At 44.2% G+C, this 288,358-nt stretch overlaps 1 protein-coding gene and 1 pseudogene across 1 annotated transcript; both read right to left on the bottom strand.

Annotated features, from left to right (window-relative positions):
• Window positions 1-48,752: 48,752 nt before the first annotated feature.
• On the bottom strand, window positions 48,753-112,578 carry LOC141139436 (alpha-1,4-N-acetylglucosaminyltransferase-like; annotated as a pseudogene).
• Window positions 112,579-177,811: 65,233 nt separating this feature from the next.
• Window positions 177,812-275,857, bottom strand: LOC141139435 (alpha-1,4-N-acetylglucosaminyltransferase-like). Its single transcript, XM_073625506.1, has 3 exons — window positions 275,737-275,857; window positions 199,791-200,290; window positions 177,812-178,918 (listed from the first exon to the last, which is right to left on the bottom strand). The coding sequence occupies exons 1-3, from the start codon at window positions 275,762-275,764 to the stop codon at window positions 178,337-178,339; spliced, it is 1,110 nt and encodes a 369-aa protein (XP_073481607.1). The 5' UTR covers window positions 275,765-275,857; the 3' UTR covers window positions 177,812-178,336.
• Between the last annotated feature and the right edge of the window lie 12,501 nt (window positions 275,858-288,358).

The raw sequence follows: 288,358 nt of genomic DNA, 5'->3' as shown, positions 1-288,358 counted from the left end.
CCTTGCCAAGCCAACCTGATCCTATCTTAATACTAATAGTTTGTACAAACCAATTATTTTTTTCCTGTGTGCGTCACAATGCTACGTTGAATGGAGAATACAGTCTCCAACAGTAAAACTAAAACATTAACTTTGAGCTTTACCATTTCGCTATGTTACGCAGAAATCACACTTGTGTGGTATAGTTTTAATTGACTTTGGCAGAAATTGGTGGTGCACAAACTACTGTATGCACATGTTGCATTGGGAAAAACTACAGAAAAGTGTATTTTTTATGTTTTTTACAATTTCTTTAATAAAGAAATCCTAATAAAAATATATCAATACATATCTCATACCCCCAGCTGTCCTGAAAAACAATATACAGTATAATACAATAGGGCTACAAATGCTGAATGGCATAATATGGGAACCGAGACATCTTTGAAATTATTTAAGGATAAGTTCACCTCTTGTAACATGTTACACGTTATACACATATTCAGGGTGTAACATGTTACATGTTACTGTTGCAACATCCCCGTACATCCCCCCCGTCCATCCATTGTGACAAAGAGCCCAATCCACAGGGTCATTCATTTACAGAGTTCTGTGAATGTGAGAACTACAAGTACAGACAGCCTTTGCTGCTGTTGGCTTGTAGTTCTCAATAAATTATCAGGGTGCTGTTGAGCTCTCTAGGTAGTTCATTGATGCTTCCTGTCAGTGTGTAACTGCCTGCCCATACGAGGTACAAGCAGACAGCTTACACTGACAGAATGCAAGAGCTGTGATCTGCTGATGGCGGTTGCAATGCTCTGCAGGTTCCTGGTAAAAAACTAATAAATGTATTTTACAAAGGAGAACTTATACTTTAAGGGAGGAAAAGACCCCAAAATCAAATGGTTAAATGAGTCCCTGAATGTTGCCCTAGACTTTTTAGACATATAGTCATGTTACATAGTTAGGCAGGTTGAAAAAAGACACAAGTCCATCTAGTTCAACCATAAAAATAAAAAAATAAAAAACAATATCGTACAATCCCATATACCCAACCCTTTACCCACAGCTGATCCAGAGAAAGGCAAAAAACCCCAGCAAAGCATGATCCAATTTGCTACAGCAGGGGAAAAAATTCCTTCCTGATCCCCCGGGAGGCAATCGGATTTTCCCTGGATCAACTTTACCTATAAATGTTAGTATCCAGTTATATTATGTACATTTAGGAAAGAAAACAGACAAGGGAGGAGAAATATGTACCTGGATTTGGACATAGATTTAGGTTTTCACAGTCCAAGCTTAACGTTTGCGGGGGAAGACCAAAGAATCCATGTATAGAAATGATCAATTTACTAAATTTAGTTGGAATTGCACTAAAACTTAAAGGTGTGTAGGTTTACAAAAGATGCATGTACTCATAAAATTTGGATAAGGTTGTATGATAAAGTAATTTGGAAAACCTTAGACTGACACAGATGATAATCCTGGACACACATCTTTCAGTCTCCTTTCAACCAATTTTTTTATGCTTTGATTGGAAGATACTTTCATTCATATGCCCTGTACACACGATCGGACATTGATCGGATATTCCGACAACAAAATCCATTAATTTTTTCCGACGGATGTTGGCTCAAACTTGTTTTGCATACACAAGGTCGCACAAAGTTGTCGGAATTTCCGATCGCCAAGAACATGGTGACGTACACCACGTACGACGAGACTAGAAAAGGGCAGTTCTGAACCAAGAGCTGCACCCTTTGGGCTCCTTTTGCTAATCTCATGGTAGTAAAAGTTTGGTGAGAGATGATTCGCGCTTTTTCAGACTCGTGGTTTTCAGATCATTTTCTGCTGTTCAGTTTGTGCTTGTATCTGGTCTTCAGTGCGTGCAGCGAGTACAATTGACTTGTCGTTGTGTTCGTGTTCATTCGTTACTGATTTTCAGGTCGCTCTTCACAGGCCTTGCTGTTCTTCAGTGCGTTCTGTTACTTCTTTCTGAGCAGCCGACCGTTTTCTAGCCATGTTGCGTATACGTACTCCTCGTAGAGTTCGTGCTGTGCGGGGGCTTGGTTTTGGGGTCCTTATCTTGACACAAGTCCAGTCCATGAACAGGGTGGGGAGGAGTTCATGGACCAAGAATTGGTTGCTCCAGCGTGACCAGTTCTGTCATATGCCTTTGCTCCGTGAGATCCGTGAGAATAATCCTGACGATTTCAGGAACTTTCTCAGGATGACGGACCCCGTATTTCACCGTTTGTTGGCTTTGCTGACCCCCTATATCAGCAGGCAGGATACCTGCATGAGGCAAGCCATCACTCTGGAGCAGAGGCTCCTCGCCACCCTGCGGTACTTAGCGATGGGGAGAAGCCTGCAGGACCTCAAGTTCTCGACAGGCATCTCCCCCCAGGCTCTGGAAATCATTATCCCAGAGACCTGTTCTGCCATCATCCAGGTCCTGCAGAAGGAGTATATTAAGGTAAGATTTTTATCCTTTAATATCAAATTTTATTGTATTTAATGTTTGATAATATATTGTATTTCTTTCCTCATTCCCTATTTACCATGATTGTAATATGCTGTGAATGTCCCGTTTGTCCTCATGCATGCTGGATTTTTAGGTAATTCTTTTTTGTCCTTCATACATATTTGCCTTCACTTACCTCCCCAGCATGCTCTCCTGGCCCTATATTCACCTCGTGTAGTCACTTAACAATGTATTTTGTCAGCTCCATAGTAGTGCTTTACCCCAATCACCCCCTAAAATGTGTAAAAATGTGATTTGTGCTTTAAATTCAGGCAGAGTAGCAGAGGCTTTTTTTTTGGTGTCCCCAAATCATTTGGAACCCACCCTCCCCCCAACTGCTAACTCAGCTGATAACAATCCTCTATCTACTGACTTTGCCAAACCCATACACACTATACCTACCTCTTTAGTGGTCAGATTTATGGATGAATTCCCCAAAGCATGTAGTGCAAGGGCCTGCCTGAATACTTTCAAATGGTACTGTTTAAAGTTTTTGTATCCTATTATTATCTTGATAGGTAATAGCAGAATGTCAAAATGTGCTAAAATGTGTACAGTGTGTATTTATCTCTTTGTATTATGACACTTCTTACCTGTCCAGTGGGCTGCCAATAGTGTAAAGTAAGGTGGGGCTGGCCAAAGTAATACACATTATTTAGGCATTCATCTCTCAATGAAGTGGAGATGGTTACCTGTCCAAAACATCTCCCCCCATAAAATTTTACAAATGGCCCATGGGGGGGAGGAGGAATCTGATAGGTGGACCTTATACCTTTGTCTTTACATACTCCCTAAAATAAATGTTATACTGATGTTGGCCAAGAATGTTTGTGTATAATCTGTTTTCCCTGTTTATGTGCAAAATGATTAATTTATTTTTCTTGTTTGACTCCACAGTTTCCTTCCAACCCACAGGAATGGCAGACTGTGGCCTCCCACTTTGCCCAGCGGTGGGATTTTCCTAACTGCAGAGGGGCAATTGATGGGAAACACGTCCACATCATCCCACCACCCAACTCGGGGTCATACTATTATAATTATAAGGGGTTCAATAGTGTTGTGATGTAGTCCTGAAGCCAGTCAGGAAGGCATCAGGGCTTAGCAGCCCCTGAAGCACACAGTTCCCCTTCCTCCAAGGGAAGAATGGACAGTGCAGCGCATTACAACATGAGGGCAGACAGTACAATTGCAATACAATTCCATACAGCAGGAATCAGAGGGCCCTGCTCGTTAGAGCTTACAATCTAGGAGGGAGGGTCAAGTTATGAGTAAGGTAAGAGCCCAGTCTGGGTATTTGAATTCCCCTGCCCCGAGTTCTGGAAAGTTCTCAAGAGACTTAGGGGCAATCAAATGCCCAGACTGTGGAGCCAGAACTGACCAAAACAGCAGACGACAGCTCCTCTGGCTACAGAGCAAGCCACGCTAAATTTATCTAGCATCGTTAGCCTATGACAGTGCTACATCTACAATATTTTGTAGTTTGAAAAAAAAGGACTTTATAGCACTGTAAACATTTTACATTTGCTTAATCGGGGAAATAAAAGCTTAAAAGCTTTGTGTATAATCTGCTTTCCCTGTTTATGTGCAAAATGATTAATTTATTTTTCTTGTTTGACTCCACAGTTTCCTTCCAACCCACAGGAATGGCAGACTGTGGCCTCCCACTTTGCCCAGCGGTGGGATTTTCCTAACTGCGGAGGGGCAACTGATGGGAAACACGTCCACATCATCCCACCACCCAACTCGGGGTCATACTATTATAATTATAAGGGGTTCAATAGTGTTGTGATGTTGGCAGTGTTGTCAGCTACTTATGAGTTCCTGTATGTGGACGTGGGGAAGAATGGCCGGATGTCCGATGGTGGAGTCATCGCCCAGATGGAGTTCTACAGGCGTCTCCAGAATGGCAGCTTCGACTTGCCACCTCCAGAAGACAATGTGGAAGGACTCCCATTCGTCTTCGTTGCTGATGAAGCCTTTGCGCTGGGGGACCATCTTATGCGGCCATTCCCGATGAGGACCCTCACCCCAGACCACAGGGTTTTTAATTACCAGCTGACCAGAGCCAGAAGAGTGGTGGAGAATAAATTTGGAATCATGGCCAGCTGGTTCCGCCTATTTCTTACACCCATACACATGTCGGAGTATAAACTGAATCATATCATCCTGGCGTGCTGTGTTCTCCACAACGTTTTAAGGTGAAATTCTGCCAACTATGCTGCCTCAGTTGGGCCTGAGGCTGGAATTCAAGTAAATGAACCAACCCTGAGGGCGCTTGAAAGTGGCCGTCCTGGCTTGCCCCCCCTGAGTGGCCCTGAGGTCCGTCTTAGATACCTTGATTACTTTGCGGGTAGGGGGGCCTTCAATATGCCAGACAATGTCTGATACATTTTTAAAATAAAAAAATAATTTTAACGACTAAAATCTTCGGTGACATTTACTGCTTGTGTTTCTTTTAGCTGACCCTGACAGAAATGTGGGGAGTCCTGAAAATGTCATGATTGTGTAACCTTAAAAAGCACTGTTGGGTGTTATTTACTAAAGGAAAATACACTTTGCACTACAAGTGCACTTGAGCCTGCATTGAAACTGCACTTGTAGTGCAAAGTGGATTTGCCCTTAGGAAATAACCCCCATTGTCACTGAAAACACCAATTTTACCTTAACAAAATTTTAGGAGCATTGAAACAATCATCCACACATTCTTGATTATCAATCTTTTTAATACCAGCACAATCACATGTGCATTTCTAAAAGGTTTTTAAAACAAACCACCATGTTTGTTGTATAACAATTTTTTCGGTAACATTAATAAATATGTAAATGTCCATTTAATGTAAAACAGGCATGTTTCAAACAAACAAGAAATACACAAATATGGAACTTACAAAGTTCAACTTTTGTATAAATTGAAGGCAATATCAGACATGAGTATTTAGAAACTGTGTTTGATATTGCGTTCAGATGGGGTGAAGTCACCCCTGGAAAAGCCAAATTTTGAAGATGCACACAAATTGCCGAATGTCAACATGTGCTAGCTGCCATCACGGGGGATCAAGGGACATGTTTTGTGGGTGCAACCTCTTCCTCTCAGCTACTTTATTATTGAGGAAGGGGTTGCACCCCCAAAACGCCTACATTGATCTCCCGTGATGGCAGATAGCACATGTTGTGTGCATCTTCAAAATTTGGCTTTCTATAAAATGGCAAAAAATGTTAACATTTTTTACTTTACAAATACCACAAAAAAGGAAGGGATTTGGAGGTGTTTTAAACTCTCCCTAAAACATCAATGATGTTTTTCATTTTGTTTTTAACATCATTGATGTTTTTCTGAATGTTTTCCAAGTCCCTATTACACCCCATGATCTCCCCGATCAGGATCTGTGCACTTTCACCGGTGAAATGACCTGGATCCACAACATCATGATTACCTAAAAATAGAGAAACAAATACACACCATGTATTATAAATATTCCGGCATCCATCTCTTACCTGAGCCTGTGGTCGCAGACACTCACCTGTTGTGGTGACTATTTCCACCACGTCTCCTTCCTCCTCTGCTTGGCTTTGGGGGATTTCGCCTTCTTCATGAAGTGGGGGGTCTGTTGTCTCTTCTGCTGAGTGGTGTCCTCCGAGTCTTTTCTCCCCTATGTAAAAAAAAATAGGTATACTTAGCACACAGATATTTGATGACAGAAAGAGGAATATAAAAACATTGCTTGGAAGTGGGGTACAATTGTCTATTTTGGCAGAGTTCCAAGATGAAGAAATATTGTTTTCCTTTGTCAAGCTTGAATACTTACCTGTTTTGTACAAGCTTCACAGATGGAGACACCCCTATAGTATACACTGGAGCACCTGTGTGGGCCCTCTAATAAAAAGGGTGTTCTGGTGTCCCCCACTAGTGCTCCAGCGTCCAGATGTGTAAACAGCTGCTGAGTGTCCTCTCCTTACACAGAATCTAGTTTGCATTACATTCTAGTTACAAACCCATCTAGACTCCAAAATTATTTTAAGAGAATAATGTTTCATACGAAGGAACGATGTGCCCATGAACATGAAAGTTGCCATTTTAAACTGTACAACAGTAAAGAAAAGCACATGGAGCAGCACGAACATAATAAAAATAAAGAATAGGAACACAGCACAACTGCTTACTTTTTTGCAGCACTCTCCTGATCCTTCTGTACTGCTCGTGCTCCCTGATTTTGAGGTCCGACCACCGCTTTCTGAGCTGATCCTTGGATTGTCGTACCCCAAAATTCTTCTGCAGACTTTTGACTACTTTTGCCATGATCTTGGCCTTTCTGACATTGGGGTTGGGGTAAGGTCCATACTTCCCGTCATAGTCGGCCCTCTTCAGGATGTCAACCATCTCCAACATCTCCCCAAAGGACATATTTGAGGCCTTAAATCGTCTCTTCCAAGATCAGGACATTTCTGGCTCCGGGCTTTCCTCCTCCTCCTCTTCGTTGCTGTAATTAGCAAGCACCTGCTGTGTCTCCGTCATGTGCTCTTCCCCCACTGCACCGAACGAGAAGGGACGGGGAATAGACTAGAAAGAACGTCAGGGGCGGGCGGAGTTTCACGCATGCGGAGTCTATATAAAGCGTAACACGCGTGTGTAGTACGTACGATCTGTAAGCGGAGGAAAAAGTATCGGAGGCGCCGATCGTGATAACGAAGGTAAGATCTAAACTTGGGCCTATACTGCTTCTAGATTGAGGCCTATATTGTAACAAGATTAGCAAAGTTTCGCCTGACATTAGGGTTTGTCTTGTGTTGTGTCTTGCAGATAAAATGGATGGCTTCAATGACCACAACTTCCTCCCCCTGTTCATAGACAAATACAGGGAGCTGCCCTGTCTGTGGCAGGTCAAGCACCCCCAATACAATAATAAATGTAGCACTGGTAGATTTTTATCTACCGCTAATAGGTAAATCTAGTGGGTCATTTATTATAGGAAGTTATATTTGCCTCTGTTCCAGCTTGGCTGACGTTGCGTGTAGTTCCACACTGTGCCGGTGGGTGTCGTTGTCACCATGGGCCAGTGTTGGAAAAGCAACGTGTTGAAGCGTATGAGTGCTCCTCTGTCCCAGAGATAACTCGGTGGAGGTGGTCCTCTGAGTTGCATTCTGGGAGAGGGTATTTATGGGACAGACGCCATCTTTCGGGGTTCATTTCCAGCCACCTGCTGGCCCTCCTGGCCGACAGGTATGCGTTAAGAGTACCACCTCGTGGTCCTCCGCTCCGGAGGCCCACATCGCTGCGGCGTGTAGGTGGGCCCAGAAGCCTGTCTGGGGCCTACCACAGCAGCAGAGGAATGGTCCTGAGCTGTCTATCCTGAGTGAAGAAGCTGGACAACCGAGGAGATCCCAGGGGAGGACCCATCATGGAAGGATCATGCAGAGTGCTGGTCTGGAGAGGGGCCTGGTGACTCGGTTGGGGGACGTATCCTAAAGTAGTTTCACCGCATAGTACTGCCGCTTTGGCTTAAAGGTTCAAGTACTGTGTCTGACATTCAAACCAATACATCCTGTGGCAGAGGATCGTACGGGTTTTATTCCAAACAAGTCTGTGGCAGAGACTTTTGTTCGTGCTACGTGCTGGCTGCTAGACAAGCGAGAGAGGTCTATCCAGGCGGGAAAAGATTGAATCCCATAAGGGGAGCGCATTCAACTACAAGTGTTCAATTACTAAGAATGTTCTGGAGAATACTAAGGGAAGGTATTTGAGCTTCCCTACAGCTTTCCTTCTGCCTCTTTCCTGTTACTTCCTTTATTTATTCATTAAAGCATTGGAAAACCTACTCAAGTGTTTGGTGCTTATATCGTCCAGAAGTAAACTCAACGGAACCCTAGACCCGGTGCCGGTGAAACAGAGGTATCGAGAGTGAAGGTAACAAGCCCGCTTTAAAACAGCAGCTCCATCGAGAGTTAGTGCTACATGTGGGGGCGTCTTCCGGGATTTGTTGGCCGTCAATTCTCGCAACCTTAGAGAGGTGTTTCACCGGGAGTTTACGGTGAGAGCTGGACTTTGTCATTTTCTCAGGAGAAGAAGAGGTTAAAAGTTGCAGGACTTTATTTCTGAGTGCGTAGGCGGCGGGCGCCAGTAAAAGCCCGGGAGCTACGTGATCAGAAGAACAAGTGGGAGGAGCCTACCCTACTTGATACCACATGGGACACGTGTACGTGTTTGGCGCCAGAGAAGAAGAGAGGCCTCGTGATCGTGCTGAGAAGATCAGAGTGTGGCCATGTCTTTTTCAGCGATGCAGCCAATTATGGGACCAAGAATGTTCCCTGCGAGCACCGTGTCGAGTACTGTGCTGACCGGAACCCTGCTTACAGATACCGGTATTCGTCTGAAGCCGCAGGGGAGGTTTGTTCTCTATACCGTCGGAGATATCGAAGGGCTGGGCATGATTTGCCACAAATGTGAAGGACTGGCCATACATCTCCGTCCATTTGGTCGCTGCCCGCAATGTGGAGAATATTTGTTTGTGGTGGAGCAACCTACCATGTTGCTCCGTGTTTATCGTATGGACTGGGCTACAGGTGTCGCCACAGTAGAAGCTGCTACTCCTGCGGAAAGAGAACGGCAGGCCGTGACTTTACCTGTTGTTGCCGAGAATGTTCCGGAGAGAGACACTGCTGTTACTGATTCATCAGCGGACATTGCTTTGATTTCCGCGTCCACTACACCTATCCCTGTTGTACCTGTCCAGAGGAAGGTGGGATATGTGAAGGCTTCCCGCGGCCGTGGTCGAGGCCTACCCCAGAGGCTACCCGACCTGGATTCAACAAAGTCCACGTCAGGAACGTGTGAGCAATTGATGGGAAATGTATCTGGGACTGTAAATAAATATCTGCCATCAGAAGAGTTGGGAGATTCGGAGATAGAATCCATGTCGGATCTCTCCGGTGATGATGACCTATTTGAGACTATGTCACAGGAGCTGTTATGGGCCCAGGGCGAAGATGTCACCTCTGCTATGATTTTCCCTGAATGGACAGCCCTGAGTTTTGGGAAGACATCACCTTGTGTGGAGCCACACAGCACTGTAAATGAGACATTGTCAAAAGTTGCTAGTTCACTTCGGACACCGGCTAAGTCTATGGTGAGCAAATCATTGGATTCATGTGTGCCTCCTGGTATGGGAAAAAATAGATCCTTACCGAAACTTGCACGTTTGCAGAGAATGTTGAACAAGCGTGTAGCTACGGAATATGGTTTGGAGTTCCCTTATGTCCCTCAGGACATAATGCAAGTGATTAAAGCTAACCGGGAGCTTTGGTACAGTGAAGCTGTTTGGGACTATTTGTCTGTGCCTAAGCCTTTCCGGAAAACTGGATGTTCTGTTGCTATGGATGAACGCTACAGTGGATGTTTTATGCACTGGAACTATGGTCGGCACATTCATGCTGACAAAGTGGTCATTTGCAGACCCGGAAAAGATGACGTTGTATATTTCATCACTACAGTAGATAAACTGGGAAAAACACTGACATTGCCAGATCCCCGGTTTTATTGGTAATTGTTGAAAAAAAAACTTTGGGATAGTTAGTTAGTTTGTGTCAGTGTATAGAGATCTTCATGGTCAAGATCTGAATACTCATCTCAGTGTTTCAAATCCAAGGACTTCTTTTTGCTAGCCGGATTTCTTTTATTTAAGAAAAAAATGTATATATAGGGATGGACTCCTAAACATTATTTTGATGTAGATAATGGGAAGAGAGTTTAATTTTTTTCAAATGAGACTTTGCTCCTGAAACTGTATAGGTTGCATGTGTGTTTAATATGTTTTCCTTTTCAGGAATCATTTGATCTCCTATCAAGCTGTTAGGATTTTCAGCAAGATAGATAGTGAGGTTATGTACAGTCATAGGATGGTTTTGTTTACGGATGTGAACATATTGTGTTACAAATGTTAATCTTATAATGTCTTTCTACTGTCTTTCCTTCTTCTTTGCCTAAATCCAAGTTTTAAGCTCAAATACCTGCTCTCAGGCTTGGGAGATATTATTTTTGTGACAGACGTTGAGGACAACATCTATTGTAGTGGGGGGAGTATGTAGCGCTGGTAGATTTTTATCTACCGCTGATAGGTAAATCTAGTGGGTCATTTATTATAGGAAGTTATATTTGCCTCTGTTCCAGCTTGGCTGATGTTGCGTGTAGTTCCACACTGTGCCGGTGGGTGTCGTTGTCACCATGGGCCAGTGTTGGAAAAGCAACGTGTTGAAGCGTATGAGTGCTCCTATGTCCCAGGGATAACTCGGTGGAGGTGGTCCTCCGAGTTGCATTCTGGGAGAGGGTATTTATGGGACAGACGCCATCTTTGGGGGTTCGTTTCCAGCCACCTGCTGGCCCTCCTGGCCGACAGGTATGCGTTAAGAGTACCACCTCGTGGTCCTCCGCTCCGGAGGCCCACTTCCCTGCGACGTGTTGGTGGGCCCAGAAGCCTGTATGGGGCCTACCACAGCAGCAGAGGAATGGTCCTGAGCTGTCTATCCTGAGTGAAGAAGCTGGACAACCGAGGAGATCCCAGGGGAGGACCCGCCATGGAAGGATCATGCAGAGTGCTGGTCTGGAGAGGGGCCTGGTGACTCGGTTGGAGGACGTATCCTAAAGTAGTTTCACCGCATAGTACTGCCGGATTGGCTTAAAGGTTCAAGTACTGTGTCTGACATTCATCGCAAACCAATACATCCTGTGGCAGAGGATCGTACGGGTTTTATTCCAAACAAGTCTGTGGCAGAGACTTTTGTTCGTGCTACGTACTGGCTGCTAGACAAGTGAGAGAGGTCTATCCAGGCGGGCAAAGATTGAATCCCACAAGGGGAGCGAATTCAACTACAAGTGTTCAATTAATAAGAATGTTCTGAAGAATACTAAGGAAAGGTATTTGAGCTTCCCTACAGCTTTCCTTCTGCCTCTTTCCTGTTACTTCCTTTATTTGTTCATTAAAGCATTGGAAAACCTACTCAAGTTTTGGTGCTTATATCGTCCAGAGGTAAACTCAACGGAACCCTAGACCCGGTGCCGGTGAAACAGAGGTATCGAGAGTGAAGGTAACAAGCCCGCTTTAAAACAGCAGCTCCACCGAGAGTTAGTGCTACATAAACAAAAGAGGCAGGCAGTGCTGGAGAAACTGCTGGAGTTGGTGAAGCCGGTGGTCCCCACAGCAACCATCCCCTATTTAAAAGCCAAAATTGGTGGCCTGAGGAGCACTTATCTTAGGGAGAGCAAGAAGGTCCAGGATTCCCAGAGATCCGGAGCTGTAGCAGATGACATTTATGTCCCCAGGCTGTGGTACTATGAGAAACTGCGATTTCTGTCAGACCAAACTGAAGTCAGGGAATCCCTCTCCACTCTTCCTTCCACTCTTCCTTCCACCCTATCTTCACCCCAGCTGAGGCTTCCGATGTTCAACCTGGGACTTCCAGCCAGGAAGAAGTGGAGGAGCCCAGCTGGAGCCAGGTATAGCATTCTTCTACAGATTTCTGGTCAATAAATAAATGATGTTTACTAGATGTTATTATTGATCACTAATTGCTGATTTAATAAAGTGTTTTACATATCAATAGCCAGTAGTGGGCAAAAATAATTGGGACAAGAATGAAAAATGCTGGGCTCAGAATGATCATCAGTTATATCTGTTAACATTAAATTTGCAACAGTCATGAGGTGAAAATTGTGTGTGATTGATGAATAAAAAACTAAAACGATTTCCCTTTTTCATACACAGGAAGACCTCAGCCAGTACGAGGAGGCTGTGGAATGTGGCACACAGGAGGAGGCTGTGGAATGTGGCAGCCAGGAGGAGGCGGGGGTTAGTGGCAGCCAGGAGGAGGCGGGGCTAAGTGGCAGCCAGGAGAAGGCCGGGCCCAGTAGGAGCCTGACAGAATCGCAGGTTCCTCCCCTCCGCCTTCCAACCAAAAGACCCAGGAAGGGGAGTAACGTGCAGGATTCAGCACTCAGGCTGATTCAGGAGGCCACAAAACTGCAGGGCATGCAGGAGGGTCAGCGCCTCCTGTGTGAGGACCTTCTTTACAAAACACTAACTAAGGGGGTGAGGGGCGAAATCACACACAAAACCCACAGCCACAGCGTGGAAGGAAGCGTGGAAGGAAGAACAGAGAGTGATGGCCTGGGTTCAGTCTGGTCTGACAAAAGATGCAGGCTCTTGTATGACCACAGCCTGGGGACATACATGTCATCTGCTGCTGTTCAGGATCTCTTGGACTTCTGGACCAGACTGCACTCCCTTAGATATGGACAGGTACATTTCAAACATACAATGTGAAATTAACAAGAGACACCAACACCAAGCAACCTCCTTGAGATTAAAAAATATAAGATAATAATGGTGTGGTGGTAACTTGACACACAAAACACACCCAAAAATATTCAGGATGTAAAATAAAAAAAATTTTAAAAATTAAAAACACGATCAGGCTTGAAAACAATACAAACCAAAATAAAAAAAATATATCTTTTTTGTCAGATGTGACAAATCAAAATATATTGATGAAATCACGATAAATAAAAAAGAAAGAAGTTTGTGAGAAGTCTGTGTGAATATCAGCAGCAAAACTACTTAATTCTTCTAGCATTATAAAGATGAGAGTGCGCTGTATTAAACAATTTTAAACATTGCAGCCTGACGAAAGTGCTATATCCATTCCGAACACTAATTTTACCAGACCGAGCTGTTCCATCTCGGAATTTCTTCTGAGCATGCGTGGCACTTTGTGCGACGGAATTGTCCACACACGGTCGGGATTGACGCGATCGGATTTTGTTGTCGGAAAATTTTATAGCCTGCTCTCAAACTTTGTGTGTCGGAAAATCCAATGGAAAATGTCTGATGGAGTTCACACACGGTCGGAATTTCCGACAACACGCTCCGATCGCACATTTTCCGTCGGAAAATACGACCGTGTGTACAGGGCATTATATTGTTCAGCTTGTTCCTTGTAGATTAGGCAGTCATATTTTAACCAGCAAAACTGCTTCAAAGCATGTCCAAGTTACAGTAAGTGTAATAATACCCTGCATCAGTTAGAAAATATATGGATTATGTTCTTGTTAAATACAAATTACAAATTAATACAAATGAAGACTCGTGCACATGGGGCCATCCAGCTGCAATGTGTCCCTCCAGGCACTTTAGGTTGCAGGCACTTTGTCAAAGTCTATGGCAGGCTGTGGATGAATGTTGTACCAAGTAGTACCATTGTTAAGAGTTCTGTAAGTTCAGGGAAGGGGTTCTGGAACGCAAAACTGCATTATGGAGCCTTATAGACACATCCATACAGGAGATGTGAGATAAGTAGGGGTTACAGAGAAACACATAGGATAAGTGAGAGTGACAGGCAGTTAGTTAGAGTGGTGAGGGACTGCAGAGACATCAAGCACAAGTATGGAGCATAGTACACAAAGTGATGGAGGCAACCATAGAATGCAGCAAACATTAGGCCTAATCACAGGCTACCTAACCATGGCCCTCAACACAGCACAGTGGTTGGCACAGAGAAAGAAAATGGGTGGATGTTTGAAATTTGTTGTTATATCCATATGGGCAGTATCTTATTGGGGATTGAATAATGATCCAGGATAGGTAGGGTTAACTTGTGGATGGAGTTCATACTTTCTACCCAATTCCCCAGACCACTGAATTACAACCCACATTAGTCTACCAAAGATTATATTGGTGAGTTTTCAGAAATATAAGTAATAAAAATAAAACACTTTCAATGTGATGATAACATGCCTGAATGTCCTATGACATTCTTGGCTTTATAAATAGATCTACAGTGAAATTACACTAAAATTCAGTGCTTTCATAGTAACACCAGTCTTTTAGCAGACGATGTGATTATATAAAATACGGCTTTTCCACATAGTAACATCTTCTTTTTTCTTAAAACTAAACAACAAACAGTGTGCTGAATGTGGCAGTGTTATGTTGACCATACACATAGCTATAGGCAAGCAAATATCAGAAAAACCGCACCACTGGTAATTAGGTGGAGTCGGACCAATAATTAGTTTCAGCAAATAAACATTTCATTCACATTCTGTATTAGTAATCTAATAGGAAGTGCTGCATAAGACTCTTACCATTGCGCAGTAGGCTCTCCAACATGATGCCTGAGCTCCTCCAGCCAACCAGTGGGTGGGATCAAACTTTTAACTACAAAGTTTTTGGGAGCAGAAATTTCCCTCTCAAACCTTCAAAAAGCAAGTTTCTTTATAAGGAAGTACCATAGTTCTTTATTAGATGTTATCCTAATAAGGAGATATAAAACCACTTTATTGAACAGAGAAGTCAGACAGTAGCCACATCGCTGTGCGCATCAGTTCAGCCTACCATAATCCAGGTCATATATCTATTTTGCATGTAAAAGTTGAGTAAAATGTTGGAAACTGGTAGATAGATGTCAAGTGTGTGGCCAGGGTTAAAGCGAAGGAATGGTCCCTGGTTTGATCCTGGTATTAATGGCCTGTTGATATCACCTAAAGGGCGAACAAACTTTAATTAAAGTTTTCTAAAACAAATTTGCCGCCTCAAAGAGTTGATCAAACCCAATCCTGCCCCTTCTTAGCTGCACACTTATCTACTTCTGGTACCTAGTAGAGCCACGTCCTGCAGCAATGTTCACTTTTAGGGAACTTAGTTTGGAAGTTCCAGTACACTTTAATGCAGAGCTTATTTTATATACATGCAATGAATAGACTCCTTTTACATGGGGTGAACTCCACCAGGAGTCCACTTGATTAGCGGGCATCTGACTGCTGATCCCTACTGAGCAGGCAGATGACTGTTCCATGTCCGCTCCGCTTGTGCAGAGCACACACAGACACAGCCTGTTCTCCTCTATGGGCAGTTGGATGTGAACAGATCACCTGTCCATTTACACTCTTCTGCCATCTGTTCTGTTCCACTAGATGGAAGGAAAACTGTTCTCTATACATCTGTTTTTTAGCGGATCAGATTGGATGTAAGCAGCTGTAAACAGACACATGTCTGTTTACACCCACCACTCCATATAGGAGAATAGAGTGTCCAGCAGACCCGATTAGACCCCTAGTGTGGAAGGAGCCTTAAGGTTTAATGGAAAATATATTTAAGCTACATATCTTCACTTTCTAATGAGATCCTGAACTTGCTATGAACACCTGCTATGAGATCTTAACCATAGGAATAGTAAATATTTTTCAGACAGGATTCTGCCTAATTGTAATCCTTCAGATAAAATACACAAAGAACTTAAGAGCAATTTATAGGCAGTCTGTTGTATGGACTTTGGCATCCCCAAAAACTCCTGGGTTTTTCCATACTAGGATTTTTTCATCATACGATTAAAGTAGAGACAGACCATTATACTTACTATCTAATCTGGAATTACCCATTCCAATTTATTTTCTTTTTCTTTTTTTTTTTTGGTTGGCATATTTTTATTTAAAATGTAGATATATAATTCCAGCCACCCATCCTAATTTAAAAAAAAAAAAAGGAAAAAGGTATTAGCAACAGAAATTACTACAATTCTTACAATGTGTATAGTTAACAAGATCGCATAAAGCTCCCTTTGGTTTGACCTTGATGGCTTTTTTGTTTTAACCTCAGCAAAAAGCTTTTGACAGAAGCTGAAAGTGTATGACACTCTCACTGTATGCTGGTTCCAGTGTAAAGGACCACAATATACACCCATGTCCAAAAGTTTTGAGAATGACACAAATATTCATTTTCACAAAGTCTGGTGCCTCATTTTTTATGATGCCAATACTCCAGAATGTTATGAAGAGTAATCAAATGAATTTCAATTAATTGCAAAGTCCCTCTTTGTTACGAAAATGAACTTAATCCTATAAAAAACATTTCTACTGCATTTGTGAAGAAGGCTTTAGAGCGCCCAAGAAAGTCCAGGAAGTGCCAGAACCATCTCCTACAGTTGATTCAGCTGCGGGATAGGGGCACCACAAGTGCAGAGCTTGCTCAGGAATGGCAGCAGGCAGGTGGGCATCTGCAACCACAGTGAGGCGAAGACTTTTGGAGGATGGCCTGGTGTCAAGAAGGGTAGCAAAGAAGTCACTTCTCTCCAGAAAAACATCAAAGACAGACTGATACTCTGCAAAAGGTACAGGGATTAGACTGCTGAGGACTGGGGTAAAGCCATTTTCTCTGATGAATCCCCTTTCCGGTTGTTTGGGGCATCCGGAAAAAACCTTGTCTGGACAAGAAAAGGTGAGCACTACCTTCAGTCCTGTGTCATGCCAACAGTAAAGCTTCCTGAGACCATTCATGTGTGATGCTTCTCAGCCAAGGCAGTAGGCTCACTCACAATTTTGCCTAAAAATGCAGCCACGAATAAAGAATGGTACAAAAACATCCCCATAGAGCAACTTCTCCCAACCATCTAAGAACAGTTTGGTGAGGAACAATGCCTTTTCCAGCACAATGGATCACCTTGCCATAAGGCAAAAGTATAACTAAGTGGCTTGGGGAACAAAATATCAAAATTTTGGGTCCTATCCAGGAAACTCCCCAGACCTTAATACCATTGAGAACTTGTGGTCGGTCCTCAAGAGGTGGGTGAACAAAAAACCCCACAAATTCTGACAAACTCCAAGCACTAGAATGGGCTGCCATCAGTCAGGATGTGGCCCAGAAATTGATTGACTGCCTGCTAGGGTGAATTGCAGAGGTCTTGAAAAAGAAGGGTCAACGCTGCAAATATTGACTCTTTGCGTAAACTTCATGTACATTTTCAATAAAATCCTTTGACAGTTAAGAAATGCTTGTAATTATACTTCAGTATACCATAATAACATTTGACAAAATGATCGAAAAACACTAAAGCAGCAGACTTTGTGAAAATTAATATTTGTGTATATCTGAAAACTTTTGGCCACAGCTGTACCCTATTAGATTGTAAGCTCTCACAAGCAGGACCCTCTGAACCCTCTTGCATTGAATTGTAAATGCACTGTCTTCCTTTATTTTCTAAAAAGTGCTGCACAAACTATTATTGCTAGTGAGATCAATACCTACAACTCGTATACAGCTAGTGAGTCAGTCACTGCTTCCTTTAAAGGCTGCCATATGTATTCCTTATGGCATCGCTTTGACCTATTTGTAGACTACAGTGACATCTTATGGTCATAGTATAAAATGACACGATGCAGGCTTTTTTTTAAATAATGGCAAAAAATTCTTCTCATTTTGCAACAACCTATTTAGAATTAAAATAATACTCCACGAAAATTTAGTAGGAAATAATGACAGTTAGACATCTGTATACAGCCAATAAAACTGCTGTTCACACACAATGCAGTTCATTAACTATACAATAACTCAGCAACCAATCAGGAGTCACAGAGTTCTAACAGCAAGAATCAGTCTGATAGATTTGATTTGGTTTCTATGAGATGTTGTGCAGTGCCTCAATTCCTGCAACAAAGTGCCATGTTGTCATAAATCTCACAAGCTTTCTGGTCCAAGTCCTGTAGTTTTGGGATTAATCCCACAGGTAGCAGGCTGCTGTCCCACCCAGAATCTAGAACCTCATATTTTTGAAAATGTAGAATGGAATTTAGAATTATCCTCAAATTATCCTCTTCCATGTTGGCTCAAGGTTGGATGTGGTGGAGAGACACCACCTGAGAAGTTCTGGAACTTTTTTGTGTATGTTAAAAAATATTATTTTTTAATATCTTCATTAAAGCAGAACTCCTAGCAATTATTTTTTTATGCCTGTGCAGTGGGGCTATGCCCACACTGCAAGGGATAACTGCTTGTTTTTGTCCAGGGGTTCTTGAAGCAGAGATATACTCACCTAAATCGTCCTCCCAGCGCAAGACCAGTCCCTCTGGCTCCGTCGGTCCCTGCGGTCCACCAGTCTTGTGTGGTGGACATGCCCATAGACCGGCTCTGGACATGAAAATGTCAGGAACAGTTTACTGCTGGACATGGGGGAGCAATGATTTCCAAAGGATCAAATGATTAGATGAGTATAGACAAAATGAGCAGTTAACTCATGCAGTGTGGACACAGCCCTACTGCATAGGAACAAAAAAAATTTGCCCGGAATTTGGCCTTAAGCAGGTGAACAGCAAACTATTTTTAATAAATCACAAGGTCATTTGAGAAAGCAAACACGCTGACAAGGATAAAGACCCTTATTTTCCATAAAGTGCCAGTTATTTTCAGCCAGTAATTCAATAAAATGTGAAAATTGCAAAGATGCAGTTAAAATAAAGATCCTTATCTTTGTATTAGAACTTGGTGAGCTGAGCCTAATGACCGTCACAAATATTGTGCAGATATTTGTATTAATTTACAGTGAGGATCGCTCTGACCCTCTTTTATGTGGTTTTTTTTTTGTGTCTTATTGGACTGCATGAGGTTCGTACTACAACTTGTTTTTTTTTTTACTCATTTATTTTTATAAATCTTTACAAAAACATATACCACTGATCGAGAGGCACCTCGTATACATACTATTATTACATCTTTACAATGTCGTGTATAAATTCACACTTAAATAACCTTCAATACATTAATATACCCAGTTCATATTTACTTCCTTTAAAAGGGGAAAAAAAAGAACATTTAGAAGACACACAACTACTACCAATACCTCAGCTCCCTCTCCTCTATGGTTCTCTAACCTTTTGTGACCCCTCTATCCTTTTATAACCCCTCCCTACAACTTGTTTTTGGTATCTCCCCCTCCTGTTTAGTGCTAGTTAGTTTAGTGCTAGTTAGCCCCTCCTCATTTCTTTCATGTTCCCTCAGTGTTAGCACTTCACAGAGACGGGGCTTAGGAAATTTATTGTGAAAAAAGAGTGCGCTATCCCTTTAAATCCGATAACCAAACCGGTGTAAAAAAATATTATGAATGCAAAATTACATACAAATAATTTCATAAATTCATATGTATTACTAAAATTCAGAAACATGCAAAATAAATGACCATACAATCAAAAAAGTCCATCATTAGTAAATTCATATCAGAATGGTTTGGCTATCAGATTTAAAAAGATAACAGACTCTTTTTTCACCATGTCTTTAATCCAGTATTCAGGATTTCATTTCAGCAGTCCTAGCCCGAGGTTTATTTATAATTAACTTAGGAAATGTATTGTCTTCTTACACGTCAAAAGACTGAAAAGCATCCCCTGTAATGCAAATTGCTGAAAATTGCATTGGATTCAACTTCTGTGTCTTATTTTGATATGTACCCACTCCCATTTGCCTACGTGATTGGAGCGGATGTTCAAACCCCCCCCCCCCTTTTTGCCCACAGTGTTCTGGGACATGTCGCAGGTCCATTCACAAAATGCAGGGCGGCTCACACATGTGCAGTGGAAAGCAGACTGTGTAGCCAAAAGTAGTCACAGCTGACTTTCCACACTAAACATGCCAACGCCGGGGACCCAAAGACAAGCAAAGAACCATCCCAGATGAGGACAGTGCTGGATCCTTAGACAGGTAATTGCGATTTTATTATAAGTCAGCGGCTACAGCAGTGGCAGCTGGTGTTTTTTTCTTTTAGGGGGGCGGCAAATAGCCACACCCCCCAGTCGGTCGGCCGGCGGCAACCCCCCCCCCCCAGGATATTCGGGACATCAAAGCCCCACACTTAACCCATTTAGGAAGTGGGCGAGCAACAAGTCCAGCAGCTTTCCTCCTCCTGTGGTGTGGATCATGGCAGCTTCCGCCATGCATCCCCCTTCTCCTAGGCGTCCAATAGGAATGCCTGACCTTTCAGCCAATTGGGAAACGGGTATCTGGCCGCACTTCCTGATTGGCGGAGAGGCGATTCAGTGTTAGAAAAGCGAAAATTCATTTGCTTTTCTAACACACCTGAGTGGGCTCCAAGCGCAAGGCTCTGAGCTATGAGACCCTCCTATTTTGAAGCCTATTAGAGACTATGGCTCTAATCAGGGGCTTCAAGAAACACCCCCGCTGCTGTAATTCATGCGCCCAGCGCCCCGAAAGGGGCTGGACGCGTAAATAGGGGGTGGCCACTGCAGCCATAGTGGTGGCATGGATAGAGGGGGTGGCGCCCATGTGCCCTTAATGGGCGGGCCACCCCTGGGCTACAGTATTTGTAGCTGCTGACCTATTTTTTTTTTTCTTTCTAGAGTGAAGATCCTCTTTAGAGAGAAGACATCAAGCAAGTGCACCAAACACTACACATTACAGTAGAACACCCATGCACACTTTTCACCCCCCAATAACCCCCCGATCACCGCCCTGTACCCCCTGTCACAGTGACACCAATATCAGTTTTTTTTTTTTCTGATTATTGCATTGGTGTCATTTTGTGACAGGTATAAGTGGTAGGGCGGTTAGTGTTATGCCCCTTTAGGTCTAGGGTACCCCCTAACCCCCCTAATAAAGGTTTAACCCCTTGATCACCCCCATCGCCAGTGTCACTAAGCGATCGTTTTTATGATCGCTGTATCAGTGTCACAGCTGATGCAAGTTAGGGAGGTAAGTATTTAGGTTCGCTGTCAGCATTTTATAGCGTCAGGAACCCCCTATGTACTACCTAGTAAAGGTTTTAACCCCCTGATTGCCCCCTAGTTAACCCTTTCACCAGTGATCACCGTATAACTGTTATGGGTGACGCTGGTTAGTTAGTTTATTTTTTATAGTGTCAGGACACCCGCCGTTTATTACCTAATAAAGGTTTAACCCCTAATCGCTCGGCGGGTGATATAAGTTAGGTTTTAGGGTCAGATAGGGTCTGCGTCGCCCCAGGCAGCATCAGGTTAGTGCCAGTACTGCTAACACCCACGCATGCAGCATACACCTACCTTAGTGGTATAGTATCTGAACGGATCAATATCTGATCCGATCAGATCTATACTAGCGTCCCCAGCAGTTTAGGGTTCCCAAAAACGCAGTGTTAGCAGGATCAGCCCAGATACCTGCTAGTACCTGCGTTTTGCCCCTCCGCCCAGCCCAGCCCACCCAAGTGCAGTATCGATCGATCACTGTCACTTACAAAACACTAAACACACATAACTGCAGCGTTCGCAGAGTCAGGCCTGATCCCTGTGATCGCTAACAGTTTTTTGGTAGCATTTTGATACAGTCACTAACAGTCAGGAGCTTTTTTGCCTGTGAGTCTCACTAGTGTACCACTAAATTTAGAATGGCAAATCGAATGTACACTAGTGAAGAGGCCTACACGTTTCTGATCATGACAGATCGTGAAGAGGAAGTCACTCATCTGTCAGACTCAGGCTCAGAATACGAACCTGTAGACAGCAGCGGCTCCATGACAGCTCTGACGACGGAGTTGTGGTCCCTGCCAAGGTCAGGCGTACCAGACCCCAATCTTCTTCTTCTGCTGTTGAGGTGCAAGAACCACAGGGCTCTCGTATGGAGCTGAGAAGTACTAGCGCTGCTATTCCTTCTGGTGATCTGGCAAGCACCAGCGGCCTAGTACACCCTGGTCGTACAGCCAGCACTGCAGTAACACTGGGTGATGTGGCGAGTCCCATAAGTACAGTTCAAGCTGGTGAGGTGGCAAGCACAAGTAGTGTCCCGCTGCCACCAAGAAGACGAACACAGGCCCGTCGTGCCCATAGTGCCCTTCCTGCTGCATTTGCCAGTCCTAATTGAGAACCCGCCACTTCTGCAGCACCCATACTTCCCCCATTCACTGGCCAACCTGGCATTCATGTGGAAACAGTTGATTTTACATCACTTGATTTTTATTCGCTGTTTTTCACCGAAGATCTCTATAGATCTATTGTGGACCAAAGCAATTTGTACGCTGGTCAACACATCGCCACTATTCCCCAGTCCTCCCTTGCCAGAGATTGAAAACCAATTACGGTTTCCGAATTTAAGATCTTTCCGGGCCTTTTCCTCCTCATGGGCATAACCAAAAAGAGTGAGTTGCGGTCATATTGATCCACTGACCCAATTCACCATATGCCCGTGTTCTCTGCTTCCATGGCCAGGGCACGATACGAGCAGATTTTGCGGTTCATGCACTTCAGTGACAAAGAACTCTGTCGTCCTCGTGGAGACCCTGGATACGATTGGCTCTACAAAATTCGGCCCCTCATAAACCACTTCAATCAACGTTTTGCAGACTTGTTTACTCCCCATCAAGTTGTCTGCGTTGATGAGTCCCTGATTAAGTTTACTGGACGTTTGTCATTCAAACAGTACCTTCCCAGCAAGTGTGCCAGATACGGGGTCAAGATATATAAGCTCTGTGACAGGGCCACAGGCTATACATGTGGTTTTATGGTTTACGAGGGAAGAGATAGTCACATAGAGCTGACAAACTGCCCTGACTACATAGGAAGCGCTGGCAAGATTGTGTGGGACTTGGTGTCACCCTTATTCGGAAAGGGGTACCACTTATATGTGGACAATTATTACACGAGCGTGTCACTTTTTAGTCACTTGTTTGATCAACAGATTGGAGCATGTGGCAACGTGCGACCTAATCGCCGGGGCTTTCCCCAGCGCCTTGTAGATTCCTGTCTTAGGCTGGGGGAGAGAGCCTGCTTCAAGTGTAATAACTTGCTCACTATGAAGTGGAGGGATAATAACAATGTTTTCGTTCTTACCTCCCTTCATGCAGACACGACGGTCCAAATTACTACGGCGACTGGTGTTGTGGAGAAACCCCTCTGTGTCCACGAATATAACCAAAATATGGGAGGGGTGGACCGCAACGACCAGTTGTTGGCGCCGTACCTAGTTGCCCGTAAGGCCAGATGCTGGTATAAATAAGTGTCTGTGTACTTATTTCAATTGGCTTTGCTAAACGCTCATGTGCTATACAGAGCTTCAGGACAGACTGGATCCTTCCTTTAATTCCAGGAAGAGATCGTCAGAGCCCTTCTGTTTCCAGACGGTGCTCCACTTCACCTTCCCCAACCAAATGCAGTAAGCCGGCTGCATGAGAGGCATTTTCTGTATGTCCTCCCGAGTACCCCTACCCAACAAGCCCCCCAAAAAGATGTTGTGTCTGCAGCAAACGCGGATATAGGCGTGACACCCGCTATTATTGTCCCTCCTGTCCTGACAATCCTGGTCTTTGCATTGGTGAATGTTTTGAACGCTACCATACACTAGCTAAGTATTAGCGTAGGGTACAGCATTGCACAGACTAGGCACACTTTCACAGGGTCTCCCAAGATGCCATCGCATATTGAGAGACCCTAACCTGGAACCGGTTACAGTTACAAAAGTTACAGTTATAAAAAAAATGTAAAAAAAAAAAGTAAAAAAAAATACACAAAAAAATATAAAATAAAAAAAAAAATAGTTGTCATTTTATTGTTCTCTCTCTCTCTATTCTCTCTCTATTGTTTTGCTCTTTTTTACAGTATTCTTTTCTGCAATGTTTTATTGTTGTTATGTTTTATCATGTTTGCTTTTCAGGTATGTAATTTTTTTTATACTTTACTGTTTACTGTGTTTTATTGTTAACCATTTTTTTTGTTTTCAGGTACGCCATTCAGCTGCAGCGCGGATTTATTCATCTTGACAGCAACAGCGTTTGCTCCCACGATACATAAAGCCGTGACTCCAGCGCTGTCGGAGGTGATTTCACCACCACAGTTAAAAAAAAGAGCATATATGTTGAAGCATGGGGCAGTAGGGGCTGAGGAGCGATTCGCTCCTACCTTTTGCGGGTGGATGCCCCCATGCTTCGGCATATATATATTTTAGGCACAGGTTGAGTTAAAAAATGTTTTATTTTTTACTATGTTTTTTTTGTATTTGCTTTGCAGGTATGGAAAGTCTTACTGTTATACTGTAATGTTACTTTGTTTTATTGTTAACCATCATTTGCTTAGCAGGTACGCCATTCAGTTGCAGCGCGGATTTATTTATCTTGTCAGCAACAGCGATTGCTCCCACGATACATAAAGGATAAATACATAAAGCCGTGACTCCATAGTTAAAAAAAAGAGCATATATGCCGAAGCAAGGGGGCAGCAGGGGCGGAGGAGCCATTTGCTCCTAACTTTTGGGGCAGATGCCCCCATGCTTTGGCATATATAAATGGTGGGCATACATACCGATCAATCTCTTTTTTTCGTTAAGCCCACAGGCTGCATGAAAAAAAAGATTACAATATATGCCCAACAAGGACCAGCAACGTACTGGTATGCTGCTGGATTTTGAGTGGTTATACCAGAATGATGCCTGCAGGTTTAGGTATCATCTTGGTATCATTCTTTTCAGCCAGCGGTCGGCTTTCATGTAAAAGCAATCCTAGTGGCTAATTAGCCTCTAGACTGCTTTTACAAGCAGTGGGAGGGCATGTTTCCACCCCCCCCTTTGTCTTCCATGGTTTTCTCTGGCTCTCCTGTCCCAACAGGGAACCCAAGAATACAGCCGGTGATTCGGCCAGCTGACCATAGGGCTGATCAGAGACCAGAATGGCTCCAATCATCTCTATGGCCTAAGAAACCGGAAGCTACGAGCATTTCATGACTTAGATTTGGCCGGATGTAAACAACGCCATTGGGAAATTGGGAAAGTATTTTATCACACCGATCTTGGTGTGGTCAGATGCTTTGAGGGCTGAGGGCAGAGGAGAGATCTAGGGTCTAATAGATCCCATTTTTTTCAAAAAAGAGTACCTGTCACTACCTATTGCTATCATAAGAGATATTTACATTCCCTGAGATAAAAATAAAAATGATAAAAAAAAATTAAAGGAACAGTTTAAAAATAAGATAAAAAAGCAAAAAAAAAATAAAGAAAAAAAAAAAAAAGCACCCCTGTCCCCCCCTGCTCAAGCACAAGCGTCGTTCTGGCATCAAATGTAAAAACAATTGCACCATGCATGTGAAGTATCACCGCGAAGGTCAGATCAAGGGAAGTAATTTTAGCAGCAGACCCCCTCTGTAAATCTAAAGTGGTAACCTGTAAAGGCTTTTAAAGGCTTTTAAAAATGTATGCAGTTTGTCGCCACTGCACGTTTGTGCGCAATTTTAAAGCATGTCGTGTTTGGTATCCATGTACTCGGCCTAAGATCATCTTTTTTATTTCATCAAACATTTGGGCAATATAGTGTGCTTTAGTGCATTAAAATTTAAAAAAGTGTGTTTTTTCCCAAAAAATGCGTTTGAAAAATCGCTGCGCAAATACTGTGTGAAAAAAAATGAAACACCCACCATTTTAATCTGTAGGGCCTTTGCTTTAAAAAAAATATATAATGTTTGGGGGTTCAAAGTAATTTTCTTGCAAAAAAAAAATATTTTTTCATGTAAACAAAAAGTGTCAGAAAGGGCTTTGTCTTCAAGTGGTTAGAAGAGTGGGTGATGTGTGACATAAGCTTCTAAATGCCAGGACAGTTCAAAACCCCCCAAATGACCCCATTTTAGAAAGTAGACACTCCAAGCTATTTGCTAAGAGGCATGTCAAGTCCATGGAATATTTTATATTGTGACACACGTTGCAGGAAAAAGACAAAAATTTTTTTCCCAAAATGGGGTCATTTGGGGGGGAGGGGGGGGGGGTCGTGCCATCTTGGCATTTTATGGCCTTCAAAACGGTGATAGGTAGTGAGGAGTGAAATCAAAAATTTACGCCCTTAGAAATCCTGAAGGCGGTGATTGGTTTTCGGGGGCCCCGTACGCGGCTAGGCTCCCAAAAAGTCCCACACATGTGGTACCCCCGAACTCAGGAGAAGCAACAGAATATTTTGGGGTGCAATTCTGCATATAACCATGGCATGTGTGAGCAATATATCATTTAGTGACAACTTTTTGTAATTTTTTTTTTTTTTTGTCATTATTCAATGACTTGGGACAAAAAAATAAAATATTCAATGGGCTCAACATGCCTCTCAGCAATTTCCTTGGGGTGTCTACTTTGCAAAATGGGTTCATTTGGGGGGGTTTTGTACTGCCCTGCCATTTTAGCACCTCAAGAAATGACATAGGCAGTCATAAACTAAAAGCTGTGTAAATTCCAGAAAATGTACCCTAGTTTGTAGACGCTATAATTTTTGCGCAAACCAATAAATATATGCTTATTGACATTTTTTTACCAAAGACATGTGGCTGAATACATTTTCGCCTAAATTATGACTAAAATTGAGTTTATTGGATTTTTTTTATAACAAAACGTAGAAAATATCATTTTTTTTTCAAAATTTTCGGTCTTTTTCCGTTTATAGCGTAAAAAATAAAAGCCACAGAGGTGATCAAATACAATCAAAAGAAAGCTCTATTTGTGGGGAAAAAAAGGACGCAAATTTTGTTTGGGTACAACATTGCATGACTGCGCAATTAGTAGTAATAGGGACGCAGTGCCAAATTGTAAAAAAGGTGTTCTGGTCAGGAAGGGGGTAAAACCTTCTGGGGCTGAAGTGGTTAAGTGAAGATTTTTAACTCCTTTAGTAAATCAATTCTGATATGTGAGGCTGACTGAGAACTGCTTTATCAATCACTGCTCTGTGAATCTAGAAGAATGCAAAGAAAAATCCAGAGCCATTTCTGGGCAATTACATTCCAAAGGAAAAAAAAATCTTCCTGATTTACACCCTGGATCCCACATACACAACTGAACTGCATAATGGCGTGATGGAAAACACCAGCAGTTGTTTTAGAAACAAAGTAATGTAGAAGATCCTTCTTTCTTTCACCTTCTTTATTTCCTCTTCTTCTTCTTTTTTTTTTCTTACATCCCAATGTCATTAGCCTTTCTCAACTTTTTTCATGATGAACCCATAAGCGTGCGCACAGGGCACTACCAGGAGTGCCTGAGCATACCCTAATCACCCTGTGTGGTGCAGATTCCCCCTATTTAAACCCCCAATATTTCACCAAAGCCCCCTAATGCGGCTTCTAAGAAAAAATTGTAAAAAAAGAATTAAAGAAACAAAATTGTAAAAATAATACAAAATAGAATAATACAAATAAAAACTACAGACACCATCCACTGCTCTACTGACACCGTCAATATATACTGTATACACATGCACACACACATATGTGTTTGAGCTTTGATGTGCACACCCTAATGCAATAGGCTGTGCACACCTATGGATGAACCCCTTATATAGTTTTCAGATCCCAGGGAACCCCAGCTCTACAGTTCTATTAGATCTACAGCTCATGGTACATTAGCATGATCAATATGTTGTTCAGAGTTTTAAGTGAAAAAATACTCAGTGGATTTCCTTGATAATTTTAACTGAAATAATTAAAAAAATAGATTAAATGAATAGCCAGAGTAGAGTAGAGTAGCCAGAGTAGAAACAGAGACAGTGAACATTTTAGGGCCCTTTACATTGAAGGTCAGCATAGGCAGAAGATCAATCTGCCCCTGCTTTCTTCACAAGGAACCCCTAGCGGTCTCTGGAGGAACCCACCCAGGATTCCATGGAACCCTGGTTAAGGAAGGCTGCTTTAAATACACAAAATTAGAAAAGCAAATGTGCACACATGCGCACACACACACACACACACATATCTATATAGATCGATCTATCTATCTATCTATCTATCTATCTATCTATCTATCTATCTATCTATCTATCTATCTATCTATCTATCTATCTATCTATCTATCTATCTATCTATCTATCTATCTATCTCTCTCTCGCTCTCTATTTATTTTATTTACATATTTTCATTTGTACATGATGGGTATTCAAAATAAACAGGAATTTACATTTTACATGATTGGATAGTTGAAGTGAATGTTAACTCAACATACTGAGGTGTCCGCTTATGAAGCAGTGTGAAAACATTTCACTGCTTCATTCTCCAGCATTCTCAGAGGAGATCGTTCTTCTCTGGGTGCCAGTTTATAAAGCTTTGTAGATCGCTTCTCCTTTGGAGGAGTGAAGCGATCTACAAATGCTGATACTGGAGAATGGCCCCTGATACTGGAATCTCGTGAGACTTTACGAGATTACAGCACCAGAAATTCACAGAAACAGCGAGATGTCTGTTTATTAACCGGTTCCCGACCAGCCACCGCACATTTACTGTGGCAGAATGGCACGGGTGGGCGAAACGAGGATACCTTACGGCGGCCGGGATGATCGGATAAGTTGCAGGACCGATCAGTCTCCTGGCCCAGGCCAATGATTTCTGGCCTGGACCTGCTGATCTGTTCTGACGAATGAAATGCTTCCCCTGCCTGTAAGTGTAAACACAGGCAGGGGGATTGATGTCATCTCCCTCTCTGGAATTCTTTTCCGTTCCAGAGAGATGACATCCAAACGTGAGTTGCACCAACACTACACTGACACAGTAAACGTAGGCACACATTTCGCCCCCCGATCGCCCCCCAGTTAACCCCTTCACTCCCTGTCACTGTGTCACTCAGTGTAGTGTTCATATTTTTCTTTGATCACTGTACTGGTGTCATTTGTGACACTAATCAGCATTAGGGTACTTGATAGTAGTAGGCCCAGATAGGTCTAGGGACCCCTCCCTAAAGCCCCCCTAATAAAGTTTTAACCCCTTGATCACCCCCTGTCACCAGTGATCGCTGTATTAGTGTCACGGGTGATGCTGATAACTTTTTATAGCATCAAGGCATCCGTCGTACATTACCTAATAAAAGTTTTAACCCCTTGATCACCCGGCGGGTGATATCAGTTTTAGCGATAGTTAGGGTCTGCTTAGCCCCAGGCAGCATCAGATTAGTGCCAGTAGCACTAACACCCACACATGCACCATACACCTCCCTTAGTAGTATAGTGTCTGAACGGATCAATATCTTTGATCTGAGTGTGTTGCGGTCATATTGGTCCACTGACCCAATTCACCATATGCCGTGTTCTCTGCCTCCATGACCAGGACATTTCAATGACAATGAACTCTGTCATCCTCGGGGTGACCCTCAATACCATCGGCTCTACAAAATTCAGCCCCTCGTAAACCACTTCAACCAGTAGTTTGCAGCCTTGTTTACTCCCGATCAAGTTGTCTGCGTTGATGAGTGCCTGATTACGTTTTCTGGCCTCTTGTCATTCAAACAGTATCTTCCCCAGCAAGCGTGCCACATATGGGGTCAAGATGTATAAGCTCTGTGACAGGGCAACAGGCTATGCATATAGTTTTATGGTTTGCGAGGGAAGAGATAGTTACGTAGAGCCGGAGAACTGCCACATAGGGAGCGCTGGTAAGATTGTGTGGGACTTGGTGTCACCCTTATTTGGAAAGGGGTACCACTTGTATGTGGACAATTATTACACAAGCGTGCCACTTTTTAGTCACTTGTTTGATCATGGAATTGGCGCATGTGGCACCGTGCGACCCCAGCGGCTTGTAGATTCCCATCTTAGGCTGGGGGAGAGAGCCTGCTTGAGATGTAATTATTTGCTCGCTGTGAAGTGGAGGGATAATAAGAATGTTTTCGTTCTGTCCTCCCTTCACGCAGACACGACGGTCCAAATTCAAACGGCCACTGGTGTTGTGGAGAAACCCCTCTGTGTCCACGAATACAACCTTAACATGGGAGGGGTGGACCTCAACGACCAGTTGTTGACGCCGTACCTAATTGCCCGTAAGGCCAGACGCTGGTATAAAAAAAGTGTCTGTGTATTTATTCCAATTGGCTCTGCTCAAAGGTTATATGCTATACAAAGCTTCAGGACGAACTGGATCCTTCCTTAACCACTTGACCACTGGGCACTTAAACCCCCTTCCTAACCAGACCAATTTTCAGCTTTTGGTGTTCTCACATTTTGAATGGCAATTACTCAGTCATGCAAAACTGTACCTATATGAAATTTTTGACCTTTTTTTCCCACAAATAGAGCTTTCTTTTGGTGGTATTTAATCACCGCTGGGTTTTTTTATTTTTTGCGCGATAAAAGAAAACAGACCGAAAATTCTGTAAAAAAAATGCATTTTTCTTCGTTTCTATTATAAAATTTTGCAAATTAGTAATTTTTCTTCATAAATTTTGGCCAAAATTTATACTTCTATATATCTTTGGTAAAAATAACCCAAATCAATGTATATTAATTGGTCTTTGTGAAACTTATAGAGTCCACAAGCTATGGTGCCAATCTCTGAAAATTGATCACACCTGATGTACTGACAGCCCATCTCACTATATGAGACCCTAACAAGCCAGGAAAGTACAAATACCCCCCCACCCAAATTACCCCTTTTTGGAAAGTAGACATTCCAAGGTATTTAGTAAGAGGCATGGTGAGTTTTTTTAAGTTGTAATTTTCTCCCACAATTCTTTGCAAAATCAAGATTTTATTTCCTTTTTTTTCACAAAATTGTTATATTAGCAGGTTATTTCTCACCCACAGAATATGCATAGCACAAATTACACTCCAAAACACATTCTACTACTCCTCCTGAGTATGGCCATACCACATGTGTGAGACTTTTACACAGCGTGGGCACATACAGAGGCCCAACATGCAGGGAGCACCGTCAGGTGTTCTTGGAGCATAAATTATACATATAATTTCTTGACTACCTCTTATGCCCCGTACACACGGTCGGATTTTCCGATGGAAAATGTCCGATCGGAGCGTGTTGTCGGACATGTGTGCTCCATCGGACATTTTCCATCAGATTTTCCGACACACAAAGTTTGAGAGTAGGCTATAAAATTTTCCGACAACAAAATCCGATCGCGTCAATTCCGACCGTGTGTGGCCAGTTCCGACGCACAAAGTGCCACGCATGCTCAGAAGAAATTCCGAGACGGAACAGCTTGGTCTGGTAAAATTAGCGTTCGCAATGGATACAGCACTTTCGTCACAGTGCAATGTAAAAAATGGTTTAATATAGCGCACTCTCTTCTTCTTTATAATGTGAGAAGAATGAAGTAGTTTTGCTGCTCATATTCACACACACTTCTCACAAATTTCTTTCTTTATTATTTATCGGGACTCTCTCAATATATTTGGATTTGTCACATCTGACAAAATTATTTTTGGGTTGTTTTCTTTTCTTTTTTTTTTTTTTTTTTAAAGGCTGTTTTTTTTTTTTTTTTTAGGTTTGTATTTTTTTCAAGGTTGATCTTTGTTTTATTTTATTTTTAGTTTTACTCCATAATATTTTTGTGCGTGTTTTGTGTGTCAAGTTACCACAACACCATTGATATCTTATATTATTTAATCTCAAGGAGATTGTTTGGTGTTGGTGTCCCTTGTTAATTTCACATTGTACTTTAGAAATGTACCTGAATCCTCACAAACAAACTGTCCTTTTTGAAGGAAAAAACACATAGGAGAGTATAATTGAAACAAAAAATCCTTTATTAAGGGCTCAGAACCAAACAAAGAGGGAGGCAACGCTGGATAAACAGCAGAAATTGGCGAAGCCTTGGACCCCCAGGGCAGACATCAATTCTTTAACATCAAAATTGGTGGCCTGAGGAGTCCTTATATAAAGGTGCAGTCTGGTCCAGAAGTCCCAGAGATCCAGAAAGCAGCAGATGACATCTGTGTCCCCAGGCTGTGGTATTACAAGAGGCTGGATCTTTTGCCAGACCAGACTGGACCCAGGGTCATCACTTTCTGGTCTTCTTTCCACGCTTCCTTCCTGGCTGTGGCTCTGGTGTTGGAGATGTGGCAGGAGGAGGAGTAGGACCTGGAGGAGGAGGAGGAGGAGGACTAGTAGGACCTGGAGGAGGAGGAGGACCGTGTGTGAGGTTACAAATGTGGGTAGCAGATGTTATTTGGCCCCTCAACCCCTTGTTGAGAGCTTCCAACATTAAGGACTCACACAGGAGTCGTTGGCCCTCCTCCATCCGCAGAATTTTGCAGGCAATTATGCAAGCAAGTCCTCCTCCACAGTGTGGTGGTTCTCAGGGCCTCTGTAGCCTTCCAAAAGAGGCCTATGGCAGCCTCCTCCAGGTTACTCCTCTTCATGCCACTTTATCTTTGCGGGTGTAGGGGAGGGACCTGGCTATCCGGCAGCCTGCTTGGCCCGGCCACCTCCTGGCTGAGACTTCCCTGTGTATGAAAAAGGGACATGGTTTAAAGAGGAGGGCCAATCAAAAAAAAAAAATAATTAAAAGTCAGCAGCTACAAATACTGCAGCCGCTGACTTTTAATTGGACACTTACCTGTCCCAGGGTTCAGCGATGCGGGGGATCGAAGCCCCGCTAGTCTCCCCCTCCGTTCAGCAGCGCCAGCATTGCAAATGTGGGCGTCGGGCTGTGGCTTCATAGCCTGGCACCCACTGCGCATGCACGAGCAGCGCCGCGCGCCGTGATTGGCCGCTCAGTCACCTGAGACCTGTAATGGGTCCCAGATGATTGACAGGAGGGAGGGAGCAGAGCTGAGCCCTTCCTGTGCCGAGACGGATGTGATGTCACCAGCCCAGGCACTGAAAGAGGCAGACTACGAGGGACCCCCTAGCAACAGGCATTTAGAGGTGAGTAAAAAAAATATATATATCCAAATTTTTTTAGTATTTTTTTTAGGATTTTTCATGTCGTTTTTTTTTTGGGTGGAACCCCACTTTAAGTTTTTGCTTCATTGATCACAATCATAACTTAGTACTCCAAACTAACATCTATTTAACATCATTGATTGGACAAGCAGAAATATTTATAGGAATGGTATACCTGGCTCAAGCTGGGCTCCTCCACATGTTGCTGCCTGGAAAGCCCAGATTGGGCGTCAGAAGCCTCAGCTGGGGGGGAAGGAAGCGTGGAAGGAAGACTGGAGAGTGCTGGCCTGGGTTCAGTCTGACCTGCCAGAAAATGCAGCCTGTCATAGTACCACAGTCTGGGGACATAGATGTCATCTGCAGCTCCGGATCTATGGGAATACTGGACCTTCTTGTGCTCCCTTAGATAAGTGCTCCTCAGGCCACCAATTAGGATCTTCAAATAGGTGATGTCGTCCGTGGGGACCACCGTCTTCACAAATTCCAGCCATTGATCCAGTGCTGCCTTCCTCTTTGTTTGGTTCTAATGTAGGTGGCTTATCTGCCACAGACAAGGCAGCTCCCTGAACATATCAATGAAGCTTGCCATAAAGTCGTTATCTTTCAAGATATCTATTTTCACTACGAGACACAACACAAGACAAACCCTAATGTCAGCCTAAAGTCTTCTAAACTTGTGCAAATACAGGCCTCAATCTAGAAGCAGTATAGGTCCAATGTTAAATCACGATCGGCGCCTCCGATTCTCCTTCCTCCGCTCACAGATCGTACCTACTACGCACGCGTATTACGCTTTATACACACTGCGCATGAAGAAGGCCGACTATGATGGAAAGTATGGACCTTACCCCAACCCCAATGTCCGAAAGGCCAAGATCATGGCGAAAGTGGTCAAGAGTCTGCACCGGAATTTCGGGGTACGTCGATCGAAAGATCAGCTCAGGAAGCGGTGGTCGGACCTGAAATTAAGAGAACACGAGCAGTACAGAAAGATCCGGAGAGTGCTGCAAAAAAGTAAGTAGTTGTCCTGTGTTCCTATTCTTTTTGTGTTTATTACGTTCGTACTGCTCCATGTGCTTTTAGGAACTGTTGCACAGTTTAAAATGGCAACTTTCATGTTCATGGGCACATTATTAGTTCGTATCAAACATTTTTATTTCGGCCTATAAAACACCATTGTTTTGGCCATATGCATTTGACTACATTTTTTACGGCCTACTTGTCTGAAAATAATTTGGTTGTGTAGATGGGTTTGTTACTAGAATGAAATGTAAACTCCATTCTGTAAAAGGAGAGGACACTCAGCAGCAGTTTTCACATCTGGACGCTGGAGCACTAGTGTGGGACACAAGAACACCCTTTTTATTAGGGGGCCCACACAGGTGCTCCAGTGTATACTATAGGGGTGTCTCCATCTGTGAAGCTTGTACAAGACAGGTAAGTATTCAAGCTTGACAAAGGACACTCAAAATTCTACATCTTGGAACTCTGCCAAAATAGACAATTGTACCCCACTTCTAAGCAATGTTTCATATTTATAGTTCTACCATCAAATATCTGTGTGCTAAGTATACCCTCTTTTTTCACATAGGGGAGAAAAGACTCGGAGTACACCCCTCATCCGAGGAGACCAGAGTCCCCCACCTCGGGAAGAAGGGAAAATACCCCAAACACAAGAAGAGCAGGAGGAGGAAGACGTGGTAGAACTAGTCACCACAACAGGTGAGTGTCTGCGACCACAGGCTCAGGTAAGAGATGGGTGCCGGCATATTTTTAATACCTGCTTTTTTTTTGGTTTCTCTCTTTTTAGGTGATCGTGATGTTGTGCATCCAGATCCTTTCACCTTGGAAAGTGCCCAGATCCTGATTGGGGGAGAATGTTGCTTTGGAAAACATCACAAAAAACATCAATGATGTTATTAAAAAAAATAACAACATCATTGATGTTTTGGAGAGAGTTTAAAACCCCTCCAAAGCAGTAAATGTCATCAAAGATTTCCTTATATTTTTTTATTTGATAAAGGTTTCACACATTGTCTGGCATATTGATAGCCCCCCTACCCGCAAAGAACTCAAGGTATCTTAGCCGGATATCACGGGCACTCAGGGAGGGCAAGCCAGGACGGCCACTTTCAAGCGCCGTCAGGGTTGGTTCATTTTGAATTCCAGCTTCAGGCCCAACTGAGCCAGCATAGTTTGCAGAATGTTTCCATAAAAAGTTGTGTAGAACACAGCATACCAGGATAATGTGGTTCAGTTTGTACTCCGCCATATGTATGGGTGTAAGAAATAGGCGGAACCGGCTGGCCATGATTCCAAACGTGTTCTCCACCACTCTTCTGGCTCTGGCCAGCCAGTAATTAAAAACCCTCTGGTCCTGGGTGAGGGTCCTCATAGGGAATGGGTGCATAAGATGGTCCCCCAGCGCAAAAGCTTCATCCGCAATGAAGACGAATGGGAGTCCTTCCACATTGTCTTCTGGAGGTGGCAAGTCCAAGCTGCCATTCTGGAGACGCCTGTAAAACTCCATCTGGGCGATAACTCCACCATTGGACATCCGGCCATTCTTCCCCACGTACTCATACAGGAACTCGTAATTAGCCGACACCACCGCCAACATCACAATACTATTGAACCCCTTATAATTATAATAGTACAACTCCGAGTTGGCTGGTGGGACGATGTGGACGTGTTTCCCATCAATTGCCCCTCCGCAGTTAGGAAAGTCCCACCGCTGGGCAAAGTGGGAGGCCACAGTCTGCAATTCCTGTGGCGTGGAAGGAAACTGTTGAGGGAAACCAAAAAAAATTAGTCATTTTGCACATAAACAGGGAAAGCAGATTAGACACCAACATTCTTGGCCAACATCAAGATAACATTTATTAATGGGAATTTTTAAACACCAAAGTATAAGGTACACCTATCATACCCCCCCCCCCCCGGGTCCTTTCTAACATTATAGGTGGGGGGGGCTCTTGGACAGGTAACCCTTTCCACTTCATTGAGATATGAATGCCTAAATAATGGGTATTACTTTGGCCAGCCCCTCCTTAGTTACACTGTTGACAGCCCATTGGACAGGTAAGAAGTGTTATAATACAAAGATATAAATACACATTGTACACATTTGAGCACATTTTGACATTCTGCTATTACCTATCAAGATAATAATAGGATAAAAAAAACTTTAAACAGTACCATTTGAAAGTATACAGGCAGGCCCTTGCACTACATGCTTTGGGGAATTCATCCATACATCTGACCACAAAAGAGATGGGTATAGTGTGTATGGGTTTGGCAAAGTCAGCAGATAGATGATTGAGGATAGATAGAGAATTGGTATCAGCTGACTTAGCAGTTGGGGGGGAGGGAGGGTTCCAAATGATTTGGGGACACCCAAAAAAAAAAGCCTCTGGCACGCTGCCTGAATTTAAAGTACAAATCACATTTCTAAACATTTTAGGGGGTGTTTGGGGTAAAGCACTACTATGGAGCTGATAAAATACATTGTTAAGTGACTACATGAGGTGAATATAGGACCAGGAGAGCATGCTGGGGAGGTAAGTGAAGGCAAATATGTATGAAGGACAACAAAAATAATTACATAAAAATCCAGCATGCATGAGAACAAAGGGGACATTCACAGCATATTAAAATCATGGTCATTAGGGAATGAGGAACGAAATACAATATATTAACAAGTATTACATACAATAAAATGTGATATTAAAGGATAATTCTTACCTTAATATAGTCCTTCTGCAGGAACTGTGTGATGGCAGAACAGGTCTCTGGGATAATGATTCCCAGAGCCTGGGGGGAGATGCCTTTCGAGAACTTGAGGTCCTGCAGGCTTCTCCCCGTCGCCAAGTACCGCAGGGTGGCAACGAGCCTCTGCTCCAGAGTGATGGCTTGCCTCATGCAGGTATCCTGCCTGCTGATATAAGGGGTCAGCAAAGCCAACAAATGGTGAAATACGGGGTCCGTCATCCGGAGAAAGTTCCTGAAATCATCAGGATTATTCTCACGGATCTCACGGAGCAAAGGCATATGACAGAACTGGTCACGCTGAAGCAACCAATTCTTAGTCCATGAACTCCTCCCCACCCTGTTCATGGACTGGACTTGTGTCAAGGTCAGGACGCCAACACCAAGCCCCCGCACAGCACGAACTCTACGAGGAGTACGTATACGCAACATGGCTAGAAAACGGTTGGCTGCTCAGAACGAAGTAACAGAACGCACTGAAGAACAGCAAGGCCTGTGAAGAGCGACCTGAAAAACAGTAACTAACGAACAAGAACACAATGACTAATCAAAGTCACGCGTAGCTTGCTTGCACGCACTGAAGAGCAGATACAAACCCACAAGCACAAACTGAACAGCAGAAAACGATCTGAAACCACAAGTCTGAAAAAGCGCGAATCGTCTCTCACCAAACTTTTACTAACACGAGATTAGCAAAAGGAGCCCAAAGGGTGCCGCGCTTGGTTCTAAAATGGCCTTTTCTAGTCTCGTCGTACGTGGTTGATGTCACCGCGTTCTTGGCGATCGGAAATTCCGACAACTTTGTGCGACCGTGTGTACGCAAAACAAGTTTGAGCCAACATCCTTCAGAAACGGGGCATTACACTTTTAAAGGCCCTGGAGCACCAGGACAATGGAAACGCCCCCAAAATGACCCCATTTTGTAAAGAAAACAACCCAACGTATAATCTATGATGCATAATGAATCTTTTGAACATGTCATTTTTTTCTACAAGTTTTTGGAAAATGTGTAAAGGATATCAAAACGCATTTTTTTTACACAAAGTTGTCCATTTATACAATATATCTAACACATATCATGCACATACTAAAAATTACACCCCAAAATAGATTCTCCTACTCCTCCTGAGTACGGTGATAGCACATGTGGGAGACTTTTCTACAGCCTGGCCACATACAGAGGCCCAACATGCAGGGAACACCATCAGGTGTTCTAGGGGCATACATTTCAAATCTAATTTGACTACCTATTACATTTTTGTAAGCCACTCTAGTGGCATGGATGTGGCATGGATGAGAACTGATGTGGCATGGATGAGCATGAATGGGGATGGATGAGCTGTGAATGGGGATGTCTGAGTATGGATGGAATGACTGAGCATGAATGAGTATCACTGAGTATGGTCGGGTACAGCTGGGTACGACTGAGTACGACTGGGTACGGCTGAGTATGGCTGGGTATGGCTGGGTACGGCTGGGTATGACCGGGTATGGCTGAGTATGGATGGGGGTGAATGGAATGGCTGAGCATGGATGGATGGATGAGTATTGCTGAGTATGGATGGATGGCTGAGCATGGATGAGTATTGCTGATTAGGGATGGATGGCTGAGCATGGATGGATGAATATTGCTGAGTATGGATGGATGGCTGAGCATGGATGGGTATTGCTGATTAGGGATTGATGGCTGAGCTTGGATGGATGAGTATTGCTGAGTATGGATGGATGGCTGAGCATGGATGAGTATTGCTGATTAGGAATGGATGGCTGAGCATGGATGAGTATTGCTGATTAGGGATGGATGGCTGAGCATGGATGGATGGATGAGGCTGCAATGGGCACAGATCAGCACTGTGGGTACTACAGATCCAGCCCACAGCGCTGCTGCACCCGATCTCTCCCCTCTATGCTCACACTGTACCGATTGATACAGAGAGGGGAGAGAGGAACCTGACATGATGCTGGTTTGTTTACAAGTGATCGCTCCGTCATTTGACGGAGCAATCACATGGTAAACGGCCGCTGTCAGTGGCCATTTACCGTGATCTGGAGGACCTGGCAGTCACGGATATTCCCGGGTACTCCCTCCCAGAGTTATCGAGCCGCGCTGTAGCCATCATTTGACTATGGCGCAGTCGTTAAGCGGTTACATTTCAGGAAGAGATCACTTCTGTTTCCAGACGGTGCTGTGGCCCAACCTCCCAATCCAAATGCAGTGAGCCGGCTGCATGAGAGGCATTTTCCGTATGTCCTCCCTGGTACCCCTACCCAAAGAAATCCCCAAAGATGATGTTGTGTCTGCAGAAAATGCAGATAGAGGCGTGACACCCGCTTTTATTGTCCCTCCTGTCCTGACCAACCTGGTCTTTGCATTGGTGAATGTTTTGAACGCTACCACACACTAGTGGAGTATTAGCCTAGGGTACAGCATTGTACAGTCCTAGGGCACACTTACACAGGGTCTCGAAAGATGAGACGGCCATCACATTTTGAGAGACCCTAATCTGGAACGTTTACAGTTTATATAAAAGTGCAAAAATAACAAATAAAAACACACAAAAGACAAAAAACTAAGAAAAGTTAGTTGTGGTTTTATTTTTCTTCTCTCTCTATTGTTCTATCTCTTATGTTTGCTCTCTATTGTCCTCTCTATTATTCGCTCTCTATTGTTCTATATCTATTGTTCTCTCTATTGTTACTGTATTTTAGAACTGTAATGTTTTATTTTTACTATGTTTTATTGTATTTGCTTTGCAGGCATGGTATGCCTTACTGTTATACTGTAATGTTACTTTGTTTTATTGTTAACCATCATTTACAAGTACGCCATTCAGCTGCAGCATGGGTTTATTTATTCTGACAGCTACAGCGTTTGCTCCCACGAAACGTAAAGCCGTGACTCCAGCGGTGATTTCACCACCACAGTTAAAAAAAGAGCATATATGCCGAAGCATAGGGGCAGGGGTGGAGGAGCAATTTGCTCCTAACATTAGAGGCGGATTGCCCCAATGCTTCGGCATATATTTTTTAGGCACAGATTGCATTAAAAAATCAAGTTTTTTTTTGAGTTAATGTTTTATCATTACCTTTGTTTGCTTTTCAGGTACGCCATTCCGCTGCAGCACTGATTTATTTATCTTGACAGCAACAGTGTTTGCTCTCACGATACGAAAATCAGCGACTCCAGTGCTGTAGGAGGTGATTTCACCACCACACTAAAAAAAAAAATGGTACATGTATGCCCATTATTAGAAGTGGGTGGATGAAGGGCGGTATTCTAATGGTGGGCATACCCACCGATCAGTCTCTTTTTTTCGTTCAGCCCACAGGCTGCATGAAAAAAAGAACATTACAATATATGCCCAACAAGGTACTGGTATGTTGCTGGACTTTGAGTGGTTATAGCAGAATGATGCCTACAAGCTTAGGTATCATCTTGGTATCATTCTTTTCAGCCAGCGGTTGGCTTTCATGTAAAAGCAATCCTAGCAGCTAATTGGCCTCTAGACTGCTTTTACAAGCAGTGGGAGGGAACGTCCCCCCCTCCCACTGTCTTTCATGGTTTTCTGGGGCTCTCCTGTCCCAACAGGGAACCCGAGAATGCAGCCGGTGGTTCCACCAGCTGACCATAGAGCTGATCGGAGACCAGAACAGCTCCAATCATCTCTATGGCCTAAGAAACTGGTAGCTATGAGCATTTCATGACTTAGGTTTTGCCGGATACAAACAGCGCCATTGGGAAATTGGGAAAGAATTTTATCACATCGATCTTGGTGTGGTCAGATGCTTTAAGGGCAGAGGAGAGATCTAGGGTCTGATAGACCCATTTTTTTTCAAAAAAATGAGGACCTGTCACCAGTGGTGTATTTAGGTTTTGTGCTGCCCTAGGCCTGACTAAACTTGTGCACCCCCTAATTTAAATATGACCCACCCCTTCTTGCCAATGCCACACCCCTTCCTGTTTAAGATCCACCCTGTCATCTGCAAACCACACCCCTTCCTATTTAGGCCCCACCTTTTCCTTTTAGAGCCCCACCACTTCCTCTCTGTACATTAAAAGTGGGTACCAAGTGCAGCCTGATCAGTGCCCATCAAAGCAGCCTCATTAGTGCCCATCAGTGCAGCCTCATCAGTGCCCATCAATTCAGCATCACAAGTGCCCATCAGTGCAGCCTGATCAGTGCCCATCAATGCAGCCTGATCAGTGCCCATCAATGCAGCCTCACCAGTGCCCATCAGCGCAGCCTCACCAGTGCCCATCACTCCTCCCTCTAGCATCAAGGACACAGAGGATTAATTATCAGACAGTCATCCCTATTTCAGATAACAGGAGATAGGAGAAACAAAGTAAAAGCAGAGGTGGGAGGTTTGTAAGGCCTCATGTACACTGCTGCTGGTAAACATGTTCAGAGGCATTTGGATGCTTTTTTCAGCTGCCCCTGAACTCATCCAATGTTATCTTATGTGTACATTTACACAGGTTCATTTAATGTCCTTTTTAGGCAGTTGCGTTTAGAGGCTTTTCTTTGAAGGCAAAAAAATGAGTTCAGACGCCAAAGTTTCTGACGTTTCAGATGACAAACGTGGGTACATGTGGTTAGAAGCGTTTTTAAAGGTGCCCTATTTTTTTTACATTACAAAACTTAAAAATGACAGCAAATGATGAAAAACCACAAAAAATATATTTTAAAAACTTGTAATTGCTTACAATGCTTCATAGACTATTTATATACCCCTAATGAGCCCATGATCCAATCCAATACACCACTAGCTTTGCTGTTAGCCAAAGTAGAATTGGAATTTAACCTACATGTTGTTAGATTTGAACCAGATGACCCCACCATTGAGCTTGACCCCCGACTTGGTCAAACATAGTTGCATGAAATGTAATATCTGGCTTTTTACATTTCCTCACATATGCTCATTATGGGATCCATAGTAAAAGCACTGAAACTGAGGTAGATACAAGTATACTGCTGCTCTCTCAGCTGCTGATGCTCACTTTGGTCTCACAGAATGGCTGAAATAGTTAAATAATACTGTTGTTTGTGCTTTGGGAGGGTCTTATGATGTTATCTTAATTAAACGCTCCTAGACGCGAATACGGCTAAACGCGACTAAACGCGGCATGCAAACGCGGCTAAACGGGCATTTTTAAATGCCGGTTTAAAGCTGTCAAAATATCATTCAAAAGAGGTTGCCTCATGTACATTAGGCCTAAGGAGACTCAGTATCTTACTTTCACTCCCTCCAGGACATGCAGAATGTAGCTGGGTCTGCCAGCTGAAGCCACAATCTGACTGCTTTAGAGGCTCCACGTGCACCTGGAGTCACAACACAGGAGGCTGACCAGTTCTCTCTCTCTGCTCTCCTGTCTGTTTCAAGCTGTCAAAAAATTGTTCAGAAGAGGTTGCCTCATGTACATTAGGCCTAAGGAGACTCGGTATCTTACTTTCACTCCCTCCAGGACATGCAGAATGTAGTTGGGTCTGCCAGCTGAAGCCACAATCTGACCGATTTACAGGCTCCACGTGCACCTGGAGTCACAACACAGGAGGCTGACCAGTTCTCTCTGTCTGCTCTCCTGTCTGTGCCGAAGGGAGGGTGAACTGTGAGCACACGCTCTGCTCTACATGAGAGACGCTGCAGCCAGCAGCCTCTGGTAGTGAATGGACTGACTCCGGAGGAGGAGAGGGGCTTTTTTCGTGCGGAAAGTGCCGCCCTAGGCCTGGGCCTTTTCGGCCTAGGCCAGAATACAGCACTACCTGTCACTACCTATTGCTGTCATAGGGGATATTTACATTCCTTGAAATAACAATAAAAATTATAAAAAAAAAAAAAAAATATGAAAGGAACAGTTTAAAAACAAAATAAAAAAGCTGGTGTCATATGTAAGCAGCAATTGCACCATGCATGTGAGGTATCACCGCGAAGGTCAGATCGAAGGCGGTAATTTTAGCAGTAGATCTACTCTGTAAATTTAAAGTGGTAACCTGTAAAGGACTTGAAAGGCTTTTAAAAATTGTAGTTTGTCGCTGCTGCACGTTTGTGTGCAATTTTAAAGCATGTCGTGTTTGGTGTCCATGTACTTGGCAAAGATCATCTTTTTTATTTCATCAAACATTTAGGCAATATAGTGTGTTTTAGTGCATTAAGAATTAAAAAAAGTGTTTTTAAAAAAAAAAAAAAAACACCCACCAATTTACTCTTTAGGACCTTTGCTTTTAAAAAAATAAATAATGTGTGGGGGTTCAAAGTGATTTTCTTGCAAAATATTTTTTCTCATGTAAACAAAAAGTGTCAGGGAGGGTTTTGTCTTTAAGTGGTTAGAAGAGTGGGTGATGTGTGACATAAGCTTCTAATGTTGTGCATAAAATGCCAGGACAGTTCAAACCCTCCCCCCCCCATGACCCCTTTTTGGAAAGTAGACACCCCAAGCTATTTGTTGAGAGGCATGTCGAGTCCATGGAATGTTTTATATTTCGCTACAAGTTTCGGGAAAATTACAAACTTTTTTTTTTTTTTGCACAAAGTTGTCACTAAATGATATATTGCTCAAACATGACATGGGCATATGTGACATAACACCCCAAAATGCATTCTGCTGCTTCTCCTGAGTACGGAGATACCACATGTGTGAGACTTTTTGGGAGCCTAGCCGTGTACAGAACCCCGAAAGCCAATCACCACCTTCAGGCTTTGGCGATTTCACCCCCTCACTACTTATCACAGTTTCGGAGGCCATGAAATCTCAAGATAGCACAAAACCCCCACAAATGACCCCATTTTGGAAAGTAGACACTTCAAGCTATTTGCTGAGAGGCATGTTGTGAACATGGAATATTTTGCCACAAGTTTTGGGAAAATTACAATTTTTTTTTTTTTTTACACAAAATTGTCACTAAATGATATATTGTTCAAACATGCCATGGTTATATGTGAAATTAAACCCCCAAATACTTTCTGCTGCTTCTCCAGAGTATGGGAATACCACATGTGTCAGACTTTTTGGGAGCCTAGCCATGTACAGGACCCCAAAAACCAATCACCGCCTTCAGGCTTTCTAAAGGCGTAAAATTGTGATTTTACTCCTCACTACCTATCACAGTAACGGAGGCCCTGAAATGTCCATATAGCACAACCCCCCCCCCCCCCAAATGACTTTGAAAAGTAGACACCCCTTGCCACACCCCCTTAAAGGAGAATTGTACAACAAAACAAGATTGGTAAAACACACACTATTGGTTAAACACCACTACTATTCCTTTATATTGGCTTTTAGAATTTACAAATGCAGCAATTTGGAAATCAGATGAAAGATTTAGCACTGGGAAACACTTTTTGATAGATAAAAAGTGCATTTTATATACAACTATATGGATCAGACCAAAATGAGGGACAAATGAGGAGGAATGAGGGACAGAGGGACATTGCTCCAAAACAGGGACAGTCCCTTGAAATCAGGGACAGTTGGGAACTATGTATATGTATACACATAAATATGACAAGGGGCATGGTTACAGTCTTGGGGGGTCTGATTGAGGTAGAAGGAAGTTAATAATTTTCCTTCTTCCCCCTCCGATCCCCTGGGATTCTCTCTTCACTCCCTGATTTTCCACCTCTGAGCTGGTGAATCGGGGAGGGTGAATTCTGACTCAGATCACCAGTGAATCGCAGCTTCATAAACTGGTCATTTCTGTGTCAGTCAATGAGGATTCTCAATGTGTGGAGATAATCGGCAAAGAACATGTTCTCCCCCGATCATCTCTGTTTCATAAACCGTTTATGGACTGTGATAAGTGGCGATCATCAGAATCACCGCTGTTCACAGTTTCAGAAATGGGCACCTGAGTGAAGATACTCAACACCTTTAGTAAATTAGGCTCTGTGCTCTGTGTGTTCAGTTGCAGTCTGTAGCTATGATCAATACTGTTAGGAATTTCTGTGATTGAAAGCTGGTTGAAATTTGAAAACGTTGGCTAGCATTTCAGCTATTTATCTATCCAAACACTATTTCACATAATATCTTTCTTCTTTTAACAAATACATTCAATCCTATTGGAGCCCATATTAATTTATGGCTTTGGTCAAATTCCATTTAACCGACTGTTCAGTTTGATTATGTGGCTTTGTGCAGCTGTTATTAAGATCTGTTAAGCATTAGGTGCTGGCAATGTTAAAGCATATAAACAGTTTCAATTTGTTTTATGCAGTATTTGAATATATTTCTGCATAATATGTGCCCTCCTCAGGATTTTGACATTTGGCTTTCCTTTTGCTCAAGTATCATCACTGTGGCAACCAACACACTGGTCAGCAAGTGCCCTTATTATATCCTATTATATCCCACAGGTCAGATTTAGTGTACTTTAAGATTTATTATTTTAAAAGCTCAACTGAAAACAGGAATGTGAAAAGAACTATAACTAAAAAAAATAAAAAGATCAGATAATAATTTACTAGAGCAATAAATGAATTTCTGTTTTTTACAGGTTACACATCATCATTGCTTTGCACTGCCTTATGCTGACGGCACAATAAATTTGTAATTAAAATCTTGCAATAAAACATCTCTAGGAGGTAGGGTTGCTTGGAAAAGAGTCATGCAAAGTCTCTTATGCCAAAAGCCGTTTCCCCTGCCTCCTATCAATCTTTTCTTTTCTGTGTACACTGCATGTTAAGATGGATGAATGCTGCGGATCATGTACTGTAGTTCCTGTGCACATGCAGAAGAGTTATTTCATTAGTGGCTGTCCAGTGGCCAAAAAGGAGCATCACAGGACCCAGAAGAAATGACGTTGGATGGAGTAGTGGCAGGAGCCTGGAGAGAAGCACAGAAGGTGAAGTGTGCCATAATCGGCAATATTATAAATATCTTGTACTATTTTATGTATTCTACAATGTGCTGTACAGGTGGGATAGAACTCCACACAAAAACACACTCACTGGCCACTTTATTATGTACACCTTGCTAGTAACAGGTTGGACCCATTTTGCCTTCAGAACTACCTTAATTCTCCATGGCATAGATTCAACAAGGTGTTGGAAACATTCCTCAGAGAATTTGGTCCATATTGACATGATAACATCACGCAGTTGCTCCAGATTTGTTGGCTGCACATCCATGATGCAAATCTCCCGTTCCACCACATCACAAAGGTGCTCTATTGGATTGAGATCTGGTGACTGTGGAGGCCATTAGAGTACAGAGAACTTATTGTCATGTTCAAGAATCCAGTTTAAGATGATATGAGCTTTGTGACATGGTGCATTATCCTGCTGGAAGTAGCCATCAGAAGATGGGTACACTGTAGTCATAAAGGAATGGACATGGTCAGCAACAATACTCAGGTAGGCCGTGGTGTTTAAACAATGCTCAATTGGTACTACTGGAGCCCAAAGTGTGCCAAGAAATTACCCCCACACCATTTTGCCACCTCCAACAGCCTGAACTGTTGATACAAGGCAGGATGGATCCATGCTTTCATGTGGTTTATGCCAAATTCTTTTTTTTTGTTGACAAACTTTTTTATTTGGTACAAAGAAATAGTACAAAAAGCTTATTGACATATGCCATAAAATGTACAATCAAAGTAATTTCTACAAAAAGGAATAACAAAATATATTAAGCTGTTCTTAAATGGTTTATGCCAAATTCTGACTCTACCATCTAAAAGTTGCAACTGAAATCGAGACTATCCTCAGACCAGGCAACATTTTTCCAAACTTCTTCCAATTCTGTCCAATTTTGGTGAGCCTGTGCGAATTGTAGCCTCAGTTTCCTGTTCTTAGCTGACAGGAGTGTTCTGCTGCTGTAGCCCATCTGCTTCAAGGTTCCATGTGTGTGCATTCAGAAACGGTATTCTGCATACCTTGGTTGTAACGAATGGTTATTTGATTCACTGTTGTCTTTCTATCATCTCAAACCAGTCTGCCCATTCTCCTCTGACCTCTGACATCAACAAGGCATTTTTTGTCCACACAACTGCCGCTCACTGGATATTTTCTCTTCAGGAATCCAATGGGTAGCTGTGAGTTAGGCTTGAGGAATCTAGCGAATAGCTGGGAGCTGAGCTTTTTGCTATAAGAGACAGCAGTTGCTACAAAATACGAATAACTGAATTCAGCTTAAAGGCCCTTTTTCTGTATAGCTGTCTGTCTAGTTCTATTTTTGTCTAAGGAGTCTGCCAACTTTTCTGCCAACTATTTCATTTGCCTAAGGGTGTCCTGTGCCCTATCCCTCTCTCCCACATTTCCTGTTAAGAGAAATAAAACTCTTTGTTCATTTTTAAAAGCGACTGGCGCCCATCTTTCCACCTTGCACAACACCCACCATGCCTAGTAACCTGCACCCTGAGGAGGAATGTCAGCCCTCCCTGATTCTGGGGGTCACCATCAGGTCTCTGGAGGTCAGGGAGAGAGATACACCTGTAAACCCTAGAGATAGTTGTGCAGGAAAATCCCAGTAGATCAGCAATATTTGAAATATTCAGACTAGCCCTTCTGGCACCAATGACTATGTCATGTTCAATGTCACTTAAATCCCCTTTCTTCCCCATTCTGATGCTTAGTTTGAACCTCAGCAAGTCATCTTCACCACGTCTAGAGGCCAGCTCTGTATAGCCTGTGTCAGACTAAACTCTAATGTTACCTACTGAAATGAATTCTCTAAATGATTCAAGTTTTCAAAAAGGTTTCATCATTAGGATAAAAGGATTTCTTTTTTTTTTCTTTGTATTCAATGAGACTTGCATTCTGCACACTGTCCACAAGATGGCACTGGGATACTTAAAGTACGCCGCTTTTTAGTATCTAACGTGCTTAAAAGTTGAACGTGCTTGCTTTTAGGAAATCTATCAGTTAAGGTACATTAGGGCTTCTGAAAAAGTCGGTCGTGTGAATGTCTTTAATGACTCTCTTGATTTAATGATTCATTGACCCAGAGAGCTTTCAGATACCAACATCTGATATTTTTCCAATTGACATAATCTGCATCTTGTTCTAAGAAAGTGGCTGACCCCAGGCAAAGATACAGAAGCCTGGGGTCAGCATAACAGCCAGGCAACTAGTATTTCATAGGACATTCAGCAATTGCAGCCTACATATTTCACTCATGATGGATTTACTCACTATAGATTATACCAAAGCTTCAGTGAATATTTACATATGGTCACTTAGCTAGCTAAGAGCGCCCATATTTACTTTTAAGAAATAGATAAGATATTATGCCTCTAGTGCTTTTAGCACTGGTTGTGATAAAATAGCGTATATTTTTTAGGACTCATTCACACCATGTCTTTTGAGCAGCATTAACCCGTATAGATTAGCATAGGGTCACCACATGGACACATTGAAAAGAATTGTATTTTATGCACCTAGTTCATATATACATGTGCAGTGGTGAAGATCCTGGACACTTTAATAAATGATCTTATATGTTTCTCCTGTAATTAAACCTTCTTACCTTACCTACCGTGTTTGCAAACATCTGAAAAAGTACGCTGAGCTCCACCTGCAGGAGGGGAGGGATGTCTATATTTATGGGGGGGGGGGGTGGACTGTAGCTGATGTGCTAGGTGTGGCTGGTTATTAATTCTAAGGGATGTGTAAGGGACATGTCTGACAGTTCTTTTTGCCGGAGGCACTCTCAACACTAATAAATCACTAGTATGGAAGGGGGTACTACATAGATCTAAGCTCAAATAAGCATTCCCACATTGCCTTGCTGTTGCCAGTTGCAGAATGAGCTAATCTGATATCAGTACCCACAGAAGATCCTGAAAACAGCTGGTATTAAATCAGGGATACAATAGACCAGAATCTTGTCCAAGGTTCAACAACCAACAACCCTGTCAATACCAAAATTCTATGGCACTCAGATCAAAAAGACTAGTGAAGAAGAAGGGGTGGGGGGAAAGAAAGGACCAGAAAAATATAAAATCTATACAAAGGAAACATCAATTCATAAATATCTCATGAATTTGACACTGGTAAAAATAAATACACACAATGATATCTAGTCTGAAAAAAAAAAAAAAAAACACGAAAGAGCAACACAAACACCACCATAATGTAGTAATAAAAGGATTCAGATTTATCAATCAAAGATAAAAAAAAATGTGTTCAGGCACATCAATACCATGGGTGGCAGATCAGAAGCACTGAGAGTAATAGTAAAGTCCCTGAGGCTGGAAAGGACTGCCAAGCATCCACAGTGCAGTACAATGACAGCTCACCTGGCTCCGCCCACTTCCAGGTATGACATCAAAGGGTATGAAATGCGTTTCAAGGAGAGTATCTCCTCTTCATTGGCCTGCCCTGTCAGACTACCTCATGCCTTTCATGCAAACAAAGTCAATCAGCCAGATGAAGAAAGCAAAATCAATCAGTGGGGACAAGATCAATTACACAGCAGCAGAGCAAAAAAAAAAAGAGTGGCATAAATCAAAAATTATTATTATAAAATTAAATATTTTATTATATAGAGAGCACTAATATAAACTATCTATGGAGTTGATTTACCAAAGGCAAACAGATTGTTCACTTTGCAAGGGAAGTTGCATTTTGCATGGCAATTTGCCCCAGAGCTTAGTAAATGAGATGAAGATCTGCTGACTTCTGTCATCACGTGATCTGGTATTCTTTGCAAAGCGAAACTTCACCACACTCACTAAGCTGTGGGGAACATCCCCTTGCAAAGTGAACAGCCTATTTGCCTTTAGTGAATCAACCCCACTTTGTTTGTTATTAATAGGTTTAAAGTAAATTGAATACCCTTTTTTGGATGGAGTAAAGCATGGTTAAAACACTTAAGGCTTTTTTTTTTCACTAACTGAGTCACATATTGGAAATTTGCCCTCACTTAAGATCATTGCTCATTTTTCTGATTTGAAAGTGCAAATATTTTACCAAGCATTTCTGCCTCTACTCTACTGTAATGACTATACTTAAAGTATATGAGAAACCCTCACCTTGTAAAACAACCCATTTAGTTTAAAGTAGAAATGAAAGGCAAAACATTTGTGTAAAGATTTAAATAAAAAAGGTTTCCCCCTTTTTATAAGTAATCACATTCCCTCTGTTTTCAGCTGCATTAATAGATAGGGGAGGAGAAACAACAGCACACTGATCTTCGCAGTGAATGGCTGTGCAGGAGTGGGGTCGTGTCAGGACAAGTCTGATCATTGGAATAGCTCCCAGTACAGCCAGAACACTAACCATGTCATTCTCTCCGGCCTAGTGTGGTCAGTTTTTAATAGGAACGCAGAGGGACTGGCAGGAACATCAGGGATTTCACACAAAGGAAGCATTACAAATAAAAGGATACTTTTTTATACAAGTACATGGTAGAGCAGACACATACCAGGAATATGAAATATTGGGTTTACTAAAGACAAATAGACTGTGCACGTTGAAAGTTCAGTTGCTCTAGAGCCTAGTAAATGAGGTGAAGCTCTACAGACTTCCATCATCCAATGATGTGCAAGCAAAAATGCTTGATTGGGTAGTCTTAAGCTCTGGAGCAACTGCACTTGAAAAGTGCACAGTCTATCTGCCCTTATTAAATTCATCCCACTGTCTCATTCAGGGCACCCTACTAAAACTGACGATCACCTTGCCAGTGCTCTATTTAAGCTTCTACTTCCACAGCAGCTTTAGACAATATTCGGTGTATGTGATCTATTCCCCTGTAAGAGTACTTGAGTCTAACAGCCAATTGCTAGGTCCCAGTGATGTCACATGAACATGGGAGTGTGATCTGACTACTATTCTTAAGCCTGGTACACTTTCAGTATGTGTATGCCACTTTCTGTTCAGATTGCGGTCTAACGTCTGGCTTCTGTTGAAGGGTTATACTGGAAGACCAGCATTTAATCAGCACTCACAGCCAATGGCTGCAACATTGGTCTGTAAATTCTGATAGAGGGGGTAAAGTAGCAGAATATCGGTATATGACAGTTGGACAAAGAACTCTGGTATGGGAGATTTTATTCCATCTTTTTGGCCAGAAAAGAATGGAAGCTCCTGACCCGACTCGTGTCTACACGTCAAGAGTCCCAGATACAGTGAATACAGTGTAGATATATATTTTCAGCATATTGCGTTGTGAAGGAATGTGATGTAAATAATAATAATAATAATCTGAAAATGTCTATTTTCTTATGTGCATACATATTTTTCTCCTTACTCATTATATAAGTATACAGGTTTGCTCTGTTCCTATATTTTTCTCAAAATGGCGGGTACCCCCTACATCCCACACATCAGAAGAACGCGGAACTGAAGATAAAACCAAGAACAGCCAGACCTCGTTATGAAGATTCTCCATTTTCTTTTTCTATCTTAACCAATGAGATGTACCTATTAGACTAACATAGCAATGACGTATTTTTGTGTATAAAACATTAGCACCGCCTTGAATAAATTAGAAGTGTAAGAAGTAACGGAGCTGAGCGTGTCTCAGAGTGTTTACTTTTATATGCATGCATATCCACACTTTTCAATTAGAGACAGCAGCAGATAACCTTGGGCTCGATTGGAGCTCTTAATCATTTCCATAACAGCTGGTGCCGAAACCCGGGACCTCAGGCTACAGTCGAAGCCGTACCGCGATAAGCATTTGGGCGTTAACTGATTGATGAGACAGGGGTTTGCGCAGCCCTAACAGTACCGGTAAGTCTTATTTATATTCTTACCACTGTACGACTTTCTTATCTTTCGGTTGATGGCTGGATTCTGTCGGTATGCTGAGACTGTCTTAGAGGCAGGTATTTCCTCGCCTGAGGTTGTTTTAACGAACCTGTCAATGGGTTTCTGCTGACTGTATTTGTTCACTGTCTGCCATTCTTTGGGCTACGAAACTCAGCAGTCTAAAAGTGCTACATGTGTGTTCTCATCTCCAGATGAGCTGTCGGCCTCTGGAGTGAGATGGGTTATTGTGGCAGTCGGTTATGGGACGGGTTACTCTGGGTTCGTCGAATCTTTGAGGGTTATCTCAGCTGCTGGCATTGCAGTCTGAAAGCATTACAGATGTATCACCCCCAGATGTGCTGTCGGCCTCTGGGAGTAACTGTAATGACGGCCTTTAACTGGGTTTAAGGGTAGTTGTCTGCCCCTGGGGTTATCTTAGCCTGCTGAAATTTTGCAGTTCGAAGAGTGGCAGGTGTAATGTCCTGTCGTGAGTGTATTTGTGGTTTACTGTTTGCTATACACGAGAGGGGTTGGGGACTGCTTAAGGTCGGAGGGGGGGCTGCCCGGGGGATCTGTTGGGTCGCGGGCCGTTGCTCCTCACTACCCCTGACGTGTTTGTTCTTGTTCTGAGATTAACCGTACATTACAGGGTTATAGCAAACAGTAGAAGCTAGGAGCGCAGTTTTATGTGCTCCCACCCAAGGAATTTGTTGATAAGAACACTGAGAAAGAATATTAACCCCTTGGTTGTATGTATTCTCCTCTTAAGCCGTTAGCCGAGAAACAGAGAGAGAAAAGAATGTGATAGTGAAGAGGAGATAAGATGTTGAAATAGTTAACAAAGTTGAAAGAAGTGGCGAAAGTTATGTTGCTGAAGAAACAGGGAGAAAAATCCTGTGTGATAAAGAAAATTGGATAAAGGAAGTTAAGAAATATGGCAATTGTATTATGTATGTGTATCACAGAGCTGATGATATGTTGGAACTTGAAACAAAGGAGGGGAGGGACAGCACTGCCCTCCGTCTAACAACCACTCCTTTCTCACCACCCAAGCACAACCCACTGTGACAACTCAGCCCGGCGGCCATCTTAGTGCACCCATGCCTTCACTTTCTACCCAGTCCAGTGCACTTCCTGCTGGCGGCCATCTTGGTACACCCAGTAAGCTTAAACAGCCTGTACTCAGCCCTCCCTGTTTTAAACCAAGATGGTTCATACCACACACCTGTCTTCCCCAATACGGGAGCATCACATTCCCAGGCCGGATATGTTAATGATGAAGAAGCATCTGAGTGGGAAGCCCAACAGCAGGCAGCAAAGCCACCCACTGATTTAACCCCCAATCCGGCTCCAGACTCTCAGTTCCGAGAGGATCTCAAACACATGCTGGCAACCGTAAGGAACAGTGCCTCTTGCCAGTCCCCGCCCCAACAACAGTCTCGGTTACCAGAAGGGGCACCAGTGATGTATGTCGCTTTTACTCTATCACAAGCAGCGGCCTTAGTGACAAGTCTGCCTGACCCAGAGAAGCAGCCAATTCCCTTCTACCACAGGATAGTGCAGATACAAGAAACTTACTCAGCTGCCTGGAGAGACTTGATCAGCCTATGCCGAATCAAAGCAGGACATGTCTTTTGGCCAGTCATGCAGACGGCCTTCAATGATGCCAGCCTGACAAGTGCCACTTCCTACACCTCAGGCGTGGAGTTCTGTGCACAACTCCATGACTGGGCAAAGGAGAAGTTGACGGATCAGAAGACCACAATATTACCCAAGAATATTACCCAAGATAAAGGGGAGTCTGAAGAAGTATCATACTAAACTCGTACAGGCCTTTGATGATCTGAGTTTCTCCCACTATGAAAAGAGACACACACGTTTCCTGCGTGGGAGTGGATGGGGTGCTCCGCTCCAGTCCATTTGTAGAGCCACTCCAAGTGGGGACATTTCCTGATTTGCTTGCCAGATTTGTGGTGTCCTCTACATATCCCTTGAATCTACTAGGAGCTGATGTGTTGTCCGGACTACAGGCCTCAATCAGGACACGCCTGAAGGGGGGATGAAGTTACATACTCCCCTATCTTTAGAAGACTAATCTGCTTTGTGTTCTCTGCCTCTCCTGATGACACTTAATGAAGCAAAAACTTCAAGTTCAATACTGCAGGAAGTACTTGACAGAATCCCTGCGTGCCTATGGTCCACAGGACCTGAAGACAACGGTCACTTAAAGGTGCCACCAGTTTCAGTCAAGCTAAAAGAGGGCGCTTCATTGCCCCGGAAACCACAATAACCCCAAGAGAATCCTAAAGAAGAACCAGGTACCTGCTGTGGATGCCTTTGACTGCAAAATACCTCACAGAGGTGGACCTTACAAACGCTTTCTTCAGTGTCCACCCTCACCCCTCCTGCTGGTACCTTTTTGCATTCATCCACGGAAAGAAACGGCAACATACCTAAACAGTTGTGCCACAAGGGGCACAGAACTTTCCAAGCCAGTTTGCAAAAGCTATGGCTATCATCCTTGACACATGACAGGAGGAACACCCGGAAGTGATTCTATTCCAACATGTTGATGACCTTCTCCTTTGTGCAGCTGACTTACCCCCTGTTAAAGTCACCTCAGAAAGCCTGTTGTGCTATCTTGCCAACCAGGGCTGCAGAGCCTCAAAGCCCAAATTGCAGTGGTGCTCAACACCTGTCATTTTCTTTGGACTAATTTCCTAGTGCAGAGCATGGATTCCAGAAGCCTTCCTACTGATGCTCTGCAATCAGACCCTTCCAGATGTCTCCTGAAGAAATATCTAAGTTTGAGGCCCTCAAGTGTGCCATCTCAGGCGCTAGGGCTCCCAGACTACGACAAAACACTCAAGCTCTTTGTATCCGAACGTCTGGGACATGCTGCAGGTGTACTCACCCAATCACACGGCATCAGCCTACGCCCCGTAGGATATTATTCCTGTCGGCTGGATGCGGTAGCAAGAGGAGGCCTATTGTGTCTGCGAGCTGGCTTTGCTATACAAGCCTTGCTTGACAAAACTTTGAACTTGGTCCTCGGACACTGCCTCGTTCTGCTTGCTCCCCATGACCTTGTTGCCATATTCAACCAAGATCCAGCCGAAACACTTGTCCACTACCAGACACTTGAGACTCCTGTGTTCCCTCCTACTGGACAGCATTACTCTATTAAGTTGTCAAACACTGAACCCTACCACCCTTCTTCCACTTCTCGAGGGGGGAAAGGAGGAGGAGGAGTAGAGTCTTGACTTGTCACCCCATGACCACACAGGAGGCAGAGCTGTAAGCACTTACTACAGCATGTAAATGGGCAGAGGTAAAAAGAGCCAACATTCATATGGACTCAAGATATGCTTTCAGCATTGCCCATGATTATGGTGTTATCTAGGACAGAGGATTCCTGATGGCTGCAGGAACACCTGTGAAAACTTGATTGATGCCTTCCTTCTCACAACCCAAGTGACTATTATGAGTAAAAGCACACGACAAACTGAACTCAAAGGAAGCTTAAGGCAATCATCTAGCCAATTCAGCTGCCAAACAGACAGCTGGTGGTCCACGGGAAGTGGACAGTAGGGTGGTAGAAGAAGACCACCCCGTGCTTACCTTACAGACTTTCCCAGTGGACAGAGTTTATTTAAAAGAACTACAGGAAACAACAAGTCCGGATAAGAAGGAAAGCTGGAAACGGAGAGGAGCAACTCTCAGAAATGGACTATTCGAGTGCAACAAGAAGCCTTGTCTACCCAGGAGTATGTACCCAGCCGTGGTGCAATGGGCACATGGAGCTGCCCACTTGACAAAAACTTTTATGAACTCTCTTATCAACAAGTGTTGCACCAAGAGTTACTCCACTGACCGACAACTCCTGCAGATCATGCATTATCTGCACCAAATGTAACCCAGGACGCACAGAAAAAACACAGAAGAAGCACCTGGCAAAAGCCCTATACCCCATTCCAGAGGATGCAAATTGATCATTCTCAAGTGCCAAGAAGTGGCAGATTCGAATACGCTCTAGTGGAAGTGGTCACGACTGCCAGGACCACAGCTAAGAAACTACTAAGTGAGATAGTATGTAGATTTGGGGTCCCAGAGGTGATATTGAGAGATCAGGGACCAGCCTTAACAGCAACCCTTACTAAACAGAGTTGGGCAGCACTGGGGGTTCAGTTGGCACTACACATCCCATACCACCCTCAAAGTAGCGGGAAGGTAGAAAGGATGAATGGGACACTAAAAACAGGATGTTAAAGATGGCCCAAGAGACTAACATGAGTTGGCCAGACAGTTAGCCCATTGCCCTGTTCAGTGTCAGACACACCCCCAGGGGAAACATGCCCTATCCCCTTATGAAATTTTGTTTGGTTCAGCTCCCAGACTTGGTTGTTACTTTCCACAACAGTTACAGTTGCAGTCTGATGTGTTGACTAATTATGTAACCACATTATCACGAGAATTAACCTGAATGCATGTCCAGGTGTTTTCTTCCATTCCAGATCCTGAATTAGATACAGGAACACACCAACTACTGTCTGGAGATCCTTGAGCCAAGTTATGATGGTCCATTCCAAGTTTTGCTGACCACAGCCACCTCAGTCAAGTTGGCCAGGAAGAACACCTGAATGCACGCTTATCACTGCAGGAGAGCGTGTTTTCGGGTGCTGCATATCCTTTTTCTGTTTGATCTAGGGGGGAGGGGCCCAGGGGGTGGCCATCACAAAAATGATAACATAATTACGTTTTGGTGTAACTCTTCAGGTACACATGTGACCACCTTTACCTTAGATTACTGTGACATAGTACCTTGTCCGTTTGACCCTTCATGGTGATGCCATTGGTACAGTGATATCCCTGACGGTAAGGACATATATGTATGCCACACAGACAGTTACTGGGGACAGAGTTGTGGTTTCTGTGGGGGCCAGTGGGTTGGAACACAGGGCCAGACTGGGCGACCACAGAGTGCATTAGACAAAAAAGATGAAAATAGAAAGCCCCCATATCCTAACCAAAGATACCCCTGATACATACACTGACCCAGCACACAGTCAGAGGAGGAAGCGAGCAGCTCTCTCCGGAAGCTTTGATCCTCATGTATACATACATGTCATAAGGGTTACAAGGGGGGTCCCTGATGAATTTAAAGCCAGGGATCAGGTAAAAGCTGGTTTTGAGTCTTTGATCCCCATAACAACTGTCAGCAAGAATGTAGATTGGATTAACTACATGTCATGGTTATGCAATAGAGTTTGTCGATCAGCATACCTGTCTCCATGTGTTCATCTCTAGAGACCAGCTGACCCTCACCTGACTGCTTTTGTAACCTCTCCTCTAAGCATGGCCCCACCCCAGGCCCTATCAGGGAACCCTATATTAACCTGTGCACCGCAAGCCAGCAGTGCTGATCAACCATTGTGTGTTAGCCTCTATGTGTACTTGCTGTGTTTCCTGCATCTGATTCCTGTTACCGACTTTGGCCTGTTCCCGACCATCCCTGTTTGCCTGTGACCCTGATGTTCCAGCCTGCTGCCTCCTTCCTCTTCTCCTGTAGTCTACGGTGAGCGTGAGCTGTGAGACCCTGGGGGCCGCGACCTGGAGCCAGACTGCAGCGCAGTCCATCCTTACCATTAAAGGCTCTGGTGAATACCTGCTGGCTCTTAGACTCCGCGCCCTGGGGAATCTATGCTCTAGCTCCCAGTGGGATCTGTGTCAGTGATCCAGTAGACCTGCTTCCCGAACCTCCCAGGGTTCAATCCGCAGCAGTCACCCGTAGGGTCCACTACCTTGCGGTGCACTCCTGATCCCAACGGTGTGCATCTGTCACCCAGCCTCTAGGTGACCTGACACTACACATATTATAACCAACAGAGATTTGTAAATTACACTAAAGATGCCCTCCAGGGAATTGCTGACCAGTTAGCCCCCACTTCCTACATGACATTCCAGGACCTGATGGCCTTAGACATGGTGCTAGCTGGGAAAGGAGGTGTTTTGTAAAATCATAGGAAAAAACGGGAACCCGTTGTACATACATTCCTGATAATACTGGCCCAAATGGTAAGGTTACTCTAGCTATAAAGAAATTAGAAGATCTGTCACTGGAGTTGAAGAAGAACTCAGGTATCACAGACCCATGGGATCAATACTTTAGCTAGATGAGTGGGTGGCAGAAGGTGCTCGCCCAGATACGGGTAACGGTATTAATAATCCTGGTTCTTTTAGCCCTGATTGTATGCTGTATTCTACCTTTCGTAAAAAGTTAATGAGCAAGGCTGTAGAGAATAGCACACCTACATTTCTCCAACAAGAAGAAGAGGACCTCCTTATGATGGAAGATGACAAACCCTTCACTCCTCTACAGTCACTCCCTGTCCATAATCTCACAATCCTATAGGGTTATAGGGATAGATAGCGCCTGACTGCACCTCTCCAGCTGTATCGAGGAGGGAAGTGAACAGTTGCTGCCCAATTCTATATACAGCCTAAAAGAGTTGCTGAGGAGAAGGGCCAGGCCGGCGGGTACCCCCTACATCCCACACATCAGAAGAACGCGGAACTGAAGATAAAACCAAGGACAGCCAGACCTCGTTATGAAGATTCTCCATTTTCTTTTTCTATCTTAACCAATGAGATGTACCTATTAGACTAACATAGCAATGACGTATTTTTGTGTATAAAACATTAGCACCGCCTTGAATAAATTAGAAGTGTAAGAAGTAACGGAGCTGAGCGTGTCTCAGAGTGTTTACTTTTATATGCATGCATATCCACACTTTTCAATTAGAGACAGCAGCAGATAACCTTGGGCTCGATTGGAGCTCTTAATCATTTCCATAACAGCGTCACAAGCGAACAGGCGGTACACTTCTGTTTTAACAGACATTCTAACCTTTTAAAAATCAACCTATGCATCCTAAAACCAGACAAGTTCCGCAAAACCATATATATTTTTAGCCTTATACAAAACTCGTTTCTCTGCAGTATGTTCTTGCAGGTTCCTTCATCTGTCTTAAATGATGTCAGCAAGCAAGCTTTTTGCACAGAAAGAGGAATGTAGCAAATTGATGGGGAAGTCACAAGTAGCTTCAACATAAAATACAAGAAATATGATTCTTAGCTAAAATTCTAAATCAGTCTTACTATACACATAACTATGGCCATAAAAACTGACCCCTGTTCCTACTTCATTCCCCCCTTTGATCATAATCATAGCGATTAATATGAGCGAGATTAAGCATCACTAAATAGCATACAGTTTTGTTTTGTTTTTTTTTTTTATGATGACCTCACTAGCAGGCACAAAACATTCTTCCACCGAGATTATTCCCCATTGTAGGCTCCAGCTGGCTCTCTCATTAACTTATAAAACACTGGGATAGCGACCCTCGGCCCATGGTAACAATAAGAATGCAAAAAGAGTAAAAATATTAGCACTCCATACACTATAGGGAGAATCAGAAAATAATTAAAACTTGTCTCTACAATACTTGAGTTGGTGATCAGGGTATGGTTTACCAGCTTACCGGTGGAGCTAAAGCTCCGGATGGTTAGCCAAGTTTTTTAGGGAGCATAAGTAGGGTTATAACAGGTTATCTGATTTTCAACGGAGCACATTGAAAAGGTAGTCCCATTATGTATGCAAGTACCAGTCTCTGTGCCCTTGCATTGATAATGAGAGTGCCACAGTAACATCTTGGTAGCTATGGATCCTACTCTGGTGGTCCTTATACAAGGGTCACATGAATTACCCTCCCCCCTTTTTAGCTCGGCCAGTATCACTGCTATGACTATCAACAGTCTCGTTATAAAGATTTTAGTAAACATTACACTGATGAATATCCTCAGGCTTCAGCTTGTGCGTAGACCAACCAGCGTCCGGGCTGTGGTTGGAGCAGAGCTTAGTAGATATCCTTTATCTTCCGCCGTGCGTTGAGCCAGCAGCTTCCAGGAGTGTGTTGGCCGCAGGGCTGCAGTCTGTCTATCTTCTGCCGTGCGTAAATTCAGCAGCTTCCAGGGGTGTGCTGAACACAGGGCTGGAGTTCTTCCTTCTGATTTCTCTGGTCAATCTCAATCTCAAAGGATCTTGGGGATCTACTGTACTGTGCCAGGAGTCTGTGAGGTCAGCAGCTCGTTTTACCCTGGAGTGGTGTATCCAGGGTGTCACCTCAGCTACCTTAATGGCTGTTGGGGTAGATAGCAGAACAGTGTAAGGACCTCTCCATTTTGGCCCTAGTGGGGTTAAGTTCCACTTCTTTACCCACACTGTGTCTCCTGGTTTAAAGGGGTGTACTGGGTTCGACAAGCTTACAGGCAGTTTCTCTTGAACCCATTTCCCTATGTCTTGCTTACTATCCCCAAGTCTCTGTATCAGTTCACGGTTAACTACCCCTCCTATCTGATGCAAGTCTCCTCTTATCCCTCTAATGATGGGTGGGGGCCTACAATACAGTACCTCAAAAAGGGACAGATTTGTCCTCTTTATTGGGGTACTCCAAATTCTCAGTAAAGCAATGGGCAACATCAAGGTCCATTTCATTTGGATTTCCTGACAGAGCTTGGCCAGTTGTGACTTAAGCGTACAGTTCATTCGTTCAACTTTTGCAGAGCTTTGGGGCCTATATGCAGTGTGTAGTTTCCAAGTAATCTTAAGTGCTGTTGCTAATTCCTGGAGGCACTTGTGGACAAAGGCAGGGCCATTGTCTGAGCCTATATCTGGGGATAAACATCTTTTACAAAACTGCTTCCGTCAGTAAAGTACTCAACGTTTGGATTTTCCAAGGGGCTGTCTTTCAAGTCTGGTCGGCTTGCATATCCATTACCTGGAGACTGTCATGAGTTAGGGGTTCCTGTGAGGTGGGGAGCAGAGTGGCTGGGTTTAAAGTGTTTACAGTCTCTAAGTGGATACGAGGATTTTCACACAGCATAGCTTGATATTTAACCATTTGACTGTTAGTAAACCATTGATTTCCATTGTAATCCATTAATGCCTGTACTTGGTGTGGGACTCGGACATAAGTCTCCTGACCTAATGACAACTTGTCAGCTTCCGCCACAAGGAGGGCTGTTGCTGCGATGGCCCGCAGGCAGGATGGTCATCCCTGAGCTACAGTGTCCAGTTGTTTTGAAAGGTATGCTACAGGGCGCTGCCAAGACCCAGAGCATTGTGTCAGGACTCCTACTGCTATTCCTTGTTTTTCACTGACATACAAATAGAAGACTTTTTGGCTATCTGGCAAGCCTAGCGCAGGAGCCTGTATTAGGGAGACCTTAATGTCTTGGAATGCTCTGTTTTGTTGTTGCCCCCATTGAAAGGGTTCCTTTTCTCCCCCCCTTTGTGGATTCATAGAGGGGTCTGGCTTTTGTGGCAAAGTCCGGTATCCAGATTCAGCAGAATCCTGCCACCCCCAGGAATTCACGTACTTGCCGTCTGGTAGTCGGGGTGGGAATCTGACAAACAGCTTCTTTCCTGCCTTCTCCCAATTGTCTCTGTCCTTGTGATACTCTGAATCCCAGGTACTTTACAGTCTCTTGTCAAAATTGTACCTTTCTCCGGGACACCTTATAACCTGCCTCCCACAGTAATTGTAACAGTTCATTAGTGACCGATGGGTGCATGGTCATTACAGCCTGATTGACCGCTCTGAGGTCTTGAACAGGACGACAGTGAGCTGTTCCGGGTTTCTGCACTGGGAGTAGAGGTGTATTCCAGGGAGACTGACAGGGTTTTAGAATTCCATAGTGTAGGAATTTGTTTAAGGACTTTTGTATTCCTACTAGGGCTTTTAGAGGGACTGGGTACTGTTTCAGGCTGACTGGAGTGGCTCCTGATTTTAATTCAATAAGGATTGGGGGAACGTGTCTGGCTAATCCTGGTGGGTTGTCTTCTGCCCATAGTCCCGGGATATCTTGCAGTATGCGGGCTTCAAAGGGATGGGGCAATTTTAGGATAGCCTGTCCGTCAGATTGGAAGTATATGTATGCTCTGAGTTTAGCAAGTAAGTCTCTGCCCAGCAAGGGAATAGGGGAATCCGGCATGTACAGGAACTGATGTTGGACTTGATGCCCCCCCCCCCAAAACTACAAAGTCTTTCTAATAGGAAGGGTCTTTTGCCTTTATATTCTGCACTGCTCGGTTAATTCTGTGTCTCTCCTCAGTATTAAAAAGGGTCAATAAAAGTTGCTGGCAGTCCGACCAAGTGGGGTTATGGGCCTGAGTTATTGATCGGAGCAAATCTGTGATGGCTTGGGGCTTCTCAGTGTAGGCAGGGTTATGAATCTTCCAGTTCAGTAAATCTGTTGTGGTAAAAAGGGGTGTAGACTAGAGTCCGATGTTCCTCCACCGCCTGTACTCTTAGGGGCATTTGCAGAGGTATAGATGTATAGGGACTAATGCGCAAAGACCACAACCTAAACTGGAAATATCCAACCTAAGACTACCACTATGGTACCAGGTAAAGAGCTGCCAACATAGATGGGTCCACTCAGCACCCCCAAAGAAAAGCAATAAGTTCACATAAAATATGTGGCGCTACTCTATCATCCAGTACCATACCAGCAATTCTGATCCAATCAATAATCTCCTATAACAAAAGATAAAGGGATAAGCAATGTGTCTACCGGTAACTCCAAAATACTAATTCCTAACAAAAAAATGTAAAATCTGAACTGATAATTGCCCCATGCTGAAGTCCATCAAAAAAATCATCAGTGCCAAATATATGTAAAATATGTGAGTGAACATCAACTATTAAAGTGCCAAGTGCAAAGTGAGATTCCTGATGTATTAGCCACCACGCATATAAAGGAGAGAGTGACACTATATAAATATATACGAAACTAGATGTGGCTGGAATAATAGCCCCCCAAAATTAACTGAGAAGGAAATGATTCCTGGTGCTAAAATAGTGAAAAAATAGCAAATAAACAGCTCTTTTAGGGTGTAGCAAATAATAATGTTCTAAATAGCAAACTATCCCACTGTGCATGAGTGTTAAAATGAAAAAATATATGAACTGTGATACAAGATGCGAGAAGGATCCCCGCATCAATATGGATGCACAATACCTTAATCAAAAATCAAACAGTGATAATTGTGCAATCATGCCATCATCAACGCATTAATACGCTATAAAAATATATACATAAATATATAGACAGACACCCCACATCCAGAGTGCAGAGGTGTCGTCCCAAAGTGACAGTAGTGCAATTCAGTCCACAAAATTTAAATAAAAACGCGCAACTGTGATAAGTAGTGTCCACACAAGCAGTCTTTAAATAAAGTGCAGATATAAAGTGACTGGTGCTGTTCTTCTATTTAGATTCTGGTGCACACGCCAAGTGTTTCCCCCAGCCTCTCACCTCCAGCAGCGGCCCCCAGTGGGCCAAGTAGGGCAGATAGACAGTCTTGGGGTAGAGAGGATGGGTTTCCTGGAACGGTGTCCGTGGATCTGGCTCTCTGACTCTCCTCCCGCCGCTCACAGTAATCCCAGCAATGGTAGTTAGGAAAAAAGGAGAGGTCCCATAGTGTAGTAGTTTCGAGTAAGTTTTATTAAGAAAACGTAATACCTTACATTCAAATAAACAGCGAGCAATGGATGATATAGTAAGCTTCCAGGTTCGGCCGTCCCCGAGAAGCGTCGGCACCTGGCTCCTCCTACTCTGACGCGTTGCGTCACACCACGTGACTTTATCAAAGGGAACTTGGAGAATTTGGGAATTTTGGAGTTACCGTTAGGCACATTGCTTATCCCTTTATCTTTTGTTATAGGAGATTATTGATTGGATCAGAATTGCTGGTTTGGTACTGGATGATAGAGTAGCGCCACATATTTTATGTGAATTTGCAGAGGTATGTTGAAAGACGGGGCAAGGGTGCGGCTGTTTGCATCAGGATTTCTCGGAGTGGAAGTGGACACTTGATTGGGGAGCCCATTGACTACTACTGAGTTCCCTATTTCTGTCCTGCCTATACCCAAAGTGTTACGGTTCGGAGTATATTTACTGAGATTTGGCATTGACAAACTTGCTGAATCTGATGTAGGTGGACAACAACTTAAGTCCCCTTGTTTACTGGATGGGGCATTTGGACATGGCTCTGACCTGTCTCTGTCTGAGGTGTGTTCATCTACATACGGGGGAGGCTGATCTGTCTCTTCGGGTTGAGAATATATGTGTTTTGTTTGTTTTGTCAGTGGTACTACTCTTGTCATAACCATAATTCTACACTGTTCCTCTTTTTGTGGCTTCTATCCACTGCAGGTCTTTATCTCCCATTTATTCAAAGGATGCACAATCATCCAGACGGACGTTTTCTCCTAGCTGACTGACTGACTGACTGACTGAGGATTTGTCCGAAAGATGCACAATCATCTGGACGAACATTCCTCCTGACTGACTGGCTGAGGATTTATCCGAGAGATGCACAATCATCTAGACGGATATTCCTCCTGACTGGCTGGCTGAGGATTTATCCGAGAGATGCATAATCATCTGGACGGATATTCCTCCTGACTGGCTGGCTGAGGATTTATCCGAGAGATGCACAATCATCTGGACGGATATTCCTCCTGACTGGCTGAGGATTTATTTGAGGGATGCACAATCATCCGAACGAACAGTCCTCCTGTCTGGCTGAGGATTTATTCGAGGGATGCACTATCATCCGAACGAACAGTCCTCCTGGAAGGTGCGTCTTGGTCATGTTTCTGTGAGTCTGACATAATAGTCTCAAATAATCAGTCAATGGTCTCTAAGTCAAGGGTTCCCTGTGGGGGCCACCGCGCTCCATAGCGGGGCCAATCTTTCTCACACAATGTTATCAATTTCTCAGGGCTAAGTTTTAAATTGCAGTTCTTAGCAAATCCCTTCCTAAAGTTGGAGATCATGGATTGGAGGGGAGATTCAACACTATATTTCCCACCCATACTTATAACCTAAAAGACACCAAGACAGACACAGAGGGTAGGGTAAATAATGAAAATTCAGTAAGGGGTCTGAATCCTCGACACAAAGAGGAACAATAGACAACGCTTCCCTTGGTCAGTGGCCTGGGCGCGGTCTCCCGGCCAGAAAACGCACTTAGAAGAAGACCACGGTCACCTCACCACAAAGTGATGTCTCATACACACATCAATCATACCAGACACTCCCACCCGAAAATTACTGACTGACTGAGGATTCGTCCGAAAGATGCACAATCATCTGAACGGATGTCTCTCTCGGAAGGTGATCAGGCTTCCCTTCTCTCGATCCGTCGAGAGGCTGGCTGGCTATCTGACTGTTATCCAAAAACAGAAGTAAAAAGACTCTCACCTGTTCCCGTTGGAGCTCCAGCTATCTTTTTCTCAGATTCCCAGGTCCTTTTGACGCTACCAAGGTCGTCCACAGCAGGCCACCAAATGGGACACAGCGCAGTCTCCTAGATAACAGTTCTAGAAGGCGCCTTTTGAGACTACGATATAGCCCGCAGGGCTGGCCTCTCGGACCACTCCTTGTAGGTCTGGTGGAAAACAGTGCCACCTGCCTCAACAGGTCACACCGATATTCCCCCCTCACGGCCAAATGCACCAAATAAAGTAGCAGAATATCGGTATATGACAGTTGGACAAAGAACTCTGGTATGGGAGATTTTATTCCATCTTTCTGGCCAGAAAAGAATGGAAGCTCCTGACCCGACTCGTGTCTACACGTCAAGAGTCCCAGATACAGTAAATACAGAGTAGATATATATTTTCAGCATATTGCGTCACAAGCGAACAGGCAGTACACTTCTGTTTTAACAGACATTCTAACCTTTTAAAAATCAACCTATGCATCCTAAAACCAGACTAATTCTGCCAAACCATATATATTTTTAGCCTTATACAAAACTCGTCTCTCTGCAGTATGTTCTTGCAGGTTCCTTCATCTGTCTTAAATGATGTCAGCAAGCAAGCTTTTTGCACAGAAAGAGGAATGTAGCAAATTGATGGGGAAGTCACAAGTAGCTTCAACATAAAATACAAGAAATATGATTCTTAGCTGAAATTCTAAATCAGTCTTACTACACACATAACTATGGTCATATAAACTGACCCCTGTTCCTACTTCAGGGGGAGTCCCCACTGTCACAATAGAATTGCACAGTGGGAGAGATCCCTGCATCAACATAATTGAATGGGAAATAAACTACATGTATATCCAGCTTTAGAGCCCAATCTCAGGGGACACTAATGATTTTAGCGATGGCTGTGACAGAAAGAAGGAGACGGGGTGCACAGGCAAGAAGAGGATTAGGGTTGTTGGGGGAAGGGGGTTCTTTTATCCACTGTCCTTTTCACCTCTTTAGTAGTGGCAGCAACAAAGTACCTTATTGTTTTCTTTGTGCTCTCCCAAATTCTCCATGCTGAGCAAAGTTATTTTTTAAATGTAAATTGTTTCATTTCTCAGAATTGCTCCATATGTAAGCGGGCAATATTTTTTATAGAGGTGTTCCACTAATGTATTACTTCCAGGAACCATGGTTAGACCAACTTTGTTTTTATAGTTCCATAGATGTAGGCCATACGAGTCTGTGAAAGTTGGTGGATTTTCATAAACTTCAAAATATTTTTCCCAGGATGTATACAAAATTGGGTAGAAACGATGAGGATGAAAGTAAAATATATCTTGACATACAGTATCTACCAAAAATGTAAATACTGTCTCTCCACACAACTTTTTCATAACACATGTGAATACTCCTGGTCCTTGGTGTGCCCATTCCCATCCTTTGTATTCCACTACAAAATTTTCCATAAACTCCCAGGTCACGTTATGAAAGGGGGCAGCCCAAAAACACTACTGCTGGTAACTCTAGTAGTCTCAGCTGCTACAAAATGATCCTTAGGTATTGGGCGAATGGAGATGACATCGGTATCCATATAAATTCCACCATGTTTCCACATCATAGCAAACCTGCTGGCATCAGAAATAACATGGGTCCAGTACTGTTCTTTTTTGGGGTTTACCTGGAAATATATTGAAAACACATAGAAAAGCAGTGAAACGTATTGATTGCTAAAAGGTTTTATTCAACTCTGTACACAGAAATGGTAGACCAATGGAAACAACCAAAGACATGCTGGTAGGTTAATTGGCTTCTGTCCAAAATTGGCCCTAGTATATGAATGGGGACCTTGGATTGAGGGTAGGGATTGATGTGAGTGTGCGATGTTCAGGGTTAGGGACAAGGGTCAGGGTTGTAGACCCACACTCACTCAGGTTGAACTGGATGGACTGGTGTCTTTATTCAACCTTACTAACTATGTAACTATGTAACTATGTAACCTTATAAAGCATGTCTGGTTCTTTTCTGTATATGAGAAGAATTCCAATGGGGTCTATTACATTTTCAAGCTTTGTTCACACAGGCTTCAGCTTGTATGAGAGCAGTGTGTACAGCAAGCTACTGCAAAGCATCTGTAAAGCTTTCATCAAGGTTCAAACAGCTAAGCTGAAGTCTTTAGAGAAACTTCAGTTTTCGTACGGCTATGTTTGGTACTGAGTCTGCCAGGGGTATATGCTGCCTGAAACGTCTTTTTCTGCTGCCACACTAACAGAAGCAGCAGACTAGTGATCTCATCTCATCTATACACTTATTGGCTTCACATTTTGTTCCCTCTTCTATTCAGGGCTCTGTTGTCCAGGGGATTGCCCGAGCCTTATACCAAGTCAAATTCAGGTACTTCCACTACTTTTTCTACTCTACTGCATTTAAAAAAAAAATACATTTACCAATGCAATAATAAACACAGAGCTGGATAACTGTACAGTTGTACAGTTAATATTTCCTGGGAGTTCGATTTTAAGACCTATATTCAAAGCAGAACTTCACCCAAAAGGGTCTCCTCCCCTTTGCTCATAGCCTTCTGGGACATGTCACAGGTGCCAGGAGGCTGCAGGTCTCCTCCCCTCGGCATGTAATTGTTGGAAAGTCTTAGAAACCAGATAACATATTGGCATTTTCATCAACAAGTACCAGTGGAGACAGCAGATGTTGCCATCTAACCTTACTGTATATTGTGCAATCCAAACTCCTAGGGGCTGACATATGAAAAATATGTTTAGGAAAACAAATATCCTTGCAGCCTATAACATCTAGTCAGAATTCTTGTTTTATTTTCATGTCATTACTGAAGAAATGACAGATGGAATCATCAGAAGGATTGCCACAAGCATTTACAAACTCTTATTAGCCCAATTTTTTACATTAGCCCTATAGTGAGGCAATTGCAGAAACATCTCAATGTCAACGTTGCTGGAGAGGTGATAACAGAAGCTACAAAGCTCAGCTGGGAAATAAGTGTGTGGATATATGTTCTGGCAGGGGTGCCTGGATCTTCAGACTGATAAAGGACGAGTAAAAATGCTTTGGAAGATTAGACAGCTCAGATTAATTGCAGGTAAGTATTTAGTGCGTTGTAGTTCCACTTTACATTAATGAATAAGCAATTTATTTTCAGGAGAGAAACACTATTAAAAAAAAAAAAAAACACAACACTGCAGTATCACTTGCGCAATTTTATTGTGCTAGTTCCATGAGATAATCCTTATTGTTGATGCTAACACTTTAAATTACAGATCTCTAGTTCCCTGCTGGATTTCAAGTGGCAGAGCAGGTTTTGAAGAAATATGACAAAGTGTGGTTTTAGCAAAATAATAATTGTTCTGCCTGGCTGTGCTCTCAGAAGGGCATTGATAATAAGGTCTTTTAGCCACCTACTACAGTATTGTGATTTGTATGCATGGTGGAGCCTTTCCTCTTGTCTCCTGCTTCAAATGTTTAATCCAGGCTACGAGTGTCTTTTATTTGTAAAAATATTCAGAGTTTCAAAAGGAGAACCATCTAACAAAACCTTTCTAAAAACTTTGGCTTTTAAAAATGAACTCCAATCAGGTATAAAAGACACAAATAAATGCATCCTGGTATGAATAATTAGAGGTTTTGAGTTTGGGTCAAGGTTGGTTACGAGGCGAAACTATAACAACCAACTAGCAATAATGCACTTCCTGGGATTTGAAAAAGGTGGCTATGAATTTTGGGATGGGGGAGAGGAAGATATTTATATGTTAGGGCTGCTGGTGTATCTCATGAAATCTCTTTACAGCTTCCCCACATGAACTGTCTACAGTCATAAAAGGCTGAATCTGCACCTTTGAGAAGAAGGGGAAGGAGGGAAAGGCTATATTAAGAGTTCAGAAACATTGCTGACTTACAGCCTTGAGGAAGAGGAAAAGTCTCATTAGCAGGCCAATAAACATGGCTGCTTTGTGCCCTGATATACAGTATATATTTTATGTAATCACAGAGCATGAAGACCATTTTATACCACATATTGTTCAATCATCTAACAAGCTTATCTATTTGTTTCATTATCTAAAATCAGTTTATGTTTACTATTCCATATAACATATTACCTGGTCAGTCTAGCATTTTTTATTTTCAGTTTTCTTTATTATCATTAGGGATGAGCTTTATGTTCGGGCCGAACATGAGTTCGACTCGAACATTGGTTGTTCGCCCGTTCGCCGAATAGCAAACAATTTGGGGTGTTCACAGCGAATTCGAAAGCCGCGGAACACCCTTTAAAAGTCTATGGGAGAAATCAAAAGTGCTAATTTTAAAGGTTAATATGCATGGTATTGTCATAAAAAGTGTTTGGGGACCTGGGTCCTGCCCCAGGGGACATGTATCAATGCAAAAAAAAAAGTTTAAAAAACGGACGTTTTAGTTCAGGAGCAGTGATTTTAATAATGCTTAAAGTTAAAACAATAAAAGTGAAATATTCCTGTTGAGGGCATGTGGCCTGGTACGGTTCGGGGGGGGGGGGCGCTCTCTCGTCCCCCCTCTTTTCCTGCAGCCTACCAGGTTGCGTGCTCAGATAAGGGTCTGGTATGGATTTTTGTGGGGACCCCCGCGCCATTTTTTTAAAAATTTTGGCACGGGGCTCCCCTTAAAATCCATACCAGACCTGAAGGGGGACCCCCACGCCATTTTTTAAAAATTTTTGTCAAAAAAAGGGCCTGGTAATGGACTGAGGGGGGATCCCATGCCGTTTTTTTTCAATGACTTTTTCTTACCCCAGGTACAAAATTTAAAGGAATATTTCACTTTTTATGTTTCACTTTAAGCATTATTAAAATCACTGCTCTCGAAAAAACTGACCTTTTTAAAACTATGATACATGTTCCCTGGGGCAGGACCCAGGTCCCCAAACACTTTTTATGACAATAACTTGCATATAAGCCTTTAAAATTAGCACTTTTGATTTTTCATGTAAGTGTTCCATAGAGTTTAACGGTGTTCGCGTGTTCGAACAAATTTTTTGCCTGTTCGTATGTTCTGCCGCGAACCGAACCGGGGGGAGGGGGGGGGTGTTCAGCTCATCCCTAATTATCATCATCATTATTTTATTTTATTTCATTCGTATTTAATTTAATTTGGCTTCAAGTTCCCTTTTTTATTTTACCATGCACAATATCCTTTTTTCCATCCATAATATCCTCTAATAAGATGCTCACAATGAAAGCTATACTTATTCTGACTCCTGAGTCCATACAAGCCTAGCTAAAAGTGTACATTGCCACTAGGGGGACCCTGAGCATTACAGCTATTCAAGTTACAGCTATAGTATAACTCAACTCCATCAGCTCCCTTTTTGTACTGTGTTATACCTCAGTTTAACCACCAGGGGGCTTCCATGTTGTAATAAAGCAGACTGGGATGCTGTTGCTGTATTTAAACTAAACTAGAAGTAAAATTTAAAAAAAGACACATGCAAAATATGTAATTCCAGAATATGGCGTTGTTGACGATGTCAATGGGAGTTGTACTGTTCCGTAACACCACATTCAGCTAAAAAGCATCACCCAAGAATGTAAATTTAAAGTATTGTTTTTTGTTTTTTTTTACCATGTCACCCGCAAAGTTGCAAAAAAAAAAAAAAATATGGACCTTCTCCCTTTTGCATTTTGGTACATGTCCAGCATGGCAGTGCCAAGCCCCCCGATGCCCATTTTGTCAATCCCTTGCATATTAGCTTTGAATATGGGCAATATGAATTTTCAAGATTTATAACCCATAGGCTTCAATTAGGTTTGGTTTTAACTTTGCATTCTTTTTTTTTATTTCATGACAGATTCGCCAAACACCCCAAGAAACAAACCCAGACACATTTATTAATCTAAATCATTAAATTCATTCAGTGTAAGCGACTGAATTTTACTTGGTATCTTGCAACCTTCTTTACAACAGCACTCAGACTGGGTTAGGGAGGTGCAGGACTGGAAGCCAATCAGGTGTTCTGCATGCAAATATGCTGACAAGGAACAAACTGATAGAAGGAGAGGGCAGCTTAAGCAGAGCAATTACCTTATCAGTCTACTGCTGCTCTTTCACTGTCCAATCAGCAAGCTGTCGAAAGGACAACACTACATTCTTTCTGCTGTATATACATGATACCATCTGTCTGACTGTGCCTTATGGCAGGGCTGTGAAAATCTCAGGACTTGATGGACTTATATCCATTCCAATACATGCCCAATATGTTTTTAACCTGTGTATTTAGTGGTTTATCTGGAATTCAGCTTTAATATACAGTACATCCAGGCAGAAAAATGCTTATAATGTACAAATGCTGGTATATCTTAAAGTAGAGCTTCAGTCTCCCCCCAAAAAAATTAAAAAACAGCAGCTACAAACTTTTAATATATATTAAGAAAAATGCAAAAGAAAAAAATGTGGACTCGCGCTTGGCAAACAAATAAATGTGTGGCTGAGGAGTGCCACACAGTGCGGTGTATACATAAATATAATATTATGCCAAACTGTACCACGCACAATGTGAAAAATGGTGACGAGAACACATAAATCTCTCTAGTAAACAGTGCAATAGTATAAACAATGTAATCAAAGCTTCAGATAAAGTCCATGGGTAATAAGTAAAACAGAAAGTGAATCATGAAGGTCCATATGGGAGAAACCCAAAAGGTGATATGCAGTCCTAGATGATTCAAAATTGGGTAGAATCATAAATGTGTGGGTCCACCACCAAAAGAAAGGGGAGCCTGGCCGCTTACCGGAACCCCATGACCCCCCGTTACAGAGGGTCTAAATGGGCATTGAGATCCTGCTAGTCTGGAACTCCCACGAATGAGGATGGAAACTGGAAGGGCGTCAAGGACTGTGATGGAAATGGACGGATCCCCAAGGAGACTCAGCTCTCAGCATTATGTAGTCATCATAGGAAAAGAAAAAGGGAGGGCTCCATGTAGTGAGGAGAGGAACAGAATGAAAGTCACACTGGAGGATTCAAGACTGGTGGCTTGCAGCAGGCATAATCCCGAAATTGAGAAATCTAAGATGACTTCTTGGTTGTAGAAGGTCTGCGGGAAGTTTGTCTATCTCTTTCAATTACTGGGGATGTCCTCAAACTCTGCTGTCTTGCTGTTTGGCATGGAGCGGCTCACAGTCAGTTCAAAGCAACATTCAGGAATGTTGCTTTGAACTGACTGTGAGCCGCTTAATGCCAAACAGCAAGACAGCAGAGTTTGAGAACATCCCCAGTAATTGAAAGAGATAGACAAACTTCCCGCAGACCATCTACAACCAAGAAGTCATCTTAGATTTCTCAATTTCGGGATTATGCCTGCTGCAAGCCACCAGTCCTGAATCCTCCAGTGTGACTTTCATTCTGTTCCTCTCCTCACTACATGGAGCCCTCCCTTTTTCTTTTCCTATGATGACTACATAATGCTGAGAGCTGAGTCTCCTTGGGGATCCGTCCATTTCCATCACAGTCCTTGACGCCCTTCCAGTTTCCATCCTCATTCGTGGGAGTTCCAGACTAGCAGGATCTCAATGCCCATTTAGACCCTCTGTAACGGGGGGTCATGGGGTTCCGGTAAGCGGCCAGGCTCCCCTTTCTTTTGGTGGTGGACCCACACATTTATGATTCTACCCAATTTTGAATCATCTAGGACTGCATATCACCTTTTGGGTTTCTCCCATATGGACCTTCATGATTCACTTTCTGTTTTACTTATTACCCATGGACTTTATCTGAAGCTTTGATTACATTGTTTATACTATTGCACTGTTTACTAGAGAGATTTATGTGTTCTCGTCACCATTTTTCACATTGTGCGTGGTACAGTTTGGCATAATATTATATTTATGTATACACCGCACTGTGTGGCACTCCTCAGCCACACATTTATTTGTTTGCCAAGCGCGAGTCCACATTTTTTTCTTTTGCATTTTTTGTTGTGTTTGTGTCACAATTTAGGACATCGCAGCTTTATGTCATTTATTCTGTAGAAATTCGAAGCGCAATTATTTATTGTTTTTTTTGTTTTTAATATATATTAAGGCACACTGCATTCGTCGTTTCTCTAAGGATAGCTGTGATCTACCTGCCCCCTGGAGCGGTATCAACCTTTCTTGATGACTTCTCTACCTGGCTACCATACTCTCTCTCTTCTGAAATCCCCATTATCATTCTCAGGGCCTTCAACATCCCTACTAATACTAACACTCTTACTACTTCCAAACTTCTCAGTCTAACCTCCTCCTTTGACCTGAGGCAATAGATACATGCTTCTACTCACTTCGAAGGCAATACCCTTGACCTTGTTTTCTCCCACCTATGCACTCCGTGCAACCTCTCCAACTATCCTTACTCTCTCTCTGATCACTACCTTATTAGTTTCAGTCTCCCCCTCTCCTCCACCTTCTTTCACTCCAACCGCCTAATGGTTACCAGTAGAAACCTATGCCATCTCAACCCTTCTCTTTTTGACTCTACTCTGTTACTGACCACCTCTATGACAAAAATCGCACCCCTGTCCTGCACCAACCTAGCCACTTCTGTCTACAACACTTCACTTCTAGACTTACTGGACACACTGGCCCCCCTCACTACACACAGCATCAAGCCCCGTCCCCTTCAACCTTGGCAAACAGATGACACTAGAAGCCTGAAAAAACAAAACAGCGCTCTTGAGTGCCTGTGGCATAAGACAAAGTCCCAGAAAGATTTCAGCCAGTATAAATCTGCCTTCCAAAAATACAATTCCTGCCTCCTCACTGCCAAGCAAGTCCTATTTCATCTCTCTCATTAACACCTTATCATCCCGTCCCTGTCAACTCTTCTATACCTTCGACTCTAAACTTCGTCCTCCACCCACCAACTCACTCACAGCCCAGGAGATCGCCAATCACTTCAAACAGAAGATTGATACAATTCATGAGGTTCAGATACCCTCTACTGTTTTACTATTCAGATACCCTCCACGCTTTACACTTCATGCCCGCAGGTAATTTTACATAATGAATTATGTGTTAATCCTTGTTTATTTGATGTGTTTATGTTCAATATTAACACCCCAATTTCTATCTTTCACCTTATTTATGGTATAATCACCATACTAGCACATTTTTCATTATACCAGCATTTTTTTCTTATGTTTCTTTTTTAACGGGTCTGTACATCTCATTGGATTTTTTTGGACTTTATAAATCACCATTTTCGTTTTTTGGATTTTGTTTATTGTGCAGTTGTTATACTAGCACATTATTATACTAGCACATTTTTCAGAAATTATTCTCATTTTTTCTGAGTTTGGAATCATATTCATTTTGTGTTAAGCCTTGTTTATTTGATGTGTTTCTGTTTAATATTAACACCCTAATTTTTATCTCTCACCTGATATATGGTAAAGTTACCATACTAGCACATTTTTCACCATACCTGTATTTTTTCTGAAATTTCACTTTTTCTTTGGTTGATTCACATTTCACCATGTATGAATCTCTGTTTGTTTGATATATTTATGTTTAAGTCACATTTATATAATTTATGCAAATTTGTTTTTTTGCAACCTTAGCGCTACACTTATTTATTCACAGTTTTTGCTTTTTGTCTACAAGCTGTGCTGGCTGCTAGGTTGCTGGTTCACAGCGCAGTATTCCTTTAACAATATATACAGTGACAATAACAACAAATATTGAAAAAGATCATAAATATATATAGAAAATAGATATATTAAAAGTGACGTGCAAATAGTGATAAAAATATTTGCTGTGAGTGTCTTCTAATGATGTCTAATCAATAAACAACAGCAGATAAAACATAGCAGCAGGTGGACAATCAGTATATGGATAGGAGAACGGTGATAAATAAATAATGAAAAGTATTAGAATTGTCCAAATAGTTAAACGTTAATAATAGGTAGTCCATAACAAGTGAAGTGGATGCATCTTCCAAGTCACAGTGATAAATAGCAACAGTATTTCAAATATGTGACTGGGTGTTGCTATTAAAGTTAATAAGTGATGTTATTCAGTGGTGTTGTTCATGTCAAATTCTATATACTTTCTCCTGGATTATGGTCTCACAGAACTCTCACTTTAAGGCTAAGTAGTACTCTCACCAACAGATAATTGGTGTTATCCAGATACTTCTAGTTTGTGTTGGTGTATACTGCAACTGGAGCCAGTAGTGTTTTTCCCTTTTAAATTCCTCCGCAAATGTGTCCTAGATCGCTCCGGTATCACCACAGCATCAGCAGGGGGAAAAAGAGAAAAAAACTCCACTAGTGCAGTATGTTTAAAAAAGGCTAGGGTATATTTATTAAAGTGGGGTTCCACCCAAAAAAACAAAAATACCTGAAAAATTCTAAAAAAAAAACCCAAAAAAACATTTGGATATTTTTTTTTTTACTTACCTCTAAATGCCTGTTGCTAGGTGGTCCCTCGTAGTCTGCCTCTTCCTTTGCCTGGGCTGGTGACATCACTTCCCCCTCGGCACAGGAAGGGCTCGGCTCTGCTCCCTCCCTCCTGTCAATCATCTGGGACCCATTACAGGTCCCAGGTGATTGAGCGGCCAATCACGGCGCGTGGCGCCGCTCGCGCATGCGCAGTGGGTGCCAGGCTGTGAAGCCAGAGCCCGGCGCCCACAGTTGTAATGCCGGCGGCAACGAGCGGAGGGGGGGGCGAGCGGGGATTCGATCCCCCGCATTGCTGGACCCAGGGACAGGTAAGTCTCCAATTAAAAGTCAGCAGCTGCAGTATTTGTAGCTGCTGACTTTTATTTTTTTTTTTTTTTAATGGACCCCCTGGGTGGAACTCCTCTTTAAGTGCCTTATAATTGACTCCTACAATATAGCATATTAAAAGTAGCAAAAATAGAAAAACAGTGTGTGTGTGGCGTTCTCAGCGCCCTCTCACATTTCTTCCTGGTGTACGTCTGACTCCGGCCACTCCCTACGCGTTAAAAACATCACGTGTCTTCATCTGGGGATGAAGGATGGAGATGCTATATTGTCCGATCGGGGCTGTCTTTAATATTGATTGGACCCTTTTCTTGGGCCCACCCTCCATGCAGTTTTGCTCTCCACCTGCTCTGAGACCTACAATAAATAACAGCTAGACTCAAAATCTGTTTACTGAATCAGAACAGGCAGCGATTGCGATTGTTGACGGAGGTTACAGTGTATCATTACCGCTCACTGACTAGTTGCTAGAGGTTACAGCACACATTATGGCTCACTGATTAGTTGCTAGAGGTTACAGCACATGATATCTGCTTGTTGATTGGTTTCTAGAGATTACTGTACATCATCTCCTCACTGCCTGTACACCATGGTCTGTGGAGGTGAGGGGACCCATTAATAGACAGAAAACTCCTAGGGATCCTAGGACTCCTGGGATCAGTGGCAGTGCTGGGGGGGGAGGGGAGGGTGTGATCAATGGCAATGCTGTCTTTTTTTTACTGACTATCAATATAAAGAGGAGTTTCAACACTGACAATTATTGTAATAGGGGTTTACACTGATGACTAATCTAATAGAAGCATTCACAGTAATCACTGATGTAAGGAGGGATTCACACTGGCCACCAATGTAAGGGCGACATTCACACTGGCCACTAGTGTGAACGAAAGGATTCTACACCAAGCAACAATGTAATGAGAAGATTCACACTGACCACCAATGTAACTGAGACATTTAGCCTGCATTTACATTTGTGTGTGTCGGGAATGCGTGCAAAATAGCTTTCCTGACACCACAGAAACATGCTTCCCTTTAGCAGATACACAGCAGTGCCATTAATTGTTAATGACAGCATCAGGCATCTGCTGACATATGCCTTGGCATTACATAAAATCTCATGTAGATTTTTATGTCATTTTTCTACTATATATATATATATATATATATATATATATATATATATATATATATATATATATATTTATATATAAATAATTTCAGTTTTTTCAATTGCCTACAAAATCCCACATTTTTGAGGTTCATTCTATGTCCATTCTATGGGGCACATGGGGGGACAGGGACAAAAGTAGGGGGGCCAACCATAAAATGCAAATATAATATATTAAAAAACAAAGGGAAAAGTTACCTGTGCACTATCCGAAATCCCTCTGCCTATTTAAATAACTAGGTTCAAAAATAAAAATAAAAACTGCACTGCAGAGCAAAAAAGGTCAAAGGTTAAAGCTGCACACAAAATACACCAATATCTGTGTATACCATGAAAAATAAAAATAAATAAAGTGCGCTAATTATATGAAAATACACACATAGATGTGAATACATGTGGGTAGTAGTAAAAACCACAATCTACTGAGAGCAAGTAAATGACTCCATGAGTGGTAAAAATATATAAGTGCAAAACATAAAAACTCAAATAAAAAGAAGAAACAAAAAATGTGTACATGTGAAATACAATGATATTAATAGCATGAAAATCTGAAAATCAAACAAACTCAGTCAATGGGTTCAAATATAAAAAGTTCATCAGTGAAAAAAAGCTTCCATCCACTATACAGCTCAGCAGCAACTAATCCCCTTATGAGTGGATTGACAAGGGAGAGAGATGTGCAGGATGGTGCAAATCCACTGGCGGTGACTCCAATAAGTAAGAAAGTGATAAAGGTGGACTCTTACCCTCCGTGTTGGACCCTATCAGGGTCTATCAGGCATGCAGATTTTTGCCCTCTGCACATGGTCCCTGCAGAGGGCAAAAATCTGCATGCCTGATAGACCCTGCCAAGGAGGGGGTCCAACACGGAGGGTAAGAGTCCACCTTTATCACTTTCTTACTTATTGGAGTGGATTTGCACCATCCTGCACATCTCTCTCCCTTGTCAATCCACTCATAGGGGGATTAGTTGCTGCTGAGCTGTATAGTGGATGGAAGCTTTTTTTCACTGATGAACTTTTTATATTTGAACCCATTGACTGAGTTTGTTTGATTTTCAGATTTTCATGCTATTAATATCATTGTATTTCACATGTACACATTTTTTGTTTCTTCTTTTTATTTGAGTTTTTATGTTTTGCACTTATATATTTTTACCACTCATGGAGTCATTTACTTGCTCTCAGTAGATTGTGGTTTTTACTACTACCCACATGTATTCACATCTATGTGTGTATTTTCATATAATTAGCGCACTTTATTTATTTCTATTTAAATAACTGAATGTTATTTAGTATTGCTCCAGTAGCCAGTAAAGTGTAAGCTCACCTGTAGTGATACTAGAAAACCTCCAGATATTTTAATGTGCATAAAGATTTGCGATAGGGTGCAATTAACCTTTTCCTTTTGGTTTTTATCAGATATATACTGTATATACCCCTGACAATGGGCATCAAATGCACAAACATGAAATATTCCTGACAATGCACACGAAACGCCCAAACATGAAATATTCCTGACAATGCACACGAAACGCCCAAACATGAAATATTCCTGACAATGGGCATCAAACGCATAAACATGAAACATGACGTCACGCCGCCAATACGAATGCCTGGTCTGAACCTGTCCCTGATTGAGGGCGCGCCGCGAGGGTGCATTTTGCAGTGGAGGCGCCTATTTATTAAATTTAGTGCACTGCTCTCTTCAGCTTAAATAAAAAAAAATAAAAGAGCTTTAATTGGGGGGCAAGTCCAGTCAAGTGGCACCGTATCAGCTCACCAACCATGCCCACCTGGTTTTATAACAGATATTGATGTTATGAAGCAAGAGAAATATAATTCAATGTTTTAACATAATGTAATGTTAATAGCAACAAAGGAGGTTTAACAAAAATAATGCATCAGTGCCCATCAATGCAGCCTCACCAGTGCCCATCTATGCAGCCTCACCAGTGCCCATCTATGCAGCCTCACCGGTGCCCATCAATGCAGCCTCACCAGTGCCCATCATTGCAGCTGGATCAGTGCCCATCAATGCAGCCTCACCAGTGCCCATCTATGCAGCCTCACCAGTGCCCATCATTGCAGCTAGATCAGTGTCCATTAATGCAGCCTCACCAGTGCCCATCAATGCAGCCTGATCATTGCCCTTCAATGCAGCCTCACCAGTGCTCATCAGTTTAGCCTCACCAGTGCCCATCAATGCAGCCTCACTGGTGCCCATCAATGCAGCCTCACTGGTGACCATCAATGTAGTCTCACCAGTGCATGGTGGAAGGGGGGGGGCGAGCACCTCCGGATTACACAGAGCAGGGATCTCCCACTTACCCGGCAGCTGCTGTCATACCGCCTCCTGGATGGGCTCCTGTGATAGACTGCACACTGTGGCAGTGCCCTGTAAGTGGGAGATTTTTGTAATGCATCGGTGCTGGGGACTTCTGGTCACCCTAGGCTAGTGGCCAGCAGGACCCACAACGTCAGTGGCCAGCTCTCAGCAGGACCCACAGGTCAGTGGCCTGCAGGATCCACAGGTCCATGGCTAGCTCCCAGCAGGACCCACAGGTCAGTGACCAGCAGGACCCACAGGTCCGTGGCCAGCTCCCAGCAAGACCAAAAGGGCCATGGCCAGCTCCCAGCAGGACCCATAGGTCTGTGGCCAGCTCCCAGCAGGACCCACGGGTCAGTGGCCAGCTCCCAGCAGGTCCCACAGGTCAGTGGCCAGCTCCCAGCAGGAACCACAAGTCAGTGGCCAGCAGGACCCACATGTCAGTAGCCAGCTCCCAGCAGGACCCACAGGTCAGTGGCCAGCAGGACCCACAGGTCCATGGCCAGCTCCCAGCAGGACCCACAGACTATGGGTCTTGCTGGGAGATGGCTGCGGACCTATGGGTCCTGCTGGGAGCTGACCACTGACCTGTGGGTCCTGCTTGGAGCTGTCCATGGCCCTATGGTTCCTGCTGGGAGCTGGCCACGGACCTGTGGGTCCTGCTGGAAGCTGGCTGCGGACCTGTGGGTCCTGCTGGGAGCTGGCTACAGACCTGTGGGTCCTGCTGGGAGCTGGCTACAGACCTGTGGGTCCTGCTGGGAGCTGACCATGGCATGTGGGTCCTGCTGGGAGCCTACCATGGCATGTGGGTCCTGCTGGGAGCCGACCATGGCATGTGGGTTCTGCTGGGAGCCGACCATGGCATGTGGGTCCTGCTGGCCTGTAGGCCATGGACAGCTCCCAGCAGGATTCACAGGACATGGGCAAGGTAAATGAGGTGTATGGGGGGGAGATCGAAGGGATGATTGATCATGTGGGGGTGTCAGGGGGTCTCTCACTCTGCTCACCTCAGCTTGCTCAATGTTCAGCAGGACACTGGGACAGGTCCTCTCTTCCTCCTTCTCCTTGCACTCCTCCAGTCCTGGGGGGTGGGTGATGTAATGTTGCTCCTGCGGTCAACTTTTCAAGCTCTTCTCAACTTAGTCCACAGTCTGTACTGTCTTCAGCCACCAGCCGGCAGCAGCGTGCCAAAAGATCCGACCGCGGTGAGGGGAGTTGTAGCACGAACTCGAAGGCTGGCTGCACTGCTCTCCAGACTGACTCCACCCACCGGGAGCAGGGTGAGGGAGCCTGAGCACGGAGCTTGAGCACGCAGCCACCACCTCATACTAAAACTCCCACAAACAACAGCGGCACCCATCACGTGATGACTGGCTCAGACTCAGAGAGACTGTTAAGAGAAAATTCATTGAGGCGGACACTGGGACAGCCGTGGCACCGGCTGGAGGACGTTAATTATTCAGGTTACACTGGGGGGGGCACATGGAGGCACACAGTAAAATTGGGGGGGTTGTGGCCCCCTCAGTCCCCACACTAGTGACGCCCATGCCTCTGATCCCTCCTGTATTGAATTGTATTGTAACTGTACTGTTTGCCCCATGTTGTAAAGTGCTGCGCAAACTGTTGGCACTATATAAATCCTGTATAATAATAATAATAATAATAATATGGACACTTACCTGCCCCTGGATCCAGCGATGTCCTCATCCGAGGTGATTCTTTAATTGGCTTCGGGTGCAGGCGACGGCATCTTCACTAAGGAAAACTGGCAGTGAAGCCTTGAGGCTTCACAGCCGGCTTCCACCTGTGCATGCACAAGTTACACTGCACTGCGCTTTGTGATTGGTCCTGCAGTCTTCTGGGATCTGTGATGTGTCCCAGAAGGCAGTGGGGGAAGGAGGGGTGGCCGACCTCTGCTCATATTGCCGCAGTGATCTGACTGGAAGTAGGGGAGCCGGTACCTGTCAAAATCAGGTACCCCCCCCCCCAAAAAAAAAATATCATCATTATCAGAAAAATTATGCCTATGGTCTCCAAGAACAGAGCCTACCCTTTTCTGTCAGAGTATACTCTACTAGATCATTGAGTACTTCTTGGGCTTTTTGGCACCTGAAGAGGCCCTGGGCGGGGCTAAATGTGCATAGAACACATTTCTGGTTTCGGAAACCCTTCTTTCACATCACTTTTCTCATGATTCAGTTTGTTTTCTTACCTTTTTTTCTCCATACCACCATTTCACAGTCTTTATCAATATGCATCACACACACTTGCATTGATTCCATTCACGGCTGATAATGCTCATATAAACCTATGCTTGGGTTGGTTTTTCCAAACTCTGTGACCAAGCCGCAGTGTGCGGGGCGAAACATGTCAGAGGGCGTGGCTAAAGCAGCAGTGGCTGAGGTCACATTCATTCACATGTTATTGGACTGGGTCAGTGAGTGGTGTTCCTTCCTTTCTTGGTTGTCGCTTCTACACCCTTGAATGGTGCATAGACGCCTGCTCCCTTCACTGCAACCGGAGGGGAGATCTTTAACTCAGCTTAGAGCAGCACTGAAAGTTATACCTGGATCACGCCGGTTCCAGTGATGTCACATCTGACCTGTGGAATGCATGCCAAGGCGGCATTTCCGGTTCTTGTTATTTCTGTTGCAATGCCTGGCAAACCTTTTAACAAGTGAGGGTATAATTTTATGTGTGTAATTTTAACAATAAACAGCATATGGAATAAACTTAACCCTGGATACCTCTTCTGTAAAAAAAAAACAAAAAAAACTTAGCCCTGGATGGTGGTACCAGAGAATGAGATTGGGTGTAAAATACTGGATTTCCAGGAGAATACCTGCACGGGCCATTGTGTTTTTTCATTCAAGCAGAAGTGGAATATAAAAAGCTGGTTAAGACTTATATAGTTATAGGGTCAAACCCTCTGGTGAGTGGGGAATCACTAGCAGGGGGGCATTGTGCATGTGTGAAGTTGCTGCAAACAAGAAGTAGGAGAGCTGCATGATTTACACGGAGCACAAGATTGCTTAAATAGCACAGCACTTTATAAAGACTGCAGAATATAGGACTTTTGATTTCATGTTTATTATTATCATCATTACTTTTATTTATTGTGGAAATTGGGGTTAAACGGAAGGAGAAGATCCACTAAAAGTTCACTACGTTGTATCTGTTTACATATGTATTTTTTGGTGACATGCACAACACTATATATACAGTATATATATATATATATATATATATATATATATATATATATATATATATATATATATATATAGGGACAGCTTTTTTTTTTTTTTAGGTTTCCTTCAGTTTGACATCTTAAATGTCTCAGAATTCTGTGTCCCTCAAATGCTCACCTTAAAATCCTTTTCTTTGGAGTTCTATAACCACTTAAGGACCGCCTCACGCCGATTTACTTCGGCAGAATGGCACGGGCAGGCAGAATCACGTACATATACGTGATCTGCCTCCCGCGGGTGGGAGGCGGCCTGCTTCTGACCAGCGGCGATCAGAGATGAGGGGGAGACCATCCGTTCGTGCCCCCCCCCTCGCGATCGCCGCCGGCCAGTCAAATCATTCCTTTGCTGCTGTATGCTAAACAGCAGCAAAGGAAATGATGTCATCTCTCCTCGGCTCGGTATTTTCCGTTCCGGCGCCAAGGAGAGAAGACTTCAATGTGAGTGCACAAACACACACACATACAAGTATATGAGAGACTCAAGCGCTGACGTGGTTTTTGCACTTTTTGCACTTATTTATTTATTTATTTATTTATTTATTTAATTTTGGGAAGTTTCATATTAGTAAGCTATGTATTGAACAAGATATAATTTTATTATAAGCAACATATATAATTTAAGAGCATATACACATTTTAGTGAGTTTTATCACCTATGCATTTTTTATTAGCACAGGATTTATTTAATGGTGGATTAGATTTAATTATATTATATTATATTTATTGTGTATTAATCTGTAGATACAGATTATTTGGTGATATTTGTAGAAGCATATATTTTTTTACCTTTCACTATTTTAAAGGGAATATGAGGTTAATATAAGCGCAACTGACCACTTTACTACACACACATGCAGTAGAACATGCCAGGCACACAAAACACCCCCCTTTACCCCCTGATCCCCCCTCGATCATCCCCTAATCACCCCCCCCCCCCCCCGTCACACTGACACCAAGCAGGTTTTTTTTTTTTTTTTCTGATTACTGCATGGTGTCAGTTACTGTTAGCCCTCTTTAAGTCTAGGATATCCCCCTAACCCCCCCTAATAAAGTTTTAACCCCTTGATCACCCCCCCCCGTCACCAGTGTCGCTAAGCGATCATTTTTCTGATCGCTGTATTAGTGTCGCTGGTGACGCTAGTTAGGGACGTAAATATTTAGGTTCGCCGTCAGCATTTTATAGCAACAGGGACCCCCATATACTACCTAATAAATGTTTTAACCCCTTGATTGCCCCCTAGTTAACCCTTTCACCACTGATCACCATATAACCGTTACGGGTGACGCTGGTTAGTTCGTTTATTTTTTATAGTGTCAGGGCACCCGCCGTTTATTACCGAATAAAGGTTTAGCCCCCTAATCGCCCGGCGGTGATATGCGTCGCCCCAGGCAGCGTCAGATTAGCGCCAGTACCGTTAACACGCACGCACGCAACATACGCCTCCCTTAGTGGTATAGTATCTGAACGGATCAATATCTGATCTGATCAGATCTATACTAGCGTCCCCAGCAGTTTAGGGTTCCCAAAAACGCAGTGTTAGCGGGATCAGCCCAGATACCTGCTAGCACCTGCGTTTTGCCCCTCCGCCCGGCCCAGCCCAGCCCAGCCCAGCCCACTCAAGTGCAGTATCGATCGATCACTGTCACTTACAAAACACTAAACGCATAACTGCAGCGTTCGCAGAGTCAGGCCTGATCCCTGCGATCGCTAACAGTTTTTTTAGTAGCATTTTGGTGAACTGGCAAGCACCAGCCCCAGGCAGCGTCCGGTTAGCGCCAGTACCGCTAACACCCACGCACGCACTGTACACCTCCCTTAGTGGTATAGTATATGATCAGATCAATATCTGATCCGATCAGATCTATACTAGCATCCCCAGCAGTTTAGGGTTCCCAAAAACGCAGTGTTAGTGTGATCAGCCCAGATACCTGCTAGCACCTGCGTTTTGCCCCTCCGCCCGGCCCACCCAAGTGCAGTATCGATCGATCACTGTCACTTACAAAACACTAAACACATAACTGCAGCATTCGCAGAGTCAGGCCTGATCCCTGCGATCGCTAACAGTTTTTTTGGTAGCGTTTTGGTGAACTGGCAAGCACCAGCCCCAGGCAGCGTCAGGTTAGCGCCAGTACTGCTAACACCCACGCACGCACCGTACACCTCCCTTAGTGGTATAGTATCTGAACGGATCAATATCTGATCAGATCAGATCTATACTAGTGTCCCCAGCAGTTTAGGGTTCCCAAAAACGCAGTGTTAGCGGGATCAGCCCAGATACCTGCTAGCACCTGCGTTTTGCCCCTCCGCCCGGCCCACCCAAGTGCAGTATCGATCGATCACTGTCACTTACAAAACACTAAACACATAACTGCAGCATTCGCAGAGTCAGGCCTGATCCCTGCGATCGCTAACAGTTTTTTTGGTAGCGTTTTGGTGAACTGGCAAGCACCAGCCCCAGGCAGCGTCAGGTTAGCGCCAGTACTGCTAACACCCACGCACGCACCGTACACCTCCCTTAGTGGTATAGTATCTGAACGGATCAATATCTGATCAGATCAGATCTATACTAGTGTCCCCAGCAGTTTAGGGTTCCCAAAAACGCAGTGTTAGCGGGATCAGCCCAGATACCTGCTAGCACCTGCGTTTTGCCCCTCCGCCCGGCCCAGCCCAGCCCACCCAAGTGCAGTATCGATCGATCACTGTCACTTACAAAACACTAAACGCATAACTGCAGTGTTCGCAGAGTCAAGCCTGATCCCTGCGATCGCTAACAGTTTTTTGGTAGCGTTTAGGTGAACTGGCAAGCACCAGCGGCCTAGTACAACCCGGTCGTAGTCAAACCAGCACTGCAGTAACACTTGGTGACGTGGCGAGTCCCATAAGTGCAGTTCAAGCTGGTGAGGTGGCAAGCACAAGTAGTGTCCCACTGCCAACAAGAAGACAAACACAGGCCCGTCGTGCCCATAATGCCCTTCCTGCTGCATTCGCCAATCCTAATTGGGAACCCAACACTTCTGCAGCGCCCGTACTTCCCCCATTCACATCCCCAACCAAATGCAGTCGGCTGCATGAGAGGCATTTTCTTTATGTCCTCCCGAGTACCCCTACCCAACGAACCCCCCCAAAAAAGATGTTGTGTCTGCAGCAAGCGCGGATATAGGCGTGACACCCGCTATTATTGTCCCTCCTGTCCTGACATTCCTGGTCTTTGCATTGGTGAATGTTTTGAACGTCCCATTCACTAGTTGAGTATTAGCGTAGGGTACAGCATTGCACAGACTAGGCACACTTTCACAGGGTCTCCCAAGATGCCATCGCATTTTGAGAGACCCAAACCTGGAACCGGTTACAGTTATAAAAGTTAGTTACAAAAAAAAGTGGAAAAAAAAAAATATATATAAAATTTTAAAAAATAGATGTTGTTTTATTGTTCTCTCTCTCTCTATTCTCTCTCTATTGTTCTGCTCTTTTTTACTGTATACTATTCTGCAATGTTTTATTGTTATTATGTTTTATCATTTTATTGCTTTTCAGGTATGCAATTTTTTATACTTTACCGTGTTTTATTGTTAACCATTTTTTTGTCTTCAGGTACGCCATTCACAAATTTGAGTGTTTATACCAGAATGATGCCTGCAGGTTTAGGTATCATCTTGGTATCATTCTTTTCAGCCAGCGGTCGGCTTTCATGTAAAAGCAATCCTAGCGACTAATTAGCCTCTAGACTGCTTTTACAAGCCGTGGGAGGGAATGCCCCCCACCGTCTTCCGTGTTTTTCTCTGGCTCTCCTGTCTCAACAGGGAACCTGAGAATGCAGCCAGTGATTCAGCCAGCTGATCATAGAGCTGATCAGAGACCAGAGTGGCTCCAAACATCTCTATGGCCTAAGAAACCGGAAGCCAGGAGCATTTCATGACTTAGATTTCGCCGGATGTAAACAGCGCCATTGGGAAATTGGGAAAGCATTTTATCACACCGATCTTGGTGTGGTCAGATGCTTTGAGGGCAGAGGAGAGATCTAGGTTCTAATAGACCCCAATTTTTACAAAAAAGAGTACCTGTCACTACCTATTGCTATCATAGGGGATATTTACATTCCCTGAGATAACAATAAAAATGATTTAAAAAAAAAAATGAAAGGAACAGTTTAAAAATAAGATAAAAAAGCACAAAAAACTAACGCAAGCGGCGGTCTGTCGTCAAATGTAAACAGCAATTGCACCATGCATGTGAAGTATCACCGTGAAGGTCAGATCAAGGGAAGTAATTTTAGCAGCAGACCCCCTCTGTAAATCTAAAGTGGTAACCTGTAAAGGCTTTTAAAGGCTTTTAAAAATGTATTTATTTTGTTGCCACTGCACGTTTGTGCGCAATTGTAAAGCATGTCATGTTTGGTATCCATGTACTCGGCCTAAGATCATTTTTTTTATTTCATCAAACATTTGGGCAATATAGTGTGTTTTAGTGCATTAAAATTTAAAAAAGTGTGTTTTTTCCCCAAAAAATGCGTTTGAAAAATCGCTGCGCAAAAACTGTGTGAAAAAAAAATGAAACACCCACCATTTTAATCTGCAGGGCATTTGCTTTAAAAAAATATATAATGTTTGGGGGTTCAAAGTAATTTTCTTGCAAAAAAAAAAATTATTTTTTCATGTAAACAAAAAGTGTCAGAAAGGGCTTTGTCTTCAAGTGGTTAGAAGAGTGGGTGATGTGTGCCATAAGCTTCTAAATGTTGTGCATAAAATGCCAGGACAGTTCAAACCCCCCCAAATGACCCCATTTTGGAAAGTAGACACCCCAAGCTATTTGCTGAGAATCATGTCGAGTCCATGGAATATTTTATATTGTGACACACGTTGCGGGAAAGAGACAAATTTTTTTTTTTTTTTTTTTGCACAAAGTTGTCACTAAATGATATATTGTTCAAACATGCTATGGGAATATGTGAAATTACACCCCAAAATACATTCTGCTGCTTCTCCTGAGTACGGGGATACCACATGTGTGAGACTTTTTGGGAGCCTAGCTGCGTACGGGACCCCGAAAACCAAGCACTGCCTTCAGGCTTTTTAAGGGCGTACATTTTTGATTTCACTCTTCACTGCCTATCACAGTTTCGGATGCCATGGAATGCCCAGGTGGCACAAAAACCCCCCAAATTACCCCATTTTGGAAAGTAGACACCCCAAGCTATTTGCTGAGAGGTATAGTGAGTATTTTGTAGACCTCACTTTTTGTCACAAAGTTTTGAAAATTGAAAAAAGAAAAAAAACATTTTTTTTCTTGTCTTTCTTCATTTTCAAAAACAAATGAGAGCTGCAAAATACTCACCATGCCTCTCAGCAAATAGCTTGGGGTGTCTACTTTCCAAAATGGGGTCATTTGGGGGGGGGAGGTTGTGCCATCTGGGCATTTTATGGCCTTCAAAACTGTGATAGGTAGTGAGGAGTGAAATCAAAAATTTACGCCCTTAGAAATCCTGAAGGCGGTGATTGGTTTTCGGGGCCCCGTACGTGGCTAGGCTCCCAAAAAGTCCCACACATGTGGTATCCCTGTACTCAGGAGAAGCAGTTGAATGTATTTTGGGGTGCAATTCCACATAGGCCCATGGCCTGTGTGAGCAATATAACATTTAGTGACAACTTTTTGTAATTTTTTTTTTTTTGTCATTATTCAATCACTTGGGACAAAAAAAATAAATATTCAATGGGTTCAACATGCCTCTCAGCAATTTCCTTGGGGCGTCTACTTTCCAAAATTGGGTCATTTGGGGGGGTTTTGTACTGCCCTGCCATTTTAGCACCTCAAGAAATGACATAGGCAGTCATAAACTAAAAGTTGTGTATATTCCAGAAAATGTATCCTAGTTTGTAGACGCTATAACTTTTGCGCAAACCAATAAATATAGGCTTATTGACATTTTTTTTACCAAAGACATGTGGCTGAATACATTTTGGCCTAAATGTATGACTAAAATTGAGTTTATTGGATTTTTTTTATAACAAAAAGTAGAAAATATCATTTTTTTTTCAAAATTTTCGGTCTTTTTCCATTTATAGCGCAAAAAATAAAAACGGCAGAGGTGATCAAATACCATCAAAAGAAAGCTCTGTTAGTGGGAAGAAAAGGACGCAAATTTTGTTTGGGTACAGCATTGCATGACCGCGCAATTAGCAGTTAAAGCGACGCAGTGCCAAATTGGAAAAAGTCCTCTGGTCCTTATGCAGCATAATGCTCCGGGGCTAAAGTGGTTAAGTGACACAGTACAATCTACTTTAAAAGGAGAAGTACATCCAAAGCTCGTTTGGCTGTAATTCTATGGATTATAGGAGCGCAGTTCGCTCTGCACGTCTGTGACCTGTTTTCAGCAGACAGTGGGCTGAAGCCTGCTGTCAGCTGACGTCACAGAGCCGGGTCAGGCTTGGAATGCGCCAACAACCCTGGACCGGCACCTGGCTCAGTCTCTTAGTGAGCTGCTGAGAGCCTGAGTCAGGAGCTCCCATCCCCTCCACAGCTCAGCGCTCCAGGGAGCGCGGGGGAGGAGGCAGAGCAGACAGCGGCAACTGATAGTCACCAGCTCTTTCCTCCCGGAGCACTGAGAACCAAGTGATCAGCAGTCTTTGATCGCTTGGTTCTTGGTCTTAGAGCCAGCAGGGGACAGATGCTGCATCCACCTAGGTAAGTAGGATTTTGAAAAAAAAATAAATAAACTTCTCTTTTAAATCCACCAAAAAGTTACTTTGCCAGCCACATTCTCAAATCTCATTGGTCTGTTTTAGGTACACTTTCGTTTCTGTACAGCTTGGTTTGGGAGGGCTTCTCCAACCCAGTCAGCCATTTCCCCATGGCATACATACCTTTTTATACCAAGTTAAAAGTGGTGTATACATGAACAGCTCCTCCATTTTCAAAGGAAAGAAGTAGATATTATCAAAAGGTAAAAAAGTTGGAAAGTGTTTGCGAATTCTGTGCTCATCTTCCTCTGTCATGATATCCCCCAGTCCTTTCATAAAGAAGACAACTGGTCTGTCAGGGTAGACTCGGGCTGCTGACTCAATAGCACATAAGGCCAAGGATGGTGGTTTTATTCTGTCTGTGGTCTCCATAAACAAGATTCCATTTCCTTTGCTTAGAATGGTATATGCGGTTATAGGCTTAGAGGTTACATTTTTCAGTCTATGAGAATGGCCAGCAGTGGAAATGGATGCTGAAACATCTGAAGTAAGTTTGTTTGTGGCCTGTTGAATTATTTGTTGAAAACGTACTACTGCAAAAAGAGTTATAACTGTTATTATACTCAATATCACCTTGAAGTTTTTGAACTTTATCCACATGATTGCAAAGTCCCACGTTCAATCTACAAAAATAGAAAAAAAAAATGTTATTGAGTACCAACTCCATATTGAATTGAATCCTATAGCATATTAATACAACCGAGTATCATCTGTGATCATATTTTTACTTGCACTAACAATAAAATTTTCAGGACAAGTTTTTAGGATGTTCCCTTCTAATCAGTCCAAGCATGACTGATAAACTAAAGCTGGATAGTCAGTTTTTGTTTTTTTTTTATTTAACCTGTTGGTTGAAACAACTGACAGATCACCTCATCAATAGCGTTGGGCGAACGGTTGGGGCCAAGCAAAAGTTTGGCCCAAACATCGCCTGTTCGCCCGTTCGGCGAACACCCGAATTTGCAGGGTGCTCGGCAGGATGTTCGCCCACCAAGCGCCCTACAATCCACTGCAAAGTGCATTCTAGGACCCTAATTGGATAAAGCCTTGCACCTGACCACTGGTCAGGTGCAAGGATTTGCCAATTAGGGCACAGAGCACTGTCAGAGCCAAAATTGAAAGTGATCATGATTTTTTCCAATCACAGCTCAGTGCTCATAGTCCCACCCCACACTATAAAAGGTTCTTTCCCATTGGAAACTTTTGCAGTGTGTTGTTGGAGTGAAGATAGCTAGAGCAGGGCTCAGTTTGCTACTAGCGAGTAATGCCCTGTACACATCGAATATTCCTACAACAAAATCCATGGATTTTTTCCGACAGACGTTGGCTCAAACTTGTCTTGCACACACGGTCACACAAATCTTGATGGAAATTCCATACATTACATACAACACGTACGACGAGCTGAGAAAAATGAAGTTCAATAGCCAGTGCGGCTCTTTTACTTGATTCCGAGCATGCATGGAACTTTGTGCGTTGGAAGTGTGTACACGCGATCGGAATTTACGAGAACGGATTTTGTTGTCGGAAAATTTGAGATCCAGATCTCAAATTTTGTGTGACGGAAATTCCAATGGAAAATGTCCGATGGAGCCTACACACGGTCGAAGTTTGCGACAACAAGTTCCCATCGAACATTTTCCTTCGGAAAATCCGACCGTGTGTATGGGGCATTAGTGTGTTTACTTATTGTGACTCTGAGTGTAGAGTGTTAGTATAGTGTGTCAGTATAGTGTAGTGTGAGTATAATGCGTTAGTGTAGTGCACAGCATTACATAACATTTAGTGCTGTATTACCCCCCCCCCCCCTTTATTTTTCTTTTTTTAGTCGCAGCCACCCTATTCCATCAGATTGTACAGCAGTTATCTCCCAGCTCACTTCTCATAGCTCAAGCTTGGCAAAAACACCAGCAATTTGGGTACCACGTGCTTGACAAGGCATTTAACCTCCCACCACTCAGCCTATTGGCAAGAGCACCTTAAAACCACATACAAGGAACACAATTCTTCTCCTCCTCACCTTTCATGTCTACCCCCGCTATACCACGTGACCTCTCAGCAGCCTCCACTGACATGGATGATGGTATAGCAAAGGGTGTCACAGGTCCTTGCAACAAGTCTGCCAGCAGCACACCACCAGCTGTAGAGTATAGCAGGCAAATTCCTCTGCATTAGCTGTTGCAGCTAAAAAACAAAAATATACTCCCTGCCACCCACAAGAAAGCTTGCAGGGAAAATCAATTTAAATGTCATTTTTTTTTTCCTTTATAAATGTCAGTTTTGCTGCAGCAGGTTCTATACAGATGCGCCACTTTACAGGCAGACTAATGGTACCTCCCAGACATGATATTTAAAGAAACTTTTCATTTTTATTATTCCACTTTAAGCATCATTAAAATCACTGCTTCTATAACGATATTTTTAAAACTTTTTTTGCATTGGTACATGTCTCCCGGGGCAGTACTGGGGCCCAGCTTATATATAATCGGGCACACGATCGTAATGGCATCCTATTAGGATCAACAATATGGAGAGAGGATAACCAGAATAACCAGGCAGACAGGCACATCAGGGTAGCTCCATCCGACAAAGGCAGAGAGGAACACGCATGGATTCTTCAGAGTAACAAAAAGGTCCTCCCTGCTGCCTGTACACTGATCTTTCGGATGGAGCTACCCTGATGTGCCTGTCTGCCTGGTTATTCTGGTCATCCTCTCTCCATATTGTTGATCCTAATAGGACGCCATTACGATCGTGTGCCCGATTATATATAAGCTGTTTCCCAGCTTGTTGCTGGTAAGCATTCAATTTATCTGGTGGCGGATTTTTTCTCACGTGGTGTTATTGAAAGGATTAACCCATTTCATTGCACTTTGTGGGACTTTTTTTTAATTCACTTTTGGACTTTATCATTTTATTGACTTGGTATTTTTTATTTACACACAGTTATGTTTGTGTTTTTTCTTATATTATTTATATGATCCTTCAGAGATCCATACACAATCTGGTTACAGCGCGGTTCCTACCCACCCACTATTCTATTTGATTGTGCATATCCCACAATTTAGAGCTGCTACTAATTTAGGTATTTTTTAATTTTTGTGTTAGCGCGGTAATATTTTTTCTTTTTACAGTACCGGGGCCCCCATAACGCTTTTTATGGCCGATGTGTGATGCGGGGATATCTCCCCCATTGCTATTGTATTCTGACAGGGGGAATTCCCTTACCAGAATACAATGATCAGTGCTTTCAGCCATTGGTTGTATTCCAGAAGTCGGTTGCTAGACTTGTTGCTAGACAGCAGTTCACATGTACTGAAAGTCAGCTGGTTCCGACTATGTCCCGACGAAGTTCTGGTGGGCAGAATTAAACACGTTGACGTAGGGACACATCCCCCTTCCCCTACAGAACCGCATGGCCAACACTCTAGCACAACCACATACACAATGGTAACCGGTGCTGCCAGAGAGCCAGAGCCGCCACAGTGATCTTTCCAAAGGCAGGAAGCTACTTCATAGCAGCTGTCACTTCTTACACAAAATAGGAGAAGCAGCCTGGATGTCAAAACTTGTTGACATGAATGCCGGCTCTATAGGCATGGTTCTTTTAGTATCTCTGACTCCATAGTGTTCCCAGGACTGGTCATATCAGGCGGCAGAACCCACACCTTGGGACCAGCTATCTAGCACAGGTTGGACCAGGATATGACAGAGTCCATCCAATAGGTACATAGTACTGGCATATCACGTTTTACACATTGAGCACCGGTCAGATTCTACTCTTATATGCTGTGTTTGGGCATCCAACTCTCATATTAGAACTGAGGTGACCACTTAGTGGCTCTTACGCCTCTGCCTTTAGAACCACTTTAACTGGTGTGGGGCTCATAATTCAAGATTATAACATTGCTGCATGACGTGGCACTTGCAATGAAATGTGTTGGTTTCAATAGTCTGTATCTCCCAGCATTTATTATTTTTAAAAGTGTATTTATAATAATCTTTTATGATATACAATAGGTAGGACTCTATTATGATAGAAATACAGTGGGTATAGAAAATCATCATCCCCCTTTAAAATACTCACATTTTGTTGCTTTGCAGCCTGAAATGAAGACAGACACATTTTGTTTTATCCAGCTGTGTTTACTCAGTGCAACTTCATCCAAGTAAAAGATATAATACCACCATTTTAGAAAAAATAAATAATAATAAAAAAAAAACACAAATTCATAAACAGAATCACTGAGTTGGAAAAAGGATCACCCCCTTGTGTCAGTATTTTGTTGAACCACCTTTTGCTTTAATTACAGCCCTTAGTCTGTTGGGATAAGTCTCTACTAACTTTGCAATATTTGCCCACTCTTCTTTGCAGAACTGCTCAAGTTCAGTTACATTTAATGGTGACCGTTTGTGGACTGCAGGCTTCAAGTCATTCCAGAGATTTTCAATGGGGTTTAAGTCTGGGCTCTGACTAAGCCATGCAAGGACATTCATCTTTTTTCTCCATCAACCACTGTGTGGTCATTTTTTCTGTGTGCTTTGGGTCATGTTGGAAGTTAAACCTTCTTCCTATTCACAACTTTCTGGCAGAGGTCAGTAGATTTTCCTCAAGAATTTGAGGTTATTTTGCCCCATCCAGTTTTCTTCTATCCTGACAAGTGCTCCATGCCCATAATAGGATATTACCACCTCCATGCTTTACTGTAGGAATGGTGTTATTTGGATGGGGAGCAGTATTGAATTTCCACCAGAAATATAATTTGCGTGTTGAGGACAAATAATGTAAATTTTAGTTGCATCTGAGCATTACACCTTTTTCCATTTGGCCTCAGAATCTGTAAGGTGCGTTTTGGCAAAGCACAGTTGTGACTGCATGTGGCCTTTCTTGAGTGGCTTTTTTCTTGCAACCCTCCTATAGGAGCCACATTTGTGGAGAATTTGTGATATTGTTGTCACATGCACACAAGGACCACTCTTTGTCATAAATTCCTGCAACTGCTTCAGTTTGGTCTCTTGGTAGCCTTCTGACCAGTTTCCTCCTGTCTTTTTCATCCAGTTTGGAGCAACGTCCTGATCCAGGGTGGGTCTGTGTTGTACCAAATACCTTCTACTTCCTGATAATAGACTTTACTGTGCTTCTAGGCATTGATAAAGTATTTTAAATGTTTTTGTATCCATCTCCTGACTTGTGCCTGTCCACAACTTTAACCCAGAGATCTCAGTGACAGTGCCTTGCCACCAATAGTTGTTTGTTTGCTTCAGTTGCAATACCAGGGGCTGAAATGCTCCAGGAAATCTCTTTTCATGCTGAGCTTATCAAAATGACCTTGGCTGATCACGGTTAAAAGTCAAATGGCTTTGTGTGCCATTGAAAAGGTGATTAGCTTCACCTGATTGAGTCTATAGAGATGAGCTTGATGTTCGGGTCGAACATCGGTTCGACTCAAACATTGGGCAGAACAGTGAACATTATGGAATGTTCGCGGCAAATTCAAGCACTGCAGAATGCCCCATAATGCACTGCAAGATCACAGTGCATTGCTGTATGATGATTGGCCAAAACATGCACCTGACCTGCATGCTTTGGCAAATCACAGCACCCTCTGCTAAGAGAGCCATAATTGGCCAAAGGCAGGGTGCCCTTGGCCAATCATGGCTCAAGGAGACCAAGTCCACGCACAACACTATATAAGGCAGCTTACACAGTGGCCCTGTGTAGTGTTGTTGGCGTGAACAGAGAAATAGCTTGCATTACATTAAGCAGGCAAGTTATTGGCAGTGTATTTGAGAAATATATATATATATATATATATATATACACACACTATATATATATATATATGTATATATATACACTCTGCATCCAGTGTAGCCTAAATCTACAGTGCATTCTGTGGTGTACTGTTTCTAATACACTTCAGGTGGTATACACAGTATCTAATAGAGTGTGTACAGTGCTTACTAGGGATGAGCCAAACACCCCCCGGTTCGGTATAATAATGCTTAAAGTGAAACAATAAAAGTGTAATATTCCTTTAAATTTCGTACTTGGGGGTTGTCTTTAGTATGCCTGTAAAGGGGCGCATGTTTCCCGTGTTTAGAACAGTCTGACAGCAAAATGACATTTCAAAAGGAAAAAAAGTCATTTAAAACTACTCGCGGCTATTTATGAATTGTCGGTCCGACAATACACATAAAAGTTCATTGATAAAAACTGCATGGGATTTCCCCACAGGGGAACCCTGAACAAAAATAAAAAAAATGCGTGGGGGTCCCCCTAAAGAAGGGCCTGGTATGGATTAAGGGGAACCCAGAAGATGAAGAAGAATATGGAGGAAGAAGAAGAACACTGAAAGAACACCAGAAGAAAGAAGATGGAAGAAGAAGCCGAAGGAAGAGGGAATTAAAAAAGGACTTGTCAAAAACCGTCTCTTGTGTTTTTTAACCTTTTTGACACTTTTTGTGAAATGATAGGGGTACATTTGTACCCCATTACCAATTCACACAGGGGGGGGCTGGATCTGGGGGTCCCCTTGTTAAAGGGGGCTTCCAGATTCCGATAAGCCCCCCCGCCCACAGACCCCTACAACCACTGGCCAAGGGTTGTGGGGATGAGGCCCTTCTCCCCATCAACATGGGGAAAAGGTGCTTTGGGGGGGCTACCTCAAAGCACCCTCCCAATGTTGAGGGCATGTGGCCTGGTACGGTTCAGGAGAGGGGGGCTCTCTCGTCCCCCCCTCTTTTCCTGCGGCCTGCCAGGTTGTGTGCTCGGATAAGGGTCTGGTATGGATTTTTGGGGGGACCCCACGCCATTTTTTAAAAAAATTTTGGCGTGGGGTTCCCCTTAAATGCATGCATCAGTGACACTGTCCCTCTAGTCTTCCTGTTGGAGCACACGCTTTGTGGAATAATGGACAGGGCACTTGAGGCAGAACAGCGGGAGGAAGAGGAGGACTTCCTTACCTCTTAAGGCCCCCTTTATCCAGATAGCATTCCTGCGGGCCAGCCAAACACACAGGAAGAAGAAGAGGAGGAGTGGGAGGATTGCGTAAGCATGGACGTGAAGGATAACACTCAGCAGCAGTCTTCAAGGGATGGTTTTCAGTCCCCAGAAACCCAAGGAGTTGTACGTGGCTGGGAGGGGGTTGTTATGGATCATGTGATCCTTAGTGACCCAGAGGACTCAGAATTGAATGCCTTTGCAAACTTATGCTGCATGGCCTCCCTGATTCTGCAAAGCCTACAAAAGGACCCTAGGATTTGTGGTATCAAGGAGAGGGATCATTACTGGCAACCCTTCTTAAGCCATGTTACAAGGGTAAGTTTGCAGAACTCATCCTGCCTTCGCAGAGGGAGCAGAGGATGAAACATCTTCAGGACACCTTGAAGAAAGGTTTGTGCAATGCATTTCCAGACCCTGGGAGGTTATGATTTCCTGGTGCTGGACAACGTGTTGCTGAGGCTTCGTTCAGTCAGAGGAAGAGCGGTGGAGAAGGTGGCCGGCTGACCAATGCTTTTAAACAATTTTTCAGTCCTCAGCGCCAAGGTCTGATCGGTTCAAGCAACCATCGCCAGCGTCTGCTTTACATGGTGCAGGATTATCTAGGGGCAAAAGCAGACTTGGAGACCTTTCCAACAGAGCATCCACTGGGTTACTGGGTCTTAAGGATGGACCACTGGCCAGAACTTGCTCAATATGCAACTGAGCTACTGGCCTGTCCTGTATCCAGTGTTCTTTCTGAATGCACATTCAGTGCTGCTGGAGGGTTTGTAACAGATCATAGAGTGTGCCTGTCCACAGACTCTGTTGATAGGCTCAAATTCACAAAAATGAATCAGTCTAGGATCAGCAGCTATCAAACACCTGATGCTGATGTAACTGATTGAATTTTCTGTGGATGTGGGATTCCTTGAAGACTGCCTATGCTGACTATCCTATTCCTCCTCAATCTTGATGATGCTAGTTTCCAACAATATTTTTAGTTTAGAGCACCACCACCACCACCCACTGTTTAAAAGGGGCATGTAATTACAATTTTTGATCTATTATTTCACAACAGGGCCCGTTCCTGCGCTCGCCAAGAGTAACTGTGAGGGCTTACAGTGTTCTGGTACCACCAACACCTAAGGCCCAATTTTCTGCAGAGTATATAGGGCAGGCCATATAGTATACAGTATCTCCCAAAAGTGAGTACACCCCTCACATTTTTGTAAATATTTTATTATATCTTGTAACAACATGTAACAACACTGAAGAAATGACACTTTGCTACAATGTAAAGTAGTGAGTGTACAGCTTGTATAACAGTGTAAATTTGCTGTCCCGACAAAATGACTCAACACACAGCCATTAATGTCTAAACTGCTGGCAACAAAAGTGAGTACACCCCTAAGTGAAAATGTCCAAATTGGGCCCAAAGTGGCAATATTTTGTGTGGGCACCATTATTTCCCAGCACTGCTTTAACTCTCTTGGGCATGGAGTTCACCAGAGCTTCACAGGTTGCCACTGGAGTCCTCTTCTACTCCTCCATGACGACATCAAGGAGCTGGTGGATGTTAGAGACCTTGAGCTCCTCCACCTTTCGTTTGGGGATGCCCCACAGATGCTCAATAGGGTTTAGGCCTAGAGATATGCTTGGCAAGTCCATCACCTTTACCCTCAGCTTCTTTAGCAAGGCAGTGGTCGCTTTGGAGGTGTGTTTGGGGTCGTTATCATTTTGAAATACTGCCCTGCGGCTCAGTCTCTGAAGGGAGGGGATCATACTCTGCTTCAGTATGTCACAGTACATGTTGGCATTCATGGTTCCCTCAATGAACTGTAGCTTCCCAGTGCCAGCAGCACTCATGCAGCCCCAGACCATGGCACTCCCACCACCATGCTTGACTGTAGGCAAGACACACTTGTCTTTGTATTCCTCACCTGGTTGCCGCCACACACGCTTGACACCATCTGAACCAAATACGTTTATCTTGGTCTCATCAGACCACAGGACATGGTTCCAGTAATCCATGTCCTTAGTCTGCTTGTCTTCAGCAAACTGTTTGCAGGCTTTCTTGTGCATCATCTTTAGAAGTGGCTTCCTTCTGGAACGAGAGCCATGCAGACCAATTTGATGTAGTGTGCGACGTATGGTCTAAGCACTGAAAGGCTGCCCCCCCCCCACCCCTTCAACCTCTGCAGCAATGCTGGCAGCACTCGTACATCTATTTCCCAAAGACAACCTCTGGATATGATGCTGAGCACGTGCACTCAACTTCTTTGGTCGACCATAGCGAGGCCTGTTCTGAGTGCAACCTGTCCTGTTAAACTGCTGTATGGTCTTGGCCACCATGCTGCAGCTCAGTTTCAGGGTCTTGGCAGTCTTCTTATAGTCTAGGCCAGGGGTCTCAAAACTATGGCCCTCCAGTTGTTCAGGAACTACAATTTCCATTATAGCCTAGCCATGTCTGTGAATGTCAGAGTTTTACAATGCCTAATGGGATGTGTAGTTCCGCAACAGCTGGAGGGCTGTAGTTTGGAGATCACTGGTCTAGGCCATCTTTATGTAGAGCAACAATTTTTTTTTTCAGATCCTCAGAGAGTTGTTTGCCATGAGGTGCCATGTTGAACTTCCAGTGACCAGTATGAGAGAGTAAGAGCGATAACACCAAATTTAACACACCTGCTCCCCATTCACACCTGAGATCTTGTAACACTAACCAATCACATGGCACTGGGGGGGGGGGGGAATGGCTAATTGGGCCCAAATTGGACATATTCACTTGGGGTGTACTCACTTTTGTTACCAGCGGTTTAGACATTAATGGATGTGTGTTGAGTTATTTTGAGGGGACAGCAAATTTACACTGTTATACAAGCTGTACACTCACTAATTTACATTGTAACAAAATGTCATTTCTTCAGTGTTGTCACATAAAAAGATATAATAAAATATTTACAAAAATGTGAGGGGTGTACTCACTTTTGTGAGATACTGTATATACTGCTGTTCAGAGTATATAGTGCCTGGGGGCCCCCACACATTTTTTTTATAAATTTGGGTGCGGGGTTCCCCTTAATATCCATACCAGACCCAAAGGGCCTGGTAATGGACTGGGGGAGGGAACCCATGCCGTTTTTTTCAAAACTTTGAATCTATATTGCTGGGACCCGACAATACATTACAGCCGCGTTTAGTTTTAAATTACATTTTTTTCCCTTTAGAATTGTAATTTTGCTGTGGTATTGTTCTAAACACGGGAAAAATGCGCTACTTTACAAGCATACTAAAGGACATGTATGATATTTAAAGGAATATTTCATTTTTATTGTTCCACTTTAAGCATTATTAAAATCACTGCTTCCGAAAAAGCGGCCATTTTTAAAACTTTTTGTTTGCATTGATACAAGTTCCCTTGGGCAGGACCCGGGTCCCCAAACACTTTCTATGGCAATAACTTGCATATAAGCCTTTAAAATGAGCATTTTTGAGTTTTCACATTCATGTCCAATAGGCTTTAACGATGTTCGCATGTTCGAACAAATTTTTTGCCTGTTTGCACGTTCTGCTGCGAACTGAACCGGGGGGGGGGGGGGGGGTATGTTCGGCTCATTCCTACAAGTCATTTTTAGGAGGGGGTAATCTTTTATCCAACTCAGTAATTCTGTTTTCATTTTTTTTAAATATTTTGCTGACATGTTGGTGTTATATCTTTCACTTGCATGTTATAAGTTACACTGAGTAAATACAGCTGGATAAAATAAAAGCTGTGTCTGTTTCATTGCAGGCTGCAAAGCAACAAAGGGTGATTCTTTTCTATACCCACTGTATGTGCACAAACAGAAAGCACTGCTGGCATATGCAAATGTTTTATTTTTTTTTAAACTAGTGTATAGTATACCATTTTAATGAAGTAATACGTTTTTTCTATAGTGTTAGTTCCCAGCAAGACAAAGTACATGTAGTACTGGGCACATGCTTATAACTCAGTGTCATTGAGGGCAGAGCACTGTGCTACAGATTTTACAGCATTACTCTGCAGCACATGGACCAGGTTGTATGTTCTTTCCACAGCAAAATTTCTACTGTAAACTTCTCATTGCAGTATTTTTTTTTAAGTCAGCTGGATAGAATTTTCCTAACATTGCCAGAATAGTACAATACAATTATTTCTTTGCTCTATCAAGCTTTGGCGGAAGCCTGACATTTCTGGTGGACTGGTTGTGAGGACTATTATCTCTGGGTCTACAAATAAGCCCCATTGAGGTGAAATGAGGCAAGGTTGCATTAGGGCAATTCTTCAAAAAAAAAAAGTATTGCAAAATGGGGTAATCAAATATTACTGTAAGTTACAGTATTCCTGTATAGGCTACTGTGACTTCTCAATGACAAGAGATTTTAAGAATATGTAAACCCAACATTTCATATTCCTGATATGTGCCTGCTGTACCATATACTTGTATATCAAAGTATCCTGTTGTCCGTGTATTGCTTCTGTTTTCCTATTAAAAAAAAAAAAATACCACACTAGGTACAGCGTGATCAGTATTCTGGCTGTGCTGGAAGCTAATCCATTTATCAGGCTTGTGTTGACACACCCATCCCTGCACAGCCATTCACTAGGAAGATTAGTGTGCTGCTGTCTGTCCTCCCCCAGCTCTTATGCAGCTGAGAACAGATGGTATGTGATCACTTATAAAAAAAAAAAAAAAAAAAAAGTTTTTTATATATTTAAAAAAAATGTTTTGCCTTTAAATTTCTATTTTAAATGGAAATGGGTTGTGTTACAAGGTGTGGGTCTATATATTTTCTAAAAAAAAATTCAGATAGACAGATGAAATTTCAAAAGATGCTATAGATTAGAAATTACTTCAGCAGGAGGAGGAGCGGCCCAGCTGATGACTGACAAGTGGTGCATAGATAAAAGTGCAATTGGCCTATCATGAAAATGAGAGGCAATACAATTTGGTGAGTGAATGTCCTATGGGAAGTGGGGTTTGCTGGCGCACGTGGTGAAGTGCGGAAGAGGACATAAAAATGTGTTATTTCATAATTGTTTTTTGGACTTTACTGAGTAAAATGAATTTTTTATGTTTTTATTTTTGAGGATAAACGTTGTTAAAATGCCACCTTACCGTGATTGGGTATCAGTAGGTGTGCATTCATTTATATTAACGGTGGCAGAAATACCTCATTTCAGTTTGATTTAGTATTGATCAATTGTCGTATTTTTCCAGGGCGCGGAGTTAAATTTGTTGAGTATGTGCACGCAACATATTTTGTGGTTAATAACTACATTAAAGTGGATGTAAACCCACTCTCATCCTTTCTAAACTAATGCCATAGTGGTTCCCTATAAGGATATACATGCCTCCTGCATGTATTCTTACCTGTCAAATGTCACCCCTCTGTCTGTTATGAGACCCAAAAAACTGCAGATTCTGTGGGTGGGTCTGTTGTCTGGAGCTCGGTGGGTGGAGTTGTGATGTCAGTAGACTCCCCGTCCACCTCTATACTTCCCTTGTCAATATGCATTTTCTCCTGTGTATTTCTTACACTGAACTTCTGCTATGATCACTAACATCCAGTCAAAACCCATAAAGGTCACCACATGTCACTACATGACTTCAGCATGCCCAATCATGGTGTGGAGCAGCCAATCCTGGGAGAGCTGGAGAAGAAAGAAGGAGGGGATCTGAACTACACAGAATGCAAATGCAATGCAATGCATATGTAAATCACCTGTCACTCACCTATTTCTCAGTCTGTCCATTTTTATCTAACTGAAAAAGATAAGAGGACTGTTCAGAGCTGTATTAACTCTTTGTTGCAAGACTGGGCACAGATGACATGAAATCCTATACTGTACAAGGTGCAAGCCTTAATAATTTTTGGGGTTTACATCCACTTTAATACCTAGTTAGAACAACAAAAACATTTGAAAGTGTGCAATACACATAAAGTAGTTGTAAAGGTAGAAGGTTTTTACCTTAATGCATACTTACCTGAGATTGATCTCGATCCAATGCTGTGCCAGAGATAATCTACTCTCTCTACTCTCTCTCTATCCTCAAAGGACATGGAGGCAGCAACAGGCAGCCACTGGCTCCTGCCATTCACAGCCTGTGAGGAAAAAGTGGGGGATGGGCGAACCATGTTGTGTGTGTCTATGGATCAGATCAAGCCTGCACGGGTGCCCCCCACAGTGTTGCCAACCGTCAGTATTTTTACTGGCAGCCAGTAAAAAACAGACAATTTTCTCCTGCCAGTAAATGTCAGTAAAAGGAAAAAATTGCCAGTAAAAAATATGGCTGATGTCCGGCCCGGTCCAGAGCCGGCCGAGACCATCCAAGTGCCTGCTACAGTGTGTTCGGGCAGCTCTGGTGGAGCCCGTGCCCGAGCATGTCGTGTGATGTCATGGTGCAAGGGAGCCAAAAAGAGCGGCCAGAGCCTCGTGTGTGGGTCTGCAGGACAGGAGAAGGGCAGGTCAGGATTGGGACTGTCAGTGCTATTTAGACTGGAGTGGACTGAAGGGACCACTTGGCTTGGAGAGAGACTGTCACTGTGACTGTGACGTGTGTGTGTGCCTTCCTATTCTAATTTTTTGTCCTGTCCCTGAGCTACTTACTTACTATATCGAAAATAAAATAAGAAATATGTTTTTTGCCCTAATATCTACCTTAAATCATATCGCTAATTACATATTGTACTTGTTTGTAGCCTAAATACTAAAATTTACACTAAAAACTGTAATTTTTGGAAATGCCAGTAAAAACTTGGCTGTGCCAGGAAATTTTGGGTGTCATGCCAGTAAATTTCAATCTGGTAGGTTGGCAACACTGGCCCCCCATAACTAGCAGCTTGCTGTTGGGGCACTCAGCGGGGGGGGGGGGGAGCAGGAATGCCAGCAAGAGACCCAAGAAGGAGGATCAGGGCTGCTCTATGCAGCAAGTATAACGAATTTAATATTTATTTATTTTTTTAAATGAACGTTTACAATCACTTTAAGTGGGTTACTTACTTGGAAAATGTTTTGATTTTGCTTATATTCCTGCTTTAACACCTTCCCGCCCGGCCTATATTGCTGAATTGCTGAACAGCTGCTTTTTCTATTTGCAGGAATTCACACTGGACTAGTGTGAACCCAGCCTTAAACTTCTCCACCTGTCTGGGGAGTTCCTTGGCCTTCATAATGCTGTTTGTTCATTAGGGTTCTCTAACAAACCTCTGAGGGCTTCACAGAACAGCTGTATTTATACTTAGATTCAATTACTCACAGGTGGACTCTACTTACTAATTAGGTGACTTCTGAAGGCAATTGGTTCACCTAGATTTTAGTTAGGGGTATCAGAGTAAAGGGGGCTGAATACAAATGCATACCACACTTTTCAGATATTTATTTGTAAAGAATTTTGAAAAAACACTTATAAATTTCCTTTCACTTCACAATTATGTGCCACTTTGTGTTTTTTTTAATTTAATTGCATTTTAGTGTAAATGTGAGATCTGAGGTCTTTTTGACCCCAGATCTCATATTTAAGAGGTCCTGTCATGCTTTTTTTCTATTACAAGAGATGTTTACATTCCTTGTATAGGTATAAAAGAGATACTTTTTTTTTAAAGAACAGTGTAAAAATAAAAGGTAAAATAGAGAAAAAAAAAAAAATTTTTTTAAACGTGTCCCAAAGTGAACGCATACGTGAGCAGCACCCGCATATGAAAACGGTGTTCAAACCACACGTGAGGTATCAACGTGATCGGTAGAGCAATAATTCTAGACCTCCTCTGTAACTCAAAACATGCAACCTGTAGAATTTTTTAAAACATCGCCTATGGAGGTTTTTAAGGGTAAAAGTTTGTCACCATTCCATGAGTGGGCGCAATTTTGAAGTGTGACATATTGGGCATCAATTTACTCAGCGTAACATTATCTTTCACAATATGAAAAAAATTGGGATAACTTTACTGTTGTCTTATTTTTTAATTCAAAAAAGTGTATTTTTTCCAAAAAAAGAGGGGGGGGGGCTCTCTCCCGCCGCCAATAAAAGTGATCTTGCAGGGAATCCGCTTACCGGAGCCATCGGTAACGGTGGAGGCGATCAGATGCTCTCTCTAGCCTGACATGGAGACGAGTGAGGGGGTAGATGGCCCCCATCCGTCTCCATATTGCAGGGTGGAAGCGACATCAAAATGTCAATTCCGCCCAATGCTCTTAACGGGACATTTTTTTTAATTGCATTTTTGTGTAAATATGAGATCTGAGGTCTTTTTGACCCCAAATCTCATATTTAAGAGGTCCTGTCATGCTTTTTTTTCTTATTACAAGGGATGTTTACATTACCTGTAATAGGAATAAAAGTGACCCTTTTTTTTTTTTTTTTAAAGAACAGTGTTAACATGCGCCGTCCCGCCGAGCTCGCGTGCAGAAGCGAACGCATTGATGAGTAGCACCTGCATATGAAAACTGTGTTCAAACCACGCATGTGAGGTATCGCCGCGATCAGTAGAGCGAGAGCAATAATTCTAGCCTTAGACCTCCTCTGTAACTTCAAACATGCAACCTGTAGAATTTTTTAAATGTCACCTATGGAGACAAGGGTAAAGGTTTGTCGCCATTCCACGAGTGGGCGCAACGTTGAAGCATGACATTTTGGGTATCAATTTACTCAGCGTAACATTATCTTTCACAATACAAAAAAAAAAAAAAAAATTGGGCTAACTTTACTGTTGTCTTATTTTACAATTAAAAAAAGTGAATTTTTTCCCCAAAAAGTACGCTTGTAAGACCGCTGCGCAAATACGGTGTGATGAAAGGTATTGCAACGACCACCATTTTATTCTCTAGGGTGTTAGAAAGAAAAATACAATGTTTGGGGGTTCTAAGTAAAAACTCTAAAACACCAAATCTCAGAAAGAGGCTCGGTCCTTAAGTGGTTAAAAAAGAGTTTCAAAAATGTCCCTCTCCATTGAAATGAACGGGAAGCGCTTCAAATGCGCCTAAAAAGTGTTTTTTTGTGAGACACGTGACCTTAAAAAAAAAGCACACCACTTACGCAGCAAAAGCTCCGCAAAAACACCCAATGTTTTATGGGCGGTTTGAGCGCCTCAGTGTGAAAAAGGGGTCAAAAGGTATTTAGCAGTTTATATTTACTGAGACTATTGCATTTCCATGTTATGTGTACGGTGGGAGACTAGTTATAGTGAATGCAGGGTCCTGGGTTTAGTAACACTTTAAGGCCCCTACACACGATCAGAAAATCGTACAAAAAAAAATCGCTTTCAAAGTCATTGTACGATAATCTGATCGTTAATACACAGCTTTTGAGAGCCGATCACGACATGACAATGTCTGATGGGACAAGCACAAAAAAAAATTTCTCATACGATGCCAGATCGTACTATTTTCGTTTAATCTGTTGCCTCCCACCCACTGCCATTTGACGGCAGAGAAATGCGACTCTTGTTCTGGGTCGCCATCATATGACGGCGACCCATTCACACAGGGCATACGCGTGATCGTGGGCTCATAGCCCTGCACTGTCAGTGGCGGCGTGTCCCTGACACACAGCGCGTCACCGACAGGGGTGAACAGCCATTGGGCGTGGCTGTTCACCATGTGATCGGCCGTGATTACATCACGGCCGATCACAAATGGGTATTCCCCGCTTTAGACCGCGCATGCGCAGTCATGTCAGTGGCGGCGTGTTTCCAGGAACACTGCTCGTCACCGACAAGGGTAAACAGCCAATGGCTGGCAGCTGTTTACCACATCATCGGCTGTGATCCATTCACAGCCGATCACTAAATGTAAACATAGACCGGTTACTAGCTGTTACCGGCTCTTCTCTCCTCACACACCATTTCCATTGTGAGGAGAGAAAAGCCAGGATCAGTGAGTTACCGATCTATGTATTGTAGTGTACTGCACCAACATAACAAAAAAAGAGAACCTGTCACATCGCCCTCCCCATTACAGCTGTCACCCAACAGTCACCACATCAGTGCTTATAAAAGTGCACCTGTCACCCATCAGTGCCCACAAGTGCACCTGTATCCCATCAGTGCCCACAAAGTGCACCTGTATCCCATCAGTGCCCGCAAAGTGCACCTGTATCCCATCAGTGCCCACAAAGTGCACCTGTCACCCACCAGTGCCCACAAAGTGCACCTGTCACCGTCAGAGACTGCCGTCAGCGGTGCATCTGTCACCCATCAGTGACCATCGCCAGTGACCGTCATCAGTGACCGCCATCAGTGACTGTCATCTGCCACCCACCAGTGACCGTCACCCGTCACCTGTCACACATCAGTGACCATCACCTGTCACCCATCACCTGTCGCCCATCAGTGACCGTCACCTGTCACCCATCACCTGTCGCCCATCAGTGACCGTCATTTGTCACCCGTCACACAGTAAATCAGAAAAAATGTCCAAACGATTCTATACAAGTGAGGGGGCGTTCCAGATCCTCTCCATGATTGATGAGAGCAGCGGGGAGTTCACATCAGATTCAAATGCCAATTCCGATTGTGAATCAAATTCAGCATTTGAACCGATCGATAGTAGTGGATCGGCAAATGAATCAGAGGAAGAATAGATCCCTCCTAAAAGAGCACGGCACTCTGGAAACCAGGCAGCCACCAGCAATATACTCCAGGATCAAATTCCCAGGCCCAGTACCAGCGCTGCCGCCAGCGATAGATGCCAAAACCAAAGGCCCACTACCAGCGCTGCCGCCAGCAAAAGGCCACAAGAAATGCCCAGTACCAGCACTGCCCAAATGCCAGCACAGGAACTTCAAATCCCCCAACTACCAGCACAGGAGTGCCACATCCCCCAAGAGCCAGGGCTGCTACCTATCTTCCAGCTGATCTTGCCAATCCAACATGGCTGCCTTCCAACTCAGGATCAGCAAGAATTCCCTTTTCACCTCACAGCCAGGTGTGCAGGCCAATACCCAAATTTTTTCTGCAATTGATTGTTTTTATTTATTTTTGCCCGACACCTTGCTGCAACTCATCGTGGACCAGACCAATTTATATGCCCAGCAGCATATTGCCAACAATCCCCAATCATCATACGCCCGTCCATTTGAGTGGAAGGATTTGACACTGGAGGAGTTCAAATTGTTTATGGGCCTCACTATAAACATGGGGCTTACAAAAAAATGAAGGACATGCCTATTGGTCCACCAACCCCATCCACCACATGCCCATTTATTCTTCCGTAATGTCCAGGTCCCGCTACAAGATGATAATGCGTTTTCTTCATTTTAGTGACAACACCCAATGCCCTCCCCACAATCTTCCAAATTACGACAAATTATATAAAATTTTCCCACTCATTCATTTCTTTTCCCAGCGATTTGCAGAACTCTATGTCCCCGATAAGCATATATGTGTAGAGGAGTCCCTGGTACCCTTTTAAGGCCGGCTAGGAATAAAACAATACATTCCTAGCAAAAGGGCTAAATACGAAGTGAAATTTTATAAGCTTTGCGAGAAAGTCACAGGATATCTGTATGAGTTCTGCATATACGAAGGAAGAGATTCCCAGTTCCAGCCCCCTGAGTGCCCGGCCTGCATGGGCACAACTGGTAAAATTGTATGGGACCTGGCATACCCACTGCTGAAGAAAGGTTACCACATATACCTGGATAACTTCTACATTAGCCTGCCCCTTTTCAAACACCTATACCTCGCAGAAACCCTGGCCTGTGGAACCTCCAGAAAGAATAGGAAGGGCTTCCCATAAGCCATAGTGAATAAGAAATTGCGAAGGGGAGAAAGAGCAACTTTGAGATGCAACAAAGTGCTGGCCTTGAGGTGGAAGGATACCAGGAATGTTTACATGATGTCCACCATCCATTTTGACACTACAGTTGAAGTTCAGAGAAGACAAGGTCCCATTGTAAAGCCAACATGTGTACAAGATTACAATCTGTACATGGGGGGGTGGATTTCAACGACCAAATGCTTCAGCCCTATTTATCAATAAGGAGGTCCCGTTTCTGGTACAAGAAAGTAGCACTCTATTTAATTCATTTGGCCATTTATAATGCCTACATAATTCACACCAAATCCACAGAAAGCCCTGCCCACTTCCTAAAATTCATAGAAGTTGTCACGTCCCTCATCTACCATCAAAGACCCCCCCCAAACCTTCGCTCTGATGCTGTTAGCCGACTTCATGAACGCCACTTCCCGAACCACATTCCACCATCTGAAGCAGGCCAAAGACGCCAAAAAAGATGTCGAGCATACAGCAAAAATGTATTTCGAAGAGATACCAGCTACCATTGTCCCCAGTGTCCCTCCGAACCCGGCCTTTGCATTGGTGAATGCTTCAGACTATATCACACATCCCTAAAATATTAGCCCATATTCTTAACCATTTTCCCCAATTTCATCATCTGTGCTGACCATTTCCCATGGTTCCTCAAATAACCATGCCACTGCCTTCTACGTGAACTGACCCTGGCCTGTTTTTTGACTATGCCCCTGCCAACCGTTTGGACTGCTTCCACGTGAACTGACCCTGGCCTGTTTTATCAACTACGCTTCTGCCTACTGCTTGGACTGCTTCCATGTGAACTGACCCCGGCCTGTTTTATCAACTACGCTTCTGCCAACCACTTGGACTGCTTGCACGTGAACTGACCCTGGCCTGTTTTATGAACTATGCTTTTGCTTACCGCTTGGCCTAATCTGTTGCCCTGCTACTGTAGTACACAGGGGTCTCACATGTGAGGGGCTCCAGAAATGTTTGTCCGGATGGAGAAAACAATTTTTTTTTGTTGGCTCTGGGTTTTGTAATTTCCGGATTAGGGTCTGGAGTCTGGAGGCTTCATAAAGATTTGGGTGGATCAAAGCCTCTACTCCTGTGCCTCTGTGCACAGGTCTTACCTGATTGCAGCCCTCAGCCTGCTGCTGAATTACTGCCGCCATCCCCCTGCCTGCAGCATAAACTGACCACACCTCTGCCTGCTACCTAGACTATGGAAATAATTAGCTGTAGCAAGAGGCAGTATGTTTATGAAGGGCTGGGGAGCAGTACAATAATGAGTGCAGGCAGATAACGGTGTACCAGAACCAATATTATGACTGTGCTGGCTTTCTCTGCCTGGACAATTTCTATGGACAAATGCTTTGGCTGTGGTGACGATATCCTTGTGCTAACTATAGACAATATTCCTGCCTGCTGCCTGGATAATTACTATTGTTGCTAAGCACATCCCTGCCTGCTGCCTGGACCAATTCTGTCCTCTGGGGACACTACTAAAACCACAGGTAATACTTTTTTTTTACCCTTTCCTCAATAGAATTTATTTTGGAGTGTCATTTTTGGTATGTAAATGCTATGTGTTAGAAATATAAGGGCCTTCAAAAAGAATAGGTTGTCAGGAAATGAGAAGTGTAATTTATGCTTGTAGAGCGCCTGAAGGTGCTACTTCAATGGTGGGCCTCTGTATGTGGTCAGGCTGTGTAAAAGTCTCACACATGTGGTATTGCCATACTCAGGAGGAATAGCAGAATGTATTTTGGGGTGTCATTTTTGCTATTTATATGCTATGTGTTGGAAATATCTTAAAAATGGATAACTTTGTGGGAAAAAAAATGCGTTTTCATTTTTTTTCCAAATTTTCCAAAAACTTCTGGAAAAAAATGAACCGCTTTAAAAAACTAATTATGCCTCATAGATTATACGTTGGGGTGTCTACTTTCAAAAATGGGGTCATTTTGTGGGTGTTTCCATTGTCCTGGTGCTCCAGGGCCTTCAAAAGTGTAATAGGTGGTTGAGAAATGAGATGTGCAATTTATGCTTGTAGAACGCCTTAAGGTGCTACTTCATTGGTGGGCCTCTGTATGTGTCCAGGCTGTGTAAAAGTCTCACACATGTGGTATCGCCATACTCGGGAGGATTAGCAGAATGTATTTTGGGGTGTAATTTTTGCTATGTACATGCTATGTGATGGAAATATCTTAAAAATTGACAACTTTGTGGAAAAAAATGCGTTTTCATTTTTTTTCCACATTTTCCAAAAACTTCTGGAAAAAAATGAACCGTTCAAAAGACTCACTATGCCTCATAGATTATACGTTGGCATGTCTGCTTTCAAAAATGGGGTCATTTTGTGGGTATTTGTACTTTCCTGGCTTGTTAGTGTCTCAAGAAATGAGATAGGTCTTCAGTAGATCAGGTGTGATCAGTTTTCAATGATTGGCACCATAGATTGTAGACTCTATAACTTTCACAAAGACCAAATAATATACACTAATTAGGGTTATTCTTACCAAAGATATGTAGCCATATACATTTTGGCCAAAATTTATGAAGAAATATTACTAATTTGCAAATTTTTATGACAGAAACAAAGAAAACGGCATTTTTTCACCAAATTTTCAGTCTTTTTTTATTTATAGCACAAAAAATAAAAAAACACTAGTGATTAAATACCACCAAAAGAAAGCTCTATTTGTGTGAAAAAAAGGATGCAAATTTATTTGGGTACAGTGTTGCATGACTGAGTAATTGTCATTCAAATTGTGAGAGCGCTGAAAGCTGAAAATTGGTCTGGGCAGGAAGGGGGTGAAAGTGCCCTGTAGGCAAGTGGTTAATCAGTACAGTTGTCTTCCGAAAATACAATACAACACATTACATCACTTCTGAATTTTTATTCTATTGTACAAGAATTTTCGTAACTTTAGTAAACTCTTCATTTTCGAAATGAGACTAGCATGCAAAAAAAAAAAAAAAAAAAAGGATGGTTATTCGTCTGATAATCTCATTGGGTGTAGCAGGCAGTGGAAAAATTTGTCCTAGTTACATAGTTAATAAGAATGAATAACCAGTCCATCCAGTTCAACCTGAGTGAGTGTGGGTGTGTGTCTACAATTGTCCCTATCCCTATACATTGTGTCTCATTAAGATGCTCATATATTATATTATTATTTAAGGTACCCATATAGTGCGTCAATTTACGCAGAGCTCCACACATACATCGCACACTCACATCGTCCTGAAAATATAACTGTTAAGCTGGCCATAGATAATGCGATTTTCTTTCCTGCAACCACACCGCTTGATTAATCGCTCCCATGAAGCTTGTGTGTTCTCCCGGCAGGGGGCCACGGGCAGCTGTCCCTGTCGGGAGAACACAATGATTATTGCTAGTGTTTATAGTCACTGGCAATAATTGCATCCTAAAAGTCCAATATGCTGGTTGCACCTATGTTGATATAGACATGTGCACACTAAAATATTTTGTTTCGGAATTTTGTTTTCGTCCGAAAAATACATTTATTTAGTAAATCCCAAAATTCATTTTTATTTATTTTGTTTTGTTAAAAAAGGCATTCGTCCGAAAAGCCAAAATAATTAAGGTTGAATCTGTCATTGAAGGCTTATGGTGTCTGTCGAATGTTCTAAGAAGATTCGACGGAGCAGCTAAACTGTACAACGCCGCAATCGTACATTTCCGGTTGAATGTTCCGCCTACAAGCTATAGTACAATACTAATGTTATATGACACTAGTAATAATTATATTTATTAATTATTATTACTAGTCAACCAACATTAGAATTCTTCTATAGCCTATGAGTGGAGCATTTGACTAATGATAAATGTGACTGATGATAAATGTCCGCTCACGGCGACTGCTTCGTCGAATCTACATGTCAAATCTTTTCTCTCTATGTCAAATAATCTTGGATTAATAGAGTTAGGTTAGGCACATTCAGCCTTTTTTGCTACATTATATATAATGTCAAACCTTTTCTCTCTATGTAGAATAATCTTGAACTAATAGAGCTAAGGTTAGGCACATTCGACCACAGGTTCGATGGACACAGATTGCTATTGTCAGCATCATGTCAAATCTCCTATCTATATCGAACTGTTGTCACAACGAAAACGAAAATAAAGCATTTGTTTATGTCGGATCTTTCGGTTTTCGGATTTTTCCCGTTCGTTATCGTTTGTTAAAACGATAATGAAAATACCCAAAATTCGGACGAAAATGCATTCGGACGAAAATGAATGCACATGTCTATTGATCAATGAATCAACTTCGGTACAATCAGCCTGCCCACACATGGTTCCAATCTCGGCTAGTTCCTGCTGAACAGGCAGAGATTTAAACCATCTATGGCAGGCTTTAGTATAAATTTAAAAAATGTAGTGCAGACAAAACGTAACTGTGTTGTTGCAAGCTCACGAATACGGCTACAAACATCATAAGCATTACCTCATCCACATATGTCAGGAAACATCCACAAAGTTTGTCTGCAGCTGTTGGGTAGAGTCCACTGATAAAGCTGTCTTCCCTTTGTTGAATGTGTCCAACAGCTCAATAAAAATGTCCAGACAAGATAAATGTCCTGACATCAACTGTTACTGATTATCATCAAGTTATGTTCAGACTGCAAGGAAAAACGTGGAGGAGAAGCAGGAGGAGAAGTGGGATTGGGTGGGGAGAGCTGAGAAGTATGCTGGTAAATAGTGGCTGAAGACTCTAATTAAACATGACCTGACAGGATGGAAAGCGCAGTGCGACCCACCTTCCTGGCAGGTAAACAAATCGTATTCCACAAACTGAAAGACTGTGACAGTATTAAGGCCTCATGTACACTACAGTTGACGTTTAGGAGCAGTTGGGCATTTTTTTCAGCAGCCCCTGAACTCTCCTCTATGTTATCTTATGTGTACATGCACACAGGGTTGTTTATAGTAGTTAAGAGGCAGTTGAGGTTACAGGCATGTTTTTGAAAGCAGAAAAATCATGTTCAGGACTGTAGTTTATTTTTTTCAAAATAGCCAAAAATGAAAAACGCCTGTAAACGAAATGCGGCTAAATGCATGTTACCGCATTTAAAAGAGTTTGGCGCTTGAAATGCTAAACTCAGCATCTGAACTAATTTTTTTGCTTTCCAAAAAAGGCCTCTAAACTCAACTGCCTAGAAAGGACTATAAATGACCCTGTGTACATGTATTGATAAGATAACATTGAGGAGAGTTCAGGAGCAGTTGAAAAAAATGCCCAACTGCTCCTAAACATCTGTTTACCAGCAACAGTGTACATAAGGCCTATGCGTTTTTAAGAGGGAAAAAGTTTCTGATACTTTTTAACTGCTTCAGATCCGTGCTATAGCCGAATGACGGCTACAGCATGGACCTACTTTGCCCGAGCGGCCTGTGCACTCCCTGCAGGGCGTGCGCGGCGTGCTCTGTGATTAGCGAGTCTATGAGACTCCCCTGATCACAGATCGGAGTAAGGGGTCGATCCTGACCCCTTACCACATGATTATCTGTCAGCCAATGACAGCTGATTATGTGATGTAAACAGAGGCGGTAATCGGCTATTTTTTCTCCTCACACTAATAGCATAAGGAGAAAAAAAAAGCTGATCACCAGCGGCTCTCAGAGGGACATCAGTCCTGATCAAGAAGAGCTCCCACCAGCTCATCTGTGCCACCTGCCAGTGCCGCCTACCAGTGCCCACCAGCGCCACCTACCAGTGCCCTGAGTGCCGCCCACAGTGCCACCCATCAGTGCCCACAGTGCCACCCAGAAGTGTCACCAATCAGTGCCTCATAAACAGTGCTGCCCATCAGTGTCCACTACCAGTGCCCATCAGTGTCACCTACCAGTGCCCATCAGTGCCACCTATCAGTGCCCATCAGTGCCATCTATCAGTGGTACCCATCAGTAACACCTATCAGTGCCACCCATCAGTGCCATCTTATCAGTGGCCATCAGTGCTGCCTTATCTGTGCCTATAAATACTGCCTTATCTGTCCCCATCAGTGCCGCCTTATCTGTGCCCATCAGTGCCGCCCTATCTGTGCCTATCAGTGCCCATGAGTGCAGCCTATCAGTGCCCACCTCTATTAGTGCCCACCAGTGCAGCCTCATCAACGCATATCAATGAAGGAGAAAAATTACCTGTTTGCAAAATTTTATAACAAACTATGAAAGATGCTGTTAGCGAAATTTGGTTGTACGCAAAGCACACAGCCAAATCTCCTGTTAATAACAATTTCGTCTAAATGATATAATACCATCTCACCTTTTGATCGTATCCATCCTCTGGTGTGTGCCCCATCCAGACCACTAGACAAAACACATGTTTACGGTTCCACTTCCAAGACCACACTGCAGCCAGCCTCCTCAGCTGTCTGAGTGAGCCACTTTATTAGCATATCAATAGGAGGTCCCACAGCTCGAGGGTTCAGCCTCCAACAGCCAAACACACCTCTTACAAAGCTTGTGACCTCACAGGATATGACCTCACAGGATGTAAGTGACCATATAAGGATTTAACAACAGAACACAAAACAACCAATTACTACAGGACATGATACAATATACTAAATGACGATGACTAAAGTTCCTTGTGCATGGGAGATTATCTGCAGGTATACGTCATGGCACCCCAAACATGTTGATCAGGCATACCAGGGGTGACAAGAGCAAAACACCTCTAAACCGATAATGTCTTTGCATAGTGAACGCATCCCCACCAGACGATCGTTCTGTGCATTGTACAGGGGCCCTTTTGCTGGCGGACATGTCCTCTCTCCGCAAACACCTCTCTCCAAACACCAGGAAGTTTTCCACTACCTAACAGGTCTCAGCCAGCGTCGATCTGCCGCAGTCAGCTCTTTAGAGCGGGCTGTGGTTGAACACACACACTGGGAGACTTAGGACAACACATTAATATAAAATTTCCACAACAGTCCCTCCTCTTGTCATATGATCCCATGTGTCCCTCGATGAATCCTGATCTTCTTCTTAGTCCATAAAAAGTAAAACACGGCTTGACATGTAGACTCTGTTGGAGATGACGTGGTGAGCTGTAGTAGTCGACGGTCGGTCTGGGATCCTCTGTGTCTTGTACGTGGGTTGGGCTTCGGGGCATCTCATCAGGGAAGATGTGTTCATCTGCTCAGGCTCTGGTCACGCGTCCAATCAGGCAACAGGAGCACCCCATCATGGCATATAGAAGGAATAGAAACAAAAACAACATGAGTATATATACCCCTACTTCCTTCACTATGATCCGCTGCAAGATAAAAAAATTAAATCTCCAACGATTCCCAAACCCTTAAAAAGGATTACAACCTTCACTATCTATAGCTCTGGCTTTGCCTTGTAGGGATCTAAACCTTATCCATATGGGCCTGAACTTTGTCACTAGTATCCCCGATCCAGATATAACAATCTTTACTTATGAATTCACAGAAACCCCCTTGGAATGTGGGAACTTCCTTGTAGCTTAAACAGTTACATGAAAACATCTCATCCTCTATGGATGAGAAATTGTTCAAGCGTTTCATAAGCTCAAGCCCCCACTGTGTACAAGCAATTCCCTTCCAGCTGTCCCTGCCATTCTTACCTTCTCTCGCGCCATCAGATCCTCACGATCGGCCACGACATAAGATGCTGGGACGAGTTTCACCAGCACACATGAACCTCTTGCCTTACGGGAAATTACCTTATAAGCTGTAGATCCACATTAATACCAAACTACAGTTGTAGCACACTTGTGGGCTACCTAGTTATCCCGATACCAAAGCTGGCAAGAACCAGAGCTATTGTTAAAATTATAATTAATTTTACCCTCTAGAAATGTTTTGTTGTTAAGTTCTATTGACAGGTGTCTGTTTGGATTTTACTAGTCTGTCAAAACTCCTCACACCAATATGAACGTCATATATAGCATGTACCGCCGTCATCGCTGGGGCACTAATACCCGACCAGGTGTCCTGTTCTCTTTCTTAGCTAGTTGGGATGCTTTTCATCGTTACCCTTGGCAAAAATGTATTAAACAAAAAATATAAATTAACAAAGATACTCCTCTACTCTTTTGTGGTTGATCCGCTTCTTGCAGTGGCTGGCATGGTCTTGTCCCTCAAGCTTCTTTACAATGACCCAGTCACCTGGTTGGAAAGAATGTAAACTGGTTATTGTGTCAGGGTCCAGGATGGACTCATGAACCCTGTGGTGGACCTTTTGAAGTTCATGTTACAGTGATTGCACCCACCCCATCAGCTGAGAATGTAGGTGACAGCTACTGAGGAAAGTACAATTCTGTTTTTGGTTGACCTCCAAACAAACCTCATATGACAATAACCCAGACATCGGGACTGTGATCACTGCATAACCTGTGCGTGGCTTACCATCTGGGGTGTAATACCTGGAACCAGTGACAAACAGGTTCTTAGCATCTGGGATGGGAGCCTACTTCACCAGACTGCTGCTTGCTGATTCAAATTCTATCAAAGAAAGACAGTCTTGGCACAAACTTGGTTAGAATTAGAGCGGTTAGTATTGTTGATTTGAAAATGTGTTATTCTCACCACTCTCATCCCCCCTTTTCTTCCATCCTCATTACAAACTGGAGGAAGACATGCAGGGTTTAGAATGGTGCAGAATAAAACAGTGAAATAGCCTATGATACTTTTACCTTCTTATACATCTGTACACACAGTTCTAGAAACTCCTTGGACCTGAAAAGATACTTATAAACAAAAGTTATTACTCTATCCTTCAAAGAATGGTAAACAATACAACATTCATGTACATTGGTAAATTGTCACTGACATTCCACAAAACCGACAATAACTAAACCCTCTGTAAATCTTACTTTCACGTTTTTTTTTTTTTTTCCTAAAATACAACAGCCGCGACACGCAAGAGGGCTGTCACGGGAGGTTCAAACATCTTGTTACCATATACAAACAATGAGACAAACATTTAGATACAAATGTGGGGGAGATATTTCATAGTTCCCAAAAACGAAAAATGAAAAAAATAAAAACGACCAGATGGAATGCTGCCTTCACTCTTTTAGCTATAGAAAAAGGATACAATTTGAAAGGCACAAGAGCATTTCGAAATCTTTGCATGGACCAGCCACACAAAGTTCAAAAACAGGCCTGTGTATTTTAAATCATACAAACGTGTACTACACATCCATCAACTCACTCAACATTACAGATTTCTGAAGCCACAGCTGAACTACTTCCAAGGTATTTTTATTCTGGGGTCTCGTACCTCCAGACATTAAAAGTACCGTATTTATCGGCGTATAACACGCAATTTTTTCCCCTTAAAATCAGGGGAAAGTCGCAGGTGCGTATTATACGCCGATCTCCTGAGCTGCACAACTCAAAAATCGCCGACCGCGATTTGAAAATGGCGCCGCCGGCGCCGAAATACCCAGAGCCGGTCCTCGGCTCTTTCCGGCAGCTCTCGTTCATTTTCGGCTCCACTCGTAGTCCCGAGCGGAGCTATCCGAACCTACTCGGCTAGGTTCGGATAGCTCCGCTCGGGACTACGAGTGGAGCCGAAAGTGAACGAGAGCCGCCGGAAAGAGCCGAGGACCGGCTCTGTGTATTTCGGCGCCGGCGGCGCCATTTTCAAATCGCGGTCGGCAATTTTGAAGACAGGGGATCGAAGGCTGCACTGGGCAAGGCTGCACTGGGCGAGGCTGCACTGGGGGAGGCTGCACTGGGGGAGGCTGCACTGGGGAAGGCTGCACTGGGGAAGGCTGCGCTGGGGAAGGCTGCACTGACATGGCTGCACTGACGAGGCTGCACTGACATGGCTGCACTGACATGGCTGCACTGACAAGGCTGCACTGACATGGCTGCACTGACAAGGCTGCACTGGGGAAGGCTGCACTGAGAAGGCTGCACTGAGAAGGCTGCAATGATGGGCATATAAATGTAAGTTTTTTTCCCTTCAACTTCCCTCCTAAAAGTTTTTTTTCCTTAAAATTCCCTCCTAAATTGGGGTGCGTGTTATACGCCGGTGCGTGTTATACGCCGATAAATACGGTACCTTCCAAAGGAATACACCTTACTGTACCCTCTGACCATATCTGCCAAACTTTAAGGGGTCTCATGTCCGGAGCCCCAAACCCAGATCTCATGTGAAGTGCAGCTGTCTGACTGGTGTGGAGCCTCATTTTTTTCCTCCAACGCATGGACCAACATTACCCATGACGATTCAAATCGCTTATGACGGTCCCTGCGTCCAGGGCACCCTTGCACTAGTTTTCGGATCAGTACTGCTTAGTGACTATTTTTACAGTACTGGCACCCGGCGTTCTCCGATTATTTTACAGGGCCTCCTGGTGTGCTAGCGTACTAATCCTCACATTTACATGCTCTACAACCGGTTATCGGCAGCCCTATAAATGTATTGTCAGACAAACTACAAAGCACCATGAAATCCTCCGCTATTCAAAACAATCTTATGGCTTCTCTCTGTACCCAGATATTACAACAATAACTTGGATGCCTCCTGTTTGCTCTCTACCCAAAACTGTATTACAGTATAAACCTTAATTTAAAAATAAAAATGATTTCGTCCTTCCAAACACAAGTCAAAAGACCCCAAGCCCCTCCCACCAACTTCCTGTTGCACACCTGAGTAGGAAGAGGGAGGGGGAGGGGAAGCCTTGAATAGCTTCATATTTTGTCTATCAAGACATTAGAAATCTTCACTAGAAACAAACTTTTTTAAAACAACTGAAATAAAAACCTAAATGATTCTACTGGAAATGGAATTCAGTACAAAACCAGAGATATTTCGATGGAGACTAAAATCAGCATAAACAAAAAGGCAGTTGCAGCAATCGAAAATTGGTCCACGGCAAAATGCTGAATGAAACCCGGACTACAGAAAAATGGCCGACATTAACAAATGACAAGACAAACCAGGATTTCTTAAACACTACACTCTATTTGACTCTGAGAGTTAGAACTCCCCCCATGCTATTACCTAGAAACCTGAGACCCCCACAGGGTGTAAACAGCTCCTCTTGTGATGTCCCAACAATGCATGGGCATTTGGATATGCGACAGGCATTTCAACTTAAAACCAATATTCAATACAGAAAACACAAAAATTTCCTTGAAAAGTATGTAAACGGTACAAAAATAGAATTCACAAAATGGTGCCTAGAAGCCAGATTGTAGCTTAAAGCACATGGCTTTGCACACACAAAGGAATACACAATGGAGCAGCTCCCCCTATAGGAGGGCTCACAGGTCAAAATGGCCGCAGATGCACATGGTGACCACAACAAAGGCCAGACCCCGACAAAATGGCGCATTTTCCGGCCAAAACTGACCAAGATGGATAAACATTTCAAAGTTCACACACAAAGGAAAAGAAAATGGCCGACCGTAGTCACATGGTAGACAACAACAACAACAAGAGAACAAAAGGAAGTAGCAGACAAAAAACATTTTCCTGCCAAAACCAAAAATTTCTCCCCACAAAATTACACATTTGAGATACTAAATGAACCCTTAGACAAACATTTAAAAGTGTTAAAGTTACAAAAAAAACACAACTTAGGAACACATGCTATCCAATGAAACAACCAAGCCACATAACCCACAATTACACGGCTGAAACATACACTCAAACTCAGATCACATCAGCTTTCACAGGAACGAGAGATACAGACAGTGAATGCTTGCATGTCTGTTCAGAACATTATAGTTCCCTTCCCCCAGGGCGTAGAGACCCTTTCAATACAAAAACAAAAATGCCTGCCCCTTCACTAAACTCATGGCATCTTTACAAACAGGTTCAGCTACTTACAAAACTACTCAGCCACACACACACACATTGCAGGCTGCAAATAATATCAGTTCATACATTTCTATTTCTCATATGCATTACAAAAACTTGTTACACAGCATCAGTCACACACACACACACAGTCTCCTTACACAAAGATTTGAGATACAAATCACACACACACACACACACACACACAGGCACACACCAGACATAGGATCAAACTTCCAGCATTATTTCAAAAGACGAAAAATGTGTTCTTTTTGCGAAGCAGACCCTCCCCAGCACATCTTAATGATCCAATTCTGAAGGAGGTTCTGTTCACTCCTACGTTCTGGCTCGCCATGCTGTTAGCGAAATTTGGTTGTACGCAAAGCACACAGCCAAATCTCCTGTTAATAACAATTTCGTCTAAATGATATAATACCATCTCACCTTTTGATCGTATCCATCCTCTGGTGTGTGCCCCATCCAGACCACTAGACAAAACACATGTTTACGGTTCCACTTCCAAGACCACACTGCAGCCAGCCTCCTCAGCTGTCTGAGTGAGCCACTTTATTAGCATATCAATAGGAGGTTCCACAGCTCGAGGGTTCAGCCTCCAACAGCCAAACACACCTCTTACAAAGCTTGTGACCTCACAGGATATGACCTCACAGGATGTAAGTGACCATATAAGGATTTAACAACAGAACAACAAAACAACCAATTACTACAGGACATTATACAATATACTAAATGACAATGACTAAAGTTCCTTGTGCATGGGAGATTATCTGCAGGTATACGTCATGGCACCCCAAACATGTTGATCAGGCATACCAGGGGTGACAAGAGCAAAACAACTCTAAACCGATAATGTCTTTGCAGAGTGAACGCATCCCCACCAGACGATCGTTCTGTGCATTGCACAGGGGCCCTTTTGCTGGCGGACACGTCCTCTCTCCGCAAACACCTCTCTCCAAACACCAGGAAGTTTTCCACTACCTAACAGGTCTTAGCCAGCGTCGATCTGCCGCAGTCAGCTCTTTAGAGCGGGCTGTGGTTGAACACACACTGGGAGACTTAGGACAACACATTAATATAAAATTTCCACAACAATGTTTTTTTTTCAAAATTTTCCATCTTTTTTTGTTTGTTTAGCAACAAATAAAAATCCCAGCTGTGATTAAATACCACCAAAAGAAAGCTTTATTTGTGTGAAAACAATGAAAACATTTCATGTGGGTAGAGTATTGTTTGACCGTGCAATTGTCATTCAAAGTGTGACAGCACTGGAAGCTGAAAATTGGTCTGGGTAGGAGGGGGGTTTAAGTGCCCAGTAAGCAAGTGGTTAAACGTATAAAAGTGTTTAAAAAACACAAATTTCACCACATGCTGTTGCCTGCATCAATGGATGAGTCCAGTAGCCATGAACTGTGGTCCTCTCAAGAAATTTTCTATGCCTCAGTAACAGCAACATCAGAAGTGTTTCCTCACACATGCTCACAATGGGATCCATAAGCAAAACACAAAAAATAAGACAGCTATCTACAATAGGGTGACCACACTAAAAAGGGTGAGCTGCCAGACACTAAAAAGGGTGAGCTGCCAGACACTAAACAGGCTGAGCTACTGGGCACTAAACAGACTGAGCTGCAGGGCACTGAACAGGCTGAGCTGCCGGGCACTGAACAGGCTGAGCTGATGGGCACTGAACAGGCTGCATTGATGGGCACTGAACAGGCTGCATTTATGGGCATTGAACAGGCTGAGCTGATGGACACTGGTGAGACTGCACTGATGGGCACTGATAAGGCTGAGCTGATGACGCACTGGTGAGGCTGCATTGATGGGCACTGGTGAGGCTGCATTGATGGGCACTGATCAGGCTGCATTGATGGACACTGGTGAGGCTGTGCTGATGGGCACTGATGAGGCTGAGCTGATGGGCACTGAAAAGGCTGCATTGATGGGCACTGAACAGGATGCATTGATGGGCACTGAACAGGCTGCATTTATGGGCATTGAACAGGCTGAGCTGATGGACACTGGTGAGGCTGCACTGATGGGCACTGATAAGACTGAGCTGATGACGCACTGGTGAGGCTGCATTGATGGGCACTGGTGAGGCTGCATTGATGGGCACTGATCAGGCTGCATTGATGGACACTGGTGAGGCTGTGCTGATGGGCACTGATGAGGCTGAGCTGATGGGCGCTGATGAGGTTGAGCTGATGGGCACTGGTGAGGCTGAGCTGATGGGCACTGGTGAAGCTGAGCTGATTGGCACTGAACTAACAGCAGCTCCCAAGGGAGTAGTGCGCTACATGTATACATCATACAAGCTAATTACAATTAACAATACAAACAGTGTTCTTCCCCCTCCTCAACCTAGTCATCAACACTTATAGTAGGAGTAGACTGTTGGTCTCCTAGCCAGTCCTGGAGGCTAATGTGATCAGCTCACTCAATTAACATGTTGAGTTCAGAATCAAACAAACCAATAATAGTCTTTACATATATATCCTGGGAGATATTGGGGATAAATATTACTGTCCCATTTTAAGCAATCCAAGACATACCCTCCAAGTCACCATTTCCCATATGGCATACACAGGGTCCCCAGAGTCTGTGTGTCCTGGGGGACCAGGACCCGAATCCACAGTAATACCACCTCAAGGGTCCCCAGAGTCTGTGTGTCCTGGGGGACCAGGACCCGAATCCACAGTAATACCACCTCAAGGGTCCCCAGGCATACAGCTCACAAAGAGCACCGTTCCCCCAAATGCCAGGGCCCACGATCGATCGGCAAGAGGCTAGCATTCAGTCCCCTCCAAAAGTCTCTCTCCCGGGTAGGTCTGTCACAAACGCCGTATAGTTTTGCATGCTTTACTGCCAGTTTAATGTCATATTGTATTGCGTGCGTTACTGCCAGTTTAATGCCATATAGTTTTGCATGCGTTACTGCCAGTTTAACGCCATATAGTTTTGCGTGCGTTACTGCCTGTTTAACGCCATATAGTTTTGCGTGCGTTACTGCCAGTTTAACGCCATATCATTTTGCGTGCATTACTGCCAGTTTGACGCCATATCGTTTTGTGTGCGTTACTGCCAGTTTAACGCCATTTACTTCTGTGTGCGTTACTGCCAGTTTAACGTCATATAGTTCTGTGCATCACTGTACTTTTGGCGCATTATATTTCAGTATATTATATTGTATCCGTGGAGTGTGTCTGTGTAGTGTGAGTACTCAAATTAAAGGGCACCAAACACCTCTTTACATTGATTAAAGTGCATCTACGTACAGATTTCAACTTCTCCTTTACATTTGCTTATAAGCACCACCCCCTCCCTCCCAATAATGTCTGGGAGAACAACAAGGAGAGGCAGACGTTCCCTTGGCACTGTAAGGGGGCCAGCAACAAATGTGTCTCAGGCAAAGGCGGACGTGGTGGTCAGTCCTCAGGCAGGGCATCATTTCCTCTGTTTAGTGAGTTTGCCCGTGCTATCCAGCCATAGCATGCAGAGGAGGTGGTGGACTGGCTTACTAAACCTTCCTCATCCTCTGTCACACAAGCAGAGACAAGTGTGCAGTCCCCTGCGGTTGCCAGAGTGGATAAACCTGCCTCCTTGTCCACATCTATTCCTGCCATAGCCCCTACATCAGCCATTGAGGAGTCAGCTGAGTTATTTGACCACAGCCTCAGCCACTTGCTCCTTGATGATGCCCAGCCATTACTGGATTCAGATGCTGGTTCTGAGGTTGAGGATGACAGGAACATGAGCCTAGAGAGAGGGAGGAACACTGGTAGGCAAATTGGCATTCATGTTCCCCAAGCTGCAGCGTATTGCCAAGTTGTCTCCAGTGGTAATGATGATGATGGAGGAGATGGAGATGATGATGATGATGAGGTCACTGATGTGACTTGGGTGCCAGATAGAGCAGAGGAGGAAATTGAAGGTGAGGTGGCACAACCCCAATCACATTCTGCAGCTGTTATCTCCCGGTCCACTCCCCACAGCTCAGCTGTCTGGGCCTTTTTCAGCACATCTGCAGCAGATCGCACTGTTGCTATCTGCAAACAGTGTCACAGGCACATCAAACGTGGCAAAAACACCAACCATTTGGGTACCACATGCCTAACAAGGCATTTAACGTCCAACCACTCAGCCCGTTGGCAAGAGCATCTAAAAGCCACCCAAAAGGGGCACAAATCTGTCCCTCCTCCTCCTTACCCACTTCAGTCTGCCCCTGCGATACCGAGTCATTACCTTTCAGCAGCCTCCACTGACAGGGATGATGGTATAGCACAGGGTGTTCAAGGTCCTAGCAGCTCATCTACCAGCAGCACACCACCAGCTGTAGACTGTAGCCGGCAAATTTCTCTACCCCAACTTCTGCAGCGGAAAAAAAAATACAGTCCCTGCCACCCACATGCCCAGTGCCTGAATGCAAGCTTGTCAAAGCTGTTGGCTCTCCAACTTCTGCCTTTCAGCCTGGTGGATTCTGCCCCCTCTCGTGAATTCGCACAATGTGCTGTACCACAATGGCAGGTTCCCAGTCGATACTACTTTTCACGTAAGGCCGTTCCATATCTCTACCATCACGTGGAAGGGAATGCTCTGGCATCGTTGGGCAAGGCAGTCAGCCGTAAAATCCACCTTACTGCTGACACGTGGTCCAGCAAGCATGGGCAGGAATGATATATTTCTTTTACAGCACACTGGGTAACGCTGCTTGCAACTCGAAAGGATGCAGGACAGGGCTCAGTGCTGCAGCTTGTTGTGCCCCCACGTCTCCATACAGCTGGTGGCGATGCCAGACCTGTGAGCTCTACCCCCTCCTCCACCTCCATGGCCTCCTCTGCAGAATTGTCCTATGAACATCAGGTACCCCATAAGCGTTCAAAGGGCTTTTCACAGAGTCAGGCTAAAAGGTGCCATGCAGTGCTTTAGCTGGGGTGTTTAGGGGACAGGAACCACACCGGAGCAGAGTTTCTTGCAGCTCTGCAAGGACAGGCCCAGAGGTGGTTCACACCATGCCAGCTGGAGCCAGGAATGGTGGTGTCCGATAATGGCTCAAATCTTCTGTCAGTCCTTAGACAGGGAAAGTTGACACATGTGCCATACCTGGCACATGTCCTCAATTTGGTGGTGTAGCGTTTCCTAAGTACGTAACCAGGGTTGCAAGATGTACTAAAGCAGGCCAGAAGAGTCTGAAGCCATTTCAGGCAGTCATACACAGCCAGTGCTCAGTTGGCTGAAATTCAGCGTGAATTTCACCTGCCCGTAAACCGCCTGATTTGTGACATGCCCACCAGGTGGAACTCAATTTTGGGAATGCTGCAGCGGCTATACATGCAGCAGAGGGCCGTCAACGAGTACTTGTGTCAGTACAGCACGACGACAGGCTCAGGCCTCCTCAGCTTTTTTTCCCCATGCCAATGGCTGATCATTAAGGATGCATGCACTGTATTGTCACCATTTGAGGTGGCCACAAGGATGGTGAGCAGTGACAGTGCATGCATCAGTGACACAATCCCTGTTGTGTTCCTGCTGGAGCAGATTCTGCGTGGCATTATGGATAGGGCACTGGAGGCAGAGCAGCAGGAGGAAGAGGAGGACTTCCTTTCCTCTCAAGGCCCACTTTATGCAGACACCATCATTCCTATGTCACAGAACACACAGGAGAGAGGAGAGGAGGATGAGGACTCTGGCACTTTCATAGGCTTTGAAGAAGAGGAAGACATGCGTCAATCTGTAAGTGATGGCTTTCCAACCCCAGGACCCTTGGGAGTAGTACGTGGCTGGGAGGAGGAAGTTCCAGATACTGTCATCCTGAGTGACCCAGAGGAGTTTGCTTCTCAAGCCTCTGTAAATTTGAGGCGCATGGTCAACCTCATGCTTCAAAGCCTGTGAAAGGACCCAAGAATACGTGGCATAAAGGAGGATGATTACTGGTTGGCAACCCTCCTTGATCACTGTTATAAGGGGAAGGTCTCTGAACTTATCCCGTCCCCACAGAGAGTGCAGAGGATAAAATCTCTTGAGGACACATTAAAGAGGATTTTATTGAATGTTTTTCCTGACTCTAGTAGGTTACAGTGTGGTGTAAAACGTCGTTTTGAGTCTTCCGTTGGTCAAGAAAGGAGCGTTGGAGAAGGCACCCGCCTAAGTGAGACATTTCAGAATTTTTTTAGTCCTCGCCGCCCAGGGCTGTCAGCTTCCACATCCCATCGGCAGCGTCTGCATCGCATGGTGGACGATTACCTCAGGGCCAAAACAGAGGCAGAGAGCTTTCCAGCTGACGATCCACTAGCTTACTTGGTCATGAGAACAGACCACTGGCCAGAACTTGCCCAGTATGCTATTGAGTTGTTGGGCTGCCTTGCATCAAGTGTGCTTTCAGAAGGGGCATTCAATGCTGCAGGAGGTTTCGTTACTGATCATAGAACGCGTCTGTCCACAGACTCTGTGGACCGTTTGACTTTTATAAAAATGAATCAGTCCTGGATTACCAGCTATGAAGCTATGTGGAATCTCTGCAGGACTTCAAGGCTGCCTAGCTTTGAGGGTGTTCAATCATTTCATCTTGAAGAATGTTTTTGGTATAGGTTTCATGGGCACAATTAACACCCAAAGACCAATTTTTCAGCACCTGTCTGACAGGTGCATATCTTTGCAATTTTTTACAGCAAGGCAAATACTTGCTTACATCAAGAGTGCCTCTATAGGGTTACGGTGGGAAGGCACCACCGACACCCAAAGAACAATATTTCTGCACCTGTTTGACAGGTGCATATCATTGCAATTTTTTACAGCAAGGCAAATTCTTGCTTTCATCAAGAGTACCTGGGCTTAATGTAGTCAGCAGGATAGGTAATAAAATCCAGACTGATCTATGATCAGAAATTACACATTTCTTCATATGTCAGAAGGCAGCATTAGCAGTACAGGTAGCTATGAAAGGTTACCACATATATACAAGCAAAAACTAAGGGCACATTTACACTGGGGGCGTTGGCGGTAAAGCGCCGCAATTTTTAGCGACGCTTTACTGTAGTTTTTGCAGTGCTTTTTGCCGCTAGTGGGGCGCTTTTAACCCCCGCTAGTGGATGAAAAAGGGGTAAAAGTGCCCACAAAGTGCCGCTGCAGTACTCGGGCTTTCACACTGGAGTGACAGAACAGGCACTTAAGGCTACTTTCATACTGAGGCGCTTTAGCGCTAAAAGTAGCGCCTGTAAAGCACCTTTCCTGTCACTCCAGTGTGAATGGCCGAGTGCTTTCACACTGGAGCGGTGCGCTGGCAGGACGCTCAAAAAAGTTATGCAAGCAACATCTTTGAGGAGCTGTAGGAACGGTGTATACACTGCTCCTAAAGTGTACCTGCCCATTGAAAGCAAAAATGACGCTTTACCACCGACGCCTGCCCGCCCCAGTGTGAAAGTGCCCTTACAGGTGCTTTGCAGGCGCTATAGTGCCTGTAAAGCATCTCAGTGTGAAAGTAGGCTAAGGTGCGCCATTGATTCCAGACGCACCAGCCTGCAGATATTGAGCTGTAAAGAGTTAACCATATATGTAAGCATCAGTGTATATGTGTCCATTGATGCAGAGAAGAAAAGAACAGTCCTCCCTCTAGCATCAAGGACACAGAGGGTTAATTATCAGACAGCCATCCCTATTTCAGATAACAGGAGATAGGAGAAACAAAGTAAAAGCAGAGGTGGGAGGTTTGTAAGGCCTCATGTACACTACTGCTGGTAAATGAACATTCAGAGGCAATTGGATACTTTTTTCAGCTGCCCCTGAACTCATCTAATGTTATCTTATGTGTACAGGTTCGTTTAATGTCGTTTTTAGGCAGTTGCGTTTAGAAGCTTTTCTTTGAAGGCAAAAAAATTAGTTCAGAAGCCAAAGTTTCTGGCGTTTCAGATGACAAACCCGGGTAAATGTGGTACCGGCGTTTAGCCGCGTTTTCGTTTAGAAGCTACTGACCCGGGGGGTGTGGCTTGGGGATGGCTGGGTGAGGACGTACATCTGTAGAGCTCCTGGCTTCCCCCTGACTGCTACCGCTCGTAAGCCGATTGTCTGGCCTGTGAATACGGAATGACAATCCATAGAAAGTATAGAACCAGATCAGCCACTAGAGGGAGCAGACTACGACGCCACAGAGTGGGATCCGAAAGTTCCTCCATGACCCACAGCATCTGATGCCAGAAGGCATAGTTGCGGCTCCACAAGTATCCTACATGGACGACGGAGCCGCTTCGTCTGTACCAGCGTTACCTACTTCCTCTCCGGCTTCAGCTCAGCTTCCAGGGATGTCGGCGACTCTCCGTATGGACATGGCGGGTCCCACACAACATCAAAGCCGACTGGAAGAGGAACTTAGGTCCATGCTGCAAGCCCTCCCTACGAGGACTGATATAGAAGCCATGATTACCCGCATAGAGGAAGCTCACAGCAGGGAAATTGAGGAGGTAAGAGGGGAAATACATTCCCTTATTGGCCGGGTGGAAGCTGGGGAAGTCTCTGTATCCTCCCTGGAGACCAGAGTTTTAGCCTTGGAACTCTCTCAGTCCTCACAGGAGGCTATAGTTAGTAACATGCAGCTCCATTTGGAGGAATTGGAGGACCGTAGTCATCGCAATAATTTGTGCCTGCGGGGAATTCAGGAGGCTGTAGGATCAGAAGATTTAGTGGCAATGGTGACAGCTCTTTTTCACAAGGTACTGAAGACCGCCCTCCCTGGAGCTGGATAGGGTGCATAGAACCCCTGGACCTAGGTCTTCTGACCTAGACAGGCCCCGAGATGTTCTTTGCAGGCTACATCGTTACCAACAAAAGGAGCTTATTCTCCGAAGAGCATGGGAACACGGAGATGCAGAGATTGAGGGAAGGGCGGTGAAGATTCTCACAGATCTATCAAGAGCTACATTGCAAAGGCGAGCTATACTACGACCAATATTAGACCTTGCTAGGCGCCATGATTGCACCTACAGATGGGGGTACCCATTAACTGTTACATTTCGTAAGGCCCAGTCGTCTTTCATCCTATGTTCCCCGGCAGATCTTACAGCCTTTTATATTTTCCTAGATGCAGAACCAGTACAGGTGCGCAACTGGCTCCAGAATATCCCTAGATCAACAGGCTGGTCGGGCCAGTCTTCTACCCAGAACAATCAGTCTGGCCAAGCACAAGGGCCTAGATGGAGGTCCTGAATGTCATCCATTGACAGGTCACGTGAGTTATGATTAATTTTCAAGAAACTGTCAAACTTTATTATTTCCAAGCTGAATATCATCACCTCCACAACGGTTATATTAGTGGTTAACAACAGATCTCCTGATGTACCTTCTGGCGGTCCCCCCCCCCCCTTGCCCTGTCCCCCCCTCCCCCTCTTTCATTTTTATTAGAGACCTCTTACCCATAGGACTTTCGATCTACCCATAGCCCCGATATCCCTGCATTTGGGTTTTTTCTGGATGTATGCGATTTGTGGACAGAAATTTTCGCATCCATTTGCCTGATATGCCGGATGAACAGCTAGCAATAAGCACATAAAGATGAAAAGAACACCTGAGTTAAATTAATATATGGGACTCCCCTTAGCTCTTGAGAATGGGTAGTAGTTCACTATGTTATGCTTTTGGTTGGAATATATCATGACGGGGTGTATTTTGTATAGCTTGAATTGTGTCCCCTTAATATGCATCTATTGGGACTCTGTGTATTGACAGATTGGGGGGGAGGGAACACAAATGGCAGTTTTTGGCATTGATGGGACATAAATATTTTTCAGTATATGAAGTTTGTGGGTCATGGGGGGGTGGGGTGGAGGGAGGGTGGGATGTTTTTTTTTTTTTTTTGGTGTGACCTTTTTTGCTGATAATCATGATACTCACTTGATTTGGAGTGTTATGACTTAATTGGGAGAGGAGTTTGTTTTTTCACTTTTAATGATATATTTATGTTCACTTACTTGTAATGGGAAAGTGGTAGGTGTCACCTTTATCGATAGACACTGAGAATAGAAACACCGAATATTGGAATATAACACTAATTTTACTCATTTATTTTAGGGAACACTTTCAGCCTAGTATTTGTGAATTCTAAGTTTTGGTTTTATTAATTGGGTTATTTTTTTTTTTTAACTTTTTCATGCGTTTTTGCATGATCTTATTTCCTGACTTTTAAGTGAGGCTGTGTGATTTTTTTAAGTATTGCACTTACACATATGGTTTGATTTCACTTGTTTTTCTTTTTTTGTCACATATTCCTCTGGATGTAGGGTATGAGTGTGGTTTTTGTATACACATTTTCAATTATACACCATGGATATATGCAGCATATTCTGCTGTTTTATGCCCCCCGGATGGGTTTCAACTCGGGAGAGCGTATGGGAGGGGGGACGGATGGGGTGTCCTGGGGGTGGGGGGAGAGGTGGGCTATTACATGAGGCCCCTAGAACAGTTAGGGGATAGCTGGGGAGGGAGATAGTTAAGGGTAATTGAAGATTACATATGAAGGAAGGAAAGGGAAGAGAAAGGGATTTTTTTTCTTTCTTTTCTTTTTCTTATGTCTGCCCGAACTTAGGTAGGTGTAGGTGATAAAGCATGCGCTATATACTCATGGTTTTGTATAAATGTATGTTATTTCATAATATTATTTAGTATTCAAAATAAGTAGATTTATGAATTAATAGAGTGATGGTGGTCGGGGAGTTCTCTCCCACTCTCTCTGACTACACTCCCCCGTAGGCTAGCGCTCATCTTCCAGTTTAGGACTGGAGAGCGTATTAGCAAAATTTAGCTGCTTTTTTAGAATTTTTCTCCACTAAGGTGTTTTTTTTTTACTAATTATCTAATACTTTCTGGAATCTGTTCCTGTGGGACATCTGTCCATACGGGTTCTTTTTTTTCTCTATATTCTTCAAACCCCCCCCCCCCCATCGAGAGATATGGAGGTGTTGAATGTACTTTCATTAAATGTAAAGGGACTTAATATCCCTGAAAAGAGACGTATGCTTCTGCAAGATCTGTACCGCATGAAGTCTGATGTCGCTTTCATCCAGGAAACACACTTTAAGGATGGTAAGTTACCAATCCTGAAATTTAAATTTTTTCCGGTAGTGTATCATTCCACTAATGAGTCCACTAAAACATGTGGTGTGTCCATAATGATTTCATCGAGGGTTCCTTGGACATGTCTGGATGTAAAATCAGATTCGGGGGGATGGTACCTCTTTGTGAGAGGCACGATAGGCGGTACGGAGGTAACTTTAGCAAGCATATACGTACCTAATACTCACCAAGATTTTTTTATTACCAAAACACTAGATTTACTGGTGGAATTCATCAACTAATACTTGGAGGTGATTTTAATATCCCGCTAATACCATCGGAGGATACTTCCTTGGGTCGTTCCTCAGTGCTCCCTAGCTCCCGGAAAAGAATTATATAAAAATCAAAAAGTCGCGCTAGAAACTGAGGGTGACAACAGGAGGTGTCAAAAAAATCTCATAAAAATATGAGGGTGAGTGATGATCACTGAGTGAATGATAGAAAATTTTGTGCTTATCAATGTAATTAAACACTGTGAAAATAAAAGATAAATCTGAAAATGACAATTAGTTGATGGGACACAGATATTGACCACTATGTCCGAAAAGAGTAATCAATAATAAGTGACACAATCACTAACAGATGAATATCTCAAAATAACAGAAAAAGTGATAATGTGACACATCTATGGAAACTATACCATAATTCATATATAAAAACAATATAGAGATGAAGAAAAATAAACCCATAAAAAGTCCATAACTCAAATGAAAAAATAATGATTAAAGTCCATCCATGCTAGATGACATGCATGAAACCAAGTTTGTCTCCAAGTGCTCTGTGAAAATGGAACATAAACTTGCTGTGATGACAGTAGAGTGCGCAGATAGACCTCCACCTCTTAATAAAAATGCTGCCTCTTACCAGATGGAATTGGTCTCTTACTAACAGGAGACCTAAAGGGCGGATGGCTGCAACCCCAGCCAGGGATCTTTAAAACAGGCGCTTGGCGTCCAAATCCAGGGACTCTCTCCAACTCACATCAGCATAAATGGAAATATCCCCATGTAAAAAACAAAGTGCTCCTCTGCTGCTCCTTCCAGGGAAGTCTCCTCGCTATCTTAGCGAGGAGACTTCCCTGGAAGGAGCAGCAGAGGAGCACTTTGTTGTTTACATGGGGATATTTCCATTTATGCTGATGTGAGTTGGAGAGAGTCCGTGGATTTGGACGCCAAGCGCCTGTTTTAAAGATCCCTGGCTGGGGTTGCAGCCATCCGCCCTTTAGGTCTCCTGTTAGTAAGAGACCAATTCCATCTGGTAAGAGGCAGCATTTTTATTAAGAGGTGGAGGTCTATCTGCGCACTCTACTGTCATCACAGCAAGTTTATGTTCCATTTTCACAGAGCACTTGGAGACAAACTTGGTTTCATGCATGTCATCTAGCATGGATGGACTTTAATCATTATTTTTTCATTTGAGTTATGGACTTTTTTTGGGTTTATTTTTCTTCATCTCTATATTGTTTTTATATATGAATTATGGTATAGTTTCCATAGATGTGTCACATTATCACTTTTTCTGTTATTTTGAGATATTCATCTGTTAGTGATTGTGTCACTTATTATTGTTTACTCTTTTCGGACATAGTGGTCAATATCTGTGTCCCATCAACTAATTGTCATTTTCAGATTTATCTTTTATTTTCATAGTGTTTAATTACATTGATAAGCACAAAATTTTCTATCATTCACTCAGTGATCATCACTCACCCTCATATTTTTATGAGATTTTTTTGACACCTCCTGTTGTCACCCTCAGTTTCTAGCGCGACTTTTTGATTTTTATATGATTTATGGTTTACTACTTTCTAGTCGCAGCTTATGCCAATTAGTGTAAGCGCAGTATTTATTTTTACCTTCCCGGAAAAGAATTGCTCGTTCTTTACATAAAACACAATTGATAGACGCTTGGCGCCTTCTCTATCCCACTGAAAGGGACTATACTTTTTATTCTCGACCTCACAAACAATATTCTAGAATTAATTATTTTCTTATCCCTCATTCCCAACTGCAAGCGGTCCACGATGTCTCGATCGGCCAGATTACATGGTCAGACCATGCTCCGGTCTCGCTGTCCTGTGCATTGACTGATTACTTTACCTCCAGGACAAGAACTTGGAGATTAAACGAAAGTTTACTACAAGATGAGGAAGTACTGAGAGATGTGACTAAAGAATTGGGTTTTTATTTTCAGACTAATGATATTCCTGACAGTAACATAGGCTTGGTATGGGAAGCGCATAAGGCGGTAATCCGTGGCATATTTATCAAACATGGGTCTCGCATTAAAAAACAACGCTCCTTTCAGTTGACTTCCCTACTAAATGAATTAAGCATACCAGAAGCCCGATATGAACATGCTCAAACTTCCTCACTAGAGACTGAACTCCTGATCCTATGTAAAAAAATAGCGGATTTAATGCTATTTAAAGCTAAAGCACAAATCCAGATTTGCCGGAAAATATCTTATGAATCTGGCAACAAATGTGGCAAATTTTTGGCCGAAGCTTTGAGAGAACAAGTGTTAGGGAATTATATACCACACAAAATGACATCGAATGGTCAAAAATGTTCCCTTCCCAAAGATATTGTGAAGGAATTTCAAAGATATTATACATCTCTTTACAACCTTCAGAAAGATTCTTCCTCACTGACCCAGACAGAGGAATATTTAGTTAAATCTCAAATGCCCAAACTATCCTTGGAGATAAGCAAACTACTAGATAAACCTTTTACATTAGAAGAGATTCAAAATGTGATTGGATCCATTAAAGGAGGGAAGGCGCTTGGTCCAGATGGTTTTACCATCGCATACTATAAGACCTTAATGGAATCTCTGGGTAAATTTATGCATACGTTTTTAATAGCCTGGGCCCTGATATGACATTTCCTCGCGATACACTTTCAGCATACATAGCAGTGATTCCTAAAGAGGGAAAAGATCCTACCGCTTGTGGCAGCTATAGGCCGATTTCGTTGCTCAACACCGACCTAAAAATATTTTCAAAAATTATAGCTACCAGAATTCAAGAGCACATTCCAACTCTGATTCATTTAGATCAGGTTGGATTTGTGCCTACCCATGAGGCTAGAGATAATACAATCAAAGTCTTAAACCTTCTGCATGTGGTAAAAAAGAACTGCATTCCTTGTGTATTTTTGGGAACCGATGTGCAGAAAGCCTTCGATAGGGTAGATTGGCAATTCATGACAGCGGTGCTGAAATATGTAGGGATTGGGGAGGTCATGATTAATCGTATAGGCACATTGTACTCGGAACCCACAACTCGAGTTAGAGCTAATGGGGTGCTCTCTGAGCCTTTTACGATTAAAAATGGTACGAGACAGGGTTGCCCCCTGTCGCCACTCCTTTTTTCTCTATCACTGGAGCCTTTATTGTGAACGGTCCGGCTAAACCCAGACATAGGTGGAGTGACGATAGGGGGCACCCAGCAGAAGGTATCCACATATGCGGACGATATGATGTTTTTCGCTTATAAATCCCTTGATCTCCTTGCCAAATCTTCTCCACGAATTTCATAGGTATGGCATTTTGTCAAATTTGAAGATTCATTTTAATAAGTCCGAGGTGATGAGGGTGGATTAAGACAGTCTCAGCTTATACAACTCCAGACTAGCTTTAAATTTAAGTGGACGACAATGGCATTGAGATACTTAGGTACATATATCCCCCTGATATATCTCAAATATTCAACTTGAATTTCCCACCTTTACTGAAAGACACAAGGACATAACTTAACAAATGGCATACCGGATTACATTCTTGGTTTAGGAGGTGCAGCATCATTAAGATGTGCATTCTTCCCAAATATTTGTACATCCTGCAGGCCTTACCAATCCACATACCTTCTAAATATTTCGATTAGGTCGCAACAATGTTCTCTGATTTTATCTGGGCCCATAAACGACCGAGATTGAACAGACGGCAACTCTCATTCCCTAAAATTAATGGTGGATTGGCGGTGCCTGATATACGAAAATATCAGCAGGCGAGGCATTTAACTAGGCTTATTGACTGGAATTGCCATCAAACAACCAAACTATGGCCAAGACTGGAACAGTCTCAAAGTAACATTTCACTTATCAGGGCACCTTGGTGTTATCCATCAATCTCAAACGACATAAAGAATCATCCGTTGGTGGGGTTGACTGTGCGGATTTGTTGGTCGTTGTTTTTTAAGTTTTCGCTTACGTCAATTCATTTTCCACTTTATCCGATCCTGGGGAACCCTGCATTCCCTCCAGGAATCCAGGACTCAGTCTTTTATTCCCTGAGGCAAGATAGTTACTTTTAGGCATCGCATTTTATTACCCAGGGTAACTGGCCTTCCCTGTCAGAGCTTATGGACGTAACGGGTCGTTTCAAGTTAGACTGCTGGAGAGCTCTCCAATTGACTAATTTTCTACGATCTCTGCCTTCTCCTGACGATTTTGGCCAAAATCTTACTAGATACAAGACCTATTGTTCAGGAGAGGGTGCCCTGCCGCATGCCCTGTCGGCCATATATCAGTTATTGATTACGCCACCTGAGGATTATCAGCTTCCATGCCTTAGTGCATGGGAGATAGATTTTGGGCATAAGTTTACGGCACATCAACGGCAAAACATCATATGGGTCCTCCATGTGCACTAAGATACAGGAGACAAACTTTAAAATTGTCACCAGATGGTATAATACTCCTGCAAAATTGCAAAAGATTTACCCCTCCTCTTCGGATCGGTGTTGGAGATGCCAAGAAGATAGGGGAACAATTCTACATGTCTTCTGGGCATGTCCAAAATTAGAACAGATTTGGAAAACGATCCAACAAGTAGCTCAAAACGTTACGGGACGTTCAATCCCGAATTACCTTTTTTCTGCTTCATGCATCTAACATTCCAAGTAAAAGCTATAAAAAATCAATTCTTTGCCATCTTTTCGATGCGGCAAAAACATGCATTCCTCTACGCTGGAAGTCTACACAAGCTCCCTCTATAGGCCTGTGGTTTAAAAAAGTAGAGGAAATTAAGAAGATGGAGGATCTTATCCTTTCAAAATGTCATCAAAGGGAACGATATGCCAAGACATGGACAGCTTGGAATATGTTTGTTTTTTCTGACGAGGGACGGTTCCTGTTTGAGGGCGACACGGTAGACTAAATTAAAAGTGACTTTATAAGGTCACATGGTGGGTCGCGGTGGAGACATATAGATCTCTCTGGAATTTCTAGCAATCTGAGAAAGGAACATTCGCCGCCTCCAATCCTTCCCTTGGGGTGGCCCCCCCCTCCCCCTTTTTTTTTTAAATTTATTTATTTATTTTTATTATTATTATTTTCTTGTTTATCTTTATTTTCCTTTTTATTGTTGGGGTTATTCCCATAACTCTTTGTACTTTATTTCTGTCTTTATTAGTTTTCGCTTTTTTTTTCTCTCTCTCTTTAATTTCTTTGTATAGTTAATTTGGGAAAAATTGAGGCCGGAACATGGGGATAAGTACTGCAATAGGTTACAATCAGATAAAATAGACACCTAGGCATAGAGAAACAGTGGCTTCTGCGTTATCCTGGTAATATGCTCAGGGTGTCTGTTAGGAATGACTTATATACCTAGTTTGTAACTGAATTCTGAAATGTTACTTATTTTTTGTGTTAGACGGGCAATGTTAGCCTGATATATTTGAATCGTTGGTATTTCTTATTGCTATATATATTTGATGATGATGTGTTTTGTGTTTTCGTGCCTTTTGAAATAAATAAAAGATTAAAAAAAAAAAAAAAAAGAAGCGTTTTTAAAGGTGCCCTATTTTTTTACATTACAAAACAAAAATTATAGCAAATGATGAAAAACCACAAAAAAATATATTTAAAAAACTTGTAATTGCTTGCAATGCTTCATAGACCATTTATATACCCCCTAATGAGCCCATGATCCAATCCAATACACCACTAGCATTGCTGTTAGCCAAAGTAGAATTGGAATTTGACCTATATGTTGTTAGATTTGAACCAGATGACCCCACCATTGAGCTTGACCCCCGACTTGGTCAAACATAGTTGCATGAAATGTAATATCTGGCTTTTTTAATTTCCTCACACATGCTCATTATGGGATCACAGTACACTGCTGCTCTCTCAGCTGCTGCTACTCACTCTGGTCTCACAGAATGGCTGAAATAGTTAAATAATACTGTTTTTTGTGCTTTGGGAGGGTCTTATGATGTTATCTTAAATAAACGCTCCTAGACGCGAATGCAGCTAAACGCGACTAAACGCATGCAAACGCGACTAAATGGGCGTTTTTAAATGCCAGTTTCAAGCTGTCAAAAAAATCGTTCAGAAGAGGTTGCCTCAGCGTCCCGTGTACATTAGACCTAAGGAGACTCAGTATCTTACTTTCACTCCCTCTAGGACATGCAGAATGTAGTTGGGTCTGCCAGCTGAAGCCACAATCTGACCGATTTAGAGGCTCCACGTGCACCTGGAGTCACAAGACAGGAGGCTGACCAGATCTCTCTCTCTGCTCCCTGTCTGTGCCGAAGGGAGGGTGAACTATGAGCATACGCTCTGCTGAGACGTGGTGAGATGTGAGAGACGCTGCAGCCAGCAACCTCTGGAAGTGAATGGACTGACTCCGGAGGAGGAGGGGGGGCTCTTTTCGTGCGGGGGGCATCCCCCCGCAAAGTGCCGCCCTAGGCCTGGGCCTTTTCGGCCTAGGCCAGAATACAGCACTGCCTGTCACTACCTATTGCTATCATAGGGGATATTTACATTCCTTGAGATAACAATAACAATTATAAAAAAAAAAAAATGAGAGGAACAGTTTAAAAACAAAATAAAAAAGCAAAATAAAAAAAAAGCACCCCTGTCCCCCCGTGCTCACGCGCAAAGGTAAACGCAAGCGTCAGTCTGGTGTCATATGTAAGCAGCAATTGCACCATGCATGTGAGGTGTCACCGCGAAGGTCAGATCGAGGGCAGTAATCTTAGCAGTAGACCTACTCTGTAAATCTAAAGTGGTAACCTGTAAAGGATTTGAAAGGCTTTTAAAAATTATGTAGTTTGTCGCCGCTGCACGTTTGTGCGCAATTTTAAAGCATGTCATGTTTGGTATCCATGTACTCGGCATAAGATCATCCATCTTTTTTATTTCATCAAACATTTGGGCAATATAGTGTGTTTTAGTGCATTAAAATTTTTTTTTTTTAAAAAGTGTTTTTTAAAAAACAAAACACCCACCATTTTAATCTGTACGGCCTTTGCTTTAAAAAAATATATATATAATCTTTGGAGGTTGAAATTAATTTTCTAGCAAAAAAAAATATTTTTTAATGTAAATAAAAAGTGTCAGAAAGGGCTTTGTCTTCAAGTGGTTAGAAGAGTGGGTGATGTGTGACATAAGCTGCTAATGTTGTGCATAAAATGCCAGGACAGTTCAAACCCCCCCCCCCCATGACCCCTTTTTGGAAAGTAGACACCCCAAGCTATTTGCTGAGAGGCATGTTGAGTCCATGGAATATTTTATATTTTGCCACAAGTTTCGGGAAAATTACAAACTTTTTTTTTTGCACAACGTTGTCACTAAATGGTCTATTGCTCAAACATGCCATGGGCATATGTAGAATTACACCCCAAAATACATTCAGCTGCTTCTCCTGAGTATGGATATATCACATGTGTGAGACTTTTTGGGAGCCTAGCCGTGTACAGGACCCAGAAAACCAATCACCACCTTCAGGCTTTCTAAGGGCCAAAATGGGGTCATTTGGGTGGGGGAGTTGTGCTATCTTGACATTTCATGGCCTCCGAAACTGTGATAGGTAGTGAGGAGTGAAATAAAAAATTTACGCCCTTAGAAATCCTGAAGGCGGTGATTGGATTTTGGGGTCCTGTATGTGGCTAGGCTCCCGAAAAGTCTTACATATGTGGTATCCCCATACTCAGGAGAAGCAGCAGAATGCATTTTGGGGTGTAATTCCACATATAACCATGGCATGTGTGAGCAATATATCATTTAGTGACTACTTTGTGTAATTTTTTTTTGTCATTTTTCAATCACTTGTGACAAAAAAAAAAATATTCAATGGGCTGAACATGCCTCTCAGTAATTTCCTTGGGGTGTCTACTTCCCAAAATGGGGTAATTTAAGGGGGGGGGGGGGTTGTACTGCCCTGCCATTTTAGTACCTCAAGAAATGAAATAGGCAGTCATAAATTAAAAGCTGTGTAAATTCCAGAAAATGTACCCTAGTTTGTAGACGCTATAACTTTTGCGCAAACCAATAAATATACGCTTATTGCCATTTTTTTTACCAAAGACATGTGGCTGAATACATTTTGGCCTAAATGTATGACTAAAATTGAATTTATTGGATTTTTTTTATAACAAAAATTAGAAAATGTCATTTTTTTCAAGATTTTTGGACTTTTTCTGTTTATATCGCAAAAAATTGCAGAAACAATCAAATACCATTAAAAGAAAGCTCTATTTGTGGGAAAAAAAGGACGCACATTTTGTTTGGGTACAACATTCCATGACTGCGCAATTACCAGTTAAAGCAGTGCAGTGCCAAATTGTAAAAAGTCCTCTGGTCATTGAGCAGCCTAATCTTCCGGGGCTGAAGTGGTTAAGCAGTGATAAATTATCACTGCTCAGTACACAGACAGACGACTTGGTTAATGCTAATAAAATAAAGAGTCCCCCTACATATAAATATATATATATATATATATATATATATATATATATATATATATATATATATATATATATATATATATATGTATATGTATATATATATGTATATATATATATATATATATACACACACACACACACACACATACACTTATACATGCATACCTCCCAACTTTTTGAGATGGGAATGAGGGACACCAATCAGCAAAAGTATGCAGGCATAGGACACACACTTTGCCACACCCCCTTAAAGGAGAATTGTACAAAAAAAACAAGATTGGTTAAACACACACTATTGGTTAAACACCACTACTATTCCTTTATACTGGCTTTTAGAATTTACAAATGCAGCAATTTAGAAATCAGATGAAAGGTTTAGCACTGGGAAACACTTTTTGATAGATAAAAGTGCATTTTATATACAACTATATGGATCAGACCAAAATGAGGGACAAATGAGGAGGAATGAGGGACAGAGGGACATTGCTCCAAAACAGGGACAGTCCCTCGAAATCAGGGACAGTTGGGAACTATGTATATGTATACACATAAATATGACAAGGGGCAGGGTTACAGTCTTGGGGGGTCTGAAGGAGGAGTTAATAATTTTCCTTCTTCCCCCTCCGATCCCCTGGGATTCTCTCTTCACTCCCTGATTTTCCACCTCTGAGCTGGTGAATCGGGGAGGGTGAATTCTGACTCAGATCACCAGTGAATCGCAGCTTCATAAACTGGTCATTTCTGTGTCAGTCAATGAGGATTCTCAATGTGTGGAGATAATCGGCAGAGAACATGTTCTCCCCCGATCATCTCTGTTTCATAAACCGTTTATGGACTGTGATAATGAAGTAGGAACAGGGGTCAGTTTATATGGCCATGGTTATGTGTGCAGTAAGGCTGATTTAGAATTTCAGCTAAGAAGCCATTCCTGTATATACTATGCTAAGAACAGTTTATGAGGTCTGTAAAATATGTTACAGGCTGTGGTTAAAGACACTGAATTCACCCTCTCACCCCCCTTAACACAGACACCTGTGTTTAGCACACTGACGTACACTTTCCTATAAGTTAGCAAATGTCAAGCTGATTAGTAAGTAAGATAAGGAAACCGCAAGCACAAGAATCTGCAAACTGCAAGAGTACAAAAGGAATTTGCTTTGCTAACTGCTTTGCAACCATAAGAGTAGGTTAACTGCTTAGAAAGGTTAAGAGGTTAAAAATGTCTTATAACGGAAATGTATTGTCTGTACGCTTGTGACGTAATGTAATGGAAGTTATATGTACAACTGAATTTGTCTGTATGGGCACTTCTTGGCGTGATAGACACGAGTCGGGCCAGGAGTGTCCATTCTTACTAGCTAAAAGAATGGAATAAAAATCTCGCATACCAGAAGTTCATTGTCCAGCAGCAGTCATTACCAATATCCTACCTCATATTCTGCTACCTCATTTGGTGCATTGGCCGTAAGGGGGGAATATCGGTGTGACCTGTTGAGGCAGGTGGCACTGTTTTCCACCAGACCTACAAGGAATGGTCCGAGAGGCCAGCCCTGTGGGTTATATCGTAGTCTCAAAAGGCGCCTTCTAGAACTGTTATCTAGGAGACTGCGCTGTGTCCCATTTGGTGGCCTGCTGTGGACGACCTTCGTAGCGTCAAAAGGACCTGGGAATCCGAGCAGTAGATAGCTGGAGCTCCAACGGGAACAGGTGAGAGCTTTTTACTTTTGGTTTTGGGATAACTGTCAGACAGCCAGTCGGTCGGCCTCTCGACGGATCGAGAGAAGGGAAGCCTGATCACCTTCCGAGAAGAGACCTCCGTTTAGATGATTGTGCATCTTTCGGACGAATTCTCAGTCAGTCAGTAATTTTTGGGTGGGAGTGTCTGGTATGATTGATGTGTGTATGAGACATCACTTTGTGGTGAAGTGACCGTGTCCTCTTTTAAGTGCGTTTTCTGGCTGGGAGACCACGTCCAGGCCACTGACCGAGGGAAGCGTTGTCTATTGTTCCTACTTGTGTCGAGGATTCAGACCCCTTACTGAATTCTCATCATCTACCCTACCCTCTGTGTCTGTCTTGGTGTCTGTCAGGTTATAAGAATGGGTGGGAAACATAGTGTTGAATCCCCCCTACAAACCATGATCTCCAACTTTAGGAAGGGATTTGCTAAGAACTGTAATTTAAAACTTAGCCCTGAGAAATTGATAACATTGTGTGAGAAAGATTGGCCCTGCTATGGAGCGCGGTGGCCCCCACAGGGAACCCTTGACTTAGAGACCATTGACTGATTATTTGAGAATATTATGTCAGACTCACAGAAACATGACCAAGACGCACCTTCCAGGAGGACTGTTCGTTCGGGTGATTGTGCATCCCTCGAATAAATCCTCAGCCAGTCAGTCAGGAGGAATGTTCGTCCAGATGATTGCGCATCTTTCGGACAAATCCTCAGCCAGTCAGTCAGTCAGTCAGCTAGGAGAAAACGTCCGTCTGGATGATTGTGCATCCTTTGGACAAATGGGAGATAAAGACCTGCAGTGGATAGAAGCCACAAAAAGAGGAACAGTGTAGAATTATGGTTATGACAAAGAGTAGTGCCACTGACAAAACAAACAAAACATATATATTCTCAACCAGAAGAGACAGATCAGCCTCCCCCGTATGTAGATGAACAGACCTCAGATAGAGATAGGTCAGAGCCATGTCCAAATGCCCCGTCCAGTGGACAAGAGGACTCAAGTTGTTGTCCACCTACATCAGATTCAGCAAGTTTGTCAATGCCAAATCTCAGTAAATATACTCCTGACCTTAACACTCTGGGTATAGGCAGGACAGAAATAGGGAACTCAGTAGTAGTCAATGGGCTCCCCAATCAAGTGTCCACTTCCACTCCGAGAAATCCTGATGCAAATAGCCGGACCCTTGCCCGTCTTTCAACATACCTCTGCAAATGCCCCTAAGAGAACAAGCGGTGGAGGAATATCAGACTCTAGTTTACACCCCTTTTTAACACAACAGATTTACTGAACTGGAAGATTCATAACCCTGCCTACTCTGAGAAGCCCCAAGCCATCACAGATTTGCTCTGGTCAATAACCCCACTTGGTCGGACTGCCAGCAACTTTTATTGACCCTTTTTAATACTGAAGAAAGACACAGAATTAACCAAGCAGTGCAGAAGTATAAAGGCAAAAGACCCTTCCTATTAGAAAGACTTTGTAGTTTTTGGGGGGGGGCATCAAGTCCAACATCAGTTCCTGTACATGTCGGATTCCCCTATTCCCTCGCTGGGCAGAGACTTACTTGCTAAACTCAGAGCACACATATACTTCCAATCTGACGGATAGGGATAGGCTATCCTAAAATTGCCCCATCCCTTTGAAGCCCGCATACTGCAAGACATCCCGGGACTATGGGCAGAAGACAACCTACCAGGATTAGCCAGACATGTTCCCCCAATCCTTATCGAATTAAAATCAGGAGCCACTCCAGTCAGCCTGAAACAGTACCCAGTCCCTCGAAAAGCCCTAGTAGGAATACAAAAGTACTTAAACAAATTCCTACACTATGGAATTCTAAAACCCTGTCAGTCTCCCTGGAATACACCTCTACTTCCAGCGCAGAAACCCGAAACAGCTCACTGTTGTCCTGTTCAAGACCTCAGAGCGGTCAATCAGGCTGTAATGACCATGCACCCAGCGGTCACTAATGAACTGTTACAATTACTGTGGGAGGCAGGTTATAAGGTGTCCCGGAGAAAGGTGCAATTTTGACAAGAGACTGTAAAGTACCTGGGATTCAGAGTATCACAAGGGCAGAGACAATTGGGAGAAGGCAGGAAAGAAGCTGTTTGTCAGATTTCCACCCTGACTACCAGACGGCAAGTACGTGAATTCCTGGGAGTGGCAGGATTCTGCTGAATCTGGATACCGGACTTTGCCATAAAAGCCAGACCCCTCTATGAATCCACAAAGGGGGGAGAAAAGGAACCCTTCCAATGGGGAGAACAGCAAAACAGAGCATTAAGACATTAAGGTCTCCCTAATGCAGACTCCTGCGCTGGGCTTGCCGGATAGCCAAAAAGTCTCCTATTTGTATGTCAGTGAAAAACAAGTAATAGTAGTAGGAGTCCTGACACAACACTCTGGGTCTTGGCAGCGCCCTGTAGCATACCTTTCAAAACAACTGGACACTGTAGTTCAGGGATGGTCATCCTGCCTGCGGGCCATCGCAGCAACAGCCCTCCTTGTGGTCGAAGCTGACAAGTTGTCATTAGGTCAGGAGACTTATGTCCGAGTCCCTCACCAGGTACAGGCACTAATGGATTACAAGGGAAATCACTGGTTTACTAACAGTCGAATGGTTAAATATCAAGCTATGCTGTGTGAAAATCCTCGTATCCACTTAGAGACTGTAAACACTTTAAAACCCAGCCACTCTGCTCCCCACCTCACAAGAACCCCTACCTCAGGACAGTCTCCGGGTAATGGATATGCAAGCCGACCAGACTTGAAAGACAGCCCCTTGAAAAATCCAAACGTTGAGTACTTTACTGACGGAAGCAGTTTTGTAAAAGATGTTTATCCCCAGATATAGACTCAGACAATGGCCCTGACTTTGTCCACAAGTGCCTCCAGGAATTAGCAACAGCACTTAAGATTACTTGGAAACTACATACCGCATATAGGCCACAAAGTTCTGGAAAAGTTGAACGGATGAACTGCACACTCAAGTCACAACTGGCTAAGCTCTGTCAGGAAACCCAAATGAAGTGGACCTTGATGTTGCCTATTGCTTTACTGAGAATTCGGAGTACCCCAACAAAGAGGACAAATCTGTCTCTTTTTGAGGTACTGTATGGTAGGCCCCCACCCATCATTAGAGGGATAAGAGGAGACTTGCATCAGATAGGAGGGGTAGCTAACTGTTAACTGATACAGAAACTTGGGGAAAGTATGCAGTGTTGTATAACATAGGGAAATGGGTTCAAGAGAAACTTCCCATAAGCTTGTCGAACCCAGTACACCCCTTTAAACCAGGAGATACAGTGTGGGTAAAGGAGTGGAACATAACCCCACTAGGGCCAAAATGGAGAGGTCCTTACACTGTTCTGCTATCTACCCCAACAGCCATTAGGGTAGCTGAGGTGACACCCTGGATACACCACTCCAGGGTAAAGCGAGCTGCTGACCTCACAGACTCCGGGCACAGTACATTAGACCCCCAAGATCCTTTGAGACTGAGATTGACCAGAGAAATCAGAAGGAAGAACTCCAGCCCTGTGTTCAGCACACCCCTGGAAGCTGCTGAATTTACGCACGGCAGAAGATAGACAGACTGCAGCCCTGCGGCCAACACACTCCTGGAAGCTGCTGGCTCAACGCACGGCGGAAGATAAAGGATATCTACTAAGCTCTGCTCCAACCACAGCCCGGACGCTGGTTGGTCTACGCACAAGCTGAAGCTTGAGGATATTCATCGGTGTAATGTTTACTAAAACCGTTATAATGAGACTGTTGATAGTCATAATAGTGATACTGACCGGGTTAAAAGAGGGGGAGAGTAATTCATGTGACCCTTGTATAAAGACTACCAGAGTAGGATCCGTAACTACCAAGATGTTACTGTGGCACTCCCATTATCAATGCAAGGGTACAGACACTGGTACCTGCATACATAATGGGACTACCTATTCAATGTGCTCTGTGGAAGATCAGATAACCTGCTATGATCCCACTTATGCACCTTACAAAACCTGGCTAACCGTCCGGAGCTTTAGTTCCACCGGGAAGCTTATAAACCGTACACTGATCACTGACCCCAGCACTGCAGCAAGCCTAATTTTTGATGCGTGTGCTGCGATCAACCTCAACCCCTTCCCAAGAGGAGGGTGTGGGGGATTGGAATGGGAGAGAGAGTATTTGAGAAATGATAGGTACATCTGTTCAGGGAAACTGGGACCTAGCTGTGCAAATGAGGAATGGAACTACTGCCCCACCTGGGGGTGTGCTGCTTGGGGAACATGGGGGATGAAAAATCAGGATGCAATCCTACAATCCTTAGCTAGTTCATCCAGCTGCACAGTGGGAAGTTGCACCCCTGTGAATTTTACCATACATAACCCTGTCCGGTTTTTAGCACAATGGGGAAATAAGTTTGGAGTTCATATTTATGGTAAAGGATCAGACCCCGGTACAATTGTGTATGTCTCACTAGAAACTGAACTAACAAAGAGTGTTAATCATCAGCTATTTCATTCCCTTTATGAAGAACTGGCCACTGGTATGGAGATGCCTCCTAGCACAAAGAACCTGTTCATTGAACTGGCAGAAAGTGTGGCTGACAATTTACAAGTGACAGATTGCTATGTGTGCGGAGGAACTACCATGGGAGACCAATGGCCTTGGGAAGCCAGGGAAAAAGATTATGATGTGCCATTCAGTGCCACCTCTGAGCAGCCCCTGAACGAATAAGGTCAGAATGGCACCTGAAAACATCAATAATTGGGAAATATTGTATAGCCAGGTCGGGTCCCCAGTATAGAACACATGTAGGAGAAATGGCCTGTTTAGGACAACAGTTTTATAACAACACTTCTAAAAGTACATCCTGGTGGAGTGATACAAACGTACCCGTGCCTGACCCACACCCCTTTACCAATTTCACTCATCTAAAAGGGCTATGGGAAAATCTCACCAAAGAGTCTAACTGGAAGGCCCCAGAAAACTTGTACTGGATTTGTGGGAATAAAGCCTATTCAGAGCTCCCCCAAGACTGGTCAGGAGCCTGTGTCTTAGGCACATTAGAATCCTCATTTTTCCTTCTTCCACTGGGAAATAGGGAAGAACTGGGAGTCCCTGTGTACATAGGTTCAAAGAGGAAGCGGAGGTCATCTAGTCTGACAATAGGAAACTGGAAAGATAATGAATGGCCCCCAGAACGTATTGTCCAGTATTATGGTCCAGCCACATGGGCCTAAGATGGCAGTTACAGTTATAGAACACCAATTTATATGCTTAATCGAATTATAAGGTTGCAGGCTGTATTAGAAATAATTACTAATGAAACTGCTGCTGCCTTAAATTTGCTTGCTAAACAAGGAACTAATTTACGTGCTCATGTGTATCAGAATAGACTTGCCTTAGACTATCTGTTAGCTACTGAGGGTGGTGTCTGTGGGAAATTTAATCTGAGTAATTGTTGCTTAGAAGTGGACAACACAGGAAAAGTAGTTGAAGAAATCACTGGTAGAATGAAAAAGTTAGCTCATGTGCCAGTCCAAACATGGAATGGTTTCAACGCTGGTAGCTGGTTCGGGGATTGGGGTTTCCCCAGTGCATATGGGGTGAAGGCTATATTGGGGATCGTTGTAGTAATACTTGTAGCATGTCTGCTGCTACCCTGTCTGATTCTCCTTGGGACTAGAATGATCCAGAGTTTCATTGAGGCCACCGTTGAAAGAAAGTCTGCAACCCATATTATGGCTATGTGGAAATACCAGCCATTAACCCCCCAAGACTAAAAAAATCTCAGTAACATTGGGCTCTGATCCATTAGAAAACAGAACTGTATGCTATATAATGATGCTTAATCTCGCTCATATTAATCGCTATGATTATGATCAAAGGGGGGAATGAAGTAGGAACAGGGGTCAGTTTATATGGCCATGGTTATGTGTGCAGTAAGGCTGATTTAGAATTTCAGCTAAGAAGCCATTCCTGTATATACTATGCTAAGAACAGTTTATGAGGTCTGTAAAATATGTTACAGGCTGTGGTTAAAGACACTGAATTCACCCTCTCACCCCCCTTAACACAGACACCTGTGTTTAGCACACTGACGTACACTTTCCTATAAGTTAGCAAATGTCAAGCTGATTAGTAAGTAAGATAAGGAAACCGCAAGCACAAGAATCTGCAAACTGCAAGAGTACAAAAGGAATTTGCTTTGCTAACTGCTTTGCAACCATAAGAGTAGGTTAACTGCTTAGAAAGGTTAAGAGGTTAAAAATGTCTTATAACGGAAATGTATTGTCTGTACGCTTGTGACGTAATGTAATGGAAGTTATATGTACAACTGAATTTGTCTGTATGGGCACTTCTTGGCGTGATAGACACGAGTCGGGCCAGGAGTGTCCATTCTTACTAGCTAAAAGAATGGAATAAAAATCTCGCATACCAGAAGTTCATTGTCCAGCAGCAGTCATTACCAATATCCTACCTCATATTCTGCTACCTCAATAAGTGGCGATCATCAGAATCACCGCTGTTCACAGTTTCATAAATGGGCACCTGAGTGAAGATACTCAACACCTTTAGTAAATTAGGCTCTGTGCTCTGTGTGTTCAGTTGCAGTCTGTAGCTATGATCAATACTGTTAGGAATTTCTGTGATTGAAAGCTGGTTGAAATTTGAATTCGTTGGCTAGCATTTCAGCTATTTATCTATCCAAACACTATTTCACATAATATCTTTCTTCTTTTAACAAATACATTCAATCCTATTGGAGCCCATATTAATTTATGGCTTTGGTCAAATTCCATTCAACAGACTGTTCAGTTTGATTATGTGGCTTTGTGCAGCTGTTATTAAGATCTGTTAAGCATTAGGTGCTGGCAATGTTAAAGCATATAAACAGTTTCAATTTGTTTTATACAGTATTTGAATATATTTCTGCATAATATGTGCCCTCCTCAGGATTTTGACATTTGGCTTTCCTTTTGCTCAAGTATCATCACTGTGGCAACCAACACACTGGTCAGCAAGTGCCCTTATTATATCCTATTATATCCTACAGATCAGATTTAGTGTACTTTAAGATTTAATATTTTAAAAGCTCAACTGAAAACAGGAATGTGAAAAGAACTAAAACTAAAAAAAAAAAGATCAGATAATAATTTACTAGAGCAATAAATGAATTTCTGTTTTTTACAGGTTACACATCATCATTGCTTTGCACTGCCTTATGCTGACGGCACAATAAATTTGTAATTAAAATCTTGCAATAAAACATCTCTAGGAGGTAGGGTTGCTTGGAAAAGAGTCATGCAAAGTCTCTTATGCCAAAAGTCGTTTCCCCTGCCTCCTATCAATCTTTTCTTTTCTGTGTACACTGCATGTTAAGATGGATGGATGCTGAGGATCATGTACTGTAGTTCCTGTGCACATGCAGAAGAGTTATTTCATTAGTGGCTGTCCAGTGGCCAAAAAGGAGCATCACAGGACCCAGAAGAAATGACGTTGGATGGAGTAGTGGCAGGAGCCTGGAGAGAAGCACAGAAGGTGAAGTGTGCCATAATCGGCAATATTATAAATATCTTGTACTATTTTATGTATTCTACAATGTGCTGTACAGGTGGGATAGAACTCCACACAAAAACACACTCACTGGCCACTTTATTATGTACACCTTGCTAGTAACAGGTTGGACCCATTTTGCCTTCAGAACTACCTTAATTCTCCATGGCATAGATTCAACAAGGTGTTGGAAACATTCCTCAGAGAATTTGGTCCATATTGACATGATAACATCACGCAGTTGCTGCAGATTTGTTGGCCTCACATCCATGATGCAAATCTCCTGTTCCGCCACATCACAAAGGTGCTCTATTGGATTGAGATCTGGTGACTGTGGAGGCCATTAGAGTACAGAGAACTCATTGTCATGTTCAAGAATCCAGTTTAGGATGATTTGAGCTTTGTGACATGGTGCATTATCCTGCTGGAAGTAGCCATCAGAAGATGGTACACTGTAGTCATAAAGGGATGGACATGGTCAGCAACAATACTCCGTTGGAGTATTGGCGTTTAAACAATGCTCAATTGGTACTACTGGAGCCCAAGGTGTGCCAAGAAATTACCCCCACACCATTTCGCCACCTCCACCAGCCTGAACTGTTGATACAAGGCAGGATGGATCCATGCTTTCATGTGGTTTATGCCAAATTCTGACCCTACTATCTAAAAGTCGCAGCTGAAATCGAGACTCCTCAGACCAGGCAGCGTTTTTCCAATCCTCTTCCAATTCTGTCCAATTTTGGTGAGCCTGTGCGATTTGTAGCCTCAGTTTCCTGTTCTTAGCTTACCGGAGTGTTCTGCTGCTGTAGCCCATCTGCTTTAAGGTTCAATGTGTTGTGCATTCAGAAACGGTATTCAGCATACCTTGGTTGTAACGAGTGGTTATTTGAGTTACTGTTGTCTTTCTATCATCCCAAACCAGTCTGCCCATTCTCCTCTGACCTCTGACATCAACAAGGCATTTTTTGTCCACACAACTGCCGCTCACTGAATATTTTCTCTTCAGAAATCCAATGGGTAGCTGTGAGTTAAGCTTGAGGAATCCAGCGGGTAGCTGTGAATTAAGCATGAGGAATCCAGCTGATAGCTGGGAGCTGAGCTTTTTGCTATAAGAGACAGCAGTTGCTACAAAATACAAATAGCTGAAATCAGCTTAAAGGCCCTTTTTCTTTATAGCTGTCTGTCTAGTTCTATTTTTGGACTAAGGAGTCTGCCAACTTTTCTGCCAACTATTTCATTTGCCTAAGGGTGTCCTGTGCCCTATCCCTCTCTCCCACATTTCCTGTTAAGAGAAATAAAACTCTTTGTTCATTTTTAAAAGCGACTGGCGCCCATCTTTCCACCTTGCACAACACCCACCATGCCTAGTAACCTGCACCCTGAGGAGGAATGTCAGCCCTCCCTGATTCTGGGGGTCACCACCAGGCCTCTGGAGGTCAGGGAGAGAGATACACCTGTAAACCCTAGAGATAGTTGTGCAGGAAAATCCCAGTAGATCAGCAATATTTGAAATATTCAGACTAGCCCTTCTGGCACCAATGACTATGTCATGTTCAATGTCACTTAAATCCCCTTTCTTCCCCATTCTGATGCTCAGTTTTAACCTCAGCAAGTCATCTTCACCACGTCTAGAGGCCAGCTCAGGACTCTGGAAGGAGATCTCCCATTCCCTCTGTATAGCCTGTGTCAGACTAAACTCTAATGTTACCTACTGAAATGAATTCTCTAAATGATTCAAGTTTTCAAAAAGGTTTCATCATTAGGATAAAAGGATTTCTTTTTTTTTTTCTTTGTATTCAATGAGACTTGCGTTCTGCACACTGTCCAAAAGATGGAACTGGGATACTTAAAGTGCGCCGCTTTTTAGTATATTATGCTGTGTACACACGGGCGGAATTTTCAACCGGACTGGTCCGACGGACCGAATCCAGCGGACAATCCAACCGTGTGTGGGCTTCATCGGACCTTCATCGGATCTCCTAGATTGTAAGCTCTAACGAGCAGGGCCCTCTGATTCCTCCTGTATTGAATTGTATTGTACTTGTACTGTCTGCCCTAATGTTGTAAAGCGCTGCGTAAACTGTCGGCGCTATATAAATCCTGTATAATAATAATAATAAAATAACCTTCAGCTGACTTTTTCTGTCGAAAGTCTGACGGACTTTAGATTTGGAACATGCTTCAAATCTTTACGTCGTAACTCTGCCGGACCCAGAAATCCGCTCGTCTGTATGCTAGTCCGACGGACAAAAACCGACGCTAGGGCAGCTATTGGCTAGTGGCTATCAACTTCCTTATTTTAGTCCGGTGTACGTCATCACGTACAAATCCATCGGACTTTGGTGTGATCGTGTGTAGACAAGTCCGTTCGTTAAAAAGTCAGTCGGAAGTCCGTCAAAAGTCCGTCGAAAGTCTGCCGGAAAATCTGTCGGACCAGTCCGGTCAAAAAGTCCACTCGTGTGTACGCTGCATAACTTGCTTAAAAGTTGAACGTGCTTGCTTTTAGGAAATCTATCAGTTAAGGTACATTAGGGCTTCTGAAAAAGCCGGTCGTGTGAATGTCTTTAATGACTCTCTTGATTTAATGATTCATTGACCCAGAGAGCTTTCAGATACCAACATCTGATATTTTTCCAATTGACATAATCTGCATCTTGTTCTAAGAAAGTGGCTGACCCCAGGCAAAGATACAGAAGCCTGGGGTCAGCCTAACAGCCAGGCAACTAGTACTTCATAGGACATTCAGCAATTGCAGCCTACATATTTCACTCATGATGGATTTACTCACTATAGATTATACCAAAGCTTCAGTGAATATTTACATATGGTCACTTAGCTAGCTAAGAGCGCCCATATTTACTTTTAAGAAATAGATAAGATATTATGCCTCTAGTGCTTTTAGCACTGGTTGTGATAAAATAGCGTATATTTTTTAGGACTCATTCACATCATGTCTTTTGAGCAGCATTAACCCGTATAGATTAGCATAGGGTCACCACATGGACACATTGAAAAGAATTGTATTTTATGAACCTAGTTCATATATACATGTGCAGTGGTGAAGATCCTGGACACTTTAATAAATGATCTTATATGTTTCTCCTGTAATTAAACCTTCTTACCTTACCTACCGTGTTTGCAAACATCTGAAAAAGTACGCTGAGCTCCACCTGCAGGAGGGGAGGGATGTCTATATTTATGGGGGGGGGGGTGGACTGTAGCTGATGTGCTAGGTGTGGCTGGTTATTAATTCTAAGGGATGTGTAAGGGACATGTCTGACAGTTCTTTTTGCCGGAGGCACTCTCAACACTAATAAATCGCTAGTATGGAAGGGGGTACTACATAGATCTAAGCTCAAATAAGCATTCCCACATTGCCTTGCTGTTGCCAGTTGCAGAATGAGCTAATCTGATATCAGTACCCACAGAAGATCCTGAAAACAGCTGGTATTAAATCAGGGATACAATAGACCAGAATCTTGTCCAAGGTTCAACAACCAACAACCCTGTCAATACCAAAATTCTATGGCACTCAGATCAAAAAGACTAGTGAAGAAGAAGGGGTGGGGGGAAAGAAAGGACCAGAAAAATATAAAATCTATACAAAGGAAACATCAATTCATAAATATCTCATGAATTTGACACTGGTAAAAATAAATACACACAATGATATCTAGTCTGAAAAAAAAAAAAAAAACACGAAAGAGCAACACAAACACCACCATAATGTAGTAATAAAAGGATTCAGATTTATTAATCAAAGATAAAAAAAAATGTGTTCAGGCACATCAATACCATGGGTGGCAGATCAGAAGCACTGAGAGTAATAGTAAAGTCCCTGAGGCTGGAAAGGGCTGCCGAGCATCCACAGTGCGGTACAATGACAGCTCACCTGGCTCCGCCCACTTCCAGGTATGACATCAAAGGTTATGAAATGCGTTTCAAGGAGAGTATCTCCTCTTCATTGGCCTGCCCTGTCAGAAACCTCATGCCTTTCATGCAAACAAAGTCAATCAGCCAGATGAAGAAAGCAAAATCAATCAGTGGGGACAAGATCAATTACACAGCAGCAGAGCAAAAAAAAAAAAGAAATAAGAGTGGCATAAATCAAAAATATTTTATTATATAGAGAGCACTAATATAATCTATCTATGGAGTTGATTTACCAACGGCAAACAGATGAAGTTGCATTTTGCATGCCAATTTGCCCCAGAGCTTAGTAAATGAGATGAAGATCTGCTGACTTCTGTCATCACGTGATCTGGTATTCTTTGCAAAGTGAAACTTCACCACACTCACTAAGCTGTGGGGAACATCCCCTTGCAAAGTGAACAGCCTATTTGCCTTTAGTGAATCAACCCCACTTTGTTTGTTATTATTAGGTTTAAAGTAAATTGAATATCATTTTTTGGATGGAGTAAAGAATAGTTAAAACACTTAAGGCTTTTTTTTTTTTTTCACCGAGTCACACATTGGAAATTTGCCCTCACTTTCTGTGCAGTAGATGCAGCAGGAAAAAAGAGCAACACTATCTAAAATTAGGCAAAGTCTCCTCTAGGACAATTGTCACTGGGCTAATTTTCCCTTTTTCTGATGGCATCTCAAAATTTGCAATTTTCTCTTTCAGTCCCGGTGACATCACCAGGGCAAATAAAGAGGGTCATTCTTTCTAGTGAACAGGAGTTTGAAGCTCACACCACTTTGTCTCAAAAAAACAAAACAAAAAAAGGAAGAAAATACTAAAATACTAAAACTAAAACAAAAAGTTTTGGTTTTAGATACATTATAAATTAGTTGTCCCCAAACTGTCCATGGGGACATGTGGGCCCTTGCTTGCATTTATTCGGTCTTTGAGGTACTATTCACCCCACTAACACCATCAATGAAGCACTATTCCTCCCATTGACACCAATGGTAAAGCATAATTCCTCCAACTGACACCAAGCATGAGTAAAATTATTTTCAGTGACACCACTAATGAAGCACAATTCCTCCCATTGATGCCAACAATGGGGCACTATATACTATTGGGCAATTGCTAGGTTATTGTTTTATCTCACTGATTACCAACACTGGGTGGGAGTATCTCTAGTTTAGTAATTGCCACAGCTGAAGGATATCCAGAAAACCCAAAACTGTTGTAGGTTCCAAAAGACTGGAATTCAGAAACACTGATTTAGATCATCTGAGAATCTCAACACTAATTCCACATAATTTTCCATGTTGTATGCTGCAGTTACCCATTTCTACTGGTGTGTTGACCACTGGTTTACTCAGATAAATAGGATTTATATAAAGAAGCTAGCCTTGCCTTGAACAAACTAACCCAAAAAAAAAAAAAATATATATAATAATAATAAAAAGACCTGCAATAAATAAACATATCCCTTATGGCACAGTTATCTTTTTTACCATTATGTGTCAAGTTACAGGATAAGGCTTTGAGTACAGGATTATCTTTTGGTTTACCGCCCAAATAAATATATTACTTACGAAACTATTATGCCAGGTACACACGATCGGACATTCCGACAACGAATTCCTGGATTTTTTTCCGACGCATGGTGGCTGAAACTTGTCTTGCATACACACGGTCGCACAAATGTTGTCAGAAATTCCGATCGTCAAGAACGAGCTCACATACAACACGTACGATAGCACTATAAAAAGGAAGTTCAAGGGGGGCGCATGCGCGGCGCGATCCAGGAAGGAAGCAAGGGCTGAGAGCTCCATGACCCGCGGAGACGAACGGCACTTCCCCGGGGCTGTATCCACAATTTTTCTTGCTGATTCCTCCCTGCACCCCTGACGGAACATCTAGAGCATGCCGGGACCGAAAAATCGCTGCAGAAAACCCAGCCCAAAAGTCACTTACAACTTACTTATTGAGAGTGCGGGAACAGAACATGCTGTCCCAAGATAGCGCCCAGAAGAGGCAGACACAGGCACATCCACATGCTGCAGCCTCCTCACTGTCACACTCCATGGGAGACTGTGAGTACTCATTGCAACTTACCAAGGCGGATCTGGATGAAAGTCTTACCCTAATGTATGACAAAATTGCCCAGAAATTTCAACCAGAGTTGCACAAATCTACTAACACTTTATCTCTGGAGATTGCAGCTCTGGGCAGCAGAACTGACTTATTAGAGACTAAGCATGATGAGCTGACCCTGGTTTGCTCAGATCTCAGAAAAGAGCATGAGTCCTTGTCCGAGACGGTCCTGCAGCTTCAAGCCCACATTGAGGACCTGGACAACAGGAACAGACGTAACAATCTTAGGGTGCGTGGAGTACCAGAGTCTGTGACCGATTTACTGCCTGCGATCCAGAAGCTATTTCAATCCCTCTTACCTGACTCCCCTCTTTCAGCCTTTTCCTGTGGCAGGATCCACAGGGCCCTGCGCCCACCCCCTCCTCCTGAGAAGCCCCCTAGAGATATAGTGCTCTGCCTCAAGGACTTCCTAATTAAAGAGGACATCCTCAGGGCCTCAAGGAACACTCCCAACATTCGCTTGGAGGGTATCCCCATTCAAATATACCTGGATATCTCTGGACAAGCGCAGGAAGATGAAAGAAGTTACGTCTGTCCTCCAGTCTGCCAATATCCGCTACCGATGGGGATTCCCATTTAAGCTCCGGGTTCCTCATAATGGCACGACTTACACAATTACCACGATCGCAGAAGGCAAGGAACTGCTGGTAAAGCTAGGCCTCCTAGATGCATTATTCAGCTATTTGGGCCACCCCACCTCCCAGAATAGATCGTCAGAATCAACAATGGGACTAACTGCTCTTTTCATTTTTACTGTTTTTATTTTCCTCTGTTTGTTTTCTGTCCCTTTTTCAAGGTTACGGACAAAGGATCATTCCCGCCATGCTTTGAAGCATCCGGACTCTCCCAGCTCATCACAGAATTCTGGTCGCGTCCGCTTGACTGTCCCTCCACTCTACACCGTTTGGGGCCTGTTAGCCTCTCATCAGTGGTGTCCAAGCTGGTGGGCCCCTCACAGGTATTTAAACACAATTACCGTAATTTCAATATATGCAGAGTCTACGGACTCACGAGATTAGAGTGTTGGACCCCTTGGTCCGAATGGACATTACTCTTTGGGTCATTGGGGAGTCTTCCCCTTTGACCCCCCAAGACTATGTATTGCCATGTGATACAAATGATGATATTCCTCCAGTTGTGTCTACCAAATACTGAAAATCCCCTTAACGGGTTTCTTATACTTGTAAGTTTGGGGACCCCTCTCGGCCTGGACTCCCCTCTGATACTCAATCTCCCACCATGAATATACCATGGGTCTCAAAGTAATCTCCCACAATATAAAGGGGTTTAATTCCCCCCAAAAGAGGAGAAAAGCATTTAAAGCTTACAAATCTCTAGCAGCTGATATCCTCCTACTTCAAGAGACGCATTTCTCCACCAATAACCACCCATCATATTTAGACAAAACATTCAGACAATGTTACTTCTCAACCTATGAGTCCAGGTTTAGAGGGGCAGCTATTCTCATTAAAAACTCAGTGATGTTTCAGACCCAACAGATATATAAGGATCCAAGCAGTCGCTTTGTGATAGTCAAAGGCTTAATTCAGGATAAACAAATAACCTTAGCCTCAGTTTATGCGCCTAACGCATCACAGGCTACATTTAAAAAAAAAATTCTTTCAGGTCCTAGACAGGTTCCACTCACCCCACTTACTAATTGGGGGGGGGGGATTTTAACCTTCTAGCCCACTCGGTTATGGATAGAAGCCGAACATGCCCCTCCTCTAATGCCTTCCCTAAATCCCTTCAACACTTCTTGAAGTCCAATCAACTGATAGATGTCTGGAGGGCTCACAACATAGGCTCTCGGGAATACACCTTCTATTCACACCCCACAATAGCTACTCCCGCCTGGATTATATCTTCTGCACTCCCTCCCTGACTCAGCAAACATACATATTTGCCCTTGGTCAGACCACCATATAGTATCCACCCACCTTTCCTGTGTAGGCCTCCCCTATACAGCCAGATCCTGGCGCCTTAACGACACATTACTTACAGATCCTGTAGTGTTGACCCAACTGTCAGAACGACTCACAGAATACTTTAGACACAACGACATAGAGGAAATTTTCCCCACATCCCTTTGGGCAGCACATAAAGCTGTGATGAGGGGCCGCCTAATAGAAATCTCAACCAGTAGGAAATGACAAAAACAACATGAAACTCGAAAACTCACTTCTGACCTTGAAAAACTTTACTATAGACACACACAGACTCCTTCGCAGGAGTTACTTCTCCAAATCAACAAAAAAAGAAGGATCCTAGACGACATACTCTCAGAACACACCGAAAAATCCCTCAGATGGTCCAAAGCCCGCTTCCTCTTTCATAGCAACTCAGCTTCAACAATGTTCACACGCAAGCTCAAACAGACCACTCAACCGACCCACCTTTACAAGCTCAAAGACTGTAATGGTAACCTTACCACCCATCTCAAACAAGTCCTGAGTATCTTCTCCTCCTTTTATCAGAAACTATATTTTGGCCCAGACCCCTTCCTTCCTTCTTCCCCGCAAACCTGGTTAGACACCCTCTCACCCCCCCCCCCCCGCTATCGGAGGAGCAATTATTAATCCTTAATGCCCACTGTACGTCAGAGGAAGTTGCCTCTATCATTTCTTCCCTTAAACCCTCCAAAACCCCAGGTTCAGATGGATTCTCGGCCATCTATTACAAAAAATTTGCAGAATCTTTAATCCCCAAACTGACTAAACTCTATAACTATATCCTGAAAGGGAAACATTTCCCCGAAGAAATACTACTGGCCAATATGTCCCTTATACCTAAACCAGGTAAAGACCATATTTAAAAATATTTGGATGGATCTTAGCAGACCGCCTAGCCACGGTTATTACGACCTTGATATCCCCTGACCAAACGGGCTTTATACCATCCAGACAGATCACCGATAACATTCGTTTGGCCACAAATATACTCCAGGATGCCGATATGCACTCTAGGAAGGTATTGTTTTGAGTTTGGACATAAATAAGGCAATTGATAGTGTCCTTTGGCCCTATTTGGATACAGTGTTATTAAAATTCGGATTTAGTGGTGCATTTATACATGGATTTAAGGCCCTATACCACCACCCCCGAACTCGTATCAAGCTCCCAGGGTGCAATTTCAATTACTTTCCTTTAAACTGCAGAACTAGACAGGGGTGCCCCCTCTGCCCTCTTTTATTTGCCCTCACTATGGAATACCTGGCCAGATCCATCTCTAATAACTCTAACATTAAAGGATATAAAAAAAGGTGACCAAGAGTTCAAAATTAGCCTCTATGCTGACGATGTCCTCTTATTTCTCTCTGACCCCCTGATGTACAGATGTATTCATTAAATTACCCTTAAGCTTTCTCTAATGTTAAACGCCTTCTAAATCAATGGTCCTCATACCATATATCATTCTTAGGGCGTATTCAAGCAGTTAAAATGTCTATCTTCCCAAAACTCTTATTCCTCTTTAGGTCCTTACCTCTGTATGTCCCCCACTCCACGTTACTAACAATCCAATCAGATCTGCTCAGATTCATATGGCAAAATAAAAAGCCCCGACTAGGTAGTCCATTGATGTACAGAGCCCGTATGAGGGGCGGCTTGGGATGCCCGGATATCTGGAAATACTTCCTGCCATCCCGCTTTGTTCAAATGGCATACCGCCCCCATTTCTATACCATGGCTGCAATTTGAACGGATCTCGGTGGCTCCATACTACCTCCCAGGTCTTCTCTGGTCACGCTCAATACCCCCAAAAAGAAGTTACCTCACTTAATAATATTGTAGGCCAATCTCTATACATTTGGTCCCTCTACTCGAAGAAGTTTAAATTAAAATCTGACATGCCACTCCTGTCTTCCTTTTTGGGAGAACCTTCCTTCCCTCCGGCCTTTACCACAGACACATCATTCCTCAATTGGACTGAAAAAGGATTGGTCAACTTGGAATCTCTGTTGCAGGCTGCTTCCTTTTGTTCGTTCATACATTTACAGCAAAAATTTGCCATGGGAAGATTGGATTTTTACCAATACCTGCAAATAAGACACTTCTACTCAGCTGCCCTGGAAGGCGAAGTGGAACTGATAAAAACTCCATTTGAATGTCTGTGTGGGGAGGCCTCCAGGGATAGGGGGACTATCTCCACTTTTTACCGATACCTTAATGATTACAATTCCACTCCAAAATCTGTAGCAATGGAGGGTTGGGAGACAGAGACGGCTCAGGAATTCCCAGTGGAGGACTGCCAGACATGATTGACAACAAATATACACGCTCTATATCCATAAAGGAAACGGTCCTCAAACTACACACCTGCTGGTATTACACCCCAGATCACCTTCACAGAATATACCCACTGGTTCCTGGCACATGCTTTAGAGGATGCCAGGACAGGGTACGCTCTTGCACACGTTCTGGAGTTGTAAGGTTTTAGGACCCATTTGGCAAAAAACAGCCTCACTCATAGCCCTACTATCTGGAGTATCTGTTACCTTGACTTATCAAATGTGTTTGTTGTTTGCGGAACTCCCAGGAGTCCCCCCCCCCCCCCACAACAGAAATTAGTCCACACTCTTTTTAGCGCTATCCAATGTGCAATAGCAATGAACTGGAGACGCTCCCAAGTATCATGGTTGCAGGTGCTTCTACGCATGGAGTCCATTAGGATAATGGAAAGAATACACCATACTCTCCTGGACTCCATGCACATTTTCGACCGCAAATGGAATATTTGGACAACCCACCTGCTTAGCAGCAGACTCGAGGATCCCTCAGTTAGTGCCTCAGATGCACAGTTGAACTAACAGTTTTTAGATATAATTTGCTCGGCAGGTACTTGTGATGCTTACTTTCATATGTACAATATACTGCCAGATCTGGCATCCTGGTCGAATATTAACATATCCCCTACATTTGGGTTGCATACGTATCACAATCACTAGTTTTCTCTGGTTTCTTTTCATTTCCCTCTTTTCTTTCCAAATTAATCAGTTTATTGCGTATTGTATTAGTATATCTTAAAGGCAACATGTGAGATGTATTGTTAAGCTGTCTTATTTTACCCTTTGATTGTACTTATTGTCCTCATGGTGCTAGTACACCCTGTCATTATGTTCTACCCCAATAAAAACGTCTGTAAATGAAAAAGGAAGTTCAATAGCCACTGCCCAACCCTTTGGGCTCGATCTGCTAATCTTGTGTTAGTAGAAGTTTGGTGAGAGACGATTTGCGCTTTTCAGCCTCATGCTTTTCAGATTTATGTTTGTGGGTTCGTATCTGGTTTTCAGTGCATGTAGTCAGTCTGCATCTGGTTTTCAGTGCGAACTTTTATAGTATGTATCTGATTTTCAGTGCGTTCTTGTCTGCTCGTTTCTGATTTTCAGCTCGCTCTTCTCGGGCCTTTCTGATTTTCAGTGCATTCTGTTAGTTCGTTCTGACCAGCCGACCGTTTTGAAGCCATGTTGCGGGTACGTACTCGTCATAGAGTTCGTGCTATGCGGGGTTGGTGTTGGGGTTCTTACTTTGACCCAAGCCCAGTCCATGAACAGGGCGAGGAGGAGTTCATGGACGAAGAATTGGTTGCTCCAGCGTGACCAATTCTCTCACATGCCTTTGCTGTGTGAGATCCGTGAGAATAATCCTGATGATTTCAGAAATGATCTCCGGATGACGGACCCCGTTTTTCACCATTTGTTGGCTTTGCTGTCCCCTTATATTATGAAGCAGGTCACCTGCATGCGGCAGGTGTCCTGCTCCTTTAACATCACATTCTATGTATTTAATGTTTGCTAATGTATTGTATTTATTTCATCATTCCCTAAATACCATAATTGTAATATGCTGTGAATGTCCTCTTTATCCTCATGCATACTGGAAGTTTTTAAAGTTCCTTTTGTCCTTCATGCATATTTGCCATCACTAACCTCCCAAGAATGCTATCCTGGGCCCATACACACCTAGCCTACTCACTTAACAATGTATTTTGTCAGCTCCATAGTAGTGCTTTATCCTAAACACCACCTAAAATGTGTACAAATGTTATTCGTGTCCTTAAATTCATGCAGAGTGCCAAAGGCTTTTTTTTGGAGGTCCCAAAATCATTTGGAACCCTCCCTCCCCCCCAACCGCTAAGTCAACCAATAAGAATACTCTATCTGCTGACTTTGCCAAACCCATACACACTATACCTACCTCTTTTGTGGTGATATTTATGGATGAATTCACCAAAGCATGTAGTGAAAGGGCCTGCCTGAATATTTTCAAATGGTACTGCTTAAAGTTTTGTTCTCCTATTATCTTGATAGGTAATTGCAGAATGTAAAAATGTGCTTCAATTTGTACAGTGTGTATTTATATTTTTGTATTATGACACTTCTTACCTGTCCAGTGGGCTGCCAATAGTGTAAGTAAGTAGGGGCTGGCCAAAGTAACACACATTATGTATGCATTCAGCTCTCAATGAAGTGGAGAGGGTTACCTGTCCAAAACATCTCCCCCCTAAAATTTTTACAATGGGCCATCAGAGGGGGTGAGGAATCTGATAAGTGGACTTTATATTTTTTCTTTAAATACTCCTTAAAATAAATGTTAAATGTTATACTTATGTTGGCCAAGAACGTTTGTGTCTAATCTGCTTGCAATGTTATGTGCAAAAGTACTAATTTCTTTTCTTGTTTCACTCCACAGTTTCCTTCAACGCCACAGGAATGGCAGACTGTGGCTTCCCAATTTGCCCAGCAGTGGGACTTTCCCAACTGCGGAGGGGCAATTGATGGGAAACACATCCACATAGTCCCACCCCCCCAACTCGGGGTCATACTATTACAACTATATGGGGTTTAACAGTATTGTGATGTTGGCGGTGGTGTCGGCGACATATGAGTTTCTCTATGTGGACGTGGGGAAGAATGGCCGGATGTTGGATGGTGGAGTCATTACCCAGACCGAGTTCTATGGATTGTTCCAGAGAGGTGGCTTGGGATTGCCACCTTCGGAAGACAATGTGGCTGGTCTGCCGTTCGTCTTTGTCGCTGATGAAGCATTTGGGCTGGGTGATCACCTGATGCGACTGTTCCCGATGAGGACCCTAGCCCTGGACCAGAGGGTTTTTAACTACCGGCTGGCCAAGCCAGAAGAGTGGTGGAGAATGCTCTCGGAATGATGGCCAGCCGGTTCTGCCTATTCCTTACGCCACCAACATGGCACAAAATTTAAACTTAACCATATTATACTTGTATGCTGCATGCTACACAACTTTTTAAGGAGAAATGCTATGAACTATGTGGCCTCAGTTGGACCTGAGGCCGAATTTCAAGAACAAACCCTGACGGCGCTTTAAGCTGGCCATCCTGGCTTGCCCCCCCCCCCAAAGCACGAGGTTCATCTAAAATATATGGAGTACTTTGCGGGTAGGGGGGCCATTGATATTCCAGAAAATGTTTAGGAAACATTTTTAAAATAAATGTATAATTTAAACTGAAATAAGATTTCCTTTGATTTACTGCTTGTGTTTCTTTTAGCTGTCTCCTAGGTTATCCAATGGGCTTTTCTTTTTGGCCATTTTCTTCAATAGTGCAAATGTAATTTCTTTGATACATGAGGTGACAATCTCTTCTTCAGCTAACTATTATTATGTTATGGGTCTGCTACACACACACCTTGTTTTTGTTGTTGATGTATGTAATGCATTAATGGTAAAAATATTCATCATTTTCAGCACCATGAATTGAATTTTTTGAGTCACGAAAATGGCCTGATTGTGGCAAATTTTAAAGAACTGTGGGTGTTATTTACTAAAGGAAAATCCACTTTGCACTACAAGTGCACTGCAAAAATGCACTTGAAACTGCACTGAAAGTGCACTTGTAGTGTAAAGTGGATTTCCCTTTAGTAAATAACCCCTATTGTCACTGTAAACACCAAATTACTCCAAAAACTGCTATTGAGCATTGAAAGAAGAAGCCATACATTGTTGAGTAGAAAACATTTTACTCAAAGCACATTCACATGTGCATTAGAAAAGGGTTTTTGAACAAACCAACAATTATTTTGTTTGACAGTAGAAATATCCTTTTTTGGGGTAAACATGCATGTTTAAAACCATAAAACAATACACAACTCAGGAACTTACAAAGTTCAACTTTTAGAAATTAGAAGGCAATATTAGACATTAGTATGTCCAAACTGTGTTGATATTGCCTGCCACCCCTGTGAAAGCCAAATTTAGAAGATGCACACAAATTGAGAGTCAAAATGGGGATTTCCCTCCTGATCCCATGTCTAATGTCAACATGTGTGTTTCCGGGGTGCAACCCCTTCCTCTCAGCTACTTTAGTTGCGAGGAAGTGGTTGCACCCACACAACATGTACACTGATATCCCGTGGTGGCAAATAGCACATGTTGACATGCTGTGTGCATCTTTAAAATTTCAATATACTTTAAAAAAGTTAGAAAAATATTAAAAATATAAACTATTTGAATAATTGTGGTGTGTTTTAGATTCTGCCTAAAACAGCAATTATGTTTTTGAGTCTCTTTTCCACATCATTGATGTCTTCCTTGATCTTCTGTAAATCACGATTCCACACCATGATCTCCCCAATGGAGATGTGTGCACTTGCACTTGTGAAGTGAGATTCTTCTTCCACAACATCCACATCACCTAAAATTAAAAAACACACCATGTATTATAAATATACAGGCATACATCTATTACCTGAAGTTGTGGTCTCAGACACTCACCTGTTGTGGTCACTATTTCGCCCAATTCATAAACCTCTCCTTCCTCCACATCCTCTGTTTGTGGTATGGGGATTTTCCCTTCTTTAGGAGGTTGTAGGTCCTTGGTGTCCTCTGATGTCCTGAGTCTTTTCTCCCCTATGTGAATAAAAAAAAAGGTATACTTAGCACACAGATATTTGAGGGCAGAAATAGTAATATGAAACATTGCTTGGAAGTGTCGTACAATTGTCTCTTTTGGCAGAGTTCCAAGCAGAAGACATAATTTTTTCTCTTTCTTAAAGCTGGATTACTTACCTTTTTTGGTAAAGTATCACACATGGAGACACCCCTAGTATCCACTGGAGCACCTGTGTGGGACACCCTAAAAAGTTTGTTCTGGTGTCCCACACTAGTGCTCCTGCGTCCAGATGTGTAAAAAGCTGCTGAGTGTCTTCTCCTTACACTGAATCAAGTTTGCATTTCATTCTAGTTACAAACCCATCTAGACAACAATGTAGTAAACTTCTTTTAATACAAATAGGCATGAACAAATGTATTTATCCTGCATCTGCCAAAAACATTGCATTAGTGGGTGAACGAACAATGTTTACTTATGAACAATTACTGTGCTCACGAACCTGAAACTTGCCATTTTAAACTGTACAACAGTAAAGAAAAGCACATGGAGCAGCACGAACGTAATAATAATAGGAACACATGAAAAAATACTTACTTTTTTGCAGCACTCTCTTGATTCTTCTGTACTGATCCTGCTCCCTCAATTTGAGGTCTGACCATCAGTTCCTCAGTTGATCCTTGGATCGCTGTACCCCAAAATTCATCTGCAGACTTTTCACAACTTTACTCATGATTTTGGACTTTCTCACATTTGGGTTGCTGTACGGTCCATGCCTCCCATCATAGTCGGCCCTCTTCAAGATGTACACCTTCTCCAACATCTCTACAAGGGACATATTAGAGGACTTAAATCTCCTCCGGGATTGGGACGTTTGTGGCTCCTGGCTTTCGTTGTCCTCCTCATTGCTGCTCTCCTCTGCATGCACTTGCACTTTCTTTGCCATGTGCTCTCCCACTGCGCCGAACGAGAAGGGGCGGGGAATAGACTAGAAAAAAGGTCAAGGGCGGGTGGAGTTTCATGCATGTGCAGTGTATATAAAGCGTAACACGCGTGCATCGTACGTACAATCTGTGAGCGGAGGACGGAGTAGCGTAAGCGCAGATTGTGATAGCGAAGGTACAATTTGAACTTGTAGCATCAGTGGTCTATACTGCTTCTAGATTGAGGCCTATATTGGGACAAGATTAGGAGAGTTTAGCCTGACATTAGGGTTTGTCGTGTGTTGTGTCTTGCACAGAAAATGGATCGATTCAATGATCACGACTTCCTCCCCCAATTCATTGATATGTACAGAGAGCCCTGTCTGTGGCAGGTGAAACACCCCTTTTATAGTAATAAAAGAAAGAGGCAGTCAGCGCTAGATCAATTGCTGGAATTAGTGAAGCCACAGATCCCCACGGCAAACATCAACTATTTGAAGGCCAAAATTGGTGGCCTGGGGAGCACTTATAATAGGGAGCGCAAGAAGGTCCAGGATTCCATGAGTTCAGTAGCAACAGCAGATGACGTTTATGCCCCCAGGCTGTGGTACTACGACAGACTGTGATTTTTGTCAGACCAGACTGAAATCAGGCCATCACTCTTAACCCATCCTTCCACACTTCCTTCCACCTCAGATGAGGCTTCCGAAGTCCAACCTGGGCCTTCCACCCAGGAAGAAGATGTGGAGGAGCCCAGCTTGAGTCAGGTATAGCATTGTTCAACATAATTCTCACAATTGTGTTTAATTGATGAACAATAAACTAAAACTATATCCCATTTTCATACACAGGAAAGCCTCAGCCAGGAGGAGGCTGTGGAAAGTGGCAGCCAGGAGGTGGCAGGGGAAAGTGGCAGCCAGGAGGTGGCAGGGAAAAGTGGCAGCCAGGAGGTGGAGGGGGAAAGTGGCAGCCAGGAGGTGGCCGGGCCCAGTAGCCTGGCCGAATCCCAGGTTCCTCTGCCTTCCAACAAAAAGTACTAGGAAGGGGAGGGACGTGGAGGAGTCAGCTCTTTCTTTGATTCGGGAGGCTACTGCGGCCCTCAGAACCACCCCCAATCTTCAAAAGGCCTATGCCTGCATGGTAGCCAGCAAAATGCAGGAAATGGAGGTGGGCCAACGCCTATTTTGTGAGGAAGTGATCTATGTGGCCCTAAATAAGGGTTTGAGGGGCGAAATCACAAACAAAACTCACCTGTGTGAGTTGAACCATCCTCCTCCTCCTCCACCTCTTGCCACAGCTCCAACACCAGAGCCACAGCCCGGAAGCAAGCGTGAAAGGAAGCATGTAAGGAAGACAAGAGAGTGATGAACTGGGTTCAGTATGGTCTGACAAAAGATGCAGGCTGTTGTAAGACCACAGCCTCAGGACATATATGTCATCTGCTGCTATTCCTGATCTCTCTGAATCCTGGACTGGATTGTGCTCCCTAATAAATGGACTCCTCAGGCAACCAATTTTGCCTGTCAAATAATTACTGTGTGCCCTGGGGTACAAAGGCTTCGCCAATTTCACCAGTTTATCCAGCGCTGCCTTTGTCTTTATTTTGTTATGACCCCTAATAAATGCCTAGTTTATTTGTCCTTGGCTATGTGTTTTAGTTCAAAAAGGAAAGTTTGTTTGTGAGTAGGCAGGTACATTTCAAAATTACAATGTGAAATTAACAAGGGACATCAACACCAAACAACCTCCTTGAGGTTAAAAAATACAAGATAATAATGGTGTTGTGGTAACTTGACACACAAAACAACAAAAAATATTATGGAGATCACTGGAAAAAAAAACAAAACAGGAGATCTTGATAAAAAAAATCATTGAAAAAAATCACTATAAAAATAAATTCTAAACATTATTATGGAGATCTGACGAAAAAAAATATTATTCAGGAGATCAAGAAAAATAATAAAGAAATCAGTTTGTCAGCAGCAAAACAACTTCATTATTCTAGCATTCTAAAGAAGAAGAGAATGCGCTGCATTAAAAGATTAAAAACTTTGCAGTGTGACAAATGTGCTATCTTCATTACGAACACTAGTTTTAACAGACCGAGCGCTTCCGTCTCATACTTGATTCAGAGCATGCGTGGAATTTTGTGCGTCAGAATTGTGTACACACGCTCGGAATTTATGAGAACGGATTTTGTTGTCAGAAAATTTGAGAACCAGCTCTCAAATTTTGTTGGTCAGAATTTCCGACAAAAAATGCCTGATGGAGCCTACACACGGTCGGAATTTCCGACAACAAGCTTACATCAAACTTTTCTCGGAAATTCCGATCGTCTTAACGCGTCATAAGTATTCATGTTAACATACTCAATATTGCATCTCTGATCTATTGAATGGTAAAAAGAATGGCTTTGGAAATACATCAGTATTTTATACAATGAAAAAAAAAGTATATGAAAGTAATAAAGTGAAACTTTAGTGGTTTTGGATAGGTTGGTGAATGATTAGAACCTCTGTCAGACTTTAATGAGGTCTGTGACCTCTTGGCTTGTGTGTGTAAGTACTGTATGTGTGCGCATGTGCCTGTAGTACTATAGTAAGATGGCTGTGAATACAACCTTTCCACCAAAGCTAGCTCATCATGGTTCAAGTAACAGAGGTTTGCCTACAGCCTGAGGATGATTGAAAGGTATCCATCTCTCTCCAACATCTTTTTGAGTCACCACCTCAAACCCTGGTGGGAGAGGATGGGACCAAATGTCATGTTGCCACTGATAAAATGAAAAAAAGGTATTTACAGTAGATTACATTGTAGACAAATTATTAAGGGAGTGTAAGTAGTTTTTAATGACTTTACAAACACCTTAACAAGCCTCAATTTATATTGTAGACAAATTATTAAGGGAGTGTAAGTAGTTTTTAATGACTTTACAAACACCTTAACAAGCCTCAATACACCGGCATCTCTTTTGAGCAATGCAACACAACACATGGTGCATTCACATCTTTGCATTGTGGTGCTCTAAAGGGCAGGTGAAATTATTCATACTCTATATGAGCACTGAGATGTCACTCAAACTGGGGTACAATGTACCACAACACACGTATAACATATGCTGTGGGGTACACATGTATTTGTGAACACAAGCATGTACGTATAGGCGTGACTAGAGTCTTATGCCCCGTACACACGGTCGGATTTTCCGATGGACAATGTCCGATCGGAGCGTGTTGTCGGAAATTCCGACCGTGTGTGGGCGCCATCGGACATTTTCCATCGGATTTTCCGACACACAAAGTTGGACAGCAGGAGATAAAATTTTCCGACAACAAAATCCGATCGTGTCAATTCCGACCGTGTGTGGCCTGTTCCGACGCACAAAGTGCCACGCATGCTCAGAAGAAATTCCGACACGGGACAGCTCGTTCTGGTAAACTTAGCGTTCGCAATGGATACAGCACTTTTGTCACGCTGCAATGTTAAAAATGGTTTAATACAGCGCACTCTCTTCTTCTTTATAATGTGACAAGAATTAAGTCGTTTTGCTGCTCGTATTCACACACACTTCTCACAAACTTTTATTTGTGTTTTTTTAGTGGGATTCCCTGAATATATTGTTATTAGTTGTCACATCTGACAGTTTGATATTTTTTAATTTTTTTTTTTATTTTGGATTTTAAGCCTTTTTTTTTATTTAATGTTTGTATTTTTTCCAAGGCTGATCTTTGTTCAATGTTATTTTTATTTTTACTCCAGAATATTTTTGGGTGTGTTTTGTGTGTCAAGTTACCCCAACACCATTGATATCTTTTATTATTTAATCTCAAGGAGATTGTTTGTTGTTGGTGTCCCTTGTTCATTTCACATTGTATATTTGAAATGTACCTGAATCCTCACAAACAAACTATCCTTTTTGAAGTAAAACACATAGGAGAGTATAATTAAAAACAAAAATCCTTTATTAAGGGATCAGAACCAAACAAAGAGGAAGGCAACACTGGATCAACAAGAGAAATTAGCGAAGCCTGGGACCCCCACGGCAGACATCAATTCTTCAACATCAAAATTGGTGGCCTGAGGAGTCCATATGTAAGGGAGGGCAGTCTGGTCCGGGATTCACAGAGACTTGGATAGCAGCAGATGACATGTGTGTCCGCAGGCTGTGGTACCACAAGAGGCTGCATTTTTTTGCCCAACAGACTGGATCCAGGATCCTCATTGTCTGGTCTTCCTTTCACGCTTCATTCCCGGCTGTGGCTGTGCAGTTGGAGATGTGGCAGGAGGAGGAGTAGGACCTGGAGGAGGAGTAGGACCTGCAGGAGGAGGAGGAGGACCATCCCAAAGCTGTGTGTGAGGTGTAATTTGGCCCCTCATACCTTTCTCCAGAGCCTCCGATATGAGGGCCTCACACATGGCTTTTTGGCCCTCCTCCATCCTCTGCATTTTATAGGCTATGAATGCAGCAATGTTCTCCTGCCTGGTGTGTGGTGCTCCCAGGACCTCTGTAGCCCTCCAAAAGAATCTGATAGCCGCCTCCTCTAGGGCACTCGTCCTACTGCCACTTTCTGTTTTCAGGGGGGGTGGAGGGACCTTGATATCAGCCAGCCGGCTCGGCCCGGCCACCTCCTGGCTGAGACTTCCCTGTGTATGAAAAAGGGACATAGTTGTAATGTTTTGCATCATCAATCACAATCCTTAATTAGTACTCCCAACTAACATATAGTTCACATCATTGATTGGACAAGCAGAAATATTTAGAGGAATGCTATACCTGGCTCAATCTGGGCTCCTCCACATGCGGCCTGGAAGGCCCAGGTTGGGCGTCAGAAGCCTCAGCCGGGGGGGAAGGAAGCGTGGAAGGAAGACTGGAGAGGGATGGCCTGGGTTCAGTCTGGCCTGCCAGAAAGTGCAGCCTGTCGTAGTACAACATCCTGGGGACATAGATGTCACCTGCTGCTCCGGATCTCTGTGAATCCAGGACTTTATTGCGCTCCCTCAGATATGTGCTCCTCAGGCCACCAATGAAAATCTTTAAATAAGTGATGTCTGCCGTGGGGATCACCTGCTTCACAATTTCACACAATTGCTCCAGTGCTGCCTTCCTCTTTGCTTGGTTCTTGTAATGGGGGTGTTTAATCTCCCACAGACAGGGCAGCTCCCTTAGCATCTCTATGAATACTGAAATGAAGTCCTTATCTTTGAGTACCATATCCATGTTCACTGCAAGACACAACACAAGACAAAGCCTAATGTCACACAAAACTCTCCTAATCTTGTTACAATATAGGCCTCAATCTAGAAGCAGTATAGGCACAAGTTTGTCTCTTACCTTCGTTCTTACGATCGGCGCGTCCAATGCTCCTTCCTCCGCTCACAGATCAAACGTAATACGCACGTGTGTTACGCTTTATACACACTGCGCATGCGTGTAACTCCGCCCGCCCCTGACGTTCTTTCTAGTGTATTCCCGCCCCTTTTCGTTCGGCGCAGTGGGGGAAGAGCATGATGGCGGACATACAGCAGGTGCGGGCTAATTGTAGCAACGAGGAGGAGGAGGAGGAAAGGGCGGATCCAGGCACGTCCCGATCCAGAAGGAGACGTTTTAAGGCCACAAATATGTCATTTGGGGAGATGTTGGAGATGGTCGACATCATGAGGAAGTCTGACTATGACGGAAAATATGGGCCTTACCCCAACCCCAACATCCGAAAGGCCAAGATCATGGCGAAAGTGGTCAGGAGTCTAGAGTGGAATTTCGGGGTACGAAGGTCTAAAGATCAGCTCAGGAAGCGGTGGTCGGAACTGAAGTTGAGAGAGCCAGAGCAGTAGCGAAAGATCCGGAGAGTGCTGCAAAAAAGTAAGTAGTTGTGCTGTGTTCCTATAGTTTCTCTCTTTATTACGTTCGTTCTGCTCCATATGCTTTTATTAGTTGTAACGTTTAAAAAGGTCAACTTTAATGTTCATGGGCACATTATTCGTTCGTATCAAACATTTTTCTTTCGGCCTCTAGAACACCATTGTTTAGGCCATATGCATTTTCACACATTTTTGGGGGCCTACTTGGATGCCAAATATTTTTTTGTGTAGATGGGTTTGTTACTAGAATGAAATGCAAACTAGATTGTGTGTAAGGAGAGGACACTGAGCAGCTGTTTTCACATCTGGACACTGGAGCACTAGTGTGGGACACAAGAACACCATTTTTATTAGGGGGGGCACACAGGTGCTCCAGTGTATACTATAGGAGGGGCTACATCTGTGAAGCTTGTACCAAACAGGTAAAGTATTGCAGCTTGACAAAGGGCAATAAAAAATATACATCTTGGAACTCTGCTAAAATAGACAATTGTACCCCACTTCCGAGCAATGTTTCCTATTTCTAGTTCTGCCATCAAATATCTGTGTGCTAAGTATACCATTTTTGTTTTACATAGGGGAGAAAAGACTCGGACACCCCTCATCCCAGGAGACCAGAGACCCCCCCCCTCTGGAAGAAGGGGAAATACCAACACAAGAAGAAGAGCAGGAGGAAGAAGAAGACGTGGTGGAGATTGGCACCACAACAGGTGAGTGTCTGCGAACACAGGCTCAGGTAAAAGAGATGGATGGTGGCAGATTTTTGAGACCTTTTTTTTTGTTCTTTATCTCTTTTTAGGTGATCGTGATCCAGAACGCTTTACATCTGAAAGTGCCCAGATACTGATCGGGGAGATCATGGGGTATAATCTCCAATTGCAAAACATCCAGTAACAAATCAGTGATGTTATTAAAAAAAATAATAACATCATTGATGTTTTGGGGCGAATTTAAACCCCACAAAATCACCTGTTTTATCGTACCAACATTTTTTAAATGTTTAGAAAAGCCAAATTTGGAGGATGCACACAGTGTGCCAACATGTGCTATCTGCCATCACGGGAGATCAATGGACGCGTTTTGGGGGTGCAACCCCTTCCTCAATTATAAAGTAGCGTTGAGGAAGGGCTTGCTCCCCCAAAACATGTCCCTTGATCCCCCCTGATGGCAGATAGCACATGTTGACATTCGTAAATTGGTGTGCATCTTCCAAATTTGGCTTTTCCAGGGGTGATTTCCCCCCATCTGAACGCTATATCAAACACAGTTCATAAATACTCATGTCTGATATAGCCTTCAGGTTTTACCATATGTGAACTTTGTAAGTTCAGGTTTTTTGGCTTTCTTGTTGGTTTTACACAGGCCTGTTTTATCTGAAATGGATATTTCGATTTTTGATAATGCTACTGCAAACATTGTTATACAACAAACATGTTGGTTTGTTTTAAAAACCTTTGGGAAATGCACATTTGATTGTGCAGGTATAAAAAAGTGCCTTACTCAAGAATGTGTGGATTATTGTCTCAACACTACAACACTTTTGGGGTGATGTAATTGCTGTTTTATGCAAAAATGGGGGTTATTTCCTAAGAGCAAATCCTCTTTGCACTACAAGTGCAGGTTCAGTGCAGTTGCAAGTGCACTTGTAGTGAAATGTGTTTTTGCATTTAGGAAGTACCAGCCAACACTGTTTTTTATAAGGTTACCCAATCACGACATTTTCTGCACTCAACACATTTCTGTCAGGGTCAGCTAAAACACACACAAGCAGTAAATGTCCACAAAGAATTTCTTTTGGTTGTTTTTTATTTGAAAAAGGTGTCACAGATTGTCTGGCATATTGATAGCCCCCCTACCCACAAAGAACTCCAGGTAGCGTAACCGGACATCACGGGCATTCAGGGAGGGCAAGCCAGGACGGCCACTTTCAAGCGCCGTCAGTGTTGATGGATTAGGGATTCCGGCCTCAGGCCCAACTGAGCCAGCATAGTTGGCTGAATGTTTTCTTAAAAAATTATGGAGAACACAGCAGGCAAGTATTATATGGTTCAGTTTATACTCCGCCATATGGATGGGTGTCAGAAATAATCGGAACCGGCTGGCCAGGATTCCAAATGTGTTCTCCACCACTCTTCGGGCTCTGGCCAGCCGGTAATTAAAAACCCTCTGTTCCGGGGTGAGGGTCCTCATCGGGAATGGCCGCATCAGGTGGTCCCCCAGCGCAAATGCTTCATCAGCAACAAACACAAATGGGAGACCTTCAACATCGTCCTCTGGAGGTGGCAAGTCCAAGCTGCCATTCTGGAGACGCCTGTAGAACTCCGTCTGGGCGATCACTCCACCATCGGACATCCGGCCATTCTTCCCCACGTCCACATACAAGAACTCGTAATTAGCCGACACCACCGCCAACATCACTATACTATTAAACCCCTTGTAATTATAATAGTACGACCCCGAGTTGGGTGGTGGGACGATGTGGACGTGTTTCCCATCAATTGCCCCTCCGCAGTTAGGAAAGTCCCACCGCTGGGCAAAGTGGGTGGCCACAGTCTGCCATTTGTGTGGCGTTGAAGGAAACTGTTGAGGAAAAAAAAATAAACATTACTATTTTTTCACAGAAACATGGCAAGCAGATTAGACACAAACATTATGGGGTAACCTCCAGATAGCATTTACTAAGGGGAATTTAACAACAACAAAGTATAAGGTACACCTATCATATTCCCCCTCCCCCCCTCTCATGGGCCATTTCAAACATTATAGGGGGGGGGGGGACTCTTGGACAGGTAACCCTCTTCACTTCATTGAGAGATGAATGCCTAAATACAGGGTATTACTTGGAACAGCCCCTCCTGAGTTACACTATTGGCAGACCACTGGACAGGTAAGAAGTGTCATAATACAAAAATATAAATACACACTGTACACATTTGAGGACATTTGAACATTCTGCTATTACCTATCAAGATAATAATACGATACAAAAACTTTAAACAGTACCATTGGAAAGTATACAGGCAGGCCCTTGCACTACATGCTTTGGGGAATTCATCCATAAATCTGACCAGTAAAGAGATGGGTATAGTGTGTATGGGTTTGGCAAAGTCAGCAGATAGATGATTGAGGATAGAGAATTGGGATCAGCTGACTTAGCAGTTGGGGGGGGAGGGTTAAAAAAAATTTGGGGACACCACAAAAAAAAGCCTCTGGCACTCTGCCTGAATTTAAATCAAAAATAACATTTCCAAACATTTTAGGGGGTGTTTGGGGTAAAGCACTACTATGGAGCTGATAAAATACATTGTTAAGTGACTACATGAGGTGAATATAGGCCAGGAAAGACCATGCTGGGGAGGTTAGTGAAGGGCAAATATGTATGAAGGACATAAAATAATAATTACCTAAAAATCCAGCATGCATGAGAACAAAGGGGACATTCACAGCATATTACAATCATGGTAATTAGGGAATGAGGGAAGAAATACAATATATTATCAAACATTCAATACAATAAAATGTGATATAAAAGGATAAAAATCTTACCTTCATATACTCCTTCTGCAGGACCTGGATGATGGCAGAACAGGTCTCTGGGATAATGATCCCCAGAGCCTGGGGGGAGATGCCTGTCGAGAACTTCAAGTCCTGCAGACTTCTCCCTGTGGCCAAATACCGCAAGGTAGCGACCAACCTCTGCTCCGGAGTGATGGCTTGCCTCATGCAGGTATCCTGCCTGCTGATATAGGGGGTCAGCGAAGCCAACAAACGGTGAAACACGGGGTCCGTCATCCTGAGAAAGTTCCTGAAATCATCAGGATTATTCTCACGGATCTCACGGAGCAAAGGCATATGAGAGAACTGGTCACGCTGAAGCAACCAATTCTTGGTCCATGAACTCCTCCCCACCCTGTTCATGGACTGGACTTGTGTCAAGGTCAGGACCCCAACACCAAGCCCCCGCACAGCACGAACTCTACGAGGAGTACGCATACGAAACATGGCTAGAAAACGGTCGGCTGCTCAGAACGAAGTAACAGAACGCACTGAAGAACAGCAAGGCCTGTGAAGAGCGACCTGAAAAACAGCAACGAGCGGGCAAGATCGCACAGAAAACTCCGATACGAACTGACTGCACGCACTGAAGAGCAGATACAAACCCACAAGCACAAACTGAACGGCAGAAAACGATCTGAAAGCCACAAGTCTGAAAAAGCGCGAATCGTCTCTCACCAAACTTTTACTAACACGAGATTAGCAAAAGGAGCCCAAAGGGTGCCGCGCTTGGTTCTGAACCGGCCTTTTCTAGTCTCGTCGTACGTGGTGTACGTCACCGCGTTCTTGGCGATCGGAAATTCCAACAACTTTGTGCGACCGTGTGTACGCAAAACAAGTTTGAGCCAACATCCGTCGGAAAAAATCCTAGGATTTTGTTGTCGGAATGTCCGAACAAAGTCCGACCGTGTGTACGGGGCATTACAGACAGAAGGTGAGGGAAAATCTTCAAATTGAGACAATTATTCCAGTGACAATTGTTGGAGATTATATTACTCCTAACCCGACTCTTGTTGTAGAACAGAAGAGGGGAAATCTCTGTGTAAACATAGACAGCAATAACAACCTGGCAGGATTTCCTGTCTCTATTAAAAAACAGACTGGAGTCCAACCTGTTTTACTAATACCTTTGCTAAATGATAATGACCAGAAGGAGACTGGGAAAATATATAAGATTATTTCTCATTTTCCTGATTTGAAAGTGTAAATATTTTACCAAGCATTTCTGCCTCTACTCTTCTTTTTTAGGGCGCTTTCCACATGGTAAATATTTCCAAAGTTTTCCCTGTTCAGTAAGAGGAGACATCAAACAATTGCACTGTAATGACTATACTGAAAGTATATGAAAAACCCTCACCTTGTAAAACAGCCCATTTAGTTTAAAGTGAAAGGCAAAACATTTGTGTATAGATATTAAAAAAATAATGAAAAACGTGTTTCCCTCTGTTCTCAGCTGCATTAATAGATAGGGGAGGAGAAACAACATTACACTAATCTTCGCAGTGAATGGCTGTGCAGGTGTGGGGGCGTGTCAGCACAAGTCTGATCATTGGAATAGCTCCCAGTACAGCCATAACACTAACCATGTCATTCTCTCCTGCCTTATGTGGTCAGTTTTTAATAGGGAAGCAGGGGGACTGGCAGGAACATCAGGGATTTCACACAAAGGAAGCATTACAAATAAAAGGATACTTTTTCATACAAGTACATGGTAGAGCAGACACATATCAGGAATATGAAATATTGGGTTTTCATATTCTTTAAAGAGAGACTGGAGTTGATTTACTAAAGGCAAATAGACTGTGCACTTTGAAAGTTCAGTTGCTCCAGAGCTTAGTAAATGAGGTGAAGCTCTACTGACTTCCATCATCCAATGATGTGCAAGCAAAAATGCTTGATTTAGTAGTCTTTGCAAAGTGAGGCTTCTTCTCATTAACTAAGCTCTGGAGCAACTGCAGTTGCAAAGTGCACAGTCTATCTGCCCTTATTAAATTCATCCCACTGTCTCATTCAGGGCACCCTACTAAAACTGACGATCACCTTGCCAGCACTCTATTTAAGCTTCTACTTCCACAGCAGCTTTAGACAATATTCGGTGTATGTGATCTATTCCCCTGTAAGAGTACTTAAGTCTAGTAGCCAATTGCTAGGTCCCAGTGATGTCACATGAACATGGGAGTGTGATCTGACTACTATTCTTAAGCCTGGTACACTTTCAGTATGTGTATGCCACTGTCTGCTCAACAGATTGCGGTCTAACGTCCGGCTTCTGTTGAAGGGTTATGCTGCAAGACCAGCATTTAATCAGCACTCACAGCTAGGGATGAGCATAAAACCCACCAGTTCGGTTCGCAGTAGAACATGCAAACAGGCAAAAAATTTGTTTGAACACGCAAACACCATTAAAGTCTATGGGACACGAACATTAAAAATCAAAAGTGCTAATTTTAAAGGTTAATACGCAAGTTATTGTCATAAAAAGTGTTTGGGGACCTGGGTCCTGCCCCAGGGGACATGTATCAATGCAAAAAAAAGTTTTAAAAACGTCCGTTTTTTTCGGGAGCAGTGATTTTAATAATGCTTAAAGTGAAACAATAAAAGTGTAATATTCCTTTAAATTTCATACCTGGGGGGTGTCTATAGTATGCCTGTAAAGTGGCGCATGTTTCCCGTGTTTACAACAGTCCCTGCACAAAATGACATTTCTAAAGTAAAAAAGTCATTTAAAAGTACTCGCGGCTATAATGAATTGTCGGTCCCGGCAATACACATATAAGTCATTAAAAAAAAAAAAATGGGATTCCCCCTCAGTCCATTACCAGGCCCTTCAGGCCTGGTATGAATATTAGGGGGAACCCCGAACCAACATTTAAAAAAAAAATTGCGTGGGGGTCCCTCCAAATTCCATACCAGGCCCTTCAGGTCTGGTATGGATATTAAGGGGAACCCCGTGCCAAATTTTTTTTTAAAAATGGCATGGGGGTCCTCCTCAAAATCCATACCAAACCCTTCACGTCTGGTATGGATTTTAAGGGGAACCCTGCGCCAAAATTTTTTAAAAAATCGCGTGGGGGTCCCCCCAAAAATCCATACCAGACCCTTATCTGAGCACGCAACCTGGCAGGCCGCAGGAAAAGAGGGGGGGATGAGAGAGCGCCCCCCCTGAACCGTACCAGGCTACATGCCCTCAACATAGGGAGGGTGATTTGGGGTAGCCCCCAAAAGCACCTTGTCCCCATGTTGATGGGAACAAGGGTCTCATCCCCACAACCCTTGCCCGGTGGTTGTGGGTGTCTGCAGATGGGGGGCTTATCGGAATTTGGAAGCCCCCTTTAACAAAGGGACCCCCAGATCCCGGTCTCCCTCCCTGTGTGAAATGGTAATGGAGTACAAATGTACCTCTATCATTTCACAAAAAAGTATGAAAATGTTAAAAATGACATGACACGGCTTGGGGACAAGTCCTTTATCAAAAATAAAAAGATAAAACTGTCCCACGTAGTCTTCTTCTTCTCTTGCTCCGTCGACGGACCGAAAAAGAAAAAAAAAATCGCGACCGACCCGCCTACATGGGAGGCACCCACCATAATGACGGTTCTCTCAGGTGACAGCTCTTTTATAACTGAGGGCGGGGCCACACGCTGACGTCGCCAGGTGACCCCGACCCCCTCTGATGCACGGAGACATCCCTATGGCTTCTCTGTAACGTGGCACGGGGTTCCCCTTAATATCCATACCAGACCATACTAAACCCCCCCCCCCCCGGTACGAAATTTAAAGGAATATTTCACTTTTATTGTTTCACTTTAAACATTATTAAAATCACTGCTCCCGAAAAAACAGCCATTTTTAAAACTTATTTTTGCATTGATACATGTCCACTGGGGCAGGACCCAGGTCCCCAAACACTTTTTATGACAATACCATGCATATTAACCTTTAAAATTAGCACTTTTGATTTCTCCCATAGACTTTTAAAGGGTGTTCCGCAGCTTTCGAATTTGCGGCGAACACCCCAAATTGTTCGCTATTCGGCGAACAGCCAATGTTCGAGTCGAACTCATGTTGAACACGAACATAAAGCTCATCCCTACTCACAGCCAATGGCTACAGCACTAGTCTGTAAATTCTGATAGAGGGGGGAGTCCCCACTGTCACAATAGAATTGCACAGTGGGAGAGATCCCTGCATCAACATAGCTGAATGGGAAATAAACTACATGTATATCCAGCTTTAGTGCCCAATCTCAGGGGACACTAACAATTTTAGCGATGGCTGTTACAGAAAGAAGGAGACGGGGTGCACAGGCAAGAAGAGGATTAAGGTTTTGGGGGAAGGGGGTTCTTTTACCCACTGTCCTTTTCACCTCTTTAGTAGTAGCAGCAACAATGTACTTTATTGTTTTCTTTGTGCTCTCCCAAATTCTCCATGCTGAGCAAAGTTATTTTTTAAATCTAAATAGTTTCATTTCTCAGAATTGCTCCATATGTAAGCGGGCAATATTTTTTATAGAGGTGTTCCACTAATGTATTACTTCCAGGAACCATGGTTAGACCAACTTTGTTTTTATAGTTCCATAGATGTAGGCCATACGAGTCTGTGAAAGTTGGTGGATTTTCATAAACTTCAAAATATTTTTCCCAGGATGTATACAAAATTGGGTAGAAATGATGAGGATGAAAGTAAAATATATCTTGACATACAGTATCTACCAAAAAGTTAAATACTATCTCTCCACACAACTTTTTTATAACACGTGTGAATACTCCCGGTCCTTGGTGTCCCCATTTCCATCCTTTGTATTCCACTACAAAATTTTCCATAAACTCCCAGGTCACGTTATGAAAGGGGGGCAGCCCAAAAACACTACTGCCGGTAACTCTAGTAGATTCAGCTGCTACGAAATGATCCTTAGGTATTGGGCGAATGGAGATGACATCGGTATCCATATAAATTCCACCATGTTTCCACATCATAGCAAACCTGCTGGCATCAGAAATAACATGGGTCCAGTACTTTTCTTTTTTGGGGTTTACCTGGAAATATATTGAAAACACATAGAAAAGCAGTGAAAAGTATTGATAGATAAAAGGTTTTATCCAACTCTATACACAGAGATGGTAGACCAATGGAAACAACCTTATAAAGCATGTCTGTTTTTTTTTCTGTATATGAGAAGAATTCCAATGGGGTCTATTACATTTTCAAGCTTTGTTCACACAGGCTTCAGCTTGTATGAGAGCAGTGTGTACAGCAAGCTACTGCAAAGCATCTGTAAAGCTTTCAGCAAGGTTCAAACAGCTAAGCTGAAGCCTTATGCCGCGTACACACAATCGGACTTTACGGCAGACTTTGTCCAGCGTACTTTTCGACTGACTTTTCGACGGACTTTCCGAATGAACAGACTTGCCTACACACAATCAACCAAAGTCCGACGGATTTGTGCGTGATGACGTATGACCGGACTAAAACAAGGAAGTTCATAGCCAGTAGCCAATAGCTGCCCTAGCGTCGGTTTTTGTCCGTCGGACTAGCATACAGACGAGTGTACTTTTCGACCGGACTCGTGCCTGTCGGACAGATTTGAAACATGTTTCAAATCTAAGTCCGTCAAACTTTTGAGAAAACAAAGTCCGCTGGAGCCCACACATGATCGAATTGTCTGACGAAATCCAGTATGCCGGACCAAGTATGCCGTAAAGTCCGATTGTGTGTACGCGGCAATAGAGAAAACTTCAGTTTTCGTACGGCTATGTTTGGTATTGTGCCTGCCAGGGGTATATGCTGCTTGAAACATCTTTTTCTGCTGCCACATTAACAGAAGCAGCAGACTGGTGATCTCATCTCATCTATACACTTATTGGCTTTATGTTTTGTTCCCTCTTCTATTCAGGGCTCTGTTGTACAGGAGATTGCACGAGCCTTATACCAAGTCAAATTCAGGTACTTCCACTACTTGCATTTAAAAAAAAATACATTTACCAATGCAATAATAAACACAAAGCTGGATAACTTTGTACAGTTAATATTTCTTGGAGTTTGGTTTTAAGACCTGTATTCAAAGCGGAACTTCACCCAAAAGGGCCCCCTCCCCTTTTCCCACAGCCTTCTGGGACATGTCACAGGTCCCAGGCTGCTGCAGCTACGTTCATAACACATAGCGCAACTTGCTCATGCCCAGTGGGAGGCTGGATGTGAAGCTGCAATGAGTCACAGCCAGCTTCCCACATAACACCAACTCACACCACTCATGGCGGCGTCGGGGACCCCAGACCAGAGGAGAATTGGTCCCGGTGAAGACAACACTGAATCCCTGGACAGTCAAGTGTCTTTTTTTTTTTAAAAGCCAGCAGCTATAGTATTTGTAGCTGATGAGTCATGACTTTTAAATGTTTTGGATGGAGACTGAAAATCCTCTTTTTAACCTCTGCCAAAGTGCTTTAAAAGTTTCAACAAAACATCTGGAGGCTTGCTGAAAGCTGTGCACACTGTCCAAACCTACTGTACATGCCAAAGCCATTATGACACTGAATAGAAATAAAATGCGTAAAAAAATGAGGGCAAACTTATAACTCATTGACTCACCAAATTTATGGTGTGGGTGCAATTACATAAGGAGGACAACTACAAAAAAAAACGAACAGCTAGACATGTGCGTTTAGTTTTGTACGAATCGAAAATTCGTAGGAATTTCAAAAAATTCGTACATTCGTGAGGATCCGAAATACAAATTTTTATGCATACAAATTTTGTATGAAATACGAAATTTCGTTTACGTACTTCGGATAATTTTATCATAACGAACTTTCGTTATTGTTACGAAAAGTTAACAAAACTAAAAGTTAAAAACCCAGGAAGTCAGCACAGCACAGGGATGGTGGGAGCCCTTCATAATGATACATTTATCATAACAAACTTTCGGTATTGTTACGAAAAGTTAACGAAACTAAAAGTTAAAAACCCAGGAAGTCAGCACAGCACAGGGATGGTGGGAGCCCCTCATAATGATAACTTTATCATAACGAACTTTCGTTATTGTTACGAAAAGTTTACGAACCTAACGAAAATTCGTATTTCGTATGAATCCAAATTGAATTTCGGACACGAATTACGAATTAATTTTAATACGAAACGGAACGAAACAAAACAAATTTTTTTGACGGTGCACGTCTACTAACAGCTGTGTAGGGGACAGACTGTGTAAAGCAGGTAATAATCATCATCCAAGAAGTATAGTTTTAGACAAAAAGTTTATTAGAATGAATTAAAAATATTGTGAGGATATCACCTTGGAATGGAAAACCAACACCTTCCAAAATTGGAATAACACCAAATCACACCACTCATTCACAATATGAATGGTTTAGTTTTATTCCAATTTTGGAAGGTGTTGGTTTTCTATTCCAAGGTGGTATTTCCACAATATTTTAATTAATTCTAACTTTTTGTCTAAAACTATACTACTTGGATGGTGACTATTAATTGCTTTATACAGTCTGTCCTACACAGCTTTTGTCTTACAGTCTTACAGTCTTCCTTCTGATTGTCTTTCAGTCTTCCTTCTGAATTTCAGGATCAAAACAGTTACTAAATATTTGAAGTCTGAGTAATAATTCCTGGACTGACCAAATGTTTCCAGTGCAGCATCTCCTCCCCTTATAATTGTTGGAAAATCTTAGAGACCATTAAACATATTGGCATTTTCATTAACAACTACCAGTGGAGACAGCAGATGTTGCCATCTAACCTTACTGTATATTGTGCAATCCGAACTCCTAGGGGCTGACATATGAAAAGTATGTTTAGGAAAACAAATATCCTTGCAGCCTATAACATCTAGTCAGAATTCTTGTTTTATTGTCATGACCTTACTGAAGAAATGACAGATAGAATCAGAAGGGTTACCATTAGGGATGAGCTTCGTGTTCGAACATCGTGTGTTCGGTTGTTCATCGAATTGTGAAGGTTATGGGCCATTCACGCCAAATTCGAGTGGCGCGTCACGGCCCATAGTTCACTGTGGCATCGCAAGTGCATTGCTGGCTGATGATTGGCCAAGCATGCACTATGACCCGCATGCTTGGCCAATCACAGCGCTGTCTGTACAGAGAGCCACCCTGGCTTTTGCCAATTATGGCTCAGGGGGTTTGGCACATGCCCCACACTATATAAGGCCACCTGCACGGCGGCCCTGTGTAGTGTGTTCCGGTATTGAGAGAAAGATAGATAGACAGACAGTGTCATTTGATTTAATTTAGATAGAGTAGGCAGGTCTAGTCAGTTAGTTGCACTTACAGTGTATTGTGTATATATATACATCCCAGGTGTTGTATATATATATATATATATATATATATATATATATATATATACACTGTATTCAGTTTAGCTAGATCCTGTTCTTCTCTTTCTATTATACTGACCGGCAGGCAGGTGTTTTTACAGTATTTCCAGTTACTGGACCCTGCACAGTTGCACCTACAGTATAGCTACCTGAAGCCAGGTGCTTGTGTAGGCTCTTGAAGTATTTCCAGTTACTGCACTGTGTACCCTGCACAGTTGCACCTACAGTATAGCTACCCGAAGCCAGGTGCTTTTGTGTAGGCTCTTGACTTACTTCGAGTCACTGTACTGTGTACCCTGCACAGTTGCACCTACAGTATAGCTACCTGAAGCCAGGTGCTTGTGTAGGCTCTTGACATATTTCCAGTTACTGTACAGTGTACCCTGTACAGTTGCACCTAAAGTATAGCTACCTGAAGCCAGGTGCTTGTGTGCTTTTAGTGATCCTATTAATAGCACAGGCAGGCTCTTGATGTATTTCCAGTTACTGTACTGTGTATCCTGCACAGTTGCACCTACAGTATAGCTACCTGAAGCCAGGTGCTTGTGTGGGCTCTTGACGTATTTCCAGTTACTGTATTGTGTACCCTGCACAGTTGCACCTACAGTATAGCTACCTGAAGCCAGGTGCTTGTGTAGGCTCTTGACATATTTCCAGTTACTGTACTGTGTACCCTGCACAGTTGCACCTACAGTATAGCTACCTGAAGCCAGGTGCTTGTGTAGGCTCTTGACATATTTCCAGTTACTGTACTGTGTACCCTGCACAGTTGCACCTACAGTATAGCTACCTGGAGCCAGGTGCTTGTGTAGGCTCTTGAAGTATTTCCAGTTACTGTACTGTGTACCCTGCACAGTTGCACCTACAGTATAGCTACCTGAAGCCAGTGCTTGTGTAGGCTGTTGACATATTTCCAGTTACTGTACTGTGCACCCTGCACAGTTGCACCTACAGTATAGCTACCTGAAGCCAGTGCTTGTGTAGGCTGTTGACATATTTCTAGTTACTGTACTGTGTACCCTGCACAGTTGCACCTACAGTATAGCTACCTGAAGCCAGATGCTTGTGTTGGCTCTTGACGTATTTCTAGTTACTGTACTGTGTACCCTACGCAGTTGCACCTACAGTATAGCTACCTGAAGCCAGGTGCTTGTGTGATTCTTCTGATCCTAGTAATAGCACAGGCAGGCTCTTGACATATTTCCAGTTACTGTACTGTGTACCCTGCACAGTTGCACCTACAGTATAGCTACCTGAAGCCAGGTGCTTGTGTAAGCTCTTGACATATTTCCAGTTACTGTACTGTGTACCCTGCACAGTTGCACCTACAGTATAGCTACCTGATGCCAGGTGCTTGGGTAGGCTCTTGACATATTTCCAGTTACTGTACTGTGTAACCTGCACAGTTGCACCTACAGTATAGCTACATGAAGCCAGGTGCTTGTGTAGACTCTTGACATATTTCCAGTTACTGTACTGTGTACCCTGCACAGTTGCACCTACAGTATAGCTACCTGAAGCCAGGTGCTTGTGTAGGCTCTTGACGTATTTCCAGTTACTGTACTGTGTACCCTGTACAGTTGCACCTACAGTATAGCTACCTGAAGACAAGTGCAGGTGTTCTCATACTAATAATACTATAGGCAGGCAGTTGATTCTGCTATCTGCAGTATAATCGGTATATATATATATATATATATATATATATATATATATATATATATATATATATATACATCCCAGTTTTGTGCAGCTACATCTCACTGCAGGCTAATAGTATGTCTGGAAGGCCAACAAGGAGAGGCAGACAGTCACAAGCCAATAAAAGTGGGCAAGCAGGCTCTGTGTGTAGAGGCAACAGTGCTGGTCGTGGACACGGTGCATCCTCATCAGCACGTGGCCATGGGAAACGCTTGGCCTTTTTTTCAGCGGCTGGCCGCGTTGTGCCGCAACATGCGGAAGACTTGGTAGAGTGGATGACCAAGCCGTCCTCATCCACCTCATCCTCTCTCACCCAGGCTCAGGGTACGTTGTCTGGCAAAGCAGCTGCCACTGCGGCCTCTTGTCTCAAGCGTATCTCACGTGGCCAAAACATCTCCCGCTTGGGCACCATATGCTTGACCAGACATATGTTGACCTGCCATGCAGTTCGTTGGCAAGCGTACCTAAAAGACCCACACCAAAGAACAAAGAGGACCTCTCCTTGCTCCTCATCAGCTGGGATCTCCAACCCCACTATACCTTCAGTCCTCTCTGAGACCTGCACTGAGAGGAATGAAAGTGTAGAATTAGGTGTGTCACAGCCAAGTACTTGCTATTGGTACACCAACGTCAGATTGTACCAGGCAAATTTCCCTGCCCCAGCTGCGCCACTGCAGAAAGAAGTTCGCTCCCAGCCATCCACATGCCCAGCGGTTGAATGCTAGCTTGGCAAAATTGCTAGCACTTCAACTGCTACCTTTTCAGTTGGTAGACTCTGCCCCCTTCCGTGAGTTTGTGGAATGTGCGGTTCCTCAGTGGCAGGTTCCCAAACGCCACTTTTTCTCATGGAAGGCGATTCCGGCTCTCTACTGGCATGTGGAAGGCAATGTCCTGGCCTCGCTGGACTTGGCAGTCAGTGGTAAGGTGCATATTACCGCTGACTCATGGTCCAGCAAGCATGGACAGGGACGTTACCTAAGTTTCACGGCGCATTGGGTGACTGCTGGCAGCTGGGAAGATTAAAGGACAAGGTGCAGTAGTGTTGGAGGTTGTTCCGCCACCACGCCTCCATAATACCACTACTGGTGATTCTGACACACCTCTCTCCTCCACCCCTCCTCTTCTTCTTCCTCCATGGCCTCTTCCTGTGCTTTGTCCTTGGAACCAGCGGTGCTCCATAGGCATTCAAGGGGCTATGCAAGTACGCAGGCCAAAAGATGCCATGCGGTGCTTGAGCTGGTGTGCTTGGGGGACAGGAGCCACACTGGGGCAGAGATTCTGTCAGCTCTGCAGGGGCAGGTTCAGAGGTGGTTGACGCCACACCAACTTAAGGCAGGAATGGTGGTTTGCGACAATGGCACCAACCTCCTCTCCGCCCTCCGACAGGGACAGCTGACCCATGTGCCCTGTTTGGCTCAGGTCCTTAACTTGGTGGTGCAGCAGTTCTTGGGCAGGTACCCGGGCTTACAGGATGTCCTGAGGCAGGCCAGGAAAGTCTGTGTGCATTTCCACCGGTCATATAATGCCAGTGCTCAGCTGGCAGACCTCCAAAAGGAATTTAACCTGCCCAGGAACCGTCTAATCTGTGACATGCCCACCAGGTGGAACTCAACGTTGGCCATGCTGCAGTGGCTGCACACGCAGCAGAGGGCCATCAATGAGTACCTGTGCGACAATGGCACCAGGACAGGGTCAGGGGAGCTTGTTTTTTTTCCCCACGCCAGTGTGCCATGATCAGGAATGCATGCACTGTCCTGTCACCATTTGAGGAGGCCACGAGGATGGTGAGCAGTGACAGTGCATGCATCAGTGACACTGTCCCCCTTGTCCACCTGTTGGAGCACACGCTGCGTGGAATAATGGACAGGGCACTTGAGGCAGAACAGAGGCAGGAAGAGGAGGACTTCCTTAGCTCTCCCCTTTATCCAGACAGTGTTCCTGCGTGCCCGCCGATCACACAGGAAGAGGAGGAGGAGGATTGTGTCAGCATGGAGGTGGAGCCTGGCACTCAGCATCAGCAGCAGTCTTTAAGGGATCATTTACAGTCCCAAGAAACCCATGGACTTGTATGTGCCTGGGAGGAGGTGGCTGCGGATCATGTCGTCCTTACTGACCCAGAGGACTCCGGACCGAATGCCTCAGCAAACCTATGCATGTAGCTGCTGACTTTAAATATATATTGATATATTGAGGCACACTGCATGCGTCTCTTCTCCCCAGTTTCTCTAATGCCGTGTACACACGAGCTGATTTCTCGTCGGAAAAAGATATGACGGCTTTTCCGATGGGATTTGCCTTGCATACACACAGTCACGCAAAAGTTCACTGAAATTGCGACCGTCAAGAACGCGGTGATGTACAACACTATGATGAGCCGAGAAAATGAAGTTCAATGCTTCCAAGCATGCGTTGAATTGTTTCCGAGCATGCGTAGGGATTTTGCGCGTCGGAATTGCCACAGATGATCGCATTTTTGGATAGGAACTTTTTCTCAATTTTTTGCTGGCTGGAATTCGGCCAGCAAAAATCCGATGGAGCATACACATGGTTGCATTTTCTGACGAAAAAATCTCATCTGCCTTTTGCGGGCCGAAATTCCAATCATGTGTACGCGGCATAAGGATTGCTGTGATCTACCGGCCCCCTGGACCAGCATCTACCTTTCTTGATGACTTCTCTGCCTGGCTACCATACTTTCTCTCTTCTGAAATCCCCACTATCATTCTCGGGGACTTCAACATCCCTACTAATACTAACACTCCTGCTACTTCCAAACTTCTCAGTCTAACCTCCTCCTTTGACCTGAAGCAATAGATACATGCTTCTACTCACTCTGAAGGCAATACCCTTCACCTTGTTTTCTCCCACCTATGCACTCCGTGCAACCTCTCCAACTATTCTTACCCTCTCTCTGATCACTACCTTCAGTCTCTTCCTCTCCTCCACCTCCTCTCCCTCCAACCGCCTAATGATTACCCATAGAAACCTACGCCATCTCAACACTTCTCTTCTCTACTCTGCAAATGACCACCTCTATGACAAAAGCGCACTCCTGTCCTGCACCAACGTAGCCACTTCTGTCTACAACACTTCACTTCTAGCCTTACTGGACACACTGGCCCCCTTCACTACACACAGAATCAAGCCCCGTCGCCATCAAGCTTGGCAAACAGCTGACACTAGAAGTCTGAAAAAACACAGCCGTGCTCTTGAGCACCTGTGGCGTAAGACAAAGTCCCAGAAAGATTTCAGCCAATATAAACCTGCCCTCCAAACATACAATTCCTGCCTCCTCACTGCCAAGCAGTCCTACTCATCTCTCTCATTAACACCTTATCATTGCGTCCCTATCAACTCTTCTTTACCTTCAACTCTCTACTTTATTTTCCACTGCCTCCACCCACAAACTCACTCACAGCCCAGGAGATCGCCAATCACTTCAAACAGAAGATTGCTACAATTCGTGAGGAGATCTCTACCGTTCAGATACCCTCCATGCTTTACACTTCATGCCCGCAGGTACAATCATTACTTCCCTCTTTCAACCCCACCACTATAGATGAGGTTGCTAAACTAATTGCTAATGCCCATCTTACCACCTGCCCTCTGTATCCTGTTCCCTCACAAATTCTACGTTCACCCTCTAGCTCTATTTTACACTCTCTAACCCACATCTTCAATCTCTCCCTCTCTTCTGGAATCTTCCCCAACTCTAAAACAAGTACTTGTCAGCCCCATACTTAAAAAACCCTCACTGGACTCTTTCAATCTTAACAACCTAAGCCCCATCTCTTTGCTCCCCTTTTTATCCAAACTACTTGAACGTCTGGTCTACAACCGACTGAGCGAAATCCCCTTCTTGATCCCCTTCAGTCTGGATTTCGTCCTCAACACTCCACAGAAACTGCTCTGATAAAACTAACAAACGATCTACTAACGGCCAAAACCAATGGACACTATTCTGTACTCCTACTCCTTTGGTCTCCATGACTGCACTCTTTGCTGGTTCTTTTCCTAACTATCGCACCTTTAGCGTTACTTACAATTCTACCTACTCCTCTTCTCTTCCTTTCTCTGTTGGGGTCCCCCAAGGTTCTCTTCTTGGTCCTCTCCTATTTTCAATCTACACCTCCTCCCTGGGTCAGCTGATGGCTTCCCAATACCATCGCTACGCTGATGGCACTCAAATGTATTTCTCTACCCCTCAGCTCACTCCTTCAGTCTCCTCACGTATCACTCATTTACTATCGGATATATCAGTCTGGATGTCACACCACTTCCTCAAACTTAACCTATCCAAAACTGAACTTATCATTTTTCCTCCCCCACATGCCCCTCCCCCTGATCTCTCTCACAAAATCGATGGCACAACTATAAGCCCATCCCCACATGCTAAGGTCCTAGGTGTAGTCCTAGACTCTGAACTCTACTTTAAGCCCCATGTCCAATCACTATCCAAATCTTGCCACCTCAACATCTCCAAAATACGCTCCTTTCTAACCAATGGCACAACAAAGCTCTTAATTCACTCCCTGGTCATCTCTCGCCTCGACTACTGCAACTCTCTCCTCATTGGCTTACCTCTACATATTCTATATCCCCTTCAATTCATCATGAATGCTGCTGCCAGACTCATCCACCTTACCAATCGCTTTGTGTCTGCTACTCCTCTTTGGCAATCCCTCCACTGGCTCCCGCTCACCCAATGAATTAAATTCAAAATACTAACAACTACTTACAAAGCCATCCACAACCCTGCCCCCAGCTACATCACTGACCTAGTCTCTAAATACCAACCTAATCGTTCTCTTCAATCTTCTCAAGACCTCCTGCTCTCTAGCTCCCTCATCACCTCCTCCCATGCTCGCCTCCAGGACTTTTCAAGAGCCTCTCCAATCCTATGGAACTCCTTACCCCAATCTGTCCAATCAGGACAGTCTTTAATATTGATTGGACCCTGGGCAAAAATGTTCTTGTGCCCCCCCCGATTGGTTGCCAGAGGTTACAGTGTATCATTACCACTCACTGACTGGTTGCTAGATATTACAGCACACATTACGGCTCACTGATTAGTTGCTAGAGGTTACAGCACATGATTCTTGTTGATTGGTTGCTAGAAACTACTGTACATCAACACTGCTCACTGGTTGCTAGAGGCTACAGCACATCATCTCCTCACTGCCTGCACACCATGGACTGCGTAGGTGAGGGGACCCATTAATAGAAAGAAAACTTCAAGGGATCCTAGGACTCCTGGGATCAGTGGCAGTGCTGGGGGGAGAGGAGGGTGCTATCAATGGCAATGCTGATTTTTTTTTTTTTTACCAACTACCAATATAAAGAGGAGTTTTAACCACTTGAGCCCCGGACCATTATGCTGCCTAAGGACCAGAGGTCTTTTTCCAATTTGGCACTGCGTCGCTTTAACTGCTAATTGCGCGGTCATGCAATGCTGTACCCAAACGAAATTTGCGTCCTTTTCTTCCCACAAATAGAGCTTTCTTTTGATGGTATTTGATCACCTCTGCGGTTTTTATTTTTTGCGCTATAAACGGAAAAAGACCGAAAATTTTGAAAAAAAATGATATTTTCTACTTTTTGTTATAAAAAAAATCCAATAAACTAAATTTTAGTCATACATTTAGGCCAAAATGTATTCGGCCACATGTCTTTGGTAAAAAAAATGTCAATAAGCGTATATTTATTGGTTTGCGCAAAAGTTATAGCGTCTACAAACTAGGGTACATTTTCTGGAATTTACACAGCTTTTAGTTTATGACTGCCTATGTCATTTCTTGAGGTGCTAAAATGGCAGGGCAGTACAAAACCCCCCCAAATGACCCCATTTTGGAAAGTAGACACCCCAAGGAAATTGCTGAGAGGCATGTTGAACCCATTGAATATTTATTTTTTTTGTCCCAAGTGATTGAAAAATGACAAAAAAAAAAAAAAAAAAAAATATTTACAAAAAGTCGTCACTAAATGATATATTGCTCACACAGGCCATGGGCCTATGTGGAATTGCACCCCAAAATACATTTAGCTGCTTCTCCTGAGTATGGGGATACCACATGTGTGGGACTTTTTGGGAGCCTAGCCGCGTACAGGGCCCCGAAAACCAATCACCGCCTTCAGGATTTCTAAGGGTGTAAATTTTTGCTTTCACTCTTCACTGCCTATCACAGTTTCGGAGGCCATGGAATGCCCAGGTGGCACAAAACCCCCCAAAATGACCCCATTTTGGAAAGTAGACACCCCAAGCTATTTGCTGAGAGGCATATTGAGTCCATGGAATATTTTATATTTTGACACAAGTTGCGGGAAAGTGACACTTTTTTTTTTTTTTTTCATAAAGTTGTCACTAAATGATATATTGCTCACACAGGCCATGGGCATATGTGGAATTGCACCCCAAAATACATTTAGCTGCTTCTCCTGAGTATGGGGATACCACATGTGTGGGACTTTTTGGGAGCCTAGCCGCGTACTGGACCCCGAAAACCAATCACTGCCTTCAGGATTTCTAAGGGTGAAAATTTTTGATTTCACTCTTTACTGCCTATCACAGTTTCGGAGGCCATGGAATGCCCAGGTGGCACAAAACCCCCCCAAATGACCCCATTTTGGAAAGTAGACACCCCAAGCTATTTGCTGAAAGGCATGGTGAGTATTTTGCAGCTCTCATTTGTTTTTGAAAATGAAGAAAGACAAGAAAAAACATTTTTTTTTTTTCTTTTTTCAATTTTCAAAACTTTGTGACAAAAAGTGAGGTCTGCAAAATACTCACTATACCTCTCAGCAAATAGCTTGGGGTGTCTACTTTCCAAAATGGGGTCATTTGGGGGGGTTTTGTGCCACCTGGGCATTCCATGGCCTCCGAAACTGTGATAGGCAGTGAAGAGTGAAATCAAAAATTCACGCCCTTAGAAAGCCTGAAGGCGGTGCTTGGTTTTCGGGGTCCCGTACGCGGCTAGGCTCCCAAAAAGTCTCACACATGTGGTATCCCCATACTCAGGAGAAGCAACAGAATGTATTTTGGGGTGTAATTTCACATATTCCCATGGCATGTTTGAGCAATATATCATTTAGTGACAACTTTGTGCAAAAAAAAAAAAAAAAAAAAAAAAATTTGTCTCTTTCCCGCAACTTGTGTCGCAATATAAAATATTCCATGGACTCGACATGCCTCTCAGCAAATAGCTTGGGGTGTCTACTTTCCAAAATGGGGTCATTTGGGGGGGTTTTGAACTGTCCTGGCATTTTATGCACAACATTTAGAAGCTTATGTCACACATCACCCACTCTTCTAACCACTTGAAGACAAAGCCCTTTCTGACACTTATTGTTTACATGAAAAAGTTTTTTTTTTTTGCAAAAAAATTACTTTGAACCCCCAAACATTATATATTTTTTTAAAGCAAATGCCCTACAGATTAAAATGGTGGGTGTTTCATTTTTTTTTTTCACACAGTAATTGCGCAGCGATTTTTCAAACGCATTTTTTGGGGAAAAAACACACTTTTTTTAATTTTAATGCACTAAAACACGCTATATTGCCCAAATGTTTGATGAAATAAAAAAGATGATCTTAGGCCGAGTACATGGATACCAAACATGACATGCTTTAAAATTGCGCACAAACGTGCAGTGGCAACAAAATAAATACATGTTTAAAAGCCTTCAAAAGCCTTTACAGGTTACCACTTTAGATTTACAGAGGAGGTCTACTGGAAAAATTACTGCACTCGATCTGGCCTTCGCGGTGATACCTCACATGCATGGTGCAATTGCTGTTTATGTTTGTCGACAGACCGCCGCTTGCGTTCGCCTTAGCGCGAGAGCAGGGGGCGACAGGGGTGTTTTTTTTTTTTTTTTCTTTATTATTTTTTTGCTTTTTTAATCTTACTTTTAAACTGTTCCTTTCATATTTTTTTTTTTAATCATTTTTATTGTTATCTCGGGGAATGTAAATATCCCCTATGATAGCAATAGGTAGTGACAGGTACTCTTTTTTGAAAAAATTGTGGTCTATTAGACCCTAGATCTCTCCTCTGCCCTCAAAGCATCTGACCACACCAAGATCGGTGTGATAAAATGCTTCCCCAATTTCCCAATGGCGCTATTTACATCCGGCGAAATCTAAGTCATGAAATACTCGTAGCTTCCGGTTTCTTAGGCCATAGAGATGTTTGGAGCCACTCTGGTCTCTGATCAGCTCTATGGTCAGCTGGCTGAATCACCGGCTGCATTCTCAGGTTCGCTGTTGAGACAGGAGAGCCAGAGAAAAACACGGAAGACGGTGGGGGGGGGGGGGGCATTCCCTCCCACGGCTTGTAAAAGCAGTCTAGAGGCTAATTAGCCGCTAGGATTGCTTTTACATGAAAGCCGACCGCTGGCTGAAAAGAATGATACCAAGATGATACCTAAACCTGCAGGCATCATTCTGGTATAACCACTCAAAGTCGTGAATGGCGTACCTGAAGACAAAAAAATGGTTAACAATGGTTAACAATAAAGCACAGTAAAGTGTAAATAATTACACACCTGAAAAACAAACATGATAAAACATAATAACAATAACAATAACAATAAAACATTGCAGAATAGAATACAGTAAAAAAGAGCAGAACAATAGAGAGAGAGAATAGAGAGAGAGAGAACAATAAAACAACAACTATTTTTTTTTATTTCATATTTTTTTTTTTTTTTACACTTTTTTTGTAACTAACTTTTATAACGGTAACCGGTTCCAGGTTCGGGTCTCTCAAAATGCGATGGCATCTTGGGAGACCCTGTGAAAGTGTGCCTAGTCTGTGCAATGCTGTACCCTACGCTAATACTCAACTAATGAATGGTAGCGTTCAAAACATTCACCAATGCAAAGACCAGGATTGTCAGGACAGGAGGGACAATAATAGAGGGTGTCACGCCTATATCCGCGCTTGCTGCAGACACGACCTCTTTTTTGGGGGGTTCGTTGGGTAGGGGTACTCGGGAGGACATAAAAATGCCTCTCATGCAGCCGACTGCATTTGGTTGGGGATGTGAATGGGGGAAGTACGGGCGCTGCAGAAGCGGTGGGTTCCCAATTAGGATTGGCGAATGCAGCAGGAAGGGCACTATGGGCCTGTGTTTGTCTTTTTGGTGGCAGCGGGACACTACTTGTGCTTGCCACCTCACCAGCTTCAACTGCACTTATGGGACTCGCCACGTCACCAAGTGTTACTGCAGTGCTGGTTTGACTACGACCGGGGTGTACTAGGCCGCTGGCGCTTGCCAGTTCACCAAAACGCTACCAAAAAACGTTAGCGATCGCAGGGATCAGGCCTGACTCTGCGAACGCTGCAGTTATGCGTTTAGTGTTTTGTAAGTGTCAGTGATCGATCGATACTGCACTTGGGTGGGCTGGGCCGGGCCGGGCGGAGGGGCAAAACGCAGGTGCTAGCAGGTATCTGGGCTGATCCCGCTAACACTGCGTTTTTGGGAACCCTAAACTGCTGGTGACGCTAGTATAGATCTGATCGGATCAGATATTGATGCGATCAGATACTATACCACTAAGGGAGGTGTACGGTGCGTGCGTGGGTGTTAGCGGTACTGGCGCTAATCTGACGCTGCCTGGGGCTGGTGCTTGCCAGTTCACCAAAACGCTACAAAAAAAACTGTTAGCGATCGCAGGGATCAGGCCTGACTCTGCGAACGCTGCAGTTATGCGTTTAGTGTTTTGTAAGTGTCAGTGATCGATCGATACTGCACTTGGGTGGGCTGGGCTGGGCCGGGCGGAGGGGCAAAACGCAGGTGCTAGCAGGTATCTGGGCTGATTCCGCTAACACTGCGTTTTTGGGAACCCTAAACTGCTGGGGACGCTAGTATAGATCTGATCGGATCAGATATTGATCCGTTCAGATACTATACCACTAAGGGAGGCGCATGCTGCGTGCGTGGGTGTTAGCGGTACTGGCGCTAACCTGACGCCTGGGGCTGGTGCTTGCCAGTTCACCAAAATGCTACCAAAAAAACTGTTAGCGATCGCAGGGATCAGGCCTGACTCTGCGAACGCTGCAGTTATGCGTTTAGTGTTTTGTAAGTGACAGTGATCGATCGATACTGCACTTAGGTGGGCTGGGCGGAGGCACAAAACGCAGGTGCTAGCAGGTATCTGGGCTGATCCCGCTAACACTGCGTTTTTGGGAACCCTAAACTGCTGGGGACGCTAGTATAGATCTGATCGGATCAGATATTGATCCGATCAGATACTATACCACTAAGGGAGGCGTATGCTGCATGCGTGGGTGTTAGCGGTACTGGCGCTAATCTGACGCTGCCTGGGGCGACGCATATCACCGCCGGGCGATCAGGGGGCTAAACCTTTATTTGGTAATAAACGGCGGGTGCCCTGACACTATAAAAAATAAACAAACTAACCAGCGTCATCCGTAACGGTTATACGGTGATCAGTGGTGAAAGGGTTAACTAGGGGGCAATCAAGGGGTTAAAACATTTATTAGGTAGTATATGGGGGTCCCTGACGCTATAAAACGCTGACGGCGAACCTAAATATTTACCTCACTAACTAGCGTCACCAGCGACACTAATACAGCGATCAGAAAAATGATCGCTTAGTGACACTGGTGACAGGGGGTGATCAAGGGGTTAAAACTTTATTAGGGGGGGTTAGGGGGGTACCCTAGACCTAAAGGGGGGTAATACTCACTGTCCCAACACTGTAACTGTCACAAACTGACACTATGCAGTAATCAGAAAAAAAAAAAAAAAAAAAAAAAAAAAACTGCTGGTGTCAGTTTGTGACAGGGGGGGGGGGGGTGATTGGGGGGGGATCGGGGGGCGATCGGGGTGTTTTGTGTGCCTGGCATGTTCTACTGTGTGTGTGTGTGTTGGTGCACTCACATAGATGTCTTCTCTCCTCGGGCCGGAACGGAAAATACCGACCCGAGGGGAGATGACATCACTTCCTTTGCTGCTGTTTAGCATACAGCAGCAAAGGAGTGTTTTCATTGGCCGGCGGCGATCGCGAGGGGGGGGCCACGAACGGATGGTCTCCCCCTCATCACCGATCGCCGCTGGACAAAAGACGACCGCCTCGGGCACCGGGGGGGGGTCCGATCGGACCCCCCACCCGCGGAAGGCAAATCACGTACCCTGTACGTGATTTTGCCTGTCCGTGCCACTTTGCCGACGTACATCGGCGTGAGGCGGTCGTCAAGTGGTTAACACTGGCCATCAATGTAATATGGGTGTACACTGACCATTAATGTAAAAGGGGTTTATACTGACCACTAATGTAAGGGCGACATTCACACTGGCCACTAGTGTGGATGAAATGATTCTACACCAAGCACCAATGTAATGAGAAGATTTACACTGCCCACCAAAGTAACTGAGACATTTAGCCTGCGTTCACATTTTTGTGCGTCAGGAATGCATGCAAAATCGCTTTCCTGACACCACAGAAACGTGCTTCCCTTTAGCAGATACACAGCAGTGCCATTAATTGTTAATGACATCCTCAGGCATCTGGTGACATGTGTCTTGGCACCGTGTGATTTTGAAAAAGGATTTGGGACTTTCTTCCACATTTGTAGCGCATAGAGCAGCCCATTGAAATGAATAGGCTGCCCTACACGTGGCCTAAATCTTAATACACCCTGTCAGTACACCTTTGCATCCTAAAACCCATGCTAACCACTGCCACCACTGTTATCTTTTGTTCCACTTGACCCTTCCTTCTAGATTGTAAGTTCTTACGAACAGGGCCCTCTGATTCCTCATGTTTTGAATTGTATTGTAACTGTACTGTTTGCCCCATGTTGTAAAGCGCTGCGCAAACTGTTGGCGCTATATAAATCCTGTATAATAATAATAATAATATGGACACTTACCTGCCCCTGGATCCAGCGATGCCCTCACCAGAGCCAATTCTTTAATCGGCTTCGGGTGCAGGCACCAGCATCTTCACTAAGGAAAACTGGCAGTGAAGCCTTGCGGCTTCACAGCCGGCTTCCACCTGCGCATGCACAAGCTGCACTACACTTTGTGATTGGTCCTGCAGTCTTCTGGGATCTGTGATGTGTCCCAGAAGGCTGTGGGTGAAGGAGGGGAGGCAGACCTCTGCTCAGAATGAAAGTGGGGGAGCGGGTACCTGTCAAAATCAGGTACCCACCCCCCCAAAAAATATCATCATCAGACAAATTATTGTTCATGCCTATTGTCTCGAAGAACAGGTCCTACCCTTTTCTGTCAGAGTATACGCTACTAGATCATTGAGTGCTTCTTGGGCTTTTTGACACCTGAAGAGGCCCTGGGCGGGGCGAAATGTGCATAGAACACATTTCTGGTTCCAGAAACGCTTCTTTCGTATCACTTTTCTCATGATTCAGTTTGTTTTCTTACTTTTTTCTCCATATCACCATTTCACAGTCTTTATCAATATGAATCACACACACACCTGCATTGATTCCATTCACGGCTGATGATGCTCATATAAACCTATGCTTGGCTCTGTTTTCCAAAACTCTGTGACCAAGCCGCAGTGTGCCGGGCGGAACAGAGGGCGTGGCTGAAGCAGCAGTGGCTGAGGTCACATTCATTCACATGTTATTGGACTGGGTCGGTGAGTGATGTTCCTTTCTTTCTCTGTTGTCACTTCTACACTCCTGAATGGTGCATTGGTGCCTGCTCCCTTCACTTCCACCGGAGGGGAGATCTTTAGCTCAGCTTAGAGCAGCACTGAAAGTTATACCCGGATCACTCCGGTTCCGATGATGTCACATCTGACCTGTGTAACGCATGCCAAGGCGGCATTTCTGGGTCTTATTATTTCTGTTGCAATGCCTGGCAAACCTTTTAACAAGCAAGGGTATAATTTTATATGTGTGATTTTAACAATAAACAGCATATGGAATAAACCTAGCCCTGGATGGTGGTACCAGAAAATGATATTGGGCGTAAAATACTGGATTTCCAGGAGAATACTTGCACAGGCCATTGTGTTTTTTCATTCAAGCAGAAGTGGAATATCACAAGCTGGTTAAGACTTATATAGTTATAGGGTCAAAACCCTCTCGTGAGTGGGGAATCACAAGCTGGGGGACATTGTGCATGTGTGAAGTTACTGCAAACAAGAAGTAGGAGAGCTGCATTATACACAGGCACAAGACCGGTCAAATAGCACAGCACTTTATAAAGACTGCAGAATATAGGACTTTTGATTTGATTTTTATTATTATCATTACTTTTATTTATTGTGGAAATTGGGGTTAAACGGAAGGAGAAGATCCACTAAAATTTCACTACGTTGTACAGGCATACCCCACATTTAAGTACACAATTGGGTTTATTTACTAAAGCTGGAAAGTGCAAAATCAGGCTCACTTCTGCATAGAAACCAATGAGCTTCCAGGTTTTATTACCAAAGCTTAATTGAACAAGCTGGGGTTAGATGCTCATTGGTTTCTATGAAAAAGTGAGCCTGATTTTGCACTTTCCAGCTTTAGTAAATAAACCCCATTGTGTACTTAAAAGTGGGGTATGCCTGTATGTGTTTACACAACACTATATATATATATATATATATATATATATATATATATATATATATATATATATATATATATATATATATATATATATATATATATAGCGCTGACAACCTTTGTTTCTAGCTCTATGTGTATTATACAGTACATAGGTTGTGTTAGTGCCATCTTGTGGACAATTGAGAAAGTACAATACATTTACGTTTCATGATCAAGTGAAATGACATGGAAGTGATTTATTGTTTACTTCAGAACTTTAACTCTGACCCACCCACAATGCTCCTGGACAAGGTGAGAACTGAACTGCATTGTGGGAGGATATAAAAGGGTAAGGAGCGGCCATCTTAGGTCTCTTGTTCCTGTGACACGTAGCCTGTCAGCAGAACCCTGTGGGTGTGTGTGTCCTACAGGGTTGCGGCCTACTTTGCAAAGGAGCGGAGCATTTGCAAGGAACCTGCCATCACATCACAGCGTGTTGGAGCAGCCGAAGTGATCGTTCCAGAGACTCCTGGTCGTTTGTGAATGGAACAGTGTGACGGCGTGGTGGTGTCTCGATACGGACTGAGAACTGTTGAGACAGAGACATCCATCTGCCTGGATCTCGTGTGGTGAGAGGGTTAACACCCAGAAGTTTGTTTAACTATTACATACACAGTTAGGACTGTTACAGAGTGTTGCTGGGACTGATAGTCCCACGGAACAAGTGAAGCTGGAGAACTTTACACCTGAATAGACTTCAGTACTCAAGAACGGATGCTAGATGCTTGTTTCTTCATATAAGAACACTTAGTCAATCTGTTGGATTACAATTGTTTTAGTGTGATACATTACACTGTGCAACACCCAGGAGGCACCCTTTGCAGATTACAATTATAAAAGCTAGCGAAGACTGAAGACGTCAGGACTACCTTTTCATTGCAGGGCCCTGCATTTATTTACAAAGGATAGTAACTTTAAGGTCTAGAGCAGGGGGAGCTCCCGGGTATATTTATACATAATTAGATATATTTGTGTCTGTTACTGATTGTCACAACTATTCCTTACACTGTTACACTACGTTGGTGTGATAGTATAGTCATTGTAATAATTCTTTATATAAATATATTATTTACTAAAAGAAAGAAGTTATTTTTGGTTTTTACTAAAGTTTGTGTGCAGTGTTGTCATTTCTCCTGCAGGTGAAGCTACCAGCACACAGGTAGAGGTAACTATAACTGTAAGTGTATGTTGTGGGTTAAAGTTGATATTCATATAATTACAACACTGCACTAGATTTGTGTCAAGGGGATTGAACAATTTAAGAAGGGTGAGGAGCATAGAGGACAGGCCCGCTTAAACCAGCAGCTCAGCCGAGAGTTATTGTTACATATATATTAATTATATTATATTTTTGCATAGGGACAGTGCTTTTTTTTAGGTTGTCCTTCAGTTTGACTGCTTTTGACATCCCAAATGTCTCTGAATTCTGTGTCCCTCAAATGCTCACCTTAAAATCTATCTTTAAGGGACACAGGCCCAACCCTTCATGTTTATCGTCTCAAAACTGAGGCATGCTTGGAATAGGAGTGATTATAATAGGCTGGTCACTGTTTTTATGTTTGTCAGTATCCAAATCCTCCTGTAGGAGGACCCACATGACCCAAATGTCTCTGAAACTTGTGTCCTAAATTAAAAAAAAAAAAAATGTTTACAGCGAGTACAAAAATCCTATTTTATTTAACAATCTACTTTAAAAGGAGAAGTATCCAAAGCTCGTTTGGCTGTAATTCTATGGATTACACAAGTGCAGTTCGTTCTGCACTTCCTCGACCTGTTTTCAGCAGACAGCGGGCTGTAGCCCGCTGTCAGCTGACGTCGCAGAGCCAGTTCAGGCTTGGAATGTGCCAACAACCCTGGACTGGCACCTGGCTCAGTCTCTTAGTGAGCTGCTGAGAGCCTGAGTCAGGCGCTCCCATCCCCTCCACACCTCAGCGCTCCAGGGAGCATGGGGGAGGAGGCGGAGCAGACAAAGGTTACTGATAGTCACCAGCTCTTTGCTCCCAGAGCACTGAGAACCAAGCGATCAGCGGTCTTTGATCGCTCAGTTCTCAGTCTTAGAGCAAGCAGGGGACAGATGCTGCATCCACCTAGGTAATTAGGATTTTGAAAAAAAAAAATGAACTTTTCTTTTAAATCCACCAAAAAGTTATTTTGCCAGCCACATTCTCAAGTCTCGTGCTATGTTTTAGGTACACTTTCATTTCAGTACTGCTTGGTTTGGGAGGGCTTCTTCAACCCAGTCAGCCATTTCCCCGATGGCATACATACCTTTTTATACCAAGTTATAAGTGGTGTATACATGAACAGCTCCTCCATTTTCAATGGAAAGAGGTAGATATTATCAAAAGGTAAAAAAGTTGGAAAGTGTTTGCGAATTCTGTGCTCATCTTCCTCTGTCATGATATCCCCCAGTCCTTTCATAAAGAAGACAACTGGTCTGTCAGGGTAGACTCGGGCTGCTGACTCAATAGCACATAAGACCAAGGATGGTGGTTTCATTCTGTCTGTGGTCTCCATAAACAAGATTCCATTTCCTTTGCTTAGAATGGTATATGCGGTTATAGGCTTAGAGGTTACATTTTTCAGTCTATGGGAATGGTCGGCAGTGGAAATGGATGCTGAAACATCTGAAGTAAGTTTGTTTGTGGCCTGTTGAATTTTTTGTTGAAAACGTACTACTGCAAAAAGAGCTATAAATGTTATTATACTCAATATCACCTTGAATTTCGTTAACTTCATCCACATGATTGCAAAGTCCCATGTCCAATCTACAAAAATAGAAAAAAATTGTTGTTATTGAGTACCAACTCCATATTGAATCCTATAGCATATTAATACAACCGGAGTATGATCTGTGTTCATATTTTTACTTGCACCAACATTAAAATGTTCAGGACAAGCTTTTAATCAGTCTAATCAGTCCAAGCATGACTGATAAACTAAAGCTGGGTATATGGAGAGTAATAAATACTTGTGCTCACACCAAAAAAACAAATGGAAAAGGTGAATAGATAAAAATAAAGTAACTGCTAGAAAATCATAAATAAACACAGACCCAACAAGATGAAAATAGTAGCTGCCACAAATACCAGTGTTTACACACCAATTGATAAGATAATAGGTAATAAATTGCGGCGCTTTACTAGATGTTGAAACACTAAACGCTATATATGTGCAACTCTCACCATACCAGGAAGATCCAAAATTAGGAACTCCAGGTATAAATAACGTAAAAACAATTAATATTCCACTAAATTGTGCAGCCAGAGGTCACAAAAACCAATATTGCATCAAAAAATTAATCTAAATCAAGCTGACATGAAGCCCCTATAAGTTAATGGATAGGGGGGAACGTTTCCAATCAAAAAATTCCTCAAATGATGGAAAAACAGGGGAACATAATGGTCAAGGATCAGTGGTAAAAGTGTAGCAGAAATCAAAAGGGTAATAAATAACTAATTTTAAGTGTAGCGAAAATCCGAAACACACATCCCAAGTGTCAAATGTCATCTAAAAATGTGTCAGACACAACAAAACCAAAATAAAATTTATAAGCTACTTAAGATATTCTGAAACTGCTCCACCAATAATGCAGCAAATTAAATATTAAAAAAAAAAAACAATTACTTAAAATAGACCACGTGCATAAATTCAAACAGTGCAGCAAAAATAATAATCTAACTAAATAATAACGGTAAGTGCACCAAGTGAAGTGCAGCTTTCAGTTTGCAACTTCAATATATCCTGATATATCCTGGCACCCAGTTCTTCAAACAGGTATAAAAGGAAAAAAAAAAATAGTTGACAATAAATAAATCACATAAATTAACCAGTCCCATACACAATCCAATCCCCATCGTGATAATTACATTAAAAGAATGTGTCAGAATGAGTTCCTCCAGGTAAAGCCAATAATGTGAACAAAAATAGTGAAATAAAAGTGAGAATGGTTGACAATAAAATAATCACATAAATTGTCCCATAAAAAGTCCCATACACAATCAGATCCCCATTGTGACAATTGAGTATAAGAATGTGTCCAATTAGGTTCCTCCAGGTGTGACCGATATTAAAAAAGTGAAGTGGAAATGATGGTTCCCCCAGCCTCTCACCTCATGGCTGAACGATAACAGCCAAGTAAGCCAGCAAAGATAACCCAGGCACCTCACAATCTCCCTGATGACGGATCCCCCCGGGGTCTCCAGGCATCTGCTTCCAGATGACTCAGGCAGATAACACTCCAAGAACATAAAGAGGGAAGGACTCCATAGTGTGATAAAGTCTAACAATCTTTATTAAAGCCTCTAGTCACTTACATGTAAAAACACCACAACCAGCGATAAAAAAACTGCAGCTATTTGCTGCTCACCGATCCCGTGATCGGGGAGCCGAGTGCAGCCAAACGATCTGCCTCTCTCCTCTCTGATGCATTGCGTGACTGTCACGTCACTTTCTCAAAGGGTACCCCACACTATAAAAGGTTCCTTTCCATAGGAAGCTTTTGCAGTGTGTTGTTGGAGTGAAGATAGAGCAGGGCTCAGTTTGCTACTAGTGAGTTAGTGTGTTTACTTATTGTGTGTAGAGTGAAAATTCGCACGAACGTTAGAACCCCATTGAAGTCTATGGGACTCGAACGTTTGAAATCAAAAGTGCTAATTTTAAAGGCTAATTTGCATGGTATTGTCCTAAAAAAGGGTTTGGGGACCCGGGTCCTGCCCCAGGGGACATGGATCAATGCAAAAAAAAGTTTTAAAAACGGCCGTTTTTTCGGGAGCAATGATTTTAATATGCTTAAAGTGAAAAAAAAAAGTAAAGTGAAATATTCCTTTAAATATTGTACCTGGGGGGTGTCTATAGTATGCCTGTAAAGTGGCGCCAGGGCCGATCCTAGGGTCACAGCCGCCTGGGTGCAGAAATATTTCTGGCGCCCCCACGTGGGCGTGGTCATCTTACCAACTCCTCCCCTTTACAAATGTTACTATGGCAACGACTCAAACACAGAGATGATCCCCTAAGAAGTCTTCCTTACCCTGGGATCCTCCCATGATCCTTTAACAATAAAGAAAATACAGGAAGAGCTTACACTAATGAGATCTGGAGGGGAGTCTCTCTGATGCACACAGAGAGGGCTTCTGTTAGAGAGTCTGTTAGAAAGAGCCCCCAGACATAGTACAGGAGATGGTCAGAGACTGTAGACATGATACAAGAGACTACAGACATAATACAGGAGATGGTCAGAGACTGCAGACATGATACAAGAGATGGTCAGAGACTGCAGACATAATACAGGAGATGGTCAGAGACTGCAGACATGCTACAGGAGATAGTCAGAGACTGCAGACATACTACAGGAGATGGTCAGAGACTGGAGATATAATACAGGAGATGGTCAGAGACTGTAGACATGATACAAGAGACGGTCAGAGACTGCAGACATAATACAGAAGATGGTCAGAGACTGCAGACATACTACAGGAGATGGTCAGAGACTGGAGATATAATACAGGAGATGGTCAGAGACTGTAGACATGATACAAGAGACGGTCAGAGACTGCAGACATAATACAGAAGATGGTCAGAGACTGCAGACATACTACAGGAGATGGTCAGAGACTGCAGAGATACTACAGGAGATGGTCAGAGACTGCAGACATACTACAGGAGATGGTCAGAGACTGCAGACATGATACAAGAGATGGTCAGAGACTGCAGACATGATACAAGAGATGGTCAGAGACTGCAGACATGATACAAGAGATGGTCAGAGACTGCAGACATGTTACAAGAGATGGTCAGAGACTGCAGACATGTTACAAGAGATGGTCAGAGACTGCAGACATGTTACAAGAGATGGTCAGAGACTGCAGACATGTTACAGGAGATGGCCAGAGACTGCAGACATGTTACAAGAGATGGTCAGAGACTGCAGACATAGTACAGGAGATGGTCAGAAAATGCGGACATATTACAGGAGATGGTCAGAGATTGCAGACATACTACAGGAGACGGTCAGAGACTGGAGATATAATACAGGAGATGGTCAGAGACTGCAGACATAGTACAGGAGATGGTCAGAGACTGCAGACATGATACAAGAGATGGTCGGAGACTGCAGTTCCTATGGACGTTAGTAGATAATGGCCGATTGGCCCTCTCACCTGACCCAGCGATACAGCAACAACGGTTCCTCTGATCAGGAGTCTGCTCACTCTGAATTGCCCGTGGCGAGTCCGCTGGGTAGAGCCCAGATCTGTAGTCTGGCAATGACTCCATTCTTTTCTCCGCCAGGGATGGCGCCAGGCTGTGTGGTTTTCCCTCTGGTGGCGCAGGTCAGTGGTGTTCCCTCAGCACTGTCCTCTCCCTATGAAGTCCTGGGTGTACTTCCCTAAAAGCTTTCCCGGGCTCCTGGATCTCTCTCTCCCATTCAGCTGAGCATGCTGTGTGGGCTGAAGTTTCCGTGTTACAGTGGGGTTGCCAGTCCTCGGGACTACATGTCCCACAATCCTCTTCTTTGCTCCTTTTTTTTTTCTTCTCTGGCCGATATGAAGGCAGGGGAAGAAACATAGTGCGCCGCTCGCTAGTACAGCAGCGCGCGCGAAGAGGAGAGGGGTGTCACCCGGTGCGGTAAAACATGGTATCACCCCCCCTCCACCAACTATAGTCGCCCCTCAGTACAGATCCCCTCCACTAAGTATAGACCCCCCTCCATCAGTGCAGACCCCCCACTAAGTATAAACCCCTCCCTCAGTACAGACCTCCCATCAGTGTAGACCCCCCAGGACAAAACACCCCCCTCTATCAGTATAGAACCCCCTCAAGACAAACCACCCCCCCTCCATTAGTACAGAACCACCCCCCTCCGTGAGTACAGACCCCCCAGAACAAACCACCCCCCTACATTAGTACAGAACCACTCCTCCTCCATTAGTACAGACCCCCCTGAACAAACCACCCCCCCTCCATTAGTACAGACCCCCCTCAGGACAAACCACCCCCCCTCCATTAGTACAGAACCACACCCCTCTATTAGTACAGACCCCCCTCAGGACAAACCACCCCCCTCTATTAGTATAGAACCACCCCCCACCATTAGTACAGACACCCCCAAAACAAACCACCCCCTCCATTAGTACAGCCCCCCCAAAACAAACCACCCCCCTCCATTAGTACAGACCCCGCAGAACAAACTACCCCCCCTCCATTAGTACAGACCCCCAGGACAAACCACCCCCGTCCATTAATACAGACCCCCCAGGACAAACCACCCCCCTCCATTAGTACAGACCCCCCAAGACTAACCACCCACCCTCTATTAATACAGACCCCCCAGAACAAACCACCCACCTCCATTAGCACAGACCCTCCCAGGACTAACCACCCCCCTCCATTGGTACAGACCCCCAGAACAAAACACCCCCCCTCCATTAGTACAGACCCCCAGGACAAACCACCCCCCCTCCATTAGTACAGACCCCCCAGGACAAACCACCCCCCACCATTAATACAGACCCCCCCAGGACAAACCACCCCCCTCCATTAGTATAGACCCCCCAGGACAAACCACCCCCCCACATTAGTACAGACTCCCCCAGGACAAACCCCCAGTCCATTAGTAAAGACCCCCCCAGGACAAACCACCCCCCCTCCATTAGTATAGACCCTCCCTGGGCAAACCACCCCCCCTCCATTAGTATAGACTCCCCTTGGACAAACCACCCCCCTCCATTAGTACAGACCCCCTAGAACAAACCACCCCCCTCCATTAGTACAGACCCCCCCAGGACAAACCCCCATTAGTATAGACCCCCCAGGACAAACCCCCCTCCATTAGTATAGACCCCCCAGGACAACCCCCCCTTCATTAGTATAGAACCCCCCCAGGACACCCCCCTCCATTAGTATAGACCCCCCCATGACAACCCCCTCTTCATTAGTATAGACCCCCCAGGACAAACCCCTCCCCTCCATTAATATAGACTACCCAGGACAACCCCCCTTCATTAGTATAGACCCCCCAGGACAAACTCCTCCCCTCCATTAGTATAGACCCCCCAGGACAACCCCCCCTTCATTAGTATAGACCCCCCAGGACAAGCCCCCCCTTCATTAGTATAGACACCCCCAGGACAACCCCCCCTTCATTAGTATAGACCCCCCCAGGACAAGTCCCCCTTAATTAGTATAGACCCCCCAGGACAAACCCCCCTCCATTAGTATAGACCCCCAGGACAAACCCCCCTTCATTAGTATAGACCCCCCCAGGACAACCCCCCCTTCATTAGTATAGACCCCCCCAGGAAACCCCCCCTTCATTAGTATAGACCCACAGGACAAACACCCCTCCATTAGTATAGACCCCTGACAAACCAGCCCCCCCCTCCATTGAGCTAATTAAAAAACAACCCGGGCGGCAGCTGGAGAGGAGATGACAGTGTGCAGCTGCGCCGCCCAGGTGGAGAGCAGAGCGTGTCAGGCTTGGGCAGCAGGCGGGAGTTACACAGGAGAAGGAGAGCTGGAACACGTCGGGAATGGACCGCCCCCCCCCCCCCCGTGGCCTCACTGCGCGGCTGGTCTCTCTGCACACAGAGACACAGCCGCTCCGATCTCCAGCTGTTTCCACTCTCCTCCTCTGACAGGAGGAGGGAGGGGGGATGGGCTTCGGCAAGAGACACAGCGGCGGCGGCGGCTGCGGTGACCGGCGGAAAGAGCCGCCTACGCTACGGACAAGGAGAGGAGGAGGAAGGGGAGCACTCTGGCGCTTCAGCGCCCCCACCTCTGTGGCGCCTGGGTGCACTGCACCCCGTGCACCCCGGCCAGGATCGTCCCTGAGTGGCGCGTGTTTCCCGTGCTTAGAACATCCCTGCACAAAATTACATTTTTAAAGGAATAAAAGTAATTTAAAACTGCTTACGGCTTTAATGTAATGTCGGGTCCCGGTAATATGGATGAAAATCAGTGAGACAAATGGCATGGGTACCCCCCTCCTCCCAGTCCATTACCAAGCTCTTTGGGTCTTGTATGGATATTAAGGGGAACCCCGCACCCAAATTAAAAAAAGGAAAGGTGTGGGGCCCCAGGCCCTCTGAACAGCAGTATACAGGCGGTACAAACAAGACAGGGACTGTAGGTTTGTTGTTAAGTAGAATCTGTTTGTAATTTTGAACTGGTACATTTTTAAAGTGTAGCTACAGCCAAAAAAATCTATTTTTAAGCTTTTTGGAAAACATAGGGAAGGGTTATCACCCCTGTGACATTTGTTTTGCTGTCTGTGCACCTCTTCAGAAGATTTTACCTTTTTGACAATTTGGGGTTTTTAGTGAAACAAGGATTGGTGATAAAGCATCAGTGGAAAGGAGACACGTTTTTCCCATATTAACTCTTACAGGAGAGAATTTCCCTTCCTAGGGGTAGATTTCATCTCACTTCCTGTTGTCTCCTTCCGTTTGCAAGTAGGAGTTGTTTGTAAGTTGGATGTTTGAAAGTAGGGGCCTGCCCTATATACTCTGCAGAAATTGGGGCCTTAGGTGTTGGTGTTGCCACAACACTGTAAGCCCTCACAGTTACTCTTGGTGGGCGCAGGAACGGGCTCTGCTGTGAAATATTAGATCAAGAATTGTAATTACATGCACCTGTTGAACAGGGTCAGAAAAATTGGGCCTTAGACACTGGTGCCACAACACTGCAACCCCTCACATATACTCTAGTTGGAGCACAGGAATGAGCCCTCCTGTAAAATATTGCATCAAAAATTGTAATTACACGCCCCTGTTAAACAGGGGCTGAAAAATTGGGCCTTAGGCACTGGTGCTGGTGCCCCAACACTGCAACCCCTCACATATACTCTAGTTGGAGCGCAGGAACAAGCCCTGCTGCAAAGTATTGCATCAAAAACTGTAATTACACGCCCCTGTTAAACAGGGGCTGAAAAATTGGGCCCTAGGCACTGGTGCCGGTGCCACAACACTGCAACCCCTCACAAATACTCTAGTTGAGTGCAGCAACGAACCCTCCTTGCAAAATATTGCATCAAAAATTGTAATTACACGCCCCTGTTAAACAGGTACTGAAAAATTGAGCCTTAGCCACTGGTGGCGGTGCCCAGAACCAAAAATATTCTTACAAGCTATCAGCATGATCATTGAGGAGGAAGAGGATAGTCACTCAGCATAACAGGATAGTCACTGAGCATCAGCATAGGCAGTCTTGAAGGGATCTGACATTTCAAAAAAAATTATTCGGTTACATCAGCATCAGGTGCTTGGTAGCTGGTGGTGATCCAAGACTGATTCATTTTTATGAAGGTCAGTCGATTGACCGAGTCGGTGGACAGGCGCACCCTGTGATCGGTTACAAAACCTCCAGCAGCACTGAATGTGCGTTCCGAAAGAACGCTGGATGCAGGACAGGCCAGTAGCTCAATTGCGTACTGTGCAAGCTCTGGCCAGTGATCCATCCTCAAGACCCAGTAACCCAGAGGATTTTCGGTGGGAAAGGTGTCCAAGTCAGATCTTTCCCCTAGGTATTCCTGCACCATGTAAAACAGACACTGGCGATGGTTGCAGGAACCGATCATACCTTGGGGCTGCGGACTGAAAAATTGTCTGAACGCATCGGTCAGACGGCCACCTTCTCCACCGCTCCTTCTTTGACTGACCGAAGCCTCGGCAACACGTTCTCCAGGAACAGGAATTTGTAGCCTTCCAGTCTCTGGGAGCGCGTTGCACAGACCTTTCTGCAAGGCCTCCCTAAGATGTTTCATCCTCTACTCTCTCTGTGACAGCAAGATAAGGTCCGCAACCTTACCCTTGTAACGTGGATCAAGGAGGGTTGCCAGCCAGTATTGATCCCTCTACTTGATACCACGAATATGAGGATCCTTCCGCAGGCTTTGCAGGATCAGGGAGGCCATGCAGCGTAGGTTTGCTGAGGCATTCGGTCTGGAGTCCTCTGGACTCCACTAAGGATGACATGATCCGCAGCCACCTCCTCCCAGCCACGTACAAGTCCATGGGTTTCATGGGACTGTAAATGATCCCTTAAAGACTGCTGCTAATGCTGAGTGCCAGGCTCCACATCCATCCTGACACAATCCTCCTCTTCCTCCTCCTCCTCCTTGTCCTCTTCCTGTGTGATCGGCGGGCATGCAGGAACACTGTCTGGATAAAGGGGGCCTTGAGAGCTAAGGAAGTCCTCCTCTTCCTGCCTCTGTTCTGCCTCAAGTGCCCTGTCCATTATTCCACGCAGCGTGTGCTCCAACAGGTGGACAAGGAGGACAGTGTCACTGATGCATGCACTGTCACTGCTCACTGTCACTGTCGTGGCCTCCTCAAATGCTGACAGGACAGTGCATGCATCCCTGATCATGGCCCACTGGCGTGGGGAAAAAAAAACAAGCTCCCCTGACCCTGTCTTGGTGCCATAGTCGCACAGGTACTCATTGATGGCCCTCTGCTGCGTGTGAAGCCGCTGCAGCATGGCCAAGGTTGAGTTCCACCTGGTGGGCATGTCACAGATTAGGCGGTTCTTGGGCAGGTTAAATTCCTTTTGGAGGTCAGCCAGCCGAGCACTGGCATTATATGACCTGCGGAAATGCACACAGACTTTCCTGGCCTGCCTCAGGACATCCTGTAAGCCCGGGTACCTGCCCAAGAACTGCTGCACCACCAAGTTAAGGACGTGAGCCAAACAGGGCACATGGGTCAGTTGTCCCTGTCAGAGGGCGGAGAGGAGGTTGGCGCCATTGTCACAAACCACCATACCTGCCTTAAGCTGGCGTGGCGTCAACCACCTCTGAACCTGCCCCTGCAGAGCTGACAGAATCTCTGCCCCAGTGTGGCTCCTGTCCCCAAGCACACCAGCTCAAGCACCGCATGGCATCTTTTGGCCGGCGTGCTTGCGTAGCCCCCTGAACGCCTACGGAGCACCACTGGTTCTGAAGTCAAATCAGCACAGGAAGAGGCCATGGAGGAAGAAGAGGAGGGGGTGGAGGAGAGAGGTGTGGCAGAATCACCACTAGTAGTATTTTGGAGGCATGGTGGCAGAACAACCTCCAACACTACTGCACCCTGTCCTACATTCTTCCCAGCTGCCAGAAGAGTCATCCAGTGCATGGTGAAAGATAGGTAATGTCCCTGTCCATGCCTGCTGGACCATGAGTCAGCAATAATATGCACCTTACCGCTGACCGCCCTGTCCAGTGAGGCCAAGACATTGCATTCCACATGCCGGTAGAGAACCGGAATCACCTTCCGTGAGAAAAAGTGGCGTTTGGGAACCAGCCACTGAGGAACCGCACATTCCACAAACTCACGGAAGGGGGCAGAGTCTACCAAATGAAAAGGCAGCAGTTGAAGTGCTAGCAATCTAGCCAAGCTAGCATTCAACCGCTGGGCATGTGGATGGCTGGTCAACATATGTCTGGTCAAGTATGTGGTGCCCAAGCGGGAGATGTTTTGGCCACGAGAGATATGCTTGAGACATATGTTGCAAATAGCAGCAGTGGGACCTGATGCACTTGTCTCAAAAAAGGCCCACACCAAAGAACTTTTGGAATAAAGTGCAGAGACAGCAGCGCCCTGCACATGCGGAGCTCTGCGGTGTGATTCAGTCGGTGTGCTGCCCTTAAGCTGGCCCCTGGAGGGCATCCTGCCTCGTTGGTGATGTGCCTCCTCCTCCTTCTCCTCTCTCCTATCAGGCACCCATGTGGAGTCAGTGACCTCATCATCCCCTCCCTCCTCATCACTGGAGCAAAGCTAGCAGTATGCTGCAGCTGGGGGAACATGACTGCCAGATTGCTGTCCTTCTTGGGCACCCCCTCTCTCTGGGCTCACGTTACTGCCTTCCTCTAGCTGGGTACCATCATCGGAGCCTTCAAAACGCTGGGCATCCTCCCGGAGCATGTACCCAACACTGTGGTCAAACAGTTCGGGGGACTCCTCAGGAGGACATGGTGGGGCTAGGGAAGGAGTGACTGATGCCATTGAGTCGAGGGAAGAGGCAGCGTTGGCAGCTGCTTTGCCAGACAAAGTACTCTGAGCCTGGGTGAGAGAGGATGAGGAGGATAAGGACGGCTTGGTCATCCACTCTACCAAGTCTTCCGCATGTTGCGGCTCAACATGGCCAGCTGCAGAAAAAAAGGACAAGCGTGTCCCATGGCCACGTGCTGATGAGGATGAACCGTCTCCACGACCAGCACTGTTGCCTCTAGACACAGAGCCTGCTTGCCCTCTTTTATTGGCTTGTGGCTGTCTGCCTCTCCTTCTTGGCCTTTCAGACATACAAATGGCCTGCAGTTAGATGTAGCTGCAGAAAGCTGGGATGTATATATATACTGATACTGCAGCTAGCAGACTCAACTTCCTGCCTGTAGTATTATTAGTATGAGAACACCAGCAATTGTCTTCAGGTAGCTTTAGGTGCACACCGTGCAGAGGACGCACTACACTAACTGTAAATACTGTAGCTGCCTGCCTGTGGTATTAATAGGATCAGAAGAACACCACTAATTTTCTTCAGGTAGCTTTAGGTGCACACTGTGCAGAGGACACAGTGCACTAACTGTAAATACTGTAGCTGCCTGCCTGTGGTATTAATAGGAGCAGAAGAACACGCCCCTCTTTTCCTGCGGCCTGCCAGGTTGTGTGCTCGGATAAGGGTCTGGTATGCATTTTTGGGGTGACCCCAGGCCGTTTTTTTTTTTTTTTTTGGCACGGGGTTCCCTTTAAAATCCATACCAGACCTGAAGGGCCTGGTATGGAATTTAGGGGGACCCCCACGTCATTTTTTTTTTTTTTAATTTTGGTTCGGGGTTCCCCTGTGGGGAATTCCCATGCCGTTTTTATCAATGAACTTCTATGTGTATTGTCGAACCGGCAATGCAATAGCCGCGAGTAGTTTTAAATGGCTTTTTTCCTTTGAAATGTCATTTTGCTGTCAGACTGTTCTAAACACGGGAAACATGCACCCCTTTACAGGCATACTATAGACACCCCCCAGCTACGAAATTTAAAGGGATATTACACTTTTATTGTTTGACTTTAAGCATTATTAAAATCACTGCTCCTGAAAAAATGGCCGTTTTAAAACTTTTTTTTGCATTGATCCATGTCCCCTCATCTAGATTCTCCATGGCAGCAGACAGGATGGAGAGCGGGGGAAGGAAAGAACAAGAGAACGAGTGCCGAGGAAGTTCATGTCACAGCTGTGTGCGGCTGCATGTCTTCTGGATCATACGATGAGCTTATCAGTGTCCACTCCTAGGATCATGTCTGTATGCCTGTCTGTGTACTGTCGTGTCTGTATGCCTATCTAAGCAGGGAGAGGAGGTGAGCGTTGGGAGGGGGGATAGAGCAGCATGGGGGGTAATAGAGGAGCACAGGGACCAGAGCAGGGGGGGAGACCAGCAGAGCACATGTGGGACCAAAACAGCATGCGGGGGATCAGCGCAGCACACAGCACATGGGGGTCCAGAGGAGCACAGAGGGACCAGCGCAGCACGCGGGGGACCAGAGGAGCACAGGGGGACCAGCGCAGCACGCGGGGGACCAGAGGAGCACAGGGGGACAAGCGCAGCACGCGGGGGTCCAGAGGACCACAGGGGGACCAGCGCAGCACACGGGGGACCAGAGGAGCACAGGGGGACCAGCGCAGCATGTGGGGGACCAGAGGAGCACAGGGGGACCAGCACAGTACGCGGGGCACCAGCACAGCACAGCACACAGGAACCAGCGCAGCACGCGGGGGACCAGAGCAGCATGCGGGGGACCAGAGTAGCACAGGGGGACCAGCGCAGCACGTGGGGGACCAGCGCAGCACGCGGGGGACCAGAGCAGCCCGCGGGGGACCAGAGGAGCACAGGGGGACCACAGGAGCAAGGGGGACCAGAAGATCCGGCATGGGTGAGACCTGTCAAAGTTGGCCGGTCTGGATGAAGTCCAGGGCCAAATTTTTGTCCCAGTCCAGCCCTGGAGATGAGCAGGCGGACGAGCAGAGATGACATCATCTCTCTCCCTGCCCGCCCGTCACCACTCTTCCGCTCTCACAGCCGGGACTTCAATGTGGGAGCGATGTGCGGCAGGGAGCAGAGAGATTACGTCATCTCTCACTGCCTGCCACACATCAGCGCTCTTCTGCCCTCACTAAATGGGCCTCTTCAATGTCGGAGGTGTGGTGGGGAGCAGAGAGATTACATCATCTCTCACTGCCCACCCCGCATCTCCGCTCTCCTGCCCTCACTAAATGGGCCAGTGCTGCCAGCCTGCCACCAATGCAGCGAGTATGCACATTTGGTGGCACTGGCTGGCATGGCAAGTGACAATCTGCAAATGGTGGCAAGTGACAATCTGCTAATGGTGGCAATTGACGTGGTAAGTGACAATCTGCTAATGGTGGCAGGTGACATGGCAAGTGACAATCTGCAAATGGTGGCAAGTGACAATTTGCAAATGGTGGCAAGTGACAATCTGCAAATGGTGGCAAGAGACAATCTGCAAATGGTGGCAAGTGACAATCTGCAAATTGTGGCAAGTGACAATCTGCAAATGGTGGCAAGTGACAATCTGCAAATGGTGGCAGGTGATGTGGCAAGTGACACGCCCAGGGCTCCCACTGATTCTGCATTATGGTGAGTTGAACCACTTCATTATATATTACAATATAACAATAGAAACAAATAGAAACAATGCGCTTCGATCACCCTGACCCCATATCAACCATGGTGCCATGATGATTGAAACGCCAATACCAGCCTTCCTCTGCCCGCAAAAAAATGCTTACCACCTGTGTGCCCCCCCCCCCCCCCCGGTTGGTGACCGCTGCTATGGGCTCTAGCCCCAGATCTTTTTCAGACCTAGCAACGCCCCTGCTGTCATGCCATATTCCTATTACAAGGGATGATAAAAAAAAAAAGATTTTTTGGAAAAAGGTGTCAAACTAAAATAAATAAAGTAAAATGAACAATAAAAAAAAAAAAAATGTTTTTTAAAGCGCCCCTGTCCCCGTGTGCTCGCATGCAGAAGCGAACGCATACGTAAGTCCCACCCACATATGAAAACAGTCTTCAAACCACACATGTGAGGTATCGCTGTGAACCTTAGAGCGAGAGCAATAATTTTGGCCCTAGACCTTCTCTGTAAATCAAAACATGTAACCAGTAAAGCATTTTATAGCGTCGCCTATGGGGATTTTTAAGTAGCAAAATTTAGCGCCATTCCACGAGCGTGTGCAATTTTGAAGGGTGACATGTTAGGTATCTATTTACTCAGCATAAATTCAACTTTCACATTATACAAAAACATTGGGCTAACTTGACTTTTTTTTTTTTTGTTAATGTGTTTGACATCAGTTCTGAGTTTAATAATGTGTTTGCTGACACCAGTGTTGGGTTAATAATGCGTTTGCTAATATCAGTGCTGGGTTTAACCACTTGGCAACTGGGCACTTAAACCCCCTTCCTAACCAGACCAATTTTCAGCTTTTGGTGCTCTCACATTTTGAATGACAATTACTCAGTCATGCAACACTGTATCTTTATGAAATTTTTGTCCTTTTTTTTCACACAAATAGAGCTTTCTTTTGGTGGTATTTAATCACCGCTGGGTTCTTTATTTTTTGCGCCGTAAAAGAAAAAAGACCGAAAAATCTGTAAAAAAATACATTTTTCTTCATTTCTGTTATAATATTTTGCAAATTAGTAATTTTTCTTCATATATTTTGGCCAAAATTTATACCGCTACATATCTTTGGTAAAATTAACCCAAATCGGTGGATATTATTTGGTCTTTGTGAAAGTTATAGAGTCCAAAAGCTATGGTGCGAATATCTGAAAATTGATCACACCTGAAGTACTGACGGCCTATCTAAATACTTGAGACCCTAACATTCCAGAAAAGTACAAATACCCCCCAAATGACCCCTTTTTGGAAAGAAGACATTCCAAGGTATTTAGAAAGATGCATGGTGAGTTTTTTGAAGTTGTCATTTTTTCCCACAATTCTTTTCAAAATCAAGGTTTTTTTTTTACTTTTTTTTTTCCCACAAAATTGTCATATTAGCAGGTTATTTCTCACACACCGCATATGCATACCACAAATTACACCCCAAAACACATTCTGCTATTACTCCCGAGTACGGCAATACCACATGTGTGAGACTTTTACACAGCGTGGCCACATACAGAGGCCCAACATGCACGGAGCACCTTCAGGCGTTCTGGAGCACCCAGGCCAATTCTGACATTTCTCTCCTACATGTAAAAATCATCATTTATTAGCTAGAAAATTACATAGAACCCCAAAACATTATATTTGTTTTTTTTAGCAAAGACCCTAGAGAATACAATGGCGGTCGTTGCAACTTTTTATCTCGCACGGTATTTGCGCAGCAATTTTTTTAACACTTTTTTTTGGAAAAAAAACTTTTGTGCTTTACAAAAACCAAAACAGTAAAGTTAGCCTAATGTTTTTGCATAATGTGAAAGATGAAGTTACGCCGAGTAAATAGATACCCAACATGTCACCTTTCAAAATTGCACGCGCTTGTGGAATGGCGCCAAACTTTGCTACTCAAAAATCCCCATAGGCGACGCTTTAAAATTTTTTACTGGTTACATGTTTTGAGTTACAGAGGAGGTCTAGGGCCAAAATTATTGCTCTCGCTCTACCGATCGCAGCGATACCTCACATGTGTGGTTTGAACACTGTTTTCATATGTGGGCGGGACTTACGTATGCGTTCGCTTCTGCATGCGAGCACACAGGGACAGGAGCGCTTTAAAATTTTTTTTTATTTTTTTATTGTTCATTTTACTTTATTTATTTTAGTTTGATGCTTTTTTCCAAAAAAAAAAAATTTTGGACCACTTTTATTCCTATTACAAGGAATATAAACATCCTTGTAATAGGAATATGTCATGACAGGTCCTCTTTACGGTGAGATATGGGGTCAATAAGACCCCACATCTCACCTCTAGGCTGGGAAGCCTGAAATAAAAAAAAAAAAAAAAAACGATCCTGGCTTCGATCGTAGCGGTGAGTCGGTAGAAGCGCGGGAGGGGGGGACATCCCCTCTCGCCTCCCGTAAGAACGATCAAGCAGTGGAACAGCTGCTATGATTGTTCTCATGGTATGGGGAATCGCCGGCTGAAAAAGCTGATATCTGAATGATGCCTGTAGCTGCAACCATCATTCAGATATCCCCGCACAAAGTCAAGGACATTGTATGACGGCCGGCGGGCGGGAAGTGGTTAAAACGCTTTTTTTTTTTTTAACACAAAGTTGTCCATTTATAAAATATTTCTACCACATAACATGTACATACCAAAAATGACACCCCAAAATAGATTCTCCTGCTCCTCCTGAGTACGGCGATACCACATGTGTGAGACTTCCACAGCCTGGCCACATACAGAGGCCGAGTACAGCCGAGCATAGCTCAGCATGGCAGGGTATGGCGGGGTATTGCGGAGTATGGTGGGGTATTGCAGAGTATGGCGGGGTATGGCGGAGTATGGCGGGGGCATGGCGGAGTATGGCGGGGGCATGGCGGAGTATGGCGGGGGCATGGCAGAGTATGGTGGGGGCATGGCAGAGTATGGCGGGGGCATGGCAGAGTATGGCGGGGGCATTGCAGAGTATGGTGGGGGCATTGCAGAGTATGGCGGGGGCATTGCAGAGTATGGCGGAATGCCCGGGGCATTGCAGAGTATGGCGGGGGCATTGCAGAGTATTGCACAGCATTGCAGAGTATTGTGGGGGCATTGCAGAGTATTGTGGGGGCATTGCAGAGTATTGCACAGCATTGCAGAGTATTGTGGGGGCATTGCAGAGTATTGTGGGGGCATTGCAGAGTATTGTGGGGGCATTGCAGAGTATTGCACAGCATTGCAGAGTATTATGGGGGCATTGCAGAGTATTGCACAGCATTGCAGAGTATTGTGGGGGCATTGCAGAGTATTGCACAGCATTGCAGAGTATTGTGGGGGTATTGCAGAGTATTGCACAGCATTGCAGAGTATTGTGGGGGCATTGCAGAGTATTGCACAGCATTGCAGAGTATTGCACAGCATTGCAGAGTATTGTGGGGGCATTGCAGAGTATTGCACAGCATTGCAGAGTATTGTGGGGGCATTGCAGAGTATTGCACAGCATTGCAGAGTATTGTGGGGGCATTGCAGAGTATTGCACAGCATTGCAGAGTATTGTGGGGGTATTGCAGAGTATTGCACAGCATTGCATAGTAGTAGGGATGGCTGAGCATGGATGGATGGATGGCTGGATGTCTCTGTGCAGCGCTGTGGGCACTACACATACAGCGCACAGCGCTGCAGCCATCCATCCATCTCCCTCTCCTCCACAGTGTACCGATCGGTACACAGGAGGGGAGGAGAGGAACCGGCGTCATCAGATGACGCCGGTCTGTTTACATGTGATCGCGCCATCATTTGACGGCGCGATCACATGGTAAACGGCCGCGATCAGCGGCCATTTACCGGGATCCGTGATGCGCCGGGTCCAAAGGACCCGGCGGTCACGGATGTGTTCGGGTGCGCGCCCCAGGGGGCGCGCGAGAGGGGAATTCTGGGAGGACGTCATAGTACGTCCTCCCAGAGTTATCCAACCGCCCTGCAGCCGTCATTCGGCTATGGGCCGGTTGGTAAGTGGTTAATAATGCTTTTGCTGACATCAGTGCTAGGGGTTAATAATGCATTTGCTGACACCAGCTGGGTTTAACAATTCGTTTGCTGACATCAGTGCTGAGTTTAATAATGCGTTTGCTAACAGCAGTGCTAGGGGTTAATAATGTGTTTGCTGAAATCAGTGCTAGGGGTTAATAATGCGTTTGCAGACATCAGTGCTGGGTTTAATAATGCGTTTGCTGACATCAGTGCTTGGGGTTAATAATGCGTTTGCTGACACCAGTGCTGGGTTTAATAATGTGTCTGCTGACATCATTACTAGGGGTTAATAATGCGTTTGCTGACATCAGTGCTGGGTTTAATAATGCGTTTGCTGACATCAGTGCTAGGGGTTACTAATGCGTTTGCTAATATCAGTGCTGGGTTTAATAATGCTTTTGCTGACATCAGTGCTAGGGGTTAATAATGCATTTGCTGACACCAGCTGGGTTTAATAATGCGTTTGCTGACATCAGTGCTGAGTAGGGATGAGCTTCGTGTTCGAGTCGAACCCATGTTCGACTCGAACATCGGCTGTTCGATCGTTCGCCGAATTGCGAACGTTATGGGCCGTTCGCGCTAAATTCGTGTGGCGCGTCACGGCCCATAATTCACTGCGGCATCGCAGTGCATTGCTGGCTGATGATTGGCCAAGCATGCACTATGACCCGCATGCTTGGCCAATCACAGCGCCGTCAGTAGAGAGAGCTGTAATTGGCCAAAGCCAGGGTGGCTTTGGCCAATTATGGCTCAGGGGATTTAGTACACACCCCACACTATATAAGGCCGCCTGCACGGCGGCCCTGTGTAGTGTGTGTTCCGGTGTGCTGAGAGATAGAGAGAGAGAGAGACAGTGTCATTTGATTTGAGTTAGATAGATTAGGCAGAACAGTCAGTCAGTTAGCTGCACTTACAGTGTATTGTGTATATATATGCATCCCAGGTGTTGCATATATATATATACACTGTATTCAGTTTAGCTAGATCCGTTCCTGTTATCTTCTATCTAGACTATTTACATTTAATGCAGTGCGTCCTGCTCACAGTGTTCAGCTAGATCCGTTCCTGCTATTTACATTTAGTGCAGTGCGTCCTGCTCACAGTGTTCAGCTAGATCCGTTCCTGTTATCTTCTAGACTATTTACATTTAGTGCAGTGCGTCCTGCTCACAGTGTTCAGCTAGATCCGTTCCTGCAATTTACATTTAGTGCAGTGCGTCCTGCTCACAGTGTTCAGCTAGATCCGTTCCTGCTATTTACATTTAGTGCAGTGCGTCCTGCTCACAGTGTTTAGCTAGATCCGTTCCTGCTATTTACATTTAGTGCAGTGCGTCCTGCTCACAGTGTTCAGCTAGATCCGTTCCTGCTATTTACATTTAGTGCAGTGCGTCCTGCTCACAGTGTTCAGCTAGATCCGTTCCTGCTATTTACATTTAGTGCAGTGCGTCCTGCTCACAGTGTTCAGCTAGATCCGTTCCTGCTATTTACATTTAGTGCAGTGCGTCCTGCTCACAGTGTTCAGCTAGATCCGTTCCTGCTATTTACATTTAGTGCAGTGCATCCTGCTCACAGTGTTCAGCTAGATCCGTTCCTGCTATTTACATTTAGTGCAGTGCGTCCTGCGAACAGTGTTCAGCTAGAGCCGTTCCTGCTATTTACATTTAGTGCAGTGCGTCCTGCTCACAGTGTTCAGCTAGATCCGTTCCTGTTATCTTCTAGACTATTTACATTTAGTGCAGTGCGTCCTGCTCACAGTGTTCAGCTAGATCCGTTCCTGCTATTTACATTTAGTGCAGTGCGTCCTGCTCACAGTGTTCAGCTAGATCCGTTCCTGTTATCTTCTAGACTATTTACATTTAGTGCAGTGCGTCCTGCTCACAGTGTTCAGCTAGATCCGTTCCTGTTATCTTCTAGACTATTTACATTTAGTGCAGTGCGTCCTGCTCACAGTGTTCAGCTAGATCCGTTCCTGCTATTTACATTTAGTGCAGTGCGTCCTGCTCACAGTGTTCAGCTAGATCCGTTCCTGTTATCTTCTAGACTATTTACATTTAGTGCAGTGCGTCCTGCTCACAGTGTTCAGCTAGATCCGTTCCTGTTATCTTCTAGACTATTTACATTTAGTGCAGTGCGTCCTGCTCACAGTGTTCAGCTAGATCCGTTCCTGTTATCTTCTAGACTATTTACATTTAGTGCAGTGCGTCCTGCTCACAGTGTTCAGCTAGATCCGTTCCTGTTAAATTCCTACTGACAGGCAGGCTTGTCTGGTTACAGTATATAAAGCTACCTGAAGAAAATTACAGGTGTTCTATTTGATCCTATTAGTACCACGGTCAGGCAGCTAGACTATTTACATTTAGTGCAGTGCGTCCTGCTCACAGTGTTCAGCTAGATCCGTTCCTGTTAAATTCCTACTGACAGGCAGGCTTGTCTGGTTACAGTATATAAAGCTACCTGAAGAAAATTACAGGTGTTCTATTTGATCCTATTAGTACCACGGTCAGGCAGCTAGACTATTTACATTTAGTACAGTGCGTCCTGCTCACAGTGTTCAGCTAGATCCGTTCCTGTTATCTTCCTACTGACAGGCAGGCTTGTCTGGTTACAGTATATAAAGCTACCTGAAGAAAATTACAGGTGTTCTATTTGATCCTATTAGTACCACGGTCAGGCAGCTAGACTATTTACATTTAGTACAGTGCGTCCTGCTCACAGTGTACAGCTAGATCCGTTCCTGTTATCTTCCTACTGACAGGCAGGCTTGTCTGGTTACAGTATATAAAGCTACCTGAAGAAAATTACAGGTGTTCTATTTGATCCTATTAGTACCACGGTCAGGCAGCTAGACTATTTACATTTAGTACAGTGCGTCCTGCTCACAGTGTTCAGCTAGATCCGTTCCTGTTATCTTCCTACTGACAGGCAGGCTTGTCTGGTTACAGTATATAAAGCTACCTGAAGAAAATTACAGGTGTTCTATTTGATCCTATTAGTACCACGGTCAGGCAGCTAGACTATTTACATTTAGTACAGTGCGTCCTGCTCACAGTGTACAGCTAGATCCGTTCCTGTTATCTTCCTACTGACAGGCAGGCTTGTCTGGTTACAGTATATAAAGCTACCTGAAGAAAATTACAGGTGTTCTATTTGATCCTATTAGTACCACGGTCAGGCAGCTAGACTATTTACATTTAGTACAGTGCGTCCTGCTCACAGTGTTCAGCTAGATCCGTTCCTGTTATCTTCCTACTGACAGGCAGGCTTGTCTGGTTACAGTATATAAAGCTACTTGAAGAAAATTACAGGTGTTCTATCCCAGCTTAGTGCAGCTACAGGCCATTAGTATGTCTGGAAGGCCAAGAAGGAGAGGCAGACAGTCACAAGCCAATAAGAGAGGGCAAGCAGGCTCTGTGTCTAGTGCTGGTCGTGGAGACGGTGCATCCTCATCAGCACGTGACCATGGGACACGCTTGGCCTTTTTTTCGGCAGCTGGCCGTGTTGAGCCGCAACATGCGGAAGACTTGGTCGAGTGGATGACCAAGCCGTCCTCATCCTCCTCATCCTCTCTCACCCATGCCCAGGGTGCTTTGTCTGGCAAAGCAGCGGCCTCTTCCCTCAGCTCAATGTCATCAGTGACTCCTTCCCTAGCTCCACCATGTCCTCATGAGGATTCCCTCGAACTGTTTGACCACAGTGTTGGGTACATGCTCCAGGAGGATGCCCAGCGTTTGGAAGGCTCTGATGACGATACTGAGCTCGATGAAGGCAGTAACATGAGCGCGGACAGAGGGGGTGCCCAAGAAGGACAGCAATCTGGCAGTCATGCTCCCCCTGCTGCAGCATACTGCCAGGTTTGCTCCAGTGATGAGGAGGGAGGGGATGATGAGGTCACTGACTCAACGTGGGTGCCTGATAGGAGAGAGGAGGAGGAGGAGGAGGAGGAGGAGGAGGAGGCGGCAGCACATCACCAACGAGGCAGGATGCCCTCCAGGGGCCAGCCTAAGGGCAGCACATTGACTGCATCACACCCCAAAGCTCCACATGTGCAGGGCGCTGCAGTCTCTGCGCGTTATTCAAAAAGTTCTTTGGTGTGGGCCTTTTTTGAGACGAGTGCATCAGATCGCACCGCTGCTATTTGCAACATATGTCTCAAGCGTATCTCGCGTGGCCAAAACATCTCCCGCTTGGGTACCACATGCTTGACCAGACATATGTTGACCTGCCATGCAGTTCGTTGGCAAGCGTATCTAAAAGACCCACACCAAAGAACAAAGAGGATCTCTCCTTGCTCCTCATCAGCTGAGATTTCCAACCCCACTAGACCTTCAGTCCTCTCTGAGACCTGCAGTGAGAGGAATGAAGGTGTAGAATTAGGTGTGTCACAGCCAAGTACTTGTGGGCAATCTGCTTTTGGTACACCGACGTCAGATTGTACCAGGCAAATTTCCCTGCCCCAGCTGCTGCACCGCCGAAAGAAGTTTGCTCCCAGCCATCCACATGCCCAGCGGTTGAATGCTAGCTTGGCAAAATTGCTAGCACTTCAACTGCTGCCTTTTCAGTTGGTAGACTCTGCCCCCTTCCGTGAGTTTGTGGAATGTGCGGTTCCTCAGTGGCAGGTACCCAAACGCCACTTTTTCTCACGGAAGGCGATTCCGGCTCTCTACCGGCATGTGGAAGGCAATGTCCATGCCTCGCTGGACAGGGCGGTCAGCGGTAAGGTGCATATTACCGCTGACTCATGGTCCAGCAGGCATGGACAGGGACGTTACCTAAGTTTCACGGCGCATTGGGTGACTCTGCTGGCAGCTGGGAAGGATGCAGGACAAGGTGCAGTAGTGTTGGAGGTTGTTCCGCCACCACGCCTCCAAAATGCTGATTGTGACACACCTCTCTCCTCCACCCCCTCCTCTTCTTCTTCCTCCATGGCCTCTTCCTCGGAACCAGCGGTGCTCCGTAGGCGTTCAAGGGGCTACGCAAGTACGCAGGCCAAAAGATGCCATGCGGTGCTTGAGCTGGTGTGCTTGGGGGACAGGAGCCACACTGGGGCAGAGGTTCTGTCAGCTCTGCAGGGGCAGGTTCAGAGGTGGTTGACGCCACGCCAACTTAAGGCAGGAATGGTGGTTTGCGACAATGGCACCAACCTCCTCTCTGCCCTCCGACAGGGACAAATGACCCATGTGCCCTGTTTGGCTCACGTCCTTAACTTGGTGGTGCAGCGGTTCTTGGGCAGGTACCCGGGCTTACAGGATGTCCTGAGGCAGGCCAGGAAAGTCTGTGTGCATTTCCACCGGTCATATAATGCCAGTGCTCGGCTGACGGACCTCCAAAAGGAGTTTAACCTGCCCAAGAACCGCCTAATCTGTGACATGCCCACCAGGTGGAACTCAACGTTGGCCATGCTGCAGCGGCTGCACACGCAGCAGAGGGCCATCAATGAGTACCTGTGCGACTATGGCACCAGGACAGGGTCAGGGGAGCTTGGTTTTTTTTCCCCACGCCAGTGGGCCATGATCAGGGATGCATGCACTGTCCTGTCACCATTCGAGGAGGCCACGAGGATGGTGAGCAGTGACAGTGCATGCATCAGTGACACTGTCCCCCTTGTCCACCTGTTGGAGCACACGCTGCGTGGAATAATGGACAGGGCACTTGAGGCAGAACAGAGGCAGGAAGAGGAGGACTTCCTTAGCTCTCAAGGCCCCCTTTATCCAGACAGTGTTCCTGCGTGCCCGCCGATCACACAGGAAGAGGACGAGGAGGAAGAGGAGGAGGAGGAAGATTGTGTCAGTATGGAGGTGGAGCCTGGCACTCAGCATCAGCAGCAGTCTTTAAGGGATCAGTCCCAAGAAACACATGGACTTGTACGTGGCTGGGAGGAGGTGGCTGCGGACCATGTCGTTCTTAGTGACCCAGAGGACTCCGGACCGAATGCCTCAGCAAACCTACGCTGCATGGCCTCCCTGATCCTGCAAAGCCTACGTAAGGATCCTCGTATTCGTGGTATCAAGGAGAAGGACCAATACTGGCTGGCAACCCTCCTTGATCCACGTTACAAGGGTAAGGTTGCGGACCTTATCTTGCCATCGCAGAGGGAGCAGAGGATGAAACATCTTCGGGAGGCCTTGCAGAAAGGTCTGTGCAACGCGTTCCCAGAGACTGGGAGGTTACAAACTCCTGTTTCTGGACAACGTGTTGCTGAGGCTTCGGTCAGTCAAAGAAGGAGCGGTGGAGAAGGTGGCCGTCTGACCGATGCGTTCAGACAATTTTTTGGTCCGCAGCCCCAAGGTATGATCGGTTCCAGCAACCATCGCCAGCGTCTGTTTTACATGGTGCAGGAATACCTAGGGGCAAGATCAGACTTGGACACCTTTCCCACCGAAAATCCTCTGGGTTACTGGGTCTTGAGGATGGATCACTGGCCAGAGCTTGCACAGTATGCAATTGAGCTACTGGCCTGTCCTGCATCCAGCGTTCTTTCGGAACGCACATTCAGTGCTGCTGGAGGCGTGGTAACCGATCACAGGGTGCGTCTGTCCACCGACTCGGTCGATCGGCTGACCTTCATAAAAATGAATGAGTCTTGGATCACCACCAGCTACCAAGCACCTGATGCTGATGTAACCGAATAATTTTTTTTGAAATCTCAGATCCCTTCAAAGACTGCCTATGCTGATGCTGAGTGACTATCCCTGAGTAATTATCCTCTTCCTCCTCAATCATCACGCTGATAGCTTGTAAGAACATTTTTGGTTCTGGGCGCCACCACCAGTGCCTAAGGCACAATTTTTCAGCCCCTGTTTAACAGGGGCGTGTAATTACAATTTTTGATGTAATACTTTGCAGCAGGGCTCGTTCCTGCATTCCAACTAGAGTGTCTGTGAGGGGTTGCAGTGTTGTGGCACCAGCACCAGTGCCTAGGGCCCAATTTTTCTGCCCCTGTCTAACAGGGGCGTGTAATTACAATTTTTGATGCAATACTTTGCAGCAGGGCTCGTTCCTGCGTTCCAACTAGAGTGTCTGTGAGGGGTTGCAGTGTTGTGGCACCAGCACCAGTGCCTAAGGCCCAATTTTTCTGCCCCTGTCTAACAGGGGCGTGTAATTACAATTTTTGATGCAATACTTTGCAGCAGGGCTCGTTCCTGCGTTCCAACTAGAGTGTCTGTGAGGGTTTGCAGTGTTGTGGCACCAGCACCAGTGCCTAAGGCCCAATTTTTCTGCCCCTGTCTAACAGGGGCGTGTAATTACAATTTTTGATGCAATACTTTGCAGCAGGGCTCGTTCCTGCGTTCCAACTAGAGTGTCTGTGAGGGGTTGCAGTGTTGTGGCACCAGCACCAGTGCCTAAGGCCCAATTTTTCTGCCCCTGTCTAACAGGGGCGTGTAATTACAATTTTTGATGCAATACTTTGCAGCAGGGCTCGTTCCTGCGTTCCAACTAGAGTGTCTGTGAGGGGTTGCAGTGTTGTGGCACCAGCACCAGTGCCTAAGGCCTAATTTTTCTGCCCCTGTCTAACAGGGGCGTGTAATTACAATTTTTGAAGCAATAATTTGCAGCAGGGCTCGTTCCTGCGTTCCAACTAGAGTGTCTGTGAGGGGTTGCAGTGTTGTGGCACCAGCACCAGTGCCTAAGGCCTAATTTTTCAGCTCCTGTTCAACAGGGGCATGTAATTACAATTCTTGATCTAATATTTCACAGCAGGGCCCTGTGAGGGCTTACAGTGTTGTGGCCACAGCAACACCTAAGGCCCAAATTTCTGCTGAGTATATAGGGCAGGACCCTACTTTCAAACATCTAACTTACAAACGACTCCTACTTGCAAACGGAAGGAGACAACAGGAAGTGAGATGAAATCTACCCCTAGGAAGGGAAATTCTCTCCTGTAAGAGTTAATATGGGAAAACAATTTCTCCTTTCCACTGATGCTTTCCAATCCTTGTTCCACAAAAAAACCCAAATTTTCAAAAAACATTTTTCATTGGGACAAAAAAGTGAGGTGAAATCTTCTGAAGAGGAGGAAAGACAGCAAAACAAATGTCACAGGGGTGATAACCCTTCCCTATGTTTTCCAAGAAGCTTAGAAAAGATTTTTTGGCTGGAGCTAAACACGTTAAAAATGTTCAAAATTACAAACAGATTCTACTTAACAACAAACCTACAGTCCCTGTCTTGTTTGCACCGCCTGTATACTGCTGTTCAGAGTATATAGGGCCTGGTGGCCCCACACCTTTCCTTATTTTAATTTGGGTGCGGGGTTCCCCTTAATATCCATACAAGACCCAAAGGGCCTGGTAATGGACTGGGGGGTACCCATGCCGTTTGTCTCACTAATTTTCATCCATATTGCCATGACCCGACATGACATTAAACCCGCAAGCAGTTTTAAATGAGATTTTTTCCTTTAAAAATGACATTTGGTGCAGGGACTGTTCTAAACATGGGAAACACGCGTCACTTTACAGGCATACTATAGACACCCCCCAGGTACGATATTTAAAGGAATATTTCACTTTTTTTTTTTTTACTTTAAGCATCATTAAAATCACTGCTCCCGAAAAAACGGCCGTTTTTAAAAGTTTTTTTTGCATTGATACATGTCCCCTGGGGTAGGACCCGGGTCCCCAAACCCTTTTTAGGACAATACCATGCAAATTAGCCTTTAAAATGAGCACTTTTGATTTCGAACGTTCGAGTCCCATAGACGTCAATGGGGTTCTAACGTTCGTGCGAACTTTCGGTCCGTTCGCGGGTTCTGGTGCGAACCGAACCGGGGGGTGTTCGGCTCATCCCTAGTGCTGAGTTTAATAATGCGTTTGCTAACAACAGTGCTAGGGGTTAATAATGTGTTTGCTGCCATCAGTGCTGGGTTTAAAAATGCATTTGCTAACAGCAGTGCTAGGGGTTAATAATGCGTTTGCAGACATGAGTGCTGGGTTTAATAATGCGTTTGCTGACATCAGTGCTTAGGGTTAATAATGCGTTTGCTGACACCAATGCTGGGTTTAATAATGCGTTTGCTGACATCAGTGCTAGGGGTTAATAATATGTTTGCTCACATCAGTGCTGAGTTTACTAATGCTTTTGCTGACACCAGTGCTGGGTTTAGTAATGTGTTTGCTGACACCAGTGATGTGTTTAATAAAGCATTTGCTAAAACCAGTGCTGGGTTTAATAATGCATTTGCTGACACCAGTGCTGGGTTTAATAATGCGTTTGCTGACATCAGTGCTAGGGGTTAATAATGCGTTTGCGGCCCTCATGGGATATGAAAACTTGTCATGTGGCCCTCAGGTACTTTTGAGTTTGAGACCCCTGCATAAGACACACAGAGCCATGTCTCTGGCCGGTCACCACTCTTTCCTCAATGGCTCACTGGCTGTGTTTAACCACCTCAATACTGGGCACTTTCACCCCCTTCTTTCCCAGACCAATTTTCAGCTTTCCATGCTCTCTGTCAGGGCTGGGTTCAGCTCCTTTATCTCCACAGTGACTCACCTGTTGATGATATCCTGCTTGTCAGTCCTGCCTACTTAACCCCAGATGATCTCTGCCTTCGCCTTGGTCACATCTCTAGAGGTGCTCTCCTGTGTTCCTGGTAAAGCATTTCTTGGATGACATTCCTTCTGGCTCCAGATCCTGCTGGCTTTTCTACTACGCTCATCTCTGGCTCCCTGAGGTTTTGGCTTGTCTGACTATCTGTTCCGGTACCTGAACTCTGGCTATGTTTTGACTACGTTTACTCTGTTTACCTTTTTATTATTATAATACAAGTGTAATTTAACGGTACTTCTGTCTCAGTCTGATTCATGGTTTCCGACACTCGCGCACTTTCAATGTCAATTTTTAGAATTTTGTTCACACATATAGAGCTTTCTTTTGTTGGTATTTAATTACCACTGGGTTTTTTATTTTTTGCAATATAAGTGAAAAAAGAGCAAAAATTTTGAAGAAAAAATATATTTTCTACTTTCTGTTTTAAAAGAAATTCAATAAAATCAAATTTTGTCAAAAATTTAGGACAGAATGTATTCTGCTACATGTCTTTAGTAAAAAAAAATCCCGATAAGTGTATGATAATAGGTTTGTGTGAAAGTTATAGAGTCTACAAGCTATGCTGCATCTCAGTGAAAATTGATCAATCCTGATGTACTGATGGACTATCACATTTCTTGAAGCCCTAAAATGTTAGGACAGTACAAATACCCCCCAAATAACCCCTTTTTGTAAAAATGAAAGTTCAAGGTATTTAGTAAGAGGCATACTGAGTTTTTTGAAGTTACAGTTTTTTGCCCACATTAGTTTCCACAACATTGTTATATTAACAAGCTATTTCTCACACATGGCATAGATAAACTTGCAATTACACCCCAAAACATATTCTGCTACTCCTCCTGAGTATGGCAATACCACATGTGTGAGACTTTTCCAAAGCCTGGCCACATACAGAGGCCCAACATGCAGGGAGCTATGAGCATAAATTATACATTTCTCTTTCGTTCATTGACGGACACAGCACTTTAGTCTTGAACTTAGGGTTATGACAAAATATAAAGGTAAACACTCCTATTGCCACATCTGTAAAGTTAGATAATTTCCTTTTGATTATCGAACTTAGGGTTATATCGCCACCTTTAGAAGAGGACTAGTCAGAACACACAAAAAAAACAAGGACAGTACCACCAAGGGGGCGGTCCTACTGGCTATAACCCCTCACTCTGCTCCCAGCAGCTCAGTTTTATTTCTGCCTAGTCTAGGAGAAGGACTTGGCTCCCTGTGGGGACCATTGGTCTTTGAAAATGTTTTACTGTTTTTTCTACAATCAACAGCCAGGCTGGGTGACAGGCTGGATAATATAGATCCTGGTAGTCTCCCCAGCCTGGCCATCGAGCACGTGCAGACTTTAGCTCTGCGCTGGGTCGGCCGCGACAGGCTCCATTCTGGACTGGGGCGGCTAGTGAGCTATATGCTCCGGGGCACACATATGACCGGGCTACTGCTTTTCGAGTCACAGTGTTGCCATGGCCAACAGCCACTCCGTACTATGCGAGAGATGGGTCTGTCCGTGGAGTGCGTCCAGCAGTCCCTGCAGGAGGGGCAAGTATGGTTCCACCTGTTTAGGCAGGATGGAGCAGCTGGGCACTCCCTGGGGGGTCAATTAGGGGGTCTCTCTCCCTTTCCTCTCTCCCTCCTCCCCATCCAAAGGGGGCGCTGCATGGCTGGGCGTAGGGGGTACGGTGCACTTACCTGGCCCGGGGGTCCTCCAGGCAGTCTCTGGGCCTGGCAGGGGGTTGTGCTGTTGTTTTTTCCCCTTGTTTGTACCCCTTGTTTTTTCTCTTCGTTTTTTTACCTTCGTTTTTTACCTTCTTTTATTCCCTTTGTTTGTTACCTTCGTTTGCCGCCATGCAGAGGGAAGGGTCGCTGCGGGAACCACGGCCATTTTCCTGTAGCCGTGGCCATTTTCTTGGAGCACGGTGGCCATTTTTTGGGCGTTTTTGGGAGCTTTTGTCTGAGGCGGCCGGCGGCCATTTTCTGGTAGCCACGGGGGACTATTTCAGTTCTCTAGCGCTAGGAGGCTGTTTAAGCCAGGAACAGCGCAAAACTGACACAGAACACCTTGTGGTTTGGACACCGGCAGAGGAGAGAACGGACAGCAGCACAGCACAACGACTTGGTCAGGGTGGTTGGTCCTGTGGGGGGCCCCTCAGTCTGTGGCAGCTAGGAGGGTAGGCATTTTTTGTCTCTTGCCTTAGGTCCCGGGTGACAGGCGAGAGTGGGTCAGACATGGCATTGGATGCTGGCGCTTCTTCCCCAGACACCCCTGAGATAGCAACTGGTTCCCTTGGATGCTCTGTCGGCGGTCCTGGAATCATTTGTTTCCAAGGTGGAAGCGGCGTGCGGGCGCAAGGTGGGTAAAAAACGCCCCCTCGTCTTCCGAGCAAAGCTCTGATTCAGACTCGGGCCCCGCTGTGGCAGGAGGCCCTTGTTCTGACGCTTCAGAGGTTGTGGACCATGACCCTTCGGACAGTGAGGAGGAAGCCTCCGCGTCCGTTTCAGCACACGAAAAAGCGTTAGTGGGAGCACTTATCACGGCGGTGCGGGATACCTTAAAGATAGAGGATACAGCTAGGGTATCTGCAGATCACTTTTGAAGGCCCTGGAGCACCTGGACAATAGAATTTGATGTGACAGATGATCACAGACAGATGCAGCAGATGATCACTGACAGATGTTCGCCAGATGTGCGCAGATGATCACAGACAGTTGTGCTCCAGATGTGCGCAGATGATCACGGACAGATGTGTGCCAGATGTGCGCAGATGATAACAGAGAGATGCACGCCAGATGATTACAAACAGATGTGTGCAAGTGATCACGGACAGATGTGTGCAGATGATCACAGACAGATGTGCGCATATCACAAACAGATGTGCCAGATCATGAACAGATATGGCAGATGATCATGGGCAGATGTGCATCAGATGATCACGGACAGATGTGCTAGATGATCATGGACAGATGTTCAGTATGGCAGATGTTCAGTGAGACAGATGTTTACTGGGACAGGTGTTGGTTTGTCTTTCAACTCTTTCAACAATGGATTTCTTCTTGACACTCTTCTATAAAGGCCAGATTTGTGGAGTGCACGACTAATAGTTGTCCTGTGGACAGATTATCACACTTGAGCTGTGGATCTCTGCAACTCCTCCAGAGTTATCATGGGCCTCTTGGCTGCTTCTCTGATTAATGCTCTCCCTGCCCGGCCTGTCAGTTTAAGTGGATGGCCATGTCTTGGTAGGTTTGCAGTTGTGCCATACTCTTTCCATTTTCAGGTGATGGATTGAACAATGCTCCATGAGATGTTCAAAGCTTGAGATTTTTTTTATAACCTAACCCTGCTTTAAACTTTTCCACAACTTCACCCCTGACCTGTCTGGTGTGTTCCTTGGCCTTTAAGATGCTGTTTGTTCACTAAGGTTCTCTAACGAACCTCTGAGGGCTTCACAGAACAGCTGTATTTTTACTGAGATTAAATTACACACAGGTGGACTCTATTTACTAATTAGGTAACTTCTGAAGGCAATTGGTTCCACTAGATTTTAGTTAGGGGTATCAGAGTAAAGGGGCTGAATACAAATGCACGCCACACTTTTCATATATTTATTTGTAAAGAAAATTAAAAATTATTTATCATTTTCCTTTTACTTCACAATTATGTGCCACTTTATGTTGGTCTATCACATAAAATCCCAATAAAATACATTTATGGCACTGTCTTGTTTTTTTTTTTTTCTTTGTTTATAGCGCAAAAAATAAAAACCGTGATCAAATACCATCAAAAGAAAGCTCTATTTGTGGGAAAAAATAACATAAATTTTGTTTAGCTACAGTGTCGCACGACCATGCAGTTGTCAGTTAAAGTAACACAGTGCCGTATCACAAAAAATGGCCTGGTTATGAAGGGTGTTAAACCTTCCGGAGCTGAAGTGGTTAAAATAAATTCCTCAATAACCACAAAGGATTTAAATTCACTTTGTGGTCTAGGAAATGCAAACTTTTAGTAAAGAAGTTAATTTTAGGGCATACCAACGCAATAAATTACCCAATTTTTTTGGTAAAATATACAGTGCCTTGCAAACGTATTCAGCCAACTTGGCTTTTTACCTATTTTATTACATTACAGCCTTTAGTTCAATTTTTTTTAATCTGAATTATATGTGATGAATCAGAACACAATAGTCTAAGTTGGTGAAGTAAAATTAGAAAAATATATACATAAAACTATTTTTCAGAAATAAAAAACTGATAATTGGCATGTGCATATGTATTCATACTCCCTTTGTTATGAAGCCCATAAAAGGCTCTGGTCCAACCAATTACCTTCAGAAGTCACATTATTAGTGAAATGATGTCCACCTGTGTGCAATCTAAGTGTCACGTGATCTGTCATTACATATACACACCTTTTTGAAAGGCCCCAGAGGCTGCAACACCTAACCAAGAGGCACCACTAGCCAAACACTGCCATGAAGACCAAGGAACTCTCCAAACAAGTAAGGGACAATGTTATTGAGAAGCACAAGTCTAGGTTAGGTTACAAAAAAATATCCAAATCTTTGATGATCCCTAGGAGCACCATCAAATCTGTCATAACCAAATGGAAAGAACATGGCACAACAGCAACCTGTCAAGAGACGGCCTTACACCAAACCTCACTGACCGGGCAAGGAGGACATTAATCAGAGAGGCAGCACAGAGACTAAGATAACCCTGGAGGAGCTGCAGAGTTCCACAACAGAGACTGGAGTATCTGTACATAGGACGACAATAAGCCGTACGCTCCATAGAGTTGGGCTTTATGGCAGAGTGGCCAGAAGAAAGCCATTACTTTCAGCAGAAAACAAAATGGTACGTTTTGAGTTTGCGAAAAGGCATGTGGGAGACTCCCAAAATGTATGGAGGAAGGTGCTCTGGTCAGATGAGACAAAAATTGAACTTTTTGTCCATCAAAGAAAACGCTATGTCTGTTGCAAACCCAACACATCAGATAACCCAAAGAACACCATCCCCACAGTGAAACATGGTGGTGGCAGCATCATGCTGTGGGGATGTTTTTCAGCAGTCGGGACTGGGAAACTGGTCAGAGTTGAGGGGAAGATGGATGGTGTTAAGTACAGGGATATTCTTGGGCAAAACCTGTACCACTCTGTGTGTGATTTGAGGATAGGACAGAGGTTCACCTTCCAGCAGGACTATGACCCCAAACACACTGCTGAAACAACACTTGAGTGGTTTAAGGGGAAACATGTAAATGTGTTGGAATGGCCTAGTCAAAGCCCAGACCTCAATCCAATAGAAAATCTGTGGTCAGACTTAACCAGTTCCGGACCAGCCACCACAGTTATACTATGGAAGGTTGGCCTGGCCCCCTCGGCGCTCGCGACTATTGGATTAGATACAGAACCAATCAATCCCCAGGCTCAGGCCAATGGTATCTGGCCTGGATCTGGGAATCGCTCCTGGCGAATTAGATCCTTCCCCTGCATGTGTAAGTGTAAACACAGCAGGGGAAGTGATGTCATCTCTCCTCGTGGAAGTCTTTTCGTTACAGACAGAGGAGAGAAGACATCTCAGAGTAAGTGCACCAACAATACACTGACACCAGTTCACGTAGGTACACTTGTCACCCCCCGATCACCCCCCTCCTCCAGTTAACCCCTTCATCCTTGTCACTGTGTCACCCAGTTCAGTGTTCATATTTTTTGTGATCACTGTACTGGTGTCATTATTGACAAAAATCAGTGTTAGGGTACTTAGTGTAGGCCAAGATAGGTCTAGGGACCCCCCAACCTCCTCTAATAAAGGTTTAACCCCTTGATCACCCCCTGTCACCAGTCATCACTGTATTAGTGTCACGGGTGATGCTGGTTAGTTAGTTTTTTTCTTTATAGCATCAGGGCACCCGTCGTATATTACCTAAATAAAGGTTTAACCCCCTGATCACCCGGGGGGTGATATCAGTTTGGTTTTAGTGTCAGATAGGGTCTGCGTCGCCCAAGGCAGCGCCAGATTAGTGCCAGCAGCGCTAACACCCACACACGCACCATACACCTCTCTTAGTAGTATAGTGTCTGAAGGGATCAATATCTGATCTGATCAGATCTATACTAGCATCCCCAGCAGTTTAGGGTTCCCAAAAACACAGTGTTAGTGGAATCAGCCCAGATACCTGCTAGCACCTGCGTTTTGCCCCTCCACCCAGCCCAGCCCAGCCCAGCCTACCCAAGTGCAGTATCAATCGATCACTGTCACTTACAAAAACACATAACTGGCGTTTGAGTCAGGCCTGATCCCTGCAAATTTTTTTTGTAGTGTTTGAAGCAGTCGCTGACAGTCAGGAGCTCTTTTTCCTGTGAGTCTCACTACTGTACCAGTAAATTTAGAGACCAAAATGTCAAATTTAAGGTACAGTAGTGAAGAGTCCTACACATTTCTGAGCAAGACAGATAGTGAAGAGGAAGTCACCCATCTGTCAGATTCGGGATCAGAATACAAACCAATAGACAGCAGCGGCACCCTGTCAGATGGCTCTGGCGACGGAGTAGTGGTCCCTGCCAAGGTCAGGCATACCCGACCCCATTCTTCTGTTGTCGTTGAGGTGCAAAAACTGCAGGGCTCCCGTATGGAGCAGAGAACCAGTACTAGTGCCGCTCATCCTTCTGGTGAACTGGCAAGTACCAGCGGCCTACTACATCCTGGTTGTACATCCAGTGCTGCAGTAACACTTGGTGACGTGGCGAGTCCCATAAGTGCAGTTCAAGCTGGTGAGGTGGCAAGCACAAGTAGTGTCCCGCTGCCACCAAGAAGAAGACAAACACAGGCCCGTCGAGCCCATAGTGCCCTTCCTGCTGCATTTGCCATTCCTAATTGGGAGCCCACCACTTCTGCAGCACCCGTACTTCCCCCATTCACTGGCCAACCCGGAATTCAGGTACAAACGTTGATTTTACGCAATTTTTATTCGCTGTTTTTCACGGAAGATCTCTATCGATCTATTGTGGACCAAAGCAATTTGTATGCTGGTCAATTCATCACCGCTAATCCCCAGTTGACCCATGCCAGAGATTGGAGACCTATTACGGTCCCTGAATTTAAGACCTTCCTGGGCCTATCCCTCCGCATGGGCATAACTAAAAAGAGTGAGTTGCGGTCATATTGGTCCACTGACCCAATTCACCATATGCCCGTGTTCTCTGCCTCCATGACCAGGACACAATAAGAGCAGATCTTGCGGTTCATGCATTTCAAGGACAGTGAACTCTGTCGTCCTCGGGTTGACCCTAGATTTGATCGGCTCTACAAAATTCAGCCCCTCGTACACCACTTCAACCAGTAGTTTGCAGCCTTGTTTACTCACGATCAAGTTTTCTGCATTGATGAGTCCCTGATTACGTTTTCTGGACGTTTGTCTATCAAAGAGTATCTTCCCAGCAAGTGTGACAGATATGGGGTCAAGATGTATAAGCTCTGTGACAGGGCAACAGGCTATACATATAGTTTTATGGTTTACGAGAGAAAAGATAGTCACATAGAGCCAGAGAACTGCCCAGATTACATAGGGAGCGCTGGTAAGATTGTGTGGGACTTGGTGTCACCCTTATTCAGAAAGGGGTACCACTTATACGTGGACAATTATTACACGAGTGTGCCACTTTTAAGTCACCTTTTTGATTATGGAATTGGCGCATGTGGCACTGTGCGATCTAATCGCCAGGGCTTCCCCCAACGCCTTGTAGAATCCCGACTAAGACGGGGGCGAGGGAGCCTGCTTGAAGTGTAATAATTTATTAGCAGTGAAGTGGAGGAATTCACAGCATGTTTTTATTCTGTCCTCACTTCACGCAGATACGACAGTCCAAATTTCTATGGCGACTGGTGTTGTGGAGAAGCCCCTCTTTGTCCACAAATACAACCTTAATATTAGAGGGGTGGACCTCAATGACCAGTTGTTGGTGCCATACCTAATTGCCCGTAAGGCCAGACACTGGTACAAAAAAGTGTCTGTATACTTATTTCATTTGGCTCTGCTGAATGCTTTTGTGCTATACAAAGCTTCAGGACCAGTGGCGGCTGGTGCTCATAATTTTTTGGGGGGCGCAAACAAACTGAAAAATTCTAAAAAAAAAAAACATTAATTGCAGCCTCACTGTAACCATCAATCGCAGCCATTGTGCCCATCAAACTCAGCCACTGTGGCCATCAAATCCAGCCACTGTGCCCATCAATTGCTGCCACTGTACCATTAAACACAGCCACTGTGCCATCAAACGCAGCCACTGTGCCATCAAATGCAGCCACTGTGCCATCAAACACAGCCACTGTGCCATCAAACACAGCCACTGTTCTATCAAATGCAGCCACTGTGCCCATCAAACGCAGCCACTGTGCCCATCAAACGCAGCCACTGTACCATATCAAATGCTCCCACTGTGCCATAAAATGCTGCCACTGAGCCATCAAATGCTGCCATTGTGCCCCATCAAATACAGCTACTGTGCCCATCTTATGCAGCCACTGTGCTCATCTTATGCAGCCACTGTGCCCATCATATGCAGCCTCACTGTGTCCCATCAAATGCAGCCTCACTGTGCTCCATCATATGCAGCCTCACTGTGCCCCATCATATGCAGCCTCACTGTGCCCCATCAAATGCAGCCTCACTGTGCCCCATAAAATGCAGCCTCACTGTGCCCCATCATATGCAGCCTTACTGTGCCCCATCAAATGCAACCTCAGTGTGCCCCATCAAATGCAACCTCAGTGTGCCCCATCAAATGCAGCCTCACTGTGCCCCATCAAATGCAACCTCACTGTGCCCCATCAAATGCAGCCTCACTGTGCCCCATCAAATGCAGCCTCACCGTGCCCCATCAAATGCAGCCTCACTGTGCCCCATCATATGCAGCCTCACTGTGCCCCATCAAATGCAGCCTCACCGTGCCCCATCAAATGCAGCCTCACTTACCTTACAGGCAGCTCCACTTGGGCCGTGCATTCCATGGAGCTGCCCACAGGGAAACTGGAAGTAACCTCTTAACTTAAACAACAAAGCTCCCGCCCGTAGTATTACTATGGGCAGAAGCTGTTTGGCGCTTTGGATTGCACCGCAAAGCAGGTCAAAAGCCTGCAAATGAAGCACCTCGTCAGCAATCTCGTGATTGCAATGTTGTGGCGCTTCCCAAAGAAGATGTCCTGTCTGCAGAAAACGTGGATTTAGGCATGACATCCGCTTTTATTGTCCCTCCTGTCCTGACCAGCCTGGTCTCTGCATCAGTGACTGTTTCAAACGCTACCACACACTAGTGGAGTATTAGCGTAGGGTACAGCACTACACAGTCCTATGGCATGCTAACACAGGGTCTTGAAAGATGTGATGGCCATCACATTTTGAGAGACCCTAATCTGCAACGTTCAGTTTACAAGTGAAAAAAAAACACACACATAAAAACACAAAAAAATATAAAATAAAAAACCCAAAAATAGTTGTGATTTTATTTTACTTTTCTCTCTCTCTTATGTTCGCTCTCTACTGTCCGCTCTATTGTTCACTCACTATTGTTCTATATCTATTGTTCTCTCTCTGTTTTATTTTTACTATGTTTTATTGTATTTGCTTTGCAGGTATGGTAAGTCTTATGCCCCGTACACACAGTCGGATTTTCCGATGGAAAATGTGTGATAGGACCTTGTTGTCGGAAATTCCGACCATGTGTAGGCTCCATCACACATTTTCCATCGGATTTTCCGACACATACAAAGTTTGAGAGCAGGATATAAAATTTTCCGACAACAAAATCCGTTGACAGAAATTCCGATCGTGTGTACACAAATCCGACGGACAAAGTGCCATGCATGCTCAGAATAAATAAAGAGATGAAAGCTATTGGCCACTGCCCAGTTCATAGTCCCGACATACGTGTTTTACGTCACTGCGTTTAGAACGATCGGATTTTGTGTGACCAACTTTGTGTGACCGTGTGTATGCAAGACAAGTTTGAGCTAACATCCGTCGGAAAAAATCCTAGGATTTTGTTGTCGGAATGTCCGAACAAAGTCTGACCGTGTGTACGGGGCATTACTGTTATACTGTAATGTTACTTTGTTCTATTGTAAACCATCATTTGCTTAGCAGGTACGCCATTCAGCAGCTGCAGCACTGATTTATTTATCCTGACAGCAACAGCGTTTGCTCCCACGATACATAAAGCCGTGACTCCAGCGCTGTTGTTCACCACCACAGTTAAAAAAAGAGCATAAATGCCGAAGCATGGGTGCAAGAGTGGAGGAGCGATTTGCTCCTAACATTAGGGGTGGATTGCCCCCATGCTTCGGCATATATTTTTTTAGGCCATTCAGCTGCAGCACTGATTTATTTATCTTGACAGCAACAGCGTAAATCTGGAGTCGCTGCTGATACGTAAATCAGTAGCTGATAAGTAAATCAGCAGCGACTCCAGCGCTGTAGGAAGTGATTTCACCACCATAGTTAAAAAAAAATGGTAAATGTATGCCCATCATTAGAAGTGGGTGGATGAAGGGATGTATGCTATTGGTGGGTATACCCACCGATCAATCTTTTTTTCGTTCAGCCCACAGGCAGCATGAAAAAAAGAACATTTCAATCTATGCCCAACAAGGACCAGCGACGTACTGGTATGTTGCTGAACTTTGAGTGGTTATACCAGAATGATGCCTGCAGGTTTAGGTATCATCTTGGTATTATTCTTTTCAGCCAGCGGTCGGCTTTCATGTAAAAGCAATCTTAGCAGCTAATTAGCCTCTAGACTGCTTTTACAAGCAGTGGGAGGGAACTCCCCCCCCCCACTGTCTTCCATGGTTTTCCCAGTCTCTCCTGTCCCAACAAACCAGATAATGCAGCCGGCTGACCATAGAGCAGGGGCAGACTGACAACTCATGGGGCCCCCCACTAATAGGAGATTATGGGGCCCCCAGGCTTAGAGATGGCCGCCATGCGCAACATGAATGTGGGCATACCCACATGCTGAGTGGCAGGAGACTTAGAGCTGGTGACCCAGAAAATCAAAAAACGCAAGAAGTATAATAGGGACTATGATGACTATCAAGCTAGCCTAGTTTTCGAATGGCAGAAAAAAATGGTGGCTGAACAAACGGCCTACTCTGACCCCCGTATGGAGGCTATTACCCAGGGAGAGGAACACCCAGATACAACTCCCATAACGTCACAACATTTGCCCAAAACGTATCATACCCAGCAAACATCAAAGAAACAACCAAGTAACATCGGGGGTGTTAAAAAAGGGAGGAGGGTTTCCTATCAATCCCCACAAAGGGAGATGGGTATGCCCAGAGGAGGATATCCCAAGAAACCCATAGGGGACAAGGCTCTACTACCACCAAGAAGGAATGGCCATTATGAATATGGCTCTCCACAATATAGGGGCCCCTATCGGGACCAAGGAAGGGAACATCAGTACCCTAGAAGGGAATCCGATAGAATGCCATACTACGATCACGGTCCTATTAGGCATTATGATTATGAGTATCATCATAGGGATCGTACTTATTCCGAAAGAGATAATGATTATGGCTATGACTATAGAATTGATACCCAGAACCGGTTTTTTCCCTTGAGTGATAGAGAAGGCCCTATGGAACAGAGATCTGGCAACTCTGCTAACTATAGTCAGGATTATGAATCTGTGAGACCAGGCCCCTCCAGCGAATATTCCAACAATTCGAAAGGGGGAAACCACACACGAAATAATTGGGGTTTTCCCAGGCCAAATCAAGGGGTCAAAAGGCCGGTGGAAAACAAAGAGGAACCAGAGGGGGGAGGAGAGCACAGTCAAAAAAAACCAAAGAAGCAAATAATAATGGGATCTTTAATCTAAGCTCTCAAACCCTCACTGTTGCTGAGACCTCTTTGTTAAGTAAGGGTTTGAAATTCGCACCCCCTAAGAAGTTTAATAAATTTCAAACCTATATGGACATACACAGATTTGTTCGCAGGGTAAATATCAAACGACATTTTGCGATTAACCAAACAACTCATACTACAATCGAACAGCATCAAATCCAACACTCAGGGTTGTCGAATGCTTCAACATTCAACCCCCCCCCGGAACTCTAGCTCCTTCATTGAGGGTATTTAGGGATGTTCTCATACGCGATTTGGAACTTATAAAAAACCCCAACCCCCGTATGGACAAGATTCTTGAGGATGGGCTGGATTCGCTATGTAATAAAAAAAACATAGTGATCCGCCCAGCAGATAAGGGTGGGGGCATTGTCATTTTAGACAGAGACACATACCTCTTGGAAATGCAGAATATCCTTGGGGAGCAGGACACTTATGTCCGATTACCAGGTAACCCCACTCGGGATTACAAGAAGGCATTAATACCTATAGTTGACAAAGGCTTTAGGATGGGTATTTTAAATGAGAAGGAAAAACTTTTTCTCATTCCAAAGGCCCCGCGAATTCCCATTTTGTATTGCTTACCCAAGATTCATAAAAGTTTGACTTGCCCCCCGGGACGTCCCATTGTTAGTGGGATTGATTCCATCATGTCCCGGGTGGGCAAGTACATAGATCATTTTCTTCAACCATTGGTGCATAAAATGCCCTCATATGTGAAAGATACTCGACATATAATCAATTTACTATCTGAACAGAGGCCTAATGATCAGACTCTATTGGTGACTGCGGATGTCACATCTCTGTACACCATTATCCCTCACCACTTGGGAGTGACCGCGGTGGAATACTATCTGAAGAAATTCTCTACCCTGCATGAACAACAACAGGCCTACATTATTGAATTACTTGAATACGCAGCTGGCCATAATTATTTTTGGTTTAGTCATCAGTTTTACAGACAACAACGGGGCGTAGCTATGGGGGCTAAATACGCCCCTAGTCTTGCCAACCTATTTATGGCCAAGTGGGAGGAGGACATCATCTATAAAGACCGGAACCCTCACCTCAAGTTTTGGGCCAGGTATATAGATGATGTCCTCCTCCTATGGGATGGGTCCATCTCCCAGCTCGATGATTTCTTCTCCATAATTAATGATAACAACAGGGGGATAAGGTTTGTCCATGAAAGCAGCTATGAGAGGATCAACTTTCTTGATCTCACTATATCTAAGGAAGGAGATATGTTTAGAACAATTTCTTTTTTTAAAAAAACGGAACGGAATTCCTTTATTCCTATTGGGAGTTGCCACCACGACCCATGGCTTAAATCTATTCCGAAAAGCCAGTTCACTAGAATGAGGCGTAATTGCACCGACATTAGAGACTACAGGGTACAGGCGGATATCATATCCAAAAGATTGGAAGAAAAAGGATATGATAAAGAACTCCTAATTAAAACTAAACAACAAGTGGAATCCATAGATAGAGCTTCTTTATTAAATGACGCCCCCAGAAGGAACTCGGGGGGACCATCATTACCGTTTATTACGAGCTTTTCCACACAACATTACCAGATCACAAGGATCTTGCGAAGACACTGGCACCTCTTAGAGAATGATAGGGTTATTAAAACAATTTTACCCGACAAACCACAAATTGTATTTAGGGGGGTCCCCTCCTTACGGGACAAAATTGCCCCTAATGTAGTGGACCCGCCCACTCAAAAGATATCTTTCTTCCAGAATTTATCTGGCTACCATCAGTGTCGAAGGTGCCAGATATGCTCGCTTAATAGGAGTAAACAGAGGAAAACAGAGTCTTTTACATCCTACAGTACATCCAGGGTCCATCAAATTGAACCTTTTGTTACGTGTAGTACTAAAGGGGTGGTATATTTATTGCAATGCCCTTGCGGGTTGCAATATATAGGTCGAACTAAACGCCCCATGCAGGTCCGGTTAGGAGAACATATCACAAACATCAAGAACGGATATCAATACCATTCGGTATCAAAACACTATGCGCTACACCATAATAGGAATCCCGCTAACACTTTATTTTTGGGGATAGACAGATATAGCGCTCACTGGAGGGGTGGATCCCTAGTTAGGGAACTGTCCAGATTGGAAATGACCTGGATCCATCGTGTCCGGTGTTACACCCCCCATGGCTTAAATATCGATACCGATGTGAACGCTTTCATTGATAATGGTTAGACAGTTTATTCTATGGTCTTTATCTGAGATCATGGTGTCCGGAGGTGGTTGGATAATGTAAGGGCGAAATCTCCCCCCTCCCCATATTTTCATCCCTGGAGGGTCATCCAGCTTCAATCTTTTTTAAGTTTTTTCAGTCTGGGGTCTTTCTGGTGTGCTAGACAACTGACATACTGATCGGCCATTCTCAAATATTCCTAAGGGTGTGTTTGTCCACTAGGAAATAAGATGCATGGACTGTATTCCATCTAAAATCTCAGTCCACCTAGCATTTACAAGGGTTAACAATACATTTGTCAAGAAACATTGTCTGTGAATAAAAAAATTTTTTTGACCACCATAGTAATGTATTAGTACATGCTTTGGTTAGCATGAGATAACTAATACTCCTTTGTGTGGCATTTGGAATTGAAGAAGTGGAGCTTTTTCATTTTCTAAAGGGCCCCCTTTTTGTTTTAATATATTTGGTTTAATTTAATATAAGTAATTTTTTTATATATTTATTCACATCTAGGTCTCAATGGAATATCTTGTTTATAAAAAAAAAAAAAAAAATTTTTTTGTAAAAGGTTTTTTTTAATTACATTCCATATTCCTTATATGGAACAGACAGCTACACATTGTCTAATATTCGCAGGGATGGTGTGACCCCCATGTTTGCATTATTCTACACCTTAAATTAATAGGTTACTCGATGTGAAGATTTTTTTTCTTAATGGTTAAATCACCAGTTTTTTTTTCTTATATTTATATTTATTTTTATTTATTTATTTTTCATTCATATTTTTTTGTCAATTAGTTTCAGATTTGTTGTATTCGGATTTGATTCCTACTATCCCAGTGATATCCAGGGCATCATCATGGCTTGCACGTTACTGGTTACAATACAGAATATTAGCTTACTTGGCTGATGTTTTTCTCTTGTCCCATAATCAATTACATTTTAATCAGCAACACACGGGTCCCGATTGCCCTAATTAAAAATGGCGGCGGTGGCCTCGGACGCCCTGATCTCAGAGGGGGGCGTTCCCTTGTTTGTGATTGTTTCCTATATAGGTGGTGTGTCAGCACGCCGCCCGTACCCCAGGAAGACGACAGCTCTGTCGAAACGGCGTAGGGAGGAGCGGCGTGCTGACGTCACCACCACACCACGCTGAACCCGGAAGGAACGGGCAGCAGCTGAAGCCGGCCGGCACATAACGATTTTTAAGCGATCTTTTACTGCATACACTATTGGGAGTGGAAACATCTTTACTAGGTTGATTTCCTGGAGCGGTGGCCTGTGACATATACCGCAACAGAGACCCAGTGGCTGGGGGATGCAGCCACTTGCGTGTAAGATCTCTGTGACAGGAGATCTTTGGATCTGGTAAGGGGCCCATTTACTTGAGGTGGAGGAACTCCCAGCAACATCACGCTCCTTAGGGAGACAGTGTTTTTTGCATGCCTATATCACTTGAAGAAAGGGTGTCTCTCTCCTATCTATTAAGTTTTTGTATCCATAAGGACTTTATTTTCTGATTATATGGACTCATTTTAATTGCTTTCGATTATTGAACCCCTTTTTTCACCATTTTTTTATCAATGTGATCTAAATTTTGCTGATATTGAATTTTTTAAATTAATAATTTTTTATTTTTTTTTTCCTTCTGTCTATGCTTGATTGTCACTCAGTTGGTTTCATCAATTATGACCATGTTTATTCACTGGTAGCGCAGCCTAATATTTGCATGATTATTAAGGTGGGGGTTGTCTCACATTTGAGGTTGCAGCTGTTTTTTGAGTTTTTAGGTTCATTCTGTTTTTTATTTTTTTCACCAAACATTTGTGTGTAAATTTAACTTAAGGGATAGCGCAGTATTTTTCTTTTTGGGACCCAGTAAATTCACCAGGAGCCTCTCATGGGCATTGCCACCTTAACAGCATCATAGGCCTCTGGGCAAAATATTGCATTTGGACCCCTACCAGGGAGATGATGACCTGCGGCATACATAGTGCACCATGGTGAACAATGGGCATGACCAGTGGTAGAGTCTTAAAAGAGGATTGAACAGAATCTGCATCTGCTGTATACAATGCAAACATACCACAGACCTTGTACCTATAAAATTCTAATTACTCTGGAGCAGCTGATAATCTCAGACACAAATGAATCTCAGTCAACAGATCATTGTTTTTAAAATAAATGTTTCCATTATATATGTTTTTTTATGCACAAAAAAAAGGATATTTTTGGCTTACTGAGGCAACATTACAGTTTACAGAAAAACTTAAATAAAATTAGCAACTTTTGAGACAATGAACACCTTGGTCAGGTCTATGTACAGTATAATGTAAAGAGTATGTGGGTCATGTAACAAACAAAACAACATATAGAGTACAGCATTCAGGATGAGCGCCATGCTCACATCAGAGTCCTCCCTTACATCAAAGTTCCAACATTCTCCCTATATATCACAGTCCACAGAGTGCCATACTGCGGGAGAGCCCCCAGTGTGCCACCCTATGGCAGAGCCCCCAGAGTAACACCTTACAACAGAGTCCCCCAGTGTGCCACCCTAAGGCAGAGCCCCCCCAGTGTGCCACCCTACGGCAGAGCCTTCCAATGCGCCACCCTATGGCAGAGCCCCCCAGAGTCCCATCCTGCGGCAGAGCCCCCCAGAGTCCCACCCTGCGGCAGAGCCCCCAGAGAGTCACCCTACGGCAGAGCCTCCCAGTGCGCCACCCTATGGCAGAGCCCCCCAGAGTCCCACCCTGCGGCTGAGCCCCCCAGAGTCCCACCCTGCGGCAGAGCCCCCCCAGAGAGTCACCCTACGGCAGAGCCCCCCAGAGTCCCACCCTGCAGAAGAGCCCCCAGAGTCCCACCCTATGGCAGAGCCCCCAGTGTCACCTTCCATCAGTGTCCCCTTACACACACCTTTGCACCTTGGTGCTTGGTGTGGTAGGCAGCTGGCTGAAAAAGGCTTTTAAATAAAATCCACTTGTTGCAGGCTCTGAATTGCGCAAGTGAGTCGTACAGCCAGCGAAATAGTGAACTGCTGTGGTTGGCCTCAGATCAGGCAGTGGGGCATGTGAATAAAAGCCATGCTTGATGTGTGCCATGATATCACCGCACAGGCATGCACCCAGACCTGCTCTGCTGCCTGATACAAGGCCGGGCTCAGCAGAGTACTATTCAGATGGCCCCGAATGGAAACAAGTGGATTTTTCACGGGCATGGGATTGTTAGAGTGACTTCTATTGAGCAGCAGTGGGCACACATTGATCATACAGTATACACCAGTGGCGGCTGGTGCTCAAATTTTTTGGGGGGAGGCACAAACAAAATGAGAAAAATGCTGAAAAATACTGGAATAAAAACATCAATTGCAGCCCCACTGTGCCCCATCAAATGCAGCCACTGTGCCCCATCAAATGCAGCCACTGTGCCCCATCAAATGCAGCCACTGTGCCCCATCAAATTCAGTCATTGTGACCCCCCCCGGCGGCATTTAACCAGCACCCATACCCGTTGTCTGACCAGCACTTACCCCATATTGGTGGTGGATCAGGCAGCGGTGAGCTGTGGGACGGGCAGCGGCAAGCTATGGGTCGGGCGGCGGTAAGCTGTGTCCTCCATGCTTACTCCCCGCGTCTCTTCTTTCCTCCTGCTAGGCATTCAATAGGAGCCGCCCATCCTTTCATCCAATCGTGTGGTGGGTATAAGACCCGCACTTACTGATTGGCAGAGTGGCGGTTCAGTGTTAGAAAAGCAAGTGCCCCAGAAGATCACAGACATTGGATGTGGTAATACTGTACAGGAGAGGAGACTGCGCCTGTGTACTGGTGGGCAGGTGATGAGTAGGGAGGTGTAACAGAGATTATAGAAGTTCAGCACATCCTTCCCCCAGAAGCAACGCTGTATCCTGGCCTAGGCCGACAAGGCCCAGGCCTAGGGCAGCACTTTGCAGGGGGACAGCAGTCCCCGCCAGCTTGCGCTACACTGTTAGGATGGCGCCAGGCTTATGGGGCACACTGGGTTGAGAGGTAAATTAGTCTAGCGCCCCCATAAAGTGGCCGCGCTGCTTCCGGCATGCGGGCAGCCAGCATTCCGCAACTGGGGGGGGGGGGGGGCGCCGCTTCTAATTTTGACTGTCCTATCATCCTGGATCACAAACCATCCTCACTGTGCTATGCTTTCTGCTGCATGGTTATATATATGGTTATATCTTCTTAGTCCTCTCCATAAAATTATCAGAAATGTGTGCTTAAAGTAGAACTATAGGCAACACTTTTTTTTTTCATTTTAGATAGAATAAGGGAGGGTTATACCCCCTGCCAGTTTATTTTTTACCATCCCTGTCCCATTGCAGAGATTTCCCTTCACTTCCTGCCCCATAGCCATCAGGTAGTAAGAGGAAATCTATGCAAATTAAGGGAATCCATTGTCCCGTCCCCCCCCTAGGCCTTAAGAACTAGTGTCCCCACTCGAAAAATTTCAGGGCGGGTCTTAAACAGCAAGGGGTGTGGCTTTGACAGGAAAAGGTGGTTCATATTTAAATTAGGGGGTGCACGAGTTTAGTCAGGCCTAGGGCAGCACAAAACCTAAATACACTACTGCCCAGAAGCATGGCATTTCTCACACACAGAACATCGATCTAACAGCAGCTCTGTTAGAGGTAACACAGCCTACCCCTTCCCCCTCCCCCTCCTCACCAGGGTAAGCATTGATAAGAATACATTTAGTTCAGCTCAGCCAGCTTACCTTCTATCAGGCAGCAGTCCATCCCCATACTGCAGGCTGTCCCCTCCTCCCTCTCCTCTCCTCCACCTGTCAGCATCTCCTGCTCCTGTGTGTACACGCCCCCTTCGCACTGGAGAAGGGGGCGTGTACACTGTGCTCCCATTGGCTGAGGAGGCAGTGGAGAGGCGGGGCAGCTACAATCTTGAGATTTGTATAGCAAAATTATGTCGGTAGTGGCCATTTCAGGGACAGATGTAAAAATATACAGATTTTTATAAACTGTCCCTGCTTTTGCTGAGGCTGGCCACCCTGATGGAGCCCCCTAGTGGCCGTCGGACCCTCGGTCAGTGCCCGAGTGCCCGAATGGTCAGTCTGCCCCTGACATAGAGCTGATCAGAGACCAGAAAGGCTCCAATCATCTCTATGGCCTAAGAAACCGGAAGCTACAAGTATTTCATGACTTAGATTTCGCCGGATATAAACAGCGCCATTGGGAAATGGGGAAAGTATTTTATCACATCTTGGTGTGGTCAGATGCTTTGAGGGCAGAGGAGAGATCTAGGGTCTAATAGACCTCAATTTTTTCAAAAAAATGAATACCTGTCACTAACTATTGCTATCACAGAGGATAATTACATTCCCTGAGATAACAAAATAAATTTTAAAAAAAGCACCCCTGTGTTATGCGCAAAGGCGAACGCAAGCGTCGGTCTGGTGCCATATGTAAACAGCAATTGCACCATGCATGTGAGATATCACCTCAAAGGTCAGATCGAGGGCAGTAATTTTAGCAGTAGACCTCCTCTGTAAATCTAAAGTGGTAACCTGTAAAGGCTTTTAAAGGCTTTTAAAAATGTATGTAGTTTGTCGCCGCTGCACGTTTGTGCGCAATTTTTAAAGCATGTCGTGTTTGGTATCCATGTACTCGGCATACGATCACCTTTTCATCGAACATTTGGCCAATATAGTGTGTTTTAGTGCATTAAAATTAAAAAAGTGTGTTTTTTCCAAAAAAATTGCGTTTGAAAAATCGCTGGAAATACTGTGTGACAAAAAAAAATTGCAACACCCACCATTTTAATTTGTAGGACCTCTGCTTTGAAAAAATATATATAATTTTTGAGGGTTCAAAGTAATTTTCTTGCAAAAAAATATATATATATATATTTTTTTTCATGTAAACAAAAAGTGTCAGAAAGTGGTTAGAAGAGTGGGTGATGTGTGACAAAGGCTTCTAAATGTTGTGCTTAAAATGCCAGGACAGTTCAAACCCCCCCCCCCCAAATGATCCATTTTTGGAAAGTAGACACCCCAAGCTATTTGCTGATAGGCATGTTGAGTCCATGGAATATTTTATATTTTGCGGGAAAATTAAAATTTTTTATATATTTATTTATTTTTTGCACAAAGTTGTCACTAAATGATATATTGCTAAAACATGCCATGGGCATATGTGAAATTACACCCCAAAATACATTCTGTTGCTTCTCCCGAGTACAGGGATACCACATGTGTGAGACTTTTTGGGAGCCTAGCCGCGTAGGGCATAGATTTTTGGATTTCACTCCCCACTGCCTATCACAGCTTTGGAGGCCATGAAATGCCACAAAATGCCCATATAGCACAACCCCCCCCCCCCCAAATGACCCCATTTTGGAAAGTAGACATCCCAAGCTATCTGCTGAGAGGCATGTTGAGTATTTTGCAGATCTTGCTTTTTGTCACAAAGTTTTGAAAATTGAAAAAAGAAAAGAAAAATACATTTTTTAATTATTTCTTCATTTTCAAAAACAAATGAGAGCTGCAAAATACTCACTTGCCTCTCAGCAAATAGCTTGGGGTGTCCACTTTACAAAATGGGGTCATTTGGGGGGGGGGAGTTGTGTTATCTGGACATTTCAGAGCCTCCGTAACTGTGATAGTGAGGAGTAAAAAGGCCCTTAGAAATCCTGAAGGCGGTGATTGGTTTTCGGGCCCCGTATGCGGGTAGGCTCCCAAAAAGTCTTACATATGTGGTGTCCCCGTACTCAGGAGAAGCAATAGAATGTATTTTGGGGTGTAATTACACATATAACCATCCCATTTTTGAACTATATATCATTTAGTGACAACTTTGTGCAAAAAAAAAAAAAAAAATTGTAATTTTCCTGCAACTTGTGGCAAAATATAAGATATTCCATGGACTCAACATGCCTCTCAGCAAATAGCTTGGGGTGTCTACTTTCCAAAATGGGGTAATTTGGGGGGGGGTTGTGCTATCTTGGCATTTTATGGCCTTCAAAACTGTGATAGGTAGTGAGGAGTGAAATCAAAAATGTACGGCCTTAGAAAGCCTGAAGGCGGTGCTTGGTTTTGGGGTCCTGTACGCAGCTAGGCTCCCAAAAAGTCTCATACATGTGTACTCAGGAGAAGTAGCAGAATGTATTTTGGGGTGTAATTACACATATAACCATGGCATGTGTGAGTAATATATCATTTAGTGACAACTTTGTGTATTTTTTTTTTTTGTGTCATTTTTCAATCACTTGTGACAAAAAAATAAAATATTCAATGGGCTCAACAAGCCTTTCAGCAGTTTCCTTGGGGTGTCTACTTTCCAAAATGGGGTCATTTGGGGGGGATTTGTACTGCCCTGCCATTTTAGCACCTCAAGAAATGAGATTTAGACGCAGCTTTTGGAAACTAGAAACTAAAAGCTGCATAAATTCCAGAAAATGAACCCTAGTTTGTAGACGCTATAACTTTTGCGCAAACCAATCAATATACGCTTATTGACATATTTTTATCAAAGACATGTGGCTGAATTTTGGCCTAAAAGTATGACTAAAATTGAGTTTATTGGAATTTTCTTGTAACAAAATTTTGGTTTCAAAATTTTTTGTCTTTTTCCACTTATATTGCAAAAAATAAAAATCACAGAGGCAATCAAATACCATCAAAAGAAAGCTCTATTTGTGGGAAAAAATGGACGCAAAAATTTTGTTTGGGTACAACATTGCATGACTGCACAATTACCAGTTAAAGCAGCGCAGTGCCAAATTGTAAAAAGTGCTCTGGTCATTGAGCAGCCTAATCTTCCGGGGGTGAAGTGGTTAAAGATTGCTGTTCACAAGTGCAAACGATCCAACTTGAAGGAGCTGGAGCAGGTTTGCAAGGAGGAATGGGCAAAATCCCAGTGGTAAGATGTGGCAAGCTCATAGAGACTTATCCAAAGCGACTTGGGGCTGTGATAGTCGCAAAAGGTGGCTCTACAAAGTATTGACTTTAGGGGGGTGAATAGTTATGCACATTGACTTTTTCTGTTATTTTGTCCTATTTGTTGTTTGCTTCACAAAAAGAAAAAAAAAAAAACATCTTCAAAGTTGTGAGCTTGTTCTGTAAATTAAATGATGCAAATCCTCAAACAATCCATGTTAATTCCAGCTTGTAAGGCAACAAAACATGAAAAATGCCAAGGGGGGTGAATACTTTTGTAAGACTCTGTAAAAGACAAGGTTGCCCTGAGTAAATAGATACCCAACATGTCAAACTTTAAAATTTGCATGCGCTCGTGAAATGGTGACAAACTTAAGTACCCTATATTTCCAGGCAATGCTTTAAAAGCCCTCTATAGGTCATCAGTTTAGCACAGGTCTGGTCTGGAAATATTGCTTGGTGATATGTAACATGTGTATCACAATCAACGTTTGTATGCGTAGGCACCCCGACACGTGCATCTATGTTTGTTCATGTGTATATGTGCAAAGTTGGCAACATTGCAAAAAAAAAAATTCGGGACACTTTTTTGCATGTAGGCTATAATTAGGGGGTGTGGTCATTCTTTTGTAGGCGGGGCATAACGTAACAGAAAAATGTGGCACGTTCAGTGGGCGTGGCTTGAGTGGAATAGTGGGCGTGTCATAAATGGGCATGGCTCAGAAGGGGTGTGGTATGAAATGAATGAGGGATTGAGGGAGAAAGAAAGAGGGAGATAAAGGAAGAGAGAGAGAGAAAGAAAGAGGGAGAGAAAGAAAAACAAAGAGAGAAAGAAAAAGAGAGAAAGAAAGAGGGATGGAGGGACAGCAGGCCCAGATCCTACACAACAGTAGACATTTGTGTATTCCAGAAAGTTTAACAATCAGCAGATAAAGATACTCCAAACACCTGGTGTTAGCACTTCAGTCATCCTGGCACCACGGTTGTTATGGTGTCCGGATGATTGAAGTGCATTATTTCTATTACTACATTGTAATATAAAATGAAATCATTCAACTCACCATAATGCAGAATCAGTGGAAGCCCTGAGTGTGTCACCTGCCATGTCGGCTGCCACCAGATGCCATCAGGTGTCCCCAGCGGAGTCCCCCCTTACATCAGGCATTGCCAGTGGAGTCACCCCTTACGTCAGGTATTGCCAGCGGAGTCCTCCCTTACATCAGACATTGCCAGCGGAGTCCCCCCTTACATCAGGCATTGCCAGCAGAGTCCCCCCTTACATCAGACATTGCCAGCGGAGTCCCCCCTTACATCAGACATTGCCAGCAGAGTCCCCCCTTACATCAGACATTGCCAGCGGAGTCCTCCCTTACATCAGACATTTCCAGCAGATCCCCCCTTACATCAGACATTTCCAGCAGATCCCCCCTTACATCAGACATTGCCAGCAGAGTCCTCCCTTACATTAGGCATTGCCAGCAGAGTCCCCCCTTACATCAGACATTGCCAGCAGAGTCCCCCCTTACATCAGACATTGCCAGAAGAGTACCCCTTTACATCAGACATTGCCAGCGGAGTCTCCCCTTACATCAGGCATTGCCAGTGGAGTCCCCCCTTACATCAGACATTGCCAGCAGAGTCCTCCCTTACATCAGGCATTGCCAGCAGAGTCCCCCCCTACATCAGACATTGCCAGCGGAGTCCCCCCTTACATCAGGCATTTCCAGCAGATCCCCCCTTACATCAGACATTTCCAGCAGATCCCCCCTTACATCAGACATTGCCAGCAGAGTCCTCCCTTACATTAGGCATTGCCAGCGGAGTCCCACTTTACATCAGACATTGCCAGCGGAGTCCCCCTTTATATCAGGCGTTGCCAGTGGAGTCCCCCCTTACATCAGACATTGCCATTGGAGTCCCCCCTTACATCAGACATTGCCAGTGGAGTCCCCCCTTACGTCAGGTATTGCCAGCGGAGTCCCCCCTTACATCAGACATTGCCAGCGGAGTCCCCCTTACATCAGGCATTGCCAGCGGAGTCCCCCCTTACATCAGACATTGCCAGCAGAGTCCCCCCTTACATCAGACATTGCCAGCAGAGTTCCCCCTTACATCAGACATTGCCAGCGGAGTCCTCCCTTACATCAGACATTTCCAGCAGATCCCCCCTTACATCAGACATTTCCAGCAGATCCCCCTTACATCAGACATTGCCAGCAGAGTCCCCCCTTACATCAGACATTGCCAGCGGAGTCCTCCCTTACATCAGGCATTGCCAGCAGAGTCCCCCCTTACATCAGACATTGCCAGCAGAGTACCCCTTTACATCAGACATTGCCAGCTGACTCCTCCGTTACATCAGGCATTGCCAGCTGAGTCCCCCCTTACATCAGGCATTGCCAGCAGAGTCCTCCCTTACATCAAGCATTGCCAGCAGAGTCCCCCCTTACATCAGACATTGCCAGCGGAGTCCCCCCTTACATCAGGCATTGCCAGCAGTGTCCCCCCTTACATCAGACATTGCCAGCGGAGTCCCCCCTTACATCAGACATTGCCAGCGGAGTCCCCCCTTACATCAGGCATTGCCAGCGGAGTCCCCCCTTACATCAGGCATTGCCAGCAGAGTCCTCCCTTACATCAGGCATTGCCAGCAGAGTCCCCCCTTACATCAGGCATTGCCAGCAGAGTCCTCCCTTACATCAGACATTGCCAGCGGAGTCCCCCCTTACATCAGACATTGCCAGCAGAGTGCCCCCTTACATCAGGCATTGCCAGCGGAGTCTCCCCCTTACATCAGACATTGCTAGCGGAGTCCTCCTTTACATCAGGCATTGCTAGCGGGGTCCTCCCTTAGATCAGACATTGCCAGCGGAGTCCCACTTTACATCAGACATTGCCAGCGGAGTCCCCCCTTACATCAGGCGTTGCCAGTGGAGTCCTCCCTTACATCAGACATTGCCATCGGAGTCCTCCCTTACATCAGACATTGCCATCGGAGTCCCCCCTTACATCAGACATTGCCAGTGGAGTCCCCCCTTACGTCAGGTATTGCCATCGGAGTCCCCCCTTACATCAGACATTGCCAGTGGAGTCCCCCCTTACGTCAGGTATTGCCAGCGGAGTCCCCCCTTACATCAGACATTGCCAGCGGAGTCCCCCCTTACATCAAACATTGCCAGTGGAGTCCCCCCTTACATCAGACATTGCCAGCAGAGTCCCCCCTTACATCAGACATTGCCAGCGGTGTCCTCCCTTACATCAGACATTTCCAGCAGATCCCCCCTTACATCAGACATTTCCAGCAGATCCCCCCTTACATCAGACATTGCCAGCAGAGTCCCCCCTTACATCAGGCATTGCAGTGGAGTCCCCCCTTACATCAGACATTGCCAGCGGAGTCCCCCCTTACATCAGACATTGCCAGCAGAGTCCTCCCTTACATCAGACATTGCCAGCAGAGTCCTGTCCTTACACCAGGCATCCCCCAATGGAGCCCCCCTTTCCTTACATCAGGCATTCCCAGCAGTGGAGACTCTCTCCACCGCCATTACTAAATAGAATGGGACAAAATAGCCAGGTGGCTGCCAATAGCAATTGAGCTATGGCGCCGCCCACCCCTGCCCCTTCCCACATCAGGTCACAGACAGACGGCAGCGGGGTGGGAGGTGGTCGGTGCCACAGCTCAAATTCTATTGACAGCCACCCGGCCATTGCAAAACAGTAATTTGGTCTTCGGGAAAATGGTGGCTGGTGGAGACATTGTCTCTGTCGGCCACAGACCTCTAGCGGCGGCGGCGAAAAAAATCTGTAAAATAAGTATTTTCCGGGACATTTCCTGGGAATGGCTAAATCCGGGAAAAGGGTCTAAATCCCGGCAATGTTCTGGGAAATTCGTGACAGTTGGTAAGTATGTATGTGGAGGTGGGGGGGGGGGGCTCTCAAACATTTTTTTGGGGGGGGGGGGGGGGGGCTCTTTATGTGCTTGGGTGAAACTTACATTTTTTACAATTTAAAAAAAAAAATGTTTCTTAACTTTTTTTTTCATCATATAGGGGACAAAAAGTCCCTTATGTGAGGATTTTTTGGTGACAGGTTCTCTTTAAGGAGACATCCAGGGACTCCTCTGTGCTCCACTGAATGTAATGCAATGAATGTTGCCAGGGGTGTGTGGAAGTAATTGGGTGGCAGCGCAGCCGCCAGATTACTTACAGACAGGAGTCTGCTTGTTAGATATACACACAATTTACAGTCAGGTCTGTACATTGTGCGGAACTGGCAGCGAATGGGTTAAATCATTGTACAAATATAAGAGTATAAAAGTCTATATAAAGCCAGAACTGTTTTTCTTTAGAATAAAATAGCGAAGTATTAATATACACATCAGTTTTTTTGTTGCTGTGTGCACCCCCCCGGGGAGATACTTCCTCTTAGATGATTGTAATTAGGACAGGGCGTGATGGAAAATTCAATCAAAATTCCAAACTTTTACAGTTCTCACTGAAACAAGAAATGACAGGAAATCATTAATGGGAACACCTGTTCTGGTGACAACTAATTGAGCGAGGTTTCACTTCCTGTTTCACTATGACAAGAAATGAACGTTAGGGCCCTTTCATACGGACGTGTTCGTGTACAGGCTCCACTTTGCTCAGCGGGGGATCGCTCCGTCGATCCCCCACTGAGCAGGCAGATGACAGGTCTGTCTCTGCACACTGTGTAGGGATCGACCTGTCAGAGCGCCGCTCTCCTCTATGGGGGATCGGATGAAGATGGACCATAGAGTCTGTTTTCATCTGATCCGATCCTCCAGACGGATGGAAAAATAGGGTTTCCATCCCTCACACTTTAGCGGGTCAGATGTCAGCGGACATGTCACCGCTGACATCTGTCGCTCCATAGACCTGTATAGCGCGTGCGTTCAGGTCCGCCTAAAAAAATGACAGGCGGACCTAAACGGTCCGCCCGTGTGAAAGGGGCCTTAATCCCCCTAGAAAGACACCCAAATGAAAAACGTTTTATTCATTTCCTACACTATTCAAACCTTCAATTCAAAATACAATAAAGTGGTTGTAAACCTCAGACGTGAAACATGAGCAAAGCATATCCCTCTATAGTATGTACTTTTCTCAATTCAGAGCACTAAGTGTCTTTCTGTCTGCTGTTGATGAGTGATGAGTCACTTCTGACAAGTTTTCCTGACACCAAATTAAAAATGGTGACAGGGGACCTCCAGCTGAGTGACAGCCTCAGCTCTGTTCCTGTGTGCTGTGTGAAGGGGGGTGTATCCCTACTCTCCAATCAGCTCTCAGAGATCTCCTTACTGAACTCTGTGAGGTGTAATTTCAGCTTTCTTCCCCTTTTTTGTTGACAGTTCAGACTTTTTAAATTCTGGACTTTCAACGGATGTAGAGAAGAGAAGGTTGCAGATAAGCAGGTACAACCTATGTAGGAGGATTTGTTTCATCTCTGTGTACCACCTGAGACCACTTCATTGGGTATATGTAAGAGTTTACAACCACTTTAACCACTTGAGCTCCAGAAGGTTTACCCCCCTTCATGACCAGGCCTTTTTTTTTGCGATACGGCAGTGCATTACTTTAACTGACAATTCCATCGTTGTGCATCATTGTACACAAAGTTGATGTCCTTTTTTTCCCCACAAATAGAGCTTTCTTTTGGGGGTATTTGATCACCATTGATTTTTTTTTTTTTTGCGTTATAAACAAAAAAAATACCACCAATTTTGAAAAAAAAAAAAACCCAATATTTCTTACTTTCTGTTATAAAAACAAATCCAATAAAAAAAATGGAAAAAATTGAATTTCTTCATAAATTTAGGCCAATATGTAGTCTGCTACATATTTTTGGTAACAAAAATCCCAATAAGCTTATATTAATTGGTTTGCGCAAAAATTATAGCATTTACAAACTATGGGATAGATTTACGGATTTTTTTTACTAGTGATGGCAATGATCAGTGACTTATAGTGGGACTGCAACATTGCGGCCAACAAATTGGACACTAAGTGAAACTTTTTTGGGGACCTATGGCTAATACAGTGATCCATGCTAAAAATATGCACTGTCACTGTACTAATGACACTGGCAGGGAACGAGTTAACATCAGAGGCGATCAAAGGGTTAAATGTGTTCTTAGGGAGTGATTACTAACTGTCGGGGATGTGCTTTTACTGTGAGAAGAGAGAGATCTCTGTTCCTGCTTAGCAGAAACAGTATCTCTACCTTCCCTACTAACAGAACGGCCATCTGCCTTGTTTAGATTGGCAGACCGCTGTTCTGTCTCTCTCGGGACCTGCTGATTGGCGCACCCCAGACAGGGAAGTGCTAAATCACATACAGGTAAGCAGCCTTGTCACTATATATATATATATATATATGATATGGGGGGTTATTTACAAAAGGCAAATCCACTTTGCACTACAAGTGCAAACTACAAGTGCAAAGTGCACTTAAAATTGGAATTGCAGTCACAGTAGATCTGAGGGGGACATGCAAGGAAAATAAAAAACAGCATCTTAGCTTGCACATGATTGGATGATAAAATCAGCAGAGCTTCCACTCATTTCAGTTCTACCCCTCAGATTTACAGCGACTGCACTTCCAAGTACACTTTCAGTGCAATTTCAAGTGCACTTTGCACTTGTAGTTTGCACTTGTAGTGCAAAGTGGATTTGCCTTTCGTAAATAACCCCCATGGTCTCAAAACGATTAAGGTAACTTCTTCCTTAAAGTTCTTTTTAACATACCTGTTCATGGATTTTTGGCACTTTCAGGAAAATTATAAGATTTGCTTTGGCATTACTGCTGGGGACATGGGGCTAACCAAGTGTCCCCATGTGACTTGTCACCAGTGTTAATTTCATCAATGAAAACGTTTTTGTCAAAATTTTTGCAACGGCATTTTTACAGTGATGAAAACTAAATGAAAAGTACACCACATTTTTGTCCACTGACGAAAACTATGCCGAAAATCAATTCGGAAACAAAAATGTGAGGCAGGGAAGTTTAACCTCGTGAACTAACTTCCAGTTTCCATGGAGCTCCGCCTGCTTCTGCTCCCAGCAAGCAACTGTGCTGTCAGTATTACAGGTCTCCCAGTCCTCAGATGACTGTCCAGAGCAGCACTGTGCATTACAGGCCTCCCGAGTCCTGACGAGAGTCCCACTCCCAACTATCAACGACGACCGTCCAGAGCAGAGAGCACCCACTGTGAGTGTGTACATTACAATTACAGGAAAAAATAAAGAAATCGCGCTAATTAAATGTGCAATAATACATAAATAGCATAAGTGAGAAATTACACAATATGTGTGAAAGGAGGATAAATGCATGTGACACTGCATATAATCCACAATAGTGTTCCATCAAATGAAAAAGGAAAAATAAATAAAATGAAGAAGTGACTCCAAATCACCCATGAATAATCAAAAAAAGAGCAAAAAAAGTCCAAGTGATAAACAATGATTGATCCGTGAAAACCAGAGAAGATCCACCACCGGGTATAGAAGGGGTTACTTCTTAAGACCGGACTTAAGGCGATCTATTTGCTGGATCTTTGTAAGTGTCCAATTTTAAGTATATGAAATTTAAATAAATCCATATGGTTTTACGCTATGTGAGTTCCCTTTGTGTTTTATGGTGCATCTCTGCCACGAGCTCTGCCGCTGTTGTTGTTGGTGTGATGACCCCCAGTGGATGCTGACAGAAGTTCCCACAGCCAGTATAAAGTTTACCTGCTAGCTGTGATCCTCTGTAGTGGGGGATCATGGCCATTCGGTAAGAAGTAACCCCTTCTATTCCCGGTGGTGGATCTTCTCTGGTTTTCACGGATCAATCATTGTTTATCACTTGGACTTTTTTTGCTCTTTTTTTGATTATTCATGGGTGATTTGGAGTCACTTCTTCATTTTATTTATTTTTCTTTTTTCATTTGATGGAACACTATTGTGGATTATATGCAGTGTCACATGAATTTATCCTCCTTTCACACATATTGTGTAATTTCTCACTTATGCTATGTATGTATTATTGCACATTTAATTAGCTATGTATGTATTATTGCACATTTAATTAGCGCGATTTCTTTATTTTTTCATGTTTTATCTCACAATTGATGTTTATTGTTGGAATTGCTGCTTTTTTTCACTTATTGTTCACATATTCCATAGCGCAGTTTTTTACCCCCATTTTTTCATTACAATTACAGGCCCGAGGCCTCCCCTCAGACCACCGTCCATATAGAGCACTGTGTATGCATCCTCTGACCACCGACATTCAGGGCACTGTGCATTACAGGCTATCCCTCAGACCACCATCCAGCACTGTGCAGCATTACAGGCCTCCTCTGACCAGTGACCATCGGCATCCAGAGCACTGTGGATTACAGGCCATCCCTCAGACCTGAGACCATCACTCAGCACTGTGCAGCATTACAGGCCTCCTCTGACCAGTGACCACCGGCATCCAGAGCACTGTGGATTACAGGCCATCCCTCAGACCTGAGACCATCGCCCAGCACTGTGCAGCATTACAGGCCTCCTCTGACCACTGGCATCCAGAGCACTGTGCATTTCAGGCCACCCCTCACACCTGAGACCACCATCCAGCACTGTGCAGCATTACAGGCCTCCTCTGACCACTGGCATCCAGAGCACTGTGCATACAGGCCATCCCTCAGACCACCATCCAGCACTGTGCAGCATTACAGGCTTCCTCTGACCACTGTTCAGAGCACTGTGTACATTACAGGCCTCCTCAGACCACCGTCCAGAGCACTGTGTGCATTATAGACCTCCTCGGACCACCGTCCAGAGCACTGTGCAATACGTTATAGGCCTCCTCAGACCATCCAAATCTGTATCTGTGAGTTTTTTTATACCGTAACACCATAAATAAGAACATATTAGAATTTTCTACTCCAGGAGTATATAATAAGTTTGGAAATTCTAGAGTAATACTTAAATAATGCATTACAATTTAACTAAACCCATTAGATTTTAGTTGAATAAAATTATTTTAGTTGTAGGACATTTTAATCGACTAAAATGTAGGGCATTTTAGTCCACTAAAATGTACTGCAGATTAATCGACTAAATAAGACTAAAACTTAAACAATTGCAGTTGACTAAAATGGGACTAAAACTAAATTTGCTGCCAAAATGAACACGGCTTGTCACCCTCCACCACCAACCCCTCCTTTTCTTTACTGCATTGTCCTCAATGGTTAACAGCTTTGATTGAATTCATAGAATAACAGGTACAGAATCTTTCTGCTGGTTTTCTGTTTATCTTTTCAGGTCCTGTGACTCCTTCCCACCCACCTCACATCCTGGTCACTGATAAGAAGCTATTGCCAGAAGATCCTTACTGCTTTGATCCTGAGCAGTTAAAAAAATGCTTAGAAGTGAAATTTGAAAGTTAATCAAGGAACCAATGGGGATGAAGTGTTTTCCGTTATAGGTGCCAACATCTGTGGTCTGGTACAAAAGTCTGAATCTTCAATCAAGCTGTCTTCTTCCCTCCCTTTGTCAGGGCTCTAACTTTATTGGGGTAACATATGTAGGTATGCGCAACCTATTGGATTAGGGTGTGCACCCTAAAGACTCAAACACGTGTGTGAGTGTGCCTACATATATATGACCGACACATTGATCTCCCTGCAGGAACAGTTAAAGAGAAGTGCATAAACAGCCTGTAAGAGGCAGATCTTTCCCATCTTCCTGCTGGTACACAGAGCGATAATGCTAATGTGCATGTGGTGATTAGGGTGTGCCCAGGCACATCCAGCACACCCTATGTGCATGCCTATGTGGGGTAATGTCACCCAACAGGTCTGGGTGGACCGTGTTTAGAGTTTTATCTGGTGGTTGGTACAGTTACTTGGTGCTTGATTTCTGAAAGACTGAGCAGGTGGTTTGGTTAAAGTTTGAACTGTGGTATTGGTCCGTGTGTTTAATGTTAAAGGTCTGGTACAATAAAGGTTCAAAGTTGTCATAATGTGTTTTAAAACCCAAATAAAGGGGCCGCGGCCATAATTTTCGGCACTTTGGTTTCCTGACTTTCTCTGTTATCATGATCAATCAGATGGTTATGGTGTGGGCAGGGCCGTTTGAATGAATTTGGGGGCCCCAAGCAAAATGGACATGGAGTTCCCCCCCCCCCCCGTATGCATGCAAAGCCTACAGGAATCACAGCATAGTGATACAGGTTAAGTTCACCAACACTTTATATAAATAAAAAAGGTTTACAGTGCAAATACTGCTGTTGCATATATGTGCATAAAATTTGAACATTTTCAACAATTGAAGAGGAGGCAGGGGGACAGAGGCTGCGGACATACTACAGGAGGGGGACAGAGGCTGCGGAGATACTACAGGAGGGGGACAGAGGCTGCCTGCGGGCATACTACAGGAGGGGGACAGAGGCTGCCTGCGGACATACTACAGGAGGGGGACAGAGGCTGCGGACATACTACAGGAGGGGGACAGAGGCTGCGGATATACTACAGGAGGGGGACAGGGGCTGCGGACATACTACAGGAGGGGGGACAGAGATTGCGGACATACTACAGGAGGGGGACAGAGGCTGCGGAAATACTACAGGAGGGGGACAGAGGCTGCGGACATACTACAGGAGGGGGACAGAGGCTGCCTTCGGACATACTACAGAAGGGGGACAGAGGCTGCGGACATACTACAGGAGGGGGACAGAGGCTGCGGATATACTACAGGAGGGGGACAGGGGCTGCGGACATACTACAGGAGGGGGACAGAGATTACGGACATACTACAGGAAGGGGACAGAGGCTGCGGACATACTACAGGAGGGGGACAGGGGCTGCGGACATACTACAGGAGGGGGACAGAGACTGCAGACATACTACAGGAGGGGGACAGAGGCTGCAGACATACTACAGGAGGGGGAAAGAGGCTGCGGACATACTACAGGAGGGGGACAGAGACTGCAGACATACTACAGGAGGGGTGGACAGAGGCGGCGGACATACTACAGGAGGGGGACAGAGGCTGCGGACATACTACAGGAAGGGGACAGAGGCTGCGGACATACTACAGGAGGGGGACAGGGGCTGCGGACATACTACAGGAAGGGGACAGAGGCTGCGGACATACTACAGGAGGGGGACAGAGGCTGCGGACATACTACAGGAAGGGGACAGAGGCTGCGGACATACTACAGGAAGGGAACAGAGGCTGCGGACATACTACAGGAGGGGGACAGGGGCTGCGGACATGATAGTGTCCTCCTCATCCCCTAACAGTAGCCTTCTCCTCTGTCCACCATCATATTACAGTCTCCACACCAGTGCGTGCTGCTCCTGTGCTTCTTCCCTTTCACCTCTCCAAAGTCCACAGGGCAGCACATCAGTGTCCGTCACTGTCCCCCTGCATGCCATGGCTTCATCCCCCCTCCCCCCAGTAAAGCCATGTCATCCTGTCGCCTGTCCCCAGACCCAGTAGTGTCAGCTGCTGTCCCCAGTAATGTCATCCTCTGCCCCAGTGTCACACTCTTCTCCTCACTTAACCCCCTCGACTCCTCCGTCTACGGCGAGTGCACAAAATACGGCTGCCATGTCTTAACCAGGAACAAGTGTACTCTGGAATCTATTCAAAATTGGTGCCGGGCGGCGCCATTAAGTTACTGCGCATGCGCCACCCGGCTGAGCGAGTACGAGCTTTACAGAGCCCGGCCGGCTTCGGAACCGCACATGCGCTGTTACATAGTCGGCTAGCGGCCATCTTTTTTACAGGCACCGCTGCCCATAACGGACATTTACGGACGGGCGGTTGGCAACACTGGGAAGCGGCAGCTGGCGGCGCGGCTGGGGCCCCAGGCCAGCTCGAAGCCCCAAGCAATTGCTTGTTTTGCCTGTCCTGTCGCGACGGGCCTGGGTGTGGGTGGAATCGGAGTGGATGTTTGTGGGGTTGTACAATCTCATGTTTTCTATAATAAGGAAATATTTGTGCACAATTAGGTGTGTGTTTATTAAAAAAAAAAAAAATTGATGACTATATAAGACATGCTCAGTGTAACCCACATTGCCTGAGCAACTTCATAGTTCTCTGAGCTCCCGTTTTACATACCTCTTCTTCATACTGTGTCTGCCTACCTGTGCACCAACCCCGGCTTTGTTTACTGTCTGTACTTGTTCACTGCCCGCCCTGGTCTCCGCTTGTCTTCTGGATTCCCTTTTGCCCACTGATTGTACTCTTCACACACAAGTGGTCTCCGCATCCCCGGGCAGGCATACCTGGGGGGCCGCGACTTGGTTCCAGCTTGCTGCAAGTCCATCCCCACTATCAGGGGCCCTGGTGAATAAGCAGCCTGGGGCTTAGACTCCGCGCCCTGGGGAACCCTGAATTAGTAATCTACAATAGCTCACTACCACAGACTCCTGACAGTTTGCTCAGGCCATGAGCTCCTTGGAGACACTTCAGCCTCTTCTGGATCAAGTTCACTGTTTGGCGCAGAGATTTGATGTCCAGCAGGCCTATCAAGAACAGATTATGCAGTATCTGCGGGAACTTTCCTCCCATTTGGATCAGCTGTATTTTGTGCCTATTTCCTCACCCTCTGTTCCGGCTTCTGTTTCAGTCCCTGCTGCTCCAGCTCCCGCCGTCCCTTCAGCAGAGGGCAGTCCTTCAAAACTACAGTTGCCTCAACCGCCTTGCTTCTCTGGTGATCCTAAAGCTTGTCAGGGCTTCATCAATCAGTGCTCGATCCACTTTGAGCTAGCGGCCCACCATTTTCCTACTGATCGTTTCAAGGTGGTGTACATGATTTCACTCCTTTTCATAACACCTTTGATGTTCCAGGCAGGGCCTCTTCTGCTTCTAGAGCTCTTCTTCGGCTTCGCCAAGGAAACATAACTGTTGGTCAATATGCAGCTCAGTTTCGCACCTTGGCTTCAGAACTGGCATGGAATAATGAGGCCCTTGCTGCAACCTTCCACCCTGGATGGCTTGATCGCTCTTAGCATCCAAATTGATGTCCGTTTCCAAGAGCAAGATCTGGAAAGGACTGCTCCATGCCGCTTCACCCCTGTTGTCCAGGAAGCTCCAGAACAACCCATCTCTCCAGCTGTGTCAGCTTCTAAAGAACCTCAAGAGCGGTCACGTTGCCTGAGACTCGGTGTCAGGGACATGTTGTCCGCATTAGAAGACGTGTGCCAATATGCATGTGTGAATCATGGACATCGCACATGCGTGCGCGTTACACGCGCTTTGGCTCCTAGTGGCCTATAAAGATGCTCCAGGGGCACTAGGTCCTGGCGGTTTGATCTGCAGCTGTTCTCTGAAACCCATCTCTGTGCTTGTATCCCGTTCCAGTGTTTGACCCAGCTTCCTGACCGTGATATTATCTCCAGTCCTGACCTTTGGCTTGTTTGGCCCAGCTTTCTCCTGTCTGCCAGCCTGATTACATGTTGCCAAAACCCTGCCTGGACTCTGACTACTTTCTGCCTGCTGTTTATGCTGATTGCTCTTCTGTGTATGACCTGGCTTGTCTGACCCTGCTCCAGCCTGCTGTCCTGCATCCGCTGATGTGCATCCGCAGCATACCTGCATCTGCTGACCTGCATCCACTGCTCTGCATCCGCAGCATACCTGCATCTGCTGACCTGCATCTACTGCCCTGCATCCGCAGCATACCTGCACCTGCTGACCTGCATCCGCAGCCCTCCTGCACCAGCTGTTCCGGCCTCTCATCTGGCACCACCACTTCCAGCTAAGAGAACCCTGCAGGCACTCTTACCCCACCGTGCTCTTACCACCACTGTCTCAACTCCAGTTGTCTCCAAGCCGGGGTTCGTATGAGAGGCCTCCCTCTGCACATCAGGCTTACACCTAAGGTACATGACACTCAGCCTATGTCTTTACTGCGGAGCTGATGGTTATATAATAAAGTCCTGTCCTGTCCGTCTGGGAAAATCTCGAGTCTAGGTCGCTTAGAGGGAAGTGTTCTAGACCAGAACCTAAATTCCGCCACTTACCCTCGATTCATAATACCTGTCTCCATTAATTGGGCCCTGAAATCGTATCAAGTTTTTGCATATGCGGACTCTGGGGCAGCCGGGAATTTCATTGAGCAGTCCTCGGCCACTGAATTGGGCATTCCTTTCATTTCCTTGGCAATGCCTCTATCAGTATCTGGATTGATGGCTCTACCTTGGCCTTAGGACCCCTACTGTTTCGAACTGCCCCCATAACTATGCATTTCGGTGTCTTTCATTGTGGAGAAGTCTCCTTCCTGATCCTTCCTAAGTCCTTTAGCCCCATCATTCTTGGACTTCGATGGTTGCAGAGACACTCTATCTGGATTGGAACTCTAGCCAAGTGTTATCTTGGGGGTCGCAATGCCATCAGACTTGTCTGTCTAAGGTGTGCCCACCTTCCCGTGTACCTGTGGCTGAGGTCACTACCTCTCTGATGCTCCCCCTACATTATCAGGCCCTCCAAGATGTTTTTTTGTAAAAAAGCTGCTGACAGTTTGCCTCCTCAATTTCCCTATGATTGTGCAATTGTCCTCCAACCTGGGACTACGTCACCCTGAGGTCAAGTCTACCCTCTCTCCATCCCTGAGACTGAATCCATGTCCAAGTATGTCCAGGAAAATCTGCAGAAAGGATTTATCCATAAATCCAATTCTCCTGCTGGGGCTGGCTTCTTCTTTGTGGGGAAAAAGGATGGTACACTCCAGCCCTGCACTGATTATAGAGGTCTCAATGCCATTACCATTAAGAATCTGTACCTGTTACCCTTGAATTCTGAACTTTTTGACAGACTATGAGATGCTCGAATTTTCTCTAAGTTAGACCTCCATGAAGCATACAATCTAATTCGGATTCGAGAGGGAGATGAATGGAAAACTGCTTTTAACACCAGAGATGGACGCTATGAATATCTTGTAATGCCCTTTGGCTTGTGTAATGCCCCAGCTGTCTTCCTGAACTTTGTTAATTACATTCTCTCTGATCTCCTATATGTTTATGTCATTGTGTATCTGGATGACATACTCATCTTTTCTCCAGATTTGAACACTCATCCTTAGCATGTTTGTATGGTTATTCTACATCTTCAGGACCACCACCTGTACGCAAAGTTGGAGAAGTGCCTCTTCGAGCTAATCCAGGTTCCTTTCCTAGGCTACATAGTCACAGATAAAGCGCTGCATATGGATCCTGCCAAACTTCAGGCCATCTCCAATTGGCATCAGCTTTCTGGCTTAAAAGCTACGCATTGGTTCTTGGGGTTCACCGATTTCAATCACCAGGTCGTTCCTGATTACTCCTCTCTGGTGGCCCCAATCACTTCTTTGGCCCAGAAAGGCGCTAATGCCAGAACCTGGCCTCCTGAAGCAGTCAAGGCTTTCCACAAGCTCAAAACAGCCTTCCTCTCTGCATCTATTCTCAAACGTCCTGACATTCTCCAGCCTTTCTTCTTGAAGGTAGATGCTTGTTTCCTGGGAGTGGGGGCCATCCTTCTCCAGATGCATGACAGTAAGCTCCATCCTTGTGCCTTCTTCTCTAAGAAGTTTTCTGATGCGGAAATAAATTACACCATTGGGGATCGGGAACTTCTGTCTATCAAGCTGGCACTGCAAGAATAGTGACATCTACTGGAGGGATCTCCTTATCAAATCCTGATCTAAACTGATCATAAGAACCTCCAGTATCTGCAATCCGCCCAACGTTTGAATCCCAGGCAAGCACGATGGGCTCTCTTCTTTGTCAGGTTTAATTTTGACAACACCTTCTGGCCCGGTTCTAAAAATGCTTGTGCTGATGCCTTGTCCAGTTAATTTGACATTGTTGACTCTGAGTGTCATGTTGAACCAAAACCCATTATTCCTGCCAATTTATCCTGACCTCCACCCGTCTTCAGTCTCCATGTATCCCCCCCGGAAAGACCTTTGTGGTGCCCTCCCTTCACTTCAAGCTTCTCAAATGGGCACATGACTCTAAACTCTCAGGACATCCTGGTGTGCAACGCACCTGTGCCTTCCTGCAGCGTTACTACTGGTGGCCCTCACTTCAGAAGGATGTTGAAGAATATGTCCAGGCTTGCTCCATTTGCGTGCAGTCTAACTCCTCCACGTCTGCCCCAGCAAGTCTCCTTTTATCTCTACCTGTTCAGGATGTACCTTGGCGTTGCATCTCCATGGACTACCCCCCTCAGCGGGCTCTACCATTATTTGGGTGGTTGTGGTCAGGTTTTCTAAGACAGAGGGGGAGCTATAGACTGGGGGGGGGGGGTGATAGTTACAGATGGGGTTGTAAAACTGTTGGATAATGGGTAAGGAAACCCATATTTAAATTTAGGCCATTATTTTTTGTGTCAAATAAAAGTATCATTCTTAGTTCAAATGTTTTCCTTTGCTAGTTAGTTCTAAAATTCCCTTTAAGAACTAAAACATTGAGGTCTTCCATATCTTCTTTATGTTCCATGATAGTATGGCTGTGCAAATTCATTCTCGCTTGCAACTTTTGTCCTGTTTTGCCAACATAAGATCCGTTGCTACATCTTTTGCATTGGATGAGGTACACATCATTACTGGAGGTACCATCAAACCAGCAGATAAAGGTGGGAGCAGTCATTGTGATGGATACAGACAAATATATACAAGAGGGCCAGAAGTAGCTGGCAAATACTACTTACTTTAAAAAACTGGCTTATGACCCAGGATTTTATTCAGCAACTAAAAGGTCTCATTAAAACAATACCAACTCACCTACATTCAGAACTTATCAATGCAATTCTAGGTAATCCAGAAATTGGAGACTTTTCCATGCTACCCAAGATTCACAAGCCAGGATATCCAGGCGGACCCACCATAACAGGTATGAATACTGAACATATCTCAGGCCTTGTAGAAAATACCTTAAAACCGTTAGTTATGAATAATGCAAGTTTCCCGCAAGACACAACTGATTTTTTGAACAAGCTCAACAATATACAGCAATTACCACCAAATACACTTCTAGTCACTATGGATGTAGAATCTCTGTACAGTAACATCCCTAACTGCTGAGGATGTTACACAGCTCATCAAATTAATTCTTACACACAACTCCTTGACATCTATCTCCAGTGTATGGGTACTGCTATGGGAAGTAAAATGGCACCCCAATATGCAAAAATATTTATGGCTGACCTGGAGGACAAATTCCTGCTCAGCATACAACAAAAGCCATACAGATATTAATGCTCTATCGATGATATCTTCATCATATGAACAGAGGGTGAAGAAAATCTAAAACAGTTTTACATATTGATCAACACTTTTCACCCATCTGTCAAACTAAAAATGGATTATTCTAACACACGTCAATTTCCTAGACATCACAGTATACATCAGGGATCACAAACTTCACACTTCAATATAGAGGAACCCAACTGACAGATGTAAATATCTCCATACTTTCAGATTTCACCCCGAACACACTAAAAGGGCCATCATACACAGCCAGGCCATCAGATACCACCGAATATGTTCAGACCCAGCAGACAGAGATAAACATCTCAGAACACTAGCAGACTCCTTCCATAAGAAAGGTTACAAAGACAAAACCATCAACAACAGCATAAACACTGCCTTGAAAACCCAAAGAGAAAATCTCCTCCAATACCAGAGTGGATTTGATTTAAATCATGATTTAAATTATGATTTTAATCATGAATAAAACGACTTGATTTAAATCATAATTTTTAAAGAGCAAATTTCATCTCTGTAACGCAGCTACTCCTTATCTGACCTGCTGTTGACTCACTGACAGTCCCATTTACTTTAATGGGACAGCTGGTGATGCGGTAGTTACACAACAAAATGAGGGATGTGGTGGCAGCAGGTGAGTGAATGCCCACTAACAGGCGCTGCATGATGGATCTGATATGACAGGTGCTCTTTAAATGTAAGGACTCATTCTTGCTGGTAGTTAGAATCTTTAATATTTGCAAACAAAATTAAGATTTCCTATTTAGAATAATAAGCTGTCAGGTTAGTAAAACAACGATATCAGAACTGATTCAATCATACAGTTTGTAGTGTACATAGATTTGCAAAACAATTTGATAAAGGAATATTCCTGAACTTTGTTTTATCTCATGGTTACTGGGAAATTGTATGAATACATCAATGCAGTGCATGTTATCTCAGCTTGCAGAGCTTGGATTCATTGAATGAGTTTACCAAAAATGTAAATATTGCAGAATATACAGCCTCATGCTACATAACTAAGCTTCATTTCATGCTGAATAAACTAAATTATTAATGCATCTTAAATATAAAACTATTTTTTTACTCCAAAAGCATTTTATTAGAATAAATTTGATAAAAATCAAAAAAATCCTGTTCAAATAAAAAAAATCTGATTTTTTTTCAGATATTTTTTTAAAAAATCATTGATTTTTATCCACCCTGTGCAATACAAAGAGAAAAAAACAAATAACCGTGTACCTCTAATCACCACATACAATCCAGCAATAGAAGAGATAAAAAAGATAATTAAAGATTTACAACCCATTTTAACAGAGGATGAAACTCTGAAAGAAATATTCCAACAACCCCCAATAATGGCTTTCAGACAACCACCCAACCTCAGACATACAGTAAACTAATCAGCGGGAAACTTCATTCTGATTATGAAGTCACAAATGATGGAAACAAACCCTGCAATAAAAAATGCTGCAAACTGTGCAACCAGATCAATCTATCTAAAAGTGTCCCACACACAAATGGGACCTTCAATATCACAGGATCATACAGCTGTACCTCTACTAATGTCTACTAATGTTGTGTACCTCATCCAATGCAAAAGATGTAGCAATGGATCTTATGTTGACGAAACAGGACAGATGTTGCAAGCGAGGATGAATTTGCGCAGACATACTGTGACGGAGGTGTGGGCAGGGCTGTGTTTTGGCCTAGGCTGACTAGGCCTAGGCCTAGGGCGGCACTTTGCGGGGGGCGGCAAAAAGGGCCGCCCCCCCGCATGAGAGAAAGCCCCCCCGCATGAGAGAAAGCCCCCCCACCCGTCTTGCTGATTCCCGGCTCCCGCTGCCGCCTCCCGCACACATGCAGCCCATGGCGGCCGGCTTTCTGTAGCAGCGCCATGGTGTATGGGCGTGCTTGTCAGAGTAGGGGGGCGTGAGATACACGCCTCCACCCTCTGACAAGCACGCCCATACACCACGGCGCCGCTACAGAAAGCCGGCCGCCGTGCGCTGCATGTGTGCGGGAGGCGGCAGCGGGAGCCGGGAATCAGCAAGACGGGTGGGGGGGCTTTCTCTCATGCGGGGGGGGCGCCGTGTGTCACTCGCGCCCCCATAACCAACAGGTGACAGGTGGAGCCTTAAGCTCCGCCTACCCTCCCCTGCACTGCTTTGCTGCAGTGAATCTTCTCCTCGGCCCTGGGGCTGTGACATCAGCAGAGAGAGGAGCATGAGGGAAACCCCCAGGACAGCAGGTACAATGATTTAATAAAGTATATCAGTGTTATGGGCACTGGCAGAATTTGATGGGCACAGTGGCTGCGTTTGATAGCATGGTGGCAGCATTTGATGGGCACAGTGGCTGCGTTTGATGGGCACAGTGGCTGCGTTTGATGGGCACAGTGGCTGCATTTGATGGGCACAGTGGCTGCGTTTGAGGGCACAGTGGCTGCATTTGAGGGCACAGTGGCTGCGTTTGAGGGCACAGTGGCTACGTTTGATGGCACAGTGGCTGCGTTTGATGGGGCACAGTGGCTGCGTTTGATGGGGCACAGTGGCTGCGTTTGATGGGCACAGTGGCTGCGTTTGATGGGCACAGTGGCTGCATTTGATGGGCACAGTGGCTGCAATTGATGGGCACAGTGGCTGCAATTGATGGGCACAGTGGCTGCGTTTGATGGCACAGTGGCTACGTTTGATGGCACAGTGGCTGCGTTTGATGGGGCACAGTGGCTGCAATTGATGGGCACAGTGGCTGCAATTGATGGGCACAGTGGCTGCAATTGATGGGCACAGTGGCTGCGTTTGATGGCACAGTGGCTACGTTTGATAGCACAGTGGCAGCATTTGATGGGCACAGTGGCTGCGTTTGATGGGCACAGTGGCTGCGTTTGATGGGTACAGTAGCTGAATTTGATAGCACAGTGGTAGCATTTGATGGGCACAGTGGCTGCATTTGATAGCACAGTGGCAGCGTTTGGAGGGCACAGTGGCTGCATTTGATGGGCACAGTGAGACCCCCCCCCCGTCATAGCATTAAAACTCAGCAGCTAAAAATACTGTAGCTGCTGACTTTTAATATTAGGACACTTACCTGTCCAGGGATTCAGCGATGTCGACACCTCAGCCGATTTTCGGATTGGCTCTCGGGTTTTGCCACTATCATTCATGGTAAGGGAAACCGATCGGTTCCCTACTGCACATGTGCGAAGCGCGTTGCACTTTCTGAATGGCCCAGTGGAGGAAGGAGGAGGGGGGGGAAACTTCAGAGGGGACAGCGCAGTTTTCCAGAAGTGGGGAAGGGTACCTGTCAGAAACAGGTACCCGTTCCCCCCTGAAAGGTGCCAAATGAGCCTAAAGAGGAAGGGGTGTTGTTTACAGATGATAGGGTGTGTCTTAAACAGGAAGGGGTGTGGCCTCGGCAGGATGGGGTGGGTCGTATTTAAATTAGGGGGGTGCATGCGTTTAGTCAGGCCTAGGGCAGCACAAAACCTAAATACACCACTGGGTGTGGGTGGAACACATGCAGAGAGTAGGCACACACACAATGCTTTTATTGAACAGCAGGTAGTTGGCTCTCAGCTAGGTAGCAGGAATTTTAGGCAAACAATCAGTTAAGCCAGTAATACAGGGTAAGGCACATAGTAGGGATGGCAGAGTTCTGGCAAGCAAAAGGGTTAATCTACACACAGTGCTGGGTGCACAATGGGGATGGCAGCGTTCTTGCAGGCAAAAGGGGTTAATCCGCACACGGACTGGGCACACAACGAGGATAGCGGAGTTCTTGCAGACAAAAGGGTTAATCCCCACATGGGTCTGGGCACACAACGGGGATGGCAGAGTTCTTGCAGGCAAAAAGGGGTTAATCCGCACATGGACTGGTCACCCAATGAGGATGGCAGAATTCTAGCAGGCAAAAGGGTTTAATCCGCACACAGGACTGGGCACACTATGGGGATGGCAGAGCTCTGACAGGCACAAAGGGGTAATCCGCACATGGGTCTGGGCACATGGCAGGGATGGCAGAGTTCTTGCAGGCAAAGGATTCATCGGCTCACAGGACAGGCACACAGCAGGGCTGGCAGAGGTCTGCCAGGTGAAGGGTTAATCAGCTCGCAGGACAGGCACAAAGCAGGGCTGGCAGAGGTCTGTCAGGCAAAGGGTTTAATCCATACACAGGGCTCGGCACAGCTGGGATAGCAGGATCTTAGCAGGCAGGGCAAAGTCCACGTGCTCTTGAAAGGAGGCTGTAAAGGTCTGGCCGCAGCTCAGAGCCTCACACAGCACAGCAGCACAGACAATAGTGAACTATATGTCCCAGCAGTCCCAGGGTGCAGAAAGTACCACACAGTACATCCTGATCCATCAGACTCGGCAGTTCTAAGCACCGTCTAGTCCCCTTCCAGTGGAACAGGCAGACAAAAGTTTCCCTGTGTCCATCAACGGGGAAAGCTCGGTAAAAGACCGACCCTTTCTGTCAGCATAGGGAGATTCAATTGTACCTTGAATTCAACCCCTATGCCAGCACATTGATGGGCACAGTGTGTCTGCATTGATGGCCACTGGTGAGTCTGCATTGATGGGCACAGTGAGAATGCGATTTATGGGCACTGGTGAGTCTGCATTGATGGGCACTAGTAAGACTGCATTTGATGGGCACTGGTGAGGCCGCATTTGATAGGCACTGATGAGGCTGCATTTGATGGGCACTGGTGAGGCTGCATTTGATGGGCACTGGTGAGGCTGCATTTGATGGGCACTGGTGAGGCCGCATTTGATAGGCACTGATGAGGCTGCATTTGATGGGCACTGGTGAGGCTGCATTTGATGGACACTGGTGAGGCTACATTTGATGGACACTGATGAGGCTGCATTTGATGGGCACTGATAAGGCTTCATTAATGCATTGATCTACTGCATCCTGTCCACACAATCTCTGAACATTTTTTGTATCTGTTTGATGGGATCTGCCTGGGGGGGTGGTGTTTGGAATATCTTTAGGCCTCATGCACATGGGACGCTGTTAAACGCGCGTTCAGAGGCAGTTGGACACTTTTTTCAACTGCCCCTGAACCCATTCAATGTTATCTTATGTGTCCATGTACACAGTCTTGTTTTTGGCGTTTTTAGACAGTTGCGTTTAACCTCTTTTTTTTGTGCTAACACAGTTGGACTAACACTATAACATACCCAAATTTGGGGTTCCTAGCACCAAGTGGCCCCAAGATATGGGGCCCCAAAGTCGGGTCGGAAAATGTCATTCTCTGCTGCAGAAGTGCTTGACATTTTGCGACCCGAATTTGGGGCCCCATATCTCAGGGTCAAGCTCTTGGGTCACAAAATGTCATTCTCTGCTCTGCAGACGCTTCTAGATGCAAATGCGGTAAAACGCGGCTAAACTAGCGTTTCTAAAGAGTTTGCACCGGTGTCTCGTGTGCATGAGGCCTTATCTGCTGATTGTTAAACTTTCTGCCATACACATATTGCTATTGTGGTGTAGGATCTGGGCCTGCTGTCCCTCTATCCCTTTTTCTTTCCTTCCTTCTCTTTCCTTCGCTCCCTCCCTATCTCTTTTTCTCCCTTTCTTTCTTCCTTTCATTCACTTCCTCCATCCCTCTCTTCCTTCCCCCTGCATCCCTCTTTCATCTCAGACCCTATGTAACCATCAGGGCTGTCTTTAAGGTAGGGCAAAAGGGGCAGCTGCCCTGGGCCCTGTCATTGTTGTGGGGCCCAAAGCAACTGCCTCATACTTGCCAACTATCCCAGTTTAAATTCCCTTGTCCCTTGAGGTTTTAGTCCCGTGCTGTGTCCTGATATTTCATTGTGATGTTCTGCTACTAATGCTGCCCAGCTCTGCCCTATTGTTGTGTACAGATGACTCACCTGCAGACCCTGTGTTTACACGTAAATACTGGCATTGATATGTAAATAGTGGCTGCATTCATATGTAAATATGGGTGGGCCTTCAACATTCATATGTAAATAGAGGTGGTATTCATATGTATATCACTCCTCCCTGATGTCATATCCACCATCACCTATTCTGAATGCTGCCCACTGGGGAGATAAATGGGAATGCTTGAAAGTCCAGCCTACAACTGTGGTCATTAAGCCTACCATCAGCCTGTTCTGCAAAGGCAAGCAAATTGCTTCTATTACATTAGTGGTCAGTGTAATCCCCTATTACATTGGTGGCCAGTGTTGAAACTCCTCTTTATATTGGTAGTCGGTTAGAAAAATCAACATTGCCATTGATTGAAACAAGAGCAAAACTGCATGGAGGGCCCAAGAAAATTTTTGCCAAGGGTCCAATCAATATTAAAGACGGCCCTGGTAACCACACACCCTTTAAGCCACACCCAATATTTAGCATAGTTTAAACCACACCCATTTTCCCACAACCTACAAATGAATGCCGTCTCTGTTTTATCTCACTAACTATGCTAGTTTTATTACCATTGCCATGTACATTTTTTTGTGTGTTTGTTTGTTTTTTTATTTTTTTCCTTTCTCTCAGAGATTGTGTTTTCTGCTAAAACTTTTATGAATCAGTACTGCTAGGACCTTGATGATACCTTGAAAGCTTGTCCTGAAAAATTGTATGTTAGTGAAAATAAAAAATGTATCACGGACAGTACTCAATAGGATAAATGTAACATTCGCTGAGATTTGATCCTATGAGAAAGTAACCTTCAATCAACAGGGAAAATAGTCTAACACTATAAGCTAAGAACATTGAACCAGAAGAAGAATTAATATAAGGTAGACCTCTGCTAAGCCTCGGTTCACACTGGGACGACTTGTCAGGCGACCTAGGTCGCCTGACAAGTAGCGTCCCGTTCAGTACAATGGAACCGTTCTAAGGGGAGCGACGCAAGTCGCTCCGACTTAGAAAAAGGTTCCTGTACGACTTCGGGGGCGACTTGGGGCGACTTGCATAGACTTCTATACAGAAGTCGTTTTGCAAGTCGCCCGGGCAGTCGTGTGCAGGTCACCTCGGTGAGGCGACCTGCAAGTCGTGCCGCCTCTGGTGTGAACCGAGGCTAAGTGTATTGAGATTCCTGTGCTCACCACCAAAGGTGTAATGAATCTGCTACTGTAGAGTGAACTGCAATACAGAATTGATACAAAGTTGCAGAGACAGAAGGCTGTTTGACAAGTCTACCAGAATGAAACCCTTCACAGAGGAGAAAAGGTCACCTAAGGCCCTTTTCACACGGAATGGAGTCTGCTCTGATCGGCAGAGGATATGTGAGCAGATCCCCAACTAAGCAAAGCAGAACATAAGGGATGTCAGTGTTTTGACATCCATGCCCTTTCAGTTTCTGCCCAGGGGACACGGGCAGACCCCTGTCATCTCTATGGGCTGTCGCCTGTCGGGTATAAAAGGATTTCACTGTCCATTTATATGAGGCTACCTTCGATCCAGTCCAGAAAAACAGAAATGACAGATTCCTATTAAATTTTTTTTCATACCCGGACGGATCCAGAGGTAGGAGGGTGTAAATGGACACTAATACATTTATATCCCCCTGTCCATAGGACTCCATGGACTCTCCAATCCTGATTGGAATGCCCATGTGTAGGCGTCTAAGGTAAACAATGGGGGTTTGTTACCAAAGGAAAATCCACTTTGCACTGCAAGTGCACTTGTAAGTAAAGTCGCTGTAGATCTGAGGGGGACATGCAAGGAAAATAAAAACAGCATTTTAGCTTGCACATGATTGGATGATAAAATCAGCAGAGCTTCCCCTCCTTTCAGATCTACCCCTTAGATTTAGAGCGACTGCACTTCCAAGTACACTTTCAGTGCACTTCCAAGTGCACTTGCTGTGCAAAGTGGATTTGCCTTTTGTAAATAATCAACTATGTGTGCCATGTAAGGTTCCTCCTTCTCTTTCCCTTGTGGGTCTCAGAGTCCTATCCATCCCTGTGAACCAGCCCTGGTGTGTGTCAGGAAAAATGTTACAGCTTCACAGTCTGGGATTAGAAAAATGTTGGTTTGGAACAAAAAAAAAGAAAAAAAAAATGTTAGATAGGCTGTAAAGAGCCCTGTGATTTCTAAAGGCGGTCCCGGCTAGCAGATTGTAAAATTTGCTAACCAACAGCATTACAGTCACAGAGGGGGTTATTTACTAAAGGCAAATCCACTTTGCACTGAAAGTGCACTTGGAAGTGCAGTCGCTGTAGATCCATAGGGGGACATGCAAGGAAAATAAAAAATCATAATTTTAGCTTGCACATGATTGGATGATAAAATCAGCAGAGCTTCCCCTCATTTCAGATCTTCCCCTTAGATCTACAGCGACTGCACTTTAGTAAGTCAACCCCAATATGTCACAATAGCAAAAACCCTCAGCTTTTGGTAAATACATCTCCTACAAGAAGAGTGGAGTCAGGATTCTAAGATGACTTGCTGGAGAGTTACTTCTGGAAAGAAATTCTCATTAATAGGGGTCTTGTGGCACTGGCTTGTGAATGTTTATTGAATAAGGCTGATTGTGACCTTTTGCACACTAAAATCATTCTTTCTGCTCTAATAAGATTCCAACACAGTAACGCATAGTTGACAAACCTAAATAAAGACACCAGTCCAGCCTGAAAGTGTGTTTGTGTAAGTGCGTTTACGTCACTACCATTTTCCATATCCCTGTACATTGCGCTCACCAAGAAACATGTCAGTGCACCGAGTAGTAATAACTTTTACCCTAAGTTCACGCCTATGCAAAAAAAAAATCCTTTACAATCACTTTACGGGTACATTCATACGGCTGTTAAAAGTTACTGATGTTTTTCTGTAACAAAAGTTCCTGCGTAAATGATTCTTGCCTTTAGATCAGTTTTAAATGCATAATTTTTTTTTTTTTTTTCATATAAAAGAATGCATAATATACATATATTAGCATGTCCTCAGTTGCAGATTTTTGGATTTTGTATTACAGATCTGAACGTAGTGCATGTTTATGCATCTGTCAATGTCTCCTTTGAAAACAATGCAGCTGCGTTCAGATCCATAAATAAAAAATGCTTGTAAACGTGTTTTTCTTTTAGAGCCGTGTGAATATAACCTAAACCTAAACTTTGACAAACACAATCCAAGGGTGGAAAGCCACACACACACACGTCGATATCTAGAGACACACGCACGATCCACTCTTATGCCCCGTACACACGGTCGGACTTTGTTCGGACATTCCGACAACAAAATCCATGGATTTTTTCCCGACGGATGTTGGCTCAAACTTGTCTTGCATACACGCGGTCACACAAAGTTGTCGGAAAATCCGATTGTTCTGAACGCGGTGATGTAAAACACGTACGTCAGGACTATAAACGGGGTAGTGGCCAATAGCTTTCGTCTCTTTATTTATTCTGAGCATGCGTGGCACTTTGTCCGTCGGATTTGTGTACACACGATCGGAATTTCCGACAACGGATTTTGTTGTCGGAAAATTTTATATCCTGCTCTCAAACTTTGTGTGTCGGAAAATCCGATGGAAAATGTGTGATGGAGCCTACACACGGTCGGAATTTCCGACAACAAGGTCCTATCACACATTTTCCGTCGGAAAATCCGACCGTGTGTACAGGGCATTAGCCATTTACTAGAAAGACTGCTCAGCTCTTGCAAATGAACAAAAACTTTAGAATCACGTTACTTCTATACTACAAGATAACACATTGAAATCAATGCAGGAGTGCTGTACCTGGACTGTAGAGACTCTGCCTGGACATAAATAATGAAATGCACTGAACTGTATGATCAGGAAAAGCAAGTCATGGTTGTTACGTGCTGTGCTTAGACCGGCCTCTTTAGGCAGTACATAGAAGCTGAAGACAATAAAATCAACTGTTATACATGTGCATTGTTGTGTAGTTTTACAGTACAATAGCAAAAGCAATACTTTTCAAATGCTATTTTATTACTATAAAACATATTTCCATATTACAGTGAGGAATTAGGCGGGGCAAATGAGAAAAAAAGACCTTTCTATGTCCTTTCTATTTCCTCTTCCTCCAGTATGTCGTTGCATGTGAAGCAGAATATTTCCTAATAATGATAGACTTGGGGGATTATTTACTAAAGGAAACTCCACTTTGCGCTACAAGTGCAAACTACAAGTGCAAAGTGCACTTGAAATTGCACTGAAAGTGCACTTGGAAGTGCAGTCGCTGTAGATCCGAGGGGGACATGCAAGGAAAATAAAAAACAGCATTTTAGCTTGCACATGATTGGATGGTAAAATAAGCAGAGCTTCCCCTCATTTCAGATCTACCCCTCAGATATTTCAGTGCAATTTCAAGTGCACTTTGCAGCTGTAGTTTGCACTTGTAGTGCAAAGTGTATTTGCCTTTGGTAAATAACCCCCTTGGTGTTGGTGCAGCTATAAGACCGACAAACAGAGGAAAAGATTACAGCGCACACATACTAAAATGACATTTAAATTCTGAAAGGCTATTTAAAACACCTGAATATAATCAACAAATAAACAAAAAATATGGGGATTTGGTCACACTACATGGCCACATAGTGCTTAAGCCCACAACGGCGTCAAAGTACCCCATTATTAATGGGTCCTACACAATTCATAGAATGAAAGATCCTGCTTCTCCCCATATGTTTTGCTTATTTGCTGAATATGTTCAGGTGTTTTAAATAGCCTAGAATTTAAATGTAATTTTAGTATGTGTGTGCTGTAATCTTTTCCTCTGTTTGTCGGTCTTATAGCTGAACCAACTTTAACCACTTCCGGACCGCCACACGCCGATATACATCCTAAGTTTGAAGAGGAATATCGTTGTTATGGCAGCAGCTAGCTACCATAACCCCGGTATCCTCTTCATCACTTTCCGATAAGAGTGGTCTCTGTGGTGGATTCGCCGCAAGATCACTTTTATCGGCGGCAGGAGAGGGGGCCCCCCTCCCGCCGCGCTCCGGAGCCGTCGTCAGCGGCGGAGGCAATCAGATCTTCACCCTTGCTGGGTATGGAGACGAGTGAGGGGAAGATGGCCCCCCAACCGTCTCCATAACATTGCAGGGCAGAAGCGACATTAAAGCGTCACTCCCACCCATAGCTCTTAAAGGGCCATTTTTTTAAATATTTTTTTTAAATGACAAAATTATTATTATTAATATTATTTTTTATTATTGCATTTTAGTGTAAATATGAGATCTGAGGTCTTTTTGACCCCAGATCTCATATTTAGGAGGTCCTGTCATGCTTTTTTCTTCTATTACAAGGGATGTTTACATTCCTTGTAATAGGAATAAAAGTGATACAAATTTTTTTAATTTTTTTAAATAAAGCTTGCGTGCAGAAGCGAACGCATACGTGAGTAGCGCCTGCATATGAAAACGGTGTTCAAACCACACATGTGATCAACACTTTTCACCCATCTGTCAAACTAAAAATGGATTATTCTAACACACGTCAATTTCCTAGACATCACAGTATACATCAGGGATCACAAACTTCACACTTCAATATAGAGGAACCCAACTGACAGATGTAACTATCTCCATACTTTCAGATTTCACCCCGAACACACTAAAAGGGCCATCATACACAGCCAGGCCATCAGATACCACCGAATATGTTCAGACCCAGCAGACAGAGATAAACATCTCAGAACACTAGCAGACTCCTTCCATAAAAAAGGTTACAAAGACAAAACCATCAACAACAGCATAAACACAGCCTTAAAAACCCAAAGAGAAAATCTCCTCCAATACCAGAGTGGATTTGATTTAAATCAAGTTGATTTAAATCGTGATTTAAATTATGATTTAAATCACGAATAAATCGACTTGATTTAAATCATAATTTTTAAAGAGCAAATGTCATCTCTGTAACGCAGCTACTCCTCCTCTAACCCGCTGTTGACTCACTGACAGTCCCATTTATTTTAATGGGATGGCTGGTGTTTTTACACAACAAAATGAGGGATGTGGCGGCAGCAGGTTTGTGAATGCCCACTAACAGGCGCTGCATGATGGATCTGAAATGACAGGTGCTCTTTAAATGTAAGGACTCATTCTTGCTGGTAGTTAGAATCTTTAATATTTGCAAACAAAATTAAGATTTCCTATTTAGAATAATTAGCTGTCAGGTTAGTAATACAACAATATCAGAACTGATTCAATCATACAGTTTGTAGTGTACATAGATTTGCAAAACAATTTGATAAAGGAATATTCCTGAACTTTGTTTTATCTCACGGTTACTGGGAAATTGTATGAATACATCAATGCAGTGCATGTTATCTCAGCTTGCAGAGCTTGGATTCATTGGATGGGTTTACCAAAAATGTAAATATTGCAGAATATACAGCCTCATGCTACATAACTAAGCTTCATTTCATGCTGAATAAACTAAATTTATTAATGCATCTTAAATATAAAACTATTTTTTTACTCCAAAAGCATTTTATTAGAATAAATTTGATAAAAATCAAAAAAATCTGGTTCAAATTTAAAAAAATCTGATTTTTTTTCAGATATTTTTAAAAAAATAATCGATTTTTACCCACCCTGTCCAATACAAAGAGAAAAAAAACAAATAACCGTGTACCTCTAATCACCACATACAATTCAGCACTAGAAGGGATAAAAAAGACAATTAAAGATTTACAACCCATTTTAACAGAGGATGAAACTCTGAAAGAAATATTCCAACAACCCCCAATATTGGCTTTCAGACAACCACCCAACCTCAGACATACAGTAAACTAATCAGCGGGAAACTTCATTCTGATTATGAAGTCACAAATGATGGAAACAAACCCTGCAATAAAAAATGCTGCAAACTGTGCAACCAGATCAATCTATCTAAAAGTGTCCCACACACAAATGGGACCTTCAATATCACAGGATCATACAGCTGTACCTCTACTAATGTCTACTAATGTTGTGTACCTCATCCAATGCAAAAGATGTAGCAATGGATCTTATGTTGACGAAACAGGACAGATGTTGCAAGCAAGGATGAATTTGCACAGACATACTGTGACGGAGGTGTGGGTGGAACACATGCAGAGATTAGGCACACACACAATGCTTTTATTGAACAGCAGGTAGTTGGCTCTCAGCCAGGTAGCAGGAATTTTAGGCAAACAATCAGTTAAGCCAGTAATACAGGGTAAGGCACATAGTAGGGATGGCAGAGTTCTGGCAAGCAAAAGGGTTAATCTACACACAGTGCTGGGTGCACAATGGGGATGGCAGCGTTCTTGCAGGCAAAAGGGGTTAATCCCCACATGGTTCTGGGCACACAATGGGGATGGCAGAGTTCTTGCAGACAAAAGGGTTAATCCCCACATGGGTCTGGGCACACAACGGGGATGGCAGAGTTCTTGCAGGCAAAAAGGGTTTAATCTGCACATGGATTGGTCACCCAATGAGGATGGCAGAGTTCTAGCAGGCAAAAGGGTTTAATCCGCACACAGGACTGGGCACACTATGGGGATGGCAGAGCTCTGACAGGCACAAAGGGTTAATCCGCACATGGGTCTGGGCACATGGCAGGGATGGCAGAGTTCTTGCAGGCAAAGGATTCATCGGCTCACAGGACAGGCACACAGCAGGGCTGGCAGAGGTCTGCCAGGTGAAGGGTTAATCAGCTCACAGGACAGGCACACAGCAGGGCTGGCAGAAGTCTGTCAGGCAAAGGGTTTAATCCATACACAGGGCTGGGCACAGCTGGGATAGCAGGATCTGAGCAGGCAGGGCGAAGTCCACATGCTCTTGAAAGGAGGCTGTAAAGGTCTGGCCACAGCTCAGAGCCTCACACAGCACAGCAGCACAGACAATAGTGAACTATATGTCCCAGCAGTCCCAGGGTGCAGAAAGTAGCACACAGTACATCCTGACCCATCAGACTCGGCAGTTCTAAGCACCGTCTAATCCCCTTCCAGTGGAACAGGCAGACAAAAGTTTCCCTGTGTCCATCAACGGGGAAAGCTTGGTAAAAGACCGACCCTTTCTGTCAGCATAGGGAAATTCAATTGTACCTTGAATTCAACCCCGATGCCAGCACATTGATGGGCACAGTGTGTCTGCATTGATGGGCACTGGTGAGTCTGCATTGATGGGCACAGTGAGAATGCGATTTATGGGCACTGGTGAGTCTGCATTGATGGGCACTAGTAAGACTGCATTTGATGGGCACTGGTGAGGCCACATTTGATAGGCACTGATGAGGCTGCATTTGATAGGCACTGATGAGGCTGCATTTGATAGGCACTGATGCGGCTGCATTTGATGGGCACTGGTGAGGCTGCATTTGATGGGCACTGATAAGGCTTCATTGATGCATTGATCTACTGCATCCTGCCCACACAGTCTCTGAGCATTTTTTGTATCTGTTTGATGGGATCTGCCTGGGGGGGTGGTGTTTGGAATATCTTTAGGCCTCATGCACATGGGACGCTGTTAAACGCGCGTTCAGAGGCAGTTGGACACTTTTTTCAACTGCCCCTGAGCCCATTCAATGTTATCTTATGTGTCCATGTACACAGTCTTGTTTTTGGTGTTTTTAGGCACTTGCGTTTAACCTCTTTTTTTTTGTGCTAACACAGTTGGACTAACACTATAACATACCCAAATTTGGGGTTCCTAGCACCAAGTGGCACCAAGATATGGGGCCCCAAAGTCGGGTCGGAAAATGTCATTCTCTGCTGCAGAAGTGCTTGACATTTTGTGACCCGAATTTGGGGCACCATATCTCGGGGCCACTTGGTGCTAGGAACCCCAAATGTGGCGTGATAGCACAGTTGGACTAACACTATAACATATCCAAATTTAGGGTCCCTAGCATCAAGTGGCCCCGAGATATGGGGCCCCAAATTCAGGTTGGAAAATGTCATTCTCTGCTGCAGAAGTGCTTGACATTTTACGACCCGGTACGTTTTTGGATAGGGTCGTGGATTTTTTGTTGTTGAAGTGTTGCGTTTTTCAGGTTTTTTTTAAATTCATTTTGCATTTTGTGTTTTTTTACATGCCTTAAAAAATGCATCAACCGCAACCGCATAGATGTGAACCTAGCCTGGATCCTCCTCTTCTCAGGTCCCTCTTTGGTGCCCTTGGCCTCTCCCTCCTGTTGAGTGCCCCCACAGCAAGCAGGTTGCTATAGAAGCCTCCGAGCCGAGCCGCAGCTCCGTGTATCCACTCAGACATGGAGCCACAGTTCGGCCCTGCCCCCTCTCTCTCCTGATTGGCTAACTGACTTTGATTGAAAGCAGCGGGAGCCAATGGCTCTGCTGCTGTGTCTCACCCACTCAGGAGGGAGAGCCCCGGATGGCCGAGGCACTTGTGGACATCGCTGGATCTAGGTGGGCTTCAGGTAAGTAAGAGGAGGGGCTGCTGCACACAGAAGGCTTTTTATCTTAATGCATAGAATGTATTAGGCTGTGTTCACACTAGTGCAAATTGGATGCAGGTTTCCTTCGCATTCAATTCGCATGACAGGAGATTGTGACCAGCTGTCTATGGAGCCGGTTCACATATCTCTGTGGCGGCTGCAGAGCGGATTGCACAGGAGTCCTGTGTGTCTTTGGCTCCATTTCAGGGCCTAACTCAGGCAGAAATTTGTCCCTGATTCGTCCCTGAAACGGAGAACAGGGATGCACCAGACCCCCTGCTACCAGTTTTTCCTGCTAGAAATGCTGTTAAAGTGGTTATAAAGGCAGAAGTTTTTTTTATCTTAAGGCTGGGTTCACATCTAAGCCTGATGCAGCTCTCACCAGGCTTATGCCCCGTACACACGGTCGGATTTTCCAACGGAAAATGTGTGATAGGACCTTGTTGTCGGAAATTCCAACCGTGTGTAGGCTCCATCACACATTTTCCATCTGATTTTCCGACACACAAAGTTTGAGAACAGGCCGTTGTCGGAAATTCCGATCGTGTGTACACAAATCTGACGCACAAAGTGCCACGCATGCTCAGAATAAATAAAGAGATGAAAGCTATTGGCCACTGCCCCGTTTATAGTCCCGACGTACCTGTTTTACGTCACCGCGTTCAGAATGATCGGATTTTCCGACAACTTTGTGTGACCGTGTGTATGCAAGACAAGTTTGAGCCAACATCCGTTGGAAAAAATCCTAGGATTTTGTTGTCGGAATGTCCGAACAAAGTCCGACCGTGTGTACGGGGCATTAGATGTGAACCCAGCCTTAAGATAAAAAAAAAAAAAAAAAACTTCTGCCTTTACAACCACTTTAATAGCATTTCTAGCAGGAAAAAAATTATATTTTTGTACTTTTAGTATTTCTTTGTGCCCAGATATACACTTTAATTCCCACATTTTGTAAACTGAAGAACCACAAAATCATAATCTAACTGCATCACCTACTGTATATTGCTAAAAGTAGAACTAAAGGCAAAAGATTTGTTTTTTTTTTTCATTTTGGATAGAGTAAGAGAAGGTTATAACCCCTGACCTTTTATTTTTATTTTTTCTTCACTTCCTGTCCCAGTCAGTGATAATGGTAAAACAGGAAAAATAGAGAGCGTGAATCTCTGTGAATCTCTGGGACACCAACCGTGATAAAAAACAAAAATTGAAAAAAAGGTTTTGCCTTTAGTTATACTTTAATAAGCAACGTGTATAATACCATTATGGTTTGTTAGGCTGAGTTCACACTGGCATTAAGAGCAGGCATTTGAGAGGCGTTAAAAAGCCCCCTCAAATGCCTATGGACAAGATACATTAGACAGCACATAGTGCTGTTCACACTAGGCGTTAACGTCGCTTCAAAATTAAAGCCCTCAGGCTTTCACAGTGGAGTGAGAGGAGAGGCGCTTTACAGAAGCTTTGCAGGCGCTATGTTTAGCGCTATAGCGACTGTAAAGCGCCTCAGTGTGAAAGTGGTTTTACTGTAATGGAATAGCCATTTGTGTAGCCAGTTTTAACGCTCGTCAAATGCTTCAAAACTCCCCATAGGGCGTTTGGGGAGCATTTTTAACTCCTCATTAATGCTTGTAAAACGCCTGTCTAATGCCCATACTAAAGCTCATTGACGCCTGTCTGACGCCCACAACCATGCAAACGCTATAGGAGCGTTAGAAATGTAGTCAAGTGTGAACAAGCCCTTACTCTTATGTTTGTGTGTATATATATATATATATATATATATATATATATATATATATATATATGCATAATTTATGTTTTGCTCTCATGGAACCTAAAACCCTCGGGCAATCTATTATCCAACTATCATTCTTCATCAGATCAGGTTGGCGATTGCCACTGTCATCCTATCTTCGTGGTCTTGTTATTTATACTATACAGGTAAGAAAATCAATGCTGGTAAGTCAATCAAGAATAAACAGATCATGTACATGCATAGGAAAACTGCCTGACTTTAAAGGGGTTGTAAACCCTCGTGTTTTTTCACCTTAATGCATCCTATTCATTAAAGTGAAAAAACTTCTGTCAGTCACCGGCCCCCCAGCCCCATTTTACTTACCTGAGCCCTGGAATTTCCAACGACGAGGACGCGCTGTCTCTCTGCCCATGGTTCTCAGCTCTTGATTGGATAGATTGATAGCAGCGCAGCCATTGGCTCCCGCTGCTGTCAATCAAATCCAATGATGCGGGTGCCGGGAGGCGGGGCCGAGTCTGGCATTGGTGTCTATGGATGCAAATGCTAGACTCGGAAGCACGCCCGCAAGGTAACCCCCTCGGGAGAGCGATTCTCCTAGGGGGTTATCTGATGTGGGGAGGAGCCGTGAGAGACGCTGGGGGACCCCAGAAATCGAGGATCAGGGCCAAAGCGAGCTGCACAGTGGAGGTAAATATGATATGTTTGTTATTTAAAAAAATAAAAACTCCTTTACAATCACTTTACGGGTACATTCATACGGCTGTTAAAAGTTACTGATGTTTTTCTGTAACAAAAGTTCCTGCGTAAATGATTCTTGCTTTTAGATCAGTTTTAAATGCATACATTTTTTTTTATATATATATAAAAGAATGCATAGTATACATATATTAGCATGTCCTCAGTTGCAGATTTTTGGATTTTGTGTTACAGATCTGAACGTAGTGCATGTTTATGCATCTGTCAATGTCTCCATTGAAAACAATGGAGCTGCATTCAGATCCATAAATAAAAAATGCTTGTAAATGTGTTTTTTTTTTTTAGAGCCGTGTGAATATAATCTAAACCTAAACTTTGACAAACACAATTCAAGGGTGGAAAGCCACACACACACACGTCGATATCTAGAGACACACGCACGATCCACTCTTATGCCATTTACTAGAAAGACTGCTCAGCTCTTGCAAATGAACAAAAACTTTAGAATCACGTTACTTCTATACTACAAGATAACACATTGAAATCAATGCAGGAGTGCCGTACCTGGACTGTAGAGACTCTGCCTGGACATAAATAATGAAATGCACTGAACTGTATGATCAGGAAAAGCGAGTCATGGTTGTTACGTGCTGTGCTTAGACCGGCCTCTTTAGGCAGTACATAGAAGCTGAAGACAATAAAATCAACTGTTATACATGTGCATTGTTGTGTAGTTTTACAGTACAATAGCAAAAGCAATACTTTTCAAATGCTATTTTATTACTATAAAACATATTTCCATATTACAGTGAGGAATTAGGCGGGGCAAATGAGAAAAAAAGACCTTTCTATGTCCTTTCTATTTCCTCTTCCTCCAGTATGTCGTTGCATGTGAAGCAGAACATTTCCTAATAATGATAGACTTGGGGGATTATTTACTAAAGGAAACTCCACTTTGCGCTACAAGTGCAAACTACAAGTGCAAAGTGCACTTGAAATTGCACTGAAAGTGCACTTGGAAGTGCAGTCGCTGTAGATCTGAGGGGGACATGTAAGGAAAATAAAAAACAGCATTTTAGCTTGCACATGATTGGATGGTAAAATAAGCAGAGCTTCCACTCATTTCAGATCTACCCCTCAGATATACAGCGACTGCACTTCCAATGCACTTTCAGTGCAATTTCAAGTGTACTTTGCAGCTGTAGTTTGCACTTGTAGTGCAAAGTGGATTTGCCTTTGGTAAATAACCCCCTTGGTGTTGGTGCAGCTATAAGACCGACAAACAGAGGAAAAGATTACAGCGCACACATACTAAAATGACATTTAAATTCTGCAAGGCTATTTAAAACACCTGAATATATTCAACAAATAAACAAAAAATATGGGGATTTGGTCACACTATATGGCCACATAGTGCTTAAGCCCACAATGGCGTCAAAGTACCCCATTATTAATGGGTCCTACACAATTCATAGAATGAAAGATCCTGCTTCTCCCCATATGTTTTGCTTATTTGCTGAATATGTTCAGGTGTTTTAAATAGCCTAGAATTTAAATGTAATTTTAGTATGTGTGCGCTGTAATCTTTTCCTCTGTTTGTCGGTCTTATAGCTGAACCAACTTTAACCACTTCCGGACCGCCGCACGCCGATATACATCCTAAGTTTGAAGAGGAATATCGTTGTTATGGCAGCAGCTAGCTACCATAACCCCAGTATCCTCTTCATCGCTTTCCGATAAGAGTGGTCTCTGTGGTGGATTCGCCACAAGATCACTTTTATCGGCGGCAGGAGAGGGGGCCCCCCTCCCGCCGCGCTCCGGAGCCGTCGTCAGCGGCGGAGGCAATCAGATCTTCACCCTTGCTGGGTATGGAGACGAGTGAGGGGAAGATGGCCCCCCAACCCTCTTCATAACATTGCAGGGCGGAAGCGACATCAAAGCGTCACTCCCACCCATAGCTCTTAAAGGGCCATTTTTTAAATTATTTTTTCTAAATGACAAAATTATTATTATTAATATTATTTTTTTATCATTGCATTTTAGTGTAAATATGAGATCTGAGGTCTTTTTGACCTCAGATCTCATATTTAGGAGGTCCTGTCATGCTTTTTTCTTCTATTACAAGGGATGTTTACATTCCTTGTAATAGGAATAAAAGTGATACAAATTTTTTTTTTTTTTTAAATAAAGCTTGCGTGCAGAAGCGAACGCATACGTGAGTAGCGCCTGCATATGAAAACGGTGTTCAAACCACACATGTGAGGTATCACCGCGATAGGTAGAGTGAGACCAATAATTCTAGCCATAGACCTCCTCTGTAACTTAAAATATGCAACCTGTAGAATTTTTTAAACGTCCCCTATGGAGATTTTTAGGGGTAAAAGTTTGACGCCATTCCACGAGCAGGCGCAATTTTGAAATGTGACATGTTGGGTATCAATTTACTCGGCATAACATTAACGTTCACAATATAAAAAAATTGGGCTGCCTTTTACTGTTGTCTTATTTTTTAATTCAAAAAAGTGTATTTTTTCCAAAAAAAGTGCGCTTGTAAGACCGCTGCGCAAATACGGTATTCTAATACATTCTGCATCATATGGACATGGGATGTATGAGGAGAGTATGAATGAGACTGTAGTCTCGGCGCAGTGCCGTGGGGAGCTGATATGACAGACACGGTGTTCTAACAGCACATTTCTTAATGGAAGAAGCGTGCCGTGAATGGGGGGGGGGGGATGTGCATGCGCGGCTGATGTCACTACAAAGAATAAGACAGATTACATGCCAACGGGCAAGTAAGAGGACATTTACATACAGGGTCAAGCAGTGCTTTTAATGATGATTTAGTTGTGCAAAAGTTATGGGGGAGGGTTTACAACCACTTACAATAGCCTTGCAGAATTTAAATGTAATTTTAGTATGTGTGCACTGTAATCTTTTCCTGTGTTTCGTAACAGAGGTATATGGGACATGTGAAATAACAATGGGAGGGGCAGCAGAAAACCTACTTGTAGTAATGGATGGGTGAGACAGGAGAAGTGGGCTAGTTTTAGGGCTTATTTACACTTGCAGCCATCACTACAGCCCCTCTAAATAGCAATCTGCTGCAGGTTACTCTTCAAAGGCATTTGGCAGGAGGCTCAGAAGCAATTTGTTACCCCCTAGCCACCTGTATTAAAGGGTTATTAAAGTCTTTTTTTATCTTTAAAATAACAAACGTTATACTTACCTGCTCTTTGCACTCTTTGCAGTGGTTTTGCACAGGGCAGCCTGGACCCTCCTCTTGTAGGGTCCCACACGGGCGCTCCTGGCACTCCTTCTTGCCGGGTGCCCCCACAGCAAGCAGCTTGCTTTGGGGCCACCCAAGCAGGCATGCTCCTGACTTGTGGCTCTGTGTGTTCATTCACATATGGAGCCGTGACTTGGCCCCCGTCCCCTCTGTCTCCTGAGTGGCTCACAGGCTGTGATTGACAGCAGTGGGAGCCAATGGCTCCCGCTGCTGCCAAAAGCCCATCAGGAGTGCCAGTCCCCAGAGAGAGCGAGAGACAAGACTCTTGTGGACATTGCTGGATCAAGAGGGGACAGCCACAGAACCTGTGAAATTAAGGCCCCATGTACACGGGACGCTGAGGCAAGGTCCTCGGAACAAATTTTTTTGACACCTTGAAACCGATGTATAAAATGGCCGTTTAGCCGCGTTTGCATCTAGAAGTGTTTATTAAGATTACCTCATTTAAGACCCTCCCCAAGCTCAAAAAACATTGTTAGTTAATTATTTCAGCCATTTTGACCAGAGTGAGTAGCAGCAGCAAAGAGAGCAGTTGTCTACGTGTATTTGCCTCGATTTCTGTGCTTTTTTTTGCAATGGATCCAATAATGAGCATATGTGAGGAAATGCTCCTGACATTGCTCTTGATGAGGCTAGAACGACGTAGAAAATTGCGTGAGAGGTCCAGAGTCACCTGCCACAAGCTGAGGATTGTCCACTTGCCATGTCACTTACCCCATCACCTGCCACAAGTTGCGGATTGTCATTTACCACGTCACCTGCCACAAGTTGTGGATTGTCCACTTGCCACGTCACCTGCCACAAGTTGTGGATTGTCCACTTACCACGTCACCTGCCACAAGTTGTGGATTGTCCACTTGCCACGTCACCTGCCACAAGTTGTGGATTGTCCACTTGCCACGTCACCTGCCACAAGTTGCGGATTGTCATTTGCCATGTCACCTGCCACAAGTTGTGGATTGTCCACTTGCCACATCACCTGCCACAATTTGTGGATTGTCCACTTGCCACCTCACCTGCCACAAGTTGTGGATTGTCCATGTCACGGAACGCCCCACACTCCGCTTGAGTGCTTCCGTCTGTATACCGCTTCCTAAGTTCTGGAACACGAGTCCAATGGATCTGGCTATAGAAACCCCAAGAACTAGACAACACCAGTCTTGGAGTACATCAGAACTGCCTTTATTTTGAGATCTCACAGACCTTTTTATATCAGGGATGACTCAAAGCTA

The sequence above is a fragment of the Aquarana catesbeiana genome, linkage group LG04 (assembly GCF_042186555.1).
Source record: "Aquarana catesbeiana isolate 2022-GZ linkage group LG04, ASM4218655v1, whole genome shotgun sequence".
Taxonomy (NCBI): Eukaryota; Metazoa; Chordata; class Amphibia; order Anura; family Ranidae; genus Aquarana; species Aquarana catesbeiana.
This window is presented reverse-complemented; position numbering and strand designations above follow the sequence as displayed.

What these genes read in the sequence shown, in the direction of transcription:
- LOC141139435 (XM_073625506.1), bottom strand. Translation starts at nt 275,764, where the DNA reads ATGTCCAGGCAGAGTCTCTACAGTCCAG. An exon ending in GCAGAGTCTCTACAGTCCAG is followed by an intron (nt 200,291 to 275,736) that starts GTACAGCACTCC and finishes CTATTTTTGTAG; the next exon opens with ATTGGACATGGGACTTTGCA. An exon ending in TTATAACTTGGTATAAAAAG is followed by an intron (nt 178,919 to 199,790) that starts GTATGTATGCCA and finishes ATATATTTCCAG; the next exon opens with GTAAACCCCAAAAAAGAAAA.